Source organism: Athene noctua, chromosome 27, assembly GCF_965140245.1.
Source record: "Athene noctua chromosome 27, bAthNoc1.hap1.1, whole genome shotgun sequence".
In the NCBI taxonomy this organism is placed as follows: Eukaryota; Metazoa; Chordata; class Aves; order Strigiformes; family Strigidae; genus Athene; species Athene noctua.
The window spans coordinates 6,543,040-6,780,896 of NC_134063.1; the positions used below are offsets into that span (position 1 = coordinate 6,543,040).

The window sequence follows — 237,857 nt, forward strand, 5'->3', positions numbered from 1 at the left end:
AAGTGTCTCAGAAAAAATGCTCAACTTTCAGTGGCCTTTAACAAAAGGAGCTACAATGTCTGAATTTTGACCACACCTCAGCAATAAAGTCAGAACAACAATGCAGTACATAAAATGACATTTTTGGACAGAGGAAGATGTATCATAAAGGTCATTAAAAACACGTTAGAAAAATAAATGCGTGGAAAGTGTTTTGAAAGCCTAAATAAAGGGAAAGGAGAGGAAAATAGAGAAAGATAAAATACAGGAAGATGACTCAGGAACTTATAACAAAGCACCAAATCTGACACCAATACTCGCTATGGTCAGTGACAAGTAATTTAACCTCACATGTAAAATGAGGATAGTAGCAACCTCCTGGGGCACTGGGAGACTTAATTAGTTGCTATTCGTAGATTAAACAGAAAGTCTGAAGGTGAAAGCACTAAACACTAAGTATTATTAGCTTCTAAAGTATTAATTTCTGTAATTGGGCAACCCCAGCATGACAAAAAAGTGGATCAGTGTCAATTTTTGAAAGAAATTTATTCTTATGGTTCTATCGTGTCAAAAAGGTTTCCAAACAAGGAATTGTGCTTTTAAAAGCAGTAACTGGTAACACATCTATTTAATACACAATGCAGCTTGTCATCTTCAATTCAGAGTTCTGACTCTTACCCAAATTTACATTCCACATTCCTGAACAGGAAACGTTATGTCATCTCAGTGAAGAGCTCTGGGAGCTGCAGGCTGCCGGAGCTCTCTGTGCTCCTTAGGAGAAGCTCACGAGCCCAGATTTGTTAACACCAGCTTTGTCCGTCTGCGTGGCTGAACTCTTCCCCACGCTGCCTGACCCCTCTGTAGCTGGTGCTGGACTTCCCAAGCCAGCTGCACTGGTGGGTTTTGAGCTGGTTTCTCTGCTCTTCCAAGACAGAGATAAATGGCCCCTGTAGAAGTTCCAAACCAACAAAAAAAAAAAAAAAAAAGAAAAGAAGAGCACACCCAGCCCCCGGGAGTTTTAAAACAAGCTTCTCTCTCCGGCTGTCCACAGATCCCTGTTTTGCTGCCTCATTCGGTAAAGAAGGTGGTACCAAAGGCTGAAAACACAGCTCCTACTTCGTTATTTGCTGTGGCAATAACATTTGCTCCCTCTCTTTCCTTGGGCATAGCGGGCCACAGTGGTAAGGAATTCCTTCCCTTTGGATTTCTCTAGAGAGAGACAATCATAGAATCCAGTTGCATCGACTGTCATGTTAAATATTGCTATTTCTCCATCATAGAGTTGATATTTAGAGTCCTCAGCCTGAAGTCTGCTCCCATTAAACTTCCACACTATGCTCGCCAGATTCGACAGAGGAGCGCATTTCAAATGAACATTGTTTCCGAGAGTAGAGAGACAGTTTCTCACACTCTTTTCTGAAATTATGAAGATTATTTTTTTTTAAAGTAAGACCACTGGGAATTTACTTTAATGTATATGACCAAATACATATTCAAATAAATATAAAATTTAATTCACCAGTCTTGACAATGGGTAATAAAGAGGTAAGGGGTAAAGACAAAGAAATCCCATCACTAACATCTCTGACTATCAGTGACATCTTGCTGGCCTTATTCCCACTGGTGTGTAACACAATGAAAATGGGACTAGAAGTTTAAAGCTTCCAGATTTTAATCTGATTTGGCCTCACCCGTACAGGTCATGCATAAACAAATTCACCTTTGTGTGCCTCAACCTCTATACTGGTTAATGACATCTTTTCACAGAGATGCTTTGATGTCTACAAAATGCTTCCATCAGCAATGTGAAAGTTCTGTCCCGCTGATTGCCTGATTAACATTTGTCGTGCAGTCTAAAATATACAAGAGTAAAGACAACTCTGCCTTTAAAGAGACATAAGTGGAGGTAAGAGATACATCTGGTGTCATGAAGAAAGCAGTGTATCTTGCAACTCGCTGCATAATACCAGATCACACACCTGCAGTTCTGCATTAAAAGTAATTCATATCCAACTCCCACTAAAAATAATGAAAGTAACTTTAAATGGCTGATAACAAATAGCCTTCTTTTTAAGTGTACTCTTGAGTAGTATGGCATGTATCTGCAGAACAGCATCCTGAAGTAGTGACAGATCTAATGGGACAGCTGATGTGTTGATGTGTCGTGTGATTTCTGCAAAGTGGGTGTGGGAGGGACACCAGTAACTTCCAACGGGTCACATTTACGTCTCCCCTGAGAGTCAGAGATTCAGTCTGAACTGAGGTATTCTGACATTTTGATTGAGAGGGTTGAGAGCATTAGGCAGTACCAGCTCAGTGTGGTTTTCTTTAGTGTTAGTTCAAAAGTAATAATCAACATTATTTTAATTCTGTGGGATACTATCATGCAAGAATTCCAGTGCGCACAAACTGAACAAGCATTTTGGTCCCATGAAGTTAAAATATTCTTTTGTAAAACAAACATTCACATACCTACACTAAGGCAGCTGGAAGCATCCCCATATTTCACACTTTGAATTAAATTCCTGAAAAAAAAAAAAAAAACAACAACCCAACTAAGAAAAAAACCTTCCCAAAACCAAACAGACGAAAACACAGACAAGAAGTGTTCCAGCTTGTACCATTCCATTTCTAGGAATCATCCTGGTTCTGAGTGACAGCCATTACAAGTGCACTGATAAAGCAATCTCACCTCAGGCGTGCAGCTGAAACAGGAGCTTTTCACTTACTGAAGTCTGAGCGGTTTGATTTGCCAGCAGAAGACGTTCCTCAGCAGGCTGGGACCAGGTGCAGCAGGGATGCCGTGCCAAGATGCAATCTGAGCAGTCCTTGGACCGGTGGCACACGGACACTGGGACCTGCACCACTCGAGACAGGGACCTGATGTAGAGCACTCCCTGGGAGTGCAGGAGGGAGTTCTTTTACAACAGCGAGTGAGATCTTTAAGCTGCTATTTCCTAATAGGGATTGTAAGATTTTTCTGGTATTTATTAAAGATATCAGTAAACTAAAAATCTTGTAAGAATAAATGGTGATATGAATGAGAAAACCCCCAGCTTTCCATCGCAATGACAGAGTTCCTCCCCTAATTTTTTAATGAAGTCTTGTTTCAGTTATATTCCGACACACACAAATTCTTCTACAGAAAAAAAAGATGTTTTGTGCTTCCATTATTAACAAATACACGATAGAAGCAGAATTATGAGACATTTACGGGCTCTATAAAAGCCAGAAGGACAACACAGAAGAGCAAGGCCCGAGGCAAGCTATTTCAGCAGTCGCTTTCCATACGCAGGGACAGAAGTTCTACCTTTTCAGAAGAGAGCCGGAGAGACTGTTCAGGCTCCGGAGACAGAAACAGCTGTAGCTCCTCCACAATGAACATTTCCCCATCACAACTGAAAGCTTTATGCAAATATCCATCATCTACATAAAATGAAATGTATTCTAAAGATAAGCTTGTTTAAACATAGCATAACATTTTAGCCTGATAATTCATGTTGAATTTAGATAGAGATTCAGGAGACATTCCCAGGCATAGGGAATTTTTTTAAATTCTTCAAAGCGATTCTTATTTTTTCTTTCAATAAGAGAGAAGCAATGGTTTTTTTCAGGGGAGAAAAAAAGACCTCAAACAACCCCTGAATTTGCAAATATTATTATGTCAAGTCTCCTTTGATATGGAAAGTTTCTAAAGAGAGTCTTTTAATGTCCGACAAGCCAAACACATTTAATCTAACTGGGATGAAAATATTAAACTAGCAAAACAGCTTCTGAATGCAAAACTTCAAACAGGGCTGATGAAACTTCCACTTTTTTGAAGGCTCAGAAGAAAAATCTGAAACAAAATACATTAAAATGTCTACTATTTTTTCCTAAAATAAGAACACTTACCTGTTCCTAGAAACATAACATTGTATGTTTGTTTATCTAGGCCAGTCACTCTGTCTGCTACAATCCTGTATAGTTGGAACCTCTCTTCAGCAGCACCAGTCTGTTACCAATTGGATTTACAGAATTATCCATTAGAGGGTGATCTCTAACAAACTGCAAAACTTTGTCAGGCAAGTCAAAAGAAGCATTATATCCAACACTCTGGGCAAGATTATCAATGCACTAGAAACAAAATATAAGGAACATGATTACAAGCGCTTTTACATTTCACCAAAAAGGTGTATTTCCTTCTAAACATTCAGTTATTTCTACTTATTGTCAAAAGATAAAAATCATTATTCTCCTCACACTATATGAACTAGATAATAATCCCACATCCCTTGTGGAGCAGAACTGTAAGCAAGGTAGCTTTTCTAGGAACCTTTGTAGGATGGAATGAGAGAGCGGGTATCTCTTTGCTGATTGTAAACACTGCATTTATATTGGTAAAACATGAGCTCATGATTTGCTAGCAAAAATGATAATCCAGAGGCTGTTGTTTAATGAGAAAAAGAAAATTCATATTTACAGCACCAGGACGTGGAACTGACACTTCTCCCCTATATACCATCCACTTAACAGGGGAATGTTCTACAGTTACTGGTCCTTTGTAGCTTCCTTTGGAGACTTCCTGAATATTTTTCATACTGTATGCACAAACAGCTGATAGGTCTAATCTTCCCCTTAGAAAAAAACCCAAAACAACACACAAAATAAAACCAGGTTTTATTGACTTTTATATAGAAAGAAATACTGTAAAATAACCCAGTCTCCACAGTGCACACTGCTGTATCTTTTTCAGGATTAGTGAAAAGATACCTAACACGAAAAATAGTTCTGTGTTGCAGTTTTCATGATTCACTACGAAGAGAGTAAAACAAAGACATTCATAAAAGATGGTGGGTTTGTGGGTGTTTTTTTTTTTTTTAAAATCAAGTAACCGCCCTCAAATAAACTGAAACAACTTTGAGAATGGAGACCTTTTGACAACCTTTCTTGTGAACAGACAGATGAGCCCCAGTATTATGGTAATCAATGTTTTGACAGGATTCTCCTCCCTTTGGCTCCACACTTCTGACACAGACCATTAATTCTTCTTCTAATCCCTTTAACTCATCTTACTGAAAAACACAATACTTTTCCTCTTTGCCTCCAATTACAATGCTTTTCAAAATGATGACTGAAAACTGAAGTAGACGTTTAGGAGTGTCTGGATCAGACACTGATGTGATTTCAGTTCTACCAGTGAATACTAAGCCTAAATCTCTTTGCCACACCCAAAGGAATAAACGTTCTACAAATTCCTGGTTTAGGACACATTGAACCCAACCTGCCATAACCAGAAAAAAAACTTGCGTTAGCTCCAGTGGGCATAAACTGACAGGTAAATAGGTGGCAGCAGGTTAAGCTGCACAGTGCTGACTGTGCTGCATTCCCACAATTCTGATGCTTTTATAAAACATTAGAATTACCTACTCACAGCTACTTTGTCATCAGTATTTTTTGACATGTAAAGTTTTGATCCACTTTGTCTTGGTTTTTTTCATTAGTCAGAGCATTAAGAAAAAGCTAGTTAATGCTAAAACTTGTACTTGTTTGGAGTCTGCTTTCATTTTCACAGAACATTACATAGGACGAGCAGGCCATGACAGATATTTCTTTTGGAACAGGAGAATAATTCTGCACCTTGAAATGTCAGCTATTTCTTTTAGTGCTATAAAGACCAGAAGAATCCAGGGCTTTGTGTATGTAATTATGTAATTTTATATGTAATTAGTTTTAATTGCCTCACCATCCGACTAGAGAAAACCTAACTCTAAAAACTTGGCTTAAGAGAAGCTTTTGGTTAGTCTTTAATTGAAGGCTCTGGCCCAGGAACCAAAAACATTTTGTTTCAGATGATAATGTTTGCTCAGTTGGATCAAGCTGTAAGAAAAACAAACGTGGTCCATTAAAACATGCAGCGTAAGTAGCTGGTAGCTTCTTGTCCTGAGTTAAAGCCAAAAGGCTTACTTAGACTGTTCATACTGAAGTGAGAATCCTTACTCAGTGCATTACAAAGTTTAGTCATATGTAGCCCTCTATCTCACCATCGTTGGGAAAAAATTCCATAAAATATGCTGTCCTGCCACTTCCTTCACCTTAGTAAAAAGATGTCCTGGACAATACCGAAATGGAAGTTTAATTCTGGAATGGAACAGGAAAGGCGGATTTTAAAAACGATATCCATCTTCTCTGCAATATGTTTTCCACCAAAATCACCCTAAATGAAGAAATAACATCAACGCTGTAGAATGCATAAAGAAATAGATGTAATTTTCACCTAACAGCATTGATTTGGGGACAAACATAGTTGGGTTTTCAATACAAATCTCAGTGCAAAGGCAAAGATAAAAGGTTTAAATCTCAAATGCAACGTCAACAGCTGATTCTGTTCTAGCAGGAAAAAGAGGAAGGTAGTCCAGAAATAAAATGCCTGTGACAATTCTGTTTGGTTAGGCAGCATAGATACTCTTGTTAATCACTCGACTACGAAACTTCATCTGAAATACACTAAGCAAAATCTTTATGCTACAGATACTAACTCTGCAGATACGGGCAATTCTGGACACCAGAAGCTTGTCATAGAATTCAAATTCAACAGCTGTTTCAGTGAAGAACACATCTCCATTTGGATTAGATTCACTTTCATGCACTATTTCCATGTTGACAAAGCTTGGTTCTGAAACACATAAATACACAAAACACTTAAAGTTTATTCCAAGAAAAACATAAATGGCAGAAATTTTAAAATTTAAGTCTAACTGAACTTTTTTTTGTGGATTAGTAGACAAGGAAAGGGCTGGAAAGTATTTATGAATCTATCAAACATTAAGAGAAAGAACTCTTGTGGCTCCTCTAATCACAGTATTCCATAGTCATGAATTTCTTTTAAATTCTGCCTTTAGTTCAAAAGCTCACACTACAAAACCAACACATAACATACTACTCATACTACTACATTCTAGAGAGAATTTATACGCCAGATTAAAGTTCAAGAGACAGAAATATAAAAAAAACCCTTCTTACCATTCAGCTATGATGTTTTAAACTCTGTTCTCACAGGGTTTCTCATGCTGCGGAGTATTATGGGTTCTGTTCTCAGGAAATTATTTGAAGTAGCTGAATAAAATTCCCCACCTGTAAGAAGAAACAAAAAATTATAAAGTATTTATTTTTAAAATGCAAAGACATAAGGAAAAAACTGGGGTTGAATGAAGAAACAGGATTACGGTATCCAATAATTTAGTTTAGATTAAGAAAATAATTTCAAGTTGCATGTCAGTACCTACAAAAACCAGATGTGTGCTTTTGAGCTGGTTCAAACAGACACTTTGTTCTCTTCACCTTTTCCTTGCAAGCTTATGTTTGCCTCATGGATAACCTATGGCAACAATCATTTAAATACGATGAAAAAAATATTTGATAAGTAATTTTCTGGTCTTTCATACTCTTATAAAAAAATTAGGGAAGCTTCTAATTTTCAACTGGAATATTTTAAGACAGGTCTGTATGTATTCAAACATAATTACCATATGATCACAAGTTGAGTAATACGTGTTGGTTCCACAAACGTACAAGTTAATTTATCTTACAGAGGCAGAGAATGTAGTTCTGGCATTTTATCTGAAAATAAAAATAAAATTTACAAAGTGTAGTGGATTGCATCTGAAAATTTCCTTAGCAGCAAGGGAAAAAAACCCACAGATGAACTTGATTTTACTTCATTTATTAAAAAGAGGCTTGACACTGTAGCCATTTTCATTATAGTTAGTAACTTAGACAGGGAAACAGATGTTCCTACCTTGTCCTTTCCTCTACGAATACTGTGTAGCAAACCAGTATTCCTAAAAGCCAAAAATATTTGTAAGGGGGTATGGTGCAATTTTTTTCCCCCCACAAAATTATGTGTGAAAAAATCCCCTAACTAATCCTAACTTTGAACCAACTGTGGTAAATAAGTATTCTCTATGTATCTCTGTAACATACAAGGAATAAAAAAATCACCTGAAATATTGCTTTGCTTAAAAAAAAAAAAAAAGATTCTGTGATAAAGTTTCAAGCCTTGAAACAGTACATTTAAAATCAGAACATTATGTTCAAATTAAGAAAACCACAAACAAAGTATTTTTTTAAAGAAGGTATGGGGAAAAAAAAGTCTTTAATTTACCCTGGCTATTTCTCTAGAAATATTACTCAAGTCAAGAGCAAATACTGCATCTCTGCCTCCAACAAATAAGGTATTGGTTTCTTCATTCATAAGGAGAGTGGAAACACTGGATAATCCTTCTTTCATAAAAGTGTTTATACTTCCAGCTGCAACACATAGAAGATAAGTTATTTTAAACTTACTTAACACTAGAATCACAGCATTAGGTAATAAAAATTCCAGATTGAAAACAAATTGTAACAGAACAAAGGTAAAAGCTCATACACATTTCCAGATCATTTTTTAAATAACATGAAAGTATTTGAATAAATGCATGGCTATTCTTTTCCCAATTTATTACAGGAAAATAAACAACACTATTATTATTACTTATAAGCCAGAACCTCCAGCTACAGCAATTATTGTTGAGGCGTTCCTCACTGTCATTTGGATGAGTGCATCTGCAACACTTGAGGTGAAACAGTCCATAGCAATCTTTCTACGACTAATAAAAAAATAAACTCCCAGCATTCTGCGGCGTTTTTCTGCTTGTGAAATTACTATTTTTCACTTACTTTGGTATTTTACTGTTTTTCTGGGAATGCAGTTCACAGCAGATGATTTTGTCTCTTGCATTAATTGCAAAACAAGATAAAGGAGAACAGCAGTGCTACCCATTTTCAGAGCTTCAACTAGAAATAAGTTCTTCCCAGTTTTTATTCCTTGTCATTAAATAATTACAGGCAGGAATTTCTTGATGGTTCTTGAAAATGTCCCGTGGAAGCCCTCCAAAGTAAGTATCTGTAGTCTTCAAATATTTTCTGAAACTTGTCAAAACCTCTTACATTTTCCATTCAGATAACTACTTCCAGATGTCCTAAAATTAAAAGCAGTTTAAATTCACTGTAGGATTTGGCTACCTGCCTTTTTATAAGAGATGGACAGCCATGCCATTTTACAAGATTTTCTAGCTATTACTGTATTTATACTAATCAGAAGTAGACTCGACTCTGATGGCAATTCCAAGCTATTATACCAGCAAACCGAGTTTTGCACCAAGTCTGTGATTCTCATTTGCAGGCTGCGATGTTTCAGGTTTTCTGCACGGTATCTAAGCATTATTTCACAAACGTTAAGAACAAGTGGGAACATTTTGCAGCAGTCAGCTATTTTAGGGATTTAAGGAAAATCATAGCTAAACCTGCTTTACTTACAGTCATTCATCAGTTTTTATATATGTTATAGAAAAATAATATATATACATATCAAATCAACCATATTTATGAAAAGAATTTATATTTTATTAAGTTAATTAGAATTAGGTACTTTTATACCTGGCATTTTGGCAGTCCATCTCAATGAATATGCCCTCCAGCCAACGCTAGGAAATTGAGCAAAATGAAAGCCAGGTAGTTGTCATCAGCAATTAGAGAAAGCACAAAGCCAGATTCCAAATCTGCTTTAATAAAGAAGGGAATCTCTGCCTATTCTGCACTTTCATCTGTAAGCAAATGCCAACAGCTAAGGAAATAATTTGCATTAGCATAATCCAAGTAAAATACTGTTTGGGTTAGAATACTTTTAAATTAGTAAATCAGGTTGGAAACCTCAGAAAACTATTAAATAACTCCTGTTAGCCCTGGTATTGTAACCCAGGGTGTGAGGCTGCCTAGACAGAGGCTATCCATGTGCCAAGACACTTCTTTGGCCGACAGCACCTATCTCCTCGGATGTATGGTATTTGCAAGCAGGCTTTTTCCACTTTTTCCCAGCTTTGTTCACAGCACCTGGGATGCCTGATCGTAGTAATTACCACCACCAGGAGTTTGCAGCTGTCCTGCCCCATCACATCTTTGTTTCAGCAGATAAATCTTAATTCTGTCCCTGGATTCCCACAGCACGTTTGGCTTTAACCCCTTCCCTGACAGGCACTTCTGGGCCGCACATGTGGTGCGGCGGAGCAGAGGCGGCCCAGCCCTGAGGGGCAGGAGGGAGGTGACGGCTCGAGTCCCCAGGCTCCCTAAACTACACCCGAACGCAGGCTCGGTGCACTGAACCTCCTCACCCCTCAGGGGACCCCCCCGCAGGCCCCCAGCGTCCAACCCCGCTGTGCCCGCGGCCGGCCACCAGCCCCCCTGCCCTTGGCCCACGCACCCCAAAATGGCGGCGCCGCCACAGGCCCCTTCCCCTGAGCAGCGGCCGTTGGCGCCTCCGCCCCGCGGCCACGTGACACCGCCCACCCCGGCCACATGGCGCTGCTGCTCGCCGGGGCACGAGGACCCGGCAGCTCTGCCCCGGGGCAAACCCGGCACCGGGCGATGGCAGGGACCGGGCCTCGGAGTCTGGCGGGAGAGGCGGGATGCGGCCTGCCTGGGCTCGGGGCTGCGCTGAGACCGAGGGGAGAGCGGCGCAAAACCACTGCAGCAAAGCCCGGCTCACCCGCTGCCCGGCCTAACGCCCAGCTTCTTGCTGGATCAGCGGGTGGAAGGTACTGCAGCCCCTCAGCGGAAACACTTGGGGTTTTATGTCAAATTACACCCCAGAATAACTGAACGGCTTTGGTATTCATGTTCGGTTTTGGGAGTTAGGGGAAATGGACGTAAATTAGTCATAGGGATGAGAACTGATACGCATCCTCTTAGTGACTTCAATTTAATTATGAGGATTGAACAGGAAAACAAACCATGGCTTTTTCTGTGCTCGGCGTACACAACAAACTATGGCAGACCTTGGCAGAACTCCTTCTACTAACCTTCCTCCCACTGACATCGGAACACACAGTAACTGGTAAGGCATCAAAGAAAGCCAGAACTTACGGATTCTCTTTTCATTTTTGTGTTGTATGACCTCTTAATGATCGCTCATTTTAGATTGTCTTTCAAAATTCTTATTTCCCATCCAACAATAGTTCCGGTTTCTGAACTTGTAACTGTTTCTGGTCTTGTAAACTGTTCAAAGATAGAACTTTTGTTAACCCCGTGAATCAAATAGTCTACCATGAACTTCTGCCAAAGAGGCAGCTGTTTTAAAAATTAGATTTTATTGCTTTGTATTTGCTGCTTTACTATTGCTTTACTACCTAGTGGCAGGATAACAAACTATGACTTCCCCTTCAAAACAAAGTCTTGCCTAAGAAATAATTACCAAGGGAATTAGCACAACCTTCTAATGACGTGAATTAGGCACAAAAAGCTGAAGAGAACACACTGTGTGCTAGCACTTTCTTAAACAGCAGTAACTTTATTGCCCACAGATAATGCAAACATTTTCCACACTTGCTGCAATTCAGCAAGTTACCTACTTAACAAGGTTCACAAAAAATCTATTTATTTCAGAAGTACCCTAGTGTTTTTTGAGCATATTCTCATTTAAGGTGTTTATTATTGCTCAAATCTACAGTCTGGTTGTGATTGGCCACTCAGTCATGAGATATGCAGAATTAAAGATGATAACAGGACTTTCAGGAATTCATTTTTAATTAGAAAATACACCTGCTTGTAAGGTAGAAAACAATCCAAAATAACAGTATTTGAATTTCTGAGTGCAAACTTTCTTTGGGCACAATACATCAGGATTAACCTCAAAGCAGAATGGAGTATCAATAGAAAAAAATACTGTACATTGATTTTGAGAAATAACATCTCTGCACAGATTATGTGTGCACACTAAGGATGCTGTAGTGTTTAAAAAACCCAAAAAATAAATAGGAAAAACGTCATTGTATTAAACCAAAGAAAAGCTTCGAAGGCGAAATATTGAAAACATCTCTATTAGTCCCACACAATTACTCCAAACAGGTTATTATTGACTGTAGTTGTCTTACTCTGTTAGGGCACCTCCCCCAAAATGGGGATCTCCTCATTTCTCTCCAGCGAGAGCACATGTCCTTTCTTCTAGAACCAGGTCCTTACATACAACACATTTTTGAAGGAAAAGGAGTGTAGTCAGGGCTTAAACTTGCCTCTGTAAGCTTTTCCTAGCTGTCAGTATAAAAGCAGGGGACAGGAGACCTGGCTGGTATCTTTCCCAAATGAACACTCTCGTTTACCTCTCGATAGAAGGCGGCTGCACAAGTGTTAAATTTCAGTTCGCTGCAATTTTCCCCCTCATATCCTGTCTAAAAAAGGAATTTGAATTTAAAGGCAACAGTAAACCACACACATATGTAAAGAGAAAGTTTTGCTGTTTTAAAATCAGTACACCAAGAAAATCAGAGAGACGACTAATTCCTGGGATATGGGAATAAAGGGTAAAACTCTTGCATTCTGACTGGGGCACAGCGGTTTTGGCGTTCATGTGGAAAGTAACACTGTTGTGTATGGATTTAATGCACTAGAAGCCACATGAAAAAGTAACTAAGAAATGATTTGGTGGGTATTCTCAACAGAGACATTTAGCAGCACAGAAACAGAGGGACCTTCCTTCCCTCATACACTATAAAATCCTGCTTTACACTAATATAACACTGCATAATCTCAATTCCACTGTTAGTGCCAAAATGATGCATATCTCTTACAAATGGCCAAATTCACAAGCAAAACATTTAAACCAGAAATTGTTTAGTTCTACATTTATTGCAGATATTAAAAGATTAACAATGCTAACATGTTTACTTACACTAAAAAGAAATGTCAGTTATCCAATAACATAAGCATCTAATTGTTACTAGCTTAGCACTACTGCCAATTTGCACGGAACAGAAACTAGCAAATTGCTCTACAAGATTAATGGCAAAAAACAACCAAAAGACAGTAGACACACCACTGAAGTTAGTTAAAATGTTCACTGAAGCTTGCAGTCTTCATGGAAGAGAGCCTGGAACTAAAATAACAGAAAAGAAGCTAGTAAACTTTAAACAAGGCAATGTATCTGCATAACAAACGTTTCACATGTAAAAGTATTTAAATTTTTCAAATCAGAGCTGCCTGCAAAAGCAGGTCAAAATAAAAGGAAATTCCTTTTGCAAAAGGAGCATAAGGTCATCTCTTGGTAAAGCAAGATAAAAGTGGCAAACGGTAACCCACTTGAGAGCAACACTGGAATCTCAGCACCAATACCGCTCTGCTGATATCTTGTCCAAAATTAAAAGCTTGGCACAAGAAAAGACAGACCATACCACAGTCATCCAGGGTAGCAGGTTAAGATTTTCCCAATGTTCACCTTTATTCTCAAGGCAGCAGTATACTTTAAATTGAATTGCACTCAGAAAGGACGGTACCATTTTCCAATCTGGATACCAACAATTCTTCCAGATTGGGTAAGCAGGTGGTTAGCAAATGCACCCCGAATGGTACTCTGCCCGACAAACTCAGGTTAAATCAGAGCAGCTCAGAATGCTGATCTGGGTCTGAGAGAGTGGATTTTAATCTAGTGTGAAACTCCACTTTGCCTTGTGCCTTTCTGCAAATAGTGTAACATATCATCAAGAATCCTTCAAAAAAGTAAATGTGAAAGAAGAGGTGAACTGGAAGTTTGCAGTGAAATAAAAACTGTAAGCAGCAACGCTGGCAGCTTCATCACTGACACTAAAAGATAAGCTAAACCCTTCTGAGTGGGTCTGAGAAATAAATCAGAGCCCAACAAATTGGTTCCGGAGTGTCATTCTAAACCAGACTGTGACTGATAGATCTCCTTGTTTGAATGGCTCAAGTTTTACACTGTGTAACTGCTAATTAGGCACAGGAAAGAAAGAGGGGCTTAAGAACACACCCAAATGGGACCTTAACAGGTGAGCATACACTGCCAAATACTGTAATCGATGATCTTCCAAGTAGCCTGTGGCCCAAAACATTTAAGGATTTTGAACATCTCCAAGTAAAGCCTATGAGAAACATCTGGGCTATCAAATGTCTTTAATCAAGTGTGACAACCAGATAAACTTATTTGTATTTATAGCCTTCATGCTTCAACTTCTTCTAAAGGTGAAGACACGTGTGATGTTTATGGAAAAAACAGAACTACCAGCGTATTTTTCTGTACCTGCCATCGTGGTTTTATTTAGTGATTATGCGCTTCAAGGCAACTAAAACCGAGTGATCAGAAAATTACACTGTGACATGATTTTGTTTCTCATGGTTTCAAAGACCCATACAGTAAAGAAAAAAAAAAAACACCTTGCATTCATAATTAATACTGGTTGTTACAAGCAAGGAGAAGTTTGTTGCTATAGAGTGAAAATGAAGACACTCCCTTTCAACCAGTAGGGTTTTTAATGGAGGAAGAGTTATCATTTTGTTCTTTAAACAGCAGGCACAGGCAAGTTGATAACTGAAGAGCACATTTGCTTGCATATTTGTCAGTTAAGAACTTGAGATGCTGCCACGTTACTGTGGGGGGCTATTAGTGGTGTACCACAAGCTCTTTGCTCTACAAGAAGCATGGTGCAGGATGAAAACATCAGCAAGACAGCACTCACTGCGAGTAAGCAAAACATGCATCAGCTCAAGATCAACTCTTTAAAGAGAGCTTCAGGGAAGGAGGTTTTGGTAGTGTAACATTCAGGTGAAGACTTTCGACTAGTTTTAGAAAGGTAATGATGGAGAATAAGTACACTAAAAAGTGTGATATGTACTTCTGTCCCTTTCAGTAATCCAGTCACAGATCCCTTATTGATGTGCAAGTCGGAAAAAGATGAATGATCAGACCGTGCATGTTTATCTGTGGTAACACTGTTAAATCTTTCATGTCTTCAGAGCTGCTTCACCAAGCAGTTAGGGAACACTTTTTTGTTCAAGCACAGTAGCTTAATCCAGTCTTCTCTTTCAGTAAGTTTTGAAATAGTCCCTTAAGAGTACAAGTTTTTTGTTTTACTTCTTGGGATTTTTTCAATAAAAGAACTTCTACAAAGCAAATATTCAATGGAAACAGAAATGACTCTCTAAACTGATGGTCTTATAAAACTGATGATCCACTTCCAGATGACTTCCAAATATCTGACTTCTAAGTGTTTTCTTCAGTATTCCCTGCAGATACATGAACTGCACCTGCTCGCGGCTTAAACTTTGAGAAGGAAAGAAAATATTCAAGAATTTGTCAGAGAAGAGCTGCAAATTTGTGTAAAAACAAAAAGTACACTTAAAATATGTACTACTTGTTCATTACAATGAAAAAACCTTAGCAGCTGAGGTTTTCAAGGAAGAGTTTAGTGTTCTCAGACTCAGATGAACTCAGTTATTCATCCTACACTTTAAGTCTAGAATCCTACACAAAATAAGCACTCAGGTAGAGACTCTTCTTAGAACTGGCGTATGGAGGAAAGGAAACTGCTTTATGCAGACTCCAGAAGTAGATCAGAAGATCAGCCCATCAATAAAATGTAGTAAAATAAAATCTGAACTGCCTTGCAAGAAGATCTGAGAAGACTCTTGGCTTCAGAAAGGATCAGAGCCAAACCAGGCTAGTCATATTTTTCATGTTGCTTATTCCATTTTTTTGGTAAGCCATCTCATCACAAAACAGGCAAACTTGGCCAAAGAGAGAGGTAAACAGGCACTTCCGAGAACAAAATCAGTTGTTTCTTCCTCAGAAGATGACATCCAAGCTGTTAGCTTGCACAATTAAATACAAGACTAACTTTAATCTTGGAAAATGTTTTAATACATCAGTATTCAAGTCCACTACTATAGAACAAAGTGTTCTTCATACTGGCATACTCTGCCGAAGATCTTTCAGACAGCAGCCTTTGCATATCCGTGCACTTTCTAGCGAGCGAGTCTCTTATGTCAAACCTAGAAAGTAAGATTTGGGGTAATTCAGCAGCTCAAAGCAGTTCAACGTAGGTCTGGATTCTCATGAAATGTTAAGAAGCCAGATACACTCATGGAAACAGTAATATTTTCTTGGTAAAGGAAGACTTAAAAAGCCCTGGTATTTTAATGTTTGCAGGAATTCATAAACCAGACGTGTCCATTGCACATACCTATTTACTTGCTCTTTTCTGCCTGTACATTTGTATCATTCTTTGACGGAAAACATCAAATGCATCTTCTTTATTTTCTTCCCCTGCAACACCCAAGCCCTCCCCTGCAGAGGTAGCACCCCTAGGGAGTAAAATGAATAGTTAGAACACTCTGTTTCTGTTACATTTGACAATGTGCAGAAGAGATCTAAACAATAGCTTCCAACATAGACACAATTCAAGTGGAAAGTAATTCTGCTTCATTTGGGGGAGAAGGGGAGCGGAGGCTCGGTACCTGGCAGAGCAGATCAACTGTAAACCAACTCCCACCTCCCATTACACATGCAAATACCCACCAGAAGAAAATGCTCCGATGATATGAAGGGAGCAGTGAAGATGTAGTCATCTAACACATCAAATTCTTACATGAAATTTAACCACTTTATTCACGGTAGATAGGATCCTCTGTCAAAAAGATGGCAAAAATTGCCTTGTTTCCCACATTTCAAACGTGACAGAAGTCAGAGACTTTGAGGAATAAGTAGGAAACACCACATTAACTCTGGATAAAAGATTAGATTTTTACCAAGGGAACATAATGCTGCTTGCTTAAAATTTCTAGCACCCAAAGCAAGCTGAATTCTTGCAGGACACACGCTATAGACGAAACCTGGAGCTCCCACCCTTCCAAGAAAAATGAGTCATTAATTCATCTCTCTCTTTGTCCACACATGCCAACAGAAGCAGACAGGCCTCAACAATATCAAAACAACTTTCTGCCCTGGAAGTAGACAGAGAGGATGACCCACAAGAATGCAGAGATACAAATAATTAAAAACCATCTCTTTCTCCAGGCTATGTGCGTAAGAACATAGACACTGCAACACTAAGATTAATGAAACCTCTGCCACAGGAATGATCCTCTGTACCAGTTTTATCCACAGGTCAGTTACATTAGTATTATCTATAAAAGATTTCATCACATGAAGCACGAAAAATGTTTTAGACTGCCCTGCCCCATGTACTGAAATGGGGATTGCCACACCATCAGGGTAAAATCTGAGGACCTTAAGTAGAATAAAGAAAAATTCTTGTCCAGCTTCTGTAATAATAACTTCCACTTAAGCCAAGTCGGTTCTTATGCAATTGTAAATTAATATTCACAACTCTAAAAAGCAAATTCAACTTTACAGTTCACAGCAGAAACCCCAGGTGCTGTTTCTTCTTCCAAATGGTACAGTCTGACTTGGCAACTGTACGATCAAGTTAAGTTACATTTTAAATTACTAATCAAAGACATAAGTACTCAGAGGAGGGTCTATCCCATAACAATATTCTGCTTTGGAGTTTGGTTTGTTTAGGGGTTATTTTTAAAGCATTTCCTGAACTATAAAATTGGTTAGACCCATAGCTGTGACAAATCAGTTCTCAAGAGAGGGAACAGCTCACAAGACTAACATGAAACTCCATTTAAAACAACTGGACCATCATTTCCATGAGAAGTCACCATGCAATTCACACACCTTTTAATGTAACATAAATAAAAAACATCTTCTTCCGGCAATATGACTTGCTCTCACAGCCAGAGACAAGCTTTAAGCTTTCACAACAAAAAAGGGCCTCGAGTTTCTTTGTGTAACAATTGATGTGCCTGAATACATCAGCTTTAGGTATCAGTGTTCTGTAATGATCAAGGTATGTTCCACACTAGAATTGGAGTCTCTCCCATTATTAATCCATCCCCTTTTTGCTCAGAGAATGAGATCAGACAGCACGTGGACTTTTAAACAAGCCATCAACTGAAGACCTGGTAGTTTTCAAAACGGGAGGAATGAGTAGAGGCTACAGATTACTAAATGAGAAAAAAAACCCTGCACTGTATCAAAGCAACTAACAAGAGAGCAAAATGTCAAACTGCACTGGTTTCATCCTCACTGAGATTGTCCCAAAGTACTGTCCAAGGAATTACTTTGATGGGAAAGTGAGGTGCACACCATGAAAATAATCAATACTATGGAGTTCTCTCTATGTTACAGAAAAGGTCAACAAGTTTTTCTAAGAGCTACAGAGAGCAGTGCTTCACTACTCTTTGCAGGTGTCTTTACAAGTGTGACATAGCAGTGGTCTCAAGCTGGAAAAACTGTATTTTCCCATATTAAAAATGCAGTTCTTAAAGATGGCCAGAAACTTTTAGAACGTGGTGGGCTGTCAGACCAGATACAATAAACAGCCCATGGTAAGTTGTGCAGCAAAACTTGTGCCAGGAGCTAAAGAAAACAAACAAAAAAATTACTCATATATTTAGTCCCAACAAGTTCTGAGGTTAAGAACCAAGGTTCTCACACCGGTGAACACAAGAGAGCTACAGATGAAGTAAGCTGCTTTCTCATTTTTGGTTTGCTACTGAAGGAAACATAGAATATTTTCTAGTGATGGCCACTGGACCATATGGAGCAGTAAGGAAAAAAAGAAAGCAAATAACCAGAAGTATCCGATCAACTAAAATGACCAGTACTGTCCAGTGCACGAAAAAACCAGAAATCCTTGGAGAAAGAAGATTGTTAAACCACAGGCTACGTGGTGTGGACTAGAAAGCTTGTTATATGGGTTCAGAGAGAAAGAAATAGTTTCTGCCTCCTTATTCAGTCAGGGAGTTGAAGGAGGTATTATCCATTTTCCGTGCTGGCAGCAGTGGACACTGGATACAACAACTTTAAAAGACAAAAATGAAGATTCAAAAGCAAAAGTATGTTTTAAAGGAAAAAGCACACTTACCTTCTGGCAGATGCACTTACCTCTTTCAGTATGCAGTGGAACGAATCACATAATTAAGAGTGAAAAAAAAATTGTTGCCTAAACCTAGGAGTACTGTGTACGATATTCCTACAGTCTATTTATATGTTATGTACCTGGCGTGGTAGCAAGGAGATCCCCAGGATAAACAGGTTAAAAACACCCAAATACACCAAACAAAAAACACCTCCTGAAGAACAGGGGCACCCATGTATCTTTAGAAAGCGTCCGCACACTGCAGCATTCATGCTGCAACCTTCAGTGATGTCAAACTGGATGGCAAGAAACAGCCAGCCACCTTCCAGACCAGACTTTGCCCAGCCTGGCCAAAAAAATGCGTGAAGTCTCCACGCTCAACTTTGTGGAGGCCAGCGCCAAGAAGGAAACAAAACACTGAACTGGCCACCTCTAGATGGGTTAGATAAACACAGTTATTATTAGAATCCCAGCCTTTTCCAGAGCTGTCAAATTTCTGCAGTGTGTTCCCATTACATACACTTTTACAGGCTCTCTGATCCCTTTTCCTCGTGTACCAAGGCCATGTCCTTCTTGCCAGCCCATCTTCTGAAGCATCTGGAAACCCACATTCCTGTTTGTCAGTTTCTTGTGTGAAAATTCTAAATCTTTTGGTTTCTATGGAGAAGAAAAAAAAAAAAAACAGAAAAACAAAGGGTCTTTTTGTGATACGGGGAGATCACGTATTAAAAATCCCTCAAATCCCGCCCCATAAACTGTGTTTGAATTTCTGGATATACAGAAATATCTTCTAAGCAGCACTACTTAACTACCTACACAGAAAACATCTATCGAAGAGTAAATACCTGCCTTGCCAGTTTATAAAATATAAAACATATATTCCAGGTTCTCAAACTGTTTAATTACATTATTAAAAAAGATAACTACCTTTTAAAATATGAAAGTGTATTCTTTGCTATTTTAATAACAAATATGGAATGACCTGATGACTAAATCCCTATCACAAATACAGAAGCAGTCAAATAACATCTCACCAGATTTGGAAAATTACAGCGTATTTTCCAGACAGCAAAGCACTGATGTCCTTCTTATTTTTTTTAAATAAAAGGCAAGATTAACACACAGCTTTTCGATAGTGCTCTAATTGCAAAACTTTCATTTTGACACGAGTAGTTAAAAGACAACAGGAGCCATGGCTCTTCTCAGATTTAGTCCAGTCTTTTTCAGGACCAGGCTCTTCAGGTTTAAATTTGATTTTATGACAATGACACATTTTCAGAGGCCGTCCCTTGTAAAGATAGTCGATTCTCAGAATGCAATGCCAAACCAGAAGAGTTCTTTACCTTCTTCTTCTTTGTAACTGGGCAACCACGAGGCCTATCATAAGCAATTCTGACAGGTTCATGCACTGCAAGTCAAATCAAAGACAAAATTCAGCTGTAAAGAAAAACAATTTTAATACGGAAATCTAAAAGTACATGTGAAGTGGGACTCTAACTCAATGCTTTGGTCTAAAAACAGAACCAACAACAAAGATGAGAATAAAAAATAAATAAATAAAAAGAGAAAAGAAACAGTAAGACATTTTTTTCCCCTCCACCACAAATAAGGTAATTAGTACATGCATGTATTTACTTTTGGACATACCATGCCAGCAATACACTGATGGATGACATACTGTAAGGACTTTAGATCTTTCATTTCCCTGAGCTTCTGCAATACTCTGATAGAAAATTCAGACTGGACTTAAACGAGGTTATTGTATATCATTTTCATATCACAAATGACAACTTTCACCAATAAAAATCATTATGCAAAGACAAGACATTTGTTAAAATAGGTGCAGAGCACATATAATTGGTTTTAAGCTACTTATCTCTCAATTCTTAGAATATCAGGACCTAGCCCCGCTGTAGCCATATTGACAAAATTTGACAGGCCGATTCAAAATCTAAATATATTTAGTTAAACACTCAAAATGGGTTCAGTGCTATACTTAAGTCTGTTAAACCTTCCATACACTGATTAAAAAAACCCCGCAAAACCCACTACCGTGAGTTTTTTAAGCAGCAGAGAGAAGACAACATTCACATATACTTAAGAGAATATTTGCGGAATGGTGCTGGATGCAAACTTTGCTATTGCACTATAATACAAAAACTGTTACACAGTTTCTTCAGATCCTCCTTTGTCAGTTGAATGAACCTTTAAAGTGAACATTGTGCTCATTTTTTGTATTAAAGAAATGGAATTCTTTTAGCCAGTGACAGTCAGTAACAAAGTCCATAAAACCCAGGAGTTCTGTACTGATACCTACAAAGTCCCTTTTAAGTACCACTCACCTTTTGGTTCTTCTATGAGGCAAATCCTTTTAGATGCAGGAATCATACCAACTTTCAGAGACTTGCTGCTGATCCGTTTGCGAGGAAATAGGGTACCAGGAGCAGGAGTTGATGCCTGTGTCGACAGATTTGGCATAGCACCGTCAGATGACGTGGCTAGCTGCATTTCACCTGCTGAAATTTCCTCTCCTGTTTTGGAAATCATCTCTTCAGCTAGGTTTTCCACACTTCTACCTGCTGACATGTCATCCTCTTCTCCCTCCTCTGCTTGCTCCATTTCCATTTCTTCCAAAGGCTGGGAGACATCCTCCTCAAACTCAGCTTCCTCCTCATTATCTTCTTCCTCTTCTTCTTCTTCATCCTCTTCCTCTTCTGAAATATCCAAATTTCTCTCTTCAGGCTTAGCACTTTCCCCGGCATCAGTTGCTTCTGACACAGCACTGAAGTTAATAGATGGACATAGCTCATAGACTTTCATTCGGTAAAATTTGAAAGCAGAACTGTTTCGATCTTGTAGAAACCTGAGCAAAAATTACAGTGCAAGTAGTATCAGAAAGAGATTTTCTTTAGCTAGCCTGAAGCAAGACATTCGAAATAAATCCCTTATTAATTTTTGAATGGTCATTCTAGGTGTGTTTTTGTAGAACTGTAGGATTCCCCGACAACATGTAGTAAGAACGTCACTCATTCTCCTCAGTTCTGACAGACTGCTTGTTAGCACTTCTCAAACTGTGTTGTAAAAAATTCAGTACAATTATATTCATTACACAGATGGAGAAACCAAGACAAGGTGCTAGCTCTGGGTGACCCAGAAGACAAACAGCAGATCCCAGAGAGAATTCAGGCCTTCCAAATTTCAGTCATGCAGTCTATGTGGAGATAAGTGTATTGATTCTGAGGAACAAATTGGGCTCCATTTTTTGTTGGCACAGTATGACTAAAAGAGAAAAACCTGTGCTAATTTCCACTAGAGCACTTAGGCTACTGTCATCAAAACGTCACTTAAAAAAATAACAAGATTGCAAATACTTTGGCAGACCACTGTTTCAAGATGCAAGCTGATTACTTAGGACATAAAAGGAAAAATACATGTATCAGTTGTACGCATTTGGGAGAAGTGTTTTTCTTTCTTAGATATTTTAGGTATTCACCATTAATGGAGATGCTGAGCAGGACAACAGAGTATTGCTCAAAGTCCTCTGTTCCCTATACAGGTTGAATAAAAGCATACACCTCAACAAACAATAAAAAGAAATGTCTCCTTAGGAACTGTTCAGATGCGTTTTGATTTTTCTTATCATCCCATTTACACAGATAAAGGTGTAGGTTACTCACCAGAGGTCTGGGTTATCTGCACTGTTGTCTATGCTGAACTGCTCAATTTCTGGTCCTACCTGAGCAACAAACTTGGCAAGCTTCTCAGCAGTTTCCATTGTTTTAGCATCCACTGCAAGAAACAGAATGATTGTTATCTACAGCTTCATACAAAATCTGCATCACTGGAAGGTCAATGCAGTTGAGAACTACCTACTTTAGCAAAATAAACGGGTTTTAGAATTTCCAGCAGAACATTCTAGGCAATTCTTCTCTCGTATAACTTACAATTTTAAATCTAATCTTGACTCTTCACTTACCATCAGGAAACTGAGAGGACAATGGTGGGAAAAGTTCAGGTGGTGCTAATAAATCCTCAGAATCTGTCCTTTCTTCTGCTGGCAGAGAGACCTCGGAACTGGCGGCCCGTTGTGAGGATGAGGTGGTATCGAGGGAAGAATTCTTCTCAGACAGGCTGGTTTCTGATCCAGATGGCTTTGACTGGACTGAACCTTGAAGGTGCTTGTCTTGGTGCTTCAGCACCGTCCCGGCCGAAAGCAGGGTCTGCGTCCCTATGGTGGCTCTCCTCACCTTCCTTCCTCGAATACTGTGTTGTACGACAATTCCAAGCCTTTTTCTTTTAAACAACCTTCTCTTAATACTTGCCACTTTCCTGGCATACAACATGGCCCTGACGGATTCCATTGCAGATTCTTCTAGTGTTCTGCCCTCACCACCTGCTTCCTTTCCAGATGATGTCCGCCTTTGCACCTCTGACAACTTCAGTCTGTAATACTTGTATTCTAGACTATCTTCATCTGACAAGAACCTAAACAAAATCATATAAATAAAATGAAAACCTAAGCTGAAAGCACAACTGTTCTCAAATTCTCAGAGCAGAAACTCAGTAGCAATCCATCTTTCTTCCAAGGATGTACATCAGTTGCTACATTAACGTTAGCCTGCGTAGGTTTTTCTCAGAATAACAGCCAATTCCACTTCTAAAGCAGTAAGTACAGTATGCTAAGCAAATCAATGATGGAGGGTTTTGACATAAATCATCTGGCTAGTAATTAATCAGCTATGCTGCAATTCACACATGAAGAGATAATGTCATATTAAAATATCATTACACCTTGAAGTGTTGCAGCTTTTCTTGGCAACATTATTCATAGAACACCAGATCCGTAAGTGTTACCTTACTGTATGTTTCTATTAACTATGTTTGCTTACTATTTTCATCTCATAAATGTAAATTGCTTTTAACATCTTGCATTTGGATTGACATACAGTCATTATTGACAGATCAAAAGGAACATGTTCTACTAGAGAAAACAGAAGCAACAGGACAATTTCCTGGGATATCAGGAAGTATAATGAGCTGAGAAAACATCTTCAAGAAGTCTGATTAAACGTACAACAGGCCATCTTACAGCCACTGAATAAAATACTGAATTTAATGAAATATATTCCAAATATCTTCATCAGAGAGTAGTATTACAGCATCCTGTTCAAACACACCTACCAATATTCAGGACAGTTCTTCTGAGCGTTTCTCTCTTTGGCAGACAAGGTTCCTGAAACAATGCTATTCACTAACTGTTCAATTGTCTCTACAACTTTCCGATCAGCTCGCTGTGGGGCTGTAGGAAGAAATAAAATGCAGTCATTGTATTATTCTCATCAACAAAGTATCAATATGTCATCTTTTCTATTCTTTGACACACTGACATTTGCAATTTTTCAACATATGTCTCCCGGTTATAGCTGGGATAGAGGTAGTTTTTCTTCTCGGCAGCTAGAATAGTGCTGTGGTTTGGATTCAGTGTGGGATTTGGTAGGAGAATGTTGATAATACGCTGATGTTTTCAGCCGCTGCTAAGAAATCAAGGACTTTTCAACTCCCCACAGTCTGCCAGTGCGCAGGTACACAAGAAGCTGGGAGGGAGAACAGCCAGAGCAATGGACCCAAACTGGCCAAGGGAATATTCCCTATCATGTAACATCATGCTCAGCCTATAAACGAGGGTTGGCTGGGAAGTGGGGGGGCTCTTGCTCCTGGGATTGCAGTTTTTGAGATATTCTCTTCTCTGGGATCACTACCCGGCAACGGGCTGGGCATCGGTCGGTGGACGGTGCATTGTGCATTACCCATTTGCATTTTCTATTATTGTTACTATTATTAGTCTGGTTTAATTAGTAAACTGTTTTTATCTCAACCTATGAGTCTCCTTCCCTTCACCCCTCCAATTCTCTCCCCTATCCCCAGGGCGCTGGAGGGTGCACGAGCGGCTGCGTGGTGCTTGGCTGCCAGCTGGGTTTAAACCACAATAATATTAATACAAAAAAGGCTGCACTTAATACTTAGAATAAATTAAGGAAACCTCAGAAACTTTCTGACTGTTTTCTCAACTCAGCTTAGATTCTAGAACAGTTTAAGAAGCACTGTGGTTTAAGAAACTTATCCTTTGCCATTCTGGGCAAGTTAAGCCATACTTTAAAAGGCAATTACTTATTGCACCAAAAGGATTTTGGGGAAAATTAAGTATATTTGAACAGCACTCTGAAGGGATGAGCTCCAAATTATAAGTCACTCGAGTGTCAGTGCCCCATGTGAAAGTATCTGAAGTTCAATTAGGAAAAAACAGATGAGTATAGTAGAGAGGAAGAACGCTTTAGAGAGGATGAACTAGATGTCCTAGTACAGCAGAGGAGACAGTACTCCTAGTATATCCTGATAAAAGCAGTAATAGTAACATCTCTGAATTTGCTTCTATGCAAATACTTACTCTGTGATGTTAGTTACAGCTGCGGTCCTGGCCTCCCTACCTCGAAGTTGTGAAGCTGGAGGGTAGGGCAGCTGAAGCAGCCAAGGGCACAAGGTGAAAATCCTAGGTTTAAAGTATAAGCATGGGCAAGAGAGGGGAGGAAGGAGACATGCTTTCATCCACAGAGCTGAAAGCGATTGCTACAACAGACAGTGTTTACTACCTGACTCGGCACTGCCACGGATTTACGTGGAATTCCCCGAATTAGGAATTCCCGACCTAATGAAACCGTAAAAATTAAGATAAAATGCTAGCAACAAACAAGAAAATTACATACTGTAAAGTATCTTACAGCACTTCACTCACTTTTAACTTTTGTGTCAGGAGAGGGTTTTTTAAGCTGTACTGTGGACTCCGGTTCAGTTTTTTTCATCTGAATTGGATATCCACTCTTCTCCAACCAAGCCTTCAAGTTTTCAATGTACTCCCTTCCAAACAACGTCGAATCATCAAAGTTTGGGAATAGTGTCGGTGCTGGAGCCATTTCCTGGAGTCCGACGGCTTCAAGTATTTTCTCCTGCCTGAAAACAGATGCTAGTGCAAAGGTCTGACCCAGAAGTGCTAAAGACTTACGACAAAGAGAAACAGTGGTCTCAAAAGCACTCGCCATTTCTCTTGGATTACCAAACCCACTCGTCTTAATGCTTAATTCATAAGCGTTGCAGGCCATAAGCAGCGGCGTAACACCTTTTAGGAGGCGGTCTTGCAGCCTCATTATGTATTTATCAAAAGGTTTTATTATTTCAAAGAAGCAATTCTTTGTTTTCACAGCACCCTTGTCCAACAGCATATTTAAAAACTCATTGTCCACTTTGGGAGTTTTCAGAGCAGCATGTTGTAAACTCTTGATGGTAAAGAAACAATAATCTCTGTGTTCTGGCTTTAAGGAGCATTTGAACGAAGCAAGCATTTTTGCACAGGTTTCTGTCTCTAGCTCAAAGAGAGCTCCAAAGAGCCGGGAAAATTCTGCATCGTTTTTTATCGCATGAAACCCAGCCCATTTTATAATTTCTATTCCAAATGTTGAAAAAATGTCTGATTTGTCCACAAGGTCAAAATTGAGATTTCTGAAAACGTGCGCGGGCTTTGGGAGCCTGAGAATAGGTCTCTGGGTTGTAATAGTTGGCCTCTGATTAAGTCGCGGAGGCAACTTTTGATTAGGGCGCTGGAGGGTCACCGGCCTCTGGTTAGGTCGTTCAGCAGCTTCTGGCATTTGATCAGGTTGCAGAGCCGGCTTCTGATCGGGGCCTGGCTGCAGTTTTTTAGTGTTCCATTTCTTTAGGGGAGTTTTGATCTCTCCTTTGAATACTTTAGTTTTCACAGCACCCCTGGTAATACGCTTTCCTCGCAGAGCTCTTCCCCTGCCAATGTTGCCCCTCCGTATCGGGGGTCGGAACTCGCTGTCAGATTGAATTCCAAAGTCCACATCATACTCCTGATTCTCCATGTTGCCATATTCATCTTCCATCAGCCCCGGTGATCTAAAATCACCTAAAATATCTGAAGAGCTAAAATCAGTTTCATGTGGTCCGGTGGATTCCCAAGAGTCAGGAGGGCCATAGTCCTGGTCATGAGAAGCCAGGCCGCCATACTCCCGGTCATGGGAAGTTGGGCGCCCGTACTCCCGGTCGTGGGAAGCCGGGTGCCCGTACTCCCGGTCGCGGGAAGCCGGGTGCCCGTACTCCCGGTCGTGCGAAGCTGGACGCCCGTACTCCCGGTCGTGCGAAGCTGGACGCCCGTACTCCCGGTCACGAGACGCCGGGCGGCCAAATTCCCGGTCATGAGACGCCGGGCGGCCGTACTGTTCATGGTAATAGTTATCTTTCCTTATGAGAGGACTAGTAGATCTATACGAAGGTCCTGGATACTCATCTCTAGGGTCTTCGCTCCAGTCATCGTGTGGGTGGTGCTGGGTGTTGTCGTGAGTATATCTTCCATCATCCTGAAAACTATCTTCGTATCTTGGTCTTGGGACTGGCCTTGAATGAGCTGCAACGATAAAAACAGAAATACACCAATGCGCTGCAAGGAGTATTGAGAAAAAAAATTTAATAAACACATTTAGACACAAGTCAACACATCAAAACTTGTGAAGAACAGTACACATATCTAACTTTGGGATATTCCCGTTTGCTTCCTCAAGCACTGAATAATTCATAATAAGCAAAAAGCAGCACATCATTAACCATGACTAAACACACATGACAAAACAATTTATTAAAAAGTCTACTCTCGCTAAAGCTGAAACGCAAGTTCTGCAATAAACCCCCTTGTCTACTTGCTCACGACTTTCTCAGTCTAGGAAGATGCTAATGTGCACAAATGCTTCTACCTGGATTTCTCAGATGTAAAAATACCAAAAGCGTGCACTTTCTGTATCCACACTGAATGTCAGAATTCCAGTTGAACGGAAGATCCTATTTTCTACAAACACATACACAATTATCTAAGATAACATTAAAGTCAGAAATACTGGAGTCTCCTGCAAAGCATCCAAGAATCCCTATTTCCTAATTCCAGTAGTTAAATTCAGAAAGTACAGAACACTTGAACAAATAAAGTATTTAAAGTAAATTATTTCTTTGGAGCTTATACAACGCTAAGAAAACAGAAGAGATCTCATTTTAAAACTCTCAATTTCCTATGAATGTAATCCAAATTATTTTTCTAGACACTTTAAATATCAAATTTAGAAGATAAAAGAATTTGCAGAACATACTTTGTGTACGTTCACACTATTAATGTCTTCCTTTTAGCTTTTTCTCCAAAAAGAACATGAAATACAAAGACGCAAAGGCTTCAAATGCACTCCTACATTTATTTAACTTATCAGACATCAACAGAATTCCATCCTGCAGCGATGTCTCTGGAGACCTCTCTGAAATTGGACCCACTCTCTGATGCAGCCTGAACAGAATTCCTTTGTTTGAAATTCGGGTTTTTTGCCTAGAATTTGCATTCCACGTTAAAATAGTGTCAGTCATACCATGCGATTCGCCTCTTAAATAAAAATGGATGTGGAAAAACACCAGCACAAGTCCAGATTTGAGGTAAATGGAAGGCAAGCAATCTTACATAGCTGTTACCAGAAGAGCTGGTATAACCCGCGGCACGTCATGCCCGGGTTTCATTACCTTTAAAATGATGGATTGTGTCCTCTATAGCATCACTCCGGTCCATGCGATACCTTTTAACTTTGTCCTGCACCACAGCATCAAACGTCTCCCGTGTGATCCGCCGAGAGGCCATTTTTATCCTGTAGCAAAACAGCACAATGCCGTCCCTGACCGGGACACGGGCGCCGGGGAAGGTCCTCCCGCTGCCGAGCCGCTAACGCTGCCAGCACCTTCCCGGCGCCCCGGACCCCCCACGTTGAGCTCGGCCCGGGCGGATTCCCGTGAGCACGGCGTGGGGGTATGGGCAGCTCCCTCCCCCGGTTCCCCGCGCGGGGCGGCCCAGCCTGAGGTGAAACGCAGCGTGAGGAGGAAGCTGCGGTTGTTGGCGCCTTCCCACCCCTCACCGGGCGACCCCCGGCAGCTTGCTGCCCGCTGCCACACGCACAGGCACCGCGGGAAGGAGGAGGAGGAGGAGGAGGAGGAGGAGGAGGAGGAGGAGGAGGAGGAGGAGGAGGAGGAGGAGGAGGAGGAGGAAGAACCGCCCCCAGCCCGCCCCGCGGCCCGCCCCCGCCGGGAGCCGGCCCTGCCCTCACCGAGGCGGCGCCCCCCGCCCCGGTCCCGCAGCCTCCCCGCCACACGGGAATCTCCCAGCAGCCCCCGCGGGACGCCGCTCGCCCCGCCCACCCCTTCGCCGCGCCTGCGCAGTGCGGGTCCTGCCGCCACGCAGGCGCGGCCGCCTCATTCCCCCCCCCGCCCCCCTCCTCAAGGCGGGTGGTTTCGGGGCAGCGCCGCCCTGGCGCGGGTCGGTGCTAACGGTGAGGGCGCGGCCCCGGGTCGGGCGGCGCGGTAAGCAGGAGGGGAGCGGGCGGGAGCGGCCCGCAGCCTCCCGCTCCGGCGGCGGGGCCGCCGCTGCCCTCCAGGCCCGCCGCAGCGGTTTCCCGCGCAGTACGCACGCGCAGAAGGCGCTCGGCGCACGCGGCACCCCGGGGGTTCGCCGCCGGAGGGGGATTGGCGCGAGGTTTGGGCGTGGCGCATGCGCGGTGCCAGGGCTGAGCCGGCGGGGGGCGGAGCCAGCGGCACCCGCCGCCTGCGTACGGCGGCCGAGTGGGGCCGGGCCTCAGCCCGCGGGTCTTTGTCAGGCGGGAGGAGCCCGTCGGGGAGCGGCGCTGCGGGCGGCGAGGGACGGAGGTGGGTCGTGAGGAGAACCGGGGCCCGTTGTGCGCTCGGGAGCTTCTCCAGTACCTGCAGCCGGTTCCTGGGTCCTCTCCGGGGCAGGCCTCGCCGAAAGACTGAGGGGTGGGATCCCCCTGACCGGCTGGGCCTGCTGAGGGGGCTGCGGGGATGAGCCGGGCCCTGGTGTGGGAGCGGGGACAGGCAGGCCGAGGGGCTTTGGGCTGTGTTCGCCCTCGAGCGTGGGGGGGTCTCAGGGCCGTGTGTGTCTGGGCAGGCTGCCCACCGTGCCCCTGCGGCGGGGGAAGTGCGGTGAGAGCCGTGTCACAGCAACACACCCATCTGCAGTAGAAGCAGCAGCAGCTTCCCGATCCAAATCCTGGGCCTCTGAAATCCTTATTTTTTTTAATTGTTATGTTTCTGCATGTTAAAAAAAACCCCAGTCATCTCTTTGACCCTAATATTTTTGTTTGAGTTCTATGCTTTTGTTTTGAAAAAGAGCAATTCAGTTCCTTTGTTTCTGATTAACATTAGAAGGTTTTGCACCAAAATTAGTTGTGGGTTATCTTAATGACAGGACAAGGGATCAGTTTATCTCCTTCGAGTAAAATGGGATCGAAACAGATTGCACAGGAAACATTTGATGATGCTGTGCAAGAAAACATTACAGAATTTGAAATGGATCCAGAAGAGGCTGTGAGAGAAGCTGTGCAGCAGTTTGAGTCCCAAGGTATTGTAAATTCTCCTCCCTTTGCAGTTCAGGTTATTACAGACTGGAGATTTACATATCTTAAAATTTAAGAGAACCTGCATGCAAAGATTGATCATCCAGTCTTGAAAATAGGCCTTTGTGTAGTGGAACAGAGACACTATTAATGCTAACCCAGTTTCATGGAGTAATTATGACTGAAAAACTGCTTTGAGTGAAACTGCAGGGTGCAATTTGGTCAATGAAATTAAACTTTTTTTTTTTTTTCCCTCTAGTTGACATTTAGCTAAAATTGATGCTTTGTTCCAGGATGTGTTTGACCATTATAGTTAGACAGAACTTTAGCAACATTTCAGCATCTTTGTGCATTGATCCACGCTTTACAAGTTCATCTTTGTTTACTGTGGTTAACTTGGCAAATTTTACCCAAGCTCCTGTAACCAACGTTAATCATGTTTTTCTTTTTAGGTGTTGACCTAAGCAATATTGTGAAAGCTGTGCGGCAGCCTGCCTCTGAAAATGGGCAAAAGCAAAAGCATGAAATTTTGCTGGTAGGAGCACAAATTTATGTTGTTTTCTAAGGATCATGGTTATATAATAGTTGAAGTAATATGCTAAGAATAATGATACACACCTCCTACTTCTGCCTCTGTCCCATTTCTCAGTGAGCTCTTCAACAAGCAGTTAATTCCATCCATTCTGCAAATTAGGAATAATATAAAAATTCAAAGAGCTAGCTTGCACTTTTCAGTGGAAGTATCTCTGTAAGTGCAAAATGCCAGCATCTCCTGCCTAGGAAATGCAGAGACTGCCTTTCAGAACTCGGAGGCAGATTCTGCTGTTGTCAGGTAAACTCAAGCCACAGAAGAACTGTAATGAAAAAAAATACAAGTAACCTAAGTGGTAGCTGTTAGCTAGTTCTTCTGAGGGTGGGTGAAAAGGTGGAATACAGTCCCTCACCAGCAAGAATATAAAAATACTGATGCACACCACTGACCACTGTGAAATGTGCTGGTTGGACCCAGTTCACCCGCTACTGGTCAGACTGGTGTACAGGGGTGGCAGAAGTGCAGAGAAGCCCTCACTCCTCCAAAGGTTTTGTGCGTGAAGACAAAAAGCTGCTCTTCGACAGCTGTTTCTTAGATATGTCAAACTAATTGAAAAGAAGACTTACTATAAATAAAAAAATGCGACTGACTGTGAGGAACTGCTCTTGTTCTTTCACAGTTCAGATTGAAAATTAACTCTTGTTCTCTTCTTCAGACTTTAGATTCCCTTGGAAGAGCCGTTGCTGATGCTGATCTTGCTGAGATGGCTGAGCAGCTCGTGGTCTTCACTGATCAGTGCAAAGAACAGCTGGCTTTCCGCTACCTGGCTGGGCAGAATGGTGCCTATTCTGTTGTATTCTCTGCCTGCCAGTTGGCTTCAGGAGACAGAAATTTAATGCTAAAAGCCTTTTATACTCTGTCTGCCATCTTGGATGGGCAGCCAGACCTCCTTGATACCGCCGGCCAGGATCTACTGCTGCAAACCCTGAAAGAATATAGAGAGGATGCGGAGATGACGCTGGCAGGGATGCGGTGCATTCGGCACGCCTGTCTGAAACACGAGCAGAATCGTCAGGACTTTGTGAAAGGTGGGGTTCTGCCCCTTCTGACTGGAGCTATTGTCCAGCACGGAGACAGTGCCGACGTCGTCCGAACGGCCTCCTCGGCGCTCAGGATCATGACGTTTGATGATGACATCCGTGTGCCCTTTGGTCACGCTCATGATCATGCTAAAATGATTGTGTTGGAAAACGATGGGTTAAGAGTCCTCATTGAAGCTGCAAAAGGTAAAATTAACCCCCGTGACTGTTGAGCCTCGCTTTGAATCGTCTGTACTTTCTTATCTCAAAACTGTGCTTTGTCTTAACTTGAAGCTCCCCAGAGATGATTCAGAAATTTGCCGCTAAAACAATGTTTAATTCTTTTGATGTGCCCTGAGAGAGAAAAATAATATGACTGCTCCAGAGGCTATCAGCAGCACCAAGGTGGCAGTTATCAGAGCTATTTGCCAGTCTATCTAGGAAATATTTTACAGCCCACTGAGCGTTTACAGGCATGTTATCCTTGCTGAGGTGCTGTGTTCTTGCCAAAAAAAGATATTCTGTCTCAGTCTAGATACAGAGTGAACAGGATGTCATCTGTGTGCTGCTGTGTTTTGATACATAAAGTAAAATTCACTGTGTCCTATTGGTTTTTTTTTTAATAAAGCAAAGTAAGCCACCTTGATTCTGCGGCACGCCTCTTTGCTTGTAGTTACCCCATTCATCATCTCTCCTCTGCAGCTTTCACAGATAACTCCAGTGTCCTCAGTGAACTCTGTGCCACCCTTTCTCGCCTCTCTGTCAGGAATGAATTCTGTCAAGAAATTGTGGACCTTGGCGGCTTAAATTTTATGGTGGCTCTTCTGGCTGACTGCATCGACCATCCGGTGAGTGATATAAAGTGTACTTAGGAGTGGAGATAAATGTAGCAGGGCACATTTTTCATTTTAAAGTCCTGGCCCTGAATGGGCCTTAGACTGTGCGTTATTTTAGGTTCGGTTAGGGTTGAAACCCAACCACTGATGCCTATTTATGGCCTTATATACAGAACTAGGTTACAGGTGCTCTGTCAGGTAAGACTGCAGTAATTCTGAGGCCCTTGCTCATGGTTACTTCCTCGGTCCTCCACGCTCCATAAGCAGAACTTGCTCCCAGAAAAGCTGAGCTGGTTTTCCACCATTCTAGCTAGAAAAGATTCAAGAGGATTTAGATGCTCAAGTCCCAAAAGGTTGTTGTTTGATTCTTTAAACTTCTTTGAAAACCTCTGCCAAACTAACAAGGTTCATTATTAGTCTGTCTAGCGAGTAAGCTGTGCTTGAGACATGAGTGACAGAGAACAGTGCTGCTGTTCATAACTGGGAAGGACAGCTGTTTGAATGGAGTTACTGGGGGATGTTCTGGCTGGCTTTCAAAAGTCTAAAACTCTCTCTGGGGCTTTCTGAGGTGTTTTTTCTCGATGAATGCAGGACGTGGTGAAGCAGGTGCTCAGCGCCATCCGAGCGGTTGCGGGTAACGACGACGTGAAAGACGCCATCGTTAACGCTGGGGGAACAGACCTCATCGTGCTCGCTATCAGCCATCACCTCGCCAATCCTCAGGTACGCACCGAGGTCGTTGCTGAAGTCCCGCAGGGTTGAGAATGGGGGTCAGGTTTGGGCTGTGTCATGTAGCAGCATAACTTGTCTTGTGCAGAGGAACAACCCGCAGCCTTGCTCTGACTTGTGATAAAACAATCTGTGATTCTGTAGGGTCGACTTAGTGCTCAAGGACATGGTGTAGTTGGGAACGGTCAGTGCTAGGTTAACGGTTGGACTAGATGATCTTCAAGGTCTTTTCCAACCTCATTGATTCTGTGAAACAGCTTGTGCTGGGAGCAGGTGCCTCCTAAGCACAGTCGTTGAATGATTGCAGCCAAACAGTGTCTTAAACCTTTAATACCCAGTCGTCGAGCAGTTAAGTGATGCTTTGGCAAATATTTGTGAAAATGTAAAGGTATGTCTGCTTCAGCTTTACTGTAGTAGAGTTTCTCCTTGTTCCTGAATCAGATGGATACTGAATACAGTGTTTTACGCCTTTGGGGTGTGAAACTTGTTTTACATGCCACAGAAGCAGAGTGTTTCGGTGGTAGAAACTTTAAAAAAATAATGTTTAAAATTACCAAACAAGGAAATGAGCTCCAAATGCTTTTTTTTTTAATTTTCTTTCCTTAAAGGAACATTCTCAGGCAGTGAAATCTCTTCCACTTTGTCTTGCAGATCTGTGAGCAGGGTTGTGCAGCCCTGTGCATGTTGGCTTTGCGCAAACCTGAGAACTGTAATGTCATCATGGAAGGCGGAGGGGCGTTGGCAGCTCTTCAGGCCATGAAAGCACACCCACGAGAAGTGGCTGTACAGGTATTTGCCTCGAAGCACTTGATTATTTATTCAGGATCGGTGCTGGCTCTGTTCACTGCTTCGTGGGGATTTTGTCCTTTACTTGACAAATACCAAACGGTTCTGAGTGCGTTGGGAACGCAGCATCTAAATGTAGGACTCCCTACATCAGTCAGCCTGATGCCATCAGAGCAAAATTTAGTTTGGGCTTCAAACCCACCCGAATTGAGGTTCAAGTGACTGTGGAAAGCCATGCTTCTCTTCCAGGCATTACTTCTCCTCGAAAGAGCAGACTCCTTCATTCCCAGCTTGTGCTGTGATGATATCTTATGGGAGACGTTGCCCTATATTCTCAAGAATCGAAGAAGAGTTCTTGCATGGCAAGAAATTAGCCTCTGGTTTCTCATGCAAGTCTCAGCAGATTCACTTTTGTGCTCTCCAGAGTATTAAAATACCATAGAAAATATTTTCTGAAAGAGTAATTTAAACTAACTGCCAGGGAAGGTGCTTGGAACAGCATACAAGGGGGTGGAAAGGCGGGTCTGCTGCGCTTGGAGAATTCTGTTTTAGCACTGTTTAAAGAAGTACTTGGTATTGCCGGGCTGATGGTTGAAACTTGCTGATGTTCTGACAGAAGCAGGAGGTTTTGTTGTACAAACTTCAGTGTGAACTACCAGCTACACTTTTGTCCACAGATTTTGTTCTTCCAGGAGATAGTTTGTTGCTGTCTACAGCATCTCACATTTGGCTGCCCAGAAAAAGTTGTTTTTTTTTTTTTTTTTAGTTGAAACCAGATCTGCTTTGTGTGTGCTAGCATCTTACACGCATGGTGTTTCCCTCCAAAAGATGCTGATACTTCTCCTTTACCTCTCTCCTCAGAAACAGGCTTGCATGCTGATCCGCAACCTGGTCTCCCGGAGCCGGGACTTTTCTCAGCCCATCTTAGAGATGGGAGCTGAGAACCTGATAACAGAAGCTCGTGCAACACACAAGGACTGCGATGATGTGGCCAAAGCTGCGCTGAGGGATCTTGGTTGCAAAGTGGAGCTCCGAGAGCTGTGGACAGGTCAGAAGGGAAGCCTGGCTCAGTGAACCGCCCCTCCACTGAGCTGCGGAGCTTCACGACATCTGTGTACAGGAAGCCCAAGGCGGGAAACGAAATGGCATGGATTAATTTGCAGTTCCATTCCATTGAACTGGAATATCTGAAGCAAATGCCTGGCTTGTGAGGCTGCAGTGAACTTTCTATTGGGAGCTACAGCTGAAATGGCTTTTATGCATTCACAGGCTGCAAATCAACTCTGTGTAGTAATCATTCCCCAAATCATCTAATGCCTGAAGATGATCTGCTCCCCCTGTTGTGTATGTTCCTCGTGTACAGAACGGGGCCGTTCCCACGTGCTCGGTTCTGTGCAGTAAAAGCAGAAGTGGCTCGTTTCTGGTAGGAGTGTGGTACGTACCGTGGCACCTGGTTCTGAGTTGTCCCTCCGCTCTCTGCCGCAGGGGGCTGGCAGCCCGCTCTGGTAGCGGGGTGGATGAGGAGGAATCCCATCATTTGTGAATATGTTCTGTCCTGTTGTACTGTTCTACTAACTGTTACTTTACTGCTGACCATATTCTGTGTTTGCTTCTTTGTTGTGGGTTTTCAGCCAACATTTTAAACAAAAGCAAAGTAAGGATTTACACCGTATGGCCCAGAGCAATGTACTTTCCTGCCATTTGCATCCAGGAGAAAGGTTCACGTTCAGTTTCAGGGAGATGAGTGAGTCGGGGACTGATAGTGAAGATGGGAATTTCAAAGCAGGGACAAACTGACAGCGCTGCCCCACAGCAGGAAGGCGATGCAGGGGAGCCCAGGCTTTGGTTGTCTCTTAGCAGGGCAGGACTTCCCTGGATCCAGGAGTGTTTGGGTAATGAAGAGGCCGTGGACTGGAGACAGCTGCAGGCTTGGGAGCAAAAGAAGAGAGGCGAAACATCCGCAGAGGCTCTGAAGTCTCAGCTTAAGGCTTCTGTGTGCCCCCATTTCTTGCTGGGCTGTGTTATGACTGGCTCTGCTCTGGGTGCTGAACCTTCCTCCTGTGCTGCGTGGAGGTTTTCTAACGCAATACTCGCTGTAGAAATGTTGACCCTATAAAACATAAAAATGGAGCCTTTCTGAGGCGGGAAAAGAAAGGTGGGAGAAATGCCTCGGTGGTGAGTTTGTAGATCTTCAGAGTCCTCTAACCTCTTGGAACGTGCGTGAGGAAAGGCTCTCTGGCTCTCCTCTTCCCGCTCTGTGAAAAGCTGAGGGGTTTGTGCGCTGCTCAGCCTCGGAGCCAAGATCCTCTGTGGCAGAGCGGGTGTGAAGAGCTGCTGAAGCGGCCCGGAGGTCCCATGAGAGCCTGCGTGCTCTGCGGAGCACGTTTGGTGCAGCTTGGCCCTGCTGGGTCTGTGGCGGCTGAGGAGCAGCACCGAGGCTTCGTGTGGTGCGGGGAGAGACTCAACCATTAGATCTCTTTTCCTTGGGCGTTCAACCAGCCGTGCTGCAGGGCCGAGCTGCTCTCCCCAGTCTCCGGGTTTTAACCCCAGACTGAGCCGGGGGCAGTGCCCAGAGCTCGGGCTGTCAGGGCGCGCTGCCCCGGGGGGAGCCGGGCAGAGCACCGGCGCTGAGCGCGGCCCTGCGCGGGATTTGCGCGGCGCAATGCCGGGTTCACCCCGGCCCCCCCCCCCCCCCCCCGCCAGGGGCCGACCCGCCGCGCTCCGCCCTGCTCCCGCGACCACGCGCCACGCCCCTTCCCGGCACCGATTGGCTGGCGGCACCGCCCGTCTGCGGCGGCGTAGCCACTCCCAGCGCACGGTACTGCCCCTGCGGCGGTGATTGGCCGCCCGTTAGGCTAGGCCCCGCCTCCCGCGGGCGCAGCGAGGGAGGGGGGAGGCCTGGCGGCCGCGGGGAGAGAGCGGCTGAGGCGGCGCCGAGCGCGGAGCGGAGCCGGTGAGTGCGGGGCGGCCCCGGGCCCCTCCGCCCCGCGGCGGGCACCGACACGGCCCTGCGCGCCCGTCGCCGCGGCCTCGCGCCCGAGGGCCGGGCGGCGCCGGGGATGTGTCGCGGGGCCGGGTGACATTGCCGCGGCCTCCCGCGGGGTCACCGCCGCTGCTTCCCCCCGCCCCGTCTCCCTCCGTGCTGCCCCGGCGTCCGGCCAGGGCCGGCGGGGCTCTGGCTCCTCCGGCCGCCGCCGTCTGCCCGGGAGACGGCCCGCGCTGCGGGAGAGCGGCGCCGGCCTTTGCCGTGGTCACCGCGCCGGAGGCCCAGCCCGCCCCCGAGCCGCGCTGCCCGGCTGCCTGCGGGCTGCCCGGCCCCTGCCTGCCTGCCCTGCCCCCGTGCCAGCCTGTCCCGCTGCTCCTCTTGCCTGTCCCGAGCCCCCCTGCCTGTCTCCTGCCTGCCTGCCCGCTGCCCTGCCAGCCAGTCCCGCTTCTCAGGTGTTTGGCAGGTGTCTGTGCCAAGCGCGTCAGGCTCCTCTTCCCTGCACAGATCAAACCTGGGCTCAGAGGAGCGTGCGTCTCCAGCTGCGCACTCAAACAGGAGGTGTGATTTTTGTTTTGTTTTTTTTCTTTAAGCTGATGCTGAACCTGAGAATTAGGCAAGCCTGGGTTTCTGTGCTGAGGGGCAGATACCAGAGGGCGTAGGAGTCATTAAATGCAGATCTCTCGATGTCTTCTGCTTCTGTCCTACTTCAGCGTAAGCCAAAAGTTGCAGAGCAGGGGTGACTTCCCTGCTTTGCCTTCAAATGTGGACAGCGTCTCAGGCTGGGTTTAAATTGTAGCATGAAAAGACACGTAGAAAATGCTGGAAATGATTGTGCACTGTTAATCAACTCTGTTCCACCTTCTCTGCTGCACGCAAACATGTAACTCGCTGTACTGCCAGCATAGCAGTCGGTGCTGCAGCTGCTTTGACCTTAAACCTGTGCTCCCCTGAAGTTTGGAGGAGTTGGAGATGTGTTTGCGTTTGTTGACTGTTTTTCCTGTTGGCTGTTAATTTAACAAACTGCGTCGAGTGGGTTTGCAGTCCGCTGTTACTTGGCTCGTTTTTTGTGTTGGGTTCTTACGGTCACATTTAACTGCAAAGCTTTTTTTGGAGGTTGTGTGCTCCTCCGATGTTTTTCTGTGGTTTGGTGAATTTAGAGTGTTTTGAAAACATTCTGGTTTTTTTAAATGACTGGTTTGGGAGAGGGGGGTTGTGTGTAAAGGAACAGAAGAGATGTCTGTGGGTGTTGGAAAACTGCTGAGGGAAGAGAGACTCTGCAGTAAGGGTACCAGAGGGTTGGTATAATCATACCAACAACCTGGGGTTAAATTTATTTAAAAATAATCGTGTGATTGGGTGTCTAAAACACTAGGGCTGGGTGCTAGGTAACTCTGAGCATCTTTACATCCCAGTAGAATGGTGAATACTCAACGCACTTTTTTTTTTTTTTTTTTTTTCTGCCAGCAAGTCAAAAATCATTGTTTAGGACCTCTGAATGTTGGTCTTGAGGAGAGCTGCTGCGGAGGGGGCGCTGGGACTGTCCTTGGTGTTGGATTTCAGCAGGAACTCTCTGGCCCCAGTGATTGCTTCAGACAAGGGAATTTTAGCTCCTGATAGCACAGCAGTATGAGTCAGGAGCTGCAATAATTTCTTTTTTTTTTCCTTGACCTGCAGCTGTAGCTGGTACACAGACTTGGGCAGTCCCTGCTGCGAGTGCGTGTTTCAGGTGTATCTGGTGTGTTAAACTTGGCTTCAGGAAGTTACACAAAAACGTAAGGTGAGCACCAGCGCAGTGGTGTGGTTACCTGGTGAAGCAGCTGGGCTTGGTACAGGTCAGACAGGTTTGCTGTCAGGAAAAAAAGCTCAGGAACCAGAAATAATTTTCTTCTAGTAACTTTGCTGCTAATTATAGGAAGGTGCGTTCAGGTTTGTGCCTTCCTTCTGCGAAACTGGTATTAGTACTTCACACCGCAGTGCTCTTCTGTTTTCCAGGTGATCCGTAAGTATTCCTGGTAGTTGTCTTACAAAGGGAGATTACTTTTTGCGTTGTACAGAAAGGTGAACTGAAATGCAAACAGCTTACTCCAGGTCACAAAATAAATGCGAGTTGGAGAAGTTCTTTGCTCTCTGGTTGTGCTTTAAATCCGCTTCTCCTTGTTGTCGAGCAGTTAATGATGAAGGTGTGTCTGTGTTGTGTTAGTGTTGCTAGGCCCGAGTTACAATAAATCAAACTCAGTTGAAATCTGCAATGCTTTGGCTAAGCAGAGTCGATGCTTAACTTTGCATTAATTTTTGTACAATTTAGAGTACAACAGACAGTGGGGTGGGTAACTCACGGTCTAGTATGATGCTGTAAAATCAATGTGGAAAGCATTGCTGTTAGGAAACGACACCTGCTTGGCACACTTGTGGGTCATTCTGCTTAATCATGGAAGATTTTAGTTCTTTGTTTTCCCTTTTTTTTCATATAGGTAATTTAAATTCCTGGGGTTTTAGAACAGAGATTGTAATTATCTGTTATTGTGTCGAAATAGTTCCTGGCAAAGGTTGCTCATGTATTGACTGGGGGTTGCTTGTGTTCCAAATAATCTCAGTTTGAATTCAGAGATTTCATCTGTGCTGGGATTTGTCACTTTGGGACCTCATGTGTACCTGTGGTGACATTCAGGGGAATAGCACCCAGGATCCACTGGTGGGACAGCTCGTATTTGCATGGGCCTGCAGGACGCCTGCTGACTGAGAGGTTATATGTAATATTTTATTATTTCTTGATGACAAAATCAATTTTGAGAGGAGTATTCAAGCTGGGAGGATGCTTGGGGCTCTGTGCGTGTGGTTGGTTGGTTGGTTTTTTGCCTTCTGTTCCTGAAGGAGGGTGATTGCTGTCTGACAAATGGAGTGGGTTCAGCAGAGGGCCCCTCTGATTCAGTCCCCTTGTTTAAGTGTTCTGTTCTCCCTCAGATAAAGCTGTTATCTGTCTTGCAGATAAGAACTGGTCTTCAGTTTTTTTGGCTGTGGAAAGCATAGTTGAGGTGTTCCCAGCAACAGTCTTCTTTTAGCAACTGAAGAATGAAGCACTGTTTTTTCTTGCCAAGATTTTCTGTGTTCTGTGGCTCATGCCTTCCTTCCAAGCTTAGTTCAAAATTTGAGTCTCCTGGACTCTTCTGAATAATAATACAGCTGGCTTTGCTAGCAGAGGTTTACATTTAACCATTTCTCAGTGTTCAGCAACTGGCTTAATTCAAGTCAGATAATCTAAAACCATGCAAAGAATCTGTATCTTTATCCTCAGTTTTACTGGCAGACTTGAGTTATATCTGGCTGAGGGAGGCAGGAAGAGCGTTTATTTTGTACTTTGGAGCTAAGAAAGCATGTAAAAAAAAAAAAAGCACACTTCTCAATATTGTAATTTAGTGAGTCTTTTAGTCAATGATTCTTGAAAATCATGCTAACAGTTTCTGTACAGACCTTTAAAGGAAGAAGTGCAATGGGCTATTCATAGCTAATGTTTTGAGATCGGATTTGTATGCAACTGGAAGATGAATGTGACTGAAGAGAGTTGAGTCTGCAGGGCATATCTGGTTTTGATTTTTAATGGCTTAATCAAACTGGAAGGCAAAGATGGACCTCAAGGGGCCATCTAGTTATAGTTCATCCCCCTGTTCTGAGTGTTTCAGCCCTTTTTTCTGTGATTTCCTGTGATGCTTTTGCTCCAAGGGTGAATTTAAGGCTGCAGTAATCTCAGCTCTTAGCACATCTCTTTCTCTGTCAGGCTCAATTGCTCAGTTTAGCAATAACAATTGAAGGAAACTTAATTGAGCAACTTCCCTGGGTACTGTTTAACTTCAGCCTGCCTGGGAGAACGTGTGAAAATTTCTGCAGGAACTCTCTTGGTTTTCTTTTTTCCTAATTTAATTATACGCTTTCATTAGTGATGTTAACGACATTATTTTTTAAAAGAAGTATTAGCAACTGAGTAGCTGTTGAGGAATGAGGGAAGCTGGCCTGTCTGAATGGAGTTACACAAGTGACTTTACCTGAACGAAATTGAAATTCTGCCCCAGAGTTGAACTGTGACTTCACCCAAGTTGGTGTAACAGTGATGACTGTATGGTAGGTGCTGCACGCTGCCTTCGGAGTTTCCGTATGCTCCTTGTTTTGTCTCCTCCTTTTTTGGTGAGATTAGAGAGGAGAGGATAGCAGGACTGTTTCTTCTGCCTATCTTACGACTGCAGTACACTTTGTGGGCATCAAGTCACAGCAGCCCTTGCCTGCTGAAACGATGTGGTTTTGCCATTACCTGTCTGTCAGGGCGCTCCCATGTCCACGTCTCTAAGCTCCTTTTGTAATTACTACTGGGGCTGTCTGAGGAAAAAACCAAATATTTCTTAGCAAATAGCTGCCACTGGATCCAGATAGCTGATGGTGCTGACTGTTTGCTTTGCAGCGTGTCTGCTGTTCTTGCTGGATAGATGATACTCTTTCAGAAACCTTAGTGTTTTGTGAGAGGTCTAAATTCCACTGGAGAATATCAGACAAACATGTTTTTTGGTAATGACACGTTCCAAGCCAGTCTCTGGGCTGGATGCCTGAACTTCTCCTGTTTTCTGACCATGTGAAAACTGTAACGACCAGGTCTGCTTTTGTAGTTAAGGTATTTTTCTATTAACAGGTAGTTTCGGGTCTGCCCTGCTGTTGGCAGAATGGGAGTGGTTCGGATGTCAGTGAGGCCTCGGGAGGATGAGCAAGGTGATTTCTGCCTCCCTCAGCTGTGAGTTTTGTGCAAAACCCAGATCTCCCCCTCCCCTCCTTCCTGCTGCTCCTGGAAGTTGGTGGTGGGAAAGCTTGTGCGTAGCTGGTAAAATACATAAAGGAGGGGTTTCAGGCAGGTTGCGCTGTAATAATGTAAAGTCAAACTTTTAAATAAGGCGTAATTCTGAAATCTGTATAATAATCTGTGAGCCTTTATCAATGTGATTTTTAGTTGTACACACCCGAACTGGAGAATTTGTACTTATTTCTTAGTTGTGATGCTGGTCTCTGTAACTCGTTGGCTCTTCTGCCAAGGAACTAATTATCTTAAGAGTGTGTAATTTAAAATATGTTCAAATGAAATAGCTGAAATAGAGGATCACGATTGGATTCACGAGTGACTTGGACAGCTAGAGCTGTTTTTCCTCTGAACCCCCGCTCCCTTTGGGCAATGAACTGGCACCTGCCTGTAAGACATTCTTCCTAGTACGCTGCTTTTATCATCTGAATAACTTGATTCTGTCTCGCCTGTCCTTTTAATCAAAATCACCACCAAGAAAAGCAGAACGTCTAGCTTGTCAGAGAGTCAATTTGACAGCTTGATTGAACTTGCTCAGGTATTCATTAAGTGCCGCTAGAGAGAGCTGGGAGAATGGAAAGGAAAGACTAACAATGCTCTAGTTTTTAATGCGCAGAGCGAATTTTGTGCATCTCCCGGTATGTAGGGAATGAAACTTGTTTTAGCGGGCAGATGTTTCTGCAGTTGCTAGAAAGAGTCGCGGGGCTCCGAGGACCGTCACTAAACAGACCGTTGCAGCTGAGTTTATCCGTTTGTCTAAGATGCCACTGCCAGCAACAAAGGGCCTGAGCTTCACCGTTTCGCAATTTGGTAAATGATCTTTAATCCGTGACTGAAAATTAGCATGGCTGAGTTACAGGCAGCGTTTTCTGGTGGAGTTGAAACTAGATGCCGGAATAAGTGCTTTGTACTTTCAACAAACTCTCATGAATTTTGTTGTAGAAGCACAGCGTATGTTACTCATTAAACCTCTTTAACTTTTGAACTCGCCTTCGCCAGCAATTTTGCTTTCTGATTATGTATTCTCTTAGGGGAATGGTTTGCTCTACAGCAGGCTCCTCTGCTGAGGAGTCTGGATCCAGATGTGTGACAAGGACTTGTGCAACTACAATGTAAAATAACACAGAAGCGTGTTATTAAAAAAATACTTTGAATCTGCAGCTATTTTTTTTTTTTCTTGTTTCCTGTGGCTTTGTAAACATAAGTAATGACTCTGTACGGAGCTATACAAAATACAAGGATTTTAAAAATACCCAGCTGCTCCATGGTGGGTTTTAGTGGATTATTTTAATGAGCGAGTCAGATTGCTCTATATGCAGAGTAATGTCTGGCTTCTAACGGCCAGGCACTACAAATTCACACTGAAACTTTAAAGCAAAGCTTTGTTCTCTGTGGCTCCAACGTGCGTTATTGGTCATAACAGCCAGAATTCACTTAATAACTCGCTGCCATCAGAATCCAGCCCAACTCCAAAATAAAATACAGTTGCATTGCTTTGCAGCAAGCAAATATGAATAAAAATAATAAATGCTATTTTTACATTTAAGCCTCTGCAAGTTTAGAGCCTATATTTATGTCGAGCACGTGGGCAGTTTTAATGTGTAAAATGGAGCATATAGACAGGTGTCTGTAAGATCAGGGCATCGGGCACTCAAAATAAAAAAAAAGAACATGTCTGAATAGGATCAAGGAGAATATTGTTGAGTAAATGGATATCATCTCTATGCATGTGCATGTTCTAAAATAAGTCCAGGCTCAGTAACATCAGTGTAGTTTTTAAAATTTCCTTTTAGTCATCTCTTTCTCAACCATCTTTCAAAATCATGTTTTAAAATAAAGTTGCATATTGCATTCCTAAGCTCTTTAGCATGATTTCTATTTTTGTGGGTTTATTTTTGGTAGAGATAAATCTGATATTATGACCTACATTTCTTTATTTGAGACAGCTAGGGGTAATAGCTCTACCTGTGATTTCTTTCACGCTTTTGCTGAAAGGCATTGTTTTACAATAAATTTTCCAGGTACATGAGATAAGAAGGAAAGGAGGTAACTGCAGATAGTAATTAGACATAATCTACAGTCTCTGTTCTTCAAAATAATTTAACAAAGTGCTCTGCTCTGTAGTGTTGTGAATCATTTATGGTCTTGATCCTTATAGTTTTTGTTCACATGGTCTGATCTGACCAAGCTTCCCTGATAGAACTTTTCAAGTGCAACCATTGATGCTGTTTAAGTCACGCTTTGCTCTGTCAGACCTCATCTTTCATTAAAATTTTAAGTTATTACTCTCTGAGCAACATCCGGCAATCTCTTTTCGAAAACACCCTCAGGAGTTGTAAACACATCGATATGTGTCTTCCCAAAGCTCTGGCAAGTGGTGTCTGGCGTTAAAGATACCCAGGTGTGTTTGTCCTCCTTCGGAGTGAGCGCACGGGTCAGGCACAGCTTCATCATCACAAATTGGTCATGCACGAGTATAGACAAGGCTGATCTGTCTCTGGCTTTGCGTTAATATCTCTGCTGCAACCGAGGGGTTTTGAAAGTGAAGTCTGGCACTAATTTATGAGAGCGATGTGGGGGGAAAAAAAATAGGTCAGCAACTATGAAAGGTGCTGACAAGCATATAATATCTAGAGATTGTTAAAAAGGGGGGAAAAAAAAAGTAAGATGGCCTTTCCAAGTAAGCAAGCTGTTATGCCTGAGGTTTCCTTGGCATCAGAGCAGGGCAGAGGTGAAGTAACTTGCTGGAGGACACATGAGAAGGCCGTGGCAGAACTGGGGAGCAATTTGGGAACTCAGATTTCCTAATACCACATCCCTTGATAGGAAGCTAACAGAATGGAAATGTGGCTATCTGAGCAGGCTTGTTGCTTAGAAAACTGATCTTTGTAGTTAGATACCCCGTTTGTGAATCGATTCAGAGCTCGGAGAGGCCACCTTCCTGTGCTAACTCAGATTTTTTCAAACTTCAGCTCTTCCATTTCTGCATGTTTAGGGAGGAAAAAAAATTTCATCATAAAAAAGCAGAAATATTAAAAAGTTAGATGCTAAAGTGACGGCTTCTATTTAAAGCACTATCTCTGCGTTTATACTCTGCAGCTGAGGTTAGACTGATGCTGCCTTTCATGAGGCAAGTGAGAGCGTGTAGCACAGCAGGAAACATCTGTGCAAACTGCACTGATTCCCGAGCTACAAGCACATGTGCACCGCAACTGCGAAGAAAGGCAGTTCTGAAATCACTGTTGTGCTGCTTTCAGTCAAATCGCTAGCGTCATCAAAATAGCCTCCGCGGCACGTGTGAGGCATCGGATCTATCTCTTCCCTAAAATAACCTCCAATTGCTCATGGCAGGCTTTTGGGACTTACTGCTGTGACTATTTTTTCCATTTTCCAGGGCTGGGTTTTAAATTTCTATATGCCTTCTCCGATGTCTAGATGCTTAGCAGTCAGACTAAGTCGCAATCAAAACCCTCACTGTAAGTGATGGAACAGAAGCAGGATCTGATTCTTTTCTGTAGAAACAATGAATATTTTGGTGGTGTAACTTGCAGCTGAGTTCCTTGTGGGTTGAAAAGAATGAATATGATTGACACGGTTTTTACGTAGCAACAAAGTAGTTCCCCAAATACACTTTGCACCTGAAAGGAGGGAAATGGTGCTAGGATCCTGGAAATGCTCCTCGTCTGGGAGCCTGGGAGAGGGGTTTTCCTACTGAAAACGGCCCTGGGAGTAGGCTGCTCCTCCTTCCTACACACGCCTTTTATTACCTGCATATTTCCTACTTTTGACACTAATTCTTGCTTTGTTCTTGATTTCAATTTAGGAGCCGTAGCTCTTCTGCCCACTTGTAAGTGCAACTGGTATGGGTAATGGTGTGAGAGAAGGTCAAGTGGATTTCAAACGGCAGGATGCGGAGCCCGTTACATCAGCCCATCTCCCGTCAGAGGTAAAAGCAGGAAATTATTGGGTCTGTGCAGTGGGTTTGAGAGAAGAGCTGCAAGGCTACAATGGGATTTGAGCTGCAGACTCCTGAAAGAGCTGTAGTGTGTGTGCAAGACACATAATGTATAACTTCTGGTTTCTCTGAGGCTGGCCAAGCAGTTGCAGCCCTCTGGGAGGAGCTGGGCACCGCTCACAGCAGGCAGGCACACAGGGCTGCGTTCCTTGTTCAAGGTTATGTCTTGGTATGTCTTCAGTGGCAGAGCTGGGAAGAGAGCCATAAATCTTTGGTGTCCCTGCTGTTGCTAGACTCTTGTTAGAAACACTGGAAGAGAAGGTGACACCGAACCTTGGTCTGATTTAGACCAAAACTCGGGCTGAACTTCACACAGTGTTGCCTTTGCATGGCTGCCCTTGCATTTAGCACCAAAAAGGCAGAGATTGGAAGGGAAAATTGAACTGAACCATGTATTTTGGTAATAAACATTAACTTTTTAGTTATCAAATATTCGGGGGGGCGGGGGGGAAGTGAACTCCTCCATGAAAACACAAAGCATGTCAGAAGTTAACGTTCTTAAGCCTTGTCTTGACTTGTCTTTCAGTCCCTTCACGGTGTTAGATTTCAAGTCATTTACTTGCTTTCTGCCCATGTGTTATGAGAAGATAGCTGTTTTATAAATATGAGCTGTGGCAGCAATGTCAATAACTTCCATTCCATTTCTCATAGTAGGAAACCTGTCTTGGTTTATTCTTAGGATCTTGGGAACAACGTGGAAATAGGACTTGTGTGTTACTGGAAGGTCAAGAAGGAAACTTCCCTTCTCTATATGCCTAAATCACGAGGAGGTAGAAATTTTAGAATTTTAGTTTTTAAAAATCTTAATAGGGAGGAAACAGTACATGTAAGAGGTGGCAGACCTTGGAACTTTGCATCCTGGCAGACAACTCTGATCTTTGTGCTTTATGATCTGACCAGGAATTTACTGTGCTTGAAATTTTGAAGATAATTTTGACCCATGTTCTTGAGAGAGGGGGTAAATGCTGCAGCAAAGGTAAAATATTACGACTTATGCTTAAGAATGACCGTGTCCAATGCTTTGTTTCAGGATAACCAGGAGAAAAAGAAAGTACTCAACTCTCTGATGTCTGGTGCATTGGCTGGTGCTGTTGCTAAAACTGCAGTAGCCCCACTGGATAGGACAAAAATCATGTTTCAAGGTGAGTCCCGTTGGCTTTTGCAAAACGCTCTCACTTTATTGTTAGCAGAATCCAAAACAGCTTCTCTGATCTGTTCAGCCAGCCTGTTCTCCAGTGCTTTGCCCTCCTTCACTCCGCAGAGACCTGGCAGGATGCAGACAGAACAGTGACGTTACCACAATGAATTGAGTCTAAAAAACCTATTGTTTGACTCTTGGTAGGATTATTGCAGGTGTCAATCAGCTGTGCATCTGGCCTGTACTATTGGATCTAAGTCTCATGGTAGTCAGCAAGAGTTTTGCTATTTCAGTGCATTTCAGATGCACGTATTGCTGGTTAGAGACAGACGGCCGTGGCTCGTGAACGTTTGCTGGCCACGTGTGTTCCGTGACAGAAGGGGAGAGTTTTGGAGTGCCAGTAAATAGACGCTGTAAAGGCAGCGTTTGAGGGGATGATTGGTAACTCTTGGGATTTCTGTGTCTGTTCAGTTTGGAGAAATAAGGTGGGGAGGGGAAAGGAGCAATATAAGGAGATGTGGTGACACTGGAAGGAGGTAATTGAGCTGTTTGAGTTTCTTGCTAAAGGCTGGATGCCAAGCTGTGCCTGCTCAAATGTATGCAGCCTTTTCTACTAAGGGTTGCATTGTATTGCAGCTGAATTGTTTTGGTGAGAGTTGAAGTTAATGATGAAAAGTGCTGCACAAGAGGCGTTGAAGCTGGCATACCTAGCTTTGTATTACAAAGCCCTTTTTGGAACCTGTAAAGTGTGTAACTGAAAATGAAATTCTTCTAATTGGAGTCGAAAATTCTCACGTGTTTGGCAGGATCTGGGATTCAGCCCCATCACGGGCTTTGTTCAGTTCCCCTGTTTCAGTGCCCGAACTGTCAGCTACACTAATTGTCCCACAGGGAAGAGAGCAGACAGTTAATACAGTAGACATTTGGTGAGGCCAAGAATTTTAAATCTGGTTGACGTCCCAGATTAAATGAATTGGGTAGGTTTAATCTAATCCCTGGATGACATTTAATTTTGAATTGACTTTCATTTGACATGATTCTCATTCTCAACGTAACAGGGGCTGCGTTCTGGAATAGGAGGGATAAGAGATCAGGGAGTTCAAGCTGTGGGGAGCTAAAGCCTGGGCTGGCTGCAGCCTGGGATCGCATCTGTGACCAGATGCTTGTGCAGCGATGAGTACGCGCTGTGCTTTCTCTCCAGAACAAACACTGTGGTTCATCTAAGGTTGGAAATGTCAGGATCAGAGGCGAGGTGGAAGCTGCAGAACTGGAGTGAGTCAACAACTGTCTGTGTAAATCACCTTTAATCTGTACCGGCCGACGTTTATAAAAAGACCTGTTCGCTTTGGCCCATTAAACTCGCTGCAAAGGCTGTGATTCAAATGTGGCCATTCTGACCAATTTCTCAGTGTCTAATGGATTTCTTGGGCTCTTGGCCTCCTAAAGGCTTTTACTCTGGGGTCTATTCCCTGTCTGTGAGGAGGGAAAGCATCTTTGGGTCATATAAGGGTAGGAAGGTTGTCCCTTGAACTAGAGACTGAAGAATTTTCCTATGGAAGAGGAAAAAGAGCTCTTTTCCATTCAGAGCTGCAATGGGTTATTGAGGTGTTCTTATTTCTTAAAAAAAAAAAAGTGTTGAATTGCGTAAAGGAATAGCGTGGTGAAAATGCATTTGCATGGGATTGTTTGATACACTTGAGAGGTTACAAGTCTCAAAGGAGTTTGAAAGAAACTGCAATAGACACTTAATTGGAACCGTGTTTCATTAGCGTTGCTGTTGGGGTTTAGCCTGGGTTTCCTTCCTGCTGTAGGAATGTTACAAAACAGAGCTGCTGTATGCCGAATAAATCTCGCTTCCAAATGCCTTGTGTATTACATAGTTAAAGAGATGCTGTCAGTTTGAATGGATGCAAGAAAAGAAACTGAGTGTTCATTTGAGTTTTGCTAGGATGAAACCATTCTTGCGTGCAGCCTCACTAAACAGACCCGTTCTTTGCTGGATTCTGGCATTAGGCTGGAAGCTGTGCATGGAAATGCTCTGCTAAAATAAGTGGTTGGTGCAAGGTTGTTTTGGTTTTTTTTTTATTTATTCATTTATTTTTAGCGCTTTAAGAATGTGACAGAAACTGAACGTTTTCATAACAGTAGGTGGAAGAATGAACTTAATGTGCTAAATAGAGTTTGGGAGCACTTACCAGTGGAAAGTCTTTGTTTATAATAAAGAAGCTCTATATTCTCTTGCATTAATTCTTTTGCTTCTATCTTTATCCCTTAGATAAAATGCCTGTATGGTTTATTTGATCCATCTAAATATATTGCAAGACCTAATGCTCATTTTTTCTTTTTAGTGTCTTCAAAAAGATTTTCTGCCAAGGTGAGGTGATGTGTCTGTCTCCCGTTGACCTGAAGTGTTTGATTAATGGTAGTAATAGCCCTAACAACATCTTTTGTTTGTATTTATTTAACTTTCTCACCTGGCTTTTATTAGCACCGCTCATAGTGAAAGAGCACAGAGGGAAAAACTGGAAACAGTGTTGTCTGTAATACTCCCTGGCACAGTGCTCTTTCATGTTCATGTTTTTGTCCTGTGCCTAGCACAGAGGAGCCTCAGTTCCTCCTTCATATTCCAGGTTTTACCTGTGACATGACAGGAAATGTTGTGGCATGGCTCAGGGCTTTGTTTTCCTGGGCCTTCTCCTCTAGTGGTTGTTTTCTTTCCCTCAACCGCCGTTGGAGTTGTTTCTGAGTATAGAGGAAATTTGAATTTGGGAGCTGATGGCTATCACGGCTTGCTGAATGTTTTGTTGCATGTGCATTCCAGCTGTTCCGTGCGTGCTGCGCTAATACGTGTAATCCAAATGCTTCTGACTTACACTAAGAAGATTAATTTGGGTTGAGAAATGGTTTGTGCAAACAGCAATCCAGCTCTGTGCCTTGCCCTCGGAGGGAAAATTAAGATGTCTTGAATGTAAAACTCCGTATTCCCGACTCCAGTTCTCTTTCACTCTGATGTATCTCACTCGGTCTCCCCAGAGAAGACGTTTTAGTTGTCTTACTCTGGAGTCGGGGTTGCGAGTGTAAACAGCTGATATCAGCTTACCATGGTTGGGGTGGGAAGGAGGATTTGGAGAGGTTAAGCTATAGGGTCACCTTTTCCCCCCTCTATTGTTCGGACTCTCTCTTATCATGATCTCCCTGCCTGACCTTTGATCCGTTGCCTGCAGGAAGCCTACAGGCTGATTTATCGCACCTACCTCAACGAAGGCTTCTGGAGTCTCTGGCGGGGCAACTCAGCCACCATGGTCCGTGTGATCCCTTACGCTGCCATCCAGTTCTGTGCACACGAAGAGTACAAGCAGCTCCTGGGGAGTTACTACGGCTTCCAGGGAAAGTAAGATGCAGCGTGGCTTTGATCCTTGCAGAGGAGGATGGGGCAGTTTGTGGGACCGTAGAGTGTAGGGAGGGAGCACGTCTCTCTGCTTTGTGCAGGGCTGCTGAGTTGAAAGCTCTGTTGGTACAGAGTTGTGCCCCCCACTCGTGATGGCTTTGCAGAATGGGGTGTGTGAGGGGGCTAAGCAAAGGGCTGGGCTTCTAGCCGTGCACAGGAGAGATCTCTGTGAGAAGAGGACCCTGTCTTCTAGAGGCGTGAGCAAGAAGTGGCCTAGACACTGAGTTAGCACTTCCCTGTGCTGAGAGTGGGCAGGCAAAACAAAGGGTTTTTCTTTGCAGGAGGAGCAACAAGATCGAGCCTTGTGCTGTTATCTGAGCTGTGTGTGTGGCCTGAGCCTCTCGCTCTTGGGCACGTAAAGTCTGAGACACCCCAAGTCAGGCTTGCTGTCCTCAACGGAGATTTTCTCTAAGCCTACATCTGGAATGGCTGTGGCAACCCACAGCTGCTTCACACACCCCACACCCCTCCCCTCTTCAGTACACAGGCAGGGAAGGGATTCAGTAGCAGCTAGATAGAGCCATGCTCAGAAACCACGTAGTATTTCCATCTCCAGGTGATCTGTTTGGTCTCTTCTCTCACCTTACTTTAGAGCGCTGACACCCTTTCCTCGATTCATTGCTGGCTCTCTGGCAGGCACAACGGCTGCCATGTTAACCTACCCCTTGGATATGGTCCGTGCTCGAATGGCTGTCACGCCGAAGGAGATGTAAGTGCCTTACAAAAGCAAGTACAAGCACCACAAACAAATGCAGAACTTTCTTTTAAGGTCAGATGACTTTATTCCCATTTTCTGGGTCACTTCTTGCTCGGAGCCTTTGGTGTAATAAATTGCTGGGGTCTGAGCACTGATTAAATGACCGGAGGCCTGGTTAGTCCAGAGGCTGGAAGGAGATCGGTACGGGAGGACCTCACTAGTCAAAGCTGTGTGTTGGCTCTGTAGGAGGCCAGCTGGCACAGTGCCTCTGGAAGGGAGCTGACAGACAGGCTAGCGTGCTGTGCTAGGGCTGTAGGAGAGCTGGTGACTGGCTTCTCCATTTCGGGCTTCTGAAATCCCTTCTGAGCTGTTCGATGAGCTCAGAGCTGAATTAATTAATTGCTGATCCTTCAGAAAGTCCTGCTGGAAATGTTACTGGTGTGTGCAGTGGCTAACTGGCACAGATTTGCTTTTCCCATGTCCACATGCTAGGTACAGCAATATTGTTCATGTCTTCATCCGAATATCCCGAGAGGAAGGACTGAAGACGTTGTATAGGGGATTTACACCCACCATCCTTGGAGTGATTCCATATGCTGGGCTTAGCTTCTTCACCTACGAGACGTTGAAGAAACTACACGCAGGTAAAGGCAACGTGGTTGGCTTTCAGGTGAAGTGGTGTAAGCTTCTGGCTAACTTGACATGTTTGAATTCAGTGGTGCAAGTCCTTTTCCTGGCCTTGAGGCCAAAGTTCTGTGCTTGAAGAGGATGCCTTGTGCCTCCCTCTCTCTAATCCCAGACTAGGAAGGAGGCAAGCTGCAGAAATCAGTATTTCTGTCTTGCAGAGAAATGAGAAGGTGCAAGCCCTGGCTGCAGAAGGACTTGGTTATGTAGCAAGTCAGCTAACAACCAAGTTGGGAACAAAATCTCCGGAGCTCTCCTCTCTTTGGCTCTCAGCCCACTTGACCTTAATCACGTGTTTATTACAAGAAGCTTTCTACACTCTGCTACTTTCTCTTTCCCAGATCACAGTGGGAAACTGCAGCCATCCCCTCCGGAGCGGCTTTTGTTTGGTGCCTGTGCAGGCTTGATTGGCCAGTCAGCTTCTTACCCCCTGGATGTGGTTCGCCGACGAATGCAGACGGCGGGGGTTATGGGACACACATACAGTTCCATCCTTCTCACCATGCAGGAGATTATAAGAGAAGAGGGACTAATCCGTGGCTTGTACAAAGGACTCAGCATGAACTGGGTCAAAGGTCCAATTGCAGTGGGAATAAGCTTCACAACCTTTGACCTGACGCAGATCCTTCTCCGTAAATTACAGCACAGCACTAATGTTGAAAGGTAGTAGCTTAATCCCCACAGCCCTTGCTGGGGAAAAGTACAACATGTGTAGAAAGAGCAATGCTAGCGTTCCCTCACTTTGTACATGCTCTCCCCCAGCTGAGAACTTACCTTTCTTGTCTATTTGTTTGTTTGTTTTTCTGTTGTTGTTGCATTTTTTTTTTTCTTTCTAATGAGCCTCTGAGTTACTTGGAAACCTCAACCTGAAACTAACATTTTCCTAAACGAAATTCTTTTTTACAGTTCTGCAGAACTGAGTCCTCTAAAGTAGCTGCCTCACCCTTCTGGATTACTCTTTGATACCAGGAGTGGAGCCTCTCAAACAAACATGTGCTGCTGCTGGCTCCTCACCTGGTCTCTGTGGGCAGATGAAGCGGTGAATGATGAAAGAGAGGACTCGGTGATGTTGGAGTGAACCCCTGAATCTGGGAAGTGACTGCTGCTCCTGGTAGGCAGCTTTGAGTTACTGAACATGTGTTAGCTGGAGGCAGTCTGCCAAGTGCAATATTCCAGTTAGTCTGTAGGGAATGCCAGATTCCTCTGACCTATAAGCATTGGTCTCCATAAAACAGGACACAGCAGGATTTAACAGGTCCAGGTCACTTCTGTTGTTCTGGAAGATGAATGTGAGCTCTGGCTGGAAATGCTGCCCTTTTTCAGACGTTCTTCTCATTTCTGGGTTGAGTTGCATGAAATATCCCTTGCAGTGTCCCTCTGAGATTACCAAAGACTGTAGACAGCAGGGGAGGAAAGTTCTGAGCGGTTTTGTAAATCAAATTCTCATATTTGTCGTCAGTGTTGTTGAGTAGGGGCTGTGCCTGGATTCACAAACTGGATTGAATCACAGAGCAGTAGTGCTTTCGGGCTACCCAAACCCTTCTGTAGTTGTCCTGGTCTTAAAGGCAGTGTTCTTCCGAGGGATTCGGCAGACTGTAGTGTGGTCGTGACTTAACTCCTCAAATTTGAAGTATGTAACACTTCCTTTTCTAGCGCGTTAAGCAGTTTTATGCTTCAGTATTATTGTTGCCGCTTTATGCACGAGGCAAGAACAAACACCTCAGACTCACACGTGATGCTGATTTAGCTGTCCTGAAAGGCTGCTCACGTCTGGCGAATGCAGCCGAGTAGTTGACCCGAGCTGCCAGCCCTGCTTCTGAACAATTTTGTTGTCTTTTGGTGCCTGCTGTGTAGGTTGTGTCACCTCTGTTCGTTAGTCCACACCTAAGCCCGCTTGCTTTTATTCCTAGAGTTCTTCTGGACCAACTGAGTCCTTGGGAGAACGGGCACCACAGTCAGTATTGACCCCTCAGAAATTATATATATATAGTGCCAATCATTTTCAGTTGCAATTTGAAAATTAATGGTAAAGTACCTTTCAGTGTTTCGATTTCAAATCAGTTTTCAGGGAGATGGAGATTTGGGGGTAGTTTTAGTTTATGTTCCATTCCTGTATTAAATTTGCAAGAGAGGTCAGAGCAAACTTTAGACTTCTCTGAGAATCAGATTACATAAACCAAGATTAAAAATCCCTTTTTGGCCGATAGAGTCCGTAATGTATAAAAGAAGAATGAGACATAATTTAAAAGCTGTCCTTCTCTGCCGTGTGTATTTTAGCCGTTGTAATCTGAGCCTTGTGTCACGGCTTTATTAATGGGAATGGAGGTAATTGCACAATTGATAGAAATAGCTTTCTCCTTTCTTTTGTCTTTGCACTTGTTCTTTGGAGCATAACTTGCTTCTAATGCCAAATATTTCCCTAGGAATTGAGCGCCTACACTTCCATTTTGTGGACGTGGCGGAGCGCCAGCATACTGAAGTATTAGCTTATGTTGTTCCCGGAGCACGTGGGATTGATCATACTTTAATGGTTGTGGATGGGCGGGGTAGTAACCTCAGTAATTTCTGCCTCCAACCCCACAAATGATAATTTCCGTTGTGAAACTTGACTGCAGTCACTGATTTACCTTGTAATTAGATGTTAGGTGGTGTCGTTTGAAGAGTCTTTAGGGAGGATGGCCGTGAATTCTGTGTGTTTCTTGCTCCCATGGCTAATGGAAGATGATCAGCTGTTCTCTTCGTTTGGGTGACATTTTGTTTAGTCCTTTGCGAGAGCTCTAATTTCTTTTCTCCAATGGAGAAGCCAATTATTTCTGCTCTTGTCTTTCTCCGGCCCAGTGAGGAAATCCTAAGGCAGTTGCATCCTGCCCCAGAAGCGAGGTACAGACCGGCACTGGGTGTGTCAGCGGGTCGCTGTGTGTACGTGCCTCTGTGTGTGTCACTGTGTGTCCAGTCCAGGCCGAGGCCTCCCTGCCCAGCCGGTGGGTGCTGTGTGAAGATGAGAGGAAGCTGAACTGTGGCATCCAAGTTCGAGCGGGCTCCTTGGCTCCACAGTAGGTCATCTGGGAGGCAAGCGCAGCAGACCTTGTCTTAGGAGACGTTGAGCGTCACTGAACCCCTATGGCAGCAGAGGTGGCTTAATTCCTCCTGGGTCCTGACTGAGAAAGGATTTACACTGGATGACTAGCCTCTTGTTTGGGACTGAGTGGGAGGGCAGGTCTGCACAGGGTGCTTGTGCCAGTGGATTAAATGGACAGGGAGCCCAGGGACAAGCCCCAGGATGAGCCCAGGGACCCTGAGCTGAGAAACAGGACCTGCAGCACAGCCTGACTTGGGAGCCTTGGGCTCAGATAAGTTGTTCCTTAATTAGCAGCTCCACCTGATCTTAATTCAATGGAAATTTAGCCAGACATCTTTTCCCAAGTCTTGCAGGCTGTTTGTTCAGAGACAGATCTTTGAATTCAATCTGTAATGGTTTTGGTCTTTTTGTTTCTGGCGCAAAAGTGTTCAGAGTAACTGTGTGTTATTGCTTTGGGTCGTTTTAAGTAGCTTTTAAATTTTTTTTTTCCCCTTCTCTGATTTGAATGTAGAAAAGGAGAAACAGAGTGTTCTCTTCCCTTCTCTTATGTCTCAATTCATGCAAGGATTGTTCCAGATCTCTCTGCTGCCTGGAATGAGTGCCTGAGGAGTTTGGGGCATGCTGATTGAGAAGGGAAGGGTACCTGTGTGCTGGCCAAGAAGGTCCATTGCCTTTAGCTCTGAGAAAGCAGACAAGTCGAACAGGAATATTCTGTAGTCCTTCTTTTCTGTAGAACTTTCTTACTACCACACATTGCCCAATTCTCTTTTATTCTCCTCAAATTCCTTGCTTTTATTTTCAAGTCACGTTCCTCATTGTTCCTTAATGCGCTACCGCCAAACATTGATTTGTGCTTTTTTTTTTTTCTTGACTACTCTCCCTCCCTTCCTGCTTCTGCACCTTTAGTCCCGCACTAGCACTTCGAGAGAATCAGGTCCAATGAAATGCATCCAAAATGACAAAATTCCAGCTTTGATAGCAATGCCCCAACAGCCCAACTGGGCTTCCCGCTCGCAGGCAGGGCTGCTTGGGTGGGGGCGCACACACAGTTAAAGTCACTGGGTGACGGGGCAGAAGGTTTTCTTGAAAATTCCTTGAACCACTTGTCCAGCCTAACGCCTTCACTTCTCCTAGCACTTCACCTTCCCAAGCTGTGAAATGCTGCTGCTGCTTGTCGTCTCCTCTTTCGGTACCTCCGCCTGCCGCCCGCTTGCTCTGTGGGTCGCTCGGGGAGAGCTTGTCCTCCTGGGAGGCTCAGTCAGGGAACCTCAGTATGTGAGAGGTGGGACCTGAGCTGGCTCCTTGCCTTGCCCCGCATACCCCGTGCAGACCTCTGGCAGTTCCCCGGAGGGCAGAGCCGCTGAAGAGCCGGGTGGTGGTTGTCAGGCCCGTGGTGGAAGGGTCAGGAGAGGGGTCGCAGCCTCCCGAGGCGTCACGGAAGGCCTAGGGTGGGTCCTGTGGGGTGGCACTGGTACTCTGTGGGAGCTCTCCCAAAGCAGTTTCATAGCTTCTGTGGAAAATTAGTGGTACTTCTGTTAACTTCTTAGCACCTTCTGCCTAGAAGGAGTCGAGCACTATCATCTTCACCCTCTGGTGTCTTTAAAACAGGTGAGGCAGGAAAGGAAACTTCGAGCAGAAGCACTGTGGCGACGCCGAGCGAGCCTGGTGCCAGTCCTGGGCGGGCAGAGGGGGGAGGAAATGCAGTGGGATACTTCCCGTGTTTCCCCAGTACCCAACTGGGGCTCTGCAGTACGTTACGGACCCTCCCCACTCCGGGCTGGGCCAGAGGAGGAGGTGGCCTTCCTACAAAACAGCCTTTTTATTTTATTGTAGGGGCTGATTCCTCCCGCTCCCCCCCGTCTCCCCCTTCAATGCCATGCGATGCAGGGTTTCCCAGCGCTGTTCACTGCCTGTGTGGTCTATGCATATATTAGCACAAACACTGTTAAATGCCTTTTGTCAAGACGTGTCCTCACCATCCATGTGTGCGTGTATGCGTGTGTGTCAATTTTGACTGCTTTTCTTGGATCTGGAGTTCTATTTTATTGCAGTGAAGACACTTTGTTATATAATGTTTATATATTTTAAGATTTGTGCCAAGAGAGGATGTATATTTAATAAAAAATATAATTGACTTTGCAGGCTCTCAGAGGTTGTTTCCTATTAGATGTTGCTCATGAGAGTGAGGGGCCTGGTACAGCTGGGTGGATTTATGGAGAGACTCAATGTGGGGGTGTCTGGGGGGGGAGCTTGTGGCTGGGGGTACCTCTTGTGGGGCTCACTGTGCCCCCAACCACGCAGGTCTCCTGCGCACGGGAGCACCCTGTGAAGAGAACAGGTCTTTGGGGGGAAGTTGGGAGAAGCTTGAAGGAAGGCAGGCAGTTCTGGCGATGGTTCAGAGACCTGTGGTTCCTCCTCCTGCGCTGTCCCTGTCCCCAGCGCCGCAGTGTGGGACGGGGACGGGTGTGCAATGGCAGCAGGTGGCACTGTCGGCTTAGGCATGGCCCGACGGCTTCCCCCAAGTTGGGGACCCCAGGCTGCTGCTCAGCCCTGCTTTACTCTTGGGGCCTTTCAGCCTTAGTTCCAGGTCTGGTGGGGATGTGACACTGTGACACCCGGGAGGGCAGGACGGCCTCAGCAGGGAGGACGGGTCCAGCCCTCCCGGAGTAGCCTCCCCGCAGCCCAGTGCTGCTCCCTGCGCCATGGGGCAGCGCCGAGGTCCTGGTTGCACCCCAAGAGAAGCTGAGGCTTGTGCCAAACCTCTCAGGAAGTAGCAGAGCTGGAGAACAATCCCCAGACCAGCTGCTTCAACCCCACCAGCTGAGGGTAGCACCCCTGCCTTCGCCTTCCTGGCTCATGGGTGCAGGGGAGTAGCCCCCCGAGTTGGTTTGGGCTGCCAGCCATGGAGTGAGCTGTCATTACATCAAAATGTCACGTAAATTTTGTATGATATCAAAATACACTTGGAGCAGCAGGAACAGCTCGGCAGGGTGCAGGCAGGACAGAGGGCAGGGGGATCTCATTTTGGATGGAAGTGGGGTGGGAGGACATGGCTCACTTCTTCCTCCCTGCCAGGGCGTGATGGAAAACCTCCAGGAGCTGCTGCCATCCAAGGCCTCTCCCCAGCCCGGGGTTTCTTGCCAAATGTGGCTTGGTGGCCACTGAAGGAGCACTGGGGGAGCAGGGATGATGCCAGGCCAGATCCGGGTCACAGCAGGGCCTCCTGGTGCCACTCTGAATCCTGGTGCCAGCAGAGCTGCTGCAGCAACAAACCCTCTTGGTCCCAGCTGCTCCCCTCGGCCGAGAGCCTGAGCGTGGCCCTTGGCAGAGCCCAGCCCATCCTCTAAATAAAGCGAAGATACAAAGAGTAAAAATAATTCTGGGGAGAGGAAGATGGGGGGTCTCTTTCATTTTATTTGATGTGGCCCAATTTCAGTGCCTGTGGATCTGTCTCCTGCTCTTGGCTAGTCTATCAGTCATTGTCCCCGCCTGAGAGGGTCACGTCTGGGCAGATCTCGGGGGAGGAACTGTCTGCATGTCTGAATGCAGCACAACCCCAGGCCCTAGCAACCGTCCTCCTGCCGCGAAGGCTTCCCTGCCAGCTCAGCCCCCGGCTGCTTCCTCCACATGCTTAAGGAAAATTAGATAAATGAGCCATCAAGGCAGTCGGACTAGCTTTTAATGGGACCGCGCAGGCTGGAACAAGTCCCTTCTGCATCCTGGCCCGGGGGGAATCGCTGCTTCCTTGTGCCTTTCCCCCCCCCCCGCGTCGTGGTGATGGTGCTGCTGGAGCCAAATTCCTCCTGGCCTTGGGCTGGTTAATGGTGCTGCTCTGGGCTCTGGTTTCCCCAAGTTGTTTGCAGAAGGGAAATTTCCCCATAATTTTTCACAAAAGGGCTTTTGCTGCGTCCCAAGTTCGGGTAGTCGGGGACCAGGCGGAGGAGGGCTGTCCGGATTAGCCCTGTTAACACCGGGCAAAGGGCTGCCTTCTCATCCCAGCCCTTAGCAAGAGGGAATTAAGACCATTACAAGGCTATCAAATAGGATCAGAGCCCCTCTCCCTTTCTCTGAGCAGCCCAGACCTGCTAATCCTTTTTCATGGAGCTGGACCAGCACCCACCGTGCGGTGGGGAAGAGCTCGGCTGAGCTGGACAAGGGGCTGCGTACCCCGTCCCCCCGCAGCACTGGGCTGTCAGCCCTGGTGCCATCCCAGCGCCAAGGGAAGGGCCAGAACAGGCGATGAATTGGGCTGGGATGGGGTGAACGTGTTTTCTCCTCCTCGAGGGTGCTGAGGCCGGGCTGGAGGGTTGGTTCAAGGGCTCAGCCCCTTCCACTTGCCCGGTAACACCTCCAGGGTTTTGCTGCTCACCCGCCCGCCCCAGGGCAGCTGCCCTCAAGCCGTCAGACCCCCTGCCCTGCTCGAGGGGCTTCAGAGCGCACACAGAGCAGCGGCGTGCGGAGGGGCAAACGGACTCTGGGTTACTCATTTATTTCTAAAACAGCCAACAGCCGAGGCTGCTGGGCCTGAGGATTTCACACGAAGCAGAGGGATGACCCCAAGGAGCTCCGACGCAGCTGGCCAGAGCAGCAACCCTACAAAAATACACTCGTCCTCAGCCAGTGGAGGCAAACGCGGGCAGAACAAACCACAAGCTCTGTGCTGGCAAGCCAAGCTGCCCGGCCAGCCCGGCTCCGAGGTCTCCACCATGCAGGAGCCATCCCCAGCACGTCCCGTCCGGGCCTGGCAGGAGCCGCTGCCCCCAGCAGCAGAGTGTCCCCGTGTGGGGTCAGAGCAGGCAGCAGCAAACCCGGCTGTGGGGTTTCAGCTGTTTTGTCACCACGCAGGGCCAGGAAGGGGACGAGGGGCTGGCGGGACAGAGCCCGGAGCGGCAGCGGGGCGAGGGCAGGCACGGTGGTGATCGGCGGCAGGAGCAGGCGATGCCCACGCTGGCCTGGACGCATAAAACCCGTCACGCCGAGAGCTGGCAGCAGAAACATCCCCGCGTGCGTGTCCACGTGTGCCACCAGCACGTGCAAAGGGGGAAACCAGCCACGGCAGGAACAAGGGGACCAGCGGCCAGGCCCCCGATTTGCTCCCCAAAGCACGTCCCAGCTCCTTCCAGTCTAGGAGGTTGCCAGGTACTGGTGGAAGTAGAGGCCAAAGAGGCTGGTGACCACCTGGCAGGCGGCCACCCACCAGGTGAGGAAGGCGAAGAGTCCACGGAAGAAGAGGGGGGTGAAGATGCTGCCCAAGACGCCGGTGATCTGCTCCACCGCCACACGCACGTCCTCCCTGTCCGTGCTGCCGGGACGCGGCAGCGCTGCCGTCGCTGCCGGAGGGAGGGGAGGGGGCTCCGGGTACAGCCCCCACGAGTGGTGCCCTGTGTGACAGAGGGGACAGGTCTGTGGGGGGTCAGTCCCCGCACTGCAGCCCCGTCCTTGTGCTACAGCCGTGCTGGTGGCTGAGTCCCAGCGCACTCGCTGCACGCATCAGGCTCCCGCCAGCAACGCAGGTCTTGAAAGCCTGGGGACGCTGCGGATGCTGATGGCTTGAGGAAGACTTACTGGTCTCATCCTGCCCCTCCCCAGCCCCCCGTGTTCCCCACATTCCCCCCGCTGCCTCCTCACCCAGCGTTTTGAGGAGCAGCGCGCAGTGGAGGGTGAGGATGACGGGTCCCAGGTACTGCAGGCTGACCACGGAGACGTAGCAGTAAATCCTCGTGATCTGTGGGCAGCGGGGATCAGCAGGGAGGCAGCGGCCATGCCCGGACCCCCGCTCCCACCCCAACTCCCGCGGCCGGACCTTGCGCTGGATCTCCAGGACGGTGATGCGCCCGGCTTCCTTCCTCATCTGCTCCACCCAGCGCTCGGCCAGGCCCAGGTACGCCTGGAGGTGATGGCGGGTGACGGCCAAGCGCAAGAGGCAGAGGCCGACGATGGTCCAGAGGCGCGCGGTGTTGAAGGCAGAGTCCGACATGCTGGGACAGGAGGAGGCTGTCAGGGAGATCTTGGGGTCCAGACACACCCCCCCCCTGCACCTCAGAGGGTGTCTGACAGGAGACGTGGTGGTGGTGGGGAGGATGGGGGGGGGGTACTGGTGGTGGAGGAGGTGGACTGGTGCCCCCGTGCCTCAGTTTCCCCTCAGAGCAAGGCTGCAGGGTCGGACCCACTTACATCTGCACCGTCTGCTTGCCCATGGGCGCGTGGAGCAGGAAGTCCCGCGAGATGGGCTTGATCCACATCACCACCACCAGGACGGGTGCCAGGAAACTCAGGTGGAGCAGGACCCTGCAGCAGAGCCATCAGAGACCCCCCTGCAGCCCGCTGTGCCCCCCCCGCTCCCTCCATCCCTCCATGGGCCAGGACCGGTCCTCACCCACACCCCCAACCCCTTCTCCCACCACTGAACCTCCTCACCACCCTGCAGTCACGGAGCCAGGGGGGGTCCTGGCCCCCGAGGTGCCAGCACCGATCCCCTCGCCTCCTTCCCCACCCACAGATTTCACCCAACTGGGTCAGGGGCTTGTCAGCAGCCATCCGGAGAGCGTCGAGGTGCGTCTGGGCCAGGCGCAGCCCCGGGAAGGTCAGGCAGGCGCCCAGGAAGGAGCACAGGGCCACCAGCCCCAGCTTGAAGGCCAGCTTGGCGAGGGGAAGCCTGCAGAGAGAGAAGGTAGCACAGAGGGGGACGGGTCGTCCTGGCCCCAGTGAGCCCCAGAGGAGTTTTCCACCCCAAACCTTCAAAAAAACCCTTCCTGAAACCCCCATTTCCCACCCTGCCCAGTCATTGACTCACGTCCACTCCCAGCCCCGCTGCTTCAGGATGCTCTCCAGGTTGCTGCTGACGCCGGCCAGCCCTGCGGGGAGCGAGCCCCCGTGAGTGGGGTGCCCACAGCCCCCAGGGACCACCGGCCTCTCCCTGTCCCCCCCCTCACCCACCGGGCTCAAGGCCAAACTCCAGGTAGTCCTCACGGATGATCAGGGCCACCATGGCAAGGAGGAGGAAGAAGAAGGCGAAGGTGAGGCAGACGGAGCGCTCGCCCCCCTCCTCCGAGCGGAAATAATGGCGCATCACCATGAAGAAAACCTTGCTGCAGGCAAGGGGTGGCCGTCAAGGAAACCGGGGGCTTCGGGACCTCCCCCAAACACCAGTGGGACCCCCTTGCTCATTAGCACGTCGTAAAGCACCCCCATCGTTAGGCCACTGCCACCTTCTCTTCGAGGAAGGCTCCCATTGGGCACCTCTACAACTCACCAGTTTATAAACCCATAAATTTAAGTTTTCCACCTCAACTGGCTTTTGATGGAGAAAAACCAAGGACGGTGGGTTCCCTCCGCTGCCCACCGGCAGCCTGGACCCGGCGGGTGGTGGCAATCGCACCCCGAAAGGCGGCAGAAGGATACACGGAGAAGACAACTGTCAGCAGGCACCAGAGCACCCCGATGTTGGTCTCCTTCTGGGGGTCCGCCAGGCAGTAGTAGCCCTCGGTGAAGATGTACACAGCGGTGGAGTAGACGGCAAAATCCACAAACCACTGGTACTCCAGGAAATAACGCAGCACTGGTGTGAGAGAGGGACACGTCACCGCGCTGTGGGGACACACGGGGGGGCCCCGAGGCCAGGGCAGTGCTGGGCCCCACTTGCAGAGGGAGCGGTGGGACCCCGGGGGGGGGATACCGAGAGCATCCACGGCGGTGATGGGGCTGGTGTCCAGGCGGAGGTCGATGTCCCGGGGCACGGAGAGGGGCTTCTCATCCATCACACCATTCACCCTCCTGCAAGGGAACGGCGGGCTCGGGACGGCAGGCAGAGACGTGGCTTGTCCCTTGTGTCCCACGGTGCTGAAAACCTCTCACACGGGGTGGCACGTCCCCAGCTTGGGGCTCCTTGTCACCAGCACCAGCCCCGAGCCCGTCCGTGGCCGAGGCTGCCACTGCCGCATCTCCCCAGGGAAGTCCCGTGGCACGTCGGGACGACTCCCGTTATACCAAACCAAAATAATTCTCGTTTTAAATCCCACCCGCCCGGGCGTGAGCTGAGCTGACCTGTCCCGCTTGCTCTTGGGGCGCTGCTTGCCTGCCAGGGCGCAGAGCTCCTCGTCCGAGGGGTGCTTGTAGCGGTGCAGGCTGGAGGGGAGCAGCGGGGGGGGGTGTCAGCGGTGCTGGGTGTCCCCGAGGCCCCCCGGGGATAACCAGGGAGGGAGGGGGGTCACGTACCTGCCGTTGCAGAGCAGCCAGCGAGCGAAGGAGCAGTGCGGGGCCATCTTCTGCATGACGCTGGCTGCCAGCAGGCTCAGCACCACCTGCACCCCCATCACCGCCTGCGCCGGGGACACCCTCAGGGCCCGACCCCGGCACCCGACCTCCCAGAGATGGGGCGGGGGGGGAGCTGGGGAGTGTGTGTGTGCCCCCCCCACCCCGAGCAACACCAGGGCTGTCGGCTTCCCCCAGCGCCTGCCCCTGCTACGGGACAGCCAGGGCACACACACCCCGGGCATGCCCCCCCCAATCCCTCACAGCCTGGCTGTGCACCCCCCAGGCATAAACCCCCCCGGGCAGACACCCCTGAGCATGCACCCCCCAGGCATGCAACTGTCCAGGACACGCTGGGCAGGCACCCCCCGGGCATAGCCCCCCCCCTCTCAGGGAAGTCACCCCCCGGGCATAGCCCCCCCCCCAAGGCAGGCACCCCCCGGGTACAGCCCCCCCCAGGGCAGGCACCCCCCGGGCATAGCCCCTCCCCCTCTCAGGGCAGGCACCCCCCGGGCACAGCCCCCCCCCAGGGCAGGCACCCCCCGGGCACAGCCCCCCCCCTCTCAGAGCAGTCACCCCCCGGTCGGGCACCCCCCGGACATGCACCCCCGCACCCCGAGCACTCCCCCCCCGGGGTGTGCAACCCCCTGGGACACGCTGGACATGCACCCCCCGGGCACAGCACCCTCTGAACATGCACCCCCAGGCTGTGCGCCCCCAGACACCCCCCCCAGCCCGGCTATGCACCCCCCGAGCAGACGCCCCCCCCCCGGCCGCGCTCACCATGCCGGGGTCAGCGCAAAGGCGGCCGCAGGAAGCGCCTCTCCACCGCCCCCGCCCCGCGCCGGCCAATCCGCCGCCGCCTTTCCTCTGATTGGCAGCTGGTTGACCAATAAAGAGGCGGAGTCGGGTAGGGGCGGGCCCTCCGCAGCGCCTGGTTCCGCTGGCGCTGCCTCCTGGGAGCTGTGGTCCCCGCGCGGCCACGGGGCCGCAGGTTCGAGTCCCGGCGGCGCCGGGCGGGTCAGCGGCGCAGCCCCAGCCGCGATATAAAAATATAAAATAAACCATACACGTGTATGGGCCTGCACCCCGTCTGTGTATATGTGTATATTTGCACCTGAAGAGCCCTTTCAGGCCGAAGCTCTGTGACACCCATCCCTGCACGCAGCCCCGGCACTGTATTTCAGGGGCAAAGGAGGGCGCAGGGGTCTGGGTGGCAGCAGCTCGATCCCTGTGGCCTCCCTGGGCCTCCACCCTGGGTCCAGGGCTCGCTGAGCGGGGACCTTCCCCTCCCCACTGCCCTCCCTGGAGCAGTGATGCCACGGGGCAGGCTGTAACCATCTCATCTGCTTGTCCCCATCTTCCTTGCCAGATAAATGGGCTCCTCCTCTCCTGAATTTATCCCCCCGCTGCTGCCCGGCAGCAGTGGGACTGGTGGACAAGGCCTGGGCAGAGCCCGCTGGGTGCAGCTGGTCCAGGCTGATGGTGGGTGAGGGGCTTCAGGCCCCACCGTGATGCCAGCACCCGCGTCACGCAGATATTTCAGCTGAGCTCGGGGTCATTTAGGGCTGTGACAGCCCTGCTCTGCAAGGAGCCCTCACTCACCCTGACAGGGGGGGGCTCTGTGGGTGCTGATGGGTGCCCCTGGTCCAGGCAGGGTGCTGGTGGCCCCGAGGGGTTGCCATGGATATCGATCTCCCAGGCGACGGGATGCGCTTCCCGCTAGATGTCGCTTCCGCCCGCGCCCCAAGCATCCCCCATGGGTTGGGGTACCCCGGCTTGGGGGGTGTCACATCCTCCCCCCAAACCCCCCACGCACCCCCAGGGTTGCCTGGGCATGCAGCGCCCCATGTGCCCCCCATGCCAGCCTTGGCCAGGAGCCCAGCAGCCCCTCGCTGACAGGGGGAGAACTTGGGGGCTATGTTGCCAAAAAATCCCCCCAGTTCCCCCAAAGTGGCCCGTCCCTGGCTGCCAGGTGCCCCTGGCCACAAGCCAAGCCAGGGCTGGAGGAAGCAGCCTGCTCCATCACTTCTGCTGGCTGGGCACAGCCTGTATCCCGGCCCCCCCAGACCCCCCCAGACCCCCCCAGAACCCCCAGACCCCCCCAGCCCTTGCACTGGGGCGCAGCGCTGGCCGCGGGGTTTGCACAAGCCGGCGTTTGCTCCTCTCTGGAACGAATGCAGGGCCTCAGGATCCTCGCAGCCCCCACGGCGTCGGCTTTCAGCTCCGCCGAGACACAAAAAAGGAGGGAAAGGTGGAAGATGGATGCTCGGAGCACCCCCAGCCTGGCCACCCTCCCCCAGGACACAAAAGCCTCTTTGAGGACTGATTTTACACCGCTCCTGCCGATATGCCTGAATTAGCATCAGCAAAGGGAGCTGCCGCCACGGGCGTTGTCGGTGCTGCTGTAAAGTCACTGAATTAACGGGGCGCCTCGGCCCCGTGCCCGGTGAGGGGGTGCCAGGCCCAGCACGGTCCCCCTACACCCCGGGGGGGACGTTTCCTTGACTTGGCAGCCGTGGCACAGGCCAAGCCGGAGCCCAGCCCGGGACAACCAAGCTCCCACCAGTCCCGCAGCTGGGGGACCCCATGGGCACTGCGGCCGGGGACCGACTCGGGGACTTTCTACCTCTGGGCGATGCTGGGGGGCAGCTGGCGGGCCGGGAGCCGGTCTATGACCGTTCCCCCCTGAGAAGTTTCCCATTTTGCACAAAGGCGACGGCGGGCGGCGGCGGGCATTGTCCGGGCTGCATCGCATTACCCAGGGCTCCCGGAGAAATCACTTGTATTTCACGCTCCATTGAGCAGCTGCCTGTATATATTTTCTGTGTTGCACTTTTAGCATGACAAAAGGAGAGGGCCTGTGAACTCCTTGCTCTTCAGACCTCTCCGACATGTCCCCTGAGCGGAGCCCCCCTCGGTTAGCATAACAAACTGCCACGTTCCCTCCGACGTGCTCCGGCTCCCTCCCGGCCCTTTCCCCAGGGTAATTTAATTTAATGTATAGCTCAATATTTGGGCGTCTGGGTCGCTGGCGGTGGCGGGCGAGCGCGTGCTGGGGGGGTTCAGAGGCAGGGGTTTCGGCGAGGACATCCTTCTGATACATCGCAGGGGAGCCGGCCCAGCCCCAGTCACCCACCCTGTGTTTAACTGGTCACCAGAAACACTGGTGGGACCTCGCAGCCCTTCCCTGGAGAGGGGATGGAGCTGTGGCAACCAGCCCCGCAGCTCCAGTGCTCCGATGCTGAGTGAGCAACCGGAGCCACCAACCCCTGCCGTGACGCTGTGCCTCGTCCCCTGTCTGCTCCTGGAGCTGCAGGTCTCAGGCCTTTATTTTTGCCTTGAAATTTGACTTAAAGACAGAAAAACTGGGGCTGCAGGGCTGGAATGAGTCTCAGGACCAGCGGCACCAGCTGGGGCTGGAGCAACCAGTCAGGGCACTGGGAGCTGGTGGTGGCTGGGTGTTTGTCCCTCCCAGGTCCCTGTTTGCACAGCCTGACCCACCCGTCCCCCACTGGGCCCCTCACCCCACCCCGGGGAGCCCTGAGGACCGGCAAAGTGGGGCCAGACCAGATCCCAGGTCTGGGGTGGAAATGAGGAGAGGAGGAGGGAGTGAGGATGAGGTGAAACGTGCCCGTCCCCACACTGTCCCAGCCCAAAGCCGGGCTGGTCCTGCCTCCCCCCAGCCCAAAAGGGACAAGACATCATCCCCTCCAGGACTGGGACCCCCTGGGGACACCCCTCACCTCCCGCCAAGGGGAAGGAGAGGGCTGGCAAGATAAAAGCTCAGAAACACACCCCTGACACCAAGTCTCGCAGGGTCCTGCAAGAAAAAGGGGCAAAATTCTGCTCAAACATCAGCGGCGCGGGGGGACACCAGGCTGCGACACAGCTGGGGGCTTTGGACGCCTTTAATACACGTGATTTTTCTTTCACTTTCGCCTCGTTGAGCTGCAGACCTCGTCTTCCCAATGCCTCAGGCATGGTGGCAGTGGCTTTGTGTCCTTCCAGCTTCCTGGGATGTCACCTCTTGGTCTGTGCACTCTGTCTGGCACCGAGGTGTTGGAGGGACCCCCAGGTGGGACCTCCTGGGCACGTCTGGCTTCAGCCTTGGGGCTGCTTCTACGGGAGAAGAGGGAACAAGCCCTTACCCTGGGGATGGGAAAAGCTTCAGCACAGATCCTGCCCACTCTTCAAACAGAACCTTGGATTTCTCCAGCCTGTCTCGGTCCCCTGGACCCCACTCATGTCACCTGTTAATGGGAGAAACTGGTGTGGGCCCAGTCCCAGCCTGGTGAGAACCAGGGCTGAGTCCTCGCAGGCGGGCCAAGAGGTGACTGTGTCACCACCACACCAACTCCCTGAGTGATTTCTCCTGTCCCTACAACCACAGCCCCCATCCCACTGTGTGCTTGGGGACATTTCTAATGGGGTCTGGCTCCAGCCTCCGGCAACAGGGACAGGCAGGAGTTTGGGGTCAGCGTGTGTTTAAGCGGCTGGTGACACCCTGGGGCGTCTTGGAAGAGGGCAGGTGACTGGGAACAGGAAAAACCACATCTCTCCCAGTGTATAGCGGGGAGAAAAGCTCCCACCCGCTCAGGAGAGGGAGTTGTGTCCTGCAAAACTCATCCAAGTCCTTTAAGATGATGCTTCCAAATCAGTGAGAGTTCTGGGGGGACCTGGGCACTGCTGTGGGGTTCAGGGGGTCCCCACCTCCTGTCCCGTTCCTGCGGGCTGCTCCAAAAACTCCTCACCGAGAGCTGTGCCTTGTGCCGCGTCTCTGGCGAACAGGCTGGTCCTCCCACCGTCCCCGGGGCGCGCGGTGGCACCTCTTCCCTCATGTCCTCGCTGCTGGTGGTCGCTGGCGGGGGGTCCCGATGCCCCGACTGTGGGGTGCAGTCAGCAGCAGCAGCTGCCTGCGGATGAACATACACGGCGTTAGCTGCTGCCTGCACCGGGGCTGCCGCGGGGTACACAGCGCTCCCCGAATTCCAGTCTCTTCCTGCGTTTTCCCCCCCTCCCCACGGCTGCCCATCCCCACCAGCCTTTTTCTTACGCAGCTTTGCAGGGCCTGAGCCCGAATTTGCTCATTAATTGCCCAGTCGGGGCATCCTTGCGTTCTCCCTTCACGTTCAGCCTTCGGCGTTGCTTTATGGGGTGCTAAAGCTGCGCTGACAAGTGCTGCATGGCATAAATCCCCGAGAAGTGCCTCTTCCCGCTGGCTCACCCGGCACTGATCCCCCCCCGCGAGGGCTCTGTCGGCTTTGGGGTTCGGGTCCAGCTCCCTCCTTGCTCTGTGTGGGGCGAGGAATCGGTGTGGACACCCTCCTTTCCCCGAGCCCCCCCGGCCCCGAGCCCACCGATGCCCTCAGGGATGCACGTGGGGCCCTGCACCCCCCCACCCGTGTGCAGGGGTGCCCACGAAGGGCTGGGGAAGGCGTGAGCCCGTTTGCACGTGCTGAGATCGCCTGATGCTCCCGCTTGAAAATTGCTCCTAGAAAAGCTCCTCCTCGACGCTTTTCTGCCGGGGCTTTGCTCGCACCCGGCTGGGCTCTCCCTCCGGGATGCTGCGGGGCCGCCGGGGTGCAGGGAGGATGCTCGCTGCGAGGCCAGGCTCCCTGCAAACCCACCACAACCCCACTTCAAACCCTCGTCCCGGATCTCCCTCACCCCTCGCCAGCGCTGACAACGTCACATCTGTGCCCCCTCTCAAAGGACCCTTGTCTGGGGGACACAGATGCCCCGGATCCTCCTTCCCGGGGTCGGCCGCGTTGTTTCCTCGCAGGATCGGGGCCACGCATGGGGGCTGCCCACACTTCCTGGGAGCCTGGGGTTCACTGTGGTGCTTGCTCTGCCTCCCTGGAGCCAAGGGGGTCCCTGTCTGCCCCCCACCTCCCCAAGCTCATGGTTTGAGACCACTCGAGCCGAGCATCCGTGCAGCGCCTGGTGCAGGGACAGCCGGGGCCGGGAGGAGGATCCCATTCCGTGTGATGGGAACAGAAAGAGCTCGATCCTGCTGCTACACTCAGTGGGACTTTAATAAATAAACCAAGGTGTGTTTTGGGCAGGAAACTCGGTATTATATCTAAAAATGCCCAGCTCATTCCTCTTTTCCTGATCCATGTCCGTGGCTTACGGGGCAAAAAGGGACTTGTTTGGATGTTCCCCCTGACCTTTGCCGAGGTGCAGCGAGAGCCACCAGCATCTTCTCCCTGCTCCGACACAGGGGCGAGACATAAGTGACCCCCAGGGAGCCCTGGGGCAATTTGTGGACCCCAACCTGGGTTTGTGGCACAGCTCAGCACTGCTGGGGCTACTGCCTGGGTGGGGGGAATTACAGCCCCGGTGTGGTGTGGCTGTAATGGGGGAATTGGGGTACGCGGGGGATCCACAATCCCCCCTCCCCCGGCTGCCCTGCCCTCGCCAGGCTGGGAACAGCTTGAGTGTCCAGGCAGGGAATTAATTTAAATAAATTTCCATAGGGATTAATTTTGCCCCTTCTCCAGCAGCGTGGGGGAGGCGAGCATGTGCGTATGTGTGTGTGTGTATGAAAAAAGCTGAGCCTGTCTGGGGGGAGCTGGGGAGACCGGGAGGGTGGGGGGCACCACCCTCCCCCTGCAGCCCCATCCACCCCCACGGCCCTTCGTCCCTTCATTTCCAGCTTCGGGAAGGTTTTGAGCCCATCCTTGCCCACACACAAGCCCAGAGGGTGCTTGGTGCCAGAGACACTGGTCCCAAGCTGGGGGGATCATCGAGCGCAAATCATCCAGTGCCTCAAAATTTCAAAACTTTCCAAACAGAGCTACAGTGAGCCAAGGGTCAGCGTCAGGTGGCCCCAAATACCATCAGGGAGAGAGATTTGGGCCGTGCAAGCTGGTGTGAAGAAAATCCACAGGATTTGCCATGATCCAAAGCCCACAGATCCCCCCCCAGCACCAGAAGCCACATCCCAGTGCAGGGTTTGCCCTGACCTGGGTCCTCCCGCACCAAAAATCGGCGTTTTGTGAGCAGCGTGCTGGGACCCCTGGGCACAAACCCACGGCGGGGCTGGCAGGAGGAGGGATGCAGCGGGGGCTTCTCCGCGGCGCAGGGCAGAGCGGTGCCCGGGGATCCCACCAGCAACTCCCTCCTCAAAGCTCCCACCCCACTGAGTAATTCAGCCCACGGGTCTCCCCCACCTTGAGCTTTGCTCACCCACAGCTTCCCCCCACCACGAACGGGGATATCGAGGGCTGGGAAAAACCCTCTCGGAGCGGCCGCACAGTCCGGATGCTTGGAAATCCCAAAGCCTGATTAATTCCATGATGGTTTTCAGCTTTTCCAGCCCTCCCCAGGAACCCCAGCGCAGGGGACACCCTTTCAGCGAGGAGAAATTATAATCCCCCCCTCCGTTAAATGAGTGCGAGAGCATCTAAATGACAGATGCAGGGTTTGGTGTTTTTTTTTTTTTTTCCATCCTGCTTAGGATTTGGGATTCAAAGCATGAGATGGATTCAAATAACTGGGGTAAATAAATCAGGGCTAGTGAACACTTGGAAACAAGCAGAGCGATAGCTATTTTTGGCTGTCAAATTTGGGAGGTTTTAAGGCTCCTTCAGGGCATGAACCGCTGCAAGAATTCGTTACCACTGCAGCAAAATAAAAGCACAACGAGGAAGGAGTTTCCTTTCTCCTCCCGGGCATGGAGATGGGCAAACCCAGCAATGCCAGGTCTGTCGGGGGTCTTACACCCACGGCAATGTTGATTTGGGGCTCTGGGATAAAAAATGGGGACTCTGGGTGATTTCTGGAGGGCAAATCCCCACGGAGGGTCCATCCCAGGAACCTGCCATCACTCCCAAGTAGAGGTTTTCTTTTTTTTTCTTTTTTTTTCCCCACTGAGGATGGAAGTAGCAGAAATCAACCCATTTCTTTGAAAACGCCAAGTGGGGCACAGAACACGGCTGGGATTTTTTGACAATGAATAAATACCCTTTCCACGTGGATTTTCTGCAGGAACCCCAATTTTCAAGTGACTCACATGCCCCTTTGGGAACGCGAGGCTGCCGGACGGGCAGCTCTCACCGTGCAGTGCCAACCACCACTAAATCCCCTGTCCCCCCCCATTTGGTTTGGGGCTGCAGCACCCACCAGCACCCAGCCCTGTCCCAGTGTCCTGCACCTTGTTCAAGTTCATTAATGCAGGGAAGCAAGGAAAGCCCGCGGCCCCGCCAGTGGCTGGGCTCATTAGTGAAATTTTGGAAGCCTGGGCTGCCCCGCAGCTGGGCACGGCTCTGCCTTTAAACCCTGAGAGTGCCACAACTGGAGACCAGCTTTTTTGGGGTGCACAGTGTGCCCTGAGCACCCTTTTTTTTTTTTTTTTTTAAGAAGAGGCTCTGCATGCTGCACGCTTTCTGTTCCCAGGTAAATCATCCTTGTTCTGTGTCCCCAGCCCGGCTCAGAGCCCAGAACTGGGACCCATGGTCCATCCCAGGAGGGCAGCCCCCATGGGTACTGGGTACCTGGCCTGTGGGGCAGCACCCAAATAAAAAAAGCTGAACTATAGTTTAAGGCAAAGCTCAGCATCAGCATGGAGGTTCTCTGCTCTTTGCCATGGAAACAAGCGTTGCTAAGGGATTGCTTAATAGGGAGTAAAATATTCTAAAAATCTAAGTTTATGTGGCAGCAGGATTGAACCTCCAGTCCTGGGGGTGGATGGGGCTGCCCCGGCCACAGCTCCCACACACAGCTGAAGGCTCCAGTTCTCCATCCATATGGAGAAAAACCCCAGCACTGGGAGAACTGGGCACAGGGCAGGGTGCTGGGTGATTGGGGTGGGCACGAGCTTCCTGGCCACGCTGGCATGGCCCTGGGGTTGCTCCAGCACGGAGCTGAGAATGTCAAATCTACAACCATTTCAGCGTGTATGTTATTAAACAGACTCACAAAAGGGTCCCCAAGACACCGCAGAGTGGGTGCAGTGCCGGGCTCTTGCCCAGTGCCTCAGTTTCCCCTCCTGATGCCACCCATTTCTCCTGGCATCCTCTGTGGGCATGCTGAGCCGGCCATACCCGGTTAATTTTTATTAATTTTACGGTCACAAGCAAAGAAGCTGGGGGGGAATAATACAAGCAGGGGCCACCTCTGACCTTGACCCCCGTCCTGGCTCCCCGCGGCAGCTGGGCCGTCGCGCCTCCGCCGACAGCTCAATGGGCGCTTTGTCTGCGCCCGCCGGCCCCGCGCAGCCCCGTCGCCCCCAATAATATTTATGGAGTCGGCGGTCACCTTCTCCCCTGCTCCCTGCATCTCAATAACAGCCCGGCTGGGGAGATCCAGGGAATCTGGGGATTTATAGTCCGGAGCGTTGCTGCTCTTTAGTCCCGCGGGGTGTGGAGTGGTGGATCCTGCCCCTCGGATAGTGCCCGCGCATGAATAACCCATCCCCGCTTGGTTTCGGGTGCTGTTCACAGCCCTCCAGCTTTTTTTTTTTTTTTTTTTTTTTCCCTTAAAAAGAGCCTGTTTAAAAGCAAACAGGTGGTGGGGGAATTTTCTCGCTTTTCCCAACTCTTGCAAAGCCGTTCTGTTCCCAAACCAGTTTTGGGGGGTGGAAAAGGGGGTGAAAACGTGCTGCTGATTTATTTTACCGCGTTTCTGCTCCCTGCTCATTCCTCCATCAATTAAACCAATCAAAAGCTCCTTTCCAAAGCTCCAGCGAAGAATATTTTTTAAGATCCTTCTGCCAGGGATGCTGCAGATGGGTGCAGCCCCAGTACCACCAGGTGTGGGGGGAATCAGGGTCTGCCCTGAGCCCATTTCTTCCCCCTTGACATTTGGGGAAGAAAGAGGAGGATCGGTGAAGACGCAGGGCACAGAGATGACCCCGATTTGCTGGGATTTGGAAAAATCCTGATAAAGGGTAACTTCTCCTTGATGGGTGATTTGGGGCAGGAAAGGATGGGGCATGAATCCAAGCGCCTGCAGTTATTCCAAACTCTACCAAAACCAAGGCTGAAGCCGTGGATCTCTGTGGGTGGGAAATTGGGCCAATGTGGGCTGTTTAGGTTGTTCCCAGATGTTCCAGCTGCTCAGAAATTGGTCATTTGAGTCGGATGCTACCACCACTATTCCCGCATGGATGAGAGTGAGAGACTGGCAGCGTGATGGGGAGTTGCCAAGGCTCACGTCCAGCCCTGCTTCCTGCAGGGGGGAAAACCAGCCTAGAAATGATCCAGTAAATCCCCCAAATGACTCATTGGACGCCCCAGGAATGACACGGATGGCTCTTCCAACACCTGGGCTGGATCTTCAGGGACCCTAAATCCCCTCCGTGATGTGGAGCTGCTCCCTTGGGCAATCCCCAAAAGCACACGCTGCCCCTTCCGTCCTGCAGAATGTGGATTTTTGGGGCTGTTTTGTTGGTCGTTGGGAGATGCCCCAGGATAAAGAAGCCAAACTGGTCCTTTCCCAGCTTTGCCATCATCTTCTGATAAATCCTTTCGTTTGGAGCAAACCAGCCCCCAGCTGATCCCGGTGCTGAGCAGAGCAATCCTGCGGTGCCAGCGGGCGTTTCTGTGCTGATTCGGTGCTTCCTTCTGTCACTCGAGCTGGGAGGTAACGGGCAGAAAGGATGACGGGTATGTCCGCAAATCCCCCTGCATGGAAAATCCTCCTTTCGGGCTGTTTAACCCCAGAGCTGCAGGTACCGCTGTGCTTCAAGCAGGGGTTTCCCTAGGGCTGGGGGGGGGTGTGTGTGTGGTCCCTCCTGACCCCCAAAACACCACACGGGATAAAGGAGGAGGAGGAGGAGGGATGCTGGGGAAGGCAGAGCTGTGATTTCCACACGCACGCTGAGCTCCCTTGTAGCTGATCCATCAGGGGAACGGCTACAACCTCTGTCCCCCTGTCCCCATTGCACCCGGGCATCCCGGGGAAACACGAGCATCCCTCAGCATCGCCCTGACCTGGCTTAAGCCAGCGCAAACTCCAGCCTATTTAAAAGAGGAAATAAATTTATTTTCCTCCTCCTCCGCCGGATGCGGGCTGGAAGGCGCCGTGTGGAGCGTCGTGTGGAGCCGCCGCTTGCCGAGGCCACAGCGCTGGGGCGGGTTCTCGTGCTGCAGAGCAGCTCCCGTCAGCCTCGAGCGTGTGCGGCTTCTTCCCCTTCCCCTTCCCCTTCCCCTTCCCCTTCCCCTTCCCCTTCCCCCTTCCCTTCCCCCTTCCCTTCCCCAGGGCTCGTTCAGGGAAATGCTGCGTGACACCGGCCCTCGAGCGCTGGCGGCTGGAGATGAATCTGGAGTGTCACCTCCTGCCACCGCCCGCGTTCCCGGAGCGGATGCGTGGGAGATAACACCCCTGCAGAGAGCGGGGCGAGCAGAGGAGGACGGGGAAGGGAAAGTCCTGGGAGGCAAATATAAACTGGTTTTAGTGAAGGTGGAGCGTCAGAGCTCCTTTCAGCCAAGGGTTTGGGTCGCTCTCCGCGCAGGGCAAGAGCAGGCGGGTGCTGGCAGGGCTGGGGGGGGATGGATTTTGAGGATTCCTCCGACACTGTGGGTTTAATCCGGGTGGGAACCGGGGATTTTGTTGCAGGAGGAGGGTGGTTGGTGCCCAGGGAGAGCGGGGTCGGGGCGGAGGGTGCTGCTCGCCGAGGGATGCCCAAGCAACAGCTGCCACCAAGCCCCAAACCCGCCCGCGAAGGGTTGGCCCCACCGGGACGGGGTCTGCCCGCAGCCCCTCGCTGCCCGCACGCTCCCGGCGGCGAGGGCCGGGGCTGGCGCAGCCCTCCCGGGAGGCGGCTACCGGCGGGCGGGTGGGCGACGGAGGGTGTTTGTAACAGGCCTCATCGCCGGCTTGCTGAGCTAGGCATAATTGTTGCAAAACCGCTGCGCACATGCTGAGCTTCATAATTATCAGGCTTGTCTGCCAGGCTCTCCCTTCCCCCAGCACAACGGCACACTTGATTATGATTATGGTGGCTAATTTTGTCTGGTGCATCTTAGGCATATGGGCCCCCACCTGCTCTGAATATGCAAACGCCGCTGATTTGCTCCTCGGCGGCCGCTCCGAGCCGGGGCCCGTGGGCAGGCGGGGAGGGGGAACCTGCCCAGCGCCGCGAACAAAGAAACCCCACGGCAGCGGCGCGGGCACAAAGAGCCGCCGGCACCGGAGCTGCCCACGGCCCCGCGTGGCCGTGCCCGCGCGCCCTGAGGCCGCCGGTTTGGTTCCTGTGGGTGGGACGGAGCGTGCGCCGTGGTGTGCACACACACACATAGACCGTGGTGTGCTCGCACACATACACCATGGTGTGCACACACGCATAGACCGTGGCGTGCACACACACATACGCCATGGTGTGCACACAGATACACTGTGGTGTGCACACACAGATACACTGTAGTGTGCACACACACATAGATCGTGGTGTGCACACACATAGACCGTGGTGTGCACACAGGTACACCATGGTGTGTACACACACATAGATCATGGTGTGCACACAGATACACCGTGGTATGCACACACAGATACACTGTAGTGTGCACACACACATAGATCGTGGTGTGCACACACATAGACCGTGGTGTGAACACACAGATACACCATGGTGTGTACACACACATAGATCATGGTGTGCACACACAGATACACCGTAGTGTGCACACACACATAGATCATGGTGTGCACACACAGATACACCGTGGTGTGCACACACGCATAGATCATGGTGTGCACACACATAGACCGTGGTGTGAACACACAGATACACCGTGGTGTGCACACACACGCCATGGTGTGCACACACATACGCCGTGATGTGCACGCGCACTCCCCAACACAACCAACACCCCACGGCCATCCCCACCATCCAACCCCCCCGGCGTTTGCCTGCTCCGGGCTGGTTTTTCCCCACGGCCGGGGGACGCACCCGCATCCCGCAGCCTGGCAGAACCTTCCCTGCGCGCCCCTGCGTGTCCTTTTGTGACACGCCTGAGCGGGGTTTTGCTCCCACGTCGGTAAAGGCTCAGAAAAGCGTCTGCGTGAGGGTGAAGGGCAGCTGAGGTGGTCTCACGTCTGCCTCGCCGGGCCCGCTGTCAGGGGGGCTTTGCCATGCTAATGGATAATTAGATAGGCAGACAGACTGACAAGGATCCAGATGGATGGATAGATGCCACGAGGATCTGGTGACAGATAAATAGGCAGATGCTAATGGGCAGCGCAAACAACAGCTTAGACTCCTGCTAATTCCCACTGTAATTTTTAAGCTCTCTCCATCCTCCCCCCACTTTTTCCCCCCTCTCTACCTCCCCTCCCCAAGCTCGCACCAGCACACATCCATCACTTATATTTATATTAATTTTTTTTTTTTTTTTTTGCACGGAAGTAGCATAAATGGTTCTTAAGGGCTCTAAGGAATAACGAGCAGCAGTGAGCTGAAGTGGGCGTCGTGCGGGTGCTCAGGGAGGTGAAACCCCTGGGGTTACCCTGAGACCAGCCAGGGCCAGGCTTGGCTGTTGGGGCGTCTCCATCCCTCCTTGCCCAGCACTGCCATCACCAACCCAACACTGATTTATTTTTCAATTAAAATTAAAAAAAAAAAAAAAAGAAGGAAAAAAGGTTTGTCCCTTTTCTTCCACGGCAGAGACGGGAAGAAGAAAATTGTGAATGGAGGGGAGGAGGACAAGGTGGATTAGAGCTGGAGACCGCGGCCAAGCGGGCGGCGGAGACAAAAGAAAGCATCTTCGCTTGTTTTCCCTTGCCGCGGGGAATCCACGTGGCGGTTGCGGGAAGGCGGGGAAAGTGGGAAAGGGAGATAAATCCTGCTGGAAGGCTTGCGGCAGCGCCCGCATCATGCGGGAGATTTATAGCCCTGCGCTTCGCAGCCACCTGCCTGCGATGGGTGCTGCTCCCCGGCTCCGCCGGGCCGGGCTCGTTAGCCAGGCCCCTACTTAATGAGATCTGAGGATGCTGATGTGGTTGTAGACCTTTGGGTCTTTCCAGTTTGGCAGGGACATCACCGCCACTGTTGTCACCCCTCTGTTCCAGCCTGGCGTGAGCCGGAGCCTCGAGCATCCTCCCGCGGGTACCAGCCCCGCAGCCTCCACGCTCACGACCCGCTCGCTGCCTGGGCTCCTCTCTCTCTTATCTGCCCATCTCCCGCTTTATCACCTCACCCTGATTTATCTTTGAGCCCATCAGCCCCTCCATATCTGCTCTTTTTCCCACTCTGCCCCTTTTCCCTTCCATGTTTTTTATTATTTTTCCTATAGTTCTCTCTCTCACGGGTTTCATTCCTCCTCTGCTCTACAGATTTCCCTACTCTTCTCTCCTCCTGCTCCTTTTCCCTCTCTCCGGTGTATTTTCTCTCCCCTCTGCCATTGGCAGGACCGTGGCAGTGGGGATGAGCGCCGTGGGGCTGGTGTCCCCATGGAGCTGGGTCCCTGGGCGGCCAGCACAGGCGTGTCTCCTGGTCCTATTTCAGACGGAGCTGTGAAATACAGCCCAGGAGGTGCCATCAGCATCTCCAGCATCTTGAGAGCGAACTGGAGATGAGAAGAGCCCAGAGACGTCCCCAAAGGTGCCCAGAGCATCACTGCCAAGTTCCCTGTGCCTTCCCCGCAGCAGGAGCGGAGGAGAAAAACCACCATTTTATCTTTATTTCACCCAAAGTGAGGCCAAGGGGGAGGTTGGGGATGGGGAAGGGCCTTGGCCCCTCTGTATCCGTCATCGCAGGCGCACCCGCCGCAGGGAGGGGGTGTCGGGGTGGCCGTGTCCAGCACCCGCTATGTAAGTCAGAGCTGGCACCGCAGGGGAGCAGGAGGCCCCCAGGCCCGGGGTCACCCCCCCGCCACCGAGCTGCCGGCTGGGCTTAAACCCCTGGGAGCCTCTTACCAGCACCATATATATATACACACACCGTGTACACGTGTGTAGAAATATATATAAAAAATATATATGTATAATCTGGGCCTTTTTCTTGTTTCAGGTGGAAGCATCTTGCTGATACAATTAAAAGTTTTACCAGAAAAATATTCCGGTTTTTAAAGAAGCTGATTCGAGTTCTCAGCAACTTGCTGAGAAAGCGCCCGGGGGCTTTTCTGACGAGCTCCCACAGGTATTCCCAATTTCCTTCATTTGCTTTACAAGGTAAGTGGAAAAAAAAAGAAATACCTTCCTTATAAATATAGATAGATAGAAAAAAATATTCCAGGGATTATTTTTTTTTTTCCCTGCACAGATTCCTCTCTCCAGGAGTTTTCCAGTCTCTGCACCATCACTCAGTGCAGGGGGGTGAAAGCCCAGCAGTTACAGGTTGAGGTGACTGGATGGACACCGTTAAGAAATGTGGGAAGGGCAAAAGTTTTAATTCCCGGTTTAAAAATAATTCCTTTTCTGGGCACAGATGTTGAAAGCGCCTTCAATTCTTGATTCTTTTCCTTCCCACCACAACATCCCCAAAGCAGCTTCACCCATCCCTGTGCATCAGCCAAGGGCAGCTCCCGAATGACACCAGGACCCCCACGGCCTGTAGGAGTTGGAAGAAAAACAAAATCTTGGGAATGTGAGGATCAGAGAGGCTTAAAATATGACCCAGCTTTTGGGGAATTAATTTTGGACCGATTTCTTGCTGCGGCCATCACCTGCCAAAATCCCACTTCTCCTTTTGGGTAGTTGCCCTCATCCCTCTGCGAGCATCTGGCTTTTTTAGGGGGGGATAAATGGGTGCACGTGGGGTATGGACACGGCCATTGACCAAGACAGACGGACGGCACCTCCAGGACGGACAGAATTTGGCGCGGCAAAAGGGGTGACGATGGCATTGCCTAGACGAGGCATTTAATTAAGATGCAGGAGCGGTACTTTGGGTGCAAAAAGCGGAGGGGGAAGGGTTAAGGGGCGGCGGGAGAGAGGGGTGAGAAGAAAGCCCGAAGAAAAGAAGGGACCTCATAGCACCCGGCGGGGCTTGATGGCTTAATTACCATATTCAAATCTAATTAATTCCCCTTTGCATAAAAAGGCCACGGCGGGCGTGGGACCAGCCTTGCAGATGGCGTCTCATGCTCAGCACCATTTTGGGGCCGCCGGCCATCTTAGAGCGAGGAGGAGGAGGAGGAGGAGGAGGAGGAGGAGGAGAAGGAGGAGGAGGAGGAGGAGGAGGAGGAGGAGGAGGAGGGCTTTGCCCGTGGCGCTGAGCATCTGCTCGGGGCACCCGTTGGGCACAGGGATGCGCTGGGTGTCGGCACCAACCAGCCCCATCGACCACCATTAATACTGAGGAAGAAGAGGCTGTTTAAAAGCAGGGAGACGGAACGAAGCAGAAAGGGATGGGGAGGGGGGGTTCAAAGCGATGGGGCATCATGGTTTGGGGGTATTAGTGTGACCCTCGTCCTTGGTTGGGGGGTCCCGCTCCATCCCTGCATCTCGGGGTCTCTAGATGGGACGGCACCAGACTCCAGGGCGATGGAGATCGACCCTCGATGTGGGGATTAGTGTCCCCAGAGGTATTTACTGCAGGGGGTGGGCGATGGGGGGTGTTAGAAAGCAGCACCGACACGGCCCTGTGCCACAGGAGCATCCCAGACCCATCTCCAGAGGGTGATCCCATGGGATTTCATCCCACATCCCCCTTGGGGTACCAGCCAGCAGGAAAACCAGCAAGAAAATCCAGCCTCAACAAGGAGATACGCCAACCCCCCCCTGCACAGGCGCTGTTTTGGGGGAAAACAGGGGATTAAATATTCCTCATCTCCCCGTCGTGCATCTGGGGGTGAACCAACCAGCCCCGAGAGCGTGGGCAGCCGACGGGCAGCGCCTGCACCGGCTGCCAGGCTCACCCTGGGAAAGGTGAAAGTTATTTTTCTAATGTTTCGGACAGATTCACCAACACGTGAAAAAACTTGGAGGAGTGAGGACCGCGGGGGATGTGGTTTTTCTCCCTTGACTGACTCCCGAGGATGCGATGCTGCCGCTGCTGCAGGGCTGTGCTCCTCCCCACCCCCTTCCCCAGCGCTGCTGGGGGCTGGGATGAAACTGTTACCCCAAAACAGGCTCCCAGAAGGAGCTGGAAGTTGTTTGTGCAGCTAAATCCAGTGTCTGCCAGCAGGAAAAATGGGGTTTGGGATGGGGGGGGGGGGTTGGATGGGGCAGAGCAGGAGGGTCTGTGGATGGTGGGGGAGGCTGCGCTCCCAGCTGGGTGCAAAGTGAGGGGGGGGGGGGGGGAGATTCCCCCTTATGCTGTTTAGTCATAAAAAAAAGATGTTTTTGAGTCACAGAGGAAAGATTTTTAGATGTACATTAAAAGGGAAATAGGGGGGAAAAAGTCAATTATTTGGCAACCAAAAGCTGCTACCAGTAGCTCAGTCTTTCACTAGCTTTGAGGGGGGAATCTAAACGTTTTCAAAGAGGAATATAAATAAAATGAGGACAAAAGCTGGTTTTGTTTTTTTTTTTTTTTCCCCTGAAACAATGAGAAAAAGATCAGCTCGGCACCTTGCAGCCTGGCGATTGCAGCCGCCTGCCTGGACCCGATGGCGAGGAGCAGCCCAGCCCCGCTGGGGCCATCGTGGGTGCCCCCCGCTGCGGTGCCACCCCCTGCTCCCCCCAAATCCCCGGCGGGAGAGACCCCGGGGGGAGATTTTGTGGGGAACACCAAGTGTCGGCCGGTTGGGCTTGCAGTGGGGAAGAGGAAAGCAAGAAAAGCCCGAACTTACCCCATCCCGGCGAGGCGAAGGGGTCTGGAGCATCCCTGGGGGAGCGAAGGTGACTTCCCTTGCCTGGCTCCGCCGGCGCTGCCCTTGTCACGGAGGGATGTGACCAACCGAGGTACAACTTTGCCGCCGCAAGCCTGTGCCAGGAGCAGCCTTCTCCCAGTCTGGTGGCTCCCACGGGCAGGAAAGTCCAGTCCACGGTGCCCCACGGGGCTCCTCCAGCCGTTGGTCTCCAGGGTGAGGGTGCTGTGGGGTCGGGGATCACCCCGGGGCTCTGCCCGCGCTGCTCTGGCTGCTCCCCTTCGCTCTGGCCGCTTCACCCCATCCCCGTCCACGGCGACGGACGCTGCTGGACCCTGGTGATCAACGCGGCGTGGGGAATTCTCCTCTGCAAAAAATAAAAAGAGCAATGCTGTCACATCCAAAACCACGCTGTTCACCTCCAAAATCACCCCGATTACCTCCAAAATCCCCCGATCACCTTCAAAATCCCCAGATCACCTTCAAAATCCCCAGATCACCTTCAAAATCCTCGATCACCTCCAAAATCACCCCGATCACCTCCAAAATCCCCTGATCACCTTCAGAATCTCCCAATCACCTCCAAAATCACCCTGATCACCTCCAAAATCACCCCGATCACCTCCAAAATGATCCTGATCACCTTCAAAATCCCCCAATCACCTCTAAAATCACTCTGGTCACTTCCAAAATCACCCTGATCGCCTCCAGAATCACCCTGATCACCTCCAAAACCACCCCAACCTCACTCTGCTCATCTTAAACATCCCGCAGCCGCGCTGGGCAGGCCCACGTGGCCAAGACGATGCTTTAAGGGGGTTGCAAAGCTTTCTCCCGGTACCACCGGAGCCTGGTGAGGGGTCTCGAGGTCTCCGCACCGGCCTCTGCGTACAAACCCCGCGTGGTCGGTGGCCGCTGCCGGGCTCTGGCTGCCCGCACGGGTCCCTGCTTAGGGACGGGTTCCTGTCTGACCTCTCTGTCGGGGTCTGGGGAGAGGGTCGAGCGGCTCCATCACCCCACGGGTCACACCCAGCCTGCATCCCACATCCCCTTTTGCAGGCGGGATGGTGTTGGCGGGGAGAGGAGCCAAACCTTCGCGGTCTGTGTCGGATGACGGGGGCAAACCCTCTCCAGATGTGCCCTTGGTCACCTCCCCCGTCCCCCAGCGCCTGCTGCCGGCGTGGGGATGCCTTGGTCTGCCCCAGATCAGCCTTTTTATCACCCAAAACCACGGCACGTAGAGGTGAGGACTTCAGCCCTCGCTGACCCCAGCACCCACGTCCACCCAGCACAACCCTGCGTGGGGTGGGGGCATCCATCAGCCCATTTTCTTTGGTCCCAAAAACTCAACCCCTCCAACACCCCTCAGCACTCCCGAGGGCGTCCGATGGGGAGAGAGAACCCCAAAAAGACCGGAGACAGAGGGGTCGATGGCACTGCCCCAGCCGGGCGGCGGGAGCTGGGGAGGGGGACACACACCAAGGGGATGCCCAAGGGGACGGGGGGGCTCAGACACAATGCTGCCATTGAGGGGGCCGCGCCGTGGGTCCCGGCCCTTCCTGCCCAGACACAATAGGGGCGGCCTCGCGCGCCACTTGTGTGCATTGTGCGGCAGCCACCCCCCCACACACACCCCCCCCGGCCCCTCCTTTCTGTCCCCCATCGGATAATGGATCCGCTTTGTGTGCTTGGCTGGACAAGGACTTTGTGGCGGAGAAAGAACCGGTGTTTGTCTGTCAGAAGAGATCGGCCAAGAAAGGGACGGGGAGGAGCGGGGCAGGGTCCCTCGCCACAGCATTGGCCTTGCACGGCCCCCGCGCCGCCGGCAGCATTCCCAGCGCTGCCGGGGTGAGAAAAGTCCTTCCCGGGAACTCGGGGAGGTGCAGCCCGGTGAGCGCAGCTCGGCCAACATCCCACCAAATACCAGCTCCCCTCCTCGAGCCCAACACAAATCCCAACAGCGACAGAGGGTCCGTGTCCCCCCTCCCCAGGTCCAGGTCCCCCAGCCCCTCCGGGTCCCCCCCGAGCCACCGCTCCTGGGGATGGGATCAGCAAAAACCTACAGGAGATTAATTCTCTGGCCGCCTCGCTCTTGCTGTACCGGTGTGCGGGAAGGCGGATGGGATAATCCCTGACTTCGGCATAGCCAGAGCCGCAAAGAGCAGGATTAATAAAGAACTAGGTTTTAATTTTGGCAGCCCTGAACAGATCCCTTGTCCTGCAGCATCCCCAATTCCAGCACATCCGACAATTAAGGGACACGGGAGCTCCGTGGCCAACGGCCACGTCCTAACTGCTCCGGGAGGGAAAAGCCAGCCCTGGGCAGGAAAACCGACGGATTTCAGCCCAGCCAAGCAGCCAGCCTTCATGTGCGGCCACAAGTGTGTGCCCACGACTACACGCTAACGTCATGCGTGTGCCACGTGGCCCCACACGCTCTGCGGGAGCAAGGGCAGGGCCCCTCCGGCAGCAAACCCTGCGCAAAGTGGGGCGGAAAGCCAGGATTATTTCCTGTTAAACCCATTCGAGAAACCGCTTACGTTTATCCTATAGGTTGGGGCAGGTTTTTTTTAATTGCTGAAATTCTGGCTTTTGAAATCAGGGCTGTGCAAACGCTGGTATTTAATGAAAAACGTGGAATTTTGTTTCCCAATATTTTCACTTGATAATCGGTTTCTCGACCTGCTGATGGGTCTGTGCTCGCTGCCAGGCGCTCAGGGGACATTTCACAGCCCAGACCCTTCCCGAGGACGCCAAGGTGGGGACGTGACTTCAGGAAAACCCAAACCCCATCACACCGGGAGCGGGTTCATCCCACCCAAGCTTCATCAGCACGTCGGGCCGCCCACCCTGCACCCCACGCACGGGTGGCATTTTGAGGTGACAACAACCGTGAGGCTGGAGGTGGCATCTCAGCAGCACGCCCTCCTTCCCCAGTATATTTTGTTGCGGGTGTTTGGCGTCTGGGTGCCCGCGTAGGGTGAGCATCTCCAGCATCACCACCCCGGGGAACCCCGAACCCGCACCCTGGGTGCTGTGGGGCTGAGTCGGGCAGTTTTTTGCCCGCTGGGGAAAGCGGCTGGGCTGACGGGATGATTAGGGTGGCCTGTGGAGTAATTATCTCATTGGGCAACTAATACCCTTTCAGCAGGAGCGGGGTGGGGAAGTATTGTTCGGGCTTAGGGATTACATCAACCCGGCTGGAGCAGACAATGTGCTCCCCCTGGGAAGAGGCAGCTCAGCCCCAGGGGGAGAGGAGGGAGGCAGGGGCTGAAGCTGTCTCAATTAGTGAGTGTCCCAGTGAGGAAGAGGGTGGGGGGGGCTCATGGGGGGACGTGGGGAGTTTAGTGGGGAAGGAAAGCATCCTTAACCCTTCGTGCGCCTCCTGCAAGGGGACTCGGTCCTTCACCCCTGCAGGGACAAGGAGATGCCAGGAGGGCTGGATGCATCCCCTCTTCCCTGTGACGCCGGGGGAAGCAAACCACAGCCAGTTTTTTCCTTTTTAATGCGTGTTTTTTTTCTCTTTGACAGCCCAATGCCAGCCCCTTCCAGCCTCCCTGCATGGCAGCAGCACGTCAGCCACTTCATCCTTGTACTGGGAACAGGCAGCAACTGGGCACCGTGGCCAGGGCCACCAGAGGGGCCAGCCAGACGGCGAGCAGGGACCATCCCCATCCCCAACCCCAAAAAAACAGGAATGAGGGGAATGACAATCCCCTGCACCTACACCCAGCAACACGCAGCATCGGGGCACAGCAGGCCCTTGGCATCCCCCTAAACCCCCGGCTCCAGCCCCGAGCCCACCCGGCACGGCCGCCCGGCTCTGGCTGGCGCGGGGTTGGGGTTCGTTTTGGCTGGGTTCGTGGTCAATCAGGCGTGAGGCCGGCGGGCCAGTGGCAGCCACCGCGCCAGGTTACCGGCGGAGCAAGGGGCCGGCTCCACCTGGCCCTCGCCATCCGCGGGGTGATTAAACACGGGGCTCCCAGCTGCCATACATTTTTAAATAAATGAATAATACATAGCAGGGTGATAAATAAATAACGGCCATACATTTGAACTTAGCCTCTGAGAAAATCCTTTTAGTTCAAAAGGACCGGGGCGCTTGGAAAGGGGAGCCCATGCATTTTGAATGGGCTGCCATCAAGTGTCAGGGCTTGGCAGAGGAGACGAGGGGGGAGGGATAAATCTGGCCCCGACACAAGCTGGGCGGGGGGGTGGGGGGGTGGACACACGGAGATGAGGGTCCTTGGGCATTGCCAAGGGTGGCTTTAGTGGGAGCAGGCAGCGATGGCACCCAGGGCTGTGCATGCCCCGATGCTGGGCACCGAGAGCCCGCTGTGCCCCATATCCCTGCGAAGGAGGAGGATGAGGATGGAGGGTGCTGTGGCAGGAGGTGAAGGGCAGCCCCCAAGAAAGGCGAGCGGCACATGAAAGGTCCGGTCCCGCTAACCCCGACTGCGCCGAGGAGGAGTCCCCGTTTAGCAGAGCAAAGGCAGCGTTTACTTAGCAGTGGCCCTCTAAAGAGGTGGGTGGCCCTGGAAGGCGGCCCAGACAAATACGAGAGGATTAGACAAGTAAAAGGTGTGAGCTGAGGGGCCAAGGGGAGGAGGATGCTCAGGGAAAGTCGTTAGCAGAGGCATAACGAAGTGCCCTGAGAGGGGAGGGGGTGGTGAGGCAGAGGCGGGTGGGAGCTGGATGGAGGGAACCTTATTGTCACCTTTTTGGGGGGAATGCAGAGAGCCCCCATGTCAGAGGAGCTGAGGGGGGCTGGGATTAGCTCTGAGGTGGCTCCAAGCCCCCGCACGGGGTGGCTGATCGCACACGCCTGCCCTGACACGTGTCCCTGACATGCACACGTGTGTTCTGGCCACGCGCAGCCATGTACACAGATGTTCTGGCCAAGAACATGTATGTCCCAGCCACACACACGTGTCCCAGGACAGGGTCCCGCTGGGACTCGCTCCCTCACCCTTCGTTAAGCCCGAGAGCCGCGGAGGCAACTTTAATTCTTCGCCCAAACCGCTCCCGCTCGCTTGCATCGCTAAGTGGGTATTGATTTATTAGGCTGTAATTTAAGGCAGAACGTTTTAAAATGAACTCACACACCAAGCCCAGGCACGAGAATAAACAAGAGCTGATTTATTTGCTGCCCATCTCTTGGCAGATGCCGGGCCGGCAGCACCGCGGCGCGAGGGGGGACGGGGAACGCTGGCACGGGAAGACCAGGAGGGGAGAAGCCCCCTCATCCCCTGTGCATCTCATTGAGGGCTGCAGAGCAGCTCCGCACGTATCCTGCACCCCACCCCCGCCAGCCCCCCCAGTGCTGGGGTGTGTGGGATGGGGATGGTGGCAGCCAGGGCATGGGTAGAGCTGCCCGGACCCCAACTTGCTGCCCCCCGGGATGGCAGAGTCCGGCCGCGCCAGGACGGGTGGGAGGGCTTGCTCCTGCCATCGCCCGTGCCCTGCACCCTGCCAGGACCGGTGTGATCCCCCCCAGCAGCACCAGAGCCACTGGATCCCTCCCCAGTTGGGCTCTGGAAGCTGCAGGCTGGGGGGGGCGCGGTTTGAACCAACCCCTTAACTCGTCCCCCAGCAAAGAGCCACCACTTCATCCTCCCGACAAGCAGCCACGAGGCCAAACCTCCGCCGGCATCAATCAGCCACGCTCCCATGAATACACAGAGCCGGGATGGGGGGGTCATTTCAACCCTCCCCCCACCTCCCCAAGCTCAGCATCCCCCATCCGCCTCCACCAGCTGAGTCCCGGGTGTCAAACCCCCGCCAGGTCCCATCTGCGGGCCCCGGCCGCCGCGGTGCATTCCTGCGAGCCGGCCCCGGCGCAGCAGCTGCCGGCCAGAGCCGATCGCCGCCGCCGCCGCCGCGCAGGCAGCTCGTCTTGACCTTGCCGGTCAGGTGTTGGAGGGGGGCGGGGGAAATTAAAAAAAAAAAAAAAAATCATAAAAAAAAAGACAAAACTCGGTGCCACCAGCCGTTGTCGGGGCACGGGGAGGGTTTAATGCAGCGGGGACCATAATGGGGCCGGCTGGGGGAGCGAGGATGAGGAGAAATTAGTGTCAGTGTGTGTGTGCCTTAAACAAACCTGCGCCGGGGTGACGTGAATGAGGGCACAGCCTGTGTATATATTAGTGATGGGATCTGACCTCGCTGGGAGGGCTCCTTCCCTCGCTCCGCTCCTCTGGGCGTGGGAAAAAGGCCTGGGCTCTTTTCACAGCTGTTCTCGCTGCTGCACTGAGCTAATGGAGGGGCTGCCCGGCTCCCTCCTCCCCCCGCCGCCTTTTCAGTCCTTCAGCAAAAACCCCCCTTTCACAGTCCCTTAAAAACACACCTCATTGTTCCCGCCTGGATTGCATTGAAATGCCACTCGCACCCCGTCTCCCGGAGCAGCCGGCCCCAACTCCGGCTCGGCTGCGCGTGCACACGCGTGTGCAAGCCCCGGTGTGCTTGGGATCACACGTGTGCCCGCCTTAGGCTTGGGCATGGCAGCTGGTGTGGGGTTTCATGCCTAAAGTCCCCTTGGAAAGGGGTGTCTGGCAGCGGGAGGGGGGAGAAATGTGGAACCGAGGGGGCTTTCCACGCCGCAGGCAGCTGAGCCGGTGGTAATGCCCCCAGCCCGGACCCTCCTGTCTCTCCTTTTTACCCAAACCCTTTGATTTTGATATAAGAAATGAGCCAAAAGGTACCAGTCCCCCTCCCTGATTTGCAAACCCAGAGGCTTGGTGAGCAGAGGGGACGCATGGCCGGTGGCTGAACCCCCCCCCTCAGGGCTTGACGGGGACCCCAAACACCCCGGCACCACCCTGAGCTCCCCCGCGGCCCCGGCCCTGCCCCAGTTTCACAACCAGCGTTTGACGCTCTGGGAGCAAATACTCCTCGTTAAATCCCCGCCTGACCCGCGAAGGGATGGGATTCCCCGGGGACGGGGCGGTTTGGGCACCTCGCACCTTGATTTCCCCCAACACCGAGCCCGTGGGTTGTTCAAAACCCCCCCTCCAAGCTCTGTAGAAATCCAAGATTTACAGAAAACAATAAACAGCCACGCAAGGATCAGCCCTCGCCTGGTTTCCCGGGGAATTAGGGCAGAGAAAGTCGGGGCTCAGCCTCCCGGGGAGCTACGGGGACGGTGGAACCGGGGGTCCCACTCACCACGCAGCCACCATGGCGAGGGGGGGGGCGTTTGGTCCTCAAAGCCGGCGGCAGCAGCAAAGGCACAGCCCCCCCCCCCCCCTCAACCAGTCCCACCATCTTCCCTTGTTTGTCAAGGCCCGGCCCCAGAATAGCACCGGGATCATGCTTTTCATTAAAAATAAATAAATACATTTCTGGTGGCGGCGGAGGAAGGCATGAAAACACCATCCCCAAAGGCTCGAAAACCAGAAGGCAAAGGCGGCGAAACCCACAGTTATTATTTTTTGAAGCGGTTGGGATTTTTTAAGCTAATCTCCTGCTATCCTGGGCGGGAGGAGGCGGGGGGGGGGGGTGTGTGTGGACATCACTGCCTGGTATTAGCAGCAGGACAGACAGACGCAGGGACAGCATCCTCGGGGCCCGCTCGTGCCTCCCCGCGTGCTTTTCCCGCTGACCTTTCCCCGCTGCTCTGATAGATACTTTCTGACAAAAGCGGGGACGTCGCACACCTTCCGTCCTCGCTGCGCGCCTGACGCGGGGACATCGCCACTAGCAAGTCCCTGTCACCGGCTATTAGGGGGAGAAGGTCTCTGCCACCACCGTGCTCTTTCCGCACGAGTGCCAGCACCGGTGCCAGGCAAGGGGAGGGAGGGGTGGGGTGTCTCCCCAGCACCCCCCCTTCCCCGGTACGTAACGCACGTGCCCCGATTTACCCGTTTATAAATGCAAATCTCCTGAACAGCCGCACGCGGGTTTGTTATCGGCGAGGATGAGCCCCAGCTCTTTGAAGTCAACATATGTACATGATGCTGCACATACGTGCGTGACCTACATTCGGGGCTGGAGCGTTTCCCCGGGTGGGCGATGCCCACGGGCGCCGACAGCTCGGCCAACCCTCGCCCGCCGAAGCTCCGGCAACCCCCAAGGGGCTTTCCCTGCGCCCGGAGGATTCCTGCTGTGGGGAAAGGGGAAAAGCTTCGGCAAACGCTGCTCGGTTGGAGCATCCGGAAAAAAAGAGCTCGCCGAGGAGCCCCGGCGAAGGGTTTGGCTTTGGTGGGAGTGACAAAGCGCTGCCACCGAGGCCACGTCCTCAGCGCCCCGAGCATCACCGACACGCAGCGGGTCCCCGCATCCCCCCCAGCCCCCTACCCCAGCGCAGGCGAGCACCCGCCCCGCTCCTCTCACTTTCAAATATTGCCATTTCCCCGGCTGGTTTTGACTTCTCCACCCAGCGCAGCCATGGAGTTTCCATAGAAACATGAAGATATTAAACTATAAATAATAATTTCTCCATAAAAAAAAAAAAAAGAAAAAAAAAGAAAGAGAGAAAGCAAAGCTCCAGAGCATCACGTGGGGCTGGTGGGCTGGGAACAGACCCCCAACGTCCTGGGCACCCGGCCCTGTGCGTGGGGTTTCATCTCACCCTCCAAGCTGGATCCCATGGGTGGGGGGGTCCCACGTTCCCCCCCTGACCTCCATCACTGAAGGAAGCCCGAGTGCTCTTGCACCGCTCCCTCCACCGCCGGCACCTGATTTATCCAGGTCGGAGACTTCAGCCTGACATCTATAAAAATTAGCAGCTAAAGAGCCGGCTGGGCTATCCTCCACCGGCTTTGGGTAAATAAACGGGAGCTTCGTCGCCGCAGTGACACGTACCTGATGGGAAGGAATTGTTATTTACTGTTGCCTGTTCCATAGTTATTTTTAAATGGCCTAAAGTTAAACACATCAGTGTTTTTCATTTTCTCCTGCTCGGGGATATGTTTTTGTCTGGGGTTTTTACCCTTTCTGTCTATTTAAGTGATACTTTTTATCATAAATGACTTTTTTTTTTTTTTTTTTTCCCCTCCCTGCTATCAAGTTGGGAAATCATCAGCTTGTGGTGGAAGGAGGGAGCAGAGCTGGGGCTGGGGGGGACAGCATGGGGACCCCCTCGCCCAGCGACAGGGAGATTTGGGTTTAACAGCTGAGGCCGGGAGCTGTGACCTCCAGACACACGTGTGTGATGCTGACGGCCGGGAAGTCTCCGAACGCGGCTCCTGCCACCCATCCTTGATGAAAACCTGAACACGGCGCTGCTGGCGGCGGGGGCAATCCTGGGCAGGTTTATTTTTAGGGCTAAGGCAGGCGAGGTGCCGGCCCCGCCATTTGGTGCTCCCGGCTGAGCTTGGCGGTGGTGGGATGGAGGTGGAGCTGCCTCCTGGCTCCTCTCGCACCCCAAACCCCAGCATCCCCCCATCCCTTCCACCACCCACACCACAAAGGGCTCCTTCTGTCCCAGCGCCAAGCCCGGGGCCGGATCCTGCCCACCCGAACCAACACGGGGCAGCAGCACCATCCTGACATCCCAACGGCCAAAGCCAGCCACGAGTTCTCTACCCCCATCTCCACAGCCAGGTCAGGGTTTTGGGGAGCATCCCACTGCCCCCAACTCGCTGTACTGTGCCAGCGTGGGGACGCTCAGCCCGACTCCTCTCCTGGAGCTGGGGACCAGGACTGGAGACCCCCGGGGCCCTGTGGGCCCCGGGGGTCTCCAGTCCTGGTCCCCAGCTCAGCCCCAACCCACCAGCAGCAACCCAGGGCTACAAACCACCCCCCCCGCCCCAAAGCAGCCAGGCCGAGCGCCCCGACAGCCCGTGGGATTATCCTCGGCGTAACATCCCCCAGGAACAAGATTGCAGCTTAGGGCCTAATGGAAAAGAGGAGAGAGATGGGATTAAAAAGAAAATAATGACTATTTCTTTAGCGAGGCCGGCGAAATGAGACGGGGATTAGCGTCCTCTTTACCAGCAGTCCCCAATCCCGCTGGGCGGTCCCAGATCCAGCCGGGACAGCCAGGGATGCCCAGGCTCAGCATTGCTCCCCGGGGAGGGGTGACACTGGGGCTGGTGACACGAACCCCAAAGGGACGAGCCAACTATCCCAAGCACGAGGCCGAATCGTCAGCGTCGGATCCAGCCCCGGCACCCGCCGCATCCCACCACCCATGTCCGCGCGTGGACAGCACGAAACGAGGGGCGATTTTGCAAATATTTGCCGGCGCGGTGATTTTCCTCTCCCTGCAGATTCGGCCAGGAGAAATTATAAAATATTCTGCAAGGAATAAAACATTGAAAATTAAAACTTCACTCGCAAAGGCACAAGCCCGAGAATAAACCTGAAAGGCTCCTTTCTCTCGCCTTCGGTTGCACACACCGCGCGGTGCAATTGGCTGCTTCCCTGGAATAGATTCAGTTGCTATGATACCAAGTTTGCTTTTAACGAACCCCAGAAAATTAATGGTATTCAGCAGATAAGTCCTTAAAGTGGAACCTATTTTAAGAAATTCTTGCTGAATGGTTTACAAGTAGTCAGGAGGGAGGAGAAGGTTTCCCGAGCGTGGCAGAGCCTGTGCTGGTTCCCCCTCTGCTCCCGGCCGGGATGTCGGGGTGCGTGGTGGTGTGTTTTGGGGTACGCTCCACCCTGGGACTGTGAGCGGCGTGGGCAGGATTGGTGTCCAGCACCAGCTCCCTGCGCTGTGCACCGTGCAGCCCCCCCACACACACACACTACACGGCCGCCGCTTTGCATCCTCCCGCCTGTCCCCACGCGGCCTCGCTGCTGCTGAAACGCGTCTCCCGCCAGCCAGCCGCTTCCTCCGCCGGCGCGACGGAAACGCGGGCAGGTCGGTGCAGGCAGCTTCTGCCCAAATCCTGCCCAAACCGCCCCCCTCCAGCTACAGGATTTATGGCTGATCCACATCTTGGGGACCCTGAGACAGTCGAAGGGATGTAAACGTGGAAACCCCGCTCCGACAAACCTGCCGACCCTCGGAGCTCAGGGCAAACAAGCCAGGAGCCGGCGAGGTTTTTTCCTTCCTCCCGGCACTGTGCCACATCCACCCGGCCCCGCAAGCAGAGCGCAGGGTGGCATCGGTCATCGGACAGGGCACGTTGTCCCCTGGGGACTTGTGTCTCCACCAAGGAGACAAGCGGGTGGCTCCAGATGCTGCCGCAGCCCCGCGCTGTGCTGCAGCCAAGGCGCTCACCCCGCTCCGCACCCACCCTGCCGTCCCCAGGCTGCAGGCAGAGGGGCTCTGCAGGGCACAGGCTGTACAAGGAACCATCTCCTCTTTATCCCACAACATATTTTGGGGTGCAGGGGGGGCCATCCCTGCTTTACCCCACAGTATATATACGGTCCATGTGCTCCCTGCCCTGAAAAAGGCCCAGACTGGGTGAGCCCAGGGCGTCCGTGCAAGCTGGGGGTGCAGGATCAGTGCCAGGGATCACAGATCCAGGACAAGGAACATTCCCCTCTCGCTGCCTGAACAAAGCAAGACCTGTCGAGAGGGGGGGAAGGTGCACCCCTACCTCTCGCACCCCCAATTCCTCCTCTGCCGCAGATTCCAGCAACGTCAGGTGAAAGAGGAGACACAACCCCACGTAGGAGCCAGGATGCCCAGGGCAGGGCGAGGCTGATGGAGCGAGGCATCGGAGCTTTGAGCTTTTAATATTTGGAGCTGATTCTCTTCCCCTTCTCATTCCTCGGCACCAACTCAGCCAAGGAACTGACGCCCCAAAAACCTGAGCAGCGTGACGGGGAATGGACCCGGGCCGGTGCCGTGGCCCCACGCGGGTTCCTGTGCCCCTCGCGCCGTCCCCGCTGCCTGGGGAGAGCGGCGATGGGCCGGCACGGTCAGGGCCTGATCCTGCAGTGGTTCGAGCACCCGGGTGCTGGGGCCACCCACAAAACCTCACCGCTGCCCAATGCCCGAGAGCGCAGGGCCAGACCCTGCGGCCGAGGAGGGGCCTGCTCCAAGCTGCGCCCCGAAACACCCGCCTGAAAACACCGTCCCTGGGCTTCCCGGGAGTGACTGGGGACCGCTCAGCCTTCGGGGTCACCACTTCCAGCCTTCCCCCTCCTCCAGCATCAGCCACGGGGACCACATCCAGCGCTCTTCCTCCTCCTCCTCCTCCTCCTCACAGCCCCCGCAGCCCCGGGGCAACCGGGGCTCAGCCCCCCCATCCCTCGCACCGGTGAGTCTCCCCTCCGCACCGCGGGGACCGAGAGGAGCCGGAGGAAGCAGGAGGGAAGGAGGCAGCTGGCTGCACCCCGAGCCACGGGCAGCAAAGCAGGAGCACGGGGTGGGGGGGTCTGGGAGGAACCTGGGGGGGAGGCTGAGACCGGAGCACCCTCAGAGCGATGCTCCCAAATCCCCCTCTCCGAAGAACAAAGCTGCAATCTCTCTGCAGATGCAGAATAACCGACGAGCAACGATGATTTATTTCTCTTCCCCAGTAGATAAATCGGCCTCGGAAACGGGTTTGCGCTAAATTACAATTTGCATGAGGTAATATATTTAGGCAACTTTCCTTCCACTTCGTTATAAACAGGGTTTCTCTGGGGGTTATTTCTGAGCTGGCCCCATTTCATTTATCTCCGGAACACCCGGCGCAAGTGAGCTTAATTGTCGACGTGGAAATTAAAACCACGGCGGAAAAAAAAAAAAAAAAAAATTAATAAAATAAAGGCGCTGGGTTTGTAGGTAGCCTGAGGAACCCCAGGTTGGAATCAAAATAATCACCCCGGCACCGTCGCTAGCTCTGGGCCTCAATAAAAATGATTAAAGACAAAACCCCACTGAAATTTCCACTCCACAGCCGCGTTTGGCTTCCAGCCGCTCTCCCCCTTGCAAAGGCGACGGGGCCAGTGCCTCGGGGAGGCCGGTGGCCACCGAGCCCCTCTCCTGCCGGGAGGGCAGGGCTCTTCTCCCGGAGAATAGCGAGTGGGTTTTTACATTCGGTTCTCTAGCTTTATGATATCACATACACTCATACAGCTAGATAACCAAAGAGAAAAACCAACCCAGGTCTTTACAACACGGGCCTCGGCCACGCCGCGCGCCGGGGGGGTGTTTTGCTCCGACGTTGGAGCCCCCCGGCGTGGCCACGAGCCGCGTCCCCTCGCCGCCAATAATGAGGCAACCCCAAGGGTTTTGGGGGGAGAGCAGGAATCTGCCCCGGCGCCTCAGGATGCAACACGCAACCCCGGCACTCCCCGATGCCCGCCCGAGCGCCCCGACTTGACGTCTACACCCCAAAAGGGGACTCGCACCCTCCAGTGGGCTCAGCCCCACGCAGCCCCCCATGGCCCAGGGGCCACCACAGGGCAGGGTGCACCCCCAGGATCCATCCCCGCCGGCGGCCCAGGGACCTGCCGCCTTCCCAGCCCCAAATTCACCCCCAGAGCCCGCTCCCACTTTATAATTACTGTAAATTACCGGCACGGAACTGCTGAGTCATGAGAGTGGTCGGGGAAGGGACGGGCCCAGCCGAAAGGGCCCCCCCGGGGGGTTCCACCGCGCCCCCACTTTGCCCTCCTCTTCCTCCCGCACTCGCTCCCTGCGGCCGGGCCCGCATCCCCGGGAGGGACCCGACATGTCCTGGGGGTCCGGGCCGTGAATCTCCCACGGGGGGGGACACGCTGCTTCCCCCGGGGTGACCCTGTCCTCGCCCACCCTTGCCCGCGGGGACCCCGCGCTCCCACCGGGAAGCTCCGGGAACCGGCCCCGGGCACCGGCCGGGCCGCGGCGGCGGATGCTCCCCGGGAGCTGCCCAAGCCGGGGGGCTCCGGGGGGCTCCGGTCGTGCGGCTGCTCGGAGGGAAACTCGGCGGAGCGGCCGCTCCCGGCCCGCAGCGGGGGACGGGGAGAGGACGGGGGACCCCGGGAAGGGGACCCGGGAGGGGACCGGAGAGAGGACCCGGGAAGGGGGTACCTGCTCGCCCCGCTGGGGCCGGTGCTGCCCGCGGTCGCCGTCGGCTCCGGGTCGCCGCATCCTTCTCCGGCTGGCGGGGTGGGGAGGAGGCTCGGCCCGGGCTGGAGGCTGGATGCCCCCGCCCGGTGCCGGTGCCGGTGCGGGTCCCACTCCCGCTCCCCGGCGCCTCCGGGACCTGCCTCTAAAGTTGAGGCAGAGCCGGCGGCGGAGGGATGGCCGGAGGGCGGGGGAGGGCGGGAGGAGGGACGGGGCGGCCGGCGGGGACAAAGCCCGAGCGGCGGGGCTGGGACAGCCCGGGCGTGGGGCCGGGGCAGGGGTCACCCCCCCCCCCTCCCCGGGAGGCAGAGCCATTCGCCACGGCCGCCGCTCTCCCCGGGGGCCGGCCCGTCTGCTCGGCCCGGGCCCCCCCGCCCCCCCCGGACCCAGCCTCCCGCAGCAGCCGGCCCGCCCCGTCGGGGAGGCGGCGGTGCCCCGGGGGTAACCCCGCTCGGGCAGGGCTGTGGCGGAGCCGCCCCCCAACCCCCCCCGGCAAAGTCTGGGGTTAAACCCGACGTGCCCGGGGGCGGGGAAGCTGCCGGGGCGGGGGGGCGGGGGCGCGGCCGGACCCTCCCGTCGAGGCTGCGCTCACGGGCCCCCCTTGAAGGGGAATTTTGCGGCTTTTCGGGAGTAAAACCGGGCTCAACACACGCCCCACCACCTCCCCCCCCAGCCGCGTCCGCCATCCCGGGCCGTAACGGGGTCCCCCGGCGGGTCCGAACTCGGCTCTGCCCCTCAGCTGGGGAGGGCCCCCCCCTCGGCTCGGCTCGGAGGGGCGGCGGGGCAGAGCCCGGGGCGCGGTGCCGAGGTCCGGCTCCACGTCCCCCCCGTGCGGCCGCCCGAGGCCGGTCCCGGCCGGCCCTGCCCCGGTGCAGAGCACCCGCTCCGCTCTCCCGGTCAACGGCGGGGCAGCACCGGCCAGGGGCGGGGGCACGGGGGGACAACGGCCTTTCCCTGGCACCCCCAGAAGCCTCACACCGGGAGCGCGCTGGCGAGCACAGCCGTGACCCGGGGGTGTCGGGGCACCGGGGTCCATCCCCGGGAGCACACGCAGGAGCGTTCGCACCGATACCCGCCCCCGTGCACACCCGCACCCGAGCGGGACGCCCCGGCTCCCCCCACGCCCCCGGCCCCCCAGCCTTGCCCCGGCCCTCCCGGGGCCGCCTCGTCGAACCTGGCTCCGGTAAAACGACGGAAAACGAAACCAACAGGAGGCCCGGCTCTGGGCAGCCCCGGGCGGGCTCCGCTTCCCGCGGGGACCGGGAGCAACGGGGCGGGCGGCGGGGCCCGGCTCCCGGCTCACCACGCTCCGGGTTTCGGAGAGGAGCAACGGATCCGTCCCGGCCCCCCCCGTCCACCCCCGCCGTTTTATAACTATACACCTACAAATATATATAAAAATATAGATGAGTAGCTGCGTTAGAAGGGGCTGGGAGCGATGCGCGGCGGCGCTTGCGGCGGTGCCAACCCTCGATCACCGGCGGCTCTCCGGGAGCAGCGGGGCTTTCTGCCCCACACACCGGGGACCCCCAGGACGGGGCACCCCTTATCAGGAGTCCCCCCCGCAAGCGGCGGCCGCATCACCGCGGGGCGCGGGCGGAGGATCCTCCCGCCGGCACCGGGCACCGGGCACCGGGCACCGGCACCGGCACCGGCGCCGCTCTCCGTGGTGCTGAACCGCCGCCGCGCCCCGGGGCCGTGCGGGGTCGCGCCTCCTCCGTCCTTCTCTTCCCAGCCCGCCACTAATTAATTATTATTATTGCGATTCATTATTATCGTTGTCCTCCCGGAGGTTCCCGTCGCTTCGGTGCACCGCGGCGCGGCCAGCCGTTGCGAGCGGGAAGATGGTGCCAGCGAGGCGGCCGGTTGCCAAATTAACGGCTCGTCCTCCCGCACACCCCCGGTAGCTGCCGCCCGCGCTGCCCTCGCCCCCCCCTCCGTGGGTCCGCACCTCGCGTGGGACGAGCCGGTGCCGTTACCTCCGCAGACGGGCTCCTGCCCGCTCCCGGGAGGCGGCGGCGGCCCCGCTGGGCTCGGCCCCGCTGCCGTCCACAGCGCCCGGGGCACCGGCGGCCCCGGCCCCGTTCCGCCGCCGCGGTGGGTTCCGCTGCCGAACCGCTGCTTCCCCGGGCGGGCCCGGCCGCGGTCCTTCCCCACAGGGTAAAACCCCAACAACGACCGCGGCCCCAAAGCTCCACCGAGGGAACGAACGGGACCGGCGGAGCTTCCCCGCCGCCCCCGGGAGCACCCTCCGGCCCGGGCCCAGCTCCGGGAAGGGCCGTTTCGGGCACCGGTGGGGCCGGGGAGCAGCATCCGCGCCGGCCCCGCTCCCCCGCCGCTCCCGGGCCCGGTGGCCGCCGCGCAGGGCCCGGGCGGGCCGCAGCGGCCCGGTTTGCCCCCGCCGGTTGCCGGTCGCGGCTCCCCACGGCTCGCTGCCCCCGAGGAGCCGCGGGGGGAGGCTTGGCAGCGCCGACACGGGAAAGGCGGCCGCCCCACGCGTGTCCGCGGCGGGGGCTCCACGGGGCCCGCCCGGCCCCGTTCCTCCCCGGCACTTACCGACTGGTCGCCCGCTCGTACCCCTCGCCCCGGCGGCTGCGGCCGCTGGCTCCGGCCCCGGAGCCGCTCGTCCCCCCTTCTCCCCTCGCCGACACCCTCGTGTGAATCAAATACCTTCACTACAGCAGCCATGTTGGGCTCCGGTGCGAGCACGGCGCTCGCCGCAGGAGCCGCCGGCCGCCTCGGCGGGAGGCAGCGCGGCTGGGCTCGGCTCCGAGACCCCGGTTCCCACCGGAGAACCGGAGCCCGGGTACCCCGGCCGGCCGCCGGCCCCCCTTGCCCATCTCACCGAGGGATGCCGCCGTGCGCCAGCCCGCTAACTTCCCGCCGTTACCGGTAACGCCACTAACTGCGGGTCCCGCACCTGCCCCGCATCCCTCCGGTTAAACCGGCCGCATCCCGGGGCTGCCTTTGGAAAAAGAGGTTGAGGGGTGGTGGTGGGGGGGGGAGCCGCGGTTACCTCCGCCTCGCCCGGTTGCCGGTTCCCCCGTGGCGCCGCTCGGCCGAGCCCACCTGGGGAGGGAAAGAGAGAGAAGAGGCGTCAGGAGGAGCCGCCGCCATCGCTCCAACTTGGAGCAACTTTCCCGGCGAGGCTGGCAGCGGGGCGGGGGGGTGGGCGGTGCTGGAGCCCCTGCCCGGTCAGCCGGTACCGGTCCCGCCGGCGGGCAGGGCGTGGGATGCCCCAAAGCCGGTCCCTTCCACCCGCGGAGTGGGGTCACCCACCCGCAGCCCCGGCCCTGCCCAAGGGGGGGCCAAGCCGGGACACGGCCTCTGCTGCCGGGGAAATAGAGGAGACCCTGGCGGAGGGGCAGCCCCACGCCCGGTGTCTGTCTGTCTGTCTGGTTTTACCGGGCGGGGGGCGGCCCAGCTCCCCCGCGCCGCGGGCACCGGAGCCTCCCCGGGCACCGGAGCCGCTCTCCCGCCCGGCCCGGCGCCCCTCGAAAGCAGATTTTTCAACTGTTTTCTTTTTTTCCTTTTCCTCCCACCGAGATTTTTTTCCCCCTTTTTTTCTTTTCCTTTTCCCGCCCCATATTTTTCTTCCTTTTTTTTTTTCTTTTTCTCTTCCCCCCCCCCCCCCCCCGTTTGATTCCAACGTTGTCGCTGGGAATTATTTGCATTTAAAATACAACGACTCGTTCCCCTGCACATCGCTTCGCAGCTCAATTCAACCAGCATCGAAGAGAGGGGGGGTGACCTCGAGGAAAAGGGGTCCCCAAACCTTCAGCCAAATCCACCCGAATTCCTGCCCGGCTGGAAATATCGATGTGGGCGAAAACTAAAGATTTAACAAATTTTAATGATTTTCTTTCTGCAGCCGCTGTCACCCAAAGGTGTTGTGGCAACAAAGAGCGGGAGGGGATTTGACGCTCGTATTTTTGGCCTGTTCCCGTGCAGAAATATTCCCCCAAACCCCCGAACGCTTTGCAAAGATTGATCTCTCTAAAAACAATCATATCCTGCTCTGCAAAGCGCCTCAAAAGAAAATCTGGTTTTATATTTATCCTCCTGTCGCTGCCAAACCCGTCCGAGGACACACACGCGCGGCACCCGCTGAAACTAATAGCGAGGAGGGGGGGCTGCAAATCAAACAACCACCTCCCCAGTCCAAACTGGGGGCAAACGGTTTCCCCCCCGCGCACGGCAGAGATTTCCCCGCTCGGGAAACAACGGCGTGGAAATCCCCGCCGTGCCCGCTCGGGCAGAGCCAGGCGCTTCAACACAGGAACAACCCCAGTTACTTTTTTAGGGGGAAAAAATAATAATAAAACAAGATAATTTTTTTTTTCCTTTCTCCAGAAATGCCGAATTTAGCCCCGGCCCTTTGCGTGGGGAAATTTTTTTTTTTTCATCCTTTCTTTTTTTTTTTTTTTTTTTTTTAGCGTCTGGGATACAGCCTCGCACCAACGCAGGGTTGGGAGGGGATGCCCACACAACACACCGCCCCAGCATACAGCACCCCCAAACCCCCTGCTCCTCCTTTCCTCCCTCCCTCCCTCCCCAGCCCAAAAAAAAAAAAAAAAAAAAAATAGCTGCACACACCGAAACTTCGCTCCGGAGCCCCTTACCTCGGGCACCGGGCAGGGCAGTCGGTCCGACCGGCCCGGGGCTCTAAACCCCGGGGGTGGCTTTTGTGAGTTTGCCGGAGTTTCCCCGGGCTGTCCCCTTTTGTGCCCCATTGCCATCTAGAGGCCCTGATTAATTAATTTCACACCGGAGCTCGGGAGAAAAATTTTTCCCACAAAACAAGTGGCCGAAGAGATGTGAAACCCCTAAAGAAAAGGAGTCAACATCAAGTTCAACAGCATGCGGGAAAGGGCCTATTTCCATCACAATCGCGTCTGAGCGGGGGCCGGGCGGGGGGCGGCGGGCGGCGGCCCCCGCGCCCCCTCCGCGCGTTCCCAGGCTGGGAACAATCGCGCTCTGTTTGCCGCGCACATGCCGGCGTTTGGGCACGGAGCTGCCTTGGGATAACAGGGATAATGAGGGGGGGAAGGTTTGGGGGGAGAGGGGGGTGCTGGGGGAGTGATGGAGATGGGGGGGAGCCCCGGGGCGGGGTGGGGGGGGGAGCGGGGGAGCGCGCACCTGGGGACCGGCCGGTCCCGACCTGTTGAGCCCCGGGCGGGAGCGCCCGGTGGAGCTGGAGGGAAGCGGCGGGATGGGGCAGAGGGAACCGCCACCCTCGGGGGGGGTGTGGGGTGTGGGGTGAAGAGGGGGGTCCCCCAAGTCAGGAGGGGCGGCCCCCAGGGTGGTGGTGGTGGGGGGGGGGGGGGCGGACGACGACTTTTCCCCAAGTTTGGTGCTTCCCCCTCCCATCCCCCGGCCACGCGTTTTCCCACAGCCCCGCGGGGAGCGGGGGGTGTCTGTGCCGGGGGAGCGGGGGGTGCCTGTCCCCGCGGGGGGGGGGGGACGACGGACGGACGGACGGACGGACGGACGGACGGGGGGCCGGGGCCCGGGGTGGCCGAGGCGCTGGTGGACGTGTCCTGCAACCCAAGCAGCTCGGCTCCGCCGGGCATTGTCCCCACGGAGCCCGTGGCCATTGTTCCCGGCGCTGCGGGAGCTGGAGGGAGGGCAGCTTTCCACGCCTCGTCCCCCCCCCCCGTCCCCTCTACCCCCCCCCCCCACCTCACCCCCCCCCCCGCCACTCACACCGGGCTGCCGGGACCTGCAGCCCCTAATCCAGGGGAGGAGATGGGGGGGGGAGAGGGAAAAAGGCAAAAAACACCCCACCCACCCGCCGCCCCCCAAAAAAAATAAAAATAAAAATAATTTTTAAAAAGGCCCGGGTGAGGGAGGAGGGGGTCCCCCCTCGCAGACTTCCTCCAAGTTGGGAGCAGCGGGAGGGGGAGCGGGGCGGCTGCCGGTGCCCGCACAGCCCTGCCCCTCCGGCGGGCAGCACCGGCGGCCGCCCGCTGCTGCCCCGGCCCCGGGGAGTTCGGTGCGGGGCAGGGAGAGGGGGAAAAACCAGAGACGAAAAAAAAAAAGGGAAGTGGGGGGGGATTATTTACCTCCCTCCGCACATCTGCATCCATTAATGACTTAGCGGGAGCCGAGAGCCGCCGGGACACCGGCAAGCCTCCGGGGCGGGGGCTGGGGGGGACGCGGCACCGGGCAGGACGCGGAGCCCGGAGACATCCAGCCGATGCGGAGCGGGGTGCGGAGCCCGGAGAGCGCTGCCGGGGCGGCGGGACGCGGAGCCCCCCGCCATCACGTTGCCTTTACGTGGGGTTAAACAGATAACGGCTGCCCGGGGCTTTAACACCGGGAGCCCCCAGACCGGGCCCGGGCAGCCCCGACCCGCCGCTACCGGGCCCTCGGGGGTAGGTGGGGGTGTGTGTGTGGGGGGGGGGGAGTCGGGGGGGCGGATTCCGCCCAAACATCCATTTTGTCCCTTTTGGAAATGGAGATGGGAGAGAGGAGGAAAAAAAAAATGCGCTTTTTTTTTTTTTTTTTTTTTTTCCCCTGCTTTCTCCATATTTTACTACGTAAGGCATGACGTCCTCACGTCGGGAGCGGGATAGGTTAGCCCTGCGCTGGGGGGAATGCACCGGGCTGGGCGGGGGGGGGAGCGCGGGGGCGGCTCTGGCAGCAGAACCTAAAAATAACGGGGATTTTTTTTTTTTTTTAAATAAATAATATTAATAATAATCATCCCGGTGACCCCGCGGATGCGGCCCCGAACGGGCAGCGGGAGGCAGGGCCGGATCCGGATTCCCCCCCCGCCCGGCTTCAACATCGCCCCCCCCCCCCCCCCCCCCCCGCGCCTCCGCCGCCCGGCCCCGGATACCGGCGGGACCGTCCGGGCTCGGGGCACCCCACGGGGCGCGGAGGGAGCGGGGCCGGATCCGGAGGGGAGGGGAAGGTTGTGGGGGGTGTTGGGGGGTCCCCCTGCCTTTCCGCCCCCCCCCCCGACTCCCAGGGCTGGGGCAGAGGCTGCGGCAGAAGGCAGCGGGCGGGCAGGTTCACCCCCCCTCCCCGGCCTGTGCGGGATTAGTCCGTGGAAATAAAGCAAAAATCGGCTATTTTTAAATTAAATCCCCCCCCCCTCCCCGAGTGTTAACACCTCCAAGCTCTTGAAGCGGTCGGGAATGCAGCACACACCCCCCGCCCCGGGATTTTCAGAGCGCGTTAAAAATCGGAGGCTGCACAGGCGGCTTCGCGCAGCGCCCGGGGGGGGGGATCGTGCCCTAAATATCACCCCCGGACACACACCCCCCCACACAACCCCCCTCCGACACCGACCGGCTGTGGGCCGAGGTTGGCTCCAGCCACCGGAACGATCGCGGGGCGCGTCCCCCCGCCACGGAGACGGGACCGGGCCGGGGCCGGGGGCTGCCTCGGTGCCCCCCCGCCCCAGCTCTGCTGCCCCGGGCACGGGCAGCTCCCGGCCGGGGGGGGGGCCCGCTGGTTCCGTGCTCTTGCCCTAATGAGTTTCGCGATGTATTTCCCCCTCAACGAATATTTCTCCCTGCGGGGCTGGGGGGCGCCGGGACGCGCTGTCCCGGCCCCCCCCCCGCCCGTCCCGTCCAACCGGGGCTTCACGGGGGCCCGGCCGGCCCCTCTCAACCCAGGTCGGGGCGGAGGGAGGTGGGTGGGGTGGGCAGCAGGAGGTCGGGCCTGCACATCGGGCACCCCAAAACCCTACCACCGGCTCCGGAATAACCATCCCCGGCGGCGGGGTGCGACCACCCCCCCCCCCGGTGGCGATGCGACCCCCGGGCTGACCGGCCCCGCCGCCGGGGCCTCTCCCGGTAAAAGGCTCTCGGGGCCGGACCCGGCTCCTCCAACCGTCCGGTATCGGCGGGCCCGGTCCCATGTCTCCACCCCCGCTCAGGGTAACGTGGGTTGTTTTTTTTTTTTTTTTTTTGGGGGGGCGGCTTATTTTGGCTCCCTGATAACGTTTTGATCAAAAATTCATTAAGAGGCGCTCGGCGCAGCGCCATGAATATTTCAGGGCTTTTGCAAAACAACAAAGTGGGTGTTTGGGGGAGGATACACCGCGGGGGGGGGAGGAGGAGGGGGGCGGCAGCCCCCGGTGCCCGGCTCGGTCCCGGTTTGCTGCAGCGGGGAGGCGAGGAGGGGCCGGACACCCCCGTCCCCTCGGGGCCGGGGCCGCGGCCGCGCTCGCCCCCAGCCCGGGGCTCGTCGCCGCCCCGTTCTAAGGCGTGAAACGGCTCCGGGTAACCCGGGAGCGGAGACCGGTCCCCGGTTGGAGCGGGCGGCCCGTCCCGTCGGGGACACGCAACGCCCGGCCCCGGCTGAGCCCCGGGGCCACCGCGACAGCCCGGAGCCACCCCCGGGGCTGCTCCGCGGTCACGCGTGGCCGTGGGGCTCCGAGGGGCCGCAGGTCCCCCAGCTCCTGCACCCCGGGACAGGCCCGGGGAGGGGGGGGGGTGCAGAGCCGCCTTGGTGGGGGCAGCGGGGGGGCCCCATCCCCACCCGGGTTGTCCCCTCGGTAACACCACGACCCCGAGGGACACGGACCGTCAGCGCCCCCCGCCCCCCCCCCCCCCGGGCTGCTCCCCCACGTCTCTGAGGAGGGGATGGGCCCCCCCAAAAAAAAAACCAAAACAACCCATCTGCCTTTCCCCCAGCGAGGCAGCACCCTGACTGCAGGGTCCACAGCCCCCCCAAATCGGGGTGCAGAGCCCCGACAGCACAATCCCCCCCCCCCCCCCCCCGCAGCAGAGGGAGGGGGACTGGCAGCGACCGGGAGACAAAGCCCCACCGGCTCCGGAGCCCCGAGCACCGGAGCCCAGCACCCTCCCGGAGCAGCGCAGCCCCCCCCCCCGCCATGCTGGGCCTGCAGGTAACTGGGCTTTACTGGGGCAACTCCCTGGCCAGCTGGGAAGGGGACGCAGAGCCACAGAGGTGGGGAGGTGGCCCAGAGCCCTCCACCGTGGCCCAGGACCCTGAAGGACTGAGGGGGGGGCATGGCACAGAGCGAACACAGATGCTCTGTCTCTTCCCGGTGTCATCCTGAGCGCTGCCCCCTCCCTCCCCCCCAAATCTGGGGGTCCCTGGGTGACACTTTCGGGTCCAGCGTAATGGGGCATCCCACTGTCTCCGCCGCACTTGGGGGACGCTCGGCAGGTTTGGGGCGGGGGGGGGGAAGAAGAGGCGAGGGCCCTCCCTGCAGGACCAAAGCGGGGCTGGGGGCACCCCAGGGCACCCCCCTCCCCACCCACCCCAGTTTAGGACCTGTCACAACGGGGCGTTACTGGACCTGCAGGTAGCCGGGGGGGGGGGTGCGTGGCTCCGGTCAGCCCCCGGGTCTCCCGCCGCTGCCCTCCGGGTCCCACCGGCCGCTCCCGTGTCCCCGCGGCGGGATGCGGTGAGTGTCCCCGGCAGCCCCCAGCCCCTCCCGGGGGCTCACCTCACCCTGACATTTCCTGGCGCTCCTTCCATGCCAGCGGGTTGCCATAGCAAATCTAAATCTTACAAACAAAACGAGGAGAAAAGCCTTATTAGCATATATTCAAATGAGCCATGCAATAATGCAAACCATAAATCATGCAGTCATTGCTATTCAATCAGTGTCTCTTACCCCAGCCCCCACACTTTCACCGGGGGTCTCGCCTCCGCTTTCCACGCAGAAGCCCCTTCCCAGACCCAAGGGGGGCCGGGGGGGGCCCCGCCAGCCAAGGGGGGGGCACCTGGGCCAAGGCCGGATCCACCCGGGGGTGCCGGGGCTCCGTCCAGCCCCTAATCCCGGCCGGAATTCGTGTCGCTCGCGGGTTCTGTGAAACGGGACCAACTCTTCCCGGGGTTAATCTCCCGCCCATGATTTAATCTCGGGGCTCAGCCACCAGTAGCCCCCCCACCGCCGGGAGGGGTCAAGTTCAGCGCTGGTGAGTGGCCAGTGTGGAGGGACCCCCCCCTCTCTGCCCAATCCCAACCTGTGGGTGTCCAGGCAGTGCTGGGGACCCCCCCCCCCCAAACCCAGAGGTCCCCCCCCTCCTCGCTCACCTCCCGGCAGCGTGGCCAGCACCCTTCAGGCCCCAGGGGATGCTCCCCCACCCCAGGGAGCAGCAAACCCCCCCAGTGCCAGCCCAGTCCGGAGCTGGAATAGGTGCAGCTCAGCTGGGCCGGACCCACCCCCCCACTTCACCCCCCACTTGCCCCCACCGGTGCGGATCTCAAGGGCACAGAGGGGTGTTTTTTTTTTCCTCCTCCCGCCCGCTCCCAGCTCCAGGCTGTGGCCCTGAGACCCTACGGGCAGGTTTTTCGGGGTGTCCCAGGAGGCCGAGGGGTGGGAGCAGCGTGGCTGGGCCCCAGGGACCTGGCCAGGGCTGGGGGGTGACCCAGCTGTCACCCACCTTGCGGGTCTAAAGCATTGGGGGGGGGGGGCACAAGGGACAGCAACGTGGAGCCAAAGGGGGTGAGGACATGGGCCGCTTCTCCCCCTTGGGGACATTAATGATCTGCCACTCGTTAGCCCCCCCCGAGTCACGCTGCCTGACCCCAAGAAGCTCACACCAGACACCCCAACACCCCCAGCTCTTTATTGATGAGACGATAATAAATAGAAAAGAGCCCTTGGGCCAGGGGAGCAGCAGCCCCCCACCCTCCCCCCGGTGCCTCCCTCCCTCCCTCCTGGCTGCGGGACCCCAGCAACCTCCCCCCCCCCCCCCCCCCCGCCCGGGTCGGGTGCAGGATTGGGCCGGGGGGGTGCAGTGTTGGCCCCGCTGCTGGTGCTCTCAGTCCTGCTGCCACCCCGTGGCACTTCTCCGGCATTCCCGCTGGCTGGGGACACGCGGGGACAGACGGACAGACGGACACGTACAGTGTCCTCGCCCCTGGGGGGTCCTGGCCTCGCAGGGGGCTGGGAGGGGGGGGGGGCAGCAGAGCTGTAGGGAGTGGGGGGCCGGCGGTGTGTGGGGGGCACCAGGGTGGGGAGGGGGTTTGCCAGGAGCTGCAGCCCCAGGGTGGGGGTCTGGGACCCCACGGGAAGCCCTGCGGCACTGCCGACCCCCCCCCGGCAGCGTTGCAAAGGGCACAGGGGGGAGCTTCGAGGATGGGGGTGAAGCAGGGGGGGGGGCAAAAGCTCTCCCTCCAGGCTCGACCCCCACCCCTGCACCCCGTCGGCCTCGCTATCTCTGCCAAGCGTCCACGGCCTGCGCCCGCCGCGTGGGGACGGGGACCCGCTGCTCCTCCGCCAGCCGGGGGGGCCCCAGCGCGTAGGGGTACCCCTTGGCATAGTCATCCCGCGGCTGGAGGTCTCCGGGGCCTCGGGAGGCTTCGCTCAGGGAGGCCAGGCTGGCCAGGGGGGGCTGGGGGGTGCCCGAGGGGCAGCCCAACCCCGGGGAGACCCGCTCCGACTTGATGCTGATGGCTGGGTGCTGCGGGGAGGCACCGGGGGCCGGGGGTGGCTCTTCAGTGGCGACGATGCGGCTGCTGACCCTGGGGTAAGAGGGGGGGGCGAGGTGTGAGGGCCGGTCTCTCTGCATCCCCTGCTGAGGCGGGTGGGGTGGGGAGGGGCCGAGCTCCTCCCCCCCTCCTCCTTAGAGGGGCTGAGACCCCCCCAAACTCATCTCAGGTACCAGCTCTGAGCACTGGGGCTGCCGGCCTGCTGTGTGACCGGGGCTGGGGGGGGGCGACACACACGGGGACCAGGTCCCCTGGGGAAATTCAGTTGGAAGAGGCTTTGCCAACAGTGTGTGTGTGGGGGGGGGATTCCGGGGGTGACCCCGTGCGCCCCCATTTTGGGGTGAAGCTGGACAGACCCCAGCACAGCAGGGGGGGGGGGGGGACTGCACCTTGGGATCCATGGCTGGGAGGTGGCACCCATGGGTGCAGCAGCTCCCCACCAACAGGCTCGTCCCCAAAGCACTCTACCCGCCCCCCCGGCGCAGCCCCCATCCTTACCCCAGCGCTGCCATGTCCCGCGGGTGCTGCCACGCCGGGGGGCCGGGCTGCAGGAAGCCGGGGGGTGGCGGGGCCTCGCCAGCCCCAAATTCTGCTGAGCAAGAGGCCAAGAGTGAGCAGGAGCCAGGAGGTTGGGGGGGGGGGGGGGGGGGTCCGAAATTGGGGTTGGGGGGGTCCGTGGGGCCAGGACTTACCCGCTTGCGCCGGGGCGAGGAAGGGGAAGCCGCTGAGGCCGTGGCTGGGGACGGCGGAGCTGCCCGGGGTGAGCACGGGGCTCAGGGTCTGCAGAGCGGGGTACAGCGGCCGCTGCGGGACAGGGGGGTGCCCCCCATCAGGGTTTGTGCTGCCAACCCTCTGGGGGACCATTGATACAGCATCAGCCCCCCCTCCAGCCCCTCCCCGTGCTCCCCAGCAAAGCCCTGGGGAGGAAGAGGAGGTGGCAGCGCGTCGGAGAAGCTCCCCGATGGATTTGGGGAGGGGACATCCGTGTGGCCCCGGGGGACACCGGGCACGGTGACAGTGCCCGGCTGCAGCAAGCTGGGAAGGGGGTGTGTGTGTGTGTGTGTGTGTGTGTGTGTGTCACCACCTGCCCTGCTGCCCCCTCCTGCGGTGTCACTGCCGGGGAGGGGGTCCCCAAAGCACCAACCCCCAGGGGAACCCCATGGCTGGGGGGTCCCAACCCTCTGCCCAGGCACCAGGGGCATCCCAGGGACTCAGAACCAGCCCAACCTGGGGGGCTACAGATTGGGGGGGGAGGGTTTGTCTCACACGCAGGGGACATTCCCAGTGATGGGACCACGCTGGGGCTTCCCCCCCCCCCTTTTGGTAGTGCTGTCCCCACATGCCAGCCCAGGCAGCAGGTCGGGCAGAGCCGGTGTCCCCCCCACTCCCCAAGTCACTCACCACCGCGTTGCCACCGCTCCGGCCGCTCCCCAGATTGCCGTGGGCTTCGCCACGCCGGCCCTCCCCCCCCAGGTACAGCGGCGGGGGGGTCTTGGTGGCCAGAGCTCGGTTCAGGCCACTGGCAGGGAAGAGGGGGTAGCCGATACCTGGGCGGACAGAGGGGACAGGAGGATGCACGGGGTGGCCCTGAGGGATGCGGGGTCCGGGGGGCTGTGGCGCTTTTGGGGATCCCCACGGCTGCGGCCGGTGCCCCCGGTGCCCTCGTGGCCGCGGGCGGCTGTGAGTGCCGACACGGTGCCGCGCTCCGGCAAAGCCACTTCCTGCACGAGGCCGTCAGCGCATCTGGGCTGGGGCGGCCACCCCCGGCCTGCGGTGGCCACCCCCGGCCTGCGGCGGCCACGTGCTGCGAGCGGAAACACTGCACGAAGCCCTGGGGCCGGCAGGCTGCAAATTTCCCCCCCAGCACCCAACAGCCAGACCCTGTTGTGGGGTGCACCCACACCGCAGCCCCCCACGGAGCGGCTGTGACCTCCCGTGGGGGTGTCCAGCGTGTCCTGGGGACACCACGTTGTCCCCATCCAGGGAGACGGGGATGCTGCACGCTGTATCCTGCACCGGGAATATCGCCCAGACACCCCCCCCCCCCCGCACCCTGTGCCACCTCCCACCCACCCGGGGGGTTTCCACTGGTCAAGCCAGAGCATCATTTTTTCCAGCTGCGTGGCCCTGGGGACACCCGTGTCCCCGTGTCCTCCCCCTGGGCAGGATGAGCCCTTCATGCCCAGCTCCGAGCTGTGGGCGCAGGGTGCCCAGGGTGCCGGGTGCTGGCAGGGTGCAGGAAGCAGCTGGCTGGAGGCAGGGGACGGTGTTTCCACAGCTGCGGCGGCGCTACCTGCCCACGCACCCGCCCCGGCCCCGCTCCCGGTAAGTCCCCAGGAGATGCTGCGAGAGGAGCTTTGCATGCGGTGCCTGGCCCGGAAAATCCCCGTGGGGCTGGCGAGGATGGGGTGCCCATGGCAGGGATGGGGTGTCCATGGCGGGAATGGGGTGCCATGGCGGGAATGGGGTGCTCACGGCAGGGATGAGATGCCCACGGTGGGGACAGGGTGTCCACAGCAGGGATGGAGTGCTCATGGTGGGGATGGGGTGTCCATGGCAGGGATAGGGTGCCCATGGTGAGGTGCCCATGGTAGGGACAGGGTGCCCATGGCAGGGATGGGGTGCCCATGGCAGGGATGGGGTGCCCATGGTGGGCACCAGGGGCCTGTAGCAGGGATGAGGTATCCATGGTGGGGAGTGGGTGCCTGTGGTGGGGTTGGGGTGTCCACAGCAGGGACAGGATGCCCACAGTGAGGATGGGGTGTCCATGGTGGGGATGGGGTGCCCATGCTGGGGATGGGGTGCCCACGGTGGGGATGGGGTGCCCACGGTGAGGATAGGGTGCCCACAATGGGGATGGGGTGTCCATGGTGGGGATGGGGTGCCCGTGCTGGGGATGGGGTGCCCACGATGGGGACGGGGTGCCCACAGTGAGGATGGGGTGCCCACAATGGGGATGGGGTACCCATGGCAGGGACGAGGTGCCCACAGCAGGGAACTTCTCCCCCGCAGCCGGCTCTGGGCAACGGGTCTGAGCCTACCTGTGGGCAGTGGTCCCGGCGAGCGTCCCGGTGGCTTCGGTGCCGCCGGCTTGAAGGCGGGCGGGCGGCCCTGGCCCTGCGGGGACCCGCTGGCGCTGCCCAGGGATGTGTCGGCGGCCGGGGGGGAGCTGCCGTAGGCAGCCTCGGGCAGCGGCGCTGGGCTCTGCGGGGTGAAGTGCCGGTGAGGTACAAGGGAGGGGACGGGGACCCTCATCCCCAGCGCCGCGGGACGGCAGCGACTCACATAAAACCTGGGCCGTGCCACCGACAGGTCCATGCCCTCGCTCAGCCTTCGCGCCTTCTCCCCGGGATCCGGCCCCTCGTCCAGCTCCAGCTCGTGGCTCTCCAGCCCCAGCCCCTTGCGCTTCAGCGTCTGTGGGGAGCGGGGCGGTGAGAGGGGGTCCCCCGGCCGGCCCCCCGCCCCGGCCGGCCCCAGCCGTTACCTCGAGGATGTCGGAGTTGGTGCGGCTCTCGTGGGGTTCGCTGTACTCCGTGTACTTGAGCAGCACCTTGTCCATGTCGGTGCTGGCGTATTGGAAGAGGCGGTTGGTGCTGTTGAAGATGATGAGGGCGATCTCGCAGTCGCACAGGACGCTCAGCTCGTACGCCTTCTTCATCAGCCCGAACTTCCGCTTGGTGAAAGTCACCTGCAGAGCAGGGAAGGGGACGGAATGCTGCACCCAGGACCACTGGACACGGCCCCAAACCCTCCTCCTGACTCCCCAAACCCTCCTCCTGGCTCCCCAAATCCTCCTCCTGGCTCCCCAAACCCCCTCTGGCTCCCCAAATCCTCCTCCTGGCTCCCCAAACCTTCCTCCTGGCTCCCTAAACCCCCTCTGGCTCCCCAAACCTTCCTCCTGGCTCCCCAAATCCTCCTCCTGGCTCCCCAAACCTTCCTCCCGGCTCCCCAAACACTCCTCCTGGCTCCCCAAACCTTCCTCCTGGCTCCCCAAATCCTCCTCCTGGCTCCCCAAACCCCCTCTGGCCCCGAAGGATCCAGCATCCCTGGAGAAGGTGGGAGCAGCGCAGCTTTGCCTCCCTTCATGACCTCGTGCCTCCGCGTGCCCCTCGTCCCCACCTTGGCCCTGAGTGGCTCCTACCTGTCGGTTCCGCTGATCCAATATTCGGCTGATCTGTATTTTTTTCCGGCCCATTTTTGCTTCCTACACTCAAGGCGGGGCTGGAAGAGAGCGAGAAGCCCCTGAGCCCCAGCAGCCCGAGTGAGCATCTGCCCCAGCACCGCATACTCCTCCTCACCCCTCCGGTTGCCCAAAAATAAGTTTTGCTGAAAAAAAACAAATTTTCAGAGGAAGTTTCAGCATTTTTTTTTTCTTTCTTTTCAGCAAACTGAAAAATGAAAAATAAAATTGGGAAATTCTGCTGGGGCAGGAAGGGGCAAAATCCCCTTAACTCTGCCCAGCCGGTTCCACCGCCCCGGCTCCGCCAGCCTCACGCAACCCCGACTCCGGGGCCCTCGCCGGGAGCACGGGACCAGCCTTTGCATCCCCGAGCGCCCGCCCGACGCCGCGGGGGCTGCTCCCACCCTGCCCCTCGCACTGATGCTCCTCACCGGCGGGTCTGTCGGATGGGGAGGGCGGTTATAAAGGAGGCCAGGCTGGCTGCGGGGAGGGTCCGTAAAACAAAAGGGCTGTTTTTAGGTTCAAGGTTGGGTTTTTTTTTTAATTTTTATTTTTTTTTTTTTTCTAAGCGAACAGACTAAATTTGACCTCCGCCATTCGCAGGTCAGGAAGTGGCTGTATGAGGAGACAGCAAAGCGAAACCACCCACCTCTTCAGGCCACGTGAGCCCGTGGTGGGAAGGGAGAGGGCTTCGGGGACTCTGCATCCCACCCCGGGTGCAGGGTCTCAGCACCCACCGCGGCCTGGCACTGGTCTCTGACACCCCTCCCGTGACATCCCCCTGCTGCCACAGGGACACAATTCTTGCTCCCCTTGCCGTCCCCCAGCACCAGTCACCCCCAAACCCCTCTGGGATGCCCCACTACCACGGCAGCCTGGTGCAGAGCCATGGGTGGCATCGAGACGCTCCCAATGGGACCCCGCACCCAGCCTCTCCCCCCCCAGTTTGGGTGCAGACCTGGCCCAGATGGGTTCCCACTGTCCCCACGCCATGGCCACGGGGCAAGGGCTGAGCTGCGAAGCCGGCGGGGCCTGGAGCTCAGCTCTGTGACTCCCCAGGGACAGCAGCACCCCAGGACACCCCCAGATCCAGCCAGCAGCCCCCCCGGCATTGCAGGGATGTACCCCAGGGGTGCAGGTTGGGGACCCGCCAGCCCTTTGCCCCCCCAATGCCCCAGCTTGTCCCGCTTCCCCCTCTCAAGCACGTTGCCATTTACCATCTTGCTCAGCTGCTATATTTAGCTGATCAAAACTAATTTTAATTTATGGAAGGAAATTGCGCTGCCGTTCCCACGGCCCCGCTGCCACCCTGTGTCCCGGGGCCCACGCACGACACCAAGGTACGGGGGGTGCCAAGACCACCCCGGCCCCCCCCCCGGAAAACGCCAACGATTCCCTGGTGAAAAGGCAAAGGTTTTCCCAACGATTCCTGCTGCCCACGCGGGGCCAGGGCTGCTCCTGCCCTCCCAGCACCGACACCTGCGGCACGGCGTCGGGCCAGGGCGCTCCCAGATAGACGGTCAGCCCTCGCCTGGCCACCCCCATCCCCACAATCTCTAATTTGGGGCGCAGAAACAGGGGCTGTTCCCCAGGGGGGTCCGGCTCGCAGCTGGGTTCGGCCCGTTTGGGTCAGGGGACGTTCACCCGGCCGCGAGCTCCCGCAATTGTTAAAGGCTCCAGGGTGCTGGGGACAGAAGGACGTGTCCCCCTATCTGTAGTGGGGACATGAAACGCTGCCAAGGGCCCCCTCAGCTGGGGCCACTCCCCACCCCCCCCAGCTCCTCAGCTGCCACAGCACCCCAATGCCCTGCTCCAGCACCCCAGTTTCCAGCTGTGTGGGGAGCACAGAGGGAGATGGTCCCTACGCTGGGGCTGATCCTGCAAGTCCCCACCTGGCCCTGGCCGTGTCCCTGGCTCAGGGGACAGAGGCCACCCCCAGGGTACCAGCACAGCTCTGAGCCCCGGGGGAACCACATCTGTCCAGGTGGGGTGCTCCAGGAGCAGGGCCTGGGGGTACCAGCACCCATGGAATGATGCTGTGGGGGTTCTGGGGGGTACTGGCACCCATAGGATGATGCTGCAGAGATCCCAGTGGGGCACTTACACCCACAGGGAGATGCTGTGGCAGTCCTGAGGGGTACTGGTACCCGTGGTGTAATGCTGGGGTCCTGGAGGGTACCAGTACCCATGGAACAATGCTCTGGGGGTACCAGGAGGGTACCAGCACCCATAGGATGATGCCGTGGGGGTGCTGGGGGGTATTGGCACCCATGGGACAATACTGTGGGGGTCCCAGGGTGGTACCAGCACCCATAGAGCGATGCTGTGGGGGTCCTGAAGCAGTACTGGCACCCACGGGGTGATGCTGTGGGGGTCCCAGGGTGGTACCAGCACCCATGGAGCGATGCTATGGGAGTCCCAGGGGGTTACCAGCACCCTCAGGGCGTTGCTGCGGGGGCCCCAGCCCAGAATAGCAGGCAGGGGTGGGAGGCGAGAAGAAGCAGCAGCCGCAGCGCCGTCAGGCCGGGGGAACCGGGCACCCACCGCAGCCGGACTCCCCGCACGCTCCCCGCCGGCCGGGCGCAGGGCGGCTCGTCCCCCCGCCCGGGAAACCGTCGGAGGCCTCGTGCAACACGCGGGGCGGTTTCATCAGCCGCCTCCCCGCACAGCTCGTTCCAGCTCCGCTCCTCCCGGGGCTTCGCCTCCACCGCTCGGCCACCGCGAGGGACACGGGGGGACACACACACACGCGTGTGACCCCGGTCAGGCCACCAGCACCGCGCCACGTGCCGGGGTCTTGTGGGGCGGGCGCAGGGTTCGGTCGGGGTGTGGGGCAGAGGGGGGGATGCTCTCCAGAAGTGGGGTACAAGGTGTTAGAGCCCCGGACACCGCAGTGTGGCAGGGCACCGGCACTTGGCTCCCCCCAAAATGGGTGTTAAGGGCTGGGCGGGGAGGAGGGACTTTCACTCTGGATTTTAATTGCTGTGCCGGGCGATAAGGCGATCAGCAGCGTTACGGCTGCAGGTGATTGTTGCAGTCGGGGGTGACGGGCACAGTGGGGCAGTTCCACCCGGCATTGCCACCTCTGTCCCACTGTCCTGTGAGGTGGCATCGTCCAGCCTTGTCCCCGGGGCCAGGAACGGCATCGTGGGAGCAGCCTGGGGGCACCCGGTGTCCGGTGAGGGCTCGTGGCCGGGGACCCCCGAGCAGGAGGGAGCAGGGTTGGGGTGTCAGCCCTGGAGAAACCAGGTCCCACCTCGCACAAACGGCTCCTCGTCAGCGTTGTCGTGGCGGGGACTCACGGCGGGGCCTGGCTGCAGGGACGAAGCACCCTTCAGCGTCGTCATTACGAAGGCAACCAACAAAACCCAGCGCAAGCAAAGCTCTCAAGCTCTTCAAAACCTTTTCAGAGAGGAGCTGCTTTCCCCTGCCCGCGCCGGGCAGAGGCTCCCGTGCTGCCTGGCATCCCGCCGGCCTCCGCTCCCTCCCACGCGCGCTTATCTTTAGCCCGGGCTCTCTGCTCGCTCGCACGCACCGGGCTCGTTTCCACGCCCAGGCACAGCCCCTCGTCCCGCCATCCCTTTGCCAGCACCTTCAGCGAGGTGTCACCCCGACCCCTGAGCTGCAACGAGGTTTATAATTAACTCCCCGGATCCTGTACACCTTTAGGCGTCATTTGCATCACGTCGGAGCGTGTAAACTCCCCATCCCAGCTCCTAATTAGCGCGCTGAGACGAAGCGAACCCCTTGAGAGCGACGTGTTTTTCCGTGTGCTGCAGCCCCGGGATGATCGGTGCGGTACTGGGGGGGGTCCCGGTGCTGCCTTTGACACCTTTACACCCTTCTCCATCCCTGAATGATCCCAGAATGTTAAATCCACCAAGTTTATCCTAAAGTCAAAGTTGGGGGGGGGGGGGGGGGGTGTTAGGGGAGCACCCAGACCCTGCAGCAGCTTCTGTCTGAGCGCTCCCCTAATAACTCCAGGTCAGGGTCTCTGAGCTGCCCGGAGTTTCATCCTCCCACCTCTCCCATCCCCACGGGGCAAAGCAGCATTGACATAGAAATAGGGGAAAAAGGCCCTTTTCACCAAATTATGGGGATTTTGTTGCAAATCAGAAAGCTGGGAGGGGCTGGGTAGAAATGGGGTGGGGAGAAGGTGGCCAGCAAGTCCCCGCTGTCCGTGTTCAGCAGCTTCCAAAAAATGTTTCGCTGGAGAAAAACAATGATTAAAGTGGGAGAAAGAGTTTCCATCCCCTTTTTTACAGGGAGAGGCAGCAAGCTTGGACGGGAGGGGAAAATCTGAGCCAGAGGCAGTGAAATCCCGGGAGAGAGCAGGCCAGACACTGCATCGCTGGGACCGGGAGGGCAACGGGACTTTACGGACCAGCTGTCATGGAGGGACTTGTGGTGCTGGGACCACCGGGGGCCACATCCATCCCTGGCCGGTGCTGCCAGGGGACATGGCCCTGGCTCTCACCAGTCCCTCGGGAACGGCAGCGCTGGGGCCTTGCAGCATCCCGAGCCCGGCGCAGGGAAACGTCAAAGTTGAGCAGGGTTTCTGCGGGGGGTTGACAGAGCCTTCTGCTTTTTATAGGTTGTTTAAACAACTAACCAGTATAAACCAGAGCGGGGCTGGCGGCACGGGAAGGGGAGCGGGGAGGGCAGGAGGAGTCTGCTGGGAAGTGGGGGAAAGGAGAGCCTGGTGGGGACGGGGTGTTTTGGGGACACCGAGGGCACGTCAGGGGACAAGGGGGTTGCATCTGCTAACGGCCTTCCCCCATTTCGTAACAGCACCCCAACACCCACCAAAATCCCCGGGGGCAATTATAATTAATTATAATTCAGCCATCTACCCCCATCGCAGCACAGGGCCTGGCGTGGCACATCCCTGTGCCCCTCCAGAGCCAAGTCCAGGCTTGGGCTGGGCTCGGGGGGGGACGCAGCCACCATCCAGCCCCAGCTCCAGCCCCCTCGGGGTGACACAGACCGAAAGTCCCACCAGCACCCGGCACTGCCACGGGCTGGTGCCGTGGGGCGAAGCGTGGCGCTGGGCGGAGGCTTTTCGGTTCCAAAATGACTGTGTGAAAGGAGGAAGGATTGAAACGTCCCCAAAAAATGAGGCAGCTCTCACCCTTGGGAAAGGGGACGGACACACGACCCCCTCTGGCACCCAGGCCACCTTTTTTGCTCCGTGTCGCCAACGCTGCTGGCAGCAGCTAAGGGAAGAAACACGCTGCTCCCACGGGGCCGGGCCGCCCCACGCTGCAGCTGGGCATTAATAGGGGAAATGATGCTCATTTGCTGCTGGAGGGGTCGCTGGGGGCAGCCAGAAGTTGCTGACAGCTGGCCCGAGCCCATCCCCGTGGCGTTAGGGCCGCACGGCTCACAAACCTGGCCTGTTCTTGCCCATCCTGCTGTAATTCTTGGGGAAGAGGAGGGAAATCCAATGGCCTTAAATACACAAATTCCCCTCCCGATCCTTCTGGGGAGCCCCGCGGCAGCGCAGCGTGCCGGATCCTCAGCCCCCTCGCTGCCGGGACGCTTCTCCCAGGTGTCAGCAGGAATCCCCATCCCCCTGCACCATCTAAAGTTTCCCAGACCCGTTTTCCTTCCCCGCTGCTGCGCCGGCCGGCCCTCAGCACCAGGGTATCATCAACGCCCCAGGCTCGGAGGGGAGCGGGAACGTTTGACATCCTAAACCAAACCCGAGGCCTCCATCTACATCCCAAATCCCCCTCCCTGAGCTGCACAGGTCTCCCTCCAACGTCACCCGCGTGTGACGTGTCCCGCTGGCAGCCAGCGATGTGGAAAAGCACCAGGATCCGGCTCCCAGCCGTGTTGCCCACGCTCCCTCCCCAGCCGGTACCCGATGCCCCAAGGGACGTGCGTGGAGAGAGGGGGCACGGCCTGTCACCTCCCCGGCGCAGGTCCCTGCTTCCCAGCTCTCCCGCCGTTAATTCATCCCCAGCAAAACCCCAGAGCCAGCAGCTCCCGGAAACTTTTGCTCATTAAAAGAGTAAAACCCCAGGGACCAGGGGACTTGCTGGCCATGGGCTGCAGCGGGCAGGAGGATCCGGCAGAGGATCCACCTCGTTCTGCCCGCGGGGACGGGCGATGGAGGGAGACTCACGCGCGTTGGGACACGCTGGAGATGCCACGCTCTGGCCAGAGCCACGGCCGGGTCACGTCCCCACCCTGGAGCGGCAATGAAGCTGCTGCCAGGCCGCTGTGACACCCCAGCGAAGCTTCGGTGGCACCAGGCCCTGGCCCTGTATCGGGCTGTCCCGGCGCTGCGTCACCAGCACCGTTACAACTTACTCCACGTCGAGCCAACAGCCCGGCCGTGCCGTGCCTCAGTTTCCCCTCCCCGTGTGGGCTCGGCCCCAGCAGCCGAAGGCCTCGGCGGGCCCGGGGGTGGCGGGGAGGCGGCCGGCGGGGGCCGGGGCAGGGCGGCTGCCATCCAGGCTGCACTTTTGGGTTAAACCCGGGCGTTCCTCCCTGCACAGACACGAGTAAAAATAACCGCCCCGAGCGCGGCGCAAACCACAGGCTTTTTATAGCCCGCCATCCCTAGACGGCGGGGCGGGGGACGGGGCTCCGCCGTGCCCAGGGCAGCCCGCGGGGCGCCGGTCCCGCCGCACCGGCACCTCCCCGGGCCGGCACCGCTCCCCCAGCCCGTGCGCCCCGACGGGGCGGCCGGTTGGATGCGCGGGGCCGCCCGGCGCGGAGGGGAACCCCGGGGAGGGGGGAGAGAAGGGAGGGTGTGGGGGTGCGCAGCCGCCACTGCCCCCCCCCCCCCATTCCGCCTCCCAACCTCCTCCCCGGTACCGGTGACACCGGAGCGCGGCCGCGGCCCGGGACCCCCCCGCCCACCCCCGGCCACACACCTGGACACCGGCTCTTCCTCCTCCGTAACTCCCCGCCGGCTCGGCGGCCGGTGCCCGGCGCTGCAGCGGAACCGGCCCGGCCCCGGTGCGGCCCCGCCGCCGTCCGGTCGCGGTCCCGGTGCCAGTCCGGTGCCGGTACGTGTCCCCGGAGCCGCGCGCTGCCCGCCGCCTGCCCGAGCCGCGCCGGCACCATTTGCATAGCCCCTCCCTCCCCGCCGAAAGATTTGCATCTCATTATCGGGCTCGCTCGCTATTGGCCGTCGCTGCAGGGCTGGTTTGCATAGCCCCGCCTCCCCCGGGCAGAGGGGCGGGGTGGAGGCGAAGGGCGGGGAGAAGCGGGGAGGTTGCGGGGCTGGGGGAGGAGGTTGGGGGGATTGGGGGGGGCTGGGGGGGCTGGAACAGGGGATCCGGCAGGGGAGGACGTGGGTGAGTTCGTGGGAATTCGGGGGCTGGGATGGGGGTGAAGTTTGGGGGGTCCTGGGGGATGCGGTGCCCTCGCCGGGGGGCTCAGGCTCGGGCTGAGATGGGGGGGCCCTGGGTGCAGGTTTAGGGCCAGACTCTGCGTTTGGCCTTTGCCTTTGGCCCCCTCAACTTGGTTTTAGGGGACACCCCCCCCCTACAGCACTGCTGGTCCCCTCAGCCACAGGGCTGGGGGGTGCTGGTCCCCCGGTCCCCAGGGTCATCGAGGACAGCGAAAACCACAGCGAAAAAAAAAAAAAAAAACAAAACCCTCATCAGCTCGAAACGCCACCGCTGCTTTGCAGCTCTGAAAGGAAACACCCAGCACATCCCTCTCGTTTTTATCTTTGCATTTTATAAACGAAATGACCTGCCCTGGGGCAGGGAGGGGGGGACTGCTCCATCCTCCTGCCCCTGGCCTGTCCCCGTCCCCCCCCCACGCTGCAGCGAGGGGCCCTGGAGCCTTTGGCGGGGGCCGCTGGACCGCGGTGACATAACTCGAGGGAGGCTGCGAGGAAGCGCTGGGGGACGCCGAGAGAAACCTCCGCAGGCAGCTCGCTCGCTGCCACCAGCCTGCTTCAGTAGAAGCAACCCCGACGCCTCTGTGTCCCCCCACCCGGCGCGGAGCGTGGGGACGGGCCTGGGTGACACCTGGGACAAGCCAGCGCTGTGATTTCTTGGCACCGTCCCCACTCGCAGCCTGGGGAAGGTGGTGGAAACCCGCTCGGTGCCGGGGGGGGGGTGTCTCGAGTGGGGACCGGAGGATGTGGGTGGTTGTGGATCCCGCGATGATGAACCGCGGGGGGGATTTTGCGGAGCGAGGGGAGGGGGCTGCTGCTCCGTCACACGGTGACAGACCCACGGACGGTGGGGTCTGATGGTGGGGGATAGCTGGGTGTCAGCGTTTTGGCTGGAGGGTGCAGAGCAGCCGTGCTGGGAAGGTGCTTCCCCCCCCCCCACCTCGCCCGGGGGGGGGGGAGCAGCACCCAAGCTCAGGGGATGCTGATGTGCCTTGGGTCTGTGTCCAGCTCCAAATCTGGCCCTGGAGAAGGCGCAGCCCAACTCACACCCTGTCCTTGGGTGACCTCTGCCTCGGCGTGGGGGGGGGCAAAGCCGCGGTGATGCTGCGGGGATGCCCGCGACCACCACGCTCTGCCCCAGCCCCCCCTCAGGCCCACGAGGCGGGTGCTGTGTGCCGTGGGGCAGGGGGGCCGTGCCGGGGGTCCCGCGCCCTCCGGCTGTGGTGGGGAGGCGAAGGGCTGCCCGGGAGCTGCTCGGCGCAGGGTTCCCGCAGGGAACACCCGTGTTTACAGCAGCGAGGGGGGAACTGATGCAATTCCCAAGCTCCCCCTACGTGAGCGGAGCCGCCCGGGGCAGCAGGTGGGATGGGGTTATCACAGACTCGCTGGAAATCAGCTCCCACGCCAGCCCCACAGCGGGGACACGGCCTTCCATCCCGGCCATGCCGGGGGGTCCGGTCCCAACCCTGGGGGGGCTTTGGGGAGAGGGGCTGGAGAGATGGAGACACTCTGGAAGGGGCTTTTGGTGCAGGCTGCGCGGGCAGAAAGGGCCTGACGTCTTCCTCAGGGCCGCTTTTAAAGCTCCTGGTTTATAGAGGGCTTCAGAGTGTAATTAGCAGACTGTTAATTAGCCCTGCTCGTAATTTTAATTGATCCTGAAGAGGAGGTAGGAGGGAGAGCAGAAGTGCGGGAGCAGTGGTGGAGCAGCGTCCTGGCAGCCGTAGAGTCTGAGACGACGTGTCCAGACGCCCCGTCCTGCCCCGGGCTGGGCTTTGGGGACACACAGGGTGGCCCTTCACCCGCCTGGGGTGTGGGACCTCCCTGCCCTGTCCCCCCATCTTCACCTCGGGCCACCCAGGGGCTCGGCCTGGCCAAGAGCCACTACCAGTCGGCCCAGCTGAACCCCCTCTTTGGGCGCAGGGGCTGCCCGGAGCTCCCGGATCCGGGGGTGCCCAGGCCAGGCTCTGCCTGGCTGCTCCCTGCAAGCTCCAGGTCGGCAGCTCGAAAGCTTTGAGCTCCCTCTTGAGGCCCTTCCTGCCCCAAAATCCTGGGGTTTTGGGGAGCCCAAGCTGCTGGGTGCTGGGGGCTCCCCCAGTGCTCTGCACCCCGAGTGACACAGCCCATGGGACACGGCTGAGCCCCGTCACCCTCCCGACCACGGGGAAGGGACAGAGACAGTCACCAGGAGCCAGTTTGGGGACTTTGGGCCTAGTGCCAGCGACACGGGGCCTGGGGACCAACGTCAAACCCCCCCAACTTCTCTCCAAGCCAAAAACACGAGACCGGAGCTGGAAATAAGCCGGGAGCCAAACCCGCGCTGCCTGCCAAGGCCAACACACCAGCTTTCAAAATAGCCCGTGTCCCGCGCGGCCCCGGCTGGGGTGGGGGGTGCCAGCGGGAACCACCCACGCGGGCCGGGAAGGCCGCAGCGCCGCGGCGGGCAGCGCTCCTCGGCCAGACGGAAAGGTCACCCTGCCCGGTCCCACCGCCCGGCCTGGGCACGGGCCCAGGCGCTGATGACACCAGCCTGGAGCGGTCAGCGTCGCACCCGCTCCCCGGGCCCCGCGCTGGCCGGGGGCCCGGGATGTGCATGGAAAGGCCCGATCCCGACGTCCCCTTGTCACACACCCGGGGGGGGGGGGAAATTGCTGCACTGGAATGGGGAGGGGGGGGCGTGTGTTTGAGTGAGGAAACTGCCTCAGTTTCCCCGCTGCTCCCAAGGCGCAGGGTCTCTCCCAAGGGGACGGGGGATCCGTAAAGTGAGTTTTCGTGAATGAAACCTCCTCGAATCCTCCCCGATTCCCAGGGGGGGACCCGCTGGCGGGGCAGATCCCCGGGGAAAAGACGTTTCTGCTTCCCAGGATATTTATAAGACGCGGGAAACTTGTGTCGGCCCCAAGGGCCGTTGGCTGGCGGCAGGGCAGCGCCTCGCGGGGCCTCTCTCAGCCTGGCGGGACTGAGAACGTTTTGGGTGCTTGTTCCTGCCCCGATAAGGGTGCTCCGGCCGCGGGGGGTGGCAGGATTAGGCCCCCGTGGTGTCTGTCCCCCTCTCACTCCCGTTGACTCCAGGCCGAGGCCGGGGAGGTTGATCCCAGGAATTTCCCAGGGGCCTGGGAACGGGAGGGGAGCGGCTGCAGCGTCCGTCTGTCCGTCTCTGTCCATCCACCCGAGCCCAGACGGGCTCCTCGGAGCCCCAGGCCCGGTCCCGCTCCCTACACTCACCCCCCTAACGCCCCCCCCAGGCCCGAGGCGGCTCCCGGGGCCCCGTCGGGGGGTGGATGCCGGGCGGAGCCGCCTTGCGCTGTCCCGGGGGGGGGGGGATCTTGTCTCAGCCCCGGCAGGGGGGGTCCCGGCCCGGGGGGGCCGCTGGGCTGCAGCCCCCGCGGCGAGGGGCCGTCCCGGGAGGCAGGACCGGCCCGCCCCGGCCCGCCCCGTCCGGGGTTGCGGGACAGGGGGAGGCGAACGCCCGGCGGGGCCGCAGCTCCGGCCGCCCCGAGCGGTTCTCCCGGCCCGGTGCCGGTTCCCGGTCCGAGATCCAGCCGCGGGAGCCCTGCGGGGGGGTGGGGGGGGGAAGCGGAGCGCACGCAACTTTGGGGAGCGGAGCGGATCTGCCGGCCCGGTGCTCCCCCGGTTCCCGGTCCCGGCCCCGCCATGCCCTCCGCCTACCCGCAGCGAGCCCTGACGGTGCTGCTGCTCTTCGGCACGCTGGCCGCCGCCATGGCCCTGCTCGCCTCCAGCCTCATCTTCCAGCTGCCGTCGGGGCGGGCCGGTCCCGGTGCCGGTCCCGGTGCCGGTCGAGGGGCTCTGCCGGAGCCGGCGGCCGCCGTCCTACTGCCGGTGTCGGCCGTGCTGGCCGCGCTCTGCCTGGTGCTCAACGTGAGCTGCCTCCTCCTCTGCCTCCTCCACGGCTACTTCAGCACCGAGCTGTGCCGGGGGCAGCCCGGGCCCGACCGGTGAGAGCCGCGGGGACACCGGCGATGGGCGGGGGGGGGGCGCAGGGGGAGTACCGGGGTGCTCTGGAGCCCCGACGTGGGGGACTTGGAGGGATCTTGGGCACCGGGAGGCTGCGGGGAGAGCAGGTGGCTGGAGGGGCAGGGGGTTTCCCCGGGGAGGGGGGGTGCTGGAGGGGTGCAGAAGGGATTGGGGGAATGAGGGGTGCGAGGAGGGTGAGGGGGGCTGGATAACGCTGCTGCCCCGGGACCTGTCTCGAGGTGCTCATCACTGCAGCGGGGGGGTCACACACGGCCCTGCCGACCCCTCCTGCACCCCACGATCCGGCCTTTACCCCCCCCCCACTCACAAAAGGGGGTTGCAGGGAGCAAACGGTGCTGCTGGCACTGGGCTGTCACAAAATTCACTGGGGCACAAGGTTATCTCTGGCCGATGAACCCCGGGGCTGTAAACGTGCCCCTTAATTTGGGGTGTAGCTCTGTGTGGCGACTGGATCAACTAGGAGGGAGTTTAGAGCCCACCCCGCTGCCGTAACGTCCCATGAGGGTCCCTCTCGGGGTTCGGGGGAGTTCTGGGGGCACTCGGGCCTGGCTAGGCCAGCTCAGCTCAGAGGGACAACGTGCTGGGCCGGGCTGTGTCACCCAGGAGCCCCCAAATTTGTCCCTTTGCAGCGGGGGCTCCGGGTCGCTGCCGAGGTGGGGGCCCAGGCAATTGGGGCAGCACCAAAACGACCCCAGGCCCGGGATCATTAACCACAGACATGTGTTGACTTAATCATTACCAGCATTTACACTTGCAAAAGTATTTCAGAAGCAATTCCTCTCTCCGTCCTCGACCTGGGCTGGGTTGGTGGCTCCTCTACCCGCGCTGGCCCAGCCCAGCACCGGCTCTGCCTGTGGGTTAGAAGAAAAAAAAACAACTTGTGAATAATCAGATTTAAATCTTAGTGGAAATTGGTCTGTTGTGGAAGTCCCTCCGTGTAGCTCATGCGATGGTCCCCACGGGACTGTTTTGGGCCACGCTGACTTAAGCAAGCCAAAACTCATTTAAAGGAAATGATAACGTTTCAACAGTTACTTTTGTCCCTAATTAGACAAACTCATCAATGCCTGGGACCAACTGCAGCTTGGACGCACTCCAGCTAGCCGCAGCGTCTCCTCTCGGCATCTTCCAAGCCAAGCTGATGCTTTAGCGAGCTCGTTAACGAAGGAGAGCAAAATATTTCTGCAAAATCCAAAGTTCCAGTAGCAAACTTTGCTTCTGGTGGGAGCCGAGTTTCTGCTCGAAAACTCTTAAAGCAGAAAATTCCCCCCAAGCTGTAAATTTGTCTGAGATGCGGTAGGGCTTTGGGCTGTAGAACGCTCCATTCCGAAGTTGTGAGGTTCAGCTCCGACCCTCCCGCGCGTGAAACGGGAGCAGCCGGTAATTAGGCAGCGAGATGCGGAGTCACAGGTAGGCAGAGGGAGGGTGGTGGCCGCGGGACAGCCCTCACGCCAACCCCAGCCACTTGCTCAAGGACTTACAGGAGGGAACAACCATCACCGCGCGGCTGCGGACACGTCTCGCCCAGCAGGAAAGCTCTTCCCAAAATATTATATTAAAAAATATTTCTGAGCTCTGCTTCAGAGCCCCTGCGAAGCGAGAGGCTGCTTTTGGCTCTGCTGCAGGTGTTGCTAGGGTTGGGATCCCTCTGCTTCAGATTTGGAACGGATCACTTCATCTGGCCGTGCCTCAGTTTCCCCAGCTGCAACCTGAGGGTTACACTATTGTTTGGGAGGAAAAGGGCAGGTTCTGGGGACACAGGGGTGCTGGTCTGCAGGCAGGAGGTACCAGCAGGATGCAGCCCCTCTCCCCCATGATGTGGGACCCCATTAGACGCCGTCATCTCGTGGCCAGCGTCGGGCGCCGGTTTCATTAGGGGACCCGCTCACGTCCCAGGGACCTTTCCCACGTTGGGCCTGTCACACTGAATTACCGCTCCGCTTCTCAGCGTTGCGCTCAATAGTCTGAGCCAGCTCCAAACAAAGTCCTTCTCCTCCTCGCTAATCCACCCCCCCGCCCTGGCTCAGGTAATTAATAAAACAAAGCGACTGCTCTTCCCCGCCGGCAGCGAGGAGCGGGAGCAGGTCCAGGCTCTATTAATGTAACGGCTCCTGGGGTGGGCAGCAACAGCCAGGGGCTACAAGAAACCCAGGAGGAGGGGAGGGGGCCAGGCCAGGGCACAGCATCCTCGGCTGCCGAACGGAGCCTGCGGGGTGGAAGGAGGAGCTGGCTGCTGCTGCGGAGCAGCGCGAGGGCTGGTGCTGCCCCTTCAGCTGGTCCTTTGAACCCAGAGCACTTCCAACCGGCTCCTGGGGACTTTTGAAGGTGGCCCCGGCGAGGCCTCGCGCACGCCGAGTCATTTCCAGGGCCGGTTTGCAGCTTCCCAGCATCCCAGTGATGGCAGCATCTCTGCGAGCACTCGCCTTCCCAACCCACCGAGCCGCCTGGCACCCAGCTGCCACCCTCCACCCCTGGCACGCTACGCTGCGTCCCCGTAACGACCCCATCCCGCTCTCCCAATTAACAGGAGCATCCTCTGGCCGCAGCAGCCTCCAAAGCCCAGCGAGGGCTGAGGTTTGCCTGGCCACTCTGGCTCAGAAGATGCCCAGGCAGAGCTGTTGGTGGCTTGAGGGAGAGTTTGCTGGTGCAGGGGTGAGTGCTGGGTGGGAAACAAAGGCCCTGCTGGAAAGGAGCTGGTCTTTTCTTGTGTTCTAAGGACAATTCAAGTACCAAGCCCCTTGCAGACAAAAGGCTTGCAATCTGAGCTGAGCACAGAAATCCAGTCCCAAGGGTGAAGGGAGAACCTGGCCTTGCTTCATTCAACACACCAGCACTTGTCATTCTTTAAGGGGAGATGGACTTGCCACGTCTGTTTTGTTCCTTGCTTGTTCTTCAGGGTCTGCTGAACAGGGGCAAGTCACCTGCAAAAGGCCTTCAGCCATTTCTCTCTCTCTCTCCTGAACCCCTGACTCCTCCTGGTTTCCAAAGCACAGCTAGAACTGGGCAGGAAAAGTTTGAAATTTTAAGTTCTCTCAAAATCTTATGTTCCAGAGCCGGAAGAACACAGCCCAAAGCTGTGCAACCCAGCAGCCTGGGGGAAACCCCAGTTCCGCAGAGGTCCTGGGGCCCGTGACCTGGCCCTGAGCCTCTTCTCTATGCAAAACCAGCGTTTCAGTTTCTCAGCAGGGGCCAGAGCATCAGCGTTTTTCCTGTGCTGAGACCAGGGCCAGGAGACTACAGAGGCCCGTATTTTTCTCATCTGTTTTCGCAGGGCAGACTGGTTCCTTCTGGACAGCCGAACAGTTCGTCACGCTGCCATCGGCTTGTTCTGCTGCGGGGTCTCAGTCTACCTCACAGGCAAGTGCTCATTCCCCACCAGTGCAGCATTTTGCAGCCCAGCCCCGAGTTCCTACTTCAGCATCGGGTTTGTTTTGCAAATGGCTTTGCCAGCTCATTCCCGTAGCGCGAAGTTTCTGTTCTTGGTAGCCAGCCCTCATGTTTGCCAGTCAGCTGCGTCGCTTTAGTCCTTCTGGTTCCTCAAGAGGTTCTGTGCCCTCTTTCTCCTTCCAGCTCTCGCCATCTACATGCTGCTGCTGTTTGAGCTGGAGGCCGGCATTGCCAGTGCTTGTATCCTCTCCTCTGGCATCATCGTCCTGCTGATCACGGTGACACACGCCCTGGTACGGGCTTCCCAGGTTTCACGCCGCGGCCGCTCCGAGGTCTCTCACACCCTGTACGAGAACGACTCTGCCCAGCACGGCGAATCCTCCGCCAGCGATCTGAACAACAAGAACGCAGCTGAGCCCCGGCCCCGGCCCGAGATCCACCGAGAATTTTCTTTCCCTCCTTTCCTGGAGCACAAATCTCAGCTGGGCTCTCCGGCCAGCAGCAACCTCACCTCCTCGGGCAGCCCTGGGCTTCGCTCCGAGCAGGAGAGCTACAACCTGCCCCGAAGGCACAGGACGCTGTCGGCAGAGTCGGGCCTGCTGCAGGCCCAGGGCAAGCCCTGGCACGGCGTCACGCAGGAGATGAGGAACGTGCTGTCACGCAAACCCGGCGCCTCGGGCAAGGACTCGACTCTGGTGTGAGTGGAAGCGGGAGCTTTTTGCCCCGTCTTGTCCCAGGGGAGCTGCAAGCTCCAGGGCCACGATTTGCATCTCTAATTAGAGCTTAATATAGGTCACGTCTCAGCAGAGCAGGGGGGTGGCTGCTTTTCCAGCCTTTACAGACCCTTGGGGGGGGTCTGTGCACCCACTGCCTGATGCTCTTTGCTCCTTTTACTGAGAAGACACCACCTCCACTCAAAGCCAAAAGCCCTCGGTCGCCTGCCTGGAGCCCCCAGCCCCTCCTGCCACGCCGCTGGCCCTTGTCACCCCACAAACAAGGAACCACGCTGGCAGTGACCCACGCCGGACCCCCAGGGCTGTCCCAGCTGCAGCGAAGGGAAGAGGAACATGGGGGTGGAAAGAACCACGTGGAACCTTGTCCACGAGCAGACCTACCCTCCTCCTCCAGCAGAGCCCAGCCCACCTGGCTGTACCTCCCTGCCCTTCCTCTGCCTCCTTCCTTCCTCCTCCGTCCCTGGGAGCCAGCACCACACGGAGACAGTCCCCACAACCCACCCAGCGTGCAGCCAGGCAGGCGTTAAGAAACCGAGGGAGGCGATGGAGGAGTGAGATGGAACCAGAGGAGCCTGCAAGGCGCAGAGAGTGGGTTCGAGGTGGCAGAGAGCGGGTTCAGGGTGGCAGAGAACCTGCTGCTTGGTCACCAGCACGTCCCCACTCTGAGCGGAGCTCGGCTGGCTAAGCAGGGTCACTTCAGGGGTCACCCAGCGGTGGAGGAGCCCCTCTGGGTTTACCTGGGTGCCACCAGAAGAGCCAACTGTCGAGGCTGAGGTCCAGGAGGGTTTGCGTTGGCACTGCCAGTCCTCTGCCGCGTGCAGGGCAGAAAGCAGGAGTACCAAAGGCAGCAGCTGTTTCTGTGAAACACAAGCAGGTTTGACTCGCTCCGTCCCCCTCCTCGCAGCCCCGTGCTCTGCCAGCCCAGGCCCAGAGCAGCAGCACGCTTGGCTCTTCCCCAATTCCTTATCCTTCAGCAATCAGCAAAGCATTTCTGCTGGACTGTGAATAAAGCACGAAGGGAGGCCGCCGATTCAAACAGATTCCCTCTCACCTCCCGTGCTATTATCCTGACAGATACCTGTTATCCTCAGCACAATACGATTTCTTTGGAAATGGAGTTTAGCGCTGCTTTGATCCCTGCATCCTTGGTAAATTCTTCAGCAGAAGAGAACTGTTGGTTCCAGGAGAGATTAACATTAAAGTTGCATCCTTTTTAAAGTGACCTCCAAAGCTGTGTGTACAGCTCTGCTTCCCACTGCTTGACGGGATGAAGAAAGTCCTTTTTTTGTTGTTTTTTTGAAGAACGGGACAGTTTCTTTTTTCACTTGAAAAGCTCCAACTCTGCATGTCTTTGTTTTGCTCCATGCCCTTTGAAACACGCAGAGCCAGCAGGCTCCAAGACCCCCCAGCCGGAGCGAGCAACAGGGGAAGGTTTTAGACAGAACTTTCTTGTTTTTTTCTTTTTTATTGTTGTTCTCACTAAAACCCAAATTCAGCAACTCCCTGGCACACACATGAAAAACTCCTTGCAGAATGCCTCCTGAACAAAGCTGAAGTGTGCCTACATTACGTCTTTACACAGCCATCTACAAAATACTGAAAGCAAGACCTAGTTTTTCTGAGATTTTTTCTGTGGCCAAGAGGTAGAGAAAAAAAAAAACGCTTCATAGCAGTCTGCCATCGAAAAGAACTGGAAAGGACAAATGCAGACCCACCCCACTTCCCTTTTGCAGAGTGCTGTGGAAAGGGACACAAGTGCTCCCCAAAGCACCCCCCAAATGCAGTCCTGAGCCCTGGGGCAGGATTTGCCTGCTTAGGTGCAGCACCTTGTTGCTGGGAGTGGAGAGGCAGGCAGGGCTCTGTGCAGCTTCAGAGACTGAGCAGGTGGTTTCTCACTCCTCCCCGTGGCTGGAGAACAGAGAGCTGGGCTGGAGAAGGCGGCAGAGGACGGCCAGTCCTGTCTGAAATCAGGAACTGGCTGGAGGATTCTTGGCTTGTGGGGCGACAGTGCTGTGGAAAGAAAGAGACAGTCACGTCCAGCAGGCAGGCAGGACACCAGCAGCCTGAAGAATGTGAAGAACCAGGGGCTTCCTCAAATAAACCCTCCCTGCTCGCAGCAGGAGAGCAGCTTAGACAAACACAGCTTTCAGTGTGCTGTGCAGGCACGGGGCAGCACACCCCAGCCCCCGCGGGTGTCGAGACAGCAATCTTCACAGCCACACCACGCTGAAAACCACCAAAAATGCTCTGGGCTGCACAGAGCGTGACCCTGCCAGGCGGGCAACTGGGAAAACACAGAACCTGAACCAGGAGTGTCTGAGGCAGAGTCATTCTGCAGAGACAGAGGTGCTCTGTTCGCTGTGGTGGTTTTATCAGGGATGGGCGTTTGGGAATTTTCTCCCTTCTACCCCTTCAGACTCCAATACCAACACGGTTCTCAGGAGAGACAAATACACTAGACTCAGATGATCTGCTGGAAGATATTTTAGTAGCTGTAGTTCAACTGCAAATATACAAAAATGCATCATCATCATTCTGCTACCACTTATCTCTAGGGGACTCTGCCCCAAAAGAGCCACACACGTGACAGAGAACAGCACCAAACGCAGCCTCTCACCTCCTCCACCTCAGCAGCAGCATCTCCAACATTAAATTCCAACAGGGGAGGTTCAGACTGGACGTTAGGAAAAAGTTTTTCACAGAAAGAGAGGTCAGAGTGGAACAGGCTGCCCAGGGAGGGGGCAGTCCCCATCCCTGGGGGGGTTTAAGGGCCGTTGGGATGAGCTGTGGGGGGATGTGGGGTAGGGGAGAACTTTGTAGAGTGGGGCTGAGGGTTGGACTCGATGATCCCGAGGGGCTTTTCCAACCTGAAGGATTCTGTGTGATCCTGTGATTTCACTCCGCAAACGCCTTTGACACAACAAAGATTTGATGTATTACACAACCAAACATCCCTTTTTTAAATAAGGAAATAAATTATTTTCCAGTTACCCTTTTGTAAACAAGATTATTTGCTTCCCAGTAAACACAGCCAGAAGATCACTGGAAAGCAAGCAGCATGCTCTTTCAAATAATAATCTAGAATCATATTACCGAAGTTACTGCTTGGCATATTTGCACTGGGCTGCATTACATCACCAAAGCCTCTGCCAGCCAGAACGGTCACTCAGCTAAACAGGCAGTGTCACATCCCCTTGCTACCTGCGGCCCTGCGCAGCGTTCAGCTGATCCTTCATGGCTATGGCATGTTTGAGCAGACTGTCAATGCTCTTGAAGTACACGCTGCTGTCGGTCATGTTCTTTATGGCACTGAAAGAAGAGAGAAGGAAGGTGGAGGGAGATGGAAGACTGGTTAGTATTTCTAAAGGTGGCATGGTTTTTTAGAGCACACACACCCCCTGCCCAAAACAGGGAGGATTGTTAATAAGAAAGCTCAGCTACACCCTAGCTAGCTGCTGGGTGGATTTACTGCAGGGGAGCAGCAGGTCTGCACCGCACACCCAGCTGGGGAAGAGCTGGTGTGCTCATCAAAGTGAAGCCCCCCGAGATTCCCGGTAACGGTTCAGGGAGCAGTGCCTCACGCCCTCACACCCACTGCTGTCTCCCTGGGAGGCGTCAGGGAAGAGCAGGCAGCCTCTGCCTTGTTTCTGCTGCACCACCTCCGCCTGCAAACACAGCCCTGCTGCTCAGAGGGGGCTCTGGTACCTGCAGGCGTACTCCACCGTGTAGATGGCTCCTTGGCTTTGCTCCTCCCAGCTCTGCATGTCAGACTGAAAGAGAAGAGAAGGCAGCAGCGTGAGGCACACACCGGGCAGAGGCAGTGCTGCCAGCCCTGCCCAAACGAGGGCTCTGGCTGCTGTTCACTGGAAATTGGGTTTGGAGTCTGCCTCCCGCTTAACAGCCTGTGACACACTCCGGGTGCCGCGCGCTGGCGTTTAAAAGGAACGTTTACTGTGTGTATTTCTGGAAGGGCTACTAGTTCAGGCCAACACTTTGGATACTCTGGCAAAATTCCCCTTGTTTTAAGATGTTTTAGCCCACGAGCCAGCCAAAAGTCAGGCTGCGAGCAACCAGCAACTGCGCCGAGTGCAACGGACCAGCTGGATGTTTCAAGAATCCTCAGATCTCCTGGTGTGTGTGTGGCCCAGCAGGCAACCAGGCTCTGAACTACCACAGCTCCCGGGGAGTTTGGTCTGTCATGCACCACCAGGTAAAAGGTTCTTTCACAGCAGTGAAAGTTCTGGTTTCCTCAGACCTGCCACTGGCAAGCGGGTCTGTTCCCCAGCCTGCTCTGAAACTCTGGTCTCTGACACCAAGCAGCAGTCAGCACCGTGCCCTTCCTTTCACGAGCTGGAAGGAGCCCTGTGAACTTCCCACAGGCTGAAGCAGCACGGCATGCAGTGGGACATAATTGTATGCTGTAGCTCCAAGGCAAGGGAAAAACCAAACAAACAGACGAATCGCAATGAAAGCGCTGCTGAATTCAGAGGTGTAGCTCAATAGATAACTATTTCAAAAGTCCTGAAGTAGTTTGGGCACTCTAAAATATGTTCTCATGGGAGCTAATTCCTCAGCCTATTCGGCTGGGTCTAGTTACAAACCAGAGGAAAGCCAAGGGCCTCTTTCTGCGAGTGAAGGAGGTCGGGTAGGAGCTTGGACTGCGTCCAAGATCACTTCTTCTGTTCAAAGCCTGCCCTACATCAGGACGCTTGACCACATAGTTTTAAGCTACAAAAGAAACAAGCCTCTACACGCAACGCTCTAGGCAGTTCTCTGCAGGAGAGGGTCCTTGGACCCAGGACTCACAACCCCACAGGGACTGCGCTCGTCCCAGGGACCAACCGCATTTTACACGACTGTATCGGCTGCTGGGAACACACTTTGATGCAAAAGATGCAAAAATCTTCCTGCAGCTCCTCACCCTGCTCTCTCCAAGAGGTGCCAGATGAGCTTTAACAGCCATTTAGACCCCGACATCGCACTGGCTCAGTCGTACATGTCACAGCCGCTCGCCTGTGGTCCTGCTGTTTCTGAGCACCAGGAGATTTTAATCATTTCCCGGTACCGGAGCCAGTCATGTCTGTTCCCAGCATTCCCACCAATTCCTGGGATTTTCATGTCCTTAATTAGGAACAAGAGCCTTTCCCTAGAGCTCCTCACTTCTTAATCTTTTCTTGATGTCCTTTCTTCAAATTCCCAGGACATGCCCTTGGATGCAGTTTAAGAACTAAAGCCAGCTATTAATATACAATAGCACTAATGACACATTACAGTTGCTTGGAAATAAATTAATGAGGAGATAGAAGTTCTCAAAAAGACCAGGGGAAATCCAGAACGGCCTCTCTGTGCGGAGCAGGGCTTAGAGGCACAGCTACGACGCGTGGAGCCAGCGAGGGCCTCGCATCGCATCATCCCTTATCAGGGAGGAAGTAAATCTGCTTGGAGAGTTTCAGATGGTGAGGAAGGTATTAAGATTATTGTTTTATCAAATTATAGAAAGCTGCTTGTTGTAAAGGCACGGAGGTGACCTTCTCTTTGCAGAAACTTTTCTCCCAGCCCCCTTCCTCACAATTTTTCCTAGGTTTAATCCCCCTGGGAATTTCAAAGGCTGCGTTTCAGGAGAACTCGGCCAGCCAGAGATGGAGCTGCTGCACAGCTGAAGGGAAGCTGGAAACCACCAATAAATCCTATTTCCTTTATACATTACCTACACCTTGGGACTAAATTACCTGAGAATGGATCCACACAGAACATTTCTTTTTCTTCATTTCTCTTCCGAAGAATTAAACCCACCTCACTTTCATGCCTCTGCTCTGATTTAGATAAAACCTGACAGCGTTTTCACGGTGCACAGCCCTGCTGACACCCTCCTGTTCCAGTTTCTAGCCACAAAGGCAATGGGCTCTGGCAGAGCAACCCAAAATATCCATCCCCATCTAATTGAACGCTCCACTGCGATGATGGCCCTGGCAGGGTCATGAGCATGTCCTTCTCTCCCGGGGTCTGGCTGCCTGGGCTCAAGGGCCTGTTCACTGCCAACTGCAATGCCTGAAATTGGGATAAAAATGAGAGTGGGATCAAGGACAACAGAGGGGACCTGGCCACAAGCCCATTACCAGCATCCTGGCAGCACAGTCAGGACACTGTCCTACCTAAGTTTAACCCTCCCAGTTCCCACCAGGGACTGGTTACCAGCAGAGAGAAGAGCACGCTCCCAAGCATGATGCTGCAGCCTTGGAAAAAAACAAACTCGAGAGCTGACAAGGCTGGAGGAAAAGTCACTAGCAGCAGCTCTGGGATCTGCTGTTGTTCCAGCTGCCACAAATAATTTTCTTTTCATTTTCTCCCAACTCTTACCACATCACTGCACCATTAAACACAGAGCCAATAACCAGGAAAGTAGTTGTGAAGCTGGAAGTGCCCATGGATGTAACCAGCAGCACCTCCGAGCAAGGAGATCAGGAAAAGTTTTCTAAGACTAGAGAGGCACAGAGGTACTGGGGTGGCACCGGGGCAGTGCCCTGCTGTGCCCCAGGGCAGAGGGCACTGTGCAGTCGTTTCAGCTTTGTCCTGACGTGCAGCGTTACTGCGGGGAGCACGGCGAGCTCTTCCTCGTGTACAAAGGCCACTGCTGCCCCAGCTGGGGCTAGTGGCCAGGGCAGGGGGGCAGCTGCAAGGCTGAACATGAAGGCGTCAAAGAGCAAAGGTACCTGATGCTTGTGACGGCTGCAGTCACACGGGGGGGACGCAGGGTCCTTGTGTTTGCTGCTGGCATCCACAGGGCAGCCTGACCTCCTTTCTCACAAGAAGAAAGGCCAAAACAGCAGCAATTTTGGCTACAAAAGAGAATTCTCTGGGACGGCTGCAGCTAGGAAATGAACTTCGATGAGCCAGAGAGGTCGCAGAACACTGCGGATAATTGCGAGGAGCATGCTGAGCTGGGAAAATGAGAGAATCAAAGGTTTTCAGAGATCTTGCCCGGCATAAAGCCGCTGCCTGACAACACGCGCCGCGTCCGGCGCCTCCGCTCAGCTGTCATTTCCATTAGTGCTTCTGCGCTGCCCCTCGTCCCCGTTCCGCACCGTTCAGTGATGGGAACTGATCTCTTCCCTCTGCATGACTCGTCATACAATTTGCTCAATTTCCTTTTGTTCAGGACACATTCCCTGAAACTGGGACTACCTTGATTAAATAAAAGCAAGTGACAGCTCAGGAATAATATTACAAACCTGTCTCCTGCATGGCAGCGACGCAGTCGCATCAGCCTGTGCTATACATACATATACATCTCTATATACCTACCACTGCACACAGACACCTATATAAAATGTTAATAAATAATTGAATAATAAAGTGTCACAATCCAGGTTAATTTGAAAACCAGGGCTGTAAAGCAAAGGTGAAAAATGGGGCCTGACAGTGCATTAGCATAGACATGAAGCAGTAATCTATTCATGAGACATCACTCCTAATGAATCATGACTGGCAGAAGAGGGAGAAGGACAACAAGGCTGGCATTAAAGTGTCTGCGCTCCGTGCTCTGGAGGAAAGTAGGAACACAGCTGTGAGATGCGATTCATTATCCTGCTTTGCCTCCTGTGGGCTCTTCGCACTTGTTTCTTCACACTCCCCCTTCCCTCCTCTCACCCTCCCTCTTATTTTATGTAGGAAATAAAAATCGCACAGTGTAGGCAGGGGTAATAAGATTTAACATCTCCCTCCGCTCTGTACAAAACACGCTACTCGTTTTTCTTTGTCTCCATGCACAAGTCCAGCTGTGCAAGCACGGACTTGGACTCTCAAGCTTTTTTTCCTCAGGTCCACAAGTAAACTTGCAACGTCCCTTCATCCCCTCTGCGGTCCCGCAGCACCTCACACCCCCACGGCTGATTTCCTCCCTCCTTCCCACCCCCTAAGGGAGGTGAAATAGGGACAACGCGCCAAGACAGGAAAAAGTTTTGTTCCCGACCGCGTTGTAGCTCTGGAAAGCGAAGCACGGCTCACCTTGTGCTGCGCGAGCTCCGGGAGGGATCTCCGCACGTGCTCCTGCAGCCGGTACAGGGCCACGGAGGGCTCGTTGGCCAGGACGTACATGCTCTCCGTGAATTTATCCGTAACTGCAACGAGAAAAACAAGTTATGGAAACCGGGGAGCAACAAGGGGAAAGGTGGGGTTGGAAAGGGTGCCCTGCAATGCTGGTCTTGTCCCCAGCACAACAATGGAGAGATCAGAGCACAACCCCAGGTATTTTTCATAACTAGTCCGTTATAAAGGATGTGAAAGCAAAACCCTGCTGAGCAGGCAGCCCCGTTTCCACTCTCCCCATAACAGCAACTGCAGCCAGCGACAAGCTTGGCTCCAGCTGCCAACAGCCCAGCTTGGGACGTCGCCACCTCCACAACCCCCTACGAGCTCTGGTTGTTCTGATTTCAGGGACCACCGGGGTTATGCCCGTCCCTGGGTCCTTTCTGACCCCTTTGGAGGGGGCCAGGAGATGAGCAGAGCCCAGCAGCAGCCTGACTCCCCTTCCTGGACCTGCTGCCACCCCGCCTGCCTGGCAGTGCCGGGCTGGAGGCTCCTTCGGGCTCATCTCTGCTCAGGCCCTCGAGCTCGCCTGTGCCTCAGCCACCCCCCCGCTGCGGGGTCCTTCTGTTGCTCCCCTCCAGACCCCTCCCTCCCAGTGACATCCTAAAAACGTCCACGGAGGAGACACGGTGGCTGCAGACCGGGGCTCGGGAAGCTTCGGTGTCGTTCCGAGCTGCCTGCTGAGCCGCTTTCCCCCCCTCCACCCCTCCTATCCCGGCCTGTCCGGGCCAGGGACACCTTTTCTGCTGTTTTTTGCGCAGCGACAGCACAGCTCTGATCTCTCTTTCCCTGCACGTCTGGAAGGAGAACACCAACAGCTCTTAATGACTAAGAGACACAAAAAATCGAAGATCGTCTCATTGTTCATAGTGGGGGGGGGGGTGTGAATCGGGGAGTGTTTTCACCAGGCTGAAGTGGAACACCTTTCAGCTTCTGCATAATTTTCTATTTTAAGGAAAATTATTCCCTCCTCCTCCCTTCAGAGCTTTTGTTTCAGTGACAACTGCCCAGATAGCCCAGTTCCATAACGCACTGAGCCTTCCGAAGGCAAATGGGAATAAACATATAATTTTACTGGAATAATAATCCCAACTCGGGACAGACACAACGTCTGTCTCCCCTCCTAACACGAATTACTCCCCAGGCCCTCGCACCGGGGCAGGTAAAGAGGGGACAAGGGGAGGGGGGGGCCCAGGGCAGCTCCTCACGGCAGGGCCAGCTCCGAGGGGGGCCCAGCGGGGTCCCGCCAGCTCTGCCTGCCCCGAACTGAGGGTCCCGTCGGGGTACGTCGCCCCCCGCTCTGTCACGACCCCATCGTGACTAAACCCACGGTGCCTTTCCTGGCCCTGCCACCCCCCCCCCCCGCTGCCGCAACTTGCCCCGTCTCGTCGCACCTTTCCCTCTGACGACCCGCAGGGCCCTGCCGTGATTTCTGCTGTCGCTGCGCAGCCCCGGCCAGCCCGCGCCCTGTCACGACTCCCAGGGGCCTGTCGCGACCGGCCAACTCAGACCCGCAGAGCCCTGCCGCGACCAGCCCCGCCGCCGCCGGGCCCCACCGAGCCGCATCCGGCCCGCTCCCACCTTTCTTCACCTTCAGCTGCATCTCGGGCTCCTCCATCCCCCCTCCCTCTCTTCTTCTTCCTCCCCTTCCTCCCTCCCGCGCCGCCGCTTCCGCTTCCGCCGGCTCCGCCAAAACCGCCCCGGTCGGAAACACCCGTGGGGCCTCCGTCCCCTCAAAGGGCCCCGGCCGGAAACATCGCCCCAGCACTACCGTTCCGCCCCAGCCCCCCCCCCCCCCGAGTGCTCCCCCCCCGCCGTCTGTCGTCCCGTGTTCCGCCCCCCCCGCACCTCGGGGCCGGGCCGACCCTACGGGCAGATCTCCGGAGCGGCCTTCCCCGGGTCGGGCCACCGCGTCCCCGCTGCCCCGAGCCACCCCGGGGTGTGTGTGTGTGTGTGTGGGGGGGGGGTGTTAAACCACCATGATCGCCCCTTTCCTCATCGATGCCCCCCCCCGGGGTCTCTGCGTGGAGGCCTCGAGGCGGGTGGAGGCCTCGGGCGCCCAGCGCTGGGCCCCCCCCGGGCCCCCTGGTGCTGTACAGGGGAGGGGGGACACCGTGGGGCCTTTTGCCAGGCCCTGAGGCCCGGGGGTGTCGTCCCCGTCTAGTCCCCCCCCCGCCGCCGCCGCACTTTTGTCCCCTCGCAGCCCCGCCGCGGGGCCGGAGCGCTCCCACCCCCAGGGCTTGGGGGGCCGGAGCTGCTCTCCTCAGGGACGAGGCACAAATGAGGGGGTGGGGGGTGTCCCCCCCCCTCTCCCCACCGTGTCAGTGGGCACCTGCTGCCCCACGGCCGCCGCCACCTCGTCCCCATCCCGCCCAGGGACTGTCGCTTTAACACCAGCCTTCCCGCCTCGCCCGGCCCCCGCCGTCAGCGGGCAGGTGGAGCTGCACAGGGGGGGCCCCCACCGTGCCCCCCCGCTCCCCTCGGGCCGCCCCCCCCCTCCATCCGCCAACGGCCAGGCCGCGGCGCTGAGGCCGGAGGAAGGGGAAGTGCCGGGGCAGGACCCGGGGATGCCGGCGGGGAGCCCGGACTCCTCGCCGGGGAGCGGCGGCTTGGCCTGAGCCGGGACGGGCCCCACCGGCCAAGCCCGGGGGATGGCGAGGTGGGCAGCGGCGGCCGCAGACGGCAGTGGGGGGGCCGGGGAGAAAGGGGGGGGTCCCCTCCGGCCTGCCCTGGCTCGGCCCCGCGGGCAGCGGGAAGGCGGCCGTGCTGGGCTGGGGACGGTCCCCGTGCGGCTTCGCAGCGCTCCGGAGCTTTTGTCCGGAGCTTTTTGTCTGGGGAGGGCAAGCGGGACCCCAGACTGCGCTGCCGGCACGGAGGAGGAGTTTGGGGGCCACTCAGGGACTCGGCAGCCTCCCTCCCCCCCCCGGCTTCCCTTTCTGTCCCCACTTTTTCCCCCTTTCTAACATGTTGTTGTGTGCAGCTGCCTCATGGAAGGGGAAAAAGCCGTCGCTCATCTCGTGGAGACGCCCCTGAAGGACACGGACACCCAGGAGCAACAGAAAGAGGGTGAAAACGGAGCCGAGAGAGCAGCAGCCGCAGAGGAGCTGGCAGGGACCAGGGACACGGGGGACAGCGGGGCTCCCCCGGGGACTCTGCGCCCAGACCAGGACGTGCCACGCGTGAACCACGGGGACGGTGAGTGCTGGGGGTGACGGGAGCTGAGACGGGGCACGCACGGACCCGGGATCCTGCAGCACCAGTCCCCCTGAAAACTGGGATCAACGTGCCCCCACCCCGGGGTCTGGGTGCAGGCGGGGTGCTTGCCGTGCCGGCTGGGTCTCCTTGTGCCGCGTGCGGAGCCCATCCTGCTCCCCAAAAAGCAGAAGTGAGGTTCCTAATGGCCGCCCTTGTTTTGTAGGTGCAGCAGAGACTCTCCTGAAGCCCTCGACTGCCTCGATGGACAGGCAGAGGAGCACCGAGCTCTTGGCCCTGGACAGTGAGTGTTGCAGAGCCTGGTGCTCACAGATGCTCAGGCACAGCCCCAGTGGGAGACAAGCGTGGGAGAGGTCATCTGGGTCTCCCATCCCACAAAGGCAGCTAGAAAAAAGTCTTTTTACTGCTGCTGGTCCCTCCCATAATGTGGCAAGGCCAAGTCCAAATCCAGACTTTGGTGATGACTTGTGGCAGCAGTGAGAGGTCGCTGCAGCTCCACGCAGAGGAACCAGAGATAAATTCTTTTCATATACTTTCCTAATTAAACTACAAATTGCTTGTTGAAAACACATTCAGATTTCCAAGTGGAGCTCTTCAAGGGTAGGGAACATGAGGATGAACTTGAGTGCATCCCCCAGGATGTCCTCTGCAGTGTAGCGTTTGCAATTATACCATTATTACCAGATCTCTGCCTCCCGCCGTGCCCCAGATGGACCCTGCCCCTCCTTGGGCAGCTGTTTGGGCTGTTTTATCAGCTGTTAGTCCCTGTGCACTGGTCAAACCTCAGCCTTCAGGCTCTTTACTTGCAAGGGAATAATTCTTTTTGTGCAGGGACAGGAGGGAAAAGCTTCAAGTAAGTCGCATGAGACCTGAGCTTTCATGAAGCTCTTGGCTTCAAGTCAGTGTAGTTCCTCCCTGTGCACGGAGGAGACGTGCCCTGACTCTCTCCTCTCTCTGGAACAGGTTTCCCCCTGAAGCACTCGAACACGCTGACGAACCGGCAGCGAGGCAACGAGGTCTCGGCCCTCCCAGCCACGCTGGACAGTGAGTACGGGCGGGCAGAGCGGGGTGTGTGTCTCACACACCAACGGACGTGGGATGTGGAGGGAGCAGAGGGACAGTGGGGCTGGAGCCTCCCTCCATCTCCTGCTGCCACGCAGCTCAGTGCCCACCGGCCTTGTCTCTCGGGCTGCTCCCTCCAGCGCTGCTGCTCTCAGCTCTCGCCCTGGCTGGCTGTCCCCGCTGCTAAACAGCAGAAGGGTGTTAATTACCCATCAGGTTTTTTGGGGCTCAGATGGGGGCTGGCCACTTACCCAGGCTTGCAGGGACCCACCTGCAGACAGTGGGTGCTGAACTGGGGAGACATTTTATCCTGATGGGTGAATTCTTTCTGTCCCCCAGCATTGTCCATCCACCAGCTTGCTGCCCAAGGTGAGCTTAGCCAGCTGAAGGAGCACCTTCGGAAGGGTACGTGTCTCTCAGGGTTCTCACCCCAGATCACACAGTCCTGCCATGTCATAGCACACTCAGAATCACCAAGGTTGGAAAAGACCTTGAAGATCCTCCAGTCCAAGCATTTAAAGAAAAAAAAAATTCCCAGAAAGAGTGGTCAGACAGTGGAACAGGCTGCCCAGGGAAGGGATGGAGTCCACATCCTTGGGGGGGTTTAAGGGTCATTTGAATGAGCTGTGGGGGCATGTGGGGTAGGGGAGAACTTTGTAGAGTGGGGCTGAGGGTTGGACTCGATGATCCCGAGGGGCTTTTCCAACCTGAATGATTCTGGGATTGACCTCCCCCTGACCCTTCCCAACTCCCCCAGATCCCTCAGCGCTGGCTCAGCCCCGACTCTTCAACCCCCCCAGGGATCCCGGGGACTCCCCCCTGCCCTGGGCAGCCCATTCCAATGCCCAACAGCCCCTTCTCCAAAGATATACTTCCTGATATTTACTCTTTGATAAACCCTCAGCCCAGTCCCTTACTGGGTTTACTGGGAGGACAGGGAGCAGAGGGGGCTTTACCCTCCCTGTTTACAATGTCTCATCCATGTCTGTGCAGGTGAGAACTTGGTAAATAAACCTGATGAGAGAGGTTTCACACCTCTGATCTGGGCTGCAGCCTTCGGAGAGATCGAAACGGTCCGTCACCTGCTGGAATGGGTAAGGCCACGGTCACGCAGCACCTGGTTAACAGGAGACTTCCCATCTCTGATCCTGGCAGCCGCCAAATTGTCCAGCACCATCCTGGTACCATCTCAGCCAGTTTTTCCCATAGCACCAAACAGGACTCGGCTGCAGAGCTAACAGCTCGGATGCTGCTCCCCACTGGGCTGTGAGCTAAGTCAGGAGCATGAAGAGCCTTATCTCACAGCCAGCAATAACTGTTTGTAATTAAATATCTGCTTATTGGTAATTTGAGATCAAGCTTATCACTTGGGCCCTGTAATCTGCCAGCAAATGTGCTCGCCGAGGTATCGTTGCAGTTAATGAACTCTTTGCTGCTTCGTCCTTGAGTGCTGGGCTTGCAGCTGAGGACTGTCTGGGGGTGAGCGGGAACCGGATCCTCCTGCGCTCTGGATCAAGCTGCTCCCCAAAGCTCAGTCCCCCGTCTGCGTGTGCCCAAGGATCAGCGAGCACTCGCACGTCCTAAGCGCTGGCGAAACGTTGGCTCTGTTGCTGTTTTAACAGCAACATTGCAATCTTGTTACCTGGGGAACTCACAACCCAAAATAAACGAGGCGATACGTTGGTAAAGGCTGTAATGATGTCCAGGAGAGGTCCGCGGCTGGCAGGGCTTGGAGGACAGGGAGGTTTTGTAGGTAATTCAGTAACAAAAGAGAGGGTGGGTATTGTACTGGTGTCTAGACAGGGCTGGTAACACAGTTCCGAGTGCTGGGAAAAGGGCTGAGTGACAGGAACCATCAGGTTTAGTTTACTGACACTGGAGAAGGGCTTTTAAGTCCTCACCCGAGACGTGGGGGACTCTGTAAGGGGAGGTCACTGGGGGTGCGTGAGCTGTCTCAGCCCCACCAGGCCGCTGGGCCCTGGCTCCGTGCTCAGCCCCCCTGGGGCACCCAGCAAGGCTGTGCTGAGCACCCCAGGTCTCAGCAGGGCTCCTGCACCCCGCCGGGGCTAACGCCTGCGCTGTCCCCAGGGCGCTGACCCCCACGCGCTGGCGAAGGAGCGGGAGAGCGCCCTGGCCCTGGCCAGCATGGGCGGCTACACCGACATCGTGGTCATGCTGCTGGAGAGGGACGTGGACATCAACATCTACGACTGGGTGAGTGCCACCGGGCGCAGGCCGCTGCGGGGACCGTGCTGGGAGTGACACCAAGCCCCCCGGGGCTCCACCAAGCTCATTTTAAAAAAACAGCAGCGAGTTCGCACCGTTCTGGGCTGAGCCTCTCTCCTAGATGCTTCGCAGCGCTCGTCTGCCTGCTCGTGTTTTGAGAAATTAATCTGGCTAATAATTTTAAATGGTTTCCTCAGTTGTTCACACTGGTGATGTTAGCAGCCGCAAGGAAACAGCGCCCAGAACTTAAGGTTGTCTTTAAAATTACACAATTTAAAAGTTATTGTATTGCACACAGAGAAGAAAAACTGAGCAGAGCCTCTCTGGGAGAAAACACCCAGCCCGGAGCTGGGAGAGGGTGGGAAGGGGATCCCAGTGGGTTGGGGACCTACTGCTGTGGGAGAAGCTGGAGGTGCGTGAGCACGGCCCCGCGCCAGGCCGGCAGTGACGCAGCCCCTTCCCTTTCCCTGCAGAACGGCGGCACTCCCCTGCTCTACGCCGTGCGCGGCAATCACGTCAAGTGTGTCGAGGCCCTACTAGGTAACGGGGAAGATCTGCACTTAGTCCTTGGCCTCGAATCCGCTGCCCGTTGGTAACCGCCTCGCGGAGAGAGCGGGACACGCCTGGGGGGAGAAACTGAGCAGCTCCCCACTCACGGGGGGCTGCCCAGCCAGCACGGGCACCTTTTTGGGGTCCCCTGAGCCGGAGGGGGACACCACGTCGGCCGGGGAGCGCCGTGCCCTGATCTCCACTGCCTGCTTGCAGCTCGCGGCGCTGATCTGACGACGGAGGCAGATTCTGGCTACACGCCGATGGATCTGGCCGTGGCCCTGGGACACAAGAAAGGCAAGTGTCCCCTCTGTGCCTGGCAGGGAGCCCACCCTTCCCTTCCAAAAAACTCTCCAGGCAATTCCCACCTTCCTCCCTTGCTCAGGGCTTTTTTTTGACCTTCCACCCCTGCTTCCCGCTCTGAAAACGATCCAGAGAAATCAAGATGGGTCCCGTTCCCCCTGCTCCCCCTCCAAGCCAGAGCAGTGCTGGAGATCGGGCTGGGACGGGGGACGTGGGGACAGGCCCCTGGAAAAAGAGGTTTTCCAGCCTCCCACTGGAAAACAGCAGCAAAACGCTGACCAGGTCCTGCCCACAGCAGTGGGTTTCACTTCTCTCCCCTCCCTTAGTCCAACAGGTGATCGAAAATCACATCCTCAAGCTATTCCAGAACAAGGAGCAGGAGTGACGCAGCCGCTCGCGCTGCACCGCTGCAGCGCCAGCGCTTCTCCCGGCCCACACAGGACCCTCCTCTGGGACCACCACGGCCTCACCCAGCCGTCCCACAACGAACGGGGCAGCGGCACGATGCTTCCAGCAAGGAGCACGTGGAGGATGCCAGGAACTTTAGTGGATCTGCGCCTCTCCCCAACGGCCACGGTCCCCTGCACCCGGGGACACTCATTCCTCAGAGCAGCTGCATTTCTGCCCTGTGCGGGCTCGGCTGCTTGTGCGTGTGTGCGTTCAGGTATTGCATTATTGGAATTAAACTCTAAAGCAGCTGCGTGGAGCCCTGTCCATTGCCTCGGCCTCTCACAGCAGCCAGTCCCCAATCCCAGTACTAGCTACTGGGGAACAGCGAGGGGAACTGGGCCAACCAACCTCTGCAAAGCCTGCGCCCCGCCAGTGTGCTGCTATTCCTCTCCAGATCTGTCTCACCGAAGAGGGAAGCTCCCTCTTAACGCCCACAAACTTGCCAAGCCCTCTCTGCACGCAGTCAGGGAAACATCCACAGGCAGAAGCAAAACCCTGCAGGAAGCATCACCCTGCCAGCCAGGAACACAGCACGGCCCCGGCCGGCAGCCACGATCCTGAGCCGGAGCCCAGTGAGGCCACAAACAGCCGCTCCAAGAAGTTCAGGGGTGGCTGGCAAAGGCAAGAGGCAGCCAGAGCCCCCGGCACACGGAGGGGACTTTCCTCCTCTCTCCTGCTCAAGCCACGTACCAGCGCGGCCATGGCAAACCCCGGAGGGCTCGGTCCCAGGGTGCCACTTCCCCAAGGAGCAGCCGTAAAGAAGCAGGGACACGATTTATTCAGCCGGTGACACAAATTGCATCCCACGGGGATCTCTGCTCTGTCACTGCCATGCCGTGGGGCTGGAGTCCCCTCTCAGGGCCTTGGGGTGTGATTGGGGGCAGCACCTCTCCGCTGGCAAGGTTTACTGTCCTATTTCCCCCCACGCAGCAGAGCCCCAGCACAGGCAGTGGGGTGCAGCCCCCCCATGCTGTCCCTAGAGCCTCTCCCCCAGCACCCCGAGGTGGTACACCACGATCCTCCCGAAGAAGTCTGTGCTGTTCTCAAAGGTGATCTTCAGCTTATCCAGCTCCGTCTCCCTCACCTGGAATCTGTGCGGGGGCCGTAAAGGAGAAAAATAGGCAGGAGGATGCTACAGGCCTGGGGAGGAGTGGCTGGAGAGCTGCCGGTCAGAGAGGGACTGGGGGGGTTGATAATGAGCCAGAGTGTGCCCAGGGGGCCAAGGAGGCCAATGGCATCCTGGCTTGTGTCAGCCCTGGTGTGGCCAGCAGGGACAGGGAAGGGATCTGAGCCCTGGGCTCGGCACTGGGGAGGCCGCCCCTCGGTGAGTGGGTTCAGCTTTGGGTCCCTCACCCCAAAAAGGCCATTGAATGACTCGAGCGTGGCCAGAGAAGGGCAACGGAGCTGGGGCAGGGTCTGGAGCACAGGTCTGCTGGGGAGCGGCTGGGGGAACTGGGGGGGTTCAGTCTGGAGAAGAGGAGGCTGAGGGGAGACCTCCTGGCCCTCTGCAACTCCCTGCCAGGAGGGGGCAGAGAGGGGGGATGAGTCTCTGGAGCCAAGGCCCCAGCGCCAGGCCCCGAGGGAATGGCCTCAAGCTGCCCAGGGCAGGGTCAGGCTGGCTCTGAGGAAGGATTTCTGTGCAGAAGGGGCTGTTGGGCGTTGGAATGGGCTGCCCAGGGCAGGGGGGAGTCCCCGGGATCCCTGGAGGGGTTGAAGAGTCGGGCTGAGCCAGCGCTGAGGGATCTGGGGGAGTTGGGAAGGATCAGGGTGAGGGTCATGGTTGGGCTGGAGGAGCTGCAAGGGCTTTTCCAACCCAGGTCATTCTGTGACATGTGGGAGATCTGCCCCGAGGGGCACGCGTGGGGCTCACACCCTGGTGTACCGTGGCCGGTGACGTCCAGATCTGCTCCAGCTCTGCCCAGTAGCTCCAGCAGTGGCAAAGGGTCAACAGGCACCCACAGATCTGTCTAAACTGCGGCTCTGCCGTCACCCCCCTCTGCCCCTCCACAACATGGCAAAGGATATCTGCATGGCGTTGATGTCCTCGGGGTACAGGGAGGATATTTTCACCAGTTCTTCGCCTGCTCTGCAGCCTGTGGAGGGTAAAGGTGGAGGCAGAGGCTCAGGTGCTGGAGGAGCCTTCAAGCCCCCCAAATCCTCCCCGCGTTGGCTGGGAGCAGTGGTCCATCAATGGACCAGGCTCCCATCTGCACCCAAAGCGTCCCAGAGGACCCAGGTCCTCGCTGTTCACCCCTCTGCGCTCCAGCCACAGCCTCAGCCCCTCTCGGGATGTGGGAGCGGTTAACAAATACCTCTGGGCCTCACAAGAAACAGCTGCGGGATCCAGGTGCGGGTAAACTGAGGCAGAGGGGACCCCCGTGCCCCTAAACCAGGTCCTCACCTTCCAGCGTGCACAGCCGGCTGGAGAACCCCCCCTGGAACTGGATGTGGAGCTGCGAGACCTTGACGGTGCGGGGGAAGTCCAGGGTGACCCACTGGCACATGCCCTGGAGGCAGGAGTGACAGCGGGGCTCCGTCACAGCGGGGACAGCGGGGTGTCCCCAGCCCACGGCCCCCAGCCCACCCCTCTGGCTTCCCCTGTCCTCGTCCCCCCAACCTGGTCCGAGTTCCAGCACGTCTCCTCGCTCGCGTCGAACATGTGCTTCTTCCCAAACTGCTTCACGTCCCGGTTAAGCACAGAGCTCACCCTGCGGGGACACGCGCCACCATCCCGGGGACACGACGGGGACAGCCTCAGCGATGGGACGCATGTCCCCCGCAGGGCCAGGGGACGGCGTGTGACACCCAGGAGGGACCCGCTGCGGGGCAGGGGGGTGGGTGGCCGCAGCACCCCACTGCCCGCTGTCCCCTGGGGGGGCCGGGACTCACCGCGTGGCCGTGTCGGCGCAGACCAGGGGCTCCACGGGCATCGCTGCCTGCGGAGAGACGGGGTCAGCCAGGGCCAAAAACCGGAGTCACCCAGCAACAGGGACACCCGGGCAGCACTGGAGACCCCCGAACAGTACTGGGGACCCCTGGACAGTACTGGGGGCAACGCGAGAAGCAATGGAGACCCCTGGACAGCACTAGAGACCACCAGGCAACATTGGGGGCACCCAGACAGCACTGGGGGCACTCTGGCAGCATTGGGGACCCCCAAGCAATATTGGGGACACTTGAGCAGCATTGGGGACCCCTGGGCAGCATTGGGGGCACCTGGACAGCACTGAGGATCCCTGAGAAGCCTTAGGGACACCCCGGTGTTACTGGGGGCACCCACTGGGCAGCACTGGGGACCCCCGAGAAGCACTAGGGATCCTTGAGCAGCATTGGGGATCCCAGGACAGCCCTGGGGACCCCCGGACAGCATTAGAGACATCCGACCAGCACTGGGGACCCCCGAGCAGCATTGGGGACCCCCGGGCAGCACTGGGGACCCCCGAGCAGCATTGGGGACCCCCGGAGAGCACTGGGAACCCCCAGACAGCACTGGAGACCCCTGAGCAGCATTAGGGACCCCCGGGCAGCACTGAAAGAGACCGGCAGCACCGGGGCACCCCCGGTTCCCGTCCCCGCGCCCATCCCCGTCCCCTCCGGCCGCCGCCACTCACCGCCCGCCCGGCGCAGGAAGCGGCGGAGCTCCTTCCCCGGGCCTCGGCGTCCGGGAACGCCTCCCCCCGCCCCCCCGGCCCCGCCGCAGCGCTCCGCCCTCCCCTGGAGCCCGGCGGGCCGGAGCTCCCTGTACCCGCCGCCCGCAGCCCCCCCGACGAGGTGGGGGGACGACATGCAGCACCCCGGGGTCCCCCCATGCAGCGCCCCCGACCCAGCACCCTGGGTGCCGTCCCCCTGTGATTCACACACACACACCCCCCCCGCCAAGGTGTCGCCCCCCACAGCCGCTCTGACGGCCCCTGCACGGCCCTGGAGTCGGGGTACGCCCCCCCACCTCCAAAGCCCGGCTCCAGGGGGGCTCGCGGGGCGCGGGGCTGGGGCGGCCGGTGCCCTCCCGGGCCGGCTCTGTAGGTGGCACTGGCGGAGCGCGGCTGGGAGCGGCGGCGGGAGGCTGCGGGGGGGCGGAGCGCGGGGGTGAGAGGAGCCCGGCCTGCTCCGGCTTCCCTGCGCGTCCCGGCATCCCTGCGCATCCCTGCGCGTCCCGGCATCCCTGCGCGTCCCGGCTTCCCTGCGCGTCCCGGCATCCCGGCCTGCTCCGGCATCCCTGCGCATCCCAGCGCATCCCGGCATCCCTGCGCATCCCAGAATTCCAGCGTGCTCCAGCATCCCTGAGCATCCCGGCACCCCGGAGTATCCCCACAAACCGCAGCATCCTTGAACTGGAGCATCTCTGCACGCTGCAGCACCCCCCCACGCTGCAGCACCCCCACACTGCAGCACCCCCCCCGCTGGCTCATCCCTGCACACCCCCCCTCGATGAAGCCCCCAGCGCAGCGCCCGGGCAGGTCCAAACCCTCCCTGGTGCCCCTCGGGACCCCCCCCGGGCCAGGCAGGGTTGAGCTGCCCCCCCACCCCCCCCAGCCTGCGAGGGGGGACCCAGAGCAGCTGTGCCAGGAGAACTCACACACACACACACACAGAACCTGGCAGCTGCTTAAAATGACCCTCTGCCAGCACACGGTGCCGCTGCGCTTGCCCTCGGTCCTTGTGGCTGTGCCCCAGCGCTCAGCGAGGTTGCCAAGCCTTGACCCCGTGGTGGTCCCGTGGCCCCAGCTGGCCCCCGTGGCCGCCTCGCTGGGGGAGGCCGCGGCTCTCTGCAGCCGTCCCCAGGTGCCTGCGTGAGTCACAGCGGCCGCGCCGAGGCTGCCTGCGCGCAGCCACCGGCAGAAATAAAACCAGCGAGCGCTGCAGAACCATCGCCTCCCCCTCGCCGCACGGCTCTGGGGGCTCAGCCCCCGGCTGGGGCTGCGCACACGCGTGTCAGCGTGCGCACACGTGTGTGCAAACCCACGCGGTGACACACACGCGTGACGGGCTCCGTCTTCCTCCTCCTTCCTCCCCCCTCTCCGTTCCTGCTGAGTTTCGCCTCAGAAATTGGGTCAAAAACCGCAGGAGCCTTACTTGCCCCTCGGCGGGGACGTCTCTGCCACCGGGCCACCGCTGCCTGCGTCACCTCCTGCCTGCACCGGCCCCCCTCGCCCCAGTGACCCTCCAGCCCTGGCTGCCTGAGGGCAACCGGGGGGGCAGCACTTCAGCCTCAGCATCTTCCTCACCCTCCTCGCTCTCGAGGAACGGGGCTGGCGGTAAACGCAGCTGCTGTGCCGGGAGCAGCTTGGCGGCGGCGGCGGCCTTGGCTCCCGGCCGCCGTCCAGGCCGGCACTCAGCCGCACGCTGGTGGCGGGGGGCGGGGTGGAGGGGGGCCCTTTGCATTTTATCCAAGAGCTAATAGAAAGGCTGGTGCCAAACCGGGCGCCGGCACGAATCCAGACCCCCCGCTCCCACCGGGCACGAGCTCCCGCTCGCCAGCCGCCGGGGTGCTGGCCCCGTGCCGGCACGGTGCCGGCCCTGCAGGAAACGGGTGCCGGTGCCTTTTGTGTGGCGGGTGCCGGGGTGTGAATTTTGCTGAGCAACCCCGGCTGGCACCGGGAGCTGCTTCCGAAGAAGAAGCGGGTGTTGTGCCCTTCGCCGTTAATTACTTGTGCCAATTGATTTCCACTTCCGTATAAACACCGGGGATTACCGGTGAATGCGGCACAGGCGTTATTCAACGCCGCGGCCTCTCCGCCCCGCACAGGGCCCTGCCTGTTCTCCGGGATGCGCCTCTGCCTTTATTCTGTGCAGAGGGGCCGGGGGTCCCCGGGGGGGCAGCGGGGGGGGGGGAGCCGGGGGGACCTGGAAGGGCAGGATTTGGCACAGCCGGTAATTAACGCTAAATAACGGCATGGTGGCATCTCGGCGCTGGGAAGGAGCCGTGCAGGGTGCCAACGGGTGCGTCCCTCTGGAAGGGGATGGAGAAAAAGATATAATTATCTTATTATAGCCCTGCTTTTAAGCCGAAAACCAGCGTTTTCTCCCAAAAGGATGAGGGCACCGGGCTCGTGGCCGGGTCGCTGTGGTGCCAGCGTCCTCCCCGCCGTGGCTGCCGGAGCGGCACGTCAGGGTGAGCGGGCGTGGGGGTAGGCTGTGCCGTTAACGAGCTTTGGCTCTGCTAATGGGCAGTGCTGGGGGGGCGGCAATTACCACCCCGGCTAATGAACCAGCCCGGTGTCCCATCGGCCCTGCTGCTAATTATTGCTGGTGTCAGAGAGGGGCTGACCGGGGTTGGTGTCCCCCACGCTCGCTCCCGTGCCAGCCGCTCCCCCAAAATCACCCACCGGCACCGTGGGGGGCACCGGGGCGCAGGGTTGGGCCCTGCCCGCGGATGTGGAGCTGGTGGCTTTGTCACCCAGGAGTGTCCCCAGAGGCGGACTGTGCTGGGTCACTGCCCCGTGCCCCCGGTGGCGGGGGGGTGCTGGCCGGGGCTGGGTGCTGCGGTCGGGTGAAAGGAGCGGGTCCGGCTGCTGGAAGGGGGAAGGGAAGGAGGCGGTTGCCATGGAAACAGAAAATAAAATCAATGCATCCTGCCGACGGGTTTGGAGAGAAGTTGGGCCTGGCCAGGGCAGGGTCCTTGTCTCCCCGGGGGCGGATGCTGCAGCCCCCAGCCCACACCCCTCCGTGCCCAGGTTGTGCCGTGGGGTGCGTTTGGCCCCGGCCGGGAGGAGCCGCAGCCGGGGCGGGGAGCAGCGGGCGAGGGGCCGGGGGCAGCACGGCAGCGGGTCCATGGCGCCGGCTCCCAGCACAGACCCCGGGTGGGGGCACCGTGCCCTGCTCCAGCCCCGGCTTCGGACCAGCATCTCAGCCAGGACAGGCACCAGGTGCCGGCTGGCCCTGCCACGGAGCCGTCTGTCCGTCCGTCCGTCCGTCCGCCCTCGCGCTGCCTGTCCCCGTGCCAGTGCCCCGAGCGCTGGCCCCAGCTGCGGTGGCAGAGGCCTCATTAATAAGCTGCTCTCCCCATGAATGTGGCAGCTCTCCTGGAACGGGCTTCATTAGCTGCCGGCGGACCTGAGCGGAATAACAAGCGGCTCCGCAGGGCGCGGGACGGGGGGTCCCCCCCCCACCCTGTGCACCCCCGGTGATGAGGGGACCGGGGCGCGCGGCTGCGCTGAGGCCAAGGGGAGCTGCATGGCCCCTCGCCGTGCAGGGAGGAGACTCCCCGGCACCCCGGTCCCCTGGTGCTCAGCACCCGCGGGATGGCAGCGGCGATGCTGCTCAGCACCCCCGGTCACGGTGCTGCGGCCCCCGCTGCCAAACCGGGCAGCACCAGAGCTCGGGAGGCTCCCGGCCTCGCCTGCCCCCCAAACTGGCTCTGTCAGCGGGGTCACGAGGGTGCTTTGCCACCTGCTTTTGCAGGGACAGCTCTTCCATCCCCCTGGGGACTCTGCAGTGTCCCCACACCTGTCCTCACGCTGCGGGTTGGCCACATCACTTCTATTGTGGCACTTGGTGGGAGCGAGACCTGGCTGAGACCTATCAAACTCGTGTCATGTGGCTTCTGACCCCTCTGCTCTCCCCTGGGTGGCTGGGGCCAAGCCGGGGCTGTGCTGGAGTCGTGGGGACCCCCCCCCCAGCCCCACGCCGGAGCCGGAGCCCCGCCAGGTCTCCCCGGGGACAGCGGCGGGTCCCGGCCCTTCACGGGGGGAGCCCCTCGCCATCTCTGCCGCGCACCCCAACTGCCAGCGGCCGCCTCCCCGCGTCCCTGTCACAACAAAGGAAAACATCTCTGGATGGAAACTGCAGGAGGGTCGTCACGGCAACACTGCTGCAGGATTTCACCAGAAACCCAGCATTCCAGCTCAAAAAGACACTTGGGTCCCTGCTCGCCCCGGCAGACGCCGGCACAAAACCTGTTGGGGCCGAGTGAGTGGGACGGGGGGATGGTGTCACCCCAACCACTGCTGCCCCGGGGACCACCCGGCCTGTCCCCGGTGGGGTTGGGGACCTGGGGCTCCCAGAATGGACCTGGTGACGGTGGGTGTTGCCCTGGGGGAGCAGCCTGGGGGGCAGAGCCATCGGTGCTGCCAGGGTGATGCCACAAGGATGGGCTGGGGGTGTGGAAGTGCCACCGAGCCGGGCAAAGCTGGGGACATGGGGACATCCCTCCATGCCAGGCAGAGCTGGCTCTCCCACCCGGATGGAGGGATGGCCACGGCGAGCTGTTGGGGCTCCAGGTTAGGCCTGAGGGCTGGGGGGACCCCATGAAGTCACCTCCCAGCTGGAGCAACCAGCCAGGGGGACGTTGAGGCTCCAAACTGGTGCCAGCGGAGGAGCTGGTCCCCGTCGCCGCGGTCCCCGGGCGCGGAGCAGCTGCCGGCGGGGGAGGCGGGCGGGGGGAGAGGTGTCTATTAAATCCCCATCCATAAGCCGCGCTGGCTGGTGTCTGTTATGACATTTATCTCCACTCGAGAGGAGAGCTCTGATAACTCACTGCCGGCACCTTCCTCAGCAAGACAAATGGCCAGCGGCACATCCGCCACCCTGCCTCTGCCGGGGCCCACCCTGAGCCCTGTTTTCCCCCCCCAGGAGTGGATGGGTGGGTGCGGAGGGTCCCTCTGCTCCCCCCTCACCTACTCTGAGCCCACGGGGAGGTTTGAGTCCCCGAGCGGCTCCGGCTTCGCTCTCCCCACAGCCCCTTCGCCCCGCGGAGCCGTCATGGGTCAGGGTCAAGGCTGAGCGCAGCTTCGTCACCGCGCCCGGGGCTCGTTAGCGAAGGGTGGCCCACGGTGGGGGGGTGTGGGTGCTGGGGGGAGCCCCCTCCCGCGGGGCTCCGGGATAATCTCCGGCCTGTGCCCGATGCGTCGTGCGGACCAAACCCCGCCGGTGCCGCTGGTTTTCGGGTGACGCTCAGGAAGATGAGGAGCGGGAGGAAGGGTTTGGGGGCAGCAGTTTGGGGGGGATGTGAGTTTGGGGGGGGATGCGGGTCTTGCTGCGGTGTGGGGAGCAGCGGGAACATTTTCACCCTAAAGGGTTCCCTAGGCCTCGCATTTCCCCGGTCCCCTCCCTCCGCGTGTGGGCAACGGTTCTGCCTCCACCACGAGCCACATTTACCCCCACCAGATCGTCCTCTCCGGGCAGGCGAGACAGCTCAGCACCCCTCCTTCCAGCAAACCCCACGCAGCACCCATGGGTGCCGTTTCCAAAGCAGGATAAGTGGGATTAGAGACCCCGTAGGGTGACAGCACCTGGATCTGTGAGAGCGGGAGGTCGCCGGGACATCAGGGTGCTGGGAAAAAAAAATAATTCCTTGGGACCTTCTCCCCAATCTTGCTTGGCGAACACCATGGGGGGGGCAATTAACCCCTTGTCACTCTGTGTGTGTGTGTGTGTCCCCCCTCCACGCTGTCAGGCACCTACGTGGGGACAGGGACGCCAGCTGCAACCACATAAAGAAGGGGAACAGAAGAGCTCTGTGCGCTGACAACGCCGGGGTTGTGTAGGGGGGGGGCGGAGGAGGCGGGGGGGGGGGGCTTCACAAAAGGCAGGAAACGCCGCGAAAAAGTCTGACACAATAGAGTCGGAAATGAGAACTTTGCTCTCGGGTTTCCGCGGACCCATCCTATGGGGGAAAATGAAGGCAAAGCGGGGAAATCATTTTTTCACCGGGTGTTGCCGATGTCGTGGGAGACAGGGTGGCATTCTCCATTCACCGGTGGGAAGGTGACACCCCCATACACCCCCCCTCCTTGACCTAAAACTCTCCCCAACAGCTCAGTGTTGGGTTTTTTCCCCCATTTGAGGGGATCGTTTCTGGTATCGCAGCTCCCTGGAGCATCTCACCCGTTTTACTGGGGTTTTTTGCAAGCCTTCATCCATCCTCAGCATCTTCCAGCCCCTTCGCACCCCCGTACGGCCCTGTGGGGCTGTACGGGGGTGCGGAGGGGCTGGAAGATGCTGCTGGATGCAGCTTGTCTGTCTTAGGAGGGATTTTGGGGTGCGGAGGGGCTGGAAGATACTGCTGGATGCAGCCTGTCTGGCTTAGGAGGGATTTTGGGGTGCGGAGTGGATGGAAGATGCTGTTAGATGCGGCCTGTCTGGCTTAGGAGGGATTTTGGGGTGCGGAGAGGCTGGAAGGCGCTGCTGGATGCGGCCCGTCTGGCTTAGGAGGGATTTTGGGGTGCGGAGGGGCTGGAAGGCGCTGCTGGATGCGGCCCGTCTGGCTTAGGAGGGATTTTGGGGTGCGGAGGGGCTGGAAGGCGCTGCTGGATGCGGCCCGTCTGGCTTAGGAGGGATTTTGGGGTGCGGAGGGGCTGGAAGGCGCTGCTGGATGCGGCCCGTCTGGCTTAGGAGGGATTTTGGGGTGCGGAGGGGCTGGAAGGCGCTGCTGGATGCGGCCCGTCTGGCTTAGGAGGGATTTTGGGGTGCGGAGGGGCTGGAAGGCGCTGCTGGATGCGGCCCGTCTGTCTTAGGAGGGATTTTGGGGTGCGGAGGGGCTGGAAGGCGCTGCTGGATGCAGCCTGTCTGTCTTAGGAGGGATTTTGGGGTGCGGAGGGGCTGGAAGATGCTGCTGGATGCGGCCCGTCTGGCTTAGGAGGGATTTTGGGGTGCGGAGGGGCTGGAAGGCGCTGCTGGATGCGGCCCGTCTGGCTTAGGAGGGATTTTGGGGTGCGGAGGGGCTGGAAGATGCTCCCCTCTTTGGAGTCACCCTAAAATTCCGCTGGGTGCCAGGGCAGGGATAGAGGGAGCCCCACAATGTCTGGGGGGGGCTGCAGAATGGCTGGTAGGTGCCCCCCATATTTTGGAGACCCCCCTAAAGTCCTGCTTGGATGCAGCCGGCTCCCAGTGCAGGGATGGGGGGGGGCGTGCGCTGCATACGGAGGGGGGGCACGCCGGGCCCCTCTCCTTCTGGGGGGGGGCTACGGAGGGGCTAGAAGGGACCCTCCCTCCTATTTTAGGGACCCCACCCCCATTCCAGGGACACTCCCCCCCCCCCCCCCCCCGGCTGCGGGGGGCTGCGGCGGGGAGGCGGGGGGGGGCAGCCCCTCTCGGTGGGGAAGGGGCGGCCCCGGCGGGGCGGGGAGGGGGGGGGGGGGTGTTTGTGTGGGGAGTGGGGGGCGGCCCCGGTTTGGGGGGGGTGGGGGGCGGCGGCGCATGCGCGGCCGCCCCTCGCCCTGCGCCGGGCAGCGCGGCGGGGCGCGGAGCGGGCGCGGGTTCGCCGCCGCTGCGGGCAGGTGCGGGCGGGCGGCACCGGCGGCACCGGCGGGGGGGCCGCGCCTGCCGCCTGCCGCGATTGGCCCGGCTCGGCCCCCTCCGGGGGGGTCCGGCCCGCTGCCCCCCCCCCTTGCCCTTTTCCACCCTCCGCACCCCGCTTTTAAGCCCCCGGTGCCGGCGGGGTGCTCGGCTGCACCGGCGGCGATGACCCCCTGCGCGCCGTGAGCACGGACCCAGGTACGTGCGGCACCGGGCACCGGCACCGGGCACCGGCACCGCGCACCGGCACCGCCCGCGCTCCCGCTGCGGTGCCCGGGGCCGGTGGCACCGCGATGGCAGGAGCGGGATGGATCCGGGCTGGGGGACACGGTGGGGACAAGACGGCTGTCAGGACTGGGGGGGGGACACGCTGTGCTGGGGGACATTGTGGGTGCCGGGGTGGGTGGCGATGGGGACATTGTGGGTGCCGGGGTGGGTGGGGATGGAGGGTGCTGGCCCCCGCGCTGGGGAGATGCTGTGACAGGGTTGGGGACACCGAGGGGACGGGGGCTGTCAGGGGTGGGGATGCTGCGATCGGGGGTAGGGGGACAATAGGGTTGGTGGCACCGGCGTTGTGGGGACACCAGCACAAGGAGACACCAGAACAGGGGGACACTGGAGGGGGCCAAGGCTGTCAGGGCTGACGAAACTGGGACTGGGGGCTGAGAGGGACTGGGGGACACCGGCACTGGGGACACTGGGACAGGCAGGGCTGGGGGACGCTGGCAGCGTGCGGAGGGGCTGGCAGCGAGGTGACGGGCAGGGACAAGGGGCGAGGGGGGGCAGGAGAGCGGCGGGTGCTGGCGGGTGGGTGCCCACCGGCGCTGGGTGCCCCTCAGGGTGTCCCCCCGCCTCCCTCCCAGCCCACCTCGGCCACCCGCTCCCTGGCCGGGAAGTTTCTCATCCCTGGGGTGCAGGGAGCAGGCAGGGCCGGCAGCGGGGGGGGGGCTCAGCACCACGGGCAGGATGAGCCCCAGCATGGGGACACGGATGGACGGAGCGTTGCCGGGACGGACGGACGCGGGTGCGGGTACCGCTGAGGGGTTTGTGGCTGCCTGGGGGGCTCCTCGCTCCCGCGCACCGGCCCGGGGGCTCGGCCGGCCCAGCGGTGGTGGGGAGGCCCCGGGTGGCTGCCAGGCCCACCGGCCCGGTGGTCCCCTCCCCGCCTTCGGTGCCGGGCACCGGGGGCTTTGGAGCCGCTCGCCGGCGTGCGGCCGAGCCATCCGCAGGGATGGGGCTGGGGGGGCTTTGCCATGAGGCTTGCGCCGGCTTTGGGGGGGCTCCCGTGGTGCTTTCAGCTTCCCGAGGAGAGACAGCAAGCGGGGGGGGGGGGGGTGAAAAAAAAAATTTACAAAAGAAAAAAAAAAAAAAAAAGAAGAGCAAATTCTAAAATAAAGGCTGCAGACTGTCTGCCTAATAAAAATCGCACCCAGCAAAGGGCCCATATTGGACGGGATCACAGTTTTCCGAGGTGCTAATTTATTCTCGCAGGCTGGGGGGGAGCGGGAAGCATCACGTTGCCTGTGAGATGTGACGGCAGCGAGGTTTGCAGAATTCCTTTGTTGTGGGCAGAGAGGAGGGGACGCGGAGCTGGCCCCGTCGCCGGGCTCCCGCCGCGGCCGCGCAGCCCCCGGGGGGGCCCTCGGTGGACACCCCCTCCCCGTTGGGGGGGTGGAGGCATCGTGGCGCTGGGAGGGAGGTGGGTGCTGCGAGGGGCGGGAGGTGGGGGGGGAGGCTGGTGGCTGCGGTGGGGTTGGGTGCAGGGGGTGTAGGATCGGCCTCGTGGGGTGCCCACGGTGGGGGGGGCACGGCGGGTGGGTGGGCACTGAGGTGCTGTGTGTGCGTTGGGGACCGGAGTGACCCGTGGGGACAGCAGAGGTCACAGGGACTGCGCCCTGGCTGGGGGGGCAGCTGGGGGCACCCCCAGGGCTGGGGCACCCCCAGGGTGGGGGACACCCCTGAGCCTGCTGCATCCGGGCTGCTTGGGTAGGTGGGCAGTGCCCCCCTCTCCTCCCACCCATCCCAAGCCCGTGTCACCCCTCCTGCGCTGTCCCCAGTGTCCCCTCGGCTCCGTGGGGACCCCGTGTCCGCAGCTGCCCCCATCCCGCCCCACGGCTCGGGGCAGGTTGGGGCGAGAGGACACCCCAAAACTGGCCGGGTCGTCCCGGCGCCCAATGGCCTGTGAGGAATTAAGCTAGGTTTCAGCTGAAGCTAATCACCAGCCCCGGCTTTGCATATTCATGAGGTAGATGAATTATTCATGAGGTGACAGCTAGTGACAGATGTGAAAATGTTCGCCCGGGTTTGGGGGGGGGCGGCTTTGCACCGGCGTTATTTTAAATTTCTCTCGGTTCTCGTTCCCCCGGCTGGGGCCGGCTCGGGGGACGGGGACACGCTCCTTGTCCCCGAGGGGGCTCAGCCACGTGGCGCCGGGGACATCACTGCCCTCCGAGCCCGTGGCATCGCAGAGAGAGACCCTCCCCTCTGTGAAATTCGGCCCCTGGGGCTCAGGGTGGCACGGCCAGCGCTGGCTCCCGGTGTCACCCTCCTCACCTTGCTGGCACCGCTGGGGACAACGGCGATGCCCGGCGTGGCTGAGCCCACCGTCCCCTCCGTGGGAACCCCGGCCGGATCCTGCCCCAGCACGATGGGGCTGGGGCTGCTTCCCCCCCTTGGCACAGAGGCTGGTGGTGCTGAGCCGTGCTGGCAGCGGTGGGGAGCCAGGATTTGGCCGGGGGCTGATCCCGGTGTCGCGGGGTCAGGACTTGGCCGGCGCCGGATTGTGGGTGAGCGGATCAAGGGGAGGTGGGAGGGAGACGGCCTCAATAATTAACGAGGCGCCGAGGCTGGGAGGACGCTGCCGGGGTGGGGTGGGGGTCCTGGCGCGGGGGACGCCGTGGGTGGTGGCTCCGGCAGCGCAGGGATGGAGGCTGCTGTGCCGCTTGCCCTGACCTTGGGAGAAACTTTTTGCTGGCTCAGCACAGGCCTGGGCTCGGCAGAGGTGGCAGCCGGGGGTCCGGTGAGGGGCTGGGGGGAACGGAGCGTGGCAGGGACCTTCCTTTGTCTCCGTGGCTCCTGTGCCACCAGGAACGTGGTCCCCATGTGCTTCAAGGGCAGGGGTGCCAGCCGGGTGGGCCCACGGAAGCAGCAGGCTGGGGCTGTGTGTCCCATCGCGGGGTGGGGGGAGCCCGGCCCCCCCCTGCTCGCATCCCAGGCTCCCCAAGGAGGCAGCGGGTGCTGCCGGCAGGGCCGGCCCTTCCCACCGCGGCACCTTCCCTGCTGCGAAAGCAAAACCTGCAGAAATGCTGATGTCAGGGAAGGCGACGGTGCAGCCGGAGCCGCGCAGCCCTGCGGCCCCCAGCCCTGAGCCCCCCAGCTCCTCACCACCAGCAGCACCCGCTCCCCCCTCTGCTGCCAGCCTGGGGTGCCCTCGGCGGGGTCAGGGACCGTGGTCCCATCCATCCACCCCCCGGCACGGCGTCGCGCCTCGCTCCGCAGCCGGCTGGGCTTGGTTGGAAATCCAAAGAGCAACTTTCCTGTTTAACATTTAAATAAACCCCGGGCTGTTTACCCAGCAGCGCTGCCCGGCGTTTGCTCAGCCCGGACCCGTCTCCAGAACAGCGGCTCTGGGTAAACAGCCGAGAGCTTGGAGGAGTATTTATACCCCGGCACATTAATGCGGCTCGTCAGGGTCTCTCGGGTCCCTTCGGCTCCTGCTCCATCCCACCACCCTGACGTGACCCTGGGCACGGGGCTGGGACCCCGCGGTTTGGGGCTGGTGACCCCAAGGTTGTGGCTGGGAATGGGGGCTGCCCTGCGGGTGGCCAGGGAGCAGGGAGGAGGAGGAGGATGGAGAAGGGGAAGGACTTGGGGATGCTGCAGAGAGGTGTCAGGGAGTGAGAGCCACTCGCCGTTGTCCCGTGTGAGAAATTGTCTCGTTTGCCCTTCGAGGGGAAAAGTCGCCTGGAAGCTGCAGGGCGGGAGCGTTGGTTGTGAAACAGAAAATGGGTGAAAAGATCAAAAAGGGCCTGTGGGTGATTCAAAGCCCTGGGATGTGTGTGAGCACCCTCTGCCCCAGGGCTGAGTGTCTTGGATGCCCCCGTCCAGCACCCACCGGCCCCATCCCACACCCACCCTCGCCCAGTGTGTCCCCGGGTGGTGGCACAGTGAATGATGACGAGGAGGGGGGGGGGGAGGCAGGAGCTGCCCCAGAGCTGCCCCATCCCACGCCCTGGTGCTGCTGGTTTGTGCTGGGAGAGCTCCAGACACCCCAGAAAGTAAAAATTCGCATTTCCATGGGGAGGAGCTGGAACCTCCTGAGCCTGACTGTGCCAGGCAATTTATTCCCCCCCCCCCCCGTAGTGGAAAGATGAGGAAAAGTTTGGTGCTGCCGAGGCCCCGGGGGATTTCCCTCCTGGAACATCTCCGAGCAGGGAAGGAGCAGCCCTGGGGCTGCTCTGGGGTTGTTTGGCTCCTGGGGGACGTGGCGGGGCAGAGGTGCAGTGAGCCACAGCCCGCTCCCTGCTCCGCACCCCGGGAATTTCCCTCCGGGGCCAGAGCCGGGGCCAGGTCACCTCCTCATCTTCCCTCAGCAGCGGGGTGCGGAGGCAGAGCCCCGCGGAGCAGCTGCGGGAGGGAAGGGGCTGCAAATGCTTTCTTCTTTAGAAGAGATAAAACCCAGTTTTGCACCTCCCCAAAAAGGCCCTTTTCCAGCGCTGAACATAGTGTGTGGGGGGGGTCTCCTTTTTTCTCTCCATTTTACTCTTTCTTTCTATTTTTGTCCCTTAAAAAGCGGAAGGGACAGAATGAGAAATCAAGGGCTGGAAAATGGAGCATCGAGGATGGGGGAACCTGTGGGCTGAGCTAAAGCCTTGGCTCCAGGCAGCTGGGAGAGGGATGGGGGCTCCTGGTGTCCCCCCCAGAGCCAAGTGCTCCCCAGCTGACTGTCCTGGCCAGGGGTCAATGTGAGGGGGGGGGACGGACACCCACATGCTGTAGCAGGGACCAGCAAACCCCAGTGTGGATCTGCCGGTGCCTGGGGCACCCCGGGGCTGGTTCAAGCTTGTGGCCACGTGGTGCCAAGCCCCGGAGTGGCCCCATTTGAGGTTTGGGGGTGCCGGTTGCATCCCTGTTGCCTCTGCTTGGCCGGTTTGGTGCCGCGGGGTGGTTAAAATCCCAAACAAAGCCCGAGCGGGGCTGGGGCCGTGGCGGGAGCCGGGTGATGGTTGTGCCGGCGGCGGGTGGGCGATCTGTCCAACTCCCCCCCACCCTCCCCGCCCCAAGCTCGGAGACCAAATGATTTAGAAAATACTAATCGTTGCTGCAGTCAAACAGATGGATGGGAGCTTTTCGGCGAGCGGCGGTGCCGGCTTTGTGCTCCACGCGCCGCGCGCCGGCTCCGGCAGCCGCAGGCGTCCGCTGCATGTTAATGCTGGGGCAGAGCAAGGGCCAGAACTGCCGGGCCAGGGGGGCTGCGGGACCTGGGGACACGTGTCCCACCCCCAGGAGGGCCAGGATGTCACCGTGGGTGGCACTGGTGGCAGGGGACACAGCGGGACGCCCCGGTGGGTCAATGGGTGGCTCCTCATCCTCCATCCCGACCCCACACCGGCTTCACGCCGAGAGGGAAACGAAACTCCGAAGTGGGGCGAATCCTGCTCCCTCCTCGGGGCTCCCGGGAGGCCCCTCCGGTGATTTATGGCTCGCTGGCGCTGCCGAAGGAGCGGGCGAGCAGCGGCCTCCCACCCCCACACCCCCCCTCTCCGCTGCCGTCGCAGGTCAAGGATGGTCCATGTGATGGGGGATGCCGGCTGCTGGTTCCTGCTCGGGCTCTCCCTCCTCCCCATCGCTGTCCTGGGTAAGTGCCCCCGGGGCTAATTACTCCATAAACAGTAACCAATAACGGACTATCAGCTGTAATAAATAATCAGGGTGAATAATAACCGGGGAGGGCTCAGGCTGTGGCCCCCCATGCCTCCCTGCCCTGGGCTGTGGGGGATTATCAAGGGAGAAGCCCCCCAGGCGACCACAGACCCCCCCCCCCGCCACCGTGCTGGGATCCCTGCAGGCGAGACCTTAAATCCTTAATCCTGCTGGCAGCACCCCCGGCCCCCTCCCTGCTGTGGAGCTGAGACACCCCCCCCCGGGGATTTGCCATGTCTCTGAGTGGGAGAGCCCATGTCCCCCCCTGCCCTGGCCCTCGTGGTGGGGGCATCATGGCATCCTGCTGCATGGGGGTTTTGGGGTCCCCCCCACTCTGGTACCCTCCCCATGCATCTCCCTGCGAGGAAAGGGCTTGGGGTGTGATGGAGGGTGGGGAGCTGGGGGGGGAAGGTGCCAGGCAGGGATTAGTGGCCGTCCCCGGTCCCCAGCCGGCTGGGCTCTGCGGGAGCGTCCCCCCGAGCCCCCTGCGGGCAGGGAGAGCCTGGCCACGGGGGTTTGAGACACGTGGGATTTGCGGCGGCGGAGCTGGGGCAGGATTAGTGCGGGAGGAGGAGGAGGAAGAGGAGGTCACAATCGCTGCGGTGCTTTATCCCAGCACGGGGATGGATTTCCCACTGGTGCCAGCGACTCGGTGCCACCCAACCCCTGTGGGCAGGGGCAGGGAGTGCCAATACCCCCCCCCGGGAACGGTGTGGGACCTGGGGGTGCCTGGCAGCATCCTGGGGGGGACTGGGGGGCTTGGCTGAGTCGGGGGTTCAGCCCTGGAGGGGCAGATTTAGCTGGCAGCATCAGCCTCCAGCCATTAGACGGGGAGATTGCGCATCGTCCCGCTTCATGCTTTTCTTTGGGGGGGGACTCTGGGGTGCCCCGCCATGCCCCCAGCTCTCCCCACTACAAACCAGAGGCCTGCGGGAGCTCCCGCCGCCCGTCCCCGTGGTATCTGGGCCGCTCTCCCCGCAGGCTCCCAGGACGATGGGAAGGTGATCCACATCAACAGGGTGCAGCACCAGGCCGTGCGCGTGGGGCTGGGGGAGCCCGCGGCCCTGCCCTGCCTCTTCCTGCTCCAGCCCTCCGCCTCGCTGGGGCCCAACGAGCCCCCCGACCCGCCCCGCGTCAAATGGAGCAAGGTGCGCTCGGCCAGCGGCCAGCGGGAGGACGTGCCCATCCTGGTGGCCAAGGACAACGCGGTGAAGGTGGTGAAAGCCTACGAGGGTCGAGTGTCCCTGCCCGGCTACTCCCGCGACCGCTCCAACGCCACGCTGGTGCTGCGCGGCGCCCGCGCCAGCGACGCGGGGCTGTACCGCTGCGAGGTGGTGGCCGGCATCGAGGATGAGCAGGACCTGCTGCCGCTGGAGGTGACGGGTGAGCCCGGCTCTGCACCGGGGGGGTGGCACCGCCGGGAGAGCTGCGGGGGCATCGCGGCGTACGGTTGCCTGTGGGGATCGCACGCCCCGTGTACTCCGTGCGCCCGGTGTGAGCTGGGGCTGGGGAGTTGAGATTGCGTTGGGTTAATGGTTGCGCTGGATGATCTTCAAGGGCTTTTCTGACCTAGAGGGTTCTGGGAGCCAGGCACCCTGTACAAGATGTATAAGCCATGCGCCCCGTGTGAGCCTTGGCCCCCGTGCACCCTCTACGAGCTGTGTGAGCCCTGCCCCCCGTGCAAGCTGTCCAAGCACATGCACCCCATGCACCCCACACAAGCCCTGCACCTTGTACAAGCCACCCAACCACGTGCACCTCATGCGAACTGCGCACCCCGTGCGCCCCGTGTGAGCCGTGCGCCCCGTGCCAGCGCCGCCATCCGCTGCCCTTCCAGGCGTCGTCTTCCACTACCGCCCCGCGGGCGAGCGTTACGCGCTGACCTTCGCCGCCGCCCGCCGCGCCTGCCTGGACAACTCGGCCGTCATCGCCTCGCCGCAGCACCTCCAGGCCGCCTTCGAGGACGGCTACGACAACTGCGACGCGGGCTGGCTGGCCGACCAGACCGTGCGGTAAGCGTGGGTGCGGGCTGCCAGCCGGGCACCCCTCGTGGCAGGCGGCCGGGGGGCTGAGCACCCACTGTACCCCTCTCCGGCAGGTACCCCATCACCCTCTCCCGGCCTGGCTGCTACGGAGACCGCAACAGCCTCCCCGGCGTCCGCAGTTACGGCCGGAGGGAGCCCAGCGAGGAGTACGATGTCTACTGCTACGCCCGGGAGCTGCGAGGCAAGCGGTGCCGCGGCGGCTGGGTGCGCGCCGGGCGGGCGGGCGGGTGCTGGTGCCCGGGGACTCGCTGCGGGGCGATGGCTGTGGCGGGGAGCGCGGGCACCTCCGTGCGTCTCATCTGCCGCGGTTTGGCTGCGGGGATGGTGCCGGTGCTGGGCCGGTGCTCAGCGTCACCCTCGGTGCCGAGCGGCGGGACGTGGCCGTAGCGCTCGAGTCGTGGTGACTCTTCGCGCAGCTTTCCATCCCTGCATCCCCGACGGGCTCTGCTCTCTTGCAGGGGTGGTGTTTTACACCACGGTGCCGGGGCGGTTCACCTGGCAGGAGGCCCGGAGGCACTGCCAGAGCCGGGGGGCTTCGCTAGCCACCACCGGGCAGCTCTACCTGGCGTGGCGCGAGGGCCTGGACCAGTGCGACCCGGGCTGGCTGGCTGACGGCAGCGTGCGCTACCCCATCAGGCTCCCGCGCAGGAAATGCGGCGGCGAGGCCTCGGGCGTCAGGACCCTCTACCAGTTCCCCAACCGCACCGGCTTCCCCGCCGCCGCCTCCAAATTCGACGCCTACTGCTATAAAGGTAACGGGGACCGGCCGCGATGCCGGCACTGCCTCCCCCCCCAGGCCCCCCGCCAGCCCTGGCCCTTCTTCCCTCGGGAATCAGTGGGCACAGCCGGGAAAATCGCTGCGGATGAATATTTAATTGGGGAATTAATGAGATAAATGAGGAGAGCTGCGCTGGGAGGGAGCCCAGCTCCATGCATCCCCCTGGCACGGTGCAAGGCTGGGGGATGTGGTGCCCGGTACTCAGCCTGGGGGGGGGGATGTGGGTCCCTGCTTGCGCCCCCGGTGCCCGTCCTGCCCCTCGCTCCCGCCGCCGGCCCGGCTGATGCTCGTGGTCTGGCCGCAGCGCACGCAGCCGCGGGGCAGGAGGAGCCAGAGGAGCCGGTGCTGCCCGCGCCCGACCCGCTGGGCAGCGACAACGTGCTGGTGGAGCCCAGCGAGGACCTGGGCACGTCGGGGGACGCCCGGGATGCCCCACGCGACCACCACGGCCTCCTGCCGCAGCCGGGCGAGGACGAGCAGTTGCGGCCGGCGAGCAGCAGCCCGGTGGCCCAGCGTGGTGACCTCCCCGGGGCTGCGCCGTCGCAGGCCCCGGGGCTGGGCGATGGTACGTCCCTGCCTCCCGCCGCGGCCGCCCCCTCACCGGTGTGGCCCCGCGAGGATGAAGCTCTCAACGTGGTGGACCAGGCACCGCTGAGCTCCCGGCAGGATCCGGCCACCGCCAGCCTGGCACCGCCGGTGCAAGAAGACGCCGACGTTGAGGAGCCACCAGCCACCCTCCTGCCACAATCCCAAAGGCCAGCCCTGGAGCACGTCACCGGCTCATGGCCGGCACCGCCTGGGTTGGGGACGGTCCCCGGTGTGGCCACGGAGAACCCCAGCACCCCACCGGGCAGCTCCCGCGCCCCGAGGCGGAGCAGCTACTCCGGGTTGAACGGGCGCTACTTCCAGCTGCAGCGGCAGAGCCGGGACCCCGCAGTGGTGGCTGGGGACCCCCCACCAGTGGCCGGGGACCCCACGGTGGCCAGTGACCCAGTGGGGATGGTCACCCAGGCCCCCGTCCTGGCTCTGGAGGTGAAGGGGGCCGCAGCCAATGCGATGGAGACCGAGAGCGCCTGGCAGGAGGGCACCTACTCGCACTCCAGCGCAGTGGAGGAGGAGATCGGCCCCGGTAAGTGATGCCTGAAGGCACCTGGGGGGGGGCCCTAAGGCCGGGGGGGGTCCCAGTCCTGGCTCGGGGACCCCAAGCCTGTGCTGTCTCTTGCAGAGCTGATGGCACCAGCCACCGGCCCGGTGTCCCCCTCGCTGCAGTCGCCTGCCCGGAGGGATTCACTGTGGTGGAACCCCCGCACGGTCCCCCCCAACCCTGGGGGTCCCCCACAGACACCCCCTCCTCCGTCCCCATCCCCGCCTGCCTCCGTGGCTCCCCATGACGCTCTCGGCCACCAGCACGTCACTGCAGTCGGGGCTCAGCCCCACGCCCGTGGGGACTCCCCCCGGCCACCCACGGATGCCACCGAGGACTTCTCTGGGGACGGCCTCTCCCCGGAGGATGGCGGCTCCGTCCCGCCGCGGCCCCCACTGCCCCCGGCCCCGCTGGTGGCCGAGGGCCCCGAGACGGCCCCGCAGCCCCGTGGTGACAGCGGTGACAGCAGCGGGGCCCCAGGTGACGGCTTGCTGGAGAGGCAGCGGAAAGCGGTGACCTTCTTCCACCCAGCCAGCCCCTCCATGGGGCACCCCGCCACCCCCGGCCCCACCGAGGTGGCTTCTCCCCAGCCCCAGGAGGGGCTGAGCCCCACGGCTCCCCACGGGCCAGCCGAGCTGCTGGCTGAGCCCCACAGCGCGCAGCCGGACGGGGATGCCGGGAATGGCCGAGCAGCCGCGTCCCCCCCGGCGCGGGATGTCCCCTCGCCTTCGCCTCCCCCCGCGGCCGGCGAGGTGACCCCGCGGCTGGCGGAGGTGCTGGAGCCGGTGGCTGAGGAGGGGTCCACGGGCTTCGCCCCCGCAGCCCCACAGCCCACCAGCCACCCCGCACCGGGGCTGGGGGGAGCGGAGCATCTCCTCCTGCCCCCCCCTGCCCCTCGGCAGCCCCCCAGACCCCCGGGTGGTCCCAGCCATGGGGATGCACCGGCGGCCCCCAGCGAGGAGGATGCTTCTGGGGAGGCAAAGAGGGAAGAGCCCCCCGCGCCCCTCGGCTCGGCCACCCGCAGCCCCTGGCCATCACCCACTGCCCCCCACCCGTGGGTGCTGAAGGTACACGAGTCCCTGAGCACGGGGCCAGTCTTTGAGCCTTCCACAGCCACAGAGCTGGGGGGGCCGGGGGGGTCCCCACTGCTGGATGCCGACAGCGGGAGCGGCGAGGAGCCGGGGCTGGAGGAGCGGGAGCTGCTGGCCTGGGCGGGCGCCGACAACGCCAGCCAGCACGGTGAGCACGGTGCTGGGGTGCGGGGGCACCCCGAGCTGGTGGGCACAGGGACAAACGGGCTGGGAGGACCTCGAGGTTGACCCCCCCCTCAGGTCTAAGGCCAGCAGAGTGTGGTGCCAACCCACAGGGTCGGATTTGGGGCTGGGTCTCTCCTTTTACCCAAACCAATTTACTCACTGGGGAGTTTCTGGCAACCGTGATGGGCTGGGAGCAGATCCTGTTTTTCTTTTTTTTTTTTTTTTTTTTATGAGCTATTAACGTGAGCTGGGAAAGCATCCTCTTAAATATTTAATATTTGCTGTTGCTAATAATAATAGCTGGAGGGGTGGCTGCTGATGGGGATGCGCGGCACACGCTGCCCGGCTGCTGCTCGCACAGAGGCAACAAATATATTTACAGAGTAGAGCCACGGCCAGGGGAAAAAGGCACCTGGTTAACGTGTGGCAGCGGCAGCACCGGGGCAGCGCCCAGGCCCTGGATCCCAGTGGGGAAAGGGGGTGGGTGCTGCGGTGTGTCCCCCCCAACCCCAGCTCAGGGCACCCACTCCCACCCCGCAGCCCCAGCCGACCCCTGCCAGAACAACCCCTGCCTGCACGGCGGGACCTGCCGCGCCAACGGCACCGTCTGCGGCTGCAGCTGCGCCCCGGGCTTCACCGGGGAGAACTGCGAGATCGGTGAGTGGCCGGAGCACCGGGGCAGGATCCGGCCCCGCCTCGGCGCCTGGGAGCGGGGAGGGGAATGGGGTTGTGCCTCTAAATCCTCGCTCCCCCCGTCCTCCGTCACTGCTGGCGCTGGTGGAGGGGTCAGTGGGCCGGGTGGGGGGTGTCGGTGAGCTGGGTGGGGGGTTGGGGGGGTCTCGGTGTACCCGCAGCTCCCGGCGTGTCCCCGCAGACATCGACGACTGCCTGTCCAGCCCCTGCCAGAACGGCGGCACCTGCATCGACGAGGTCAACTCCTTCATCTGCCTCTGTCTGCCCAGCTACGGCGGCAGCCGCTGCGAGAAAGGTGGGGAGTGCAGCCCCCCCTGTGTCCCCCCCCCGGGAGTGTGTCACCATGGGGTGGCTGAGGGGACACTTCCCAGGCCCTGTCCCTTTGGGGATGAGTGTGGGGAGCTGGGGAGGGGACACAGGACTCCTGTTAGATCCCCCCCCGACATGATGGGGAGCCCCTGGGGTGCTGGGGGGGGCTGGTCCCCTTCGCTGTGCCCCCCATCCCCATCTCCCCGCAGACACGGAGGGCTGTGACCACAACTGGCACAAGTTCCAGGGTCACTGCTACCGGTACTTCGCCCGGCGGCGCTCCTGGGAGGACGCGGAGCGGGATTGCCGCCGCCGCGCCGGGCACCTCACCAGCATCCACTCGCGGGAGGAGCACGGCTTCATCAACGGTGCGGGCTGGGGGGGGGCATCACCCCGTCCCACCGCTCGCCGAGCACCCCTGGGTGCTCCTCGCCTTCACCGTGCGAGCCGCGGGTGCCTCTCTCCGTAGGCTTCGGGCACGAGAACACCTGGATCGGCCTCAACGACCGGATCGTGGAGCAGGACTTCCAGTGGACCGACAACACCGGCTTGGTGAGGCCCTGGGAGCTGCAGCGGGTTGGGGGGGGCAGTGCAGGGCCGGGGGGGGGGGCACAGGGGCTCTCACCCTCTCTCGTGTCCCACCAGCAATACGAGAACTGGCGGGAGAATCAACCCGACAACTTCTTTGCGGGCGGCGAGGACTGCGTGGTGCTGGTGTCCCACGAGATCGGCAAGTGGAATGATGTGCCCTGCAACTACAACCTGCCCTACATCTGCAAGAAGGGCACAGGTAGCACCCCCCTCCCCTCCTGGTGTCCCCCCCGGCATCCCCATCCCTCCCCAGCACGCCCAGCCCCTTCACCCTCACCCAGGAACGCTCGAGCAGTTCCCCTTAATCTCCATTTTTCCCTTTTTATTTTATTCCCCCCCTCCCCAGCCCATTCTTCCCTCTCCGCTTTAATTTGTTTAATTTGCCACCACTAAAACCATTAAGTTCTCATTCCTTATCTTGAAAGTTATATTAACCTCCAGCTGCTCGTTGCGAGCCGGAGGAGCGCGCCGCCCTCTCCTGCCGGCCGCGCGTTAACGATGCGCTCGCCCCGATAAAGCCATTAATTAATTAACGATGTAAATCCTGGGGAACACCTCGCGCTGCCAACCTGAGGCGGGAGCCCCTCCTCGAACCATCCAGCGCCGCTCCGCCTCGCGGAGTCAACCGGTGGCAGCAGCAGGGTGGGTGTCCCCCCGGGTCCCCTCTGGGGTGCCGGGGAGGGTGACAGGGGGTCTGTGTGTGTCCCCCCCCCCGGCCTCCCCAGTGCTGTGCGGGCCCCCGCCGGAGGTGGCGAATGCTGTCACGGTGGGGAAGAAGAGGGAGAAGTACAGCATCCACTCCAGCGTGCGCTACCAGTGCGAGGAGGGCTTCACCCAGCGCCACGTGCCCACCATCAAGTGCCACAGCACCGGCAAGTGGGACCGGCCCAAAATCCTCTGCACAAAACGTTAGTGGGGACGTGGGGCAGCGGGGGGGGGGGGCCCTGGGGTGGGTGTCAAGGCACCAGCTCCCTCCTGGAGTCGTGCCTTCTGACCCTCGCCCCGGGTGCCCTCCCTTGCCCCCCCGTTAGCCAGGCGGTCGCACCGAGCGCGGCGGCACCACCACCACCGGCACAGCCACCCCCACCACCAGCACCACCACCACAAACCCCGCAAGGAGCGGCGAAAACACCGCAAGCACCTCCGGCTGGACTGGATGGAGGAGGGCCACTACTTCTAGAGCCGGGGGGACGAGGAAGCACAAAAGGCCCCTGACGGGATGTGGTGACGTTCCCTGCCCCCCCTCCCACCCCCCCTCTTTTATAACCCCCCCTTGGCTTTAGCTCCTAGGATGCCCGGCCCCGTAGGGAATAGGACCCGGAGGGGGCGGCTGCGTGTGCGTCCCCAGCCCTCCCTGCATGCCCCATGCTCAGCCCCCCCGACCTGGGGTCGAGCCCCCAGCCCCACACAGGGACCCCCCTTCCCCCTCCCAAGCCCTGTGCGGGGGCTGTTCCCCGGCTGGGCTCTGGCCCCCTCCCCAAAAGAGGGGGGTTTCATCTGCCACCACCCCCCCCCCATCTCCCACCTCGGCCATCGTGTCTCACGGGCCCAGGGTGACTCTGTTTTTTTAGCAGCCCCCCCACCCATATTCCCCCCCCGGCCCCCCTCCGGTCCTGCCTGTGGGGCATCCCTGGGGCTGGCACAGGGACCCTTCCCGGCGTGGGGGGGGGACACACACAGGATGCCACCGGGGCCGGTGTCCCGCTCTGGGTTGGGTTGGGGTTGATTTATTTTTTTCCCCCTTTCCGTTCGTCGTCGGGTCCCCGTTGGAGTTGGCGTGTGTGTGTGTGTACGGCGCTTTCTGATCTCTGCTGTTTGCGACGTGACTGCCGTGTCCCGAGCCCCCTCCCCATCCCCCTGTCCCCCCCCATTTCTGCCATTTCTGACTCTGCCTTTCTGTACTGCTGGACATTTTAATAAATTTTTTTAACAGTTGAGCAGCCCTGACCCTGCGCTTTCCTGGGGGCAGGGGGGGGTGTGGGGACCCCCGGGAGATCCCCCCTCAGCCCGGTGCTCTCCCCCTGCCTCCTTCCACCGCCACTAAATAAATTTTCAGCAGACCTGATCTTCCTCCCAGGGCTTGGTTGTGCCAGCCCTGCCCAGCCCGACCCGAGCGCCCGGGAATCACGCTGGAGACGCTGATGAATTTATTGGGGTGCGGTGGGTGCAGGGGCTGCAGCTGCCATCCGTCAGCCACCACCTGGGGCTCCGGTGGCCCCTGGCACCCACTGTCCCCCCTCTCCCCTCCCTGGGGTCTCGGTGGCCAAGGTTGGGGGGTCACATCCCAGCAGCTATTTATTTTCCTAGCGCTGGCAGTCAGTGATGGTGACGGATGGCCTGTGCTCAGCTGCACCGAGGGTGGAGGGAGCCCTGAGCCCCCTCCAGCATCAGGGACCCCGGGGTGTCCCCCTGCATGTCCTGCCATCCCCACAGTGGGTCCCAGTTGCTGCCAACACCGTGATACCCCCCCTCTAAGGTGGCTCTGCTGATGCTGCTCCCTTGGATTTGGTCCCGAGAATTCCGAGGGATGCTGGGGGGATGCAACAGTGGGGATGCTCTGACGGAGGAGTGACCATCAGGGCTGGGGGGGGTGGCACGGGGCAGCCCGGGGTCCCCTTGGCACCCGAAATGCTCCTGGAGGGTGACACCAGCAAAGGAGACACGAGAGCCCGGCTCAGCTCTCAAAAGCGGCCGAAGCTTTTATTCATTTCATCTACGTCCAGCTCGCGAGCGCCAGGGCTGCCAAAAGCCTCGGGACGGGGCTGGGCCGGGGGGGGGCACAGGGGACGGTGCCCACCCGGCACCTCCCTGCCCCCAGCATCGGCCGCTTCTGCACGAAGCCAAGCGCTAAGGAGCTGCCCCCGCCCCGGGCTCGCAGCGTGCGGCCACTCGCTCGGCCCCAGCAGTGGCCCCGTGGGGTGGCTGGTGGCAAGCGGGTGCTGGAGGGGGTGCAGGTGCCCCCCCCCGTGGCTACCTATGGTGCAGGAAGCCAAGCCCAGTGCCCCCAGTCCTTGCCCAGCGCCAAGGTGGGATTTTGCCAGTCCCGTGATGCTGGTTGCCCGCAGCATCTCCGGGGGTGGGGGGGGGGGGTTCAGTGTTGGGTGGCCACGGGGACAGTGCGGAGCTGGGGGCCCCCAGACGTGAGGATGAGGATATCGGGGGGCTCAAGCCGGCTTTGCTCTGGCCGGGCCTTTAGCACATGCAATGCGCTGGTTGAGAAGCAAGAACTGCAGTGAGCTGGGAGCCAGCCCTGGACCCGAGCGCGGGCTCCTGGCTGGGCTCCTGAAGTCCTTCCCCTCCCGCTGCCTCAGTTTCCCCAAGCGTCACCGGGCTTCGGCCGTGCCGGCATCGCACAGGCCCCTCTCCCAGCCCGACGTGGGGGCTGCCCGCAGCTCCCCACACTGCCACGGCCCAGGAGGCAGCGACCCCGGTGGGGCGGGGGGCGAGGGGAGAGCCCAGCACATGGCGGGGGGGTTCCCCCGCCAAGCCTGGGGATGCTCCGGATGCGGCTGAACCTCACACACGATTGGGATGCCCCCCGCCCTGCGCCTTCTCCGGGGCAGCCTCCTCAGCTTTTTTGAAGCAATAAACCCCAAAAAGCTTGTACTTTTTGTCTGGGAAGCCCAGGTTGCGCACGCCGGGCTCCCGGCCCCCGCAGCGTGCCCGGGGGTTGACGATGGGGTAGCGGATGCTGCCGTCCTCCAGCCAACCGGCCTCGCAGCGGTCCAGCAGCTGGATCTTCCAGGCCGCGTAGAGCTGCCCCACCTTGGCCACGGCCGCCCCGTTGTTCTTGCAGGCCTGCACCGCCTCGGCGTAGCTCAGCTTGCGGTACGTCTTCAAAAAGTAAACTTTGCCTGGCAAACAGCGGGGTGGGGGCAAACAAAGCCCTGTTGGCCACCGGGACCCGGCTGCAGCATCCCAGCACCCGGCCAAGCGGGATGGGGCTGAGCTGTACAAACCCTGGGTGTGTGGGGGGGTGTGTGTGTCTGTCCCCCCCCTTGCCAAAATGACATTTTTTGGAGGAGGTGACCGGCTGGGTGGGCTCTGGGGAGCCGCCGCCGCGGTGAGGGTAGATTTATGGGGGCTGTGCGGCGGCGGTTGGTGATGGCCCCTCGTGGTGATTACACCCGCTATTTATCCTGCCTGCCACCATTAAATAAACATCGGCAGAGCCCCCCCGCCGCGCGGCCCTGCCAGCCAGGAGGAATTTACACAGCCCGGGAGCCCTCCCGGCTCCCATCTGTCTTGCGCAGCCCCGGCCTCATCCATCACCCGTCCCGTTGCCGCTGCGATTAGCTCTGTCCCCCGCTCCTGCCCAGGGAAGACGGGTTTTGCTAAACCAGGTAACCCAGCCCCAAAGGCGATGGGGCCAGATTCTGGTCCTTGCTGGGGGTCCCCAGCACCAAACTCCCTCTTGATATCCCGGGGAGCCCAGGGAAGGTGCATACAGCTGCATCCTCCTCTCCCCCAGGGCTGAGCGTCTTCCTGGACCACACACCCCCCTGCCCAGCCAAAACGGGGAGCTGGGTGCTCTGTGCCTCAGTTTCCCCCCTCCCGCCGTTACCGTTGAGGTTGGAGGTGAAGCAGAAGGCGTCGTAGTGCTCGCTCTCCTTGTGCCGGTAGCCGTAGTTGCGAACCCCCACCGGCGTGTCCTTGCGGCCGCACTCCTCCCGCGGCCGGGAGATGGGGTACTGCACCGAGCCGTCCTCCAGCCAGCCGGCGTTGCACCAGTCCATCCCCTCCAGCCAGGCCTGGTGCAACTGGTCGTGCGAGGCCAGGATCCCGTCCTGCTCCAGGCACGCCTGCTGCGCCTCGTGGAAGTTCAGGGTGTAGCGGCCCAAGCGGGGGTGGTAGGGGAAGATCACACCTGGAGGAGTAAGGGGGGGGGGCAGAGAGGAGGGGTGGGGGGTGTCTGTGGGGCTCCCCCACCTTATCTTGCAGCGACACCCAACAAATGGGGTCAAAAGGTGCCAGGAGCTGGTGGGGAGCAGGGGCTGCTGCGGGCTGGGAGACCCGGCTGCAACATCCAGCGAAGATGAGCTGCTGTCAACTCAGCTCGAGGAGTTTGGGTGCTTCAGGCTTTGCCCAGTTACCCCAAAACTCCCCCTCTGCGCCCGCAGGGACCCCTGTGGCACCCCCGGGCTCCCTCAGCTGCTGCTCTAGGACATGGGGACATCAGTGGTTCCCGTGCGGGGTCCAGCCAAGCCCCGGTGTCCCCGGAGCAAGCCCGTACCAGCCGGAGCAGCTCTGCTGTCCCCCCTGAGCCCCCCAAAAAAAGTGTTTTCCCCCTTTCCTGGTGTCCCCAGCCGCAGCAGCCCGTCCCGGCGGGCTCAGAGCCACGCACGGCATCAACCCCGCTGCCACATCCCGGTCCCCCCCGGTGCTTTACGAGGCCGTGCCGCTATCTATCTCCGGCGTTTATTAGCTGCCAGCCTGTAAACCTGGAGCAACAATAAAACCCAATAACAGAGGCAATAAACCACGGCACACGCCAGGAAAAACAACCAGCCATAAAGCCGGACTGAGCCCAGCTCCGGGACGTGGCACCGGGAACCGTGTCCTGGCCATCCCGCACGGGACACGGGGACACCCGGGGTCGTCCCCGTCCCCCCTCCCTGGCGTAGGCACGCCGCTACCTTCGAGGTCCAGCTTGACCATGCCGGTGTCGTCCTCGAGCTCGTTGGTGACCTCGCACTCGTAGCGGCCGTAGTCTTGCAGGGTGACGTTGCGGATGATGAGCGAGGCGTCGCCGAAACCGTCCTCCTGCAGCGCCGTGCGGCCGCGGTAGCTGCCGAACGCCCGCCGCGCCTTCCCCAGCGCCACGAAGACGTCCACGAAGGCCATCGGCTCCGTCACCTTGGTCCACTTGAGGCGGATCTCGGCCGTGTCGTGGGCGGACACGTCGTAGTGGTATCGGCAGGGCAGGATGATGGTGCCCCCCCGGTGGGTCACCACCTTCCCCGGGGCCGTTTGCACCACCACGGCCCCGCTGTCACCCTCTGCAAGGGACACCCAGCTCAGGGGAGTCCCTGTCCCCAAGCCTGCCCCTGCCTCCAGCCCAGGCAGGACGCACGGCGGGGGATAAGGCAGGGTGGGGGTGTGGGGACCACCTTCTGGGGGAAAATTTCCCTCTTTTTGGGGGCTTTGCAAACCCGGAGGAGGGTTGGGCAGCGCCTGGCCAGGGCCGGGGGGGGGGGGACAGTGGATGCCCCAGAGCCCCTGATCGTGCTTTAATGGATATTGAACCCAACAGCCCCGAGGGCTGCAGGGCGGCTCCCCCCGTCCCAGCGCGGGGGCCCAGCTCCCCGCCGCAGCCCCCCCGCCCCACTCACCCATGACATGAACCACCTTCTTGCGTCCGCGGGCGCCGAGCAGCGCGTCGGAGGCGAGGACACCGGCGAGGAGCAGCAGAGCTGCGGGGCCGGCGGCCCACGGGCCTCGGGGGTGCATCTAGGGGGGGCGGGAGAAGAGCCCCTTAGCACCCCCCAGCCCCCCAGGGAGGAGAGGGGAGGTCTGTGAGCAAAGCTGACCCCCAGCTCCAGCAGCCCCCCCGCCCCCAGCGGTGATGCTGGTCCCCAACCCGCACCCCACTGGGGCCCCTGTTGGGCCAGGGGAGGGCAATGCCGTCACCCCCGGACACCCGGCGTGTCCACGACCCCCACCCCACGCACCCCCGGCCCGCAGCGCCCCCCGCGCCCCCCTGACCTCCGCGTCACCCGCTCGGTTCCAGCCGGGATGAATATTTCATGGCAGCCGCGCCGGGCCGGAGCGCGGGAGTTATTTATGGCAGCGCGGGCACATCTGGAAACCGAGCTGATGGCGTGGGAGTGGGCGCCCCCCCCGAGCCCCCCCGGCTGCCTGCCCCACTCCACGACCCCCCTTCCCCAGGGACAGCCGGGGAAAAGGTGTGTGGGAGCTCCCTCCCCCCCGCCCCGGCCGGGGGAATGTCATCCCCCCCCCGCCCCGAGCCCCGTGTCCTCGGAGATGCCCCAGATCCCAGCCAGGCACCCCGGGTGTCCCCGCAGCTCCGTGGGAATGAGCCCCCCCCCCGCTCCGTGGGGCTGGGGAAGGGGGGACAGGGCTTGGCTGTGGGGCAGGCGGAGCGGGGCAGCCCCCCCCGGGGGTCCCGGTGATCGGTCGGGGGGCAGGAGGAAAGCCAGAGCTGCCCCCCCGGGAGTCCCGGTGCCCGATCGGGGGGCAAAGAGAGCGGAGCAGCCCCCCCGGGGGTCCCGGTGCCCGGTCGGGGGGCAAAGAGAGAGGGGCAGCCCTCCCGGGGGTCCCGGTGCCCGGTCGGGGGGCTGAGAGAGTGGAACAGCCCCCCCGAGGGTCCCGGTGCCCGGTCGGGGGGCAGGAGGAGGACCAGGGCAGCCCCCCCGGGGGTCCCGGTGCCCGGTCGGGGGCAGCGGGAGCGGGGCAGCCCGGTTCTCCCCCGCCGGCGGCCCCGGGGCCGGTGCGGTGTTGCAGTGCGGGACACTGCGGCGGCAGCCCCGGGGCTGCGGGACGCCGGCGACCGGGACCGGGCAGCGCAGCGCGGGGGGGAACCGGCCCGGCCTCCGCCGGCCCCGCCGGGAGCAGCCCCCGCCCGGGGTCCCGGTACCGGGGGTTGAGGGGGGGGGGGTGTCCCGTCCCGGCTCCCCGCGACCGCACCGCAGCGAGCGGAGCCGCCGCCGCCCCCAACCACCCCCCCACCCCCCCCTCCGCACTCACCGTGTCTCCGCGGGTGCCGGTACCGGCCCGCGGGAGGGGCCCGGCCGCAGGAGCGCTCCGGTGCCGCCGGTGCCGCCGGTGCCGGTGCGGCTCCGCGCAGGGGGGCGGCACCGGGAGCTCGGCCCGGCCCTGCCCCGGCTCCCGGCGCTGCGCAGGGCCGCCGGCTCGCCAAGGTCACCGGCCCGGCCGGTCCCCCCGGTCCCCCCGGTCCCCCCGCCCCGGTCCCCGCAAGGGCAGCGCTGAGCCACTTCCAGCACCGCCCCCCCCCGCCACGCGTGTGCACCCCCCCACCCCCCCCAACAGCCCTTCCCGCCCGGGGGCATCCCTGGCACACGCAGGAGCACCCCTTACCCCCCCCCCCCAAAACCTGACCCTGAGCCCCCACAGCAAGGGCAGCGCAGGCAGCAGGACCCCCCCCGCTGCCCCCCAAAAGGCAGGAGGGGGCGAAGTCAGAGCCCCGGGTGGGAAGCGGTGGAACCCGGCAGGTGACGGGCGGGGGCTGGCCGCTGCCGTGGGGTGACGTCCCCGGCCGGAGCGTGGACACGGGTCCAGAGGCTGCACTTCCCCTCCTTTATTTTGTAAACAGTGTTTCCCTGGCGCGGTCCCCCCTCCCGCGTCCTTACAGGGTGGGATGGGGCCCCACAGCCCCCGGGGACCCTCTGGGAGGGGAGCGCAGCTGCCGCAGCCCCCCCTCAGCCAGCGAGTCACCCCCCCCTCCCCTCAAACCTGTCCAAGGGCAGGGCCGTGGCTGCAGCGATGCCCCCACAGAGCACCCTGGGGTGCCCCCAACGCAACCCCCCAGCGTTAGGGGACACGGCGGGGACCGGAGCATCCCTGGGGTCACCGCTGGCTGCGCCGGCTGCTCTTGCAGCTGGGGATTGGGGAGACAGGCAGCAGCCCCCCCCTCCCCGGGGTGGGCAGGAGGGGTCACTGGTGCTTCTTGCCCCGGTGCAGGGTGGCGGGGGTGGCGGGCAGGAAGAAGGCAGGGCGGCGCAGGCAGCGGTAGGCCAGGAGCTGGGGGCCCAGCGCGTAGAGGACGTTGGTGAGGAGGAAGCTCCACCAGACATCTTCGGGGGTCTGGTAGGGGAAGGGCGTGCGGGGGTGCAGCGAGGAGCCCAGGTGGGCGAACTGAGCCTGGGGACACAGGGCAGGGGGTGGCACACGGGGGAAGGGGACGGCAGAGAGAGGCTGGCCTGGCGCAGCCCCCCCCTGGCACCAAAGGGTGTTTTGGCAGGAGCACCCCCAGCACGGCCTATCTATAGACCTGCCGCTCGCGCCAGCCTATTTCTGTCAAACTCATCCCCGGCTCCGTTAAGATCCACCGAGGCCAAAGTAATTAGCGGGCAGCGGCGGTGGGAACTGCTCCACATGCAGCTGCGGGTGCGGATCTGTGTCCCCCCCGCCAGGCTCAGCCCCGGCTCCCCCCTTGCTCTCTCCTGGCTGGGACTGGAATTCAACCCGGGGGTCCCCCCGTTGTTGTGTGTTTGTGTCCCCCCCGCAGCCCGGGGGAGGAGGATGGTGCAGCCCTCACCTGCGCAATGGCGCCGGCAAAAACCAAGCTCCAGTCGGGCAGCCAGGAGCAGCCGGGCAGCACCAGCCCGTAGATGCAGAGGCAGAGGAAGGGGAGGACGTAAAACATGTAGATCAGCATCTGGGGGGGGGACACGGAGAGGGTCACCCCATCCCCAGTGGCACTGGGGGGGGGGTTTCCAGCCCCGCCTCAACCCCTCTCACCTGCACTTTGGGGTAGGCGACGGGGTCGCGCAGGTACGGCTCCTGCTGGTAGATGTACTCGAAGCAGGAATCGGCGGGACAGTCCAAAACCACCTGGGGGTGCGGAGAGTGGGGGGCAGGTGGGTGCAGGGCAGATGCACCCACCCCCAGGACCCCCCAAGGCCCCTCCAGCTCTCACCAACCCCCTGAAGAAGGTGAAGGCGGCGGTGAGGAGCAGGAGCAGGACCAGCCCCGCGTCCTGGGGCCGCTGGTGCAGGTATTTGCGCTGCTCCTCCGCGACCTGGGAGAGGGAAACCGCCGTGGTTTCACCCCGGGACGGGGATAAAGCTGACGGCTCCCGGAGCAGCCCCTGCCCCGGCTCCCAGCTCACCTTCTCGGGGCTGAGGCACGGCAGGGCCTTGGGCTGCTGGAAGAGCCTCAGCCCAGCCCAGATGGGGATGAGGATGTAGGGCAGGTTGAGCAGGAAGGCAGGGCTGAGGTCGGAGCTGTATTTCCCTGCGGAAGGAGAGCGCAGGATGGACACGGAGGAGTGCTCGGCGCCCAGTGTCGGTACCTGCCGCTTGCCCCCAGGTCAGCACCATCCTCCTCCTCCCGCGGGGCAAGTGCCTGGGAGCAAACCCACCGGAGAGATGGGGGGGATGGAGACAGCCTGGAGGGGTCAGCAACCCCCCGCACCCCAGTACCTATCAGGTTCCCCAGCAGGAAGACGACGATGCTCATCATCAGAGAGCCCAGCCAGAAGAGACCCAGGTTCCTGTAGCTCTTCCTGCAGAGACATCGGGATCAGACTCCTCCGCCAGGCTCGGAGCTCCCCTCCTCACAAAATACAGGCTCCTCCTACCCCCGTGAGCGCCCCACCGAGCTCTAGATCCATGAAGATGCCACATGGCCACAGAGGCCACCTCGCCTCCCCGCCGCCAGCCCCGCTCACCGCTGGCCGATGGCCGCGATCATGGCGAGGTAGAGCCCGTAGTGGATGACGCCGTCCCAGTAACAGATCAGGATGCCGTGGGCCGTGCGCAGGTGGGGCTCGCCCTGCCCGTTCGGAAAACGGCGGATCATGCGGGGTGGGGGCAAGCGCCTTCCTGCCCCCCCTCCCCAGGGGACCCTGCGGAGGGACCCCGGGGAGCCCCAGCGTCCGCAGGTGCGTGGGGCTGCTCGTCTGCGAGAGCCCAGGGCAGGGCCGGGTGGTACCTCTCTGACGTAGACCTCCACGAAGCCAGAGATGTAGCCATCCTCCTCCAGCGAGATGATCAGGTCGACGACGGAGGTGAAGGAGAACACCACAAACACTGCGGGAGAGCGAGCCAGCTCTGCGCGGGGCCCCCGGCTCTCCCCAAACCCCAGATCTCCGCTCCCTGCTGCGGCACAGGATCAGTCCCCGCAGCCCGGGGAGGGGGGAACTCACCGCAGAAAAGGGGGTCCTGGAAGTGGCTCACTCCGCTTACGAAGAAGATGATGGAGAAGAGGCCGGCGAGCACCAGCACCCCCGTCAGCATCAGCACCAGCGGGCGGCTGCGGAACAGCGAGACGGGCTCCAGCACCCGGGGGGTGAAGCCCCGTTTCCCCAAGTCCAGGTGAAACACCTTTTGCCCGCACTGATTTTGAGGGGTCTCTGCTGAAGCAGGATCAGACCCTGCTCCTCAGCACGGGGTGGGGGGGTTCCACTGCGGCACAGGGTGCTGCCCTTCCTCTGGGTGGGCACGAAATGGCTCCTCCAGGCTCTGAAATAACCCCCGGGGCGGTGAAGCCCAGAGGAAGGTCTGACACCCAGGCACGGGTGGGGAAGGGGCTGTCTCACCAAGGGGAGGGGAGAAACCCCAACATGGTCCTTCCTCTCCCTCTCCCGGCTGTGGCGATGGGCCACTGTTACGAGAGACTGGGAAAACCGATTCTAAAGCAAATCAGGAACAAGGAGACAGATACTGAAAGTGTGTCCTAAGAGAGTGGAGAAGTTGTGGGGAAATCTATCCCGAGCTCGCTGCATCCCCTCCAGGCAGCATCAGCCGGAAAAGCCACAGCTCTGATCCAGCCGATACTTCAGCTACGAAACGTGAAAAACATGACGGTATTTTTCACTCAAGCTTTTAACCCTGTTACCAAAGGAAAAGCAAATGTGAAGTTGGGGCTGGCTGGCTGCACAGACGCCGCTGTTAACAGCTTCTCCTGCAGAAACACCCAATTACCAGCCCGAGCGCTCGGTGCAGCACGGCCGACGTGCCGAGCGGGGACAAAAGGCCACTGTCCCCCGGCCCAGGGTCACCCGGCTGGGAACAGCTCAGGCCTCATTTACAGGAGGCTGCGACAGCACCCGGCTTGTGTTCACCTTGTGCAGGTGGAATTGGTCTGCTGGGGACACGGATTGGGACAAGGATGGGGACAGGGACAGGGACCGGTCCCCACAGGACCCCTCACGCAGGGACAGGACGGGCACCAACAGCAGCACTGAGCGAGGCTGAGCTCGTCCTCACCACGTGCCCCAAAGCATCCAAACCGACACAGAGGCTCATGGAAAAAATCCTCAAAACAATCAAAGAATTGAAGCGTCACCACCTAAGTGCATTATTACCAGTGTATAATTAATTACTACACAACTAATTACTCCCGTGGAACAATTAATTCAAAATTCAAATACGGATGCTGCGGTGGAGTAGCACAACGCCGGGTTCCTCCGCTCACCAAATGACGTGACCGTGTGGGGGACGGGGCTCGAGACACACCGGCACCGGGACCACCCCCCCCCATGTACCAGCACCTTGGGGTGCTGTGCTCAGGGCACCCAGGTCACCCCGAGGGGCTTTGAGGCCACCATCACTCACCCCGCAGCAGGGACTAATGAAGAAAGAGGGGGATGTACCCCCCCACATCCCCCCGCAAGGTCTGGGCAGGAGAATGCTGCTATTACGGGCTTCGGTTTGGGGGGGGCAGGCTGGAGGGGTCGGTGCTCCCCAACAGCTACAGATGGTTTTCACCCGGTGCGGCGTCACACGGAAGGGCTGTGGATTTCCTAGAGATGGATCCCGGAGATCTGGGCGGCAACAGCGCGGTGCTGCGCGGGATGGGAGGGAAAGAGGAGGCTGGAAAGATGGGAAGGAGAATCGGGAGATCTTTAGGTAAAGTTTATCAGGTGGCCAGGAAAGTCTCGGCTCTGCGGTTAAGAGAAGTTTGGCTAAAAGTGCTTCCTGCTGGTAAAGCAAAAGCAGAAATTAGCTGTCAAAAGAAATGTGTAACGAATGGGAAAAGGAGGGGGAAGGGGGCTTGGCGGGAATGGAAGGATAGAAAGTGCCGTGAAGTGATGAAAGAAAACGAGGGGAAAACCCACAGCTGGCAGGTCCTGGGGTGTGAGGCTGGAAATTGAGAAAAATCCCCACCAGAGTGTGGTTTTCCATAAAAAAAGCCATAAAGGGCGTGAAGGAGCTGCCCCTGGCTGGTGGCTGGTACCAGACGCCCCGACACGAGGGTGATGGTCGGGCAGGGATGTGCGGAGCAGCCGGGCTGGCGTGTCACGGGGATGTCACTCAGCACAAAACCGTGACGGTGGTGATGGCGAGGCCGCCGTGGAGGGGTGACATCGGCCACGCTGGGACACGCCAGCAGCCAAATTGCCAGGGGGGTCACTCTAGGAAGGAGGAGATGGGGCTTGGAGGGGTCCCCAGCACCCCGGGGAGGACACCCAGTGGGGGGGGGGGGTGTCCTGTGCCTCTGTCCCGGGGGCTGTGCTGGAGCCGGGGGGCTGGAGAGGATGGTGATGGATCAGGGAGGTGCTGAGCGCCCTCATCCCCGGGGTGCTGGGGCTGTCGGTGAGCCCCGTGTTGTGCAACGAGCCCGCGCGGCCCCGCTGCGCCTCTGCTCGCTGAGGACGGGGTTTAAAAGGCATCGAGGCAGCCAGGAACCACGGCGACAAGGTCCCAGCCCGCAGCTGCCTCTCCACGGGCTCGGCCGGGGCAGGAGCGCCTGGACAGAGCCCCCTGCCCCGGGCTGGACCCCCAGCACCCTCCCCTGGACACCGCTCCCCCCTCGCCAGGTCTGGATGGGACCCAGTGCCCCCTTACCCCCAGCGTGGGATGGCTCCCCCCATCCTCAGACAGAGCCTTATCCTAGGCCAGACTGGATGCTTCCCCCCAGTCCCAGACTGGATCCAGCCCCCAGGCCCAGCAGAGGACAGGACCCAGCCCCCTGCCCCGAGCCAGACCGCAGCACCCCAGTCCCGGAGCTCTGTCCCCAGCCCACACTCACTCTGCCAAGGCGGTCGCTCCGTTGATGCCAAAGGCCACGGGGATGGCGAGCAGGGACGGGGCGAGCACCCCCGGCACGGCGGGGAGCTGCATCCCCGGCCTGGCCGCGGAGCCACCACGGGAACCGGCGGACTTTGGCCCCGCTGGTGGCAAACAGGCAGCGCCCTTAAAGCGCCAGAGCTGCCCCGGAGGAAAGCCGGGGGGTCGCGGGGTCGCAGGCACCAGCAGAACACGGGTGTCTCCCTACGAGGGTCCCTGCGCTCGAGGGCTGCCCCGAGACACGGCGCTAAGGGCCGCGGGGGAAGGATGAAACCGCTCCGAAAGGGGCTCTGAAAGCTCGGGGATTCATGCGTTTCATTCTGGAAACCGTAAGTACTTAAAAGAGCCAAGAGGACACACCTCTTCAGATCTGTAAGAGCTAAAAAAGAAGGAGCAAAGCACATGAAAGCCAACGCTTCATCCCTGCCTTTAATAATGAATTGAACTGAGCAGAGAGCAGGAGTTTCCAGGGCTCTGCACCCAGCTGGGAGCCCAGCGTCCCCCTGACCTCCTCCTCTCACCCGCTCTGCTCAGACACGGGCGTTTACCTCCCCCCCAGCCCCTGGAGAGACCTGCCTCAGCACTCCCGAACTGGGCAGATATTTTCTAAGGAAACTTCCACGGTACTCAGCAAATCCCCCAGCGCGGCCGCTCAACCTTTCCCCTTCCTCCCAGAGCCTTTCCCAAACGTGTCACTGTGGCACGTCACTCTTTCACCCTCTTGCTTCAGAGTCCGGGGGCTGAGTTGGCCGCCCTGCACTTTGTCCTGGGCTTGTTCGTGGTTTCTCCGTGCAGGAGGAACTCAAATGCACCCCGCACGCCTCGTCAGCACATCACTGACGAGGAACGGCTTGTTAGGCCGGGCTTGTTCAGTCTATAAGCGGGGGTTTAATCTCCAGGCTTGAGAAATCACCTACCAGCCCCGTTTGTACAGGGGGATGTACAAAAAGCAGCTCAACACCCTGTAGAAATTAAAAAAAAAAAAAAAAAGGGTGTGAAACCAGGTCATGTGGGGTGACTTGACGCAATAACCTTCAGATCTTCTCAAACCCTTTACAAGCGTCACCTGGCTCCCAGCTCCTGCTGAAGCTGCTCAGGGCAAACAAACCTCAACCCCTTTGCCTCCCCCCGGTGCATCCCACACGTATCCCCAGGAGATTTCCCGGCGCATCCCGGCGCCACGCTCACACTCAGCCACCCCCGCCCCGTGCCGGGCAGCTGTCACCGTGTCGGCACAGCGAGTTCACTCTTTGATGGAGCAGAGTCCGGCTCCGGTGACCTTCCGGGTCTGCGGCAGCAGCCGCCTTTTTGATTCGGTTTCTGAAGTCGAAATCCCCCGTTTGTAGCTAATGATGGCGAGGAGAAGGAGTGTGCTAAGCGGCTCACGGGGTCTCTGCAGAACTGACCCCTGCCCGCTGCTCCCAGCAGTGTGGGACTTACAACCACACAAGAAAAACCAAGAGCAGAGCAAAGCTCCGACTGATGAAGGCGGTTACCGAGAGAAGGGGCTCGGGAGGGCCGAGGCCGCCGCGTCGAAATAAAAGGAATAAAACAACTTTTGCCAACACAACATCAACGCAGCAGACGGAAGGGACTGGCTTTAAAGACCCGATCAGCAGTAGCGGGAAGCCTGTTCCTGCTCCCCCCACCTCCGGGGCCGCGCAGGACCGGGGCACCCACAGGACAGTGCAGTGAGTACGTGTGGGATAAAAAAAAAAAAAAAAAAAAAAAAAAAAAAGAGAGACTGAAAATGCTTCCATTGACCAGCAGCCTCCCTGCAAGCCCCGGCTTCCAGCAGTGAAACGGGGAGCCCAGGGCCAGCCCCAGGGTGCTCCCAACTCTGGTAATTCTGGAAAACCAGCTCAGCAGCTCCAGCTTGTGCCAACGAGACCCCAGACGCAGCGGACGGGGAGAACCCGCAGGGATGGGGGCTCCGGCTCACCAGGGAAGGGCAGTTGTCACGGTGACCTGCATGACCTGAGCAAAGCCTGGCCCTACCAAAGACTGGCCAGATTTCTTCTCTTTATTTCCCAGTCTCCCATCATTACTGCCCATGCTGATTAACCACCCCAACCCCAACACCCCCCTATAGAAGCCGTACACCAGCAGTCCCCCCCCAGCAGCAAGCCTCGCCCTGTGCGTGCACAAAGCAATTCCACATCATGATTTTTCTCAGAACAAATCCCTACGGAATTCCCCCTTTCCCCTGTTTTTATTGAAAGGCAAGTCCTTGCCTCTACGTCATTAAAAAAAGTTAACAAAAAGAGAGAATCGCACTCCAAGTATTTGGACTGAAGGAAAAACAAATGCAAAACCAAGCTCACTCTGTTTTCTCTAAGATGTTTGGAAGGAAAGAAATCTAGAGCAGCCTCAGCCTACAAAACCCCACAGTAAGACCACTCTTAAAAATTCACCAAAAATTCAGCGATTAAACAGAAGGAACAAATGAGTTTTATTTTATTTACAGACTGAATGAAGAAAATTTGTATTTGTAGAAGGGTTTCTTACAACAACGAAATCCAAATGGCCTTCAAGAAACTGTGTGTGAAGGCTTGGTTCTTTGTCACCCCCATCTATGGAAAGTGGGGGCAAGTCTCTTGTTCTGCCAGGGAGCTGGGGGTGAGCTTAGTGTTCAGGAAAACAAGAGGCTGTCGCCTCTGAAGATGAATGAACTCACCCTGCACCCCTCAACCCTCGCAGCCACGCACCAACAGGCCCGAGGTGAAACCACCAGGCACTGGGTTTGCAATGTCAGTTGAAGGTCAGAGACGACTTTGGGCTTCACAACAGCATCAGAACTCAAACTCTTCAGGGAACAATAGCCTGACTGAACAACAGCCCCAAAAGTTGGGTTGGAGACAGTCCCTTGTTGTATTTGCAATTAAAAAAAGAAAAAACACAAACAAAAAAACACCCCCTCCTGGAGCAGCACAAGCTGCGTATCTGAACAACAGAGGATCTGCTGTTAGGCAAAAAAAAAAAAAAAAGCATTCCTTGTAAGATGGCACCAAGCTAACCACGAATGGAGTCCCTGAACTAGTCCTACGGGTATCTTTGGTGCTACCCTCCACTCTCAGCAGGGCACCGTGTAAGATCTGTGTTCTCCTCTCGGAACACCACCCCGGCCCCGTTACAACAGCGTTGTCACGACACTCGAGTGTGTGGTGAGCGGGCTTGCAGGCTCTTCTGGGTGAAAGATGGCATTGTGACTTCATAAGTTTTACAATATTAGCAAATAAGAGAATGATAATGCAGTTTCATAACATTTCACAGTAAAATTACAATTGTTTTGAAAATACGTTGTCCCAAAAAACCCCACCATTCTCAGTAGTAAGGTCGTCGTGGATTGTTCTGTGGGGAATAACAAGAGGAAATTAATCAGAATTGCTGTCTTCCCAGAACAATGAGCACCTGAGCTTAATTATCTGAAAAAGCCACTGAAACGTGACATTTCTGACAGTGAAACCTGAGGTTTGCCCATCAAAAATTACAAGTGTAGCTGTGTGTGTGTGGCTGCCGGCAGGTGTGCTGGCATGCTGAAAGTAAGAGGCAAATGCAGACTTACACACCTTTTACAATAGGAAAATGATTACTCAGAATAAACCATGGCTTCACAGACAGCCCATCTGCTTCCTTTGTGTGCAGCATTTAACCTTGGTACGGGCAGATAAAACTGAAACCAGAGGCTTTTGTATTAAAGACAGCAAGGAGAGAGCCTCCATGGATGTTTTGGTAGCGATAATTTGATTTAGCATGAGAGCAGAACCAAAGAGAAACTTCCGCAGCACTTGCTCTCTTGGCTAAGCACTAGGAATACTCCCACCCTGACAGGAGACGCCCAGAAGCCTCAGTGGGTTTGTCTCGGTTCGGCTTCGTGAGCCCTTACCAGCGGATTGGGTCGGAAGCGGTAGGCGAGCATCATGCGTTTGCGGAACGCCTCGTACTCATCGTCCTCCTTGGTCAGCTCGGCGGGACGATCGATGCCAAAGCCAGCTCCATCCACAGCCGTAGTTCCCCTGGTGGGAAGAGGGAACAAAGCCTGAGGTAAGCACAGAATCCCAGAGTCATCCGGGTTGGAAAAGCCCCTGAAGCTCCTCCAGCCCAGCCGTGACCCTCCCCCTGACCCTTCCCAACTCCCCCAGATCCCTCAGCGCTGGCTCAGCCCGACTCTTCAACCCCCCCAGGGATCCCGGGGACTCCCCCCTGCCCTGGGCAGCCCATTCCAACGCCCAACAGCCCCTTCTGCACAGAAATCCTTCCTCAGAGCCAGCCTGACCCTGCCCTGGGCAGCTTGAGGCCATTCCCTCGGGGCCTGGCGCTGGGGCCTTGGCTCCAGAGACTCATCCCCCCTCTCTGCCCCCTCCTGGCAGGGAGTTGCAGAGGGCCAGGAGGTCTCCCCTCAGCCTCCTCTTCTCCACACTGAACCCCCCCAGTTCCCCCAGCCGCTCCCCAGCAGACCTGTGCTCCAGACCCTGCCCCAGCTCCGTTGCCCTTCTCTGGCCATGCTCGAGTCACTCAATGGCCTTTTTGGGGTGAGGGGCCCAACACTGAACCCAGGAATCGAGGGGCGGCCTCCCCAGTGCCGAGCCCAGGGCTCAGATCCCTTCCCTGTCCCTGCTGGCCACGCCAGTGCTGACACAAGCCAGGATGCCATTGGCCTCCTTGGCCCCCTGGGCACACTCTGGCTCATTTTCACCCCCCCAGTCCCTCTCTGACCGGCAGCTCTCCAGCCACTCCTCCCCAGGCCTGTAGCCCTGCTGGGGGTTGTTGTGGCCCAAGGGCACCACCTGGCATTTGCCCTTATTGAATCTCCTCCAGTTGGCCTCAGCCCATCGCTCCAGTCCGTACAGATCTCTCCGCAGAGCCTCCCTACCCTCGAGCAGATCAACCAAGCAGATGCGAGATCACCCTCCTCCTCACCAGAACTGCCTGAGCAAGGCTGGGGGAGCGCTGGGCACCACCGGGCTGCATCGAGCAGACAGCTGACACGGAGAGCTGACTGCATCTGCCAGGCGTCTGCACTGCCCTTCCACACCAGTGACACTTGTTATTGTTAGATGGAAGCAATAGTGTCAACATGTATTTGCTTAACCTTTCACAGCTGGAACAGAAATACCCTCAGCGCTCTGGGTGCCTCTGACGGGCAGACTGACCCTTGGCAGGGCACCGGGTTGGTTGGGACCTTTCTAAAAGCATCAGAGATGGCAGAGCCCAAGCAAATCACAACCCTTGTTGAAGGCTGTGACGGGCAGCAGCAGCCTTCCCTCTGTCGCTGGTGAGCCTTGCTGCTTTGATTACAGCAATCTTTTATCACAGAGCTTCTCTGAACCAACAAACATCCTGCCAGAGAGATCTGGCCAAAGAGGAGCAGAAGCGCTTTACAGAGAAACTTTCTATCCTGCAGTAAACAAACAACTGTTATTTCTAAAAGGATCCAACGCAAAAAAAACCCAGAATTTAGAGTATTTCCTATCCCCAATATTTGGTTTGGAAGCTCAGCATATGTTACCAACAGATGATCCACCTAAAAAGAGATGCTCATCTATTTTTGGATAGAACTCTGATAAAGCTTTATATTATACAAAGTCTGATCAAATCAGAAAATTTCTGTGCAAAAGAGTGACGTGAAGACAGTTGATCATACCCAAAGCGCTCTGACCCGGACAGAAACATTTTTCAATCACAGGTCCAGCAGCAGCAAATCTTGGTGGCCTTTCACCCACAGTACACCAGAGACCAGCCAGCAGGCACCAACGAGGCTTCGGATGCAAAAGGCATGTTCCTTAATACTTCAATAAATTTATGACTTTAAAGACATGACTAAATCCTCACAGGCCCTGGGAGAGGTGAGGTGCAGACAAGTATTATCTTCATTTTATAAATGGGGAAACTGGGAAGAAGGCACCTCTCGGAAGAACACACCACGCAAATCGAGATTAGAAACAAAATGCTCTTGGCTCTGGTCATACTCCCTGCCTGAGAGAAAGTATCAAACCCAGGTCTTGGGGGAAAAGGAACCCCAAAGAAATCTGAAACGATTTTTTTCTCCTTTCCTGTGAGGATTCCATATTCTGTTCAAGTGATGAATTACAGTCACATTTATTGCAGCTGCTTCCAGGAGGCTAGGGTAGGAGCATCAATTATCAGCCCAAGAGAAAAGGACTAAATCAATAGTAGAAGATCTCTGCTTACTTGCTGACTGGGTTTTTAATCCCCTGCCCATCCGAGCCAAGTCCCTCGCCTTCTTTCCAGCCCATCTTCATTAGCATTTGATAACCTATGTTTTCCACAGTCAGTTTGAACTCTTTGTATTCAGAATAATCTGGCTCACGTCCTTCCTGCAGAGACACCAAAAGTAGTGTTGGTTATTTTTTATATGCAGCCATCTCTGTGGGTCAGAGGAAGGGAAAACCAGCTTCAGCTACTCAAAGTTAGGATGGTTCTAACAAGCATAACCAGCACGATTTCTTGGGATTCCAGTTCTGCACCACCACAGAGAAGGCAACGGGTAAATGATAAAGCACTGCACAGCCCTATATCTGCAAGAAGCAAGCAGTGCTACTGTGAGATTAAGCTGAGAAATATTTAGCTCCTGAATTTAAAGTTGCTCACTGGATCAAGCTTCAGATACAGTTCTTATTTAAGCCAGGATCTCTAGGGAATGTCAGACCCCACGCTGGCTACATGAAAACATTATGAGGGATCCGCCAGCACCAAGAAGTTCTAGTTTAGGAAGAATTGGCAGGTATTGAAGTGTTTTGCATAAGCTTTTTGTAGGCTTTATATTTTCACTTTACTGCAATCATCTGGATAAAAATTCAAATTTTCCTTGCTTGGCATCAGCAAGCACTTATCCGAAACAGGAACAGCAGACAAATGGTGGGTAGTCCGAGAGGCTTGACTGTAATTTCAGCCAACCCCCAAATCCTGTCCCAATAGCCTGTTCTCTAATTTGCTACAGCCGTTTCTCTGCGAAGAGCAAAAAACTAAGCCCTTGTTTCCTGTGGAAGTAACAGAGCTCCCACTGGAAGGGCAGAAATTCCTCAGGGCTGCAAGGGAGGTAACTGCTGAGGAAAGGGCTGAGCCTGCTTGAGACCTCTCCCTCCTGCTACAGGACCTGTCTGAAGCATCACCCCTGCCCTGAGAAGTCTCTGCTAGTTCACCTTCAGTGCCTTGAAGGTCTCCATGAATTTCTCCAGCTCGTCAGGTGGAAGAAAGTCTCCGATGAAATGTTTCCCTCTGCCCATCTGGGTCAGCTGCTCAGCCCACTCTGCCCAAGACACAGAAGAGAGAAAACAGCAATAACGCAGCATTCTTTGACTTGGAAATTGGGAGGGGTTGTGAAGCAGAAAGCCTCACATCAACAGACAGTTATTAATCTCCACTCAAGAGCACAGACCCGTGAGAAGTGACCCTGCAACTCCTGTGCCAGCAGCGTGATCTCAGGCATCTCCCTCCAGAGGCCTCTGTGCCTCCGCGGAGCGAGAGCCCCGCACGGCAGCTCCCACCCACCTCGGGTCTTGTCCATCTCCATGCGCCGAAGCTGGTGCTCCCACGTTCCCAGCTCGCTGTCCACCTCTTCGTCGCTGTCGTAGCCGTGTTGGTGCTGCTGAATCGCTTTTTCCCACATCATCTGCATCTCCTGCATGGCTCGCTTGTGCTTCATGATCATATCGTACATCTGCTGCATCTGGGGGCAGAGAGGCCACAGCGCACTCAGTGAAACCCCCCCACACCCAGTGAAACCCCCCCACACCCAGTGAAACCCACCTTTCCCCCCCGGTTCCCAGCAGCGCTTTGCCCTAGGGGCCCTACAGGGTACAGGTGGGCAACTACAAATCCCGAGTGGTGCTGCAGCTTGATCTGATCCACTCGCTTTCCCCATCAAACAGGAGCATTACCACAGAATCGTTCGGGTTGGAAAAGCCCCCCGGGATCACCGAGTCCAACCCTCAGCCCCACTCTACAAAGTTCTCCCCTACCCCACATCCCCCACAGCTCATCCCAACGGCCCTGAAACCCCCCCAGGGATGGGGACTCCCCCCTCCCTGGGCAGCCTGTTCCACTCTGACCACTCTTGCTGGGAAACATTTTCTCCTCCTGCCCAGCCTGAGCCTCCCCTGGGGCAGTTTCCAGCCGTTCCCTCTTGTCCTGTCCCTGATCCCCTGGGAGCAGAGCCCAGCCCCAGCCTCTCTGCAATGTCCCGTCAGGAGCTGCAGAGAGGGATGAGGGCTCCCCTCAGCCTCCTCCTCCTCACACTGAACACTCCCGGCTCCTGCCCTGCCTCCTCGCAGGATTTACGTGCTGGTTCCTCTAACAGAGGCACCCTGGTATCACCATTGAGGACTGCTGCCCCTCAGTCGGCCCCACACAGTTTAAACATCAATTGGCAAAAGCCAATTCTGCTCTCTCCCCCCAAACCTGCAAGCATTCACTCACTTTCCCCCCCATGCTGAAGCAATCCGTGACCAGCTGCAGATGTGACACAACAGACCTTATAGATTTTGGGGTTTAGTTTGGTAGGACAACAATTGGCTGGCTTAATTCGTATTCCCTAAAGTCCTCTAATATTTCTGCTGACTGCAGCACCACAGGGTTGTTAAGCATTCAGCACAAATCCTAGAGATTTATTTGTGGGCCAAGTTTCCCCAACTGGGAAAAGTTTCTTTGCTACCTCCACCTCCATTTTCCCCATTTAACCCAGGCATGCTGCAACACAATATGAATTTGGAAATCATTTCAGGGCATTACCTCCTGCTGCTCCTTCAGCTGTTTCTTCTGGGCTTCGGAGAGCTCTGTCACACCCACCAAACCAACCGGTTTCCCTTTTTCATAACCAAGACCCTTGAGGTCCTGAACTGTAACAAGCACACGTTAAAAGACTTTCAAAAAATCTGAGACAGCTGTTGAGAGCAGTGAAACCGTTATCTCAAGATCCCCACATGAAGTTTTACACTTATTTCCTGGTTCCAGCATTGAGACCCTTAAGTGAAGGACTACCACCTGGGAGGACTTGGGAACCACAGGAGGAGGTTGCAGCTCCTTCACCAGCCAGCTCAGAGTATTTCCTCACCCCAGCCCAGGGCTCTGCCCGTAGCACATCAGCAGACTCACAAACCACATCCTCAGGGGTCACACTGCACGGCATCTGCTATACCGTGCTTTAAAAATTATTCCTCCTTAAGATTAATTCTCCTCATAAGGCTTTCTCGTGAACCCTGGCCATTGCAGAGCACGATGCTTAATTATTCAGAATTGAGTCACAGGCAGATCTGAGCCTGGCAGCATATTGGCCAATCTGTGCACGTAAGTGTCTGCTGATTACTATGTAAACAGCAACTTCATTCAAAATGAAAAGCAAATGACCACATTAGAATAAAGACATGAGCATTATGCTGCTTTTGGAAGTTGCCATTCCCCAAGGAGATTTTAGTTTCTAATCTACAGGCTCAAGAGCAGCATTGCCAGGGATGTTGTCCCTGCTTTCAAAGAAGGGGCATTTTAAGCTTCTGCTTGACAATCCCACTGATGTACCCTCCTTCTCCTGCAGCATCCCTTTTTGGAAGCTCCTCCTTTGGAATCATTTTTGCTGGTTTTCTCAGGTAAGCCCTGAAATTAGATATTAACACTATCTGGGCAGGGCACCTACTGATTTAGAATGACCATACGGCACTCTGAGTTCAAAGGGCAAGTTACAGGGAAGAGAGAGGGGGGGGAGGAAAAAAAAAAAAAAAAAAAGAGGAAGCTTCTTTTTAATTGCTGCACGATGAAAGAAAGTAATAGAAATACTGCTGGGGCTGCAAAGAAGAGATTTACAGTGGAGATTGCCTTGCAAACTTGGTTCATAAATACTTGGCAGCTCCCTGCTAAAGCACCTCAGAGCTAAGATCCCAACAGGTAAATATTTAAGGGATTGAAAGACGACACACAACCGCACTTGAAAAGCCCACTGCATTTTTTAATACACGGATTTTTTCCTAACGACTGCAAAAACCTCCATTTGAATGTAAGTTCAGACTACAGTTAAATGATGCTTCATTAATTATTCATTATCTATTAATTATGAAGCCTGATAATAATAGGATCATTGTTCATGACACCAAATGTCTACACAGCATGCTAATTAGGCCCCAGGGGTCATCTTCTCCCTTCCTCTTATTCTCAGGCAGGGCAATTGATCTGAGCACTCTGATCTCCCCTCCCTTCCTACACGCTTTTGGCCGAGCACTCCAGGCTGGGGAAGGGGCCTCCTTCACTCCCAGCTCCCAGGGAGCACACACAACAGTGCATCCACCCTCCCTCACACAGCTACAGCCTCTGCACATTCGCACCAGCACCGGGAGGCAACTCTGCAGGAAGAGTTATGTAAAACACTGCAAGAGGTTTTCCAAGAGGAGGGAAGCAAGAATTTGTGTTGTGCTAGGCTTGGTGCTAGGATACTCACTTTCAGCTCCCAAGAAATAAGAACAAATAGACAAATAAACTGATCTATTATTGATAAACAGCCCAATTTCTGTCTCGGAGGGCACTGAGATTTGGGAACAGTTTTAACGAACACGCTATGCCTATTCCATGTAAAGAAGAATCTGGCCCCAAACGTTATGTGAGACCGGGGCACTTCAGCATCAGCCCTAGCCAAAGATTCACCTCCTGTCTCAGGGCATGGGAAAGCTTTCTCTGAATGCACGGAGGAAGACTCTCTGCCCTTCACAGAGGTCAGCAGCTCTTTGGCTTAGCTCTGAATTGCATAAACACTCAGGCTAAGAGCCAGGCATGGCTCTAGAGGCCTCGCAAGCTGGTGCCTTGCCAGCATATATAACCACCTTAAAGGAGAAAGGTGAGACTGGAGCATCTTCTTTTACTTCCCAGAAAGCATATGCCACTGCTCCTTCTTGTGCTAAAACTACATCTGGTTTGTCTGACTGCTCTGGTACCTTGCAGACTTTATGCTGAGAGATGCTGAAAGTCACTGCAGAAATTCAGCTCTGGGAGATATTTTTGTAGGCTTGGCCCGAAGTATCACAATACAGGGAAAGTTGACAGAAAAAGCAAAGCTCCACCCCAAGTCCACATCTGAAGATAGAAAAGTCTATTCATAAATAAGATCAGTCAATGAATCTGCATAAAAATAGATAAGATTTATAAGTTCCTTCCACCGGTCGAGCACCAGGCAAACACTGTGCAAAATATAAGGAGTTGCTTCTCAGCCTCATGTTCAGCAAGCCTGGGAAGAATACTTTTTTTTTTTTTCCTTTGAATGACATCAGCTTTGCCTACAGGGTTAATGGTGCAGTCTATCTGCAGCATTGGCAGAAGACTACCTCAAGGTTTATCCCTTTCCCACATGCCCAAAGAGGAGCTTGTTACAGAAGGGAATGTCCTTTAAGGACAGCAGGAGAAATCCCAGTACAGAAGTGCCTGATTTTTTGCTTCATAGTTTGAAGACCTAACTGAATTAAAACTAATCAAACCCCAACCAATCCAGTATCAGGTTTCAGAAAATTCTAATGACAGCCTGTAATTTCCCATTAGTCCACAGAGTTCACTAATCACAGTTATCTCTGTTCTGTTCAGCTTTTCAGCTGTATTAGTCCCTGCAGTCCGTATGCAGTTAAGTGTTTTGTATCAATACATTTAAGAGGAGCCTTGTTTCTGTCCAAACAGGCTACACTTTCTCCTCTCCGTGATACTGATTTATTACTAAGAGTAGACAGGAAGAGAATCAGAACAGTCCTCCACTAATTCCAAACCAATTGCTAAGGATAAAGCACTAAGACGCAGATATTTAGGTACCAAAGCATACTGTGCAAATCTAGTCTTCACAGAGGACCAGGGGTGTAATTTGGAATTCTCTTCACCTGTCAGGTTGAAGAGGTTGATTCTAAAAAGGGATTAGTCCATCTGAACCCATAAAAAAAAAAAAAAATCCTTCCCCCTGCAGAGCATTAACAGCGCATTAACAGTTGATTTGTTATGCCTGGAAAATTGTTTGCTGTCCTTTTCTTCTACTTGACACAAAGCCCTGCAGAAAGTGAGCATGAACACAACTAGCATGTCCCTGTCTAATTAAGAGGAAAGCTAAAAGAGCCAGGGGAGATTTCAGCAGGAAGCGTGCTGGAATGAGCACATGGACACCCCTGCAGCCCCCCCACCCTGCAGCAGAAGGTATTAAGACAGAATCTGATGCTTGTTTTGATAGCGCCTGCCCCGCTTCATCATCGAAGCTTCATTACTGTCTGCAAGAAAAAAAAATAAATTACTCCAGAGGTACAAAATCAGGAAAGACTTCTGCATCTGATTTCTGCCTTACTATGAGCAGCAATTCAAGGTCAGATGAATAAGCCACCCAGGTTGGCATCTCGTCCTGTACATACGAGATGTAGAGCCAAGACTTCTGTACAGGGCTGCGATCAGAAGACAGAATTACATAGGAACTTCTCTTCATCTACATTTGAAGTGCTGGATTAGGAGACAGAATCCTTCCTTCCTGACCTCTGCAGAGCCAACAGACACCACAGCACATATACAAGCCAACCCTGCCTCTTCCCCAAGCCTCACAATCAAAGCTATTAACAGCCGAGCAATTACCTCCTCTAAAACCCAGCCACAGCAGAAGACCCACGGACTTGCTGGAGCACCGAGCTGTACAGGATGACCATGTGTTGAAAATTATCTGTGGTCTCCCCCTGCAACTCAGAAAATTACAGTTTGTTTTCTATGAGTTGTCCCACTTCATCTCTTCTGCTGTCGCTTTTTTGGAAAAGGTCCTTGTTGAGACGGGTACTTACTACTTTTCCCGTGACTCCAGCCCCCCACTATTAATTCTCTCGGTTTGCCAACACTGACATGCCTTATCTTACATCTTCTATCTTTCACATCCTTTTCCCATCCCACGCTAATTGGGCAAAGGATTCAAAGACGCCATCTTAAACATCTGCATTCACCTGTCGCCCTTGAGTGACTCGATTTTTGTATGCATCTCTAACTGCCTGCCTAATTACCTATCTGCACATGCACAGAGGAGCCCCCAGAGTTCAACCTCTGAGAGCTCCCAAGAAGTGCCTCAACTGGAAGAATTCTCTTCCAGGGCTCGAAGAGAGCTGAACCCCCTGGATGATCCTGGCAGGTGAGGTAACAGGAGCATGAGCCTCGACGCTGGATGAGGACTGTGAACCCCATCTGTAATCAAATGAACTGAAACGGGTAGAAATTGGAACAGGAAATTACAGTCGTATCCGCCAGCACTTGGGGAACAGAAGGCTAAATGGGAATAGCTGATCAGTTAGAGCGAGATGGAAGCGCTGCCCAGGGTTTTTATCCTACCATGGGGAATAAGCACAGTTCAGCCTCTGATATTTGTTTTCCAACAGACTCTCTTCCTGAAGTGAAATAGCCCTAAAGAGCGTAGAGGCTGAGGCTGTAATGAGCTATAGCACAGCAGGGTTTTAGAGATAGCTGGAGAACGATAAGATCCAATCCCTGGTGTCAGTGAGATAAAGTGGTTTATCTGGGCTTCCACACAGGGGAGAGTTAGCTGCTAGACCCAGCTGAAAGATAGAGGGTTGGCAACCAAGAAGATTACAACAAGAGATAAGACTCACTGGGTTTTCCGTTCACAAAGCCAGCTGGGGTAAGGCAGAACGCACCCCCCAGGAAAAACAGTTATTCAACACAATATACAGCCCCACTAACCTGAAAGAGGGGAGGGAGAATCCAGCTGTTGGACGAGCTGCGGGAGGGGCAATTCAACCTTGTCCTCCTCGGGCCCCCACCTGCTCTTCCGCTTCTTTTTAGTAGTGCCTGTAGCAGCAGCTGTAGTTGTTGTTGCCGCTGTAGTTGTAGCTGTCTGATCCGGTGGAGTTGTGGAGGATGATGGTGAAGGTGAGGGCAGGGATGAGGGTACGGGCAAGTGCGAGGGAACGGGCAAGGGAACGGGCAAGGGCAGAGGTGAGGGAACGGGCAAGGGCAGAGGCAAAGGTGAGGGAAGGGGCAGAGGCAGAGATGATAAGCACAAAGGTGACGGCGATGCCTCGGGACTCGTCTTCCTTTTCAGGCTGGACTCTACAGGCAAGGGGGCACACACAGTGCTGGTTTTGGCCTTACGGAACTCCTCCAGTTTCTGCCGGTAATATTTGTAGCCTTTGCTGTTTGGCTCATACAAAAACCTATAAAGAAAAAAAAACCCACAAAGTTTAGATGCAACAATCATACACAAGGGATGGATGTAGCACAGTTTGGTCCGGGCTTTTCTTTCCTGCAATGCTCTTGCACAACCAGCCATCCCCCACGCATCCTTGCTCTCCAGCACCATCCTGTGTGTATGTGGGTGCAGTGCAGGGCTCCACATGCCTTTGGGATCCGGAAGCCTATTTCCCATTCATGAGCAAACCACCGCTATTTTTGGTGCCAAATAAACAAACATACTAAAGAGGATCATGTTACATTTGTGGAAAAGCAAGGTCCTCCCCCAGACTTCACCTGCCTTCTAGAACACGTTTGGAAAAACTGCAAGGGGTCCAACAACATGTCGGGTTTCAGTTCACAGAGGAAAACAAACATTCAGGTTGGGAATGCCAAACCACTGCCTAAAGAAACTGCTCCCAGGCCTCTAGTCAAGCTAGAAGCGTTGACATTACCAGTCTGCTTAATTACACCACGACTCCTCCTTCTGTTCCCTCACACACAAAAAAACATCGCTTTATTTGCTACCCCTTCCAGAAATAGGCATCTCTGACCTTTTGGGTAAAATAAAATTCCTTAGTCTCTGTGGGAAGAACATGAACAATCCTCAAACTAGCAGCTATGCAAAAAAAAATATAAAAAAAAAAAATCAATATAGTCATGTTTGTTACAAACATGTTATCTTTTTGGGCTCACTCCAGTTTAAATACTTCACACAGAAAACCTGTCTAGTCCTACCTCCTCTACAATCTTCCCTTTTTAGAGGAGCAGTTTAACACTTGATGTAACCTCTCCTCAGGATAGTGCCTGCTCCCACAAGAAAACAGAAGAGGTGACAGGCCTTTCCCACCTATCGCAGCACAACACGCGCAGGCGAACACAAACAGCTCTCCAACGTATTTTAAAATTCACTAAACGTGGTCTCGCATCCCTGCATTTGAATAACAGCACTAAGGATTGCTTCAGGACCTAGCAGAGGGCAGGATGGGGCCCTCCCCATGGCAAACCTGATGAAATCCTAACAGAGGAGATGGTGTTTAACTTGCCCATGCTCGGGTGGGATCACAGCGGTGTTTTAAAGTAAATAATGAAGCAGCTCAGATATTAGCGCATCTGTCTAATGTGATTCACAACACAAGGGGAGCACCCCAGAGGGCCAGAAGGCAGCCAATAAAATGCCAAAATATCAGCAACAAAATAAGGCTTGCTGAGCCCCACTTCACTTCCAGGGAACACACCAAATTGTTTCTAAGAGCAGAAAAATAAAACAAGGATGAGACCAAAGGGAGACATTACACAGCTGTCAGTGAGCACTGACAAGAGCAACGCACGTCTGAAAGGCTGAAAAAGCTATTCCAAAGGGAGACCTAACGGTGAAGGAGTGCTACCTGTACGTTAGTGAAGATGTTGTGTAAAGAGCAACCCAGGAAATTAATTGGATAGCAGCGGTATGAGTGGTGGATGGGGGCCCCCACCAAAACACAGCTAGAGGGAAAAGTATAAAGGTTAGAACTCTACTGGTACATTGCAACCGGCGAGGAGGGGTGCAGGTCGTAAATTAATGCTGGGGGAAAGCGAATCGATTTCTTTCTCTCTGACGCTTGCTTTAAGCTGTGAGGCTTGAGAATGTAGAAGTGTCAGTGTTATATAAGCGCACGGTCCTTGTAACTTCAGAGTTACCACAAGCTTGTCTTATTTCCCCCTAAAAAAAAAAAAAAAGACGACTCATCGCCATTAGACTCGGCAGCAGGTTTGTGCCTTTACCTGAAAGCATGGTTCTCTCGGTTGTTCTGCAAGGCAATAGCTTCCACCTCGGGACCCCCATCTGCTATGAACCTGGCCAGTTTCTCAGCAGAGTTCCTTGTCTCTTCGTCGTCTGGAGGTGAAACTTTAAGCAGGCTGTCAGTACTGGGCCCAACTCACACAAGCAACAGTCAAAGCCTATCTGTTCTAAGAACCCCAAGAGCAGAATAAGGGCAAAAGGTCGAGTTTAATTTTTAGAAATATCACACATAAACAGTCATAAGAGTTTATATCACAAAAACACGATATTGCATCAGGTTGTACAACAGCTTTGTAACCAGAGGAGTGACCATTCACACATCAGCTTCCCCTGGGCCAGGAGCTAGATGAGAGCAGATTAACAGACAAACCAGCTTTTGTCTCCAAAGATGGACACTCGTTTCTCTTTACAGCAGAGGAAGTCTGCTTCTTCCCTGCATCAGGCACTTGTCCATAGGGTTACACCTCAGCACTTGCAATTATCTCTAGTTAAAGGCTTTGCCACTGTTGCCCCCAGGAGTAGCAGGAAGCCCTTAGAAAAAGTGGCAAACTAATACCACACCGTAATCCCACGTGGACCTACTGCCACTACACATCTGCCAGCCGTTTTAGGGGAGGGTTGTAGGACAGAGGAAATTCTCCAGGGAACAATCCCAATCCTCACCTGGAAGAGGTGGCTACTGCAGCCTTTGTCCAAAGGCACAGAGAAGGCTCATTAATATTTCAAGCATGTTTGATGTTTATAAGGAGCCAGGCAAATATGTTATTTAGCCACGACAGCCTTATATGACATTTGCTACCTGCACAGTACCAGTGCCAGTACTCCAGTGTGCTGGCACAGGACCAGGAGGCAGAAGACATGATTATAAGCCATGGACAAGTCATAACCTTTCCTTGCTTCAACATTCCACACCTGTAAAGTATGGATAATACTGCTTAGCTTCCTGTTGTATCAGTTAGTTGATATTGGAAACAAGCTCTTTCAGCCTACAGTCTATTAAACCATGATTTGTTTGAGCTGTTAACTCATCAGCATGACAGCTAAATTGCATTAAGACTCCTCTCCACAAAAAAGGAAGCTGACAGGGAGGGGCTGAGTGATTTTGCCAAGCCCACACTGCAGGCCTGAAACAGAGGCTGGACTAGAAGTGATAAATGCCTGGCCCCCAGACCACACTTCACGTGCTAAATAATTTCTGTCTCACAGTCAACCAGATTCCACTGCTCACACCACCTGTCTGTTGGCAGATCACCCACTTCTGCTGTTTTCCCCCCTGAAAACACAGTCCCTCACTTGCAAGGGTTTCTGTCCCCAAGCAGAAAAGCTTGAGATAAGGAACCAGCAGCAGAAACGGGGATTATGTTCAACAAACCAACCAACCCTTTTCATTTGTAACAAATCAAACAAGAAATTTTCCTAAATGCGTTGTCAGGGCTGAAACACCTTCCAGAACACACACGATGATGAATCATTTAAGTTCACTTTAAGTATTTTGGAGAAATACAAGGCAAGTCTCTTCCAGGACCCCTTTACCCAGAGCACAGTATCACATGCTGTGGGCGTGGGAAACAACCGTTTTTGGCACAAGAGTTTGACGCCATCATGGTGATGTTTGATCACCATCTCCTTCCATTTTGAAGTGTTATTTACAAGCAGCAGATTGACAGCCAAATACCCACTCCAACTGTTTCCAGAACAGACCTAACAAGCAGTTACAGAGAGTGAAGAAGTAAAATTTAACTTATGTAATTTATATGCCAGATCCCAGTCTTAATTACCTTTCTGAGAAGAGGATGCCTGAGAACTTTGATTCTCTTTTCTTATCTCTGCCACTTTCTTTCTGTAGTAAAGGAATTCTCTGCTGTTCTTATCATGCAAAAACCTAGGGTGGAGATGGAGGAAAAAAGGGGGGGAAAAAAAAAGCATCAGTGACAACTATACAAACATTGATACTCTGGGATATAAACAGCTCAAAATAGATAAACTACTCAGAATGCACTTAAAATGTGGATTAGAGTCTTCAGTGTGTATAAATACACAGAGCTTTAATCTAAGGACTCGCATCCAAATTTTTTGTGTCACTTGAAGGGAAATAAATAGGTCTCTTCTGACAGAGGAGGGGGATCCTCCATCTGCAGCCACGCAGCGTGTCAGTGGCAGAGGAGACAGAGATCCAGTCCAGGCTCCCCAGGTGCTGTGCAGGCAGCTGGACCCCCCAACTGTGCTCCTCACTCCAGCTGACCTGCTGCCTCAGCACCACCACAGGGTCCCTTCCTGCCTCACTTTCCCCAGCTATAAAACAATTAACTCATAACAAAGCTCGAATCCACCAAACAATAAACTCAACCAAAACACACCCGCCAGAACTACAGACACAAGGCTGATGGTTTTTTCTCCTACAAAGAGACAACGTTCAGCTTGGGAAGACAAGAGTTATCATAGCACTTACGAAAAAGCTGGGTTATCCTTGTAGTCTTCCATAGCGACCTTCTCTAATTCTGGTCCCCCTTCAGCCACGAACCTAGCCAGCTTTTCCACCACTTGTCGGGTCTCCGCATCCTCTGGGGGTAAAACTTTAAGCAGGCTGTCAGTACTGGGGTTCAACTCACACACCAAACAGGCAACAGGTACATTACTTCTAAGAACCACGGCGGCAGACAAAAGTAGAGCGGGAATGGGAAGAAAAAGGATGAAATGGGGGATCCAGTCTCACACAGCTGTACAAATTACAATCCCTAGGTTACTGTCAGCCTCTGCACTCCCCTAGTAGGAAGTTTGTATTTTGTCTAGATTTTCTCCTCCAAGGAAAAGCCTAAGATTTGGATCACCACAGTTTGGGCTGCAAGTTCAACTGCAACACAATTTGCTTCTGACAATTCTACTCCATACAAAACACAATGGGGAAGAACAGGAATTTGGTTTTAATCACCACGTTACTCGCTAAAGATTACAGATCCCAGTTCCCAAGCCATCGCTCTGTACCCAGCTAGCAGAGACAGATTGTGGAGCTGGAGCACACAGCTCTTCCTACTGGCATATGCCCATGTCTCAGCCCTCGCTTGGAGGGAATCCCACCAGAGCTAAGAAACTCAGTCTCCAAGAAACTGTGCTGCAGCCTCTGTGCCAAGAAAGGGACCCACTAACACCGAGAGCGGTAACGGAGCTGATGCAGGACACATTCAATGGGCACTAAACACAGGCTTGTGTCTAGACAACAACATTTTGGGTAGGGTGCTGAACAAAGAGCACACAGGAGCAGAGCTGTCCATGCCAATCCAGACTAGATTTGAACCCACAGTCTTTAAATTAAGGGTGCATGTTCTGTCTTTGCTCTCTGCAGCCAGCGGCTATTTCTCACATTCCTGCAGTGCATTTCACGCTTGAGTTCAGACTTGCTAAGCTTATGCTTTTATAAATACCACCAGAAATAGCTAGACATGGTTTTGTAAACATATAATGAAATAAATTATGACACAAAGCTTAGTGTGACTTATTTAGCAACTCCAATCTAATTTTATACTTAGTACGCATGCATGAAATTCAGATTATTAAGCAAATCTGCCTTCTGGCTTCCTAGGCTAGGTTATCCAGATAAACTTGGTTATCTAAGTGCTGCAATATTCTTGACTGGTTTTCTACCCTTAAAGCAGCCAGGACCTAGAGGTGAGATTTTCTAATGTAACTTTGAAAAGAGGCAGGAACTTTGATTTTCCCTGATCATAGTTCCGCGCCTAATACACTATTTTATTTATCAACACACACAATTTTCCCCCTACACAGCCACTCTCAAACTGAGGGCTTTTTATTTTCTATCATTTAAAAACCTGAAATTTCATTTTAAATACAAGCATTATGTCTATATATTTTCTAGACAACTCAGCACTAGGCATAATACATTTCGATTGTACAAAAGCAGAATTCTTTTGATTAGCAACCAATCAAGCTCCACTAAAGGCAGCACATATTTTTTCTCTACACATTATTTTCACAGAGACTTACACACTGGTCAAGCACTTGCCTTGGTAATTCAGAGAAAATAAATCTTCCTAGGCACAAACCAGACCTGTCCTAACTATAGGGAGTGACCCCTCTCCTATGCTGAGCTCGGGTGGGATCAGTAGCACCTCACAGCATTCAGTTCTCAGCTTTTCTGCTGAAGCTGGCTTTGGAGGAGTCCACCAGCATTAACTGCTGTCATTTATATTTCATGATGCAGAAGTCTGCACTCAGGAATTGTGCTAAGAATACCAATTCACAGCATAAGGAAAAAAAAAACCACACCAACCCTTTACTTGGGAAAAATATCAAAGGAATCCTGTTCCCACATTCAACTCCTACCACTAGGGTAAGTGGACCTGCACCCCAAAACAAACAACGTAGTAGAAGGTGTCATTTACCTTTAATTTCCAACCACTGCTCATAATCTTCCTCCTCATCTTCATCTGGCGACTGAAACACACTGAGGCGATTAACGACTGGGGTCTGTTTGGAATGGGAGTAGTTCTTCGCTTGGTGCAGCATGCTGCTCAGGACCTGGCCCGGGCGCTTCCCAAACAGCATTGGTTTCTTCCCAACATTTGATGCTGAAGTGTTTGCCGAGTTATTGGTAGAACTTGGGGGAGGTTCTTAGAAAAGAATGAGGGGAAAATAATTCCTGTGCATCCTTACTGTTTTAATCTCAGGTTACAGATAACAACTCAGGCAGTAATACAGCTGCAACAGGCTGTTATTTTCAGAGTAAGTTAAAGACACTGACTGGTAAAAGCTGCAAAACAAAGTGAAAGCTGTGATGACTTTTTTACAAAGTGAGATTCAAGCTAGAAGAGAGGTGCTTGTCTTTACAGCACCTGTGGAGGGAAAGGGCAAACCTCCCTCATGCATCTCAAAGATTTTAATCCAAATTTAAAGGGGTCATCATTGCTTTAGAACTTACTCATACTCGTAACAGCTCATAGCAGGGTTTCTAAAGAGAACATACATGGAGGCAGCTCACACAAAGCTGGTATCACCAGGAGAAGGAAGGCCTCCTGTGGTTCAGAAGTCGACCTACCAGTACTTGACTTTTCCTTCTGCAGCTTGAGAAACTGCTGGAGGAAACTGCCATCATTAACAAACTTGTTGGAAACACAGGCTTCATTGTCAGTACCGTCATCTCTGAATAGAAAAAGAAAAGTAGGTGATGGTACTCATCATCCTCCCCCACCCCCTTCACATGCATCTATTTTGAACAGAAAACAAGACAAATGCCAGTGACTACTAACCTCTCTCACCCAAGGCTGAAAACACACCTACCTTTTCCAAAGCACACGAGCTATTCAGCTTGCTGCTTACAGCATCTACCCACACCCTCCACCTGGTTTGTTCACTCTGTTGAAACAGAATTTCTACTTGCTCGGTTATGCTACTCTGCTTCCAAGAACCAGAGGCAAGCACATAACCGGAGAACCGTGATAACTTTTAGTGAAAGATAACAGGAAGCAGAAGGAAAGTGCAATAATACCCGGATAAAAACATTAATGCTTTCAGCATCTATCTGTTCTCCCTAGTACCTGAAAAATTTGGCTAGCTCACATAAGGTAGCCATTACTCGGTTATCAATTTAAGCTTTCTCAGTATTTGCCTCCCAGTGGGAGAGCTCTGGAAAACCTGTCTCTTCAGTTTCATTTGACAAACATGCTCCTCTTCCACCAGCGAAGCTCCCATCTAAAAGCACCGTAATTCACACGTACTCTCCAAACAGAGGTAGCTGCTGTATGCTCAGGTAATTCTGTTTCGCTTGCTGCTCCAGCCTGGCCTCAATCTCTCTCTTCTTCTGCGCTATCAACTCCTCTTGGTGAAGAATATTCACGTTTGTCTTGGCCGATTTAGACTGCGCGACCCCAAACCACCGGCTCGCTTTTCCTACAGGGAAAATATTTTTTTTTTTCTCTTTTTTCCTACGGGAGGGTTAAAGATCAAAGCTGCGGCCGTTGGGGCCTCCCCGAGCCACCGCGCCGACCAGAGGGGATGATGCCACAGCCCTGCCCCGGCCACATACACACCCACTCGCGGCTCCCGCGGCTGAGGGAAGGCCGCCGAGCCCCCCACGCCGCCACCCCCGCGCTGCAGCCGACCACCAGGCCGCGGGGCCGAGGAAGGGCAGCGGCATAGGCCAGGGGAGCCGCAGGACCAACCGTACCTGGCGCATCCCTGGGGTTGTCCATTTTGGAGCTCCCGTCCCACAATGCACCGCGGCCGGCGGGGCGGGCGGTGCCGGGCGGCTCTGCCGCAAAGTCCTCTGGGAGATGTAGTCCCGCGGGGGCCTCCGCCTCCCTCCCCGCGCCTCCCGCCGCAGCGAGGGCCGGTCAAGGGGCCGAACCGGCTCGCTGAAGGGGGGGTGTGGGTTTTCCGCCGCCATTCTCCTTCCCCGGCTCTCCCGGACACAGCCCGGCAGTAGCTGCCGGCCGGACTACAACTCCCATCAGGCCGCGCGCGCCCCGCCATTTCCCATCAGCGCCTCAGGCGCCTCCCAGCGGCCCGCGCGGGCGGCGGCGGCGGGGCGGACTCCATATCCCGTCGGCCCCCGCGCGCCGCTCCTCGCCCCCGCCCCGCCCCTCCCGCCCGTGTTGTCGCGGCGGCCCTGAGATGGCGGCGGTGGCGGCGGGCGCGTCGGGCTCGGCGGCCGGCGCGGCCCCACAGCAGCAGCCGCCGCCTCAGCAGCAGCCGCAGCCGGCGGCGGGTGGTGCGGCGGGTTCCGGAGAAGCGGGCGGTGGAGGCGGCGGAGGGGCCGGCGGAGGAGGAGGTGGCGGCGGCGCTGCTGGGCCCGCACCGGGGTCGGGGTCGGGCGGCGGCGCGGCCGGGGGGGAGTCGTGGTACCTGGCGTTGCTGGGCCTGGCCGAGCACTTCCGCACGTCGAGCCCGCCCAAGGTGCGGCTCTGCGTGCACTGCCTGCAGGCCGTGCTGCCCCGCAAGCCCCCGGCCCGCATGGAGGCCCGCACCCACCTCCAGCTCGGCTCCGTCCTCTACCACCACACCCGCAACGGCGACCAGGCCCGTGGGCACCTGGAGAAGGCGGTGAGCCCGGCGGGGGGGGGACGGCGGCTGGGAGGGGGCCCTGTCAGCGGGGCCGGCCTGTGGTGGTTGCAGACTAACCGGCTGTCTTCTCTTGCAGTGGTTGATATCCCAGCAAGTATCCTTTTCCTGGCCGCCCGGGCGGGGAGCGTCGCTGCCCGGCCACCTCGGTCCTGCTGTGAGGGCTCGGATAACAGAACACCTCCTCAGAGAGAGAGCCTGGCCCTGGGGCTGGGGGTTTAGCTGATAGTTTTAATCTACTTCCATGGCTGGGAACCGCTTTCCTAACATGTATATTGTGTTAAGGGTTTTTGGACATCGGGCTGTTGCTGTTTCCCAGACAGTGTTTAACGTTTACTTAACTCTAGTGCCGCTAGATTCCTCAGTTTGAAGATGTTAAGTTTGAGGCAGCCAGCCTTCTGTCCGAACTGTATTGTCAGGAGGTGAGTGCGCTGAGACTGCTTCAGAAACTGTCGGGCGTCTTGGGGCTGCTGCGTTTGAGTGTCTTTGGTCTTGGAGTAGTATGTCGCTGTTGCTAATAGGATTTCTGAAACTTTTAGAGGTCAGCTGTGATGTGGAAATAGAGTGCTAAAGCGTAAGCTGGAAGGACTTTTGGTCTTTCTTACCGTGGAAGTTGCTGCTGGAATTGCAACGCAGGTCTTGAACAGCAGAGGAAGTTTACTTGGCCAAAGTATTTCTTTAGCCCTCATTTAGACAAAGACAGGCTAATTTGAGGGGAGGGAGGAAAGTAGGTGGTTTTCCTCAGGCTTTTGTTGTGTTCCTAGGCTATTTTTATTCTTTTTCTCTGGAAAAGCCTTAACTAGTCTTTGCTTTCTCTGAAGCAAATGTTTGCTTTTTCTCTCACGTGCAGGAAAAAAGTGCGTATTAGAATAACAGCCAATGGAGTTAAATAACTAATAGTTTTGAGCAGACTTTCAGTGTCAAGTGTAGATGTGTGGACCCTGATGTGTTAAATACTTGGCTTTACTTTTCATGTGTTAAGGTTCCTGACTTACGAGACTTTTAACAAGGGCTCAACACAGAATCCAACTTGTTTAAAAGTTGCTATTGTTAGGGATGAAGTTCTCAGCAGCCTGTTTTTTGTGTTGACTGTGGTGCATGTTTCTGTTTCAGAATTCAGTGGATACAGCAAAACCTCTGTTACGCAAAGCCATTCAGATTTCACAGCAGACCCCGTACTGGCACTGTAGATTGCTTTTTCAACTTGCAGTAAGTGATTTGTTTTGATGACCGTGTTATACTGTAGCCCTGTGATTGGAAAAACGGCTAGAAAATATCTGTGTTCCTCTTAAAAAGAGCTTGGATGTCTTTTTTTTTTTTTTTTTTTTTTTTCTTTCCCCAATCATTGCTGTTAAGAGATGAAGAAAAGTTCATGCTGTAAAGTAATGATGCACTGGTAGGCTACAGATTGGATCAAGGCCCACTTGAAGGCAGCAAGGATCATTCTGTGGGCTCTAGTAACACGCAACTTTAAGAGACAGAGCAAAATAAAATCCACCTTAGGGCTTGCAGGAAGGGCAAATGCTCTTCTAAAGCCTGCTGGAATTGGAGTTTGCCAACCTGGAGTGTTTGTTTGATTGTTTTCAACCTAATTAGCACCCGGAGCAGAACTGGGATGGGAAGAGCAGCTGGTGCAAAGGCCTCCAAGCAGCATTGCTCTTCCTGCTCTGTAATATGCTCCAAGCATGGCTTCAGCTGCACAGGTCGGACCATCTAGGAATAAACTGGCACATGGTGGAATTTGCAGTGTTTTAACAGTTGTTGCAGTCTTTACTTCAGCTGGGAAACTAATCTTAAAGTGCTGATTTTCCTGAGTGTCCAGCACGTTAGGTGGGGGCCATATCCGGAACATCGACTGATCAGTGGGACGAGCAGATTAGTGCTGAAGAACTCCCCGTTTTTCCAGGTTGTCCCTCTTCTCCGTTCCTAAAGAGGCTCAAGGTGTTTAATGCAGGAGTTGAGGGAGTTAATTGCTCCTAAAGATAGTCTGCAGCAGAGAGGCAGTTAGGAAGCAATTTTATCTTTGAAGACTGGCTTAATAGTCACCTGTACTTGTCTTTTCCCCCTTCCTGATGAGCTTAAACAAGCCAACTTTGTTGAGAAGGAGTTGCCGGGCTCCCTTGTGTAGTTTAGGAACAGTGAGTTGTGGAGAGCCTTCCTTTCCTATCGATTAAAGGACAAATGTTTACTTTGCAATGAGTTAATGCCTGAGTACTCAGAAGAAGCTTAAGCATTTTTCTCGGTGCCTCCCTCTGAATAGGATCTTTCCTCAAAGCTTGATGTTCTTTGCTGATTTCCTTTCTGTGTGGTATTTCCTTTCTGGCTTTTGCTTGACCACAGAGGCCCATGTATCTCATGGCCTTGATGTCTGTTCTACAACCCTGGGGCTTTCTACCTGACTTTGGAGAACTCTGAAAAATCACAGGAGGGAGGGAGAGGTGCTCTGGCAGCTGCATCATCCTCTTCCCCATCCCCTGAAACACTCCTTGCAAACTCTCTGCTCTCCCAGCTGGAAAACACACTCTGTTGTTCCAGTTACTCCAGGTCCACAGTTATATTGGAGCTGTCGGGATCTGATCTGCACATGATCTTAACAAATTATAACAGCTTTGCGTGGTATGAAACTGGGCTGAGACATTTTCTTTGAAATGTTACAGACATTTTTTTTTTTTTTGGAGAATGCCAGGTGTTCCTGGAAAATGTGTCTAAAATCAGATGATACATTTAACAAGTACCAGTTTAGAAGTCGTCACGTGTAAAGCACAGGAGTAATTACATTTTTTAAAAAAAATTGCTAAGTTCACACGGAAAATGCCTTTTTTTTCATTTCAGCAACTACATACACTTGAAAAAGACTTAGTATCTGCATGTGACCTTCTCGGAGTTGGAGCAGAATATGCTCGGGTGGTGGGATCAGAGTATACCAGGTGAGTTCCCTGGACTCGTTTTTTCTTCCCACAGTAAATATTTTCATTTCCTTTCCTTTTTCTTTAGAGATACTCTGGTTTTATTTAGAGATGCGATTGCTATATGGGTTTTAAAGGCAAACCAATATTTCTGAAAGTTTCTCCAACTCTTTCTTTTTAAAATGAGTAATGTCCAGTAAGACTGGAGAGTCTTTTTCTCCAGCTGAATTTTGTTTATTGTCTTTATCAGCAAAAGTTTTCCCAGTAGCCTGGTTTGACCTTAGAAACTATTGTAACTGGGATTGTCCAAAGCTTGAACACAAACCCGAGAGGCTGGGATTTTGGTTCCTGGGGCTGACTGAACTGTTCCATCTGGCTTTTAAATGTACTTTCTGGGACAGGTTCTTTAATACTCTTTTCTCTGTTGTCGTTGAGGGGGAGAATGGCAGATATTTTTTTTTTTATTCTTCAGGGTTTTTATATACAGTTGTGGCTTGTGTAACTTTTTGTGTATGACATTGTTTTGTTTCATTTCAGAGCACTGTTTCTGCTAAGCAAGGGGATGGTAAGTAGGATGTACTTTTTAAATAAACTATTTACTTGTTTAACTGGTATAACGCAAGTTACGGAGCAATGGAATGTAACTTGCCTGGACATAGGCTGTTTGTTTCGAGGTATCTTGCATGCTTACCTGTGCTTTATATATTGTGTTTTGTTCATGTGAGCAAGCACAGTGTTAAAATATATCTGGGATAAGCCTTAAATCTGCAGGATTCCTGTGAATTCGTTTGGCTTTTAATTTATTAATTATGACAAATAGTTTTCTGGAAGGAAAAAGGATAACTTCAAATAGTCACCGGAGCCCTTGTAATTAGGGATGAAAAGTCTGGTCGTGTGAAAAGTGCAATAAAGATGCCTTTGAGTCTTGTTTTGGTTTTTAAACAGATCAATGTACTTGGGGGCTCCCCTGTGGTTCTCCAAGTCTTTAAACCGTTTAGCGCAAAAACAATTATTTTTTTCTTTTATAGCTCCTTCTAATGGAACGGAAACTGCAGGAGGTGCACCCTCTCCTTACTCTTTGCGGGCAGATAGTGGAAAACTGGCAAGGAAACCCCATCCAGAAAGAGTCGTTACGTGTGTTCTTCTTAGTGCTGCAGGTCACACACTACCTGGATGCTGGGCAGGTATGTGGGGGTTGTGCTGCTTAGAGTCCCCCCCACCTGGGGATGGGGAGGAGGAGTACCGCCTCAAAGGGAGCTAATTATTACCCTGAGGTGATTTGGGGGGATTTTTCTTTTTGGCTGCGCTCTGTTTTTTGTCAGTGCAACCTGATTTCTATAAACTTTAATCCCAAATGAAACGAGGGGTGAAGAAATTACATTCATTTCTTCTTCCCCGAGGAAAGGTTTGCCTGTGATATGTTTATAACCGTGGTGGCCGCTCTGGCTTTTATATAATTTTGGTGGAGATAAGAGGCTTTGTGTATAATTTTGAAAAACATTTTGAGTGTCTGCTGGCTGCGGACACAAATATGAAGGGCTGATTGTTGTTAATCCTGGAACGAGCCTAAAGTAGTCACTGTTCTGTCGTGCTGGCGTTGTGATTTATGCACGAACTAATTTCCTGAATGTGAGGATTATTTATTGCCAGGCAAGTTTTCCCAACCAAGTAAATGTTCAGGCATCTGGGCTGCAGCAGCTATGTCTGATTTGAATCATCTTTTGCAGGTGAAAAGTGTGAAGCCATGCCTGAAACAGCTTCAGCAGTGCATCCAGACCATATCCACGCTGCACGATGATGAAATTCTGCCCAGCAACCCCGCTGATCTCTTTCACTGGCTGCCCAAGGAACACATGTGTGTGCTTGTCTACTTGGTGAGAAACTCTTTTTTTTTTTTTTTTTTTTTACTTAATGTATATTGCTAATTAATGAGGAATTGGTTAAAAATTGCTTGGAGCCAGCAGCGATAGATTCTGCAGGCCATATGCTGCTTTACGTTACACTGACAGTTTAATTCTGCCACAGCATCTGTGAGGCTCTTGCTTTCAGGGATGTCGGTGTTTGAAGAGACTGTGTGAGGAGTCTGGAAAATGGAATGTAACTTTATTAATATCCAAGCCAAATAGAATCGGGTTAACTCGTACGAAGTAGAACTACGTTGGCTTATTTTTACCAACACGGCGACAGTCGTGACTTGAGATTCCTGAAACTAGTTGCCCCGTTTCTTGAATATGATTATGCTCCTGACTGATGTCAAAAATTAGTTTGAAAAGCTGGTAGCTGAGGAGTTGTGAAAACGCCCAGACCTTTCTTCTTTGCAAAGATAATTTTTTGTAATCTTTCCCATCTTTTCCGGCAGGTGACAGTGATGCATTCCATGCAAGCAGGATACCTGGAGAAGGCTCAGAAGTACACAGACAAAGCACTCATGCAGCTAGAGAAGCTAAAAAGTAAGGATAAGGATTATAATTCAGCTGATGCTACAAGATTCCATTACTTGTTGCTAATTTAAATTAAAACCAAACCACAGCATCCTTCTCTAGCTCACTGCGACAGCCTGCTGTCGGTCTGTTTCCACTGCAGCTAAGAACTTTGTTTTAAAGCTGGATAGTTACTTTGAATACAGAAATCGAGTTTTGGGGGTTTTCGTTGCAACTCAGTAAACGGGGCTGTAGATACCTGCATTTTCACGCTGCTTTTCTGATTGTCCGTGTATTTGGTTATCCAGGCTTTTGATTCTCTCAAATGAGCGTGTGTTCCCAAGGAGTTTTTCATTAACTGGTGCTCAGACTCTCACTCCTGACAGTTCAGACATTGTGGTTTTCGTGTGGGTTTTTTGATTTATTTTTTTTGTTTGTTTTTTTCCTCTTTGTTTTGTTTTATTTTAAACCTGGGGCATACAGAAGAGGAGCTGGGCAGTATGCTGACTCTTCTGACACCAGGTGGTCCAGCCAAAGACATCAGTAGAGATTTCCACAAAGGAGTCTTTGTGCTGAGGTCTCACAGAACCCCCTGCAGCTGAGGAAGCTGGCTGGGTGCGGGGGAGGCTGTGTGGATGGGATGTTCATATTGTCTTAACTTCACTTACTGAGTTACTTTTGTTCCCTTTTCAGTGTTGGACTGCAGTCCTATCTTGTCATCATTCCAAGTTATTTTGTTGGAACACATTATCATGTGTCGGCTTGTCACGGGGCACAAAGCCACAGCACTGCAGGAGGTAAAAATGGGCTTTGATCATTTCCCTGGTTGTGGATGTGTGCAGTGATAGCTTTTTAAAACATGGCAATTTCAGCTTTGAGGAAGAGACTTGGGCTCAGATGAGGATTCCAGCAGTGCTAAACTACTAACAGATATAGTCAGGCCTAACAGTGCTCTGGATAGCACAACTCTGAAGCCGTGGGATGAGCTTTTTCTTAGTATTTAAGAAGCTTGGAGTTCATGGAGTCAACAATAATTGATCCGTGGCTCCATCTGACACCTTCCTGATCGTGCGTGGCAGTCTGACTCTGATGTCTCTTCCCTTTCCCTCGGATTCATGACAGAGGGGATCTTAACTCTGCCTCTTAGTGTCCCTGTCTTGTCCAAGTATTTCTCAGTTTTAAGGTTTCCTGCCTTTCTGTCCATTCCTCTTCTTACATAGTTTGGGGGGAAGGAAGAGAGGGGACGGTGTTATTTAATGCAAGAAAGAACTGAGCTTTTTTTCCATTCTCACAGTCATTTTTAAATCCTGTTCATCAATCCCTTATTTATAGGACATGCTGCTGCATCATCTCAACCTCTGCTGTCAGCCTTCTCGTGAATGTACTCGGGGGCTGGGGGGAAATTTAGCTTGCTAAAAGAATAGTCATCGGTTCTGGCTTATAAAACTCATCACAAGCACATACCCTGTGGAAGATTTTGATCCCAGTTTCTCCGTTGCATGCCAATTCAGTCTCGGAGCGTGTCAGAAGAGCTCTGACTTAGGTTTGCAGGTGGTGCCACCATATGGTGGAGCTGCTGCAAAGCAAATAATTCAAAACCAGTTTGAGTGTGCGTCTGTGTGGGAGGAGTGTGTGTGGAGCTGTGTGTACCTTGGCTGGAGGCAAGGCTGGCCTCTGCTGTTACCTGGGAGGATGACTCGGGGTTCTTGAAGCAATCGCTGCAACTGATGGAATGACGTCGATGATGCAAGTAGGTGGATTTAGAGAAATGGAGAAAAAGTATCTTAAAATACTTTTTTTTTTTTCCTAACAGATTTCACAAGTCTGTCAGCTCTGCCAGCAGTCTCCCAGACTGTTTTCTAATCACGCTGCCCAGCTGCACACTCTATTAGTAAGTGCCTGTGATTACCAGTAAACTTTTGACTCTGGAAGACCGTACCCAAGACTCGTACTCGTCACCAGTAACTAATGAGGCCGTAGAGAGGCAGACAGTGATTTCCTGCTGAGTAACGGGGCTGCGTTACCGACTGCCAGCCCTGCTCTGGTTGGGCTGGATGATCTTCAAGGTCTTCTCCAACCTAGATGATTCTGTGATCCTGTGACTCACCCCCAAGCCTGTCAGAGGCTTAAGTCTCTTTTTAAAATAAATGATGTGTAACGTGATAGTTGGTGTGCAAGGTAAATACAGATTTGTGCTGTGCGTATGTGAGACAGTGTGTTGTGGGAACTGTGTAAGGGGAAGAATTTATGTGGCATTGCTGTTTGAATATTAAACTAAGGGTTTAATATTTTTTTTAGATAAATGGGGTGGTTTTTACAGAAGCGTGTTATTTTGAAGAACTTTGTGTAGAAATTACTTCTTTTTCCCAGAGCCAAGCAAAACTAAGACGTGCTGGCTATCTTTTTTCCTGCTGATACCCTGGATTTCTTTGGGTTTGTGCTGTCCTTTCCTCTTTGTATACTTGACTTGCTATAATTATGTTATGTATTACCTTAGAAATATCGTGTCTTCTGCAGGGGCTCTACTGCATCTCTGTTAATTGCATGGACAATGCAGAAGCACAATTTACTACAGCACTGAGGGTAAGATTTTCTTCCCAAACTGTTTACTATGGATGTTCAATGTGGAAATGGGCTCATTGCAATTGTTGTGTGTGTCACCAAACAGTTGAGGTTGGAAGGGAAATCTGGAGATGTCTGTATTAGTTGCACTAGTTCATTTGTTTGTTTGGTTTTTTTTTCTACCCTGAGCACAGCTCAGGTCAGGAGGATTTATTAGCAGCAAAATATCAGACACCAAATCTGTGATTTAGATGGGCTGAGCAAATTCTGGGTTAGATGCTGAAATATTTGACTCTGCTGTTGGTATCTCGTTTATTTTAGCTCACTACACATCAAGAACTGTGGGCATTTATTGTGACAAACTTAGCCAGTGTGTACATCAGGGAAGGCAACCGGCATCAAGAGGTAAGCTGGTTTCTGACTGTTGTTCTAAAAGACAGAACTTTCTTGGAGGGAGGAGTACTGTGCTTGGATTATATTTTTTTTTTTTTCTGAGCGTTTCCGCAAAGTGGTGCCTTGTCTGGCAGCCAGGCAAACTCCTTCGTCAGGGTAATGTCGATTAATGGTAGAGAAGGAGTGGTATCAGCTGGCCTTGCTGCAAACCACTGAAGCAGAGTGTTCTGGATGCAGCACAGGATTCTCTGCAGCGCTGGGAGGGCAAGTTCCCAACGTGTGGTGTGTGGTTAACTCTGTCATCTTGACTCATTCAACCTGTGCGCTTCAGTTTCCATCTGTTCAGGGCTTTTATTAGATGACACAAAACCTAGCAAGGTTTAACTAAACAGCCAGAAATAGGTATGTGCATGCGTGTGTGTTGGTTTCGCTTCAGCCCTGTGCCTGAAGCCACACTAATGCAAAAATTCAGCTGTTGCACTCTCTGACGTCAGATCCCTCGGCAGTAACTTTTCAGAGATGCTTTCAGGTTTCTTCTGAAGAGGCTGTAAATGAATTTTTTCACCAAGCACACAAGACTTTGCTAAAAAACTTAAGAGAGCAAAAATAATAATCATTTAAAAAGTTGACTTTTTTTTTTTGCCTGGTTGATTTCTAGTTTTAATTAAATAGCAAAACTGATACAGCACTCACTTGGGTTTTGAACTGATCAGATAGGACAGCTACAAGTGTTCTGAGGAAATACTGACACTGTGCAGGAAGTTCTGTGAAGTCTGGGAAAGCGTATTCTGTACAAAAGTTGATGTTAGGATCGGAATGGGCGTGAAAACTCAATGTTGGAATGTTTGTGTGATGCCCTAACCCGTACAAGTAAACTTGAGTGTGTTTGTGGTGACTTGCACCGTTTGGATTTAACGTGCACTTGCTACAAAAACACTTGCCGTGGGTACTGTGAGCCTGTATGTGAGAAACACTGATTATTTTTCTTTTCCTCTCCTACTTTATAGCTTTACAGCTTATTGGAAAGGATAAATCCAGACCATAATTTTCCTGTGAGGTGAGAATTCCAGAAACTATCTACGTGCTGATGTTGCATTGGTGACGGTAATACTGGATTTGTAGCAGGCTTTTTTAAAAAGAAAACAAAATAATCAACTTCTTTTCAAGGCAGAAGTTCTGACCACGCATTAAATATAATGTTTTTGTTTGGAGATTTGATTATTAGGCAAATTCCTAGAAATCTCTCTGTAATGCATGTAATGGTGCCGAGGTTTCACTGTGTTGTTTTGTCCGTAGCTCTCACTGTCTTCGAGCAGCAGCTTTCTACATCCGAGGTCTGTTCTCCTTCTTTCAAGGAAGATACAACGAGGCAAAGTGAGTATAAATCAGCACACTTGGAAGGTTGAGGGGAGGGAAAAAAAAAAAGGAGAGACTAAATCAAGCTTTTTAAGATAAAAATGAAAACCCTGAGGCCTTGCTTTCAAACCTGCTAGCTCTTCTCCCTGTGGATTTAGTCAACCTTCTGCTTCACTTAAGAGGAAAATACCAGGAAGCTGTTTGGGTTTAGATCTCTTTAGTTCTGAGACTAACACTCGTGCAGCGTTCTGCAGCAGCACATCTGAAACAAAAGCTTTTCAAAGGAGGACCCGTGATAGTCTTTTTTTCTAAATGAAAGGTGAGGATTGGGAATGAAGCGCTTTGTTTAAGGTCACCTGCAGCGCACGTTTATTCCAAAGTGTTAATATTTGCCAGTTGGATTAATTCAGTTCTTAATCATGTTTCTTAGGTACTGGAGTTTTTAAACCGCTTTATTTCTTGCTCTGTTTTGGTAGACGATTTTTGCGAGAGACGCTGAAAATGTCAAACGCAGAAGACTTGAATCGATTAACAGCCTGTTCTCTCGTACTCCTGGGTCATATATTCTATGTGTTAGGGAATCACAGGGTAAGCCTTCGCTGCCACCGGTATTACCGTGTAAATGTTTGACTTGTCGTTGGCCAGAGAAAATCGGGACATTTTGTGAAATTAATCTTATTTTAAGAATGCTTGTTTATGGGTATCCCGCTAAAAGTTGGCAGCTTGTTGACTTACATAATTCTGTAGCTGTAATTTGCATGTTTAATAATGCTTTAACAAAGTAGTAGTGTTCGAAGCCTATTCTAGAAGGGTGTGTTTCTATAATGCCTGAAATCACTTGAACAAAGGAGCTGAATAAAGGACAAAAAACATCATTCAACTGGATTGTTTTGGGAGGAATTGTGGGTACAAGCTCCTTAATTCTCACCCTATGCCAGAATGCATGAAATATTTGTTATCTTGCACAACATAGACACCGTAATTCCTAGGACAGAGCAAAATTCCAGACAGCTTTAGATTTGATGTGTTTGTGTCGTTGTCCTGTTAAGCACTTCCACTCGTTAGCTAGAACCTGGCAGCAATTAGACAAATTTTTCATCGCAAATTTAACGTCTCTATGTAATGTGTATTCGCAAGGGGGTGGAAAAGAAATATCCATTTTATTTTTGATATCTGCTCTTCACCAGGAAAGTAATAATATGGTAGTACCAGCCATGCAGCTTGCAAGCAAGATACCAGATATGTCTGTGCAGCTGTGGTCTTCGGCTCTCTTGAGAGGTAAGTTAGGGAAAGGCCTTGCACTTAAAGAAAGGGCCGGGAGCCCCTTTGCTGCTCGTGGGGGATCGAGTCGGGGGGTGCAGGCCCCCGCCAGCCTCGCTGGGAGCGAAGTGAAACGCTGCCTGGCTTTGCCAAACACCGCTCAGGGTGCGAGGTGGTTCTTCCAGTTAGTGGTGTGCAGCTCTGGCAGTGCTGTCAGATGCTCTGGGGGGGGGTTTGGGGGGGGGCTGTAAGACACCTGGGGTGGGCAGGGCCTGGAGCACCCCCCTGCCACCACCGTGTGACTGGTGTGAGCAGCCGTCGTGTTTCTCCTGGGGCTGCTGGACGGCAGGTCCCGAGGCAGACACCTGAACTCGGGCAGGGCCCCTGCAGCATCCATTCTGCTGCTGCTCTCCTTCCCTCTCACTGCACTTCCAACTGGAGTAAACATTTGATTAAGTTTCACTTAGGCTTTGCTTCTGTGTATGGGCTCTAATAAATATAAGAGACTATTATATCGCTTCATACATAAATATTGTTTAATCTGACTTACACAGGCCCCAGGATGCTTTGTTCAAATATTGACTAGCTTCTTGGCAGACCGTCAACATTAATGCTGCAATTGATTTGCTCTCACTAGAAAATAAAGCAGTAACTCTACCCTTTTTCCAAGAACTTATCCCGCAGCTTCCATTTATATTAAATTGTCATGTTTACTATAAGCACGCTGCTCTGTGCTGAGCACTGTGGGCCAGGCTTATTTTCTGCTTTGCTGTTGCCTTTGCTACAAAACCGCTTCCAGGCGATTGAAATACTTCTCTTCCTCATTTCCAAGTAGTAGTTGACGTACAAAACCCACCGATAGTACAATGGTGAGCCTGCTGTAGATGAAACACCACCCCGTGTTCGGCTGCTGTTGCCTCCAGTCGTAGCTACGAGCCTGGGAACAGCAGGAGGCAGTTCCCGTTCTGCTTTGATTTATTTTTTTTTTTTTTTTTTTTTTTTTCCCCCAAGAGCTTCCTCTATAGAACTAATTAACTACTCTTGAAGAAAAGGTGCTTGATGAGGAGTAGCAAAATACAACCACGTGTTCATCAATAGGAGATGCAGCGTCCCAGCCCAACGCACTGTGCTGCTTGGAACTTAGAGCTGAAATTGGGTGACTCTTTAGTAGGTTACCAGTCTTAAATCAGATTGAGCTGATAACTGCGAGTAAATCTCACAGAAAACCAGATACTAAGATCAGCTCTCATTGTACGCAAAGCAGCAGGCTTCTGTAGTCCCCCGAAAGCAGGGATTCACCAAAAAAAAAAAAGTGTTGCTTGACGCGTTGCTGAATCCCGCAGCAGTGAGGCTTTGCTGTTCCCACTAGATGGTGCTGGAAGCTCAAAATCCAAACGCAGACCGCAAAGGGGCTTTTATTGGAGCGGGACACTTGCTTCCTCCTTTCAGAGCTGCCGTAATGTTATTTTTAATAGTTGGAAACTAACGCCAAATCCTGCAACGTGCGCTGCCACGCTGTTGGAAAAGGGGAGGCTTCAGGTTCCCTAATGCCCCTGCTGCTCCGAAAGTGGTGATAAAACTTTGGTATATTGGCTGTTTAAATGATTCCGTCATCAAATACAGGGAAGGGCCTCTCTGGGCAAGAGAGCTGGTCAGCTGAGAGCAAGCAGAGCCGGTGTTTCTTGGCGAGCACACGATGCTCTTGTCTTTCAGACCTGAACAAAGCCTGTGGAAACGCCATGGATGCACACGAGGCAGCACAGATGCATCAAAACTTCTCCCAGCAGCTCCTCCAGGACCACATCGAAGCGTGCAGTCTTCCAGAACACAATCTCATCACGGTAAGCCATCTCCATCTTGCACTTAGGAGTGGTTTTTAAGGCAAAACTTTGCTTTCCTGCCTTCTCCTGAGCACGCTTCAGTAAGTTGCCCAAATTCAGTCTACTTCCTAGTATTTAAACTGGACTGATAACAGAAAAAGGGAGTGTAATAGGTTAATTTTCATAAAGGTTATTTGGTGGGGCGTGGTCTTGGTTTCTTAGAAGTGTTTTCTTGGTAAACCAGAACTTTTTTTTTTGTAGCAGGTAGCCGCTTGGACAACGATTGCCTTTGAAACAAACTTACTGTGTTTTTTAGATTTAATTTTAATGTTGAGGTCATCCAGTCTGCCTTGTTCTGGGGAGTGCTTTGTACACTGCTAAAAGCACAATTTTTATTGATACTTTAGCATTCCTAAGGTTTGGGGTTTTTTTTTTTTACTTATCTATAAATTCAAATATTCCAGTGACACCATCGGATGTCTGTGTAGCCGTGGCCTTAAGGTGCAACTTCCTTTAGACTTCAAATGTTGATGGCCTTCCTGTCAGAAATGTTTTTAACACTGTTTTTAAAATATAGATTGGTTTCCTAAGCTGCCACCCAGCAATGGCATAATTTAATGTTCTGGACTGAAATAATGTCCAAATGGGAACGTGAGCTGCAAAGAACTTGATGTCTTTTACCCAACATTCCCTTTTGGGGAGAAGAAAGGGGGGAAAAGGCCGATAGGAAGACGCTATTTGCTGGTTTTGCTCGCAAAGGGACGCCCAGACTTGTGAGGATGACAGTGTTGACCCCCCCGGCCAGGTGCCTGCCTCCACCCAGCGTGGCCCAGCGACACGAGCCACCGCTCCCGCCTCCCTGTCTTTGCTTGCTGTGGCATAATCTATGCTGGATTAAAAACCTGGAGGGGGAAGAAGATTAAAAACCCAAATATTAATATGCCCATTTTAGAAGATTTTTTTTTTTTTTCCCTCCCCCCAGTGCGAGAGGAGAATGTTTTAGCAGTGAAATGAGAGAACCAGAGGCTTTACTTGCTCTGGGAACACTAGAGCTGCAGCACGTGATGGGCTCAAACCCACCCAAAGTTAGTCCCTCGGTGGTGGAAGTCATGGTTTCCCGCAGCTGGATGGTCAGAGGTTTACCTGTAAGAGCAGGAAATGCTTTCACTTGATCACCACTGACCCTGGATCCAGCACAGGAGTCAGGTTTGGAATGATGGGAGCTCCACGCATGTAAAACAAAGTCAAACCTGATACGCAACTTCTCGTGATGAAATCTTTAATTATCTCCTGGTAGCGAAGAGCTCCTTCCTCTGGCCTTGCTGCCATTCCTCCCCTCCCCAGGCAGCGGCCGTAGGATTTTCATGCTGTTTGTTATCTTTCAGTGGACAGATGGACCACCTCCTGTACAGTTCCAGGCACAGAACGGACCCACCACCAGCCTGGCCAGTCTCCTGTGAAACAGAATAACTATCAGGACAGTGTGTTTAAAAAGAAAAAGAAAAAAAAAAAAAGCCAAAAAAGGAGAGAGAAAAAAAAAATATTCATGCAAAATCTTTTCTTCAAAGAAAAGGCAGCAAATTCCTCTTCTAGCGAGGGCCTTGTAGGAAACAGATTGCAAAGACAACGTACATTTCATAGACTTGCGAAGTGAGAAGGGCATTTTAAGCTGCTTTTACATAATGTGTGTGAATATACAGCTAGTGTGTATATACCTACTGGTTTTAATCTGCTTTCCTCTTACTGAGAATTAAGGTTTAGTCCAAAGGACGCTCGTTCCTTAAATTGTTAGGTATCTACTTTTTAAAAAATTGTTCACAGGAAATGAAGAGGACTCGCGCAGCTTTGAATACCAATTGTATTCCAAATGCTCAAGCCTTCCCTGGAGTATGATGCATGCCAGTTTTAATGTTTTCTGTGCCCTTCCGCTCCTGGGAATATTTGGATTAAATCATGATTGATTGTAGGGTGCCCTAAAGTTTGAAATTTAGTTTCTGAGGGTAATATTCTTTCCTTCTCGTTGTCTGCAAGTCGTTGCCAGTGCTGGGTGTAGCCTCGCAGTGAAGGTCGGGAGGAGATGGGCACCATCTGAGTGCTGAGGGTGTGTGCAGCTGGGGGGGGGGGGGGGGGGGTGTGAGGTCCTCGGGGTGTCCCCCCACCCTGGCTGAGCAGCAGGTTCCACCCCCTGGATGCAGGAGTGTGGGACAACGTGCCACCACTTCATCCCTTGGGAGGGTTTTTTTCCTGACGTCTGGGCCCGCCCAGGGGCAGGCAGAACCACAGCTCTCTCCATCTCTGCCACTTGGTGTGATTTGTAAGGAAAGTTCTCATCCTCCTGCCTAGTCCTGTGTTGGCCAAGCAGCTGGGACACGGCGTTTTGCATCTTTACTGCAGCCTCACCAAGGGAAGGCAGCATCTGTGCCTTAATGATTTTTACAAGTCAGAGTTAAACTAGGTGGTTAAAACCCAAATCCGATATAAGCCAGAGGCTTATGATAAAAACTATAGTCTTGCCCTTGGCAAAAACTTCACGTTTCCAAACTTTTCTGTGTTAGCTTTCCTGTTCTGTCTCAGTGTTTTGAACTCTTCAGCTGTGAATTCTCACTGCGTTTGCCTGTGCCTCGGCAGCTGCCTCAGAACAGGGGAGACGAGGCCCAAGTTCGTTCTGCAGAAAACAGTGTGAGAGTTGTTAATTCCATGAAGCAGCAGCAGCAGCTTTATAGCAAGGATCTGTGCCAGTCCATTCAGTGCCATGTAAAGCTTGCGAGGTTCATGGGGTTGAATAAAGGTCTTTTTCTCTCTTGGTAGCTCTGCATATTTATCTCCCAACTTAAAAGGGGTAGGGAAAAGGAATCTGCTAGAAAAATCACTTGTTTAGGGCTTTCTGTGATTGCTTCTTTTCTGAGGGAGGAGGAGAAAATTTTAGAGGAAATATTTGACCTCTTCAAACCTTTAAAACTTATTGCAGAAGGAATACTGTGAAATCTGGCTTTAATCATAGGATGGCTTGGGTTGGAAGGGACCTTAAAGATCATCTAGTCTAAGCCCCAGTGGTCAGTTCTTTTTCAAAGTCTTCTGTCTAGCAACTGCTCGGACACACTCGCTTTTTCTAATTCAAACCCCTCAGTTTTTACCACTAAATGATATTAAGAGGACAAGTGCTTGTCCAGTTACCAAAATAGGATTTTATTTTTCCTCTACTGGACATGTGATGCCAGTTTAGGTCCTGTTCTCAGACATGTACTCTTGCAGAAGCCATGTGTATTTTAGGCCTTGTTCAGTCTCCACTGGGGAAAACACGGCCTCAATATTGGTGTAGGGAGAGAGTCTCATTACTGGGTTTGCAAGAAAAAAAATCAGTGCTGTTTAGTCTCCCTTAAAACTCAAAAAAAAAAAAAAAAATAGGGAAGAAGTTTGTGAGTTAGTGTACAGGGTATTTGGAGGTACCAAATACAGGGAGAATCCACACAGATGGGTCCCATCCTGCATCTCTTGCTCACTGAGACCGTGCTGGGTGTCACCACCCGGCTCTCGCCACCTCCTGTCCCCTCGGAGGCTCCGGCCCCAGCGCTGCCCCCGCCCTGCTGTGACATTCCTGGGGCCGGGGCAGGAGCCTGTCCCCGTGGTGGCCCCGGGTCGTGGTGAGAGGAGGAGGAGGAGGGTTCACTCCTCCTTGGCTTGGCCGCAGGGATCTGTTAGAACTTCATAAGCTCAACGGCTGGCGTGTGCTCGGATTCCGATCGGGAGCGATCGGGTAAATCCTACCTCGGGAATATCGCTACCCCAGGGACTGTTTTTAAGTCTTTCCCTTTTTTTTTTTTTTTTGGTGTGTGTGTATGGGAAGCAGCATCTCCCTTTGGCTGCTCCCTCCAGAAGTCGCTGAGTTGCAAGGACTCAGTACCTGGTTTTAAGCGCCTAAATTTTCTCGTAGCTGAGGAATGCCTAGTAACTGAAAAACATCTACTTTAAAATCTGCTAGAGTCCCATTCAGGTCATCCAAACATTCTCTCTTTTTTTTGGTCTTTTATCATCCAACCTGAGGCTGTTATTTAACTGATTACATGCTCATCGCAACTACAAATTGCTTTAAATGTTGGCCAAAAGTGCTGCTTCTATAAGGCAATATTAAAAAAAAAAAAAAAAAATCCCAACTCTAGAGAGCTGTGGTTTGGGCTAAGTTTAAGAAAAGCACTTTGCAGCAAGTGAGATGTCCAGGTAGCTGCATGTCCTGACCTTCTCCTGCTGCTCGAGGACCTGCAGGGCTGAAGATTGTGTTGGGGGAGAGGGATCTGCAGTGGCAGTTTCCTTGCTGGCACTTGTGTGCGGACCAGGCTGCTCTGTGGCTCGGCTCCCTCGCCGGTCTGTCCTCGGAGGGAAGGAAGTACTTGAGAGAAAGCTGCCTGCTTGCTTCTGATGGAAGTGTGCTCAGGTCTGAACAGGAACCCTTTGCGGAATGTGGGAGCTGAACTGGTAATTGTCAGGAGGAACAACCCGGGATCCCCTCGGCTGTGACGAGGCAGGTTGGCCTGGGCTTTGCTTTTGTGCAGAACAGCACTCGGCCGCGCTCCCCCGCCGCCCTGGGGAGGCCAGAACTCTGCTCCATTTCCAGAGTCCTCTTCCCATCACAGAATTTCACAAATCCTGTAAATTTGAAAATAACTCGGTGATTTTCTATCTCTAAAATTCAATGTACATTTGTTACAATGTACAGTGCTTTTTAACTACACTTGTATATTAAATTATTTAATAGTTTTTGCTTTTCAGTATCTTTTGTATGTAGCAGAGATTAAAACAAGGACCTCATAACTGAAGTTCTTCCTAATTTTCGAATGCGTATGTAAAGTTGAACAGAAAACTAGAAGTTTACAGTTTACAAATAATGTTCTGTTAAAGTGCTTGGTCTGTCTAACTTGATTTGAACAACCTATTTCTAATCTTTCTTGTCCAATCATTTAATTCTCTATAGAAACAAACATGAAGTCTTTTATGAACTTCTAAAAAAAAAAAATTATTCTTCTAAAGATGTAATTTAGAGAACTGTACAGTTTTTTCTCTAGTATTTTTAAATGAGTAGCAAGAACTTACACAGAAGCATCTAATCACTGTTTTGTAGATAGTGTAAAAACTTATATGTGTATAGAGAATGCAGTCTGAAGTGTTTGCCTGTTTTCATTTCCTACACTATGAACATCAGAAAGGCCCACGTACACAGGAAATCTAGATCAATCTGGCGGCTGGGGAATTTTAAAAAAAAAAATAAATAAATAAAATCGTGGACTTCATTCCCCGTCATCCCATCTGTGCACTCACTGTGACACCAGGAGCGAGAATCGACATTGATAGAATGTCAGGGCCTCCCGCTGCAAAGCTGCCTGTGGACACGTGGAGTTCAGCACCGTGTATTCCATGTTGCTTCACTGCTTTGATTTTTATTCAGGTTTTTCCAAATTTCACCCGAAAGTAAAATGATGACAGGAGCTCAGTAATGTCCCATTTCCCTTCAGAGATTACTGACCTCTCCACGCTGAATAAACCCGTCTCCGGAATGTACGGCAGTTCTTGCCACAGGGGTGAGAAGGAAATCGTGTGTCGGTAGTTTAGGCTGTACAGAACACTTGGAGAAATCAGGATGAAATAACACCCGTCTGTGCTCTTCTACTGTCTGTCTTAGCAAGTGTATTTAATTGTTTTCCTGCAGTGAACCTTTAAATGTTATGTCAGGTTTGTACAATGTATTGTTAAGTGTCTGTAGTTCTCCATAAGTAGCAGGACGCGTACCCTCTGCCCGTGCTCCTTCCCGAAGCTGTAAATACAGTAACTCATGTAATGAGGCGGAACCGGGGGCAGCACTTTGTTGCCTTGGTTTCCTCTCGTTTTCTATATTAGAAGAATTTTTAAATAAAGTTTAATTTTACTTCTTCTAGCAGTTTGTAGAATACTAATTCCTTTAGTTGACCTGCAGGCGCTCCTGCCTACAAAAAGACACGTTTTAGGTGGCCACAGTGAGTTACCTCCCGGCCCAGCCCAGCCTTAGAAGCTGTTTAAGGTGCTGGGGGGCAGGGGGGGAGTGGGGCTGGATCGTGCTCTGCCTGCAGCTTGGCTGAGGGCTCCTGCCTGCAACGAGAACCAGAATTTCCTGCTTGCAAATGTCCACCTGAGCACTCGCCTTCGCACCCTGGAGATGGCTGAGGGTGGCTCTGAACCAGCTCAGGAGATGGCTGCAACCCCGGCAGCTGTCTGGGGTGAAACAAGACTTTTGTGGGTCAGTCAAACACCTGGAATTTCTCTTACTTGGTCTAGAACAGGAGGATTTCTCACCGCAGTCGTGCAGTCACGAACGATGTTGACCTTCACAAATAGGATCTGGTTTAACAGAAGATTGCTTTTTGTGTCTTTTATCCCAAAATTTTCTGGCAGGTATTTTTACATTTGCAGCTTAAATTTAAAAGGAAGAAGAAAACTGCTGAATTAATTTGTCTGAAAGTGAAATTTCGACGAAACTAAAAATTTTAAGACTTAACTGCAGACGGTCCCTTTCCAAAACGTCATCTGAGCTGCTCAACTAGTCCCTCGAATTTCACCACCGAAGCCGAGTAGGTTCTGTTCCAACAAGTTACTCACTAGATGAAAATTTAAACCCAAATGGCAGCTTCCTCTCGCCAAGCCTCGGCTCTGCTGACCCTCCAGTCTCCTCACCCTGGTTACGTGCAGTTCCATCCTCAGAAAAAAACTGTGTCTGGCATAAACCGGGTTGTCGTCTCCTTCCCTCTGTCCTGCCTTGTTCATCTGCTGTCAGGGCCGACTCTGGGATCTCCCCTGAAGCAGGTTCCTCGCAGAGGAGGTACCCAGTGGCAAAACTCCACGTGAAACATCTAAAATGTGTTCGCAAGAGGTACAAAAGTTTTGGTACTTGCCTGATAGATCTGGAGACGCATCCAGAGTAGATCCTCTTTGTATTTTACTGCGTAGAGGCTCGCTGTGAGCTGACAAAGCAAAATTAAGATGCCAGCCTGCTGCACAAGCGACGATGTTTTCTTTTGTCAAGTATTTCTGCTCTTATTTAGCTTATTGCACGCTTGAAACATAAAGGAGAAAATGGATGTTCTGGCATTTGGGACCACTGGCTCCTGCCTTTGCAGACAGCAGAGCTCGCTGTCACCTCGGTAAAGTTCTGACCAACCGGGACAGGGGAAAAAAGTTACTGAAGAGATTTCTGGAAATTAGTCCTAGGTAATACAACGCATCTTGTGCTAGACCTGTTTTGAAACTCTCCTGATGACACAGCGAGTGAAGCAAGTGGAGATGCACGAGTGTGTGGATTAAAGCATCGCTTCAGAAGGATCGAGCCCTTAATACTTAACCATAAGGTTTAGAATGGCCTGAGGTGAAGCCAGCGGCTTCCAGTGCTTTGGGAGAAGTCATTAACCAGAGTAAACTGGTTGGGAGCTGCACAAATAACCCTGAAGTTATTTGTAGCTAAAACTCTGGTACGAAGGGTGGAGGAAGGTACTTTGTAACAAGAAAACTTGGGTTCAGTCTTATATAAAAGGATATTGAGCAGAAAGTTGTTAGGAGAAATGGTGAATCTTCAATCTAGAGTGGAAAACAGCTCTGAGAAGTGGAGTGTGTTGGCACCGTCGCTCCGCAGGGAGGGACGAGGCCTGGATTCTAGCTCTGGTTCTGCTGCTCTTTTCTTGCAAAAGCCTTGATTACGCACCTTCCACCTTCACTTCCCTGCCCAGTAAAATGGGAAGCGCACCGATTCATGCTTATTAACGATTATGAATGAAAATAATAAGCATTATCTCACTTTTACTCTTTTGAAACAAGCACTTAAGTAACCTGATACGAAGCTGCATCTAATCCTATAATAAGCTGTATGTGGAAAATAATTGATGAAAGATTGGTGCAGGCATTATAAAGGGCAGTTCCCCTCACTTTATTTACCCCTCGATTAGAAACTTGCTTCACCCAAGATTTTCTTCTTTTTTTTTCCTTCCAAGAGCAAGCTCCCTTGCAGGTGTCTCAAAACGCTGAATAAGAAGTCCCGAGGCTCACGGCAGAGGCAGTGAGGGTAGGTTGCAAGCTGGCAAGCTCAGAAGGCTTTTTTTTTTGTACCAATACAGTCGTTCAGGGAGTCTCACGGGGAAAGTTAATTTATTAATTCCTTTGTTCCCGTTTCTATGCGTTGCCCCGACCGGGTGGATTTAGATAATCCCCCCCGCGGCCGTGCCGAGCCCCGCGCAGCCCCTGGCCACGGCCAAGGCTCCCCGGAGCCCGCAGCAGAGGGGTTAACACCCCTTCGCCAGCTCCCGCGGGGAAAGATCGTTATCGGGGCCCTGTCGGAGGTGCGGCCGATGGCACGAAAACGTCTGCGCACCCCTGACCCAGATCCGCGGAGGAAGCGCGGCTGACTCACCCCAACCCCGGGCTCCCGCGGGCCCCGGGCGACTTGCCGCGGCTTGCCGCTGCCGGGCCCGGCTCCTGCCCACCCCCACCGCCCCGCGGGGACGGAGCCGCCACGCTACGGCTGCTCGGGGACCGCGAGGGCCCTGCCCCGGCGAGGTGCGGCCCGCCGGCCCCTGCCTCCCCCCCCCGCCCCGCCGCCTCACGGAGCGAGCGACCCCGCCGCCGGCCCCTATCGGAGGCCCCAGGCCGGCCTGCGCGGGCGGATAAGGGCCGCCGGCGGCCCCGGCCCCTCCCCGCGGGCAGCGCATCACCTCAGTCGGCCTCGGCGCGGTGCCGGGGGACGCGGGGGGGGCCGAGCCCCGCCGCCGTGCCCGGGTCGCGGGGGGGCGGCCGAGCCCCGCGCCTCAGAGCCCGGGCCGGCCGCGGGCCACGCCCCCTGCCCGTGAGCCGCGCATTGGCTGCCGTTCCCCCACCCACCGAGAGCCGCGCGGAGTTTATTGGCCAGGTCCGTCGTCAATCAAGAAGCCGCCCCGCCTCTTTCCCTCACCGCTTAGTAGGTGGGCGGGCCGCAGGCCGCGATTGGCTCGCGGGGCGGGCAAACCCAGCTTTTCATTGGGCGTCTCAACCGTCCGTACCGTGTTTCAAAAAAAAAAAAAAAAAACCCACAAAACCCCCAAAACCCGTAAAACCCCCCCCGCCCTCTTGAAAAAAAAAAAATTAAAAAAAATAAATAAAAAAAAAACAACACAAACCCCCCCCACACACCCCCAAAGGCCCGGGCAGGAGGCGGGGCGAGGCGCGCGGAGGCGCAAGTTTGTCCAAATCTGCCTAGCAACGGGAAGGGGGGGGGGGGGGGGGGGGAGGCGTCCCGAGGCGGGGACGGTCGGTTGGTGGCGCGCGCGGCGCCCCGGGAGTCCCGCGGCGGCGCGAGGGGCGGCCCGGGGAGGGGAGGGGAGGGGAGGGAGGGGAGGGAGGGGAGAGGGGAGGGAGCCCGGCGCGAGGCGGGTCTCCCTGCGCGCGCAGCCCCCTCCTCCTCCTCCTCCTCCTCCTCCCTCCCGCCTCCTGTCAGTGGCCACCTGAGGGAGCCGCCTCCCCTCCCCCCACGGCCCCAGTCCGGCCCGGGCCCCGCTGAGGAGGAGGAGGCGGCTCTGAGGGGGCTGAGGAGAGTGAGTGACATCCCCCCCCCCGCAGCCCCTGGGGACCCGGCGGGGGGGACACGGGGTGTGGGGGGACACGGGGGGGGGGACACGGACACACCCCGAGGGGACAGCGGGGCTGAGGGGAAGGGGCGAGGAAAGAGGCCGCGGGGGGGGGGGTGAGGGGAGAGGGGCCGGGGGTCGCTGCGCTGGGGGGGGGGGCGGACCGGTGTGTGTGTGTGTGAACGGGAGGGGGGGGGGTGTGAGGCACGGCTGACCCCCCCCGCCCCATCTCTGTCCCTCGGGGTACGGGTGTGGGCGCCCCGCGGGCGGCGGGGCCGGGGCGACAGGGCCCGGGCCCGGCGGGGGAGGGGAAGGCCCGGAGGGCCGCTGGGGAATTGGCCTGAGGAAGGAGCGGGCCTGGGAGGGGCGCTCAGAAAACCGGGGAGAGAGAGAGGAGAGAGAGAGAGAGAGGGGGGGGGGGGGGAGAGGAAAAAAAAAAAAAAATTCTAAAAAAAAAAAAAAAAAAAAAAAAAAAAAAGGGGGTTGGGGAAGTACCAGCGGAGGGTGGGCAAGGCTGAGGGGGTGCCAGGGAGGAGCCAAGAGTGCATCCTGGGAGTTGCCCGATAGGCACAGCCACCCGAGCATGGCAGCGGAGGCAGATTATTAGTCCCAGAGACTTGGGAAGGCGGGGGAGGGGAAGTGGGGGAGGGGAGGGAACTACCGATGCTAAAGATGGGGCATCCGGGGAAGAACTTGGGGCCACCGAGCCGGGCTGGGGGCAACCAGCTCCGAAATGGGTGGGGAAGGGGCACCCCTGGGGGGAGAACCCGGTGGGTGGAGGGGGAAGGGTGCTGCTAGAAACAAGAGGGCTGGTTTATTTTGGTAACGAAGGTACCAGGACTCCTGAGATGAAGCCTCAGTGGTGCGCGTCCTTCGGGGGGGAACGAGACGTCCACTGCAAGAGAAAGTGGTTGCTCCAGACATGGACAAAGTTCTGTGGCGGGGCAGCAAAAAAAAAAAAAAACCAAATCGAGGGTCTGCCGTTGGATGAGGCGTCCCTGGGAAGAAAGGGTGGATGCAGGCAGGGTGAGGCCACTTATGGAGGGGACCTGCTAAGCAGGAACAAAAAAAAAAAAAAAAAAAAAAAAAAAAGAAAACCTGGTTGCTTGCTGGAGAGTGCCAGATGGGTTGAATTCACGACAGGACTTAAGATGGAGGTGTTTTGTGGGGCTGATGCCAAAGAGGAGTCCTTATACCCCTGTGTCTAGATGCGCGGAGGTTCTGTGCTCGAAAGATTTGAGAGCCAGGCTCATTTGCGCCAATTTGAAAACACCACCGTTGCGTTTCCCTCGATCGCTTTCTCTTTCTGGCAGTGTTTTATCTCTGTACTACTTCGGGGGGGGCGGGGGGGGGGGGGGGGAGATTGAGTTTGTACGCAAGACAAGCTCTATTCAAAATAAAGTTATATCCTGTCTGTGGTCTACCACCTTCTCCTCACCCCCAGCTATCTGCCATGTTTCACAGAGCGGATCTAGAGGGCTTCTTAAAAATCTAATTCATTATTAATTTTCTATCTATCTTCCACTTTTTTTTTTTTTTTTTCTCCCCGTCTTTGTGATAAGCGTGGTGAAAAGCTATAAGGGAGCGTATGTCCGGGCTGTGCATGCTGTGGCAGTTGCTATAGGTAAAAGAATATTGTCAGTTTAAGTATTTAGAAGTAACTAACTTTACAAATTTTGACTCTTCACGACATTTTAGGAGCAAATTCCAAACAAGAAAAAAGTGTCAGGGAAGAAAAAGCTTTTCCTTTTGCTTTAACTTGAGAAGGACCCTTAAATATAACTCCTAAACAACTTAGAAATCGCTGGCACAAAATATTTATTTGACAGGACTGAACGCAAAGCACCGCTAAATGCAAAGAAAACTGTGTGAAATACTTCAGGATTTTTCATGGTTGTACCAAGGACAAAGTTTTAAGAAAGAAAACGCATTTTTAGTGGTCAGTCTTCTTTTAAACTGTAGATTGAGTTTTTCTTCTAATCGCAATCTCAGTGGCACAGCTGACTCCTTTTTTCAGACTTTCCGAGAGTTTAATGACACATCTTACACGAACCTGAGCACGCGTACTGTTCAAGCGGTGACTAAATCTTCCAGAGAGAGTAAAACAGATGTTGTTATCGCACAACTATAACTGAAATTATGTCTGTGTCCCTAAATCCTGCTGTCCAGTGGGCTACTGTCTGAAGCAAGCAAAACGCTGCAAGCTATTTCACGTCTCCCAGTTGGCTTCGTTTTAACCATCTTAATTCCCTGTTGCCATGAGCAATTTCAGAGGGTCTTGCAGGAAGAAACTCGTCTGCAAGCCACAAATTGGGGAGTACAAATAACAAAACTTTGTTTAAAAAAAAAAAAAAAGTACACAGTCGCACCAGCTTTGCTTTTGAAATCTACTTGAAGAAGGTGGATTAGCTTTCATCCAAAGTCAATTACCCAGTTGCCATCATGACAGACTGGGTGCTTCAAGGATTGTATGTAAGAGGCAGAACCACCGTACTGCAGCCAAAAATACCAGGCACTGCTAGATTTAGGTATAACTGAATGTCTCTTCCCTCGCTAAGAGTTCAGCTGTTTGGGCCAAGGGGAGATCAACTACCTTCCACCCCACGACCCTCAGCATGAACTTAGGGAGCCCGCTGAGTCTCCGGAGAAACTGGCCCGTATGTTGTCACAGTTCCCCAAAGGCGGGCACGGAATTTCAAAGTAGCAGTGGTGAGTTCTGCAGCGAGTCACAGCCGCGTTCTTAGCAGCACCCCTGAGGGATCGGGAGAGACAACCCTAAAACGTCTCCTAGTAGTAGCGCGATGCCGTGGAACGAGGACTCGGGGCATCTCTCTGTGGCGTTCTTGCTCAGAAAAAAACTCTTTGGGTAGATGCGTGAAGAGTATTTACCCATCCTGGCTTGCTGGTCCTTGCAGAACGCTGGGGTTTGATCTCATCTACGCTTCTGGGCTGACTCAGAGTATCTAGTTTCACAATTCTGGTGTGCCACCAAAAATATCAATGGATGTTGCAGCCAAAGAACAATGAGAAAAGACACACTATAAGAATACCCCTTTTGCTGACTAATTCCCTTTTCTTTGGAGCAAGGTGGCGTGTATGTTTTTGGAATCCTTACCAGCGTGGTTAGTAGCCCAGCTCTGACAGCTGAAGGCATTTGAGCTGCCGTACCATGTAGGAGGGGGTGGCCTGGCTCTCGGAGAGCATCAGAGAGCATCTCCGGAGGCCAGCGGTCTTGCCTGGTTGGTTGGTTATGTACAGAGATGCCATAAGTTCCTTTCAGAATAGGATAATAAATATTTTTCCCCAAGTAAAATAAACTGCATTGACCAAATCCATTGACCCATCCTAATCACAGGAGAAAATACTCCTCTTTGGGTCTTCCGCAGGGTTAGAGGAGAAAGCTTAAAAATCAGTATGGGCAGGAGGACAGAATCACTGTGGTGTGACGGAGTCCTCCCTGCCTTTTCATTTCAGTCATTACTTTTAACCAAATAGGTTTCTAGATTTGCAAAATAAGCAAATTAACGCTGGTTGTGAAGGATAACTCTGTGCCATTTCCCTAGAAAGAGAGATAACGTGGACGCCCTGTCGCCATGTATGAGCTATTGTGCCTTCATCATCGTTTCATTTTACAAGAGGTTCCTTCTGTCAGCCATGACATCAGCTCACCCTTCAGCTTCTGTGGCTTAGGACAGATCCATTTCTTGCTGCAAGTGAAGAACCAGGGTGTTAGTGCCAAGCTGAAATACTGGAACGATACCTGCAGTGTTTACTTTTTGGTTGCCTGGCATAGTAAACCAGTGGCCTTATGCTCACGGAGCTACCAGAGGTATTTTTCAGGATTTTTTCCATCTTTTAATTGTTTTTGCAGCCCATACTAGTTTTTTTTTCTTTGCCAGAAAACCCCATCTTCTAATCAACTGCCCTTACTAATAGTCTTTTATAAGTTCTTTAAGTTTATGCAACTGAACCCACTTGCCCAGCCGATAGGACACGGGTGTTCCAAGGAGGCTGGAGAAAATGAGGGGAGGATGGTCGGTATTCGGTGACAGCATCTGGGCTTTGGGTCCAAAGGGCCCCGATCAAAACAGCTTCACAGCTGGGGAAGAAACTTGGCATCGTGACTGCCGGTATAAAATCAGGCAGGTTTTTTTCCTAGCTATTAGATTTCACCATTTTCTCAACGTACATGCATACAATTACTGATGAATTAGAAAGCATTATATTTTTAATTTATAGATAAGTATCTCCAAAGAGCACTGGAGCCCAGATACAGTTGCCTTGGTTCCTATGTGCAGACCAGTTAAACTATCCTTCAACAATTGATTTATATAACTGAAATAGCTAGGGAAGTGAGAAATTTCCTTCCTCTTAGGATACAATGCCAAGGATGTCAAATCTCCAGAGAGCCTGATGATAAGAATTGGGCTGTCCTTTTCTGCAGTTATTAAACAAGTCTATGATTAGGCATCGGAGCAGGGGGGCCGTGGAGTGCGGATCTGTGGCACCCTCTGCCCTCCCTCTCGGTTGTATGTGCCTCTGCAGACCCAGGGCAAGGCTGGCTAAGCGTGTGATGGACGACCGGCCTCCTCTTCAAAGGAAAACAAAGGGTGCTTCAGCTTTTGGTGACAGAGATGGGATTTTTTTTCCCTGAGAGCCATCCCTTGGCAGGGCACTGGGAGCGGCGTGTAACCGGTAGCAGCATCTGATGGCTGCGAGGGATCTCCCCCACTGCCTTTTCTCAGCAGAAGCAGCTGGATTCATTGTCCAGGACAGATTTTAGGTTGGAAAGCAGCTTACCAAAGTCTGCCTGTCGGCACAACAAAGTGCTCTTCCTTCTTCCTCAACTGATTTTAGTTCCTATTGAACAGCCTGAATTTTCTAAGGTAAAGACGCGGGGAAACGCATATGCAATTTGTGAAGTACTATTGAAATATAAGATTATTCAGGAAGAAGAAAACCCCTAATCTTGGTCCTCCTCTATGTCAATTCTGCAAAGGTGGCCTCAGCAACTAATGCAACGAATGTGTGGAGAGTTACAGCTTAGGACTCTCACAAACTCAAAGCGAGAAGCAGTGGTTGCTTTATGAATACTTTTCCCTTGAAATCTGCCTGAAAAAATAAGACCCGTAATGACTGATCCCATCAATCCTAAATTTAGAAATGAATTTAATTTATAAGCCTCGCTTTTCAGCAGGAAAGCAGGTTATGGAACTGACCTAGTATAGTGCTATTGGGGGAAGAGAGGCGACTTCATAGAACTGAAGTTAGAATTAGCAGGCGGTCAGGGGAAAAGACTGGCGGGTTTTATGTGCTGATAATAAACATCTTATTACCAGAAGGAACAATGTTAATAAATGCTTATAGTAAACATGGTATAAGACTCTCATAATCCTCGTGAAAATACAGAGGTTTTCAAAATGCAGCGTATTCCAATAACAGTCTGTCTAGTTGACTTTATTTAGATCAGTAAAACCTGGCTGTGCTTTCTCAGACCTTTGGCTTTACATCGATGTGCCCGTGATTGCTTGTAACGTAACTTTATGGTGAGGCTCTGTTGGCATCTTACAAACAACACAGTCAAGTCCTTGAGAATTACAGGTAACAAAGGGCTCGGAGTATTCATCTTTTACAAATAACAACATGAGTTATAGTAAACTGAGGTCGTGTTGAACTGTCAGACTTTTATCCGCTTACGAAAGTTTAAAAGAAAGAGAGGTACAGATAACCTGCTTGCTTGGCCTTGACACGATACAAATGTTAATAAATCTAATTATAATCAAGGAGATGATTTTGTAGCGAACTGGCACAGTTGTCTTTGGATGCAATGCAAGTTTCAATGCAGTGCTGATCCCTGGGTGGATGCCTTGAGAAACCAGGAACAACCGGGCGCTCCCTTTCACAGCTCTAAGCGCTCAGTTCTCTCGAAGGCACAGTATTCTGCAGTGTGTTTTGCTCTAAGTTCCTACTTTGCGCTCTTTATCTACTTTTTGTTCTAAACCAGGATTCATTTCATCTCTGTTGCGAGGTCTCTACGTGTGATTTCAGTTCTCTGCTTGGCTCCCTCCAAGGCTACCTTGACTCTGGTCCTGGAGATTCAGTGTGCTAAGGTTAATCACAGTCTCGTGCCGACCACCTCGCTCGATGCTTTTGCCTGTAGCCAACCAGTAGTCCCGGTCTTTGGGGTAAGAAGGGCTTTACTTCCAGTAAAAAAAGTTAAAGCTGAAGCTAATTCAGTTAAAAGATGATTTTATACACAACCAGCCTCAGTGTTCGTACACAGTATGGGTTTTAGCAACAGGGAGAGCATGAATCATTTGCCTGTCTGCATATTTAAAGAAATCTGAAGTAAGAGTAACATGACAATGTTTTGGAGGATCTTGTATCTATTTTCATCAAAATTGGAAAAAGAAGGTCTTGCATAGGCAGAACTCAGAGCATTCCATCAACTCCTTATTTCTCGGTCACCCCATCCTTAAGGATCTTTAGCCAGAACTCGTCTGTTAAACCACAGAGACCTGTGGATGTCATGGCATCCGTACAGACAGATATCTGATTGTGCGAGCGTTAATCTCCGTTAGGAATCTAGTCTGATGCTGGACTGAGAGAATAAACTACTGGGAATTGCTCAAATACATCTGTGGAATTTAGGTGGAGTTCTTCAGGCTGCAACTACAAACCCGTTTACCTTGTGAAAGGCATTCCCTACACACTCTGAAACCTTTAGTTTGCAGGGTCTGAACTGTAAAAACAAATCTTTCCTGAATCAGGCTTTTCTGTGTCCAGTTTGCCAACCGGTAAACACTGACTGGGGGGGTTTGTTCAAATCTGATTAATAAGGATGTATTATTAACAATGACAACCCGGAGTCAGTAACAACCACCTCCTGCCATTTACGAGACACTTGGGCAGATAAACACACATCCCACTTGAAAACGCTTTTGAACCCTTTCAGCTTTAAATTTGATAACCTGAAAATCCACAACGTGGCTGAGCAGCACGATCTGACTTTCCAAATCTTTGGTACAGTTGCTGAAAACAGCCCCGCAGCCCCGCGGAGGGACATCTCACGTGTGTCAGAGGGAGAGAGCGAGGTTTGAATCGTGGCATCTACGATACTGCACGACCTTGGGGTCTGCTGCTTCATCTCCCCGAGAAACGAACCATTTCAGCCCCAGGGATACCAGGCAGCCTAACTGGCCCCTTCAACAATAAAAGCTGGTTTTCTAGAAAATGGGGTAATTACAAATAGAGCTTTTTGGTCCCTTCTCTTCCACAATTGCTAAAGCTTAACAGTTATTGAGGTTGTATTTATATTTCCCCCATTACCTCTAATTTGGAGGGCAGTAAAGACTCCAAACTCTCTCCACAGCGGAGGAAATGTCACACGCGTTTTCATTCTCCGAGCACGTCCCAGTAACGGTGCTGTGCAAAACTCTCTTCTCTCCTGCCTTCACTGCTTGGGGCTTCAGGGTATATGGACGTGGATACTAGCGACAATTAGTAATTTAAATATTTTTTAATCAGAAGCCAACAAGAAACTAATACACAGCTGCAAGCTGCACTCGGGAAGCCATTCATCCTTAAAACTACAGAGTTTAATAGCACAGCGGTCCTGTAGCACCTCGAGTGCCCCCACCCCGCAGAGCTTACCAGTTAGAGGGGGCAAAACGCAGTGCGAGCGTGTAAGAGGAGGGAAAATTAGCAAATGATAAGAAAATCATCTGATTGTATAAGCGGACCGTGGCACAATGCTGTTTTCATTTAAAAAGGGCAGTGTTAAGTGACCAGCAGTCCAGCTGATGCAGAACAAGCCACTGCTGGTTACTTCTTGTAAGCAGATTCCCCCGGTGCCGAGTATCCCATAGTCTGTTCTAGAAAGGATTCCGTGCTAGAAAAAAGACTCAGGGACCGAGCCTTATCTCTTGCACCAAATGATAAAACCAGTGAGGTCCGCAAGGGCTCCCGGTTTTTCTTTTGCGTATCGTGCTTCCAGGCTGCAGACAGTTAAAAATAGGCTGGCAGGTCCAGATGAAAAAGATTCTTGGGGATATTCAGTGACTGATACAATCAGCAGGAAGGGAGCCTGAGATCTCTTTGTAGGTGCGGACCCACTGATTCGAGTTCCTGCTCCTCACAGGAGTGTTTGCGGCGGTTAAAACTTACAAAAAGTCAAATTATACCAGAAGTTTGTAGAGTTTTCCGCAACTGGTTAATTCTTCTTTTAATCAGGGTCAAGTACTGATGAGCCATGTGACAATGATCAGTAAACAAGCAAGAGGTGCTTGTTTACAGCCATTCCCTCCAGTAATGGCTCCGTGGGTCTGACTCACTGTTTGCCAGCAAAACGTTTGTGTCCGAAGTTGCAGATCACAAGACCGACTGATCTGAGACAGGCTGTGGTGGACCAGTTTTCAGGAGGTTGAGATGTCCTTTGGCAGATCTTTAAATAACAGCAATGCTGGGTGAACTTTGTTCTCTCCCCCTTGTGAGCAAAATCGATAGTCCATGAAGCGCTTGTTGAATTGGAGCAAAGCTCCTAATATATCCTCGTCCAGCCATTAAAGTGCTTATTAGAGACAGGGTCAGATAATATCACGCTGAAGGCACCGTCTTGGGCCAAGCAGTGTTTGCATGCATCCACTGCTTTCCCCATTTCCTCAGCAACTTACTGATCTTTAATGTCTTTCAGTTCCAGAAAGATTCATTTTCATTTCTCTTTAGGGTCATTCACCTCACTGCTTAGATCGTGGAATTCTGACTGTTTCCAATCTCGTGTCTTGCTTTGCCACAGAAAACGTTTCACATTTAAGCGTCGCTCCCGGTGGGTGGGAGATAGGCAAACAGACCCGACGGTACAGATTACAGAGTGACCCTGAAGAGTCTCAGATTCTTCTCGTCAAAAAGCACCAGTTTACCATTTCACCCTATTCCTGAACTACTTACCAGAAATTCTGTCCCGAGCAGTTAGGTGGGAGCTGCAACTTGCACTTGCATGAAAATAGTTTCACCAGAAAAAAAAAATCAGTTTCACCAGAAAATAAGTAAAGGACCATCTCTCACTCTCAAGCCTTTCGTTCTTAGCATAAACCATCTTAAAAGTGTATTCTTAAGATTTTGAGTGCTGTTGCAGCATGCTTACAGTTTTATCCTTTTTTTCCCCTAACTATTTGAGGATGTAGTCTCTTAATTTAAAATTGACAGCCAGCAATGTAAAAGATTTAAAAAAAAAAAACCAACAACCCATCCTTTACAAGGTGCTAGGGTTTGCTTCTTTTAAAAAAATAAGAGGATTGCAGTCTGTCTTGTCCCGGTGTCAGACTCCAGGCCAACACACCCTCAGCAGTAGCCCCTACTTTATCTTCTGAACGGTGGAAATGAGGTGAATGTAACACAGACACCGACCTGAAGCAGCTTTCAGAAATATCTGTGCTCCTGATTTCTTGCTCCTCTAGACCATCCAGCGACCTCAGAGTTGTGTTCTCTACCTTTACTAAAACACATATCGGCTACCGAGCTTAAGAACTTGTTTAGCCTGTTTAGGATGCCAATATTAGCATGTTCCCATGCGTCTTACATCTGCTGGTGGTTGCAGGATGATGACCAAGGCTACCAGATCTGGCTTGAGCTTTACTTCTTCTTTGACCTACATTCTGATGTGCATTGAGAAAAGGCTTAATCTCCTTTTTCTTTCTTCCTTTAGGGACACTTGTGAATTTTGCCTGAATTGTTGGGGTTTTTTTCTCACATCCCTGTACCAAATTCTGCTCTTGTCACAACAAAATTAACATATGCTATATTGGGTGGTATTTCTATGAGGAGCGGAGATAGTGTGGTATTAAAATAGATAGGAAGGATGAAGTATTTGATCCATATTATCTATGGACTTTGCATTTGGAGTGTGGGAAGTACCTCTGGAAGAACAACTTCATCGCTGGACTTTGTGGCTCCAGCACAATTATGCTTTTGTGGTGAGATGTTCAGCTTTAGAGTAGAATCTAGGCTTCGTCACATCAGTTTGGGTCCTCAGGACGAATATTTACGCCGTTTTCTGGGTTTGTGCTGCCTTCTTAAATGAAAACCAGGCGCGAGTGAGTATTCGAGGCCATTAGCTAGGTTGGATCTTTGTAATTCATTTTCATAAAAACTGAAAAGACTGAGACAAAGCGCCTAAGTGCTGCGTGCTGCTGGCTGGGAAGGCGGACGGGGACGGGTTCCCTCTGGAGCCACCCACACAGAGCCAGCCCGGGCACCGGGGAGCGTCATTAGCGCCGTGCAGCTGATGCCCTTCTCCAAACAGTGTCACCTTAGTGACACACCCAAGACATGCCAGCTCCAGCCCCGCCAGCCGGCTGAATTCCAGCCCTCCCTCTCCCAGCTGACCGCACACGCACCTCGCTCTGCCCTGCGCTTAATTGAGTAGTTTTAATCAAGGCCCAGGTGAGAAATAGTGAGGTAATACTCTGGTATTGCCTTCCTGTGCATCGTCTGATTCACAGCAAGGAAGAGATTCGCAGAAGTACAGCTCTTTGCTTACATAAATGGCTTTTTTAATTCTGAACTATTGGATTTTAATTTAAACGTAGTATTTAATTTAGATTAAAATCCAATAATATTAATAATACCGTGTGGCCTAGTTTAATAAAGGACATGCGTAGCGCCCAAGTATTTAGCTAGAAGGTGGAGAGTCCCAAAAAGGGATATATTCAGATTAAAGGTGCACTGACACTTGGCTGTGAAGGTTTTAGGTGCTCTTTCAAATAGGAGAGGGAACTAACTGCTTTAATCACGTTTTAGCAATACTCTCCTACTGGTGAATACTCTCTACCTGGCCAAGACATTTATATATTAAAATAGGGGTAAGGTACCACTTATCAATTAGTTTCAGATGTTCATACCTACAGATTCTTCCCCAAATCCCAACTCTCTCAAAGTCGGACAGATACGAGGTAGATTAATTTAATTAGCTTTTTTCCTTAATTTGTTGCAGTTTCATAGAACTTTCCTCCTGAAGTTTAGGACTAGTTTCACTGCAGCAGTTTACATAAATGTGTGAACAAGTTGCTTCACGGTACGTATATATTTCTAGGAATACACAAGTCTGTGGTCTCGGTGTTTCTCTTGCTGGTAAAGCCACCGACTTGCCACACTTGATTGTCACTGAAATGACATCAGCTTGTGTCTCTGTTAAGCGATTATAACACTGATGCACCTTCCAGGTGACTGAATTATCAGCAGTCCCTCTCGATGCTGCGCCTGTGCCATCCCCCGGCAACACCTCGTTGCTAAAATTGGAACTTTGCCCCCAAAGAGAAGCCAGTCTTTATTAAAAAAATTAAAAAAATCAGTTGCTGGTCTTAAACCACACACAGTTCTAAAGGATTCACTAAACAATCACTTTGATGTTTTAAGTAGGCTGATGAAAGAAAAAAAGCATTCTCTTCACTCTGCAGTAGCATTGCTGTGCGTCGTGTTCGAGGGACTGTAGACGGGTGGTTTGCTTTTCTGGGCTTACGATTACCTGACCTGAAACAACTAAAATTGAATTTTCCCTGGTGGTCTTCTTGTGAGAAGGGACAGGAGGGAGGTTTGATGCGTGGTCCCGCTGCTGGGCGCCAGCGGGCAGGCGGAGAGCGAGCCAGCTCCGGGGGTGATGGCGCCGTGGCGGCTCTCCCCCTGCATTTCTTCGAGGGGGCACCTCCAGTCTTTTGACAAGGGGATGCCCATCATTTTTAATGTGAACAAAATAATGGGCAAAGAGTCTGGATGATGTGCTGACAGGGAGGCAAAGTAATGGTGCAGACGAGCGAGCTGTCACTGTCAAAATCCTTTGTGCTTGAATATGGGGTACGGTAAGGGGATGTAACCCACCGAGAGGCAGACAAGGGTCTCTCCCCTGCCTTTGCACAGGACCTATAAATTAACTATCAGTCTCAGACTGAAGTCATCACAATCTGAAAAAGAACCCAACCCATTGCTAATTATTCTGCTTCTAAATCTCTTTCAGTAAGTATCACTGGGAAACGTGTTGGCGGGGAGCACACGCACACCAGGTCTGGCAGAATATTGCTTTTGGGGGTAACTTTCTTCCCTAACTCCTTGTGACATCTCTCCTGTTTTTAACTTTAGGCTTCAGATAGGTTTTAGAAATCATGTCAGAAATATGCCTGTGGAGCCAGAAGCTTCAGAGGGAGAAGCTTTCAGGGAGGAAGGAGGACCCTAAAGGATGGGGTATAGCCTTACTGTAAATTATTAACCCGAGATTGACAGGGCTTAGTGAAGATGTCGTCGAGCTGGCGACTTAGGAGCCAGCAGACCACATCCAAAAAATAATCCGTCTCCAGAAATGTGGAAATCTGGAGGTCTTGAGGCTTGTTGGCATTAGTCTACTACAGGAAATCTAGGAGAATTTGGATCTTTTGGTGACTTGTAAAGGTTATTCATACACACACACCCCCCCACACCCCGGCAGACCCAGCCCAGTGGGAATATTATAAACAGAAATAGGAGGGTGAGAACAGCGTTCAGGGAGCTGCCCCTGCTGCAGGACGGGAGGATCGGGTAGTTAGTTGGAAAACCACACCAGAGATCTGCAAGTGTGTTAACGGGATCGGTAAAACCAAAACGAAACACCAACAAAAACCAGTTGGGCATCTCTGCTGCTATTACTCTGGTCTAAAATAATTTACCTGCTGGATTTAAGATCTGGTGAACTGGGCTTCCGAAAGCCCTCCTAAAGTTTCCTATCAGGTGGGCAGGAGAGCAGGGCTCCGCCACAAACGCTGCTTTTCCGTCCCACCCCGCCGCAGTCCCTGGGCCGGGGCAGTAGCCAGGGTGGCCG

At 54.9% G+C, this 237,857-nt stretch overlaps 14 protein-coding genes, 1 long non-coding RNA gene and 1 pseudogene across 25 annotated transcripts; 6 read left to right on the forward strand and 10 right to left on the reverse strand.

The window, feature by feature from the left end:
• Positions 1-206: 206 nt before the first annotated feature.
• On the reverse strand, positions 207-8,984 carry LOC141971148 (semaphorin-4E-like; annotated as a pseudogene).
• A 2,230-nt stretch (positions 8,985-11,214) lies between these two features.
• SUGP2 (SURP and G-patch domain containing 2) lies at positions 11,215-28,816 on the reverse strand. 5 transcript variants are annotated; one of them, XM_074928305.1, is made up of 10 exons: positions 28,386-28,816; positions 25,558-27,240; positions 23,949-24,066; positions 22,744-23,252; positions 22,445-22,556; positions 21,110-21,630; positions 20,111-20,175; positions 19,288-19,424; positions 16,020-16,140; positions 11,215-12,218 (listed from the first exon to the last, which is right to left on the reverse strand). In XM_074928305.1, the coding sequence occupies exons 1-9, from the start codon at positions 28,498-28,500 to the stop codon at positions 16,020-16,022; spliced, it is 3,381 nt and encodes a 1,126-aa protein (XP_074784406.1). In that variant the 5' UTR covers positions 28,501-28,816; the 3' UTR covers positions 11,215-12,218. The 5 variants fall into 5 exon arrangements, 4 of the variants coding, with proteins under 4 accessions (XP_074784406.1, XP_074784404.1, XP_074784405.1 ...); XM_074928303.1 differs by having other exon boundaries at positions 11,215-12,922; XM_074928304.1 differs by having other exon boundaries at positions 11,215-15,828.
• Positions 28,817-29,421: 605 nt separating this feature from the next.
• On the forward strand, positions 29,422-36,359 carry ARMC6 (armadillo repeat containing 6). The gene is made up of 8 exons (XM_074928307.1): positions 29,422-29,555; positions 30,115-30,267; positions 30,715-30,797; positions 31,510-32,080; positions 32,576-32,721; positions 33,301-33,432; positions 34,090-34,227; positions 35,086-36,359. Exons 2-8 carry the CDS (start codon positions 30,147-30,149, stop codon positions 35,296-35,298), a joined length of 1,404 nt encoding a protein of 467 aa, XP_074784408.1. The 5' UTR covers positions 29,422-29,555; positions 30,115-30,146; the 3' UTR covers positions 35,299-36,359.
• A 735-nt stretch (positions 36,360-37,094) lies between these two features.
• SLC25A42 (solute carrier family 25 member 42) lies at positions 37,095-57,241 on the forward strand. Its single transcript, XM_074928308.1, has 9 exons — positions 37,095-37,177; positions 45,865-45,987; positions 47,087-47,198; positions 49,543-49,568; positions 50,419-50,585; positions 51,235-51,351; positions 51,832-51,983; positions 52,365-52,686; positions 52,930-57,241. Exons 2-9 carry the CDS (start codon positions 45,904-45,906, stop codon positions 52,955-52,957), a joined length of 1,008 nt encoding a protein of 335 aa, XP_074784409.1. The 5' UTR covers positions 37,095-37,177; positions 45,865-45,903; the 3' UTR covers positions 52,958-57,241.
• A 2,334-nt stretch (positions 57,242-59,575) lies between these two features.
• Positions 59,576-64,175, reverse strand: TMEM161A (transmembrane protein 161A). The gene is made up of 12 exons (XM_074927857.1): positions 64,136-64,175; positions 63,317-63,420; positions 63,146-63,226; positions 62,778-62,875; positions 62,504-62,660; positions 62,039-62,190; positions 61,896-61,956; positions 61,614-61,757; positions 61,277-61,390; positions 60,906-61,080; positions 60,731-60,827; positions 59,576-60,483 (listed from the first exon to the last, which is right to left on the reverse strand). Exons 1-12 carry the CDS (start codon positions 64,136-64,138, stop codon positions 60,227-60,229), a joined length of 1,443 nt encoding a protein of 480 aa, XP_074783958.1. The 5' UTR covers positions 64,139-64,175; the 3' UTR covers positions 59,576-60,226.
• Positions 64,176-105,723: 41,548 nt separating this feature from the next.
• On the reverse strand, positions 105,724-117,628 carry MEF2B (myocyte enhancer factor 2B). 2 transcript variants are annotated; one of them, XM_074928099.1, is made up of 9 exons: positions 117,488-117,628; positions 110,562-110,641; positions 109,905-110,108; positions 109,706-109,834; positions 109,462-109,624; positions 107,822-107,967; positions 107,113-107,224; positions 106,919-107,009; positions 105,724-106,453 (listed from the first exon to the last, which is right to left on the reverse strand). In XM_074928099.1, the coding sequence occupies exons 2-9, from the start codon at positions 110,613-110,615 to the stop codon at positions 106,144-106,146; spliced, it is 1,209 nt and encodes a 402-aa protein (XP_074784200.1). In that variant the 5' UTR covers positions 110,616-110,641; positions 117,488-117,628; the 3' UTR covers positions 105,724-106,143. The 2 variants fall into 2 exon arrangements, with proteins under 2 accessions (XP_074784200.1, XP_074784198.1); XM_074928097.1 differs by having other exon boundaries at positions 106,919-107,012.
• A 3,812-nt stretch (positions 117,629-121,440) lies between these two features.
• TMEM221 (transmembrane protein 221) lies at positions 121,441-126,057 on the forward strand. The gene is made up of 3 exons (XM_074927975.1): positions 121,441-121,919; positions 125,231-125,316; positions 125,530-126,057. The coding sequence occupies exons 1-3, from the start codon at positions 121,618-121,620 to the stop codon at positions 126,045-126,047; spliced, it is 906 nt and encodes a 301-aa protein (XP_074784076.1). The 5' UTR covers positions 121,441-121,617; the 3' UTR covers positions 126,048-126,057.
• A 58-nt stretch (positions 126,058-126,115) lies between these two features.
• BORCS8 (BLOC-1 related complex subunit 8) lies at positions 126,116-135,839 on the reverse strand. 3 transcript variants are annotated; one of them, XM_074927977.1, is made up of 5 exons: positions 135,560-135,707; positions 134,085-134,197; positions 129,786-129,850; positions 129,282-129,389; positions 127,356-128,090 (listed from the first exon to the last, which is right to left on the reverse strand). In XM_074927977.1, exons 2-5 carry the CDS (start codon positions 134,172-134,174, stop codon positions 128,048-128,050), a joined length of 306 nt encoding a protein of 101 aa, XP_074784078.1. In that variant the 5' UTR covers positions 134,175-134,197; positions 135,560-135,707; the 3' UTR covers positions 127,356-128,047. The 3 variants fall into 3 exon arrangements, with proteins under 3 accessions (XP_074784079.1, XP_074784078.1, XP_074784077.1); XM_074927976.1 differs by lacking the exon at positions 135,560-135,707 and adding an exon at positions 135,747-135,839 and having other exon boundaries at positions 127,453-128,090; XM_074927978.1 differs by lacking the exons at positions 129,282-129,389; positions 135,560-135,707 and adding an exon at positions 135,747-135,839 and having other exon boundaries at positions 126,116-128,090.
• A 767-nt stretch (positions 135,840-136,606) lies between these two features.
• On the forward strand, positions 136,607-142,040 carry RFXANK (regulatory factor X associated ankyrin containing protein). Its single transcript, XM_074927882.1, has 10 exons — positions 136,607-136,824; positions 137,146-137,360; positions 137,584-137,661; positions 138,342-138,422; positions 138,780-138,845; positions 139,434-139,534; positions 140,529-140,654; positions 141,140-141,206; positions 141,432-141,512; positions 141,845-142,040. Exons 1-10 carry the CDS (start codon positions 136,817-136,819, stop codon positions 141,901-141,903), a joined length of 882 nt encoding a protein of 293 aa, XP_074783983.1. The 5' UTR covers positions 136,607-136,816; the 3' UTR covers positions 141,904-142,040.
• A 353-nt stretch (positions 142,041-142,393) lies between these two features.
• NR2C2AP (nuclear receptor 2C2 associated protein) lies at positions 142,394-145,642 on the reverse strand. Its single transcript, XM_074928023.1, has 6 exons — positions 145,580-145,642; positions 144,858-144,904; positions 144,586-144,676; positions 144,370-144,475; positions 143,994-144,061; positions 142,394-143,061 (listed from the first exon to the last, which is right to left on the reverse strand). The coding sequence occupies exons 2-6, from the start codon at positions 144,896-144,898 to the stop codon at positions 142,945-142,947; spliced, it is 423 nt and encodes a 140-aa protein (XP_074784124.1). The 5' UTR covers positions 144,899-144,904; positions 145,580-145,642; the 3' UTR covers positions 142,394-142,944.
• Positions 145,643-153,289: 7,647 nt separating this feature from the next.
• NCAN (neurocan) lies at positions 153,290-167,845 on the forward strand. Its single transcript, XM_074927862.1, has 15 exons — positions 153,290-153,401; positions 158,981-159,060; positions 160,107-160,508; positions 160,963-161,137; positions 161,224-161,351; positions 161,629-161,922; positions 162,253-163,077; positions 163,174-164,331; positions 164,889-165,005; positions 165,223-165,336; positions 165,560-165,718; positions 165,820-165,902; positions 165,996-166,140; positions 166,667-166,849; positions 166,973-167,845. Exons 2-15 carry the CDS (start codon positions 158,988-158,990, stop codon positions 167,119-167,121), a joined length of 4,005 nt encoding a protein of 1,334 aa, XP_074783963.1. The 5' UTR covers positions 153,290-153,401; positions 158,981-158,987; the 3' UTR covers positions 167,122-167,845.
• Positions 167,846-168,627: 782 nt separating this feature from the next.
• On the reverse strand, positions 168,628-173,804 carry HAPLN4 (hyaluronan and proteoglycan link protein 4). 2 transcript variants are annotated; one of them, XM_074927867.1, is made up of 5 exons: positions 173,649-173,804; positions 172,274-172,391; positions 171,578-171,940; positions 170,506-170,808; positions 168,628-169,795 (listed from the first exon to the last, which is right to left on the reverse strand). In XM_074927867.1, the coding sequence occupies exons 2-5, from the start codon at positions 172,389-172,391 to the stop codon at positions 169,458-169,460; spliced, it is 1,122 nt and encodes a 373-aa protein (XP_074783968.1). In that variant the 5' UTR covers positions 173,649-173,804; the 3' UTR covers positions 168,628-169,457. The 2 variants fall into 2 exon arrangements, with proteins under 2 accessions (XP_074783968.1, XP_074783969.1); XM_074927868.1 differs by lacking the exon at positions 173,649-173,804 and adding an exon at positions 172,647-172,702.
• A 771-nt stretch (positions 173,805-174,575) lies between these two features.
• Positions 174,576-179,710, reverse strand: TM6SF2 (transmembrane 6 superfamily member 2). The gene is made up of 10 exons (XM_074928022.1): positions 179,619-179,710; positions 176,791-176,897; positions 176,577-176,674; positions 176,314-176,417; positions 176,066-176,148; positions 175,753-175,877; positions 175,561-175,662; positions 175,383-175,475; positions 175,180-175,299; positions 174,576-174,782 (listed from the first exon to the last, which is right to left on the reverse strand). Exons 1-10 carry the CDS (start codon positions 179,708-179,710, stop codon positions 174,576-174,578), a joined length of 1,131 nt encoding a protein of 376 aa, XP_074784123.1.
• Positions 179,711-182,101: 2,391 nt separating this feature from the next.
• On the reverse strand, positions 182,102-201,829 carry SUGP1 (SURP and G-patch domain containing 1). Of its 2 annotated transcripts, none has more exons than XM_074928212.1 (14): positions 201,799-201,829; positions 201,350-201,521; positions 200,671-200,774; positions 200,018-200,245; positions 198,070-198,193; positions 197,399-197,502; positions 195,602-195,713; positions 193,349-193,821; positions 188,408-188,514; positions 187,169-187,346; positions 186,820-186,926; positions 185,849-185,994; positions 183,543-183,672; positions 182,102-183,007 (listed from the first exon to the last, which is right to left on the reverse strand). In XM_074928212.1, the coding sequence occupies exons 1-14, from the start codon at positions 201,821-201,823 to the stop codon at positions 182,981-182,983; spliced, it is 2,037 nt and encodes a 678-aa protein (XP_074784313.1). In that variant the 5' UTR covers positions 201,824-201,829; the 3' UTR covers positions 182,102-182,980. The 2 variants fall into 2 exon arrangements, with proteins under 2 accessions (XP_074784313.1, XP_074784312.1); XM_074928211.1 differs by having other exon boundaries at positions 195,602-195,725.
• A 386-nt stretch (positions 201,830-202,215) lies between these two features.
• MAU2 (MAU2 sister chromatid cohesion factor) lies at positions 202,216-221,331 on the forward strand. Of its 2 annotated transcripts, none has more exons than XM_074928215.1 (19): positions 202,216-202,673; positions 202,771-202,788; positions 203,048-203,113; positions 203,805-203,900; positions 205,524-205,618; positions 206,135-206,162; positions 206,626-206,781; positions 207,325-207,471; positions 207,957-208,047; positions 208,711-208,814; positions 209,831-209,908; positions 210,535-210,600; positions 210,901-211,002; positions 211,980-212,029; positions 212,269-212,346; positions 212,805-212,916; positions 213,516-213,606; positions 215,302-215,429; positions 216,794-221,331. In XM_074928215.1, the coding sequence occupies exons 1-19, from the start codon at positions 202,245-202,247 to the stop codon at positions 216,866-216,868; spliced, it is 2,010 nt and encodes a 669-aa protein (XP_074784316.1). In that variant the 5' UTR covers positions 202,216-202,244; the 3' UTR covers positions 216,869-221,331. The 2 variants fall into 2 exon arrangements, with proteins under 2 accessions (XP_074784316.1, XP_074784315.1); XM_074928214.1 differs by having other exon boundaries at positions 210,901-210,984.
• On the reverse strand, positions 215,825-219,779 carry LOC141971097 (uncharacterized). Its single transcript, XR_012635253.1, has 2 exons — positions 219,642-219,779; positions 215,825-216,862 (listed from the first exon to the last, which is right to left on the reverse strand). It is a non-coding gene; the product is annotated as an uncharacterized LOC141971097 (long non-coding RNA).
• Positions 221,332-237,857: the final 16,526 nt, after the last annotated feature.

Bases quoted from the DNA above. Each gene is read 5' to 3' on its own strand.
- SUGP2 (XM_074928305.1), bottom strand. From the start codon at position 28,500: ATGGCCTCTCGGCGGATCACACGGGAGACGTTTGATGCTGTGGTGCAG. The intron at 20,176-21,109 runs GTGAGTGGTACT...TTTGACTTGCAG, and splicing joins CCTCATAGAAGAACCAAAAG to TGCATGAACCTGTCAGAATT. The intron at 16,141-19,287 runs GTATGTAATGGG...TTTACTCCCTAG, and splicing joins ATCAGAGAGCCTGTAAAAGT to GGGTGCTACCTCTGCAGGGG.
- ARMC6 (XM_074928307.1), top strand. From the start codon at position 30,147: ATGGGATCGAAACAGATTGCACAGGAAACATTTGATGATGCTGTGCAA. The intron at 30,798-31,509 runs GTAGGAGCACAA...TCTCTTCTTCAG, and splicing joins AAAAGCATGAAATTTTGCTG to ACTTTAGATTCCCTTGGAAG. The intron at 34,228-35,085 runs GTATTTGCCTCG...CTCTCTCCTCAG, and splicing joins CACGAGAAGTGGCTGTACAG to AAACAGGCTTGCATGCTGAT.
- SLC25A42 (XM_074928308.1), top strand. From the start codon at position 45,904: ATGGGTAATGGTGTGAGAGAAGGTCAAGTGGATTTCAAACGGCAGGAT. The intron at 50,586-51,234 runs GTAAGATGCAGC...ACCTTACTTTAG, and splicing joins TACTACGGCTTCCAGGGAAA to AGCGCTGACACCCTTTCCTC. The intron at 51,352-51,831 runs GTAAGTGCCTTA...TCCACATGCTAG, and splicing joins GCTGTCACGCCGAAGGAGAT to GTACAGCAATATTGTTCATG.
- TMEM161A (XM_074927857.1), bottom strand. The intron at 61,957-62,038 runs GTGGGTGAGGGG...CGCTCCCCGCAG, and splicing joins GGAGTTTGGCCTTGAGCCCG to GGCTGGCCGGCGTCAGCAGC. The intron at 61,758-61,895 runs GTGAGTCAATGA...CTCTCTCTGCAG, and splicing joins CAGCGGGGCTGGGAGTGGAC to GCTTCCCCTCGCCAAGCTGG.
- MEF2B (XM_074928097.1), bottom strand. From the start codon at position 110,615: ATGGGCCGGAAAAAAATACAGATCAGCCGAATATTGGATCAGCGGAAC. The intron at 109,625-109,705 runs GTGAGTCGCTGC...TTCACCCCGCAG, and splicing joins TGGCACGGCCCAGGTTTTAT to AGCCCAGCGCCGCTGCCCGA. The intron at 107,968-109,461 runs GTAGGCTCAGAC...CTGTCCGCCCAG, and splicing joins GCCGGGACCACTGCCCACAG to GTATCGGCTACCCCCTCTTC.
- TMEM221 (XM_074927975.1), top strand. From the start codon at position 121,618: ATGCCCTCCGCCTACCCGCAGCGAGCCCTGACGGTGCTGCTGCTCTTC. The intron at 121,920-125,230 runs GTGAGAGCCGCG...CTGTTTTCGCAG, and splicing joins GGGCAGCCCGGGCCCGACCG to GGCAGACTGGTTCCTTCTGG. The intron at 125,317-125,529 runs GCAAGTGCTCAT...TTCTCCTTCCAG, and splicing joins GGTCTCAGTCTACCTCACAG to CTCTCGCCATCTACATGCTG.
- BORCS8 (XM_074927976.1), bottom strand. From the start codon at position 135,783: ATGGAGGAGCCCGAGATGCAGCTGAAGGTGAAGAAAG. The intron at 129,851-134,084 runs GTGAGCCGTGCT...CTTCTCTTTCAG, and splicing joins CGGAGCTCGCGCAGCACAAG to TCTGACATGCAGAGCTGGGA. The intron at 128,091-129,281 runs GTAGCAAGGGGA...TTCTTTCCACAG, and splicing joins AACGCTGCGCAGGGCCGCAG to CACTGTCGCCCCACAAGCCA.
- RFXANK (XM_074927882.1), top strand. The intron at 137,361-137,583 runs GTGAGTGCTGGG...CTTGTTTTGTAG, and splicing joins ACGCGTGAACCACGGGGACG to GTGCAGCAGAGACTCTCCTG. The intron at 141,513-141,844 runs GCAAGTGTCCCC...CCCCTCCCTTAG, and splicing joins GGCCCTGGGACACAAGAAAG to TCCAACAGGTGATCGAAAAT.
- NR2C2AP (XM_074928023.1), bottom strand. From the start codon at position 144,898: ATGCCCGTGGAGCCCCTGGTCTGCGCCGACACGGCCACGCG. The intron at 144,677-144,857 runs GTGAGTCCCGGC...GTGTCCCCGCAG, and splicing joins TGCGCCGACACGGCCACGCG to GGTGAGCTCTGTGCTTAACC. The intron at 143,062-143,993 runs ATATCCTTTGCC...CGGCCCCCGCAC, and splicing joins AGGACATCAACGCCATGCAG to AGATTCCAGGTGAGGGAGAC.
- NCAN (XM_074927862.1), top strand. From the start codon at position 158,988: ATGGTCCATGTGATGGGGGATGCCGGCTGCTGGTTCCTGCTCGGGCTC. The intron at 160,509-160,962 runs GTGAGCCCGGCT...CTGCCCTTCCAG, and splicing joins GCTGCCGCTGGAGGTGACGG to GCGTCGTCTTCCACTACCGC. The intron at 161,923-162,252 runs GTAACGGGGACC...GTCTGGCCGCAG, and splicing joins CGACGCCTACTGCTATAAAG to CGCACGCAGCCGCGGGGCAG.
- HAPLN4 (XM_074927867.1), bottom strand. From the start codon at position 172,391: ATGCACCCCCGAGGCCCGTGGGCCGCCGGCCCCGCAGCTCTGCTGCTC. The intron at 171,941-172,273 runs GTGAGTGGGGCG...TGTCCCTTGCAG, and splicing joins GAAGGTGGTTCATGTCATGG to AGGGTGACAGCGGGGCCGTG. The intron at 169,796-170,505 runs GTAACGGCGGGA...GCTGTTTGCCAG, and splicing joins CTTCACCTCCAACCTCAACG to GCAAAGTTTACTTTTTGAAG.
- TM6SF2 (XM_074928022.1), bottom strand. From the start codon at position 179,710: ATGCAGCTCCCCGCCGTGCCGGGGGTGCTCGCCCCGTCCCTGCTCGCC. The intron at 176,675-176,790 runs GTGAGTTCCCCC...GCTCTCCCGCAG, and splicing joins CCAGGACCCCCTTTTCTGCG to TGTTTGTGGTGTTCTCCTTC. The intron at 175,878-176,065 runs GTACTGGGGTGC...CTCCTTCCGCAG, and splicing joins CCTGCTGGGGAACCTGATAG to GGAAATACAGCTCCGACCTC.
- SUGP1 (XM_074928211.1), bottom strand. From the start codon at position 201,823: ATGGACAACCCCAGGGATGCGCCAG. The intron at 195,726-197,398 runs GTAATTAAGACT...GCCTGCTTAAAG, and splicing joins GGCATCCTCTTCTCAGAAAG to TTTCACCTCCAGACGACGAA. The intron at 187,347-188,407 runs GTAATGCCCTGA...CTCTGCCCCCAG, and splicing joins AGCTGAAGGAGCAGCAGGAG to ATGCAGCAGATGTACGATAT.
- MAU2 (XM_074928215.1), top strand. From the start codon at position 202,245: ATGGCGGCGGTGGCGGCGGGCGCGTCGGGCTCGGCGGCCGGCGCGGCC. The intron at 211,003-211,979 runs GTTGTTCTAAAA...CCTACTTTATAG, and splicing joins AGGTAAGCTGGTTTCTGACT to CTTTACAGCTTATTGGAAAG. The intron at 213,607-215,301 runs GTAAGTTAGGGA...CTTGTCTTTCAG, and splicing joins GTCTTCGGCTCTCTTGAGAG to ACCTGAACAAAGCCTGTGGA.